Here is a 259,226-nt window from a genome sequence, read left to right as displayed (position 1 = left end):
AATTTTTACCCTATGCTGATTTCCATGGAGCATTTAGCATCTATCAGTTGCTTTTTTAGATTTTACTGCCCGTAACTTTACTGTTTTAGTTCAGGGCCTCATCAGCGTTGTTTCAAGATACAGCAGACAGCTGTTCTCTCACAAAAAAAAATTGAAAAAAACAAAATAAGAGCCCTGCACAGCACCTATTAGCAGGCAGCAAAAGTTAGTGACAGCAGCTTCCCTTCAGAGTCAGTAGAGGGCAAACCAAAACGAAAATGGAAGTGAGATTATTCATCATCTGATGATCATTTCCTCCAGATGGATTATTATTGTGATCTATACCTGCTTGATGTGTGACTAAGAAACTACTAGCTAACATTATCAAGGTCATAATATGTCAAAATAGTTGTAAAAATTGCTGTTTTGCCCCCTAGTGGATAAAAACTCGGTTATGAACTACAGGATGTACAGGAACCATCTTTCAAAAGGTGTTTTTTTTTTGGTTTAAATTGTCAAAATCTCTCTATATACAGTTCATATGTCATATAAAGAGACAATGATTTTAAAAAATCACTTTTATTTGTAGTGATCTGTGTGCTCATGGACTGGTAAATAATCTATAAACATACATAGCATTATAAAAAAAAGAACTCTGAGGACTAGTAGCATCCATACTCTTCTATTAATTATGTATTAGATCATTCTCTCAACCACTGGATAAACAACACAAAGATGGACGGATATATGCTATCACATCTACTGGTAAAACACAGGAAAATTAGTGGCTCTGTTGCTATTTGTGCTTTCCTTCAACACCATTCAATGTAATAAAAAAAACAGAAAAAAACAAAATAGCTACACAATATAATCCTTGTTTTATAAAATATATTACATCCTACATACCAAATCATAGGTAATTAATAATACTAACATGAAAATCAAAAAGGTGCTTTTACAGAATCATTGTAAAAAAAAATCTGTATATATTTACAAGCGGTGTAAAGAGTGGTAGTGGTTGGTGTTCAGTCTCACAGGTAGGTGTCACAGATGAAGCTAAGATCAGTCGCAAGGACAAAAGGTTGAGTGCTCAGGCTGCTTACAAAACAAGCTGAGGGATAGTTTTCAACACCTTCTCCCTTCCTTTCTCTCAATTCACACAGTATGTTTTTCTTTTCGAGTCACATTCAGTATCTTGCGATGTCTGCTCCTTCCTTTCTCTCTCATACTCTGTCCAAATACTGAGGTATGTGGTTTGATTTCACAGGAAATAGTCTCACATTCTTCAAAATCTCTTGTCTCTCCAGACCAGACTTCTTCATGCGGCACGTGGGTGTTGATCCGTGCAAAGGGGGGTTGTGACGTTTAGCAGACAGTGTGGTGGGGTGACAGGGGGCTGTCTGGGGTCTCGGCTGAAGACAGATCCGAACTGGAGCTTTTGAACATGGACGAGATGTGGAAGGCCTGAGGAGGGGGAGAAACACAAAACACACAACCTGAGGCTCAAGCAGACTTTGACATGTGGACTGATGCACAACAACAAGCTGGCAAAGTGTACTGACCACCCAGTAAGCAGTGAGAGCTCCCTGTATGTAGCCCGTTATCACATCGGACGGGTGGTGCCTGTAGTCGGAGATGCGGGTCAGGCCTGTGTAGACCGCTAGCAGAACCAGGAAAAACTGCAGCACCGGTCTCAGCAGTCGAGCGCCGCGCCATGTCAGCCGTGCCTGAAGGTAAAACTATACAGGACAGAAACAAATAGGATGATGTTTAGTGCAAGGTTTTGTATTACAGTGGGGTAAAACGACATTTTGATTTGGTGGGCAGTGATTTGTGTGGTGAAGTGGGGTCTCCTTGTTCTGTTTACAGTTTGTTTTGGGGAAAGGAATTTTACTGATGGAAGTGGGGTGCCAAAAGAAGACAGTACAACACTGCGTACAACACTGTAAATGCTTAAATACTGGTCATCCATTCTCGTTAGGGTGCCATACAGGGCAAAAGGTATCGCTTCTTTGATCAGTGACTTGGAAAATCTACACCTTAAAGGCACTTTGTGTCACTTTAACTGAAATTTATCTCCTGCTTTCTTCCAGATTCATGAGATCCAGTATATCAAAGATATAGTAATCAGGGCACTGGTGCAGTTTCCTAGTGGACTTATGTTATAGATCGTGATGAATAATGTTGTTGGTGTTTAATCGTAAATGAATAAGTCTCTCTTTTTTCCAAATCCAAAGAACAGCAAGAATGATTTCATAATTGTTCCTGTATCTGCTTGCTGCTGCTATTGTGACACCACAGTCCATGTGCTAACACAGCTGTGTAAGAATCACATGAGTAACTGAGCTTCCTGAAAACACGCACAATCAGGATAAAGATAGGAATGTAGATGTAGAACTGTGCCCTCCTTTTTTGTTGTATAGTAGTCTGTGTTGAGTTGGTAAGTTTAACAAAAGAGACCTTAAAGAACCTTAAAGATAAATAATGCTGAACATCCTGAAGTGAAAGTAGATGTCCAGATGTTTGCCTCTGGAGCAACAGCTGTCAAAATTCCCCCACCGTGCTTCATTAAAACGCTGAAGGCACAGTACTGTGTGCAGTGATGGAAAGCAACTAAGTACATTTACTTGAGAGCTGTTCCTAAGTACAATATTGAGGTACTTTAGTATTTCAATTTTTTCAAATTTCAGAAGAAAATATTGTAATTTCAATTCTACTACATTCATTAAGCTTTTTTTTAAGATGAAGAGTTCACACAATGGATAATATAACAAGCTTTTAAAAAGCAGCACATTGTTAAAGATAAAACCAGTGTTTCAGCATTTTATGGCTTCCTACAAAAGCAGTGTGTAGTCAGGTGTCTGTGAACAGTTGCACAAAATAGTAATTTTTGCATCTAATCTACTCAATTCAGACAGTTTGATGTAATATTTCACCCCCCAAAAATATGTTTTTTTCAAAGTCCAGACATTGGAAGCAGATTTGTGTATCAGAGCTTTAATTTTTCCTCTTTCCTCCACAATTAAGCATTTTTGAAGTCCTGTAAATAATACTACATTTAAAGTAGTGAAAACCTGCAGCAGCTACAACAGTAACATGCGGCTGACACACTGATGCTTCACTATTAATAATCTAATGATATCATATATAATAAAACATCAGTCAAATGGATTAAACAAGTACTTTGACTACATCTGAATGCAATTTTTTTCTCACGTTTACTTAAGTAGGCCTTGATATGCAGGACTTTACATGGAATGGAGTATTTTTACATTGCCTTACTTAAGCAAATGATCTTAATACTTCTACCACAAGCACAAAATATAGAAAAATAGCAGCTAGTTTCAGTTTTAGTGTATGATGTAAGCAAGTGGCTGTTTTTTTTTTGTTTGCTTGATTTTTTTTACATCTGTTTCAGTGACATACTACAAAGCTGCAGGACATTCAACTAAAATGCTACTGTTAGTTTAAAAGCTCAGTATTTTTCTGTTACAACCCCTCTGCACCCGTGCTGGCCTTGCGGTGGCAGTAAAAGAGTTTTTGGCTCTGTTGTCTTCGTTGTCCACACCTGAGTAAGTGTGGATAAAAGGCAGGCCTGAGTTGGCTTGTCATCACTCTTTACCACTGGAGCTCACCATGCATTTTTATACTTAACCCCCTAGGTTTCCACTCTAAATATTTATAGAAAATAAAACCCCTTCCCATTTTTAGAAACTCTGCTCTTGGTCTCTATGTTTTGCTGCAGCCCTCAAGCCGTAGTCAGGTCATAACATATGTTGATCCTGAGGTTAAAGTCAAAATCCTGTCCAGATCTTTCTGCTACGTAAAATTCACGCTAACTTTCTATCTTCTTGGGTGCTATACAAACTACTGTAGAGAACTATGGAAAAGAAGCACACTGTAATTTCTTAAAGTTGAGCTTTTCAGCTGTAAACATGTCTGAATTCCCGTTGGTGCAGCCCTCAAGTGTGCATACAAATGAGCGCGCACATATTCCACCACTTGCATGCACAAACATAGGCTTTCATATACGCATATAAATGCAGGAGGCTTACACACACACACACACACACACAGGCACACATACACTGTCGCACAATAGAGGAGAGCAGTGAGACAGTGAGGCGAGGTCACACTCCTCCCACAGCCGAACAAAGCAGCCTCTGTGTGTCCCATATCTCCCCTTAGTCCCTCTCCTCTTTCATTCTTTTTTTGCTGCTAACTGGACTGATGATGAGTTCCCGTTTCATTCATTCCCTCTCTGCGTTTTATAGAGTGATGGTAATTGGAAATTGGAATGACAGTCAATTTTATTTGCCAGCGTAAGTGTGCATGTGACAGAGAATATGTGTGAAAAAAAGAGGCACATTTGGTGGATAGAGATGGAGATACTCACCGCTAAATAGAGCATTGTGTACATCGCGAAGGAAGCATGGCCAGAGAAGAAGGACTTCCTAAAAAAAATTGGAGAAGTGTTTAGAATAATGCATAACACATTACATAACACAAATTCATAAAAGCACACACACACACACACACACACACCTGGCTTCCTCCTCTAACCGGTGGTCTGGCTGGCGACAGGTCACAGATGCAACGTAGGTTCCAGGTGTGCAGTTGAGTGATTCATAGGTAACACCGCACACAGACAGGAAGTGCGGTCGCAGTCGCCCCACACTGAGTTTAGCCATGTTGGTCAATGACTGACCAACACAGCAGCCAAACAAGAAGCAGCCAAGCTCCTTGTACAGGCAGGACACATACAGGTTCCTGACGAAGGCCTTGGAGCTGACGCCTCGGAAACGCACCCGGTAACACTCCCCGAGGGCGATCTAGAGGTGGGCAAGCAGGCAGAATCACCGTATTAAATTCTCATAACGAGCCGGGGCACGTTGTACCATCAATAAGAAAGGATGGACTGCTATGACAGGAATGATGACGAGTACTCACTGTGAGGCCGGTGATGATGATGCCACCTGCGATGAGTAGTTCATCTGGTATGGCTTCTCTGTGCAGGTAAGGATAGGTGATGCTGGGGTCCCCACATATGAAGCCACGTCTGTAAGGGCTCACTGCCTTGAGCTCACATGCAAAGAACGGGATGGAAGCTGCATGGGAGGAGGAATAGACCAGTTAGACTAAGAAAGACATCATTTGGTACCACAGGAATTGCTAATAACTGGAGATAATAGATGAGAGGAGAAAAGAGGAGCGAAGCCACTGAAAACATGCTTGTCTGTCTGTTGCTCAAGCTCTTATTGTGACATTCTGTGTCAGCCATATGCGCTGTCTACGATGGGGTATCATTTGGGACACCAGCAGTTCCAAAGCAAACCAAAATGGAACTTCTTATGACACTTTACTGGTCTGCAAATGTTTGCTTTTTAGCCATTGTGGCTCGAGGGATGGCAATGTTGGTCGCTCAGGCTGTTGGTCTTTGGTCCAGACCAAAATGTCTCAACACGTTTGGCATTAAACACCCACTTGTGGTTGTCCGAGAATGAATCCAAACCACTCTGACAATTCCATCACCCTCAGCGTCACAGAGCTGCTGGATGTAGGCCCATCTTGCTCTTATTGAACAAAGTAAAGTCAAATTTTGCAAGTTTTAAATGTTGCTATACAAGCACTTAGCCTTAAATGGGTAAAATAAGTTCTTGCATAGCAAAATTACAGTGCAGAAATACAACATAGCCCAAAACTGGCAACATGGTGGATTTTAACTCCAGCGTTTAATGCTTGGCAGCTACGGACACATATCCAAAGCAGTGATGTTCAGCTCTCGGCGCTGGCGCCCTCGACTTTTCATCTGTGTCACCCACCAAGAGACACATTCCGCATCCTCGTAATCACAGATGAAAGTAATAAGGTCAGAGCAGAAATTCAAAGCTATTAAAAAACATGTGGTGAATATGACTTGGGGGATTGAGGAGAGGAGAAAAGGTCAAACAAGAAATAGTTTTACAGGACAAACAAGGGTGGGAACCCCGAGTTTTTCTCTGGTAGGAATGCACAGGGTCACAACAACACTTGTTCCACCGGGACCAGAAGAAACCCAGAGAGGCAGCAGCAGAAAGCTCCCATTTCCTGGCTGAATACAGGCCGAATCCACAGAGACTGGAAGCAGAAGAGAGTAGCAAGAGCTCAACAAAGACCCAGTTTGAACTGCGCATGTGTGCATTTCTGTTGATGAGGAGAGAAAGGAGGAGGAGGAGGGGGTTGGGGCTTGTTTGTGACTCCAGTTCAACTCTTCCCAACAAAACAAAGAGTAAATGCTGCAGCAGACCAGAGCCAGAACCAGCCTCACACGGTCTCTGTTTGTCTCTGGATGTCCTCCCCTCCACTCTCTCTTTCTGTCTCTGTCCTGCATGCCTGCACACACAGAGAAGACAGACGGGTGGGGATGAGACAGACAGACAGACAGACGGACAAAGAAACAGGGACTTCTTGCAGGGCTCCCTCCCTTTCCCCACATAACCAGTCTGTTGTCAATGCAGGCAACTTCTCCTGTCCAGCTTTTTCCAATTAGCCGACATTACATAACCACCATCCTGCTGTATACTGGGACCATAAGCAGGGAGGGTCTTCAGAATCATGGGCACACACACACACACACACACACACACACACACACACACGCATAGCCCACACATACATGCAAATCCAGCACTCGTGGATTGTACATTTATTTATTTATTCAAAACTGAATTCCCCCCGGCCCGACTCTACCCTGAGAACTGGAGGGTTGTCATGGAAACTGTACAGTTCCCTGGGCAATGCATGAACCAGCTGGTACGGAGACCTCAAGAGCGCGCATGAGCGGAAAAAAGATTAGATACATGTAGAGGGAGAGAGTTTCTTTCTGTTCATTTGGGGTTTTTTTCCCATCGTGATGCCTGAATGTCTTTGTTGACTACATTTTTTAAAAAAAGGGATGGAAATAAAGCGGAACAGAACTCAACAGGAGTGAAGTTAACTCTTACTAGGAATGAATAACAAGTGCATAGAGGATTTCAACAGCTGTCTACAAAGTTTTTAAAAATACATATATATGAGCACTGTATAAAAACTAAACTGCTGGGCATAACAGTTACATTTATTGTTAATTAATAATTTCATTTGTTTGAAGCAATTTTAACTGTTTGAAGCAAGAGTGCATGAAAGATAAAATTTGATTGTCTTGAATGGCAAAGAAAAGAAGTCTAACAAGTGATAAGCTGCATTCTGATAATATTTAGCATTTTAGCATTAATGATTCACCACTTGTTACATTTTACAAACTGCACATGTAAATACATACACAAGAAAATGAGAGAAAATCAGTGTAAGTAATAGGATAATGTGTCTAAGTGCATACTCCCACTAGTTTGAATGGACAAGATATCAGAAACACAGTATATTGAAGTCAATTCTTGCTCACGCACTAATAAACTAAAATATAAAATGCATTACTGTTATTGGTAATTAAGATGCCTGAAATGTAAAATACACCCACAATAATGGTGTCAGATTGTTTTCACCACGAAGCAAGAAAACATGAAATAGATGTAATTAATTATCACAAAGAGCAAAAGTAAATCCTAACAACCGATGAGCTAGAGTTTGACAATGCTGACCATTTTTACCTATCAATTCTTGAACACACGGTAATACACTAAATTATATAATGTATGCAACTGCTATTTTGTTGCAATGCATGATTTTGTGCGGGTCCATTTTAAAAGTGTAATAAAGTACAATTTAAAGAGCAGCATCCAAAAGTAGTGTAATATTTACCAAGGAAGAGACAGAGGAGGTCTAAGCCCACCAGAAGTTTTCTTTTGGATAAAGCCGGTCCGCTGATCTCTATGAGTTTCTTCCCACTGCCGCTCTCCATCCCGGACAGGCTGCTCTTGTTGTCCGTCAGTTTGAGCTGGAGCTCCGCGCTGGAGACGTGCGCACCGGCGCTCTGCGGTCCAAATTTATCCAACATGACGACTGGCTGCGGGCTGAAGGACTCACTGGCATCAGAAAGTTAAAGAAGCTCCCCTTCAGCTTTTGCTCATGTGCGGAGCTGAACGGAAACTGGGAGTAAATCCACAAGTTGCCACAGTTTTTAATGTGCTCCCTACGGCACGTGCTGATGCGTCAAAGTCAAGACAGTCTTTTTACGCATATTTAATGGCATCACCGGAGGCTGCAGGACTCGTCCCGGCTCGTTCCAGGGAATCCGTCACCTTGAAGATATGCAGGAAGTTTGCGAAACTCTGGGATAAAATCTCTCTCTCTCTCTCTCTCTCTCTCTCTCTCTCTCTCTCTCTCTCTCTCTCTCTCTCTCTCTCTCTCTCTCTCTCTCTCCCTCTCTCTCTCTCTCTCTCTTTAAATAAATTCCATTATTTAAAAAAAAAAAAAAAAAAAAAAAGCAAACGCATCAGGCTTGGTGGTTACATGGATGCAGCCTGGGAGGATTTTTGTTCCATCTATATGAACTTTCATCTATATTTTCATGACATCTTTGGCATCCATCACAACTAGAATTCTCCAAACAATGATCACACTCTCGTTCACATCAATGGACAATTTAGAATCACCAGTTAACCTCAGCACGTTTTTGGACTGCGGGAGGAAGCTGGAGAACCCGGAGAAAACCCACACATGCACAGGGAGAACATGCAAACTCCATGCAGAAAGATCCCAGGAAGGCGGGGATGCGAACTAGGGATCTTCTGCAAGGTGAAAGTGCTAACCACCAAGCCATTGTGCAGCCCATTTAATAAACCAGAAAACCAAAAATCTATTTACTGTGATCTATAGATAAGTTAGAGTTTCTCCTTTCTATTTGATACTCTCTTAGAATTAGGAGAGCCTCAAGAAACTCTGGGGATAATTAAGAAACCTTGTTTGCTCTAGGAGCTTCTTGGAGGAACCTTTAAGAGATCAGTTCAAGAAAGAAGTTGCTTCAGGAACCTTTGATAGCTCAAAAAGGGATTTTTCTGTTCCACAAAGTACATTTTGGAAAAATAAGCAACTGGAGATGTTAATGCAATTTCTAGCCATTGGTATATTATATTTAGGCAAAATGAAATCTTATCTGACTTTCTGAGACTGAACAGTAAAGCCTAAATGTAAAAGATAAAGTCGCATTTTAAATTTCAGAACATCTGTACTACTGTGTAATATTTTTTAAATATTGTTTGCGTTTAAAAAAAATCACTATAGTAATACTACAAATAAAAATAATAGTAATAAAGAGTTACAAATGGAAGAACAAACCCAACTAAATGGCTCTCCCAGAATCTTTCTAAAGGGGATCCTCAAGTAATCTGTGCTGCAGGGGTTTGTCTAGGAACCATTTTAAACTCAAATGCAATCATGGGAGCTCCAAACGGTTCCTCGAGGCTCTACAACTTCCAAGAGTGTAGGCCAATAATGCAATTACGTGCTTTTTTTTTTTTTTTTAAACAATGCATTGCAAATGCAATTTCCAAAAATATCACCACAAAAGAACCTGAAAGAACCATAAAAAAAATGGACCATTTTAAAAATTGTTCTTTGCGGACCCATTTGGTTCTGTTTTGAAAATAAAACTTTGTCACATAGAAGCTGCAGTATTTCTGGGTTGCTACCATTACAAGACATTTAATATTAGCGTTCTGGACCGTTAGTCAGACGGAACAACAAATAACAAGATGTCAGGTTTGGATTTGGGAAAGTTGTGACTGGCATTTCTTACTGTTTTCTGATGTTTAATGATTAATCAGTAATAAAAATAATCGTTGGATGCAGCTCTAATTTTATGCTGTTACCTGCTACCAAAATAACAAAAGTACATTATATAACCTCATGAAGTATGTCAACATGCTTCTTCAATTGGCACTTTGAACAACCAGAGATCCTTCAGGAGAACAATTTAAGAACCATTATTTTTCGAAGTGTATGTTGTAATTTCATTATATTTGCCTCTTTCAGATAAACTAGAAAAACAAGAAAGTAACAGCATTGTAAATTCGCTTATGCATTCTTAATAAGTTGTTAATATAAACCCTCCGCAGCCGTTTTTAGAACTGATCTATGAAGGTTTCATTAATGATTCACTGACTATTAATGATAACAATCAATATTTAATGAAGGAGGTTTGTCTAATCCTTTGTTGCCATTAGATGACAGGACTAGAAGCTAACAGCTAAGTAAGCAGTCAGTTAGCTTAGCTTAGCAAAAAGACTGGAAACAGGGGAAAACACTTAGCCTGGAGCTGTCCAAAGGTAACACAATGCATTATAAAAATCCAATAAAAATCCAAAATAAGCTATGTGGTGTTTGTTTCATTTTGTTTGTACAAAAACTAAAGTGAGAAAACAACTATCTGACTGTTTTGTGCTGGTAGTTTAAGTGTTTGCGTCTTGGTTGGAGTGTCCAATGACAGCCTTTTACAATGTAATAGGAAGAGGCATGTAGAGAGCAAACTAGTTTACCTTGGACATGGCAGACATTGATGGTTTTTGTAGTTTGTGTTTGCAATGTCTTTTTGAGGGTTGATAGCTCATTTTCAGCATATTTACATTCATATACAATATAAGGTGTCAATTAACACAAAAAGTAGTGTTACTGTATCTGACAAACAAGAAAAGTGCAGACAAGTTCCAAAGCTACAGTATAGCTGCCAATTTAAGACCAAGATGAACTTAACTTAAAGCCAACGCGGTAGTAAGGATAGTAGTTGTTGTTTTGTCCTACAGTGGACAAAGAGACGCAATGACAAAAGTGCTAACACATAGATTATATGTGCCTCTAATACAAAATCTCCGATACTGTATCATTAGCCTGGAAGATAATTGTGAATATTTTCTTTTCTTTGTGGTATTTTGCATATATTTTGATGATCATAACACAATGACTTAATCGCCATGTGAGAAAAGTTCACCTCATATCTGTACAAGTTCTTTCATTTGACCAAGTCATGCAGCCAAAAAAAATGACATGTACACTGCACAGGGGGCAGCAAAAGCACTGCAAGGGAGGGTTTGATTTGTCTGCTGATAGTCAGCAGTTTTGGCTTTCGTCTCTAGACGTGGAGGAAAATAGAGAAGCAGCATAAGACAGAGAGAGAGAGAGAGGGATATGTCTCTACATGTAAAGTGAAAACAGAAACAGTGACTTCCCTGTGAGAAAACCCAGAACAAAACAGTGGTGTCAAAATGGCCAACACGTAATCCTGACCTCAGAAAATCCAATATGAATTTAGTGGGTGGGTGAGTGGGTGGGTTGCGCGTGCGCATGTGCGTGTGTGTGTGTGTGTGTGTGTGTGTGTGTGTGTGTCCATATACTACTGTCAGGTCTAAAATCTGTTTACACAGTCACATGATGGCAGTGTGTCTTCTTTATGAGGGACAATAAGCAAGTCACAGTAAATCAGTCAAGTTTAAGGTGAAGCCATTTTTAAGGTTAAGGTACAAGTTAGAAGCACATCCCAAGGAAATGAATGTTGTAAATCAATGTGATGTCTGCTCTAGTCGCAGATACACGACTGTGTACGTCTGTATGATGGAATAATTACATTTTAGTTTGTCTGCATTTCTTAATTACATCTGTGTGGCACCGCCGATGTAATTTAGAAAGAGTTTTCTCAGACCATTGCTTTTCCACCTTTCATCAGAGGAAGTGACATAGACTATTACTCAGCGAGATCCTGTAATGTGTCATAAGGAGGAACCCAATCTTTTAATCATTTCGCACTCATGCTTCCTTACTGAAAATGATGAAATGCCGGAGTACGTTGTAAGATTCACTACGACATCTTTTTCGTAACACAGTTGTTGCATTAGGTATGAATTCGTACAGCTCACACTCACATGGAAAAAGGAAAAAAAATCACTCAGCACTTGGGATTCAGGACTATGGACTGAAAAGTGTGTAATAAAATTAGGCTTGTTTTAAGCAAATAATGGAAACTTTTGAGGAAATAATTTGTGTGTAATTATTCCTGGTGATGTGTCTGTATTTGTAAATGTGTGGTAAGTTTCATTAAGGAACAGAAGACATGGGTTTTTTGCCCTATTGGAGCATATGACATTCTACAAGCTACTCGTAATGCTAAATTTCTCATTTTCTCTGTTTCAGGCTGACTTCCCCATCTCTCTCTATCACTCCCACGCAGAAACAGCCCCCATTCTTTTTCCCAACACACTTCTCAGTTGTCATTCCTCATGATATTATATTTACAGAAACACTTCTTTTCTCTTTCTTCTCCTGTATAAGGTTAGATTATGTCACATGGCAGCACTAAAAGTAGCGGGAGAAGTCAAACTTCCTTGTGTATTCTAATATTGTAGAAAATATCTCAGTGGTTTTACAGACCTGCAACAACGAAGGTTCTTGACCCAGACCAAACTCTCTAAAAAGATTTTAGAAATCCCCGGGAAAACCTCAACATAGAGGGAGAAAACGTGAAAAAAACCAAGAGAGGTCCCTCAGAAGGAAAAATGAAATAAAAACAGACTGTGCAGGGATAGCTAACAGCTGGAACGAAGAATTCAAACAAATGCAGTGAATTAAATGATAAATGAAGGTATGGTAAATATAAACACATGCTTAATGAGTGACTCAGCCAAAGTCCAGATTTAAATCCCACAGAACATCTGTAACCAAAGGACAGTAGTTCACAGATGCTTTATGGTCAAGTTAAAAAGCTGAAGAGGATCTTCTTGAAAACATGAAATCAGCTGTTATTTGTGCAAAGCCTCTAGAGGCCTTCAAAAAAACACTTGAAGCTGCTCAGAGAGGCGTACATATGACACACTGGAATTATTCTTTTTTGAATGAGTCATTTCAGTTTTTGACTTTTTAACCAACACTACCGTTCAAAAGTTTGGGGTCACCCAGACAATTTCATGTTTTCCATGAAAACTCACACTTTTATCCATGTGCTAACATAATTGCACAAGGGTTTTCTAATCATCAGTTAGCCTTTCAACACCATTAGCTAACACAATGTAGCATTAGAACACAGGAGTGATGGTTGCTGGAAATGTTCCTCTGTACCCCTATGGAGATATTCCATTAAAATCAGCTGTTTCCAGCTAGAATAGTCATTTACCACATTAACTATGTCTAGACTGGATTTCTGATCCATTTAACGTTATCTTCATTGAAAAAATGCTTTTCTTTCAAAAAATAAGGACATTTCAAGTGACCCGAAACTTCTGAATGGTAGTGTACATGAGAAAAAAAATCTTAAACCATGTTTGTTTGTTTTTGTCATTTGGTTATTTAATGTAGGTTGATGGAAAATACATTGTATCCCTATAAATCTGCAACACAGTAAAGTGTGCAAAAACAGGAAAGAATCTGGATGTTTTTACTACAGTCATTCTACTGCCAGGAGACTGTTGTAAAAGAGATTCTTAACCTCAGTGGGATTTTTCCTGGTTGAATCAAGGCATTTGGGGCAATATTAGAAGACATTAAAGTACATTATTTACTTGGAGAGGAGCTTTAAAAAAAATCATCAATTAATTCGCCAAGAAGCTCCAAGAAAAAGTTTATTGAAAAGCATAAGAAAAGCGGGTACAGGGAAATGTCCAAGTCACTGAATATCCCTTGGAGTACAATGAAGTCCATCATTAAAAATGCAAAGGAATTTAACACATTTAGCAAGTTATCCTCAAAAACTGAGTAACTGTGCAAAAATGAGACTAGTGAAGGAGTGCACCAAGACACCTCTGATTCCTCTGAAAGAGATACAAGCTTCAGCGAATGAATGGGTAGAGTGTCAAAGTTGAAGCTACTGTTGAAAAAAGCCCAGATTAAATCTCAACAAAACTTTATTTATCATGATTCAGTGTTCAATAGGTAATCAAAGTGGAAAACTTCCAAGAGGGTGAATATTTTCAAGCAACGGAAGTGTAATGAGGAGGAAGAAGGAGGGGCTAAAGGGAGGCAATAAACATAAAGCATTTAGACTAGTACATTTTATTGTATTCAAATTAAGTCTGTGGTGGTCACAGAATTGAGATTTTTTCAGTGAGTTTCAGAACAAAAATGTGTCAAATTTTATTTCACAACTAATTGTGAAGGTTCTTCACCTTTCTTCTCATTTGAAATATTTTATCACTGTTTCATGGATTTCCTTACAACACCTACACATTCATTTCAATTAGGAGCTGTTTTGTATATATACTGTAATGAAGACAGTGTTTGCTTTTACATTCAGCCAGTGACAATCACTTCCTATCTTATGTCTATTTTTACATAGCCATGTACTTCCCGTTCAGTAACTACCCCAAACATTCCCTTAACATTTCTCTTTTGCAAGCTGTGCAAATTTCACCAGCTGATCACATTTGATCAGAAAATAGTGTCATCGTCACCTGATGCTGGATGGAAAAGCCACGACCAGTAATTACACCAACCACTGATCACTTCAGAACTAACTGTATCTCAGTCTAAAAATTTACATTGTTGAATCCCAGAACACTATTGGTGCATTTGCTCTGCTTTCCTAGAAATGAACATCTCGGCCCAAGATGCATTTATTCATTTCTGCATTTGCAGTTCAAATCTTACCACACTCACTGCATGCTGCCTGCACTGATTAACAAGAGACTGCAAAGACTGTTAGTGTTTCTGGGAGGCTGAGGGCACAGTGGTGCTTTGAGCTAAATGCTAACGCTAACATGCTCACAGTGAGAAACACACTGATAGCTGGGTTGTGTATTTTATCCTGTTAGCATGCTAGCCTGTGCTAATAAACACAACCCATCAGTAGCTGTGATCCATGGGAAAGCCATCAGATTTACTGATATTAGCAATAAACTTAAATATCCGGGTGTTTTGGGAGTTGATCACAGAACTAAAAGTTAAAGAATAACCAAAGCAGTGAAGGCAGTTTAGTTAAAGCCATGAATATCAATGTAATGCTTGGGAGAGATGAAAAGACAGCATTACTAAAGTCATTAGGATTTATTGCCTGGGAACTATGAATGTTTGTGTCAAATTTCAGCAAACCCAACTGTTACATGTTGAGATATTTCTCTTGGTAAATAAGAGCTTTTACTTACTAAACTAGAAGTTAGTGATCCCAGTGATTTTTTACTCAGAAATACAGAGTCTAATAAACTCTGTTGTTCTAAGGCTTATTCATTTTCTTGTTCAATTTGAGACTGGTCTATCTTTAAACTCACTATGTTTAAAGATTTTGCTGATAGTTGTCATTTGTCATTCTTTGCCACAATTCCTTTCTTGTAGTTTAAAATGTGAGTCTCTGCTTATCTCAACAAACTTCCCGTTATTTTAGAAAAATGGCTGCAGGGATTTGCTTACATTCAGCCATATCGGTGAAATCAGGCACCTGTGAGATAAGGTGTGGCATTGCAATTACGCAGACAAAAGCTGATCGGGGTTGATATCAAGGCTCTACGGGTTAGTTAATACCAAACACTGACCCCCACTGTACGCACAGTCCAAGAGTTTCCAGATGTCTTGGCCAGATACTGTAATTTTCAATAAAATGTCCCAGTACAACTTTTAGCTTGTGTGAAATTTGCAGAGTGATACGTATTTTACTTCCCCCTAATAAAACTTCAGTCATGTGCCCAGTCCTGGAACTGTAACTACTGCTTGTTGTGCTCATACTGACAAGCACTGTAAAACTGAAAATGCAATCTGGTCATTTTCAAGAAATTACAACACCAATACAGCATCCAGTTGGCAAGACCACATCAGGAGTTTGTAGCATGAAAACACCTCATCCGGATGTCTGAACATTCTTTCCAGAACATTACAGTTGTGACGGTGAAAAATCAAGACACAACTGAGGAAACCAGGACACTACTGTGCATGTGAAAACATTTAGAAATAAAAACAGTAGTAATTATTAATTATTTCAAGATTGGAGTTACAAGATGCTTTACAAAACGTTATGAAACAACAAACATTAAAAGAAAATAAACTTAAAACTTAAGTAAAGATAGTAAAGCAATAAAAATGGAAACATAAACACAAAAAGTATGAAATATTATCCAACATGTCTATAAATGTGGATTTTTAGGAGCTTTTCTGACTGTAAAGAGGTGGCTGTTTCAGAGCTTTGGGACTAAAACAGTAAACTCACGCATCTGCCTTTGTTTTAAGAATAAAATATGGAATTTTTAACAATAACTGACTTTACTCTGAGGTCTAGGTGAGGAATAAGGGGTTAAAAGTTCCAAAAACAACGGCCACATTGTTGGCTGAATGTTTCAGAATGTAAAATAGAATAGAATAGAAGTGCTTTATTAACCCCAGAGGGGAAATTTGTTTCATGTTCATTGTTGGAACCAAACACCACACCACCAAACCACCAGCACTTGTGGAACCCTACATGGCCTGTGCACAGTTGAACAACCACCTGTTTACCGTAACACTTTACAAAACAGGTTTAAAAAATTGTCCACTGTGCCAGTTTCACTTGCTACAATCTAAACACTTGAGTGGAAAATCACTCTCCCTGCTCCTTTCCCTTTTTTGTCTCTTCCCCCCTCTCACTCTCATGTGGAGGGAAATTGCAACACATATTTAATCAGTGAGGCCATATTATTTGATTAATTGCAATATCATTAGATGACAAGGGTATGATGCAAGGACAAGGTTTATTTTTTTAGAGAGTTATTTGTTACTGAAAACTGCCTATTTGGTTACTTTGGTCATCTGGAACCCATCACTCTCTCAAACACGCTTAATGGGAGATTCCCGTATGCTTCTGGACGACCAGTCAGTTGTATTTTTTTTTTTTTTGATTGTTCTCAACCCTATCCAATCAGATCTCCCTCCACGTCCAACACAAAAACTTCTCCTACTGCAAACAACTCCAAATATAGTCCGACTGCGCAACATTTTCAGACTATTATCACCTCCATTGTGCCGCTTTTGCCAGGCCTTCTTGGTTCAAAGTGTCGAGACGAAGACGAGCCTTTTGTTTGGGCTATGTCGGAATGTAGTGAAGCTGGAGGCAGTTCATTTTTCTGTCCCTTTCGTTTTCCACCGCACATCTGCCTCTGAGGCGCAACTGCGCAACAGCGAGGAGAGCTGCGGAAAGTCTGTGCGTGTAGTTTTCTCACCTCCTGTCAGAGCAGCGAAGGAAGGGGGCGTGTATTCGTGTGTGTGTGTGCGTGTGTGTGTGCGTGTGCGTGTGCGTGTGCGTGTGTGTGGAGGCGACAGGGAAACCCATGACTTCCGCATTTTTCCTCTGTGTCTGAAACTGAACGCGCGTAAAATAGAGTATAAAACCCACCATGGTGCCGACAGTGCAGACATTCACTCCAACGGTCCGGACTGGACTGTGTGATACCGAGCTCACCATCTTTGTGAAGATAACCCGCCCGACAACTGGAGCTATACTTTCCAAACTTCCAAAGCTTGCACTTGCACCTTAAGGGTTTTATTCGCTGAACCTACAAGCTGAGGTTTGTGGACACTTCACTGCCGATTAATGGGACAACAAAGTAAAGACGCGGAGTCTCTCCAGGAAAGCGGTCGCCGGCGTGGAAGCTGCCTGGACATTTTCCTCGTCGTGTCCGTCGTTTCTCTGTTTGTGACTTTGACAGCTCTCACCGTCGGCGGACTGATGGTTGTGATGGAGCTGCGGTCCGAACTAAAGACTCTGCGTAATCAGCGTGAACTTGAGACCCCAAGTCTCCAAACAGGCGCACTTCAAGCAGATAAAGTAAGCAAAGTTATTTTTTTCTTCATGTCATAAAATCTGCCTAATTAATCCCGCTATTTACGTTTTATTTTAAGTTGACCCATGACTCTGCGCACATTTTAATCCGCATCTTCTTTTCTGTTTCGCCAATAGATGCAGAATTATGCCTACCTGGAAGCCATCTCAAGTAAGTCTCATATATGATAAATGTAGACATGTAAAATAAAGGACAGCTTCAATAAGTTATTCAGAGTAGGTAGAATATAATGGTGTCTTGCTTTAGCTTCATAATAAGTCTTCTGCCTTTTTGTTTCTACATTGACAAAAACATGAATAGAAATATAAAGATTCTTCATTTGCAATAGAAATATTAAAGGACAGGATTAATATAGATTTTTCTGGTTCTGACAAATCTGTAGTGAATGTGAGTGTCAAATTTGATATTTAGCTGGTGTAAACAATGTCTAAAGTGAATGTGTTTGTCGCCTCCTGCAGTTGAATTGAGGAACTCCACTATGTCCTGGGCTGAATTCATGCAAGGCCCTTGGAAATCTGTGGGAAGCAACATTGACTTTGACGAGAAGCAGCATTCACTGAAGCTGAAACAGGAGGGGACCTACTTAATGTTCATTGATCTTAAAGTCACCTGCACCTCCAAATGCAACGCAGGACTTCTCAGAGTGCGTGTAGGTGATAAGCTCACCTGTGAGCTGGAGCTTCCAGCAAATTCAACCACTGTGAGCAGAAAGTGCTGGACTGTGAGCAGGCTGAGTGATGAGAAACTGTTTGCTCAGATGACTGTGTCAGAGGGAGAACTGAATTACTGGAAACTGGAAAGTAAAGGTTCAGGATTCGGGGTGTTCCTCATGAACTGATACGGACGCTGCGGTGTTTGCATCACTGCTGTCATCTGGACACAAACGTGCCTGTGATCACTAAAGAACACCAGTCTGTGTTTTCTTAAAGCCCAAGTCAGTGCAAACAGGTAGGCCCTGGGGCCATTTTCAAAAGCTATGATGAGGTTTCTTACAAACTGAAGGTATAACACAAAGAACCAAAGAGCTAAAGGTGGATCCTCAGGAGTAGTTGCTTTTATGACACTCATCTCATTCAATGTAAATATGTATATATGTTTCACTGTATGGTATATTTATTTGATGTTAGGGGACTATTTAAATACTCGTATTTATAATGATGCTGCCTTTTTCTGTATATATTTATGTTGATGTAGACACTACATTAGTGATGTGCAATACACTGCGATTTTTAAGCAGCCTGAATTGTGTTAAATGTAACTTTATAGCTCTGTTTTCATTTTATAAACATCTGGGAGCATAAAGTTGTTGTTTACAAAAATGTGTAGTTTGAATTTTGCACCCAAAAACCACAATGAGCCCCTCGGGGACTGCATTTGTATCTATTCTGGTTAATCAGAGTCATTTAATGTCTCTGACAAAGAATGAGTAACAGTATGAGTAAGACTATGCACCTAAAATAGCATTTGCAGAGGCAAAGTCTGATTTAAAAGTATCCTATTCAAAGCATGATTAAAAGGGCTGACGTGTTTTTAACGTGGTTATTTTTCAGGGACAAATTCAAAGCACCCAGAAATTGAAAAGGTGTTTTGCTTTTTGAAAAATATATAAGTCCTGTGGACAAACTACTCATTGTTGAATGCATTTTGTTGTTATCCGTATTAAACATGGATATGGTAAACGGTGAGTTCATTTTGGTGTAAAAAGAAGGAAAAATTTGCGTAACAATGATTGCCGCAAAGCTTCAATCGGAATACGTGAATATATGAGTTATTAGGCAAGGGAAAGTTCCCTGCTGTTACACAGACCATACCGGGAACTGGATGCACATCACATCCTGTTTATTTAAGACTGAGTGCGGTTTACAGAAAAAAAGAAAAAAAAAAACTGTGAACCAGCAAACAAACAAAACGCCTCCCATGCAAGATGCAGATATCAAGTGAAAAAAAGCATTGCTTGCTATTGTGATATAGGAATACGACTTTCATTTATCAACACACACAGAAAGCCGTAGGCAAGCTCTAGCATTTGTCTAAAAGGAAATGCTCAATGTGATTTGAAGAAACTTAGTCTGTATAATTAGATCATTACTTTTCTATACACCTAAAATAAATAAAAGCTGCTTTACCAAATCAATGTAGTGTGTACCATGTTTCCCGCAATTTTATGTGTATTTTTGTGCTTATTTAGTGCTTTATAGCCACTCTTCTTTCAAACTGCTGATTGTCAAAATGAAAAATACAAATTGTGTCCAACTAATTCTGTTTTTTTAAAGATATATATTAATTTTATAGGATCTGTTTTGATGTTTTGCATAAAACAGCTTTTACGGGGTTGAGAGCAGTTACTGGTACTGATGAAACTATTGAGGGTTATCTAGTCACTCTGCTTGTCTTTGTAGAGTGTTATAATGAATTTCCTCTCAGTTACTGTTTCATTTTACTCTCAACACTCTCATAGCATCATTTTCAGTTGTTGCAGGCAGCCGATTTCTGAGAAAATGCTTTGATCACTGAATGTACAATACTTAGCCAAAAATGGCAGACTGACACCATTAACAGCTAGCTGGTGAACATATTGAAGCTTTAAGCTGTTAAAGAGGGAGATATTTTTGTCAACAGTTGATAGAGACCAACAACTGAGCTAAAAGAGAGGAAATCTTGGACTTAATTAGACGGACACAACTCCAAATGTCATTCTCACTACTGGATAGTGGTTTTTTTTTTTTTTTTAAAGTAATGATGTGTCAGTATTGTGTTCACAACCTGCTGCTGCCAAGTTACCAGACAATTAGTCTTTGCTATTTCAAAGCTTCCTTGGAAAGTTTCTAAGCTCCAGTGTTGATGCAGCCATACTAAAGCGTCGGAATACCGGTAAATCTTACCGTTCCATTATAGAGGAAAATATCACATTCACTCTGTCTTGGTGCCAGGCCAGAATAATTTGCTCCCTCTTTATTTCACACATGCGCACATATAAACACTTTGTGTAGATCTCCACATCAATATAAGAGCACATCGAACAATGTCCTTATACAGTTAACATCCAGCAACCCAGTGGAGCCACATTGCAATGAGTGTGTTTTCATTTTATTTGTAATGTGTGTACACGTGGGAGATGTGATTCACGTTCATCATTGGTTTCACACTGTACATACAGATTTGTAACTGGTGGTCAAACAAATGCAACAGAGCACTGAAGACTGCATTTTAGGTCCAGATTTAAGATTCTAAGTTCAACTCAAATTAAATTACATCTTTAGTCTTCTACAATATGCAGTGCCTATAAAAACTATTACATCCCCTTTGAAGTTTTCACTTTCATTGCTTTTCAACACATTGAATCATCGTAAGTTAATTTGGCTTTTTGACCAGCATCATGATACGGGGATGCTTCTCAGCAGCAGGCCCTGAAGGGCTTGTAAAGGTAGAGGGTAAAATGAATGCACCAAAATATTGGAAAATATTGGATAACAACCTGATACAGTCTGCAAGACAGTTGTGACTTGGAAGAAGATTTGTTTTTCAGCAAGACAATGACCTGAAGTCTACAGACAAAGCTACACGGACATGGTTTTAATCACTGATGCAGCTATTGTTTTGTCTACACCAAAATCAAATTTTTCAGACTATTCCACTACATTATTCTGTTATTGTAAACCCAACAAATGGCTGTGCATGAAAATCCCAGATGATAACAGCTTTTTACATTCTTAACCAGCTCATGAGGTACCAGCAACGATGTAAATTCATTAAAATCACCTGTAATCTATGTCTGGTTTGAATTTCAGCAGATCCTCTTCATTATGGGTACATACCTAAATGTGCTAGTTTTCACCACATGATTGGCTGATTAGATATTTGCTTTAAGAAGCAGTTGAACAGGTGTAACTAATGAAGTGGCTGGAAGTGGATATTTCAGTGCAGCCAATCAAAAGCTGAGCAAAGTGGAACTGTTAGTGTTCTATCACAGGTAGAGCAGACGGTCAGATTGAGGCAGACAGCAGCATGCTTCATAATACAAGAGCCATACTCCTTAAACAGCAAACCGCTTTTCTGCTGAAGTCTCCTCAAATTTACAAACTTGAACACATATCTTGTTTTGCACCATGTAGAAATGACCGAACAAATGTTCAGCAGGGAAAAGTTTGCTGGTTAGACAGCTAATTAGTTGCTCAGCTGCTCCACATTAAACATCACACTTGCCTCTTTGGTATGGTTAGGTGTTGACAGGATTCGCTGCATGTACACCACACAGCGAGCTTGTTTACTTTGTCTCTCTCTCCTTCTTCATGGCATAACAGCCACACTCAGGCAGTCAGCCAGCTGCTGTCAATCAAACATGGGCACACCTCTACAGGTGGCTGAGAGCGAAAGGAACATTTCATCACTCCTCACTATAAACAGTCATGAACAAATGTTTACATACACTTGTAAAGGTCATGTATATGATGGCAGTCTTGGGTTTCCGATGACTTCTAGAACTCTTAATTTTCAATGACGGATTCATTGAAACCCATGCATCTTTGACACATGCACGCACGCACAAAACAATTGCGCATTTTGTTTTTTTCCTACAAGTATTCTGGAAATATGACAAAATAAAGGGTCAAAAATATATATACAGCAGTGCTAATTTTTGGTCAAACGTCCCTTGGTCTTTTTCACCTCAGTTTCACACTTAACAAGCTTCTGGTTGAATCTTTGGCCACTCCTCTTGACAGAATCGGTGCAGTTCAACTAAGTTTGTTGACTGTCTGACATAGACTTGCTTTTTTTTTAATCACAGTCCACAGGGGGTTGTTGGGTTTTAAGTCAGGACTTTGGGGAGACCAGTCTGAAACCTTAATTCTAGCCTGATTTTGTCATTTCTTTACCACTTTTGATGTGTGTTTGGGGTCATTGTATTGCTGAATCAGCCAACTGTGGACATTGACACAATTACTGCAGACCTGATTTTTGGTGATTCTTGGTTGACTCTTGACCATCCTGACCAACTCTCTGTCAGAAGCAAGTGATAGTGTGTTTTCTTCTGAATCGCGGCAGTGACACAACTATGCACTTTACACTGACAAACTATTGTTTGCACAGATGATTTCAGGATCTGTAGCTGCTTTCAAAAGGAAGTGACTTTCCTGACTCGTTAAAGCCAATAATTTGCTATTTTAGATGTGTGTCGAGTCTAATGAGTGCATCAAATGAGCCTCATTTTAAACAGCTCAGAGGAGTCAGCAGCTGCAGTCGATTGTAATCACTCATGAGAGGTTAAAAGGCTAATTAGAAAATTAGATTTTTACATAAATAAAACTGATAGTTCAAGTTTCTGTATGCATATTTTTTGACCCAGCAGATTTTGTCATATTTCCAGAAGACCTAAAATAAATATGTATAACTGATGTATAAATGTGATTTCAGCAACATAATAAATGCCTTTGCAAATGTTTTCTGAGGAAGGAAATACAGCACAGTCAACATGGTTAACCTCAAGGTTACTTAGCTGGCAACATTTTTTTATTAGCAGTAAATGTAGGCAGGAGCTTTTATGTGTTATTCCGCAATGCACCTTGAAAATCTCATTGGCAAAGGTAAAGGTGCATCAAAATTCTTTAGGAAACCTTTCAGCAAAACGGGTGAAAGAAGTTATTATGGTCCTTTCACACCACATTTTGTCTGTCACATTGTTTATTGTTACTGATGCATTAAGGTTCAAGGAGACTCAGGAGCTCAGCTGAGCTGTTTTATAAGATAAGATAAAGATAAGATAAAGTTCTTTATTTCTCCCCACTCCAGGGGAAATTTACATTGTTACAGCAGTTTTATTTACAATATATACAAGGGTGGCAAAATTTTTAACAGAAAAAATAGTATCTAGAAAAATCATCAGATTTTATAAGCTAAATATTTACCGTGGATGTAAAATTTCCATCTTCAATATAAATAATAAGTACAATTGTCAAATTTATGTAACAGAATAAAAAGTTGCACATTTGCATCTGAAATGTGGTATGAAAAATAAAGTAAAAGTAAAAATCAAATGACACAAAACTGATCTTTTTAACTGACATGTCTCAGAACTGTACTTCAGTACTGCATTTGAGCAACACTGATTGTATTTCAGTAACAACAGCAGCAACATGATCTGCCTTTATCTCTTTCATGCACAAGTTTGCAAGAGTATCTTGGTCTATGTGTTTCACTCTGATGCACAGATGTTTATCTGTGTCTCATTGCAGGAAATGACCCACATATTTCATGTGTATCTGAGGTCAGTCTTTCCACTCACATCTCTGTCGCCATGGTGATTTGGTTACCTGTCTACCTGTCTGCATTGTTTCCTGCGTCGTCTTATTTTTCTCACTCCCACATTACTCTTCACTTATTGCATTTTATTTTCCACTCTAATTCCCTTGTTAAATCCCATTTCGGACACTAAACCTGCTTTTACTTCTCTGCAAAGCTGCGTGTTGGTTTGTTCCATTTGAACATGCAGCAGTGTCTGTGAAACTTTCCCCTGTGAAGTGCAAAAGGAGCTGAGTCAGCCACACTAAGCCCAGCACCTCAGAAACACCCCATCACCCCCCCGTCTTCTCCTCACTACATCCTTATTCAACCACATCCTGCACACACACACACACGCACACACGCACACACGCACACACACACACACACACACACACACACACACACACACACACACACACACACACACACACACGCACACAATCTTGCAGGTGTTTGTGTATGTTCCATCTGTATAATGTGGGTTGTCTGTGGTTTAACACAGTGCACTTGATGCATCCAAGCTGTTTCCAAACACTCGTATGTGTGTTCACACAGTTTAGTATGTGAGCAGATTCTTCAACTTATTATCTGTTAATAAAAATGTATTATTTCTTGTCTGGACATGATCAGGAACTGATGCCAGTTTTCATTTTGTTCGATAAAAAACAGTATTTTATTAACACAACACACTATGTAGCAAAAATCAAGTATCTTTATACAACCTGAATATCAGATACTTTTTTTTTATATCACAACTATTTGTTGTTTTTCATATTTTATAATTCAAATACATCAAATACAGTATATATTAGTTTATGTATTTTGTATATATTACACTTTCTTTTAAAAAACACACACACAACATATGGTGTAAATTAACTCAGAGAAACATAGGATATGATCACAAAGCTGGACATACAAATTTCTATAAGGCTCTAAGGAAATATCATAAAGGCCCCCATGAAGTTTTCAGTAAGTCCTGGACGCAACTTCTTTATTTTGTCCAGTGTGACAAAAATTTTATCTCCACTCTCCAGGTGGAAAATCCCAGCCAGGAAATTATTCCACATATCCTCCTTTCCAGAAGTTTTTGCAGTCGTAGGTTTTGGGGTCCAGCAGTGGAAACTAGAGAAAACATGCCAGATAAACTCACTTCACCAAACAGGTGGCACACAAGTATCTGTAACAACAGGAAGGAAGAGAAACAAAGAAGGAAGGAAGTGGTACAGTGACTAACCTTTTTGATTTCATTAGTTCTATAGCATGGCCATAAGCGCTGGTGTCTTTCATGACCCTGTGCTGGATAAGTTCACACTCTTCTGCAGTATTTAATTGCACCTTGGAGTAGAGGTAGTAGTAACCTTCCTTCTCAATTATCAGATGTCCTTTCTCATATTTCATGTTTTGGGTGATGGCTTCATCTTCTTTAGTCCACTGCACCACGTTGTTCTCCCCAGCAGGACTACTAGGACCTGAGATTGAAAAGAGAACAAAGAGAGAGAAGAGTTCATTGAACTTAGAGTTCGAGTCATCTAACTAGGTTATGTTCAGTATTTAAGTTTGAGGTTCTAACCCATCAAGTGAGCAAACGGTCTCTGTTGTGCCTGTGTCGTCACTGGGGGGATATCATTAGACTCTGATGAGGAAATCAAGGTCATATAAACCAGTTAGTCAATCCATAAATCAATCAATACAAAAACAACACAAAATTAAGTATTTTATCTCTGAAAATCTGGGGAGAAAAAAATGATGCTATGATATGTTATTATGTAGTCAAATCGTGTTAGCTGTGTAATGAATCACAATGAATTATGACAACAGATAGTAACTCAGTACCTTTAGATCCCACTTGAGTCATGGTGCCACCCTGAAACAGAAAAAAATAGTAACAACTCCAACACATGCCAGACAGTGTGACTCCATACTTAAAGATGTGCATACTGCACATCCACACTTACCATCTGGCCAGATGTTTGGGGATTGGACAGATTCTGGCAGAGAGAATGAGATCTTGGAAGAGAAAGTGCCTGCAGGAGGAGAAAGGCAGAAAAAGAATGAGAAACAATAGAAAACACAAACCAATAAATAATAGGAAATAGGATGGAAAGAGGATGGAAAGAGTCTTGCCTTTGTGGAGACAGAGGACTAAATCCACACATAGACTATGAGCACATCTTTTAAAAACCTGAATAATTATTGTTATATGGAATGTCACTATTTTAAGATGGGTTCATATAATTCAAGATTGGATTAATGTTATCTGACCAATGCAAATAAGAAAACATCAATCCTAACTTTCACTTTCAGTTGCTAAGAGACACAGTAGCTGCCAAATGGATCTTTTCCTCAGGCTTCTCAACAAAATCTGACACTGAAAGTTAGTTTAGTAACTGCAGCACTTATTATATAACATGCAGACAGCATAACATTAAAAGGGCAGGTGTGTAATAAATGGCATTATGAAACTGTCTCAGAAAAGTGAAGTTCATGTTGTGGGGTTTTCTCTTGAGATAGAAAGGAAAGGGAAGTAGAACTAGAGAAGGAGTCCATTTGACACGTTTCTCATTATCGGCCTGTAACTTAAAGAGCAAATGATAGTCCATGTAGAAACGTGTTCAGCTGCACACCAACGCATCTCAGTATGACGTAAAGAAAAAAGGGAAATTCCCGAAAATAGGAATTTCCAATTGCTTTTATCAGATACATGCAGGCATCGGCACTCACCTCAGTTTTTTGATAAAGCTTGTGGATTAAAAATCCCTCAATAATGAGTCCCAGAACAGCCAGAACCACCAGTGGCAGAAGCAACCTTTGGCCCGCTCTTCCCCACCTCGGTTTCTTTGTGCTGGTGACGTAGTTGGCCTGGCTGTCCACCACAAACACCTGGGGGCAGGTACCCACACCGGCCTCCGACATCCCACCAGATTGCACTCCACCTGGGATGTAAAGGCTAAAGGTCAAAGGGGCTGATGTGAGAGGAAAGGCGCACTGAGGGAGAAAAGGTTAGGTAAAGCCAACAAACAGGGAACAGAAAGGTGAGATATGAAAGGCAGGCAGGAGAGAAGATAGAAACAGACAGTGAAAGAGCATTAAAGTCACGCAGATTCAGCCTCAGATGTCTGTTTACAGTCAGCACATGTATTGCGACCAGCTTCTGGGAAACTAAGTGATTTCTACAGACCCTGGCTGCTTCAACCACACAAGCAAAGACAGCTGTAGCAGGTTTAATAAATCAAACTTTTTTCCTCAGCGTAGTTTTAAGGGCGCTTACCTTGAATTTAAATGCTCCTGTATCGGCTCAGTCAACCATCCAGTAGCTCAGGTTGGATTTTTGTACAGTCCTCTTTGGCTCGTGTGGGATGCTGGATGGAAAATGTGTTCTCAGCACAAATTCAAAATAAAGAATGAATAGCATTCTCTGAACTATGCTACTGCATGTTATTTTTTTCTCTCTGATTGAGAAATCGTGTCTGTACAGATTTCAGTTCTCCTCTCACCTCTTGTGCTGTCTTGCCTGCTGTCAGCTATCACTAATATTGCTAGCAAGCAAGTAAGGAGGAAATGAAGATGACATGGGGAAGAGGCATAGAAATAGAGACGAAGAGAGAGAGAGAGAGAGAGAGAGTAGTGAGTAGGGTGTGTGTGTGTGTGTGTGTGTGTGTGTGTGTGTGGGACACTCCCTACAACTACTGAATATAGTTGTCATCCAACAGCTGACACTTCCTTTTCTCTCTCTTCAGTTTCTCACTCCTTGTGTTTCGTGCTCTAGGCTGAAGACTTTGGTTTGCTTTTTCTGTATCTGTAGCTACTTCGCTTTTTTGTCACTTTCTGACAAAAGTCTATGATCCCTCCCTTCGCCTCACTGAAGTACACTTTAGACACAATTCTAAAACCAACTGAACCACGCACTGTGACGTTGAACTTAACACAGAAAAAGGTGTCTGTGGAAGCTGAAGTTGGGTGGTCAAGCTGTTAAAGACACATCCGACGTCTGATCACACTGCTGCTGCCACAGAATCATACTATCACCAACAGTGCATTTACTGTCACACCACCAGGCTACAACTTTCTCACCTGCACCTACACAAACATCTCAGGTGATGCTTTGAGCAACATTTTATTTGTTTTCTGAGGAGCTTTTGGTAACTCTTCGAGCAGCATCAACCTGCAGTAATTGAAGATGACTAATGCATTGCAGAGAATTGGAGACAGTGAAGCAATATCTCTTTTTTTGTTTTCCTCCCTTATTTACGGTCAGAGTTGCTACATTTTGAGGATGCTTGTCCTCTTCCTTTTTTTTTCCCCTTTCACAGTTTTTATTACCGGAAATTTAGGATTTTACGTGCGCTTAGTAAGAACATCCTGCAAGTGGAAATCTGACTTTTGTATATGTGGGCACCTGAGCAGAGGTACACAAATGTAGTCAGTCTGTGTTGATTATAGATATATCTATTTTTTTTTATCACATTTGCTCCATGCATGTGGTTTGTGAATGTTGATATTAACTGTTTTCTTCTATTTCTCTTCTGTTTGAATGTTGTGCCAAATGTAATGAATTAAGAATTTGATGATCTGCTCTTTGTTGTGTGTGACTCTCTGTAATGTGAAACAAATCTGGGTTTTTTCTCTCTCTGTTGTAGGAGGGGGCAGTTTGACATGACAGACTCCATATGGTGGAACTATATGTACTCTGGCTCACTTTCTACCCACACACTATAAATCCTACCTCAGTCATTCAAAGGCACACACACACACACACACACACACACACACACACACACACACACACACACACACACACACACACACACACACACACACACACACACACGCACACACACACACACACACACACACACTTCAGTACAGATAAAGATAAAGGGAGGACAGACGGAAGTGTAGAGTTGTAGTGGACCTGGGTGGAGTTCTTGTTGTTGCTTTTTAGAAGCAACACTACTGAGGAATAGACAATCCTTGACATACAATTTGCTGAGCCCTAGAGGTGACAGTTATTGCAGCTGACAACACGAGCAAACACTGAAAACAGAGGTAATAGTAAACTGCATTGTATAATGCACATATTTGAGTTTGCTGGAGTGACTTTAAAGGTCACATAGGGTCAAAATCATTGTTATCGTGTTCTGTATGTCTTAAAAGTTTGGAGGTGTACATTTAAAATTTTGAAAATCTGAAAATGCTGACTACTGTCATTCCTCAGCCACCCCCTTAGTTAGACAGTTATTCAGTTTCTAAAAGCAGTAGCATTTGAGCTAAAAATCTGCATAATGCTCCTTCCAGTCGGTGTCAGCTATACATCTGCTTACTTCTCTCCGGCTCTCTGTGCTCACATATATAATATCTCAGTACAGCTGAATTTCCAATACACCTTTTCTCATTTACATACAAATCAGCTGTCCATTAACACTGCAAATTACCCAGCAGTCACTTCAGAGCCATTTTCATGCTGCGACTCTGTACTGTTTTTATAAACACACCATAATTATGGATCAAAAACAACAGCTGTGCTTGAATTAGACAATATTTCCTTATGAAATAATCACTCAGAGGGAAAGTTAAAAGCGATGCAAAGTCCGGGTCTCACTCAAACATTTATGTCTAAGTCGGCTGCTGTACTGCTTTCCTCCATGTTGTCAAATACAGATGCTGAGAGAGTCTTCTTCCTGAAAATAGTGAGGTCAGCTGCCACTCAACTATATTTAAAGCTACAGGCACTGTTCAGAATGGGAATAAAACTGGTCATAGTGAAATTAACCATATTTGCAACACCTTAAGTTGAAAAACTAAAAGACATTTTCTGGGAACATGGGAGACTTTGATTAATTTGCTGTAAAGGGACACAATATGGAACCTTTTATCTTGAGGGATGTAAAATCGACTAGTCTTAGTTATGTTCAGAGTGTAGTTAGGGGACCTACTCATACATCTATCCTCACAGCCAGGTTATTAAAGACTAGAGATTATAGTGGAAGTGATGATGAAGGTAGTAGTAAGAGAAAGTATCTTAAATTGTATTATTTTTACCATGATATTTGTGTATTTGATATCAATAAATATAATATGAAGAGGGCGGCTTAGAATACCTGTAACAAATTTTCCACTGGATTAACATTTATTCATCATGTTTAATATTGGGAATGTACAGTAAGTGGTGAGTAAGTGGTTAGCAAGTACTTGCAATGACTAATTAAGTGGTTTGCATCATAACCTCACATGAATACCAAACTGGTGTAGCAGCTAGCAAGAATTTTTTTAGAGAGAAAAAAAAAAACATCAGTTGAAGAGAAGGTTCACCACATTAAACAGCAAAGTCCGGAAGATAACAAATAAGATAATGTCAAAAGCAGACATTAATCATGTCTAGGGGGAAAAATGAGAGTTAGGTGTGAACCTATAGTTGGCTGCCATATTCACATATCACTTTTATTAAATGAGTTTTTCACTAATAATGTCCTGTGAAAACACACCAATTCATTTTCTGGGGAAGTCATGCATGTTATTCAATGAAAGTGTGAACATAATGCAAAAAATAAAATAAAATGCTATGAATACATCCTTTACAAATAATTTAATCAGGTTGCAGGTGGCTCAAACACGTATGCCAGTCATTGTTTATATCAACAAGATGTTATAGAAGCATTAATACATTTGAAAGTGATCCAAATACATTCAATTCATTTTAAATACCAGAAATGGAAAGACTAATGTGCCTTTTGCAAACTGTACATTTACCATTTAATCAGTGGTTTACATTCTGGCATGTTAAATCTATTACATTTCTCATAGATCACTTTATTCTTGTGGTACATATATTTGTGGCAAATCTATCCTACATACACAATGTTTACTTTTGTGTGGTTTTGAAATGTCATACCACTGAAAATTTTCCAGAACCACAGAAAATTTCCAGCGAAAGACACCAAATGACTTCTGCTTAGTTTTAAATGCCATAAAAAGTCTCTTGGAAGTGCTAGTATTTTATTAAAACTCAAACATGCTTTTTTTTTAAATTTTTAACCATGGATTAGAGGGGACTTCAAGGGGCTGTCTCAGATTTACATAGGTGTGAAATTACAGCTTTATCAAGCAGCTGGCTGTGTAAAATTAACTAAAAAATATAATTTATTTTTTGATTAGATAGATAGCTCAACAGACTCTGTTGTAATGATGGCTGAATTAACATTCAAATAGCTTTGAACATATTAATTCTTTTTTACTGTGCACTTTAGGTGGCTAAATTAACAACTGAATTCACTGTTTCATGTTCTGTTACTGTCAAGATACCATATAGTTTGTTTCTCCTGCCAGGACTAATATTGTTCTCTCATTTTAATAAGTTCTGCTTTGATTTAAAATGGCAACAAACGTCAATAGCCAAAATCCCCAAATGACACGTTCACATAGCTCATATTGCCATACTGAACAGCCCCAAACTCCCAAATAACGACAGTACATAAGTAGTAGATGTAGACAAGTGGAAAAATCCAAACTGTTTAAAAAGGTGAGTCATGAAATGTTTGGCATTTTTGCGTAAAAATATATTCAAATGTTTGCTTATCAAACTAGTTGGTAGTTATTTTCTGTCCTTCAACCACTTGATGTAGATGCAACATTTGATCCTAGTGGTTAAAGTGAGATGATGCAGAAACAAACCAAGTTATTGTAATTGAAATATATAAAAATCAACTGCAAACCAAAAAGACATACATACAAACATATATCTGGTCATTGTGGCCAAATAGCTCAATTCTTGTTTCATCTGACCATATAACTTTCCTCCGGAAGCCCTTTTTGTTGTCCCTGTGATCAGTCAAGCCTTAAGGTGCCATTTCTGGAGAAAGGACTTTCTTCTTTCATGGCTTATGGTGATGACTGTGGATACTGATACCTGTGTTCCAGCATCTTTTAATTCACTGTGGACCTGCTTTTTGGTGATTCTTGGTTGACTTGTGTCCATCCTGAGCAATCATCTCTTAGCAGCATCTCTTGGCTAAGTCTCATGAGTGTATCAAACGGGCCCACTTTAAAGTGGATTAGAGGAGTCAGCAGCTGTAGTCAATCACAACCACTCACAAGGAGTTAGGCTATGCCACTAAGAAAATTTATTTTACACAACTATCTATGTCATCAAAAATATCTCACTTCTCCATTTCAGGTTTTTGTTTTTGTTGTCAGCTCCAACTGATACCTGGTAATGATTCTTTACTGACTCGTGCTTCTTACTGGCTCCATTCAATCCAATTATCACCTATTTTCTATTATTTATATGCTGCCTCCAATTCCTATTTTGCACACGCCCTATTTGTCCTTCACAAAATTTGCCACATATTTCTTCATATTTCCTTTTTATATTGAAATATGTATATTGCAATAAAAATGAGGATGTTTCTGTATCTCTGAAACAAAGATTTGTCAAGTATGTGGTTTGTACAACTAGTACGATGGAAACAAGTGGGTGCATCACAAACTTTATCCTATTTTTAGAGATTGACTGGACCAGAAAATTAATCATTTTTCTCAGTTATTAGTTTCATATTGGCCTGATCTGAATCTGCGGTGGTGACACTATACAGTACTTGAAGAAAACAAGGGAGAGGACTGCAACCGTAAGAACAAATAACATTAGTGATAAATCCATTCATAGTTTCAGAAACCCATGACAGCATGCAGAATCAGACCTGAGCTGATCACAAATTACTGTTCTCACAACTGTTAGTTACACCTATGTTTTGACACATCACTTTAGAAAAAGCACACGTGAACATAAGAAAATTAATGATAGCTGAATTCCATTGTGCTACTTCAGTTGCTGACTCAGTGTCTCATTACAATTTAATTATAGTATTGAAAAGAATAAATGCTTTTAGTAAAGTAGAGTAAGCAGAAAAGATTTTAGACACAGCTTAGGACAACATACCAGAAAGGGAACCGGGGAATAAGAGCATTTGCTGTACAGACTAGAAATCAGTTAACCAGGCCTGCAAATGTAGCTGTACTGTCACATGTAGTGTCATTCTGTTTCGTGCAGTCCCATTAGAGAAACTGCCACAGAAGGGCAGACCCAGCTGCAAGTAATAAAGTTAATGATGATCAAGTTTTAGTCAGCGACCAGGCATCTGCAGTAACAGTGAGTATTGCCACAGCTTCCAAATCAGCCCACCTCCAGCAAACTTTCTCATTATCAGAGCTGCAGCTGTGAAAATGGTCCTCTGCAGAAAATTAAAACAGTGTCCCCAGTTAATTAATTTTGTTTCTCATTTTTCATACTACAGCTTTCACTGATTGTGTTTATGGAACCTGGAAATAGCTTAACCCAGTTATGGTTAAATTATAAATTAATTACATTTTGTCCCAGTTATGACTGCCACTGTGCATACTGAGGTCAGGATTGCAATATGATTTGTGAATATTAATGTAAGGAGCACTGTACATTTTTCACTATTCCATTATAACAGCTACACTGGTGCTTGAAAGTTTGCAAACCCTTTGACAGTTTTATACATTCCTACAAAAATATGACCCAAAATATTGTCAGATTTTCATATAAGTCCTAAAAGTAGATAAAGAGAACACAATTACACAAATGAAACTAAAATATTACCCTTGGTCACTTATTAAGAAAAAATTATCCAGTATTACATATCTGTCAGACACAGAAACGTGCAAACATTTGCTTTCAGTATCTGCCCTTGAGTGATGCCCTTGTGCAGCAATAACTGCTGCTAAATGTTCCGGAAAGTGTTGATCAGTGCTGCACATAAGGAGGAAATTTTTCTCCTTTATTTCTACAAACATATGCATTGAATATATATATATATATATATATATATATATATATATATATATATATATATATATATATGTGTGTGTGTGTGTGTGTGTGTGTGCGTGTGTGTGTGTGTGTGTGTATGGTAAAAAAAGAGAAGAAAAAAATAGTCTGGTAGATTTATTTAAATTTTGAAAGATAAAAATAGACATGTTAGTTAGTCTGACCGTCTTACCCAGGTTTATCCTGTATAAAGAGCACACTGTAGCGTTTACTCTTCCTCTCGGTGAGGACCGGATCCCTGCAGTGATTGGAGGAAGATTGCTACTCTTCGTCCTCTGATTGGTCGGCACCGGTGCCCTCGCTCGGGCGCCTCCAGCCAATCACAACGTCGTAAACTTTGTTGGATTAGTGTTCTTCAAAAAAACAAAGTGGCTGACATGCACTTTTGACACTAACATTAATATATTATTTGGTACTTTTCTCAAATAAATGATCAAGTATAATGTTTATCTCATTTTGTTGAATTGCATTGTTTTTTTTTATCTACATATAGGACTAATGATGTTTCAAGTCATATTGATTCAAAAATAGATTGAAACAAATTTCCAAACCTCTGTATATGAATTCATTAGTTTGTGCTCTGCAGGTACAGTGTGTTTGTTTGGACTCAAGATTTCAGTGTCTGGGAAATTATGGGCACAGTTAAAAATGCTTTAATTATTTTGACCAGTCATTCTTGACTTTGGGGCTGCACAGTGACTTGGTGGTTAGCACCTTCACCTCGTAATCTACAATGTAAATAGTTATGAAAATAACTCCTGACATTCTCTGGATGAGCTTCATGAGGTAGTCACCTGAAGTGGTTTTCCAACAGTCTTGAAGGAGTTCCCAGAGATGCTGAGCACTTGTCGGCCCTTTTGCCTTCACTCTGTGGTCCATCTCATCCCAAACCATCTGGATTGGGTTTAGGTCAGGTGACTGTGGAGGCCAGGTCATCTGATGCAGCACTCCATGACTCTCCTTCTTGGTCAAACAGTCCTTACACAGCCTGGAGGTGTGTTTGAGGTCATTGTCCTGTTGAAAAATAAATGATGGTCCAACTAAACAACAACCAGATAGATGGCATGTCACTGCAGGATGCTGTGGTAGCCATGTTGGTTCAGGGTGCCTTCAATTTGGAATAAATCCCCAACAGTGTCACCAGCAAAGCACCCCCACACCATCACATCTCCTTCTCCATGCTTCACAGTGGGACCCATGGTGAAGAGACCATCCACTCACCTTTACTGCATCGCACACAGACACGGCAGGTGGAACCAAAGATCTGAAATTTGGACTCATCAGACCAAAGCACAGATTTCCACTGGTCTGATGTCCATTCTTTGTGTTTCTTGGACCAAACAAATCTCTTCTGCTTGTTGCTTTACTTTAGTAGTGGTTTCTCAGCAGCTATTTGACCATAAAGGCCTGATTGGTTCAGTCTCCTCTGAACAGTTGATGTAGAGATGTATCTGCTATTAGAACTCTGTGGCATTTATCTGGGCTCTAATCTGAGATGCTGCTAATTTGCCATTTCTGAGGCTGGAGACTCGGATGAACTTATCCTCAGCAGCAGAGGAGACTCTTGGTCTTCCTTTCCTGGGGCGGTCCTCATGTGAGCCAGTTTTGTCGTAGCGCTTGATGGTTTTTGCAACTGTACTTGGGGATACATTCAAAGTTTTTGCAATTTTCTGGACTGACTGACCTTCAGTTCCTAAAGTAATGATGGACTGTCGTTTCTTTTGGTTCTTGCCATAATATGGATTCTAACAGTTGTCAGATATGACTGTCAACTGTGTACCAACCTGACTTCTGCACAACACAACTGATGGTCCCAAACCCATTAAGAAGGCAAGAAATTCCACAAATGAACCTTGACAAGGCACAGCTGTGAAGTGAAAAACATTTCAGGAGACTACCTCATGAAGCTCACTGAGAGAAGGCCAAGGGTTTGCAAAGCTGTCATCAAAGCAAAGGGTGGCTACTTTGAGGAATCTAAAATATAAAACATATTTAGAGTTATTTCACAGTTGTTTGCTTGCTACATAATTCCATATATCTTGCTTCAGAAATGTAGAAATGCACAAGGGTTTTCTAATCATCAATTAGCCTTTCAACACCATTAGCTAACACAATGTACCATTAGAACACAGGAGTGATGGTTGCTGGAAATGTTTCTCTGCACCACTATGTAGATATTCCATTAAAAATCAGCTGCTTTCCAGCTATAATAGTCATTAATCACATTAACAATGTCTAGGCTATATATATATATGTGTGTGTGTGTGTGTGTGTGTGTGTGTGGTAAAAAAAAAGAGAAGAAAAAAATAGTCTGGTAGATTTATTTAAATTTTGAAAGATAAAAATAGACATGTTAGTTAGTCTGACCGTCTTACCCAGGTTTACCCTGTATAAAGAGCACACTGTAGCATTTACTCTTCCTCTCGGTGAGGACCGGATCCCTGCAGTGATTGGAGGAAGATTGCTACTCTTCGTCCTCTGATTGGTTGGCAGCGGTGCCCTCGCTCGGGCGCCTCCAGCCAATCACAATGTCGTAAAGTTCTGCTGCGGAAGAGGGATGCAGGGGAGATGGCAGAACTTAGATAGCCCCGTGTTGGAAAATATTTTCGCCATGGATATTTTCCGGGGGAAACCCAGGAACAGAGGTCGGTTGCTGGTTTTTGCGGTTGTGTTTCTGGTGTGTGTCGACTCTGTGCGCAGTTTCGGGCAGAACCAAGACAGCGAGTTCACGTTCCTGCTGCCTGCTGGAAGATCCGAGTGTTTCTTCCAATCAGCAATAAAGAATGGCACGATGGAGGTCGAATATCAGGTAACTGTTGTGTGCTCAGCTGACACAATCACTCAGTGTCTTCACAGCTGATTGTCTCCTACAGGGCATAATGAGCCGTTATATTTACGAGCTATTTACGAGCCCTTATTTCCTTTAGCTAACGTTAGCTGACATGCTGGTGGTGTGTGCATATTTTGACAAGCTAGAATTTCACTATATCTCTTAGCAAATGACAGCTTGCATTCCTTCATTAACCAAATAATTAGGACGTTAACGTGACCAGCAAGATGTAATAATAGTTTTCTGTAAACTTAGATCACATTTTCCAGAAAATCAGCGTTTAAAATCCATAAAGTCAATTATTTAATCTACCATCAGTTGTGCAAGATTTTAACATAAGTGCATACCCAAAATAACCATTTATCCATTTCTTCCATTTATTTGGTGTTGATTTGCCGTGAAAGCAGCCTAGGCAGGGCATTCACACACATTGCTTTCCCTAATAATGTCCTCCAGCTCTTCCTGGGGCAGTCCAAAGGTGTTCACAGGCCAGATGAGTGATGTAATCCCTCCAGCAAGTCCTGGGTCTACCCTTAGTCTCCTCCTGAAAAACCTTCTAACGAACACACTCCAGAGGCACCTTAATTTGACACCCAAATCACCTTAGCTGACTCCTTACGACTTGAAGGAAGCACGACTCTACTCTGACCTTCCTTCAGATGTCTGAGCGCCTTATCCTACTTTTAAGGCTGAGCTTAGCCACCCTACTGAGGAAACTCATTCGACCACTTGTATCTGCGAGCTGAATCTTTTGGTCAGAACCAAGAGCTCCTGACCATAGAGAAGGATTAGATTGACTGGTAAATTGTGAGCTTTGCCTTCCGGTTCAGCTTTTTTTTAAACCAGGAAAGTCCAGCATAACGCCCACAGTACTGCCGATGTTGACCCCAGTCCATCTTTCCATTTCATACTCTATTTTTCTCATTACTCCTGAACAAGATCCTGAAAAACATAAACTCCCAGATGGAGAGGACCATGGCTGCAGACTCCCATTCCGGCCGCTTCACACGTAGCTGCTAAATGCTTTGGTACACGAGCTGATGAAATGGACAGAAACACATCATCCGCAAAAAGCAGCAACGTGACTCTGCGGTTGTCAAACCGGACACCCATCCACAAATATTACAAACCAGTTCAGAGAAATGGGGCTAAACTGGGGTAACACCCTCCAAGAATATATTTGCTTTTGTGTCTAGAATACGAACACAGCTCTGACTTTGGTTGTGCAAGGATCAGATGGCTTGTAATGACAGCACAGCATACCATCAAGATTGCCATTAGTTTGAACAAAAAAAAAAACTACTTTTTTGTACTATGAGAAAATGTAGTAGAAGGAATTTTGATGCTGCCACCACCATGCTTGACATTAGGTATAGTTTTCTTGGCATTCACACTTCACTCAGGAAAGTAACAAAATCTTGGACAGTAAATGAGATAACACGCTACACACAGCTGCTTTGTAAGTCCGTATAACCACTAAGTAAACAATAGGTTGTATGATGATTTCAGATCCTGGTGCTACTGTGTCTGGTTTTTCACGCCTGAAGTGAGGTCCTGGTCCTGGCTAACCCAGAGAAAAATGAAAGGGGGAGAAACAGGAGCACAAAATCAAGCATCAAACTCCAGCAACAAATACTCATTTTCAAATCAACCATCTTAATTGAAAGATTCCAGATTGTAGTGTTACATACAAGTCATTTTAAGACAGAATGGGATCTTTTTTTTAAGGAACTTTTTATATATGTGACTTTTATACCCAGAAATGAGTTTTTAGAGGTTTAATCTTTAATCTTAATTAAACTAGAGATGGATTTAACATGTAAGTTTAAACAAACTATACAGCAAGTCCTGTAATGTGAAGTCCTGCTTGTCAGCAGTTTGTTTGTTTAGTGGGAGAGTCTCAATCTAAGAGACTCCTGTGCTCTCTCTTGAAAGGCACATATAATCTCTGTTGAAAACGTTTACCTCAGTGTGTCCTGGTGACCTAGTAGTTTAGATTCAGACTATATACTGCAACATCCTTGATGCTATTTTAGTCTTTTGAAAATCAACATGTTGCTTACTGTGTATGTGAATTTGTGTGTGTGCTTCCAGGTGATAGCAGGTGCTGGTATGGATGTAGACTTCACCATCATCTCCCCTAAAGGCGTCCAGCTCATCTACGAGTCTCGACGCTCTGATGGAGTCCACGTGTAAGTGACCCGAGGCCTTGATCATAATTCATGTTACTGACCCTCCAGAGTTTTGCCCTGTTTGTTTGTCGTTGATCTTTTTACTTTTTGTTATTTCAGGGTGGAACCCACAGAGGAGGGAGATTATGAAATCTGCTTTGACAACAGCTTCAGTCGCTTCTCTGAGAAGATGGTGTTTTTTGAGATCATCATCGAAGGTCAAGGAGGAGATGTGGGAGGAGATGATGAGTGGGCAGGTTTAGAGGAGCCTGATGGAAGCCTTCTTGAATACAAGCTGGAAGACATCCGGGTGAGATGCATGTTTTGGGTTTAATTCAATTCAGTTTTATTTATATAGCACCAGTTATAATTCAGATTGTCTCAAGACGCTTCGCAGAATCCAAATGGCCTGAAATTTAGAAATTGATAGCATAGAAGGAAAGCTATTTCACTGTGTTTTTTGACCCTTTTATTGTCCCATACTGTGATCCCATTCACCAAATTACTGAAAGTCTTGCATGTCCCCAGAATGTGTCTTTCAATTTTTCAGCTCTCTCTGCTAAGATGTTATGTCACCATGACGGTATGACCCATAGTTTTAGCTACTTGTGCTTCACTCCTGCTTTCTCTGCTCACATACACTACATTTTAATACAGTCGAATTCCCAATAAAGCTGTTCTCATTTAGATGACATTACATATTTCTATTTCTGTTGTTACACCACAGAGCAAGTATAAAGAATTAACTGAAATGCAGCCCATTGGGACACCATGTTAACCAGCAGTTACTTCAGAGCTGTTTCAAAGTTGCTTCTCTGCATGGCTAAATTACTGATATTCTAATCACAATGTTGGCTGACAGACTCACCATACATATAATTTGAAAACTGCTATGCTCTGAACTTGGCAATATTTCCATCAAAAAGAGTTAGACATGATAGAAATTCCAAACTGAGTTTAGGTTGCACTTATGCACAACAGGTGACATGAAAACACAGTAACCCACCCAGTCCCTATTTAAATCAGTCTTAAAGTTTCCACCATTTCTAAGTGTCTCACAGAGCTGTGACCTGCAGGCATACGATCTAAGCTAATGGTAAAATTAGCCACATGAGGCACAAAGCGCTAATGCTAAAGATTTTTCTATTGTTATGGTGACATTGCAATGAAAAATAAAAGTAATCCACTGGATCATCAGTTCCTCACATGAGTACACGAAGACCGTTGTGTTCACTCTTGCAGCTAACAGCGGAACATTTACTCTGCTAATAGATGAGCAGTTTAGACTTAGTAGAAGCAGTTTTAGAAAGAAATGGCAGAAGTAAACATCTTCACATCTTAACAGCTTTTATTTTACATCTTCCAAGTTTACATCAACCACAAAACGCAGTAGAAATGGACTTTCACTAAATGGAACCTTTAAAGCTAGAGCCTGCAGCATTATAGAAACCAGCAACAGTAAATAGAAGTCTGAAAAGAAACAAATCAAAAAATAAATATCCCACTGCCTCCCTTTAGGTCTCCGTTCAAAGCCACTCCTCCAAAACAAATGAACATGCGCTGTGTGAGTACTGTTGAAGAACTAATGCATGAGTCATAGGAGCTTCAGTAAAAATCAACTGGACCTCTCTTGTAGGTTTTTGAAGTTGTTTCACCTCTCATCCAAGAGGCTTCTTCAGTTCTAACTGACTAATGGGAAATACCAGAATATGTAGTCACTCCTGGTCACATGGCTAATGACCCATTAACAACATGGTACATGAGAGGGAACTTTAGGAGGAAGAGGAGTGCTGTGCACCAAAATTACCTCATGTCTAAAAACACACAAATAGGCTATATCACAACATTTGCAAAACGTTCTATTCAAAGCCAGTGTAGACTAATATAGAAGATGAATACAACACTTGCTCACAACCAGGCTACAACACAGAATGGTGACAAACATATACAGATACGTATAAACTAATAAAACCAGAAAATTGAGACCCTAAAAATGCAGAAATACAAATCGATACGATCATCCAGCATGAGTAACAGTGCAAGATTTTGTAGATTTTGTACTCCTAATGAATTCACAGGCAGATTACAGACATGAAGACCATCCATACCAGATGCAATGACCGGACAAGATTTTAACAGGCATGTGACTGCCACAGATATTTTTTTTTTTTATTTAATTATTTTTTTTTTTTTTTTAAATAACAGCACACTCTGTTAATTGATTGCTGTTAGGATATTAAGATGCTTTTAACGATTCTGGAATACATTGCATACTCTACCTGTAATAAGCCTGTATTGTCAGCATTAACATGTCTAAACAATCTCCATTGTAGGCATGAACAAAGGCACCTGTTGTCAGAAGTACTAACTAGAGTGTATTAGTACACAACTGAAAATATTTCCCAACAAGTTCACTAACTCTTGTATGACAAGTGTTGTAGCATTGTTTTCAAAAAGGGAAATTACATGTGTGGCCCATTTTTGTGTGTCCTTTGTCGGAACAAAATGAGCTTCAGGTTATGAACCACAGACACACTGGGGAAGTGGGAAAGACAGACTAACACACTGTTGGTTGTGTTCTCTTCTCAGGATTTGCTGACAGTCAGGAAAATGCAAATTTACGTCAATCATAACCTTTAGCTAATATTGTCTACTGGAAATCTGTTAACTACTGACACCTGATGGAAACAGTAACTCTATAGAGCAGACTAAATTAACTAAACCACAGTAATGGTTGCATGACGCAATATTATAGTCAGAAAATCAAAAACGGCACAGAAAACTCACTTCTTGTAAATTGTGTGAAGCAATATACAGCTGTCATTACTTAAACTCTACTCAACAGGAAATATTTGTGCACTCAAAATATGGGCATAATCTTGTTTCTTCTGTCTCTTTCCCTGATTCATACCCCTAAATCTTTGCTCCCTGTTTCTACCCCTATGTTCAACCCCCTCAGGAGTCCATGGACTCTCTGCACAGACGTTTGGAGCGCAGTCGGCAGATGCAGACGGTGTTGCGAGCTTTTGAGGCACGAGACCGAAACCTTCTGGAGGATAACCTCTGGAGAGTTTCCTTCTGGTCGTGCGCCAGTGTGCTGGTGATGCTGTGTGTGGCCCTCACGCAGGTAAATAGGTTCCTAACACCACTCAAAGAATTTACTCCTTATTTTAGTCTGTCACAGCATTTAAAATGCAGTCACTGATATATTGTTGTCTTTCTTCTCAGGTCTACACTGTCCGCAGACTGTTTGACGATAAGCGGCGAGTCTGCACATAGAAGCATTATTTTACATTCACACGAGACAGACTGGGAAGCAGAACAGTCCATCACGAAGACGTTTTGCTGGTTACCCATTCGAATTGTGCTCCGTTATTGTTCATTTATTCTTCACGAACACCAGCAGTCAACAGACATTCAAAAGGTATTCAGTTTCTAAAAATTCTGGATCAGATCAGTTTGGGAGCAATAATTATCATATCATATGATCATAAAGGGTAACCAGATATGTAAGAGACTGAGAAAGTTGTTGTTTTCATTTCATGCAGTGCCTTTAATGTCAAAATCTCACCACAAGGCAATGAGGAACTGTTTTCGTGAAACTGCTGACCTACACTTTTGAAAGTGGTTAAAGGTGTTGGGGAAATTTTGGCTAAAGGTAACTTTGCCATCGGTAAAGGTGACCGGTCAGTTAAATGACACTCCTATTCTGCTGGTTTACAGACGATAACTATGTGCAATAGTGGTGTTGGAATATTTGTTCTCGTACTCCTGACAGTGTAAGATCCTGCCATTATATTGGTGATTTAAAGTGTGATCAGTCCAAGTGTTTCCTTGGTTACAGCCTTATGGATGGAGAGGTTTTTTTTGAGAGGTTACTGATTTCTTTTTTCCAGTACCAGTCAATGCAAATATGAATGCAGAATGAGAAAGCGGGATGATTTCTAGTGTAGTAGCCAATAATGTACATGTGACAGTTCATTTCCAGATAAATGTGCAGTTTGTACGTGAATGTCAGTTCAGGTATATATGAGGATAATCCAGTGTGAACATGCTGATAGTTTGGTGTGTGTTTCTGGCCTCTATCCTTTCCTTTTAAACGATCAAACATGCTGTTTTATTCTGATGTGTGTTCATGTGTCAATAGAATTGATTTTACTCAGACATTTTTTTTTACTAAGAAAAGACATTTGTTGCATATTCTGTAACATAATTAAAAATCAGGTTTTCATGGGAGGCATTGATCATAATAAATGCATTTTTACACAGGGGCTTCTTTGATGTTAGTTGTCTTTGCAGAATAAAAAACTACAGAAGTTTACCTTCTAAAGAATGTGGTGATTCATTCCAGTCAAATTTTATCAATAAAACAAAATTCCAACGCAAAGCTTTGTCCTGAAAAGCAGTTTTCTGCTTTCCTCTTTATGTGCTTTGAAAATAAAAGCATTTCTTCTAGTGCATGAAACTTTAATACACTTAAAAGGAAAGTTTAATATTCAGGAAACCATACTTATTCAGTATTTTTGTATATTTTAGATATATTTACATGGCATAAGAATTTTCCTTGCACCACAGAAACTAATAAGAGATCCACACGTGCAGACACACAACTTCTTTGCTATTGTATGAGCTCCTGCTTATGTCTGACCTTACAAACATTTGCAGAACAGCTTCGACAGTAAGATGGCGGTGGTACAAAAACTCACACCACTACCAAATAACATTTTATTATATTCTTTAGGAATAAGCCTGAATTATCTGCACTTACCTGTCTGTAGCATTACCTGATTTAACACTGAATTCATTGCAACAGCTCAGCAAAAGTTTGAGGACTTTCTTATTATGCAGTATAAACAGACAAGCTTATCAGATTTAAATTTACAGGGTGGGCCATAAGTTGCCATACATCAGAAAATATATGAAGTATATTTTGTTTATATTTCAGTTACCCTAGAAGATGCGTTTGACGAAAGAGCAACGGATATATGTGTTTTCAAAACAATGGTAATCATATAGAGCACATTATGTTAAAAAAAAAAACGGTTGTCCAACATAAAATGTTTATTTTTTCTGTGTATGGAAACTTATGGCCCACCTGTGTAGTTAATTTGTAGTGTCTTCAGATAAAAAAAAAGGAAGTAACTGGTGCCTTTATTTTTTAGTTCAGAAGGAAGATTGAAAAATATACTGTAATGTCTGTTCAATATATGAAGATTGTGCTTTTCAAAAGATGGTTTCTTGGTCTCATAATTTGGCATTAGCTGGTTATTTTATTCACTTAGTTTTCAGGTTTGACAGAAATATTTCAAGTGATAAACTATTTCAGTAGTATTTATAGAAAAATGTCAACGTTTTATATGTAATATATAATAAAAACCTGAAATAATAAGTCACTTTCATAACATACCTGTATGTACTGAGGTTTTTGTTTTTTTTTATTTCACTTATTTGCAACATACACAGAATGCCAGCTTTGGTCCAACTAGTGTCATAATCTATGCCCATGAATTCTGCATTAGCAGCTTCAGAAATGCACAAATGATACAGACAATAGATAGACCTGAACGTCTCGAGGACTCGACTCCTCTTGTTCCTGATGTCTGAACTGCTTTGTGGCTACAGAGTTCAAATCTGCAACTTGTGAGTTTCCCTCACCAGTGACTCGGACGAGAAGGGACTTGTGGCGGCCGCCTGTGTGAGAGGACCATGAGAAGATGTTAATATTTCCTATTATTTTGTGATTCTAAGAGCGTCAGGGAAAACACAGCTGAAAAGAAACAAAGGAGAGCATCCCTAGAAATCAGAACAGAATTGCGTGCCTTCACTCATTCCTGCTCGGCTCCTGTGAAGAGCCTAAAAGCAACTAGTAACACTATCGACTGTGTGTTGCCACTAGCAACCACGGTTTCCATGGCGACCGGCAGCTCCATCCTTACAGTGAGGAGGGAAGGTCTTGCCAGACTGCACACACGAAAGTGAAACATTTCTGCTCGACTGTCTCCGTTTTACTATCATGCAAAATAAAAGGTCTTGACCTGAGCTCTCTTGTGTCTGTTTGCAAAGAAGAGAAATAAAGCAAAGACCACCAAGGCGCAAGAAGAAGCACCAGCCACCACACCTTCTTTTTTTTCCATTAATTTATTCAGTCCATCACTTCATGAAAGAAAATTGCCTCTTTCTTAACATGTTTTTTTTTTTCCATTATGGCTTTGATTTCTGAAGTAATCACAAAGAAATTTTTGCTGGAGGCACTTTTATTCACTGAGGATGAGCAGCTGTGGGAGGTAACTGTCAGAATGTAATTCTTACCTCTACTGCTATATAATTCTCAGCATTATACCAAAACACATCCCACTGCTGCAGCACCTCCACCCACCTGCCACAGAAAACCTTCCATATCCTCTGCCTCATGTTTACTTGGTCCACAAATGAGAAATATTAGCCTAAACTACAGTATACTTGAAAAAAACAACATTAGTAATTATATGGAATATGGAAGCATACAAATTCCATTGGTCAGTCTAATTTTAATAAGCCTACCTGAAGCTGCGACAAATTAAAATAAAAATGACTTTATCAAAAGGTGCTGCTTACTCATCGAGGTGCTTAGCGTGTAAAATTACTGACAAACCATTAGCAAGTTTACAACTCAGAAAAATTACTCCGAAAAGTTTTTTCCTTGCCGTCATATAAAACAAATCATATACTGTTTTAAGACACTTCATACGAAATAGGCAGAATTCAAGATGACTCGCTGGTTCATAACCTTAAAGCCACAAAAATCATCAAATGTATCCCTTTTTTTCCATCATAATACTGAAAGCAGAAAATGTCATCATGTACTTGTTAAAAAAAAAAAAGCTGTCAAGCTATCTACACATAAGGTCACAATTACATACAAAATGCTTCTGAAATGCACAGACTGAAACAGCATCAGATTACCAATTACAGTAGTCTGTAGTTACAGGAAACTAATTTTAGTGACTATTTCTGCTTGAAAGAAATACAGGAAGTGTAAACAAAGTCTGTATGACCAGATGAAAAGTGAAGGTGTTTCTAGTCAAGCAGGGAGGGCTCTGACGGACGTATGACAGTGGGTCGGTTGGGAGCAGCCGGGGGTCTTCTGCTGCAAGAAGAGAGGGGAAGAAAGGTGTAGGGGGATGGGGGATGGAGACAGAAAAACACATGCAAGGAAAAATATCATGAGATAGTCATGCGCCAAACCACCAAAAGCCAGAACATACAGTTACAACCCTTCACCAGGAGTGTCCTTTCGCCAGGAACCTTCACCAAAGCCACAAAAGGCATGAAATTGTGTGTTTGTGTGTGTATTTTCACGATTTTACCTGGGAATCCCCGGCGGCAGCCCTGGAGGAACACGGGCCGGCCTGGACGGGATGAGAGGCACGGCAGAGTTGGGGTCGCCTGGGTACGCTGATGGAGGTCCGGGTCGGGAAGGCACAGGTGGGGCTCCAAATGCCGGTGAGGGGTTGAGAGGAAGAGGAGGACCCGGGGTGGGACCCCTCACCGCTGGGGGTCGGCTGGGAGGAGGCGCCGTGGATGAGGCGGGACGGGAAGCTGGTGGAGGACTGTGACAAAAATGATCAAAAATAAACGTCCCATTAAATTCTAGTAACGTCATTCTCCATTTATGAACCTATAGAAGCCAATAAAGCACATATTTGTGTTTGGTAAATTGCTCGTGTTGAACATCACACGTCTTCTGCTAAAGTTATAATAGCACATACGACATATCATCACATTAATTTACATTGTATGACTCTTTAATTGAATCTTAGCATGTTTATGCTGGTTGTTCATATTATTTTAATACAGTTTTCATCTTTGTTTGTTCAAATCTTTATGGGAAAAACATCTTCAATCTCTATAAGACATTCTGTTTTATTTATTTTAATATCTATTCATCTAATGTTTTCTGTATTTTAATGTTATGTAAAAAACCTCGTAACTTCAGTTTTGTGAGGTGCTACACAGATAAAGTTTCTTCTTATTATTATTATTATTATTATTTACTGGGATACACAACAAAAAAAGCACAAAGAAGGCTGCATATAATCAATTAAAACAGGCATAGCAGTGCAGTTGCTTTCATATGCTGGAAAAAAGTAACAGCCAGTAGAGGACCTCTGCTGGAGAGTTCGAGTAATAAAACCAATTGAGCCGTTTGGCTTTACTGGTTTGAGAATTTAGATAAGGATAACATTTTAAGCCCCTAACCACGAATGGGGGACATTTCTATACATGTAAATGTCTCATGTATGCAAAGAACCATTCTGTTCATACTTAGCTGTGTTTTATGTCTTTATGCTTTGGTTTCTCATGTATTTCCATGTTTTTATTTTTGTTTTGGGTATGCTTTTTTTAAAATACGATCACTACCTTGGGTCTTTGACAATCCAGTTGTCATCTACCGGTGGAGGCATCGGAGTAGAAACAGTGGTGGTGCTGATGTCTCCAATGATGACCAGGGCCTCTTTGAGAGCGTGGTACATCCTCAGCATCTCATCTCTCCTCTGAGCCTGCTCTGCTGACTCCTCCATCAAACTGCCCTGATCGCCGGCCGAGTACAGGTATGCCAGCAGCTCCGAGTGGATGAAGTCCTTCGCCTGGAAATGGAGGAGGATACAGTTAGGACAACAGAGTGACTGAGAGTTCAACCCTCAGAACACTTAGCAGTTTCTGAGCATTCTTTGCACCTGTCATAAAAAAAAAAAATAAAAATTTTTCACTGCAAAATAAAGTCCTGCACTTCTACGGAAACAGTTCAACCATAGCTAGACGTAGAGAGAACTCCAAGATGTCTTTTGTGCAGTATGACACACTTACAAAGCAATAAATCTTAAAATTGAAAATGTGATTTTCTTTAATAATAAATTGAACAGGTGAAACATTTTTCCAAGTCACCACAGGTGTTATTAATATTGGAAATAAACCAATGGTGACACTGCATACTTTACACGTATTTGCCTCATATCTGCTCTGTGTCAACACTTGGTGTATTCACTTCACTGCTATGCTGACATGGGTCGATTTTGTGGTTTTTACAGGAATTTGGTCAGAGCAAACTATTTTTAGCAAGTTTTTACATGGTATCTGTAGAATAAAGAGATTTTGATGAAATATCATCATTTTAAGTTGACAGTTTGCTATCACATAGGATTCCTTCATGGAACACAGGAAAGCCTAAAATCCAATTACTATTCCTATTTTAATAGTTTCTAGCTTTGACAAAACGTGCTATTTTTGGTGATTTTCTAAAAATAATACCCTGCCTTTCAAACATGGCAGCACTTTTTAGCCTTCAGAGGGTTATTACACGTATTTCTTCCTCTTAAGTTGTTTAAATGGAGATTCAATATTCCAGTTAAAAACAACCTTTAAGACAGGACTTCAATTCTGCATATATATATATCATTACATCTTAGAATAGTGATTCAGTGGCACATGTACGGGAACTACAGGTCTAGAAAACTATATTATCCATGATGCTGCTGCAAAAACACTGATAAGAGCAGCGAGACCAAAGCAGGAAACGCACGCTGTTGATCATGAGGTGCATGATGGTCTTAGGCATGAGGTCTCTGATGGATTTGTTGACGATGCCGATGTACGAGTCCACGAGGTTTCGGATGGTTTCCACCTGTCGTTCCAGCTGCGGATCCATGGACACGGTGTCGCTAGAATTCATCGCATCTTCGTTGTCAGGCTGGAGGACAACAAGACAAGGATGGAGACAAACAAGAGAGGGATAAAGAAACAGTTTGTGTCAGTGTGATTCATTAAAAACTTGTCACTACACGTACGCTTTGTTTCCTGCCAAAGTTTGAACGGTGTGGGGTATTTAGCACATCGGAATCTGGAATCTAGTTTCATGTTTTTGTCTTGGTGCTGCCAACTGATCTGAAGTGGGTGGAAATCTGCTGGAAAAATGTGACGTCTCATACTTCTGAACACTAACCAGGATGATACAGTATTTAAAGCTTTTACTGACAGTCAGTGGGTTGTCCAGCTACTGTCACTCAAATCCAAACAAACCTCAAATTAGCTGAGCTTTTGAGTGTTTTGAACTAAAGATTAAATAAATAACTGAAAATATCTTTTTAAAACACTGATCAACTCTTCTGTGGGATTTGAGGCCAAATAAAGCCTTTACCTACACTTATGACTCACTTTTCTCTAGCACAGATTAAAAATCTCATCCACACATTGCTTCTCTTTGGGGTAGCCTTCTATCTATGCTAAATCTGTATCTTTGAACATCACAACAGATCTATTTAGGTGCATTCTCTAAAATTTATACACTAGTCGAGGATGTTAAATTTGTAGTGGAGCGCCTGAAAATACAAGGAAGGTTAACAGTGGCCTGGATATTCTATCAGCAGGGCTGTAAATTGAACAAGCATGTCGAACAATGTTGCTAAAAAAAAAAAAGAGCCTTTGTCCTGTGCAAACCTATCCTGGAAACGTTTTAATGGAATATGTAAAATCTTTTGACACGTAAAATGCATTTTGTCCAGTATGCAAACAGCTGACAAGCTCAGGTAAACACTGCATGTCACACAGCGCTGTGCATCTTCAAGCACATTTTAAAAATCTAGATTCCGCTGGAATCCTGCAGTAATTTCAGTGTGAATACGCTTTTATTGCACCTGGTCTTTCTCTGGGTAAACACCAGCCCTGAGGAAGGAGGCCTTCCAGCTGTCGACATCCTCCTGAGTGTCGCATGCCAGTTCAATCTGACGAAGGTCTTTGTACACATTCCTGCAAGGCACACATGCACCATTGATGTAGGAATAAAACACATACAACAAATGCACCATAAAAGCACAGGTTTTAGAAGTTCACAGCATCCACACCTCTGCTCTGTATTGAAGATGGCAAAAACGTGCTTGCTGGACATGAAGCCCTTTTCCACATCTCTCAGCTTCAGGTTGTCAAGAGGCAGCATGTACTTCTTTTCTTTCTCCTGGAAAAGCAGGGAGCATTGTAGAAATAAGTATAAAAGGAAGTAGAGTGCAAAATCACCTACTTTACCAGCAGTACAGAGTGTTTTCTTTAAAGGTACAACAAGAAAGATTTTGCTGTCAAACTTCTGCCCATAGAGAAAAGGTGAGAAAACTATAGATTTGTGTGCGTTAACTATCCTGTACACAGCCTTACCTCCTCATCTTTGTACCAGGAGAGAGACTCGGCTGTCAGGACAAACCAGTAGTCCTTGGATCCGCCCTTCATGATGCTGATGTTGATGGTGAGCCAGCCTCTGCGGATGACCTGCACACGAGAGTCCAACAGTTGACTACACTACACACCCCACAAGAGGGAGCAATCGACAGCAAGCAAACAGGTAAGCTAACAGCTAAAGATATATACATGGTCAAAGAAATGGCACGGCAACATTAAAAACAGCACAACAGCCATGCAGGTGTCACAGTGAAAGATCACAGTGCTGCCAGATCAGCCTGTGCAGCTACTATAAAAACACACCACAAATGTAGAGAGTTAAAAACAACAGGTTTCAATTAAAAGTCACCTTCTCTGCATCCCTCTCTTTGCCAGACTGACGGACAAAAAGACAAAAGGACACACAGGGATAACAAGCAGACAGATGCAATTCTGTGATCTGAAGGGCGTGACCACAAATACCACAAGTACTGCAGAGTAGGAGAGCGAGACTTGCAGCTGATTAGTCACAGCAGAGAGCTGTGGAGCCGAGAAGAATGTTCTCTTTACAGAACGCCAGAGGAGGAATCTATTATTTTTTATGACAGACACTCAGTATATTTTCTAGCCAGCCCAAGTCACGACTGTAGATACGTGCCATTGTTAAATGTACTTTGTGTTCACATTCAGTATACACCTGACTGTAAAAAGTAGAATGTCAACCAACAGATACATTTCACAAATCAAAACTAGTGGACTAAGAATTTCCAGAGCTTGGTCAGACAGAGAAGTTTTAATTATTACAGTTTGGGTGTCAGTTATAAAGCCTTATGTTTGTCACTTGAATGACCTCAGGAGCTGTCAAGACCAAAATCTGGTTTCAAATTAACCCTCTGAACCCCAAAACCTGCCAGACGGTTGAAAAGGTAATTTATCAGAGTCAGAAACAGCAGGAATCATCAGAATTTCAGTCCTCGAACTGCTCGCCCGTCGTGTCATTTTGTCGAAATCCAAATCTAAGCTTAAAATTGTAATATTTTATTAAAATCAGTTTATTCTACGTGTCTAATTTAAACTGATTGCAGGAACCGGATTCTGCAAAAGGCAAAAAATTCTGCACTCTTTGGTGCAACTGTGATGCCATAATTCACTCAACTATGACCAAGAGTCACATGGCAAAAATTCAGGGACTTTTTGGCTGAACGTCAGAGTGTGTTTACACAGAGCTGATAGGAGACAAGTATGGAAAGCAGTACAATATCTATACAATGCAGAGTCACCATTTTTATCCAGTATTGGTAACACCTGAGGGCACTTAGAAAAATGTTCTGCACAATAATTCCATGTTTTTTTCTTAATTTTTGTAAAATAAATAATGAAATTCACCTTTCTGGTTCTCTTTTTTTTTTTTTTTTTTTTAATGATTTATGACATTTTAAGTTTGTTATACTGTACAGAAGAGGCCACAGTGAGTAAAAATGTGACAGGAATTTAAAAAAAAAAAAATGTAGAAACTGCTGGGGTTCAGAGGGTTAAAACACAGCCGGCAAGTTAACGATATGACAGCGTGCGTCAGAGCGACATGAGCAGGTGGTTTCACAAATGTGCATTTTTACAGGTAAACCACAACTTTAAACTGTTGCTGCTAGTTGTAAAACATCTACATTTATTACTGTTAAACCTGAAGACAGTTTGTCTAAATCCTGTCGAGACCCTCCTGTCAGAACAGATCTACAACAACATCTGACGTCAAAACATTAGCTTCTCAATCACTACTTCCTTATTTATAATGTGACTTTTTCTAATTTTTTTTGGAATGTTCCTGAGAAACAGTCACTTTGCATTTCACAGCACACACTCTATGAGCATGTGATGACCAAAAACTCTTGCATCGTGAAAACATTACAGTAAACCATCAAACGAAAACTGTCATATAACTTGTGTTTTCTTGTTCCAGATCTCATGATAAATCCATTAACGTAACTCTCACTTCCCTCTTCTTCATCAAGGAGCACATATGTGGTTTCTCGACATGGTCTGAGGGACCGCTGACTCCCCCACCCACCTAAAGAGGAAGTGACACGTGGAGGTGCAGGGAAGGGAGCGCGATACTTACAAGAATCTCTCCCTGGGTCATTAAAAGGAGGAACAGAAGAGGAGAGAGAGGAAAAGGGAAATAAAGCACAGACAAGAGTGTGAAAATGTGAAGCAACAGAGGGCAATAATGACAGGAGAGAAGGGCTGAGACAACAACAGAAGGAACAAGAAATAAAGCAAAAAACAGCAGGAGAAAGCAGCTGCTATACCACAGTGGGGTGAAGGCTAAAGCTGAGGTGAACGCAGTGTCTTTAGTTACCTGATTGGGCATCACTCTCTTCTTGGTGATATTAGCAGCAGTCCTTTGCTGGGCACTGCGGTAGAAAGATTCAGTAACATAAACTCATTAACGACATCCAGATTCTATCATGTTATAGCACACTGAAGAATCAAATGGCAGTTTGCTTTTTAGAGAATTTTTCTTTTCCCACATAACCCATAGTGAGATCAACTCATATCTGCGCTCGATCAGTAAAAACTCCACTCAAAAGAAGAGAAAAAGACCTTTAATGTAATCCACAGATTAAGCAATATTACTACTGCTACAAATAATGATTATTTTTATCAGTTACTCAAGCAATTCTTTTTCTAATTAATCACTTGTTTTATAAAATTACACAAATGCCCATCACAGTTTCTTACGCCTGCAGTCAAGAAAAAATCTAAATATTCTTACAGAATATGTTAAAAAAAACAACAACAACAAAAGACAGACTGGAACTGTTTAGTTTTGGCCATTAAATTATCAAATTACTGTCACAGTAGTTTATGATCATTTACTGTCCATCGTTTTCATTTATTTTACCAGCAAAACTAATTTTTTAATAGTAACAGTATTATCAGTTCACTGTATTTGTCAAAGTTGAACAGTAGCTACTATCCACCCATGATAATTTAACTGAGGGTTTGTACACATTAATTAGAAAAGCAGTTACTTTATATAAAAAAAACAAAGGTTAGAGTCTCAGAAAAGCTGCTCCCATGTTGGAACACGTGCAAAAAACTAGAAGTACAGTTATACAGCATTGCTACAAATTCTTCATTTCTCAGTGATTTTGAATTTGCAGGCTTGAAATACAAGCAGTGGTGGTAAAATTAAAACCCATATTAGCTTGGAGCACATTTACTATTACTGGCATATATGTAGCAACAAGAGAGTGCAGGAGAGAAATAGCAAAGTTGTGTTTCTAGTATTGTGTGTTGCCATCATACTGCCACCAGAGAGAGCTAATATGTTACTTTTTATCTGTCCCTCTCAGTAGGAAAGGTATCCACATTTAGGAGGTTATTTGCCAAAACTGTTAGTACATATTAAGTGTTCAGGTTAAAATGACTATTGACCAATCTATGTATGACTTTTCAATTTACAAATATTAATATTATCTCCAACAATCCAATCATATTATTGGTCCAGTACTGCCTCTCTATTAATTCTCCAAATGTTATTTCAATTAAGTTTAATTTCTTTCTCCTAGTACTAAATATTTTAACTCTTTCACAGAGAAAATATAAAAGATCATTTAATTGATCAGAGCCTTCATACTGATGGACTGGATGTTGAAGAGAATAAAACTGAGAAAGTTTTGGGCAGCACCTACTGCTAGGAAATGGAGGGAAAAAAACGCCCATTTTAATTTCTATAAGATATATTAAAATTGCCATTTTTTTAAGACTAGTAAAATGACATCACATAAAGAAAAACATAAAATGCTCACATTTTACAATATAAAATCAATGCTTTTGCTTTTTGCTTGAATGAAACTGAACAGAATATCAGAATAGCTGCAGATGAATTTTTAATCATCTCATCAAAATTTTGTCTCCAACTCTGCTGATCCGAATAAAACTAGTTGATCAATATGCGCAGTTTGTCTTACTTGGCAAATCCAATGAAATCCTCATGATTAGTGTTGATGTAGGACAGCTCGATGTCGATCAACAGCAGCACCTGAGAGCCAAAACACGACACACGTTATGTACACAGAGAATGAAAACTGTACAGGTAGGCTGCATCTCTTGTCTCTCACTGACTCACCTGGTCTTTGGTCTTACTGTCTCTCTCTCTGACGTAGGTGGTGACGATTCTCTCGGTTTCTTCTCTCAGTCGAGGGTACGAGCCCAGCTGTAGTCACGCAAACAGAAAACACACACACATGCGCCGCTGCAGACTGATGCAGGATACACAACTACTGTATGCAGGTCTGCACAACACTGTAACACACCGTGTATCCTCACAAGCAGCTACACCCAACCACTGACAGCAAATGTACACAAATATGGGGCAAGACAAGAAAAGACTGAGGAGGCATGCACTGATTAGGCTCCTATCAGCTTGAGATTTCTTGTTAGCTGTAGATAACAACTCTTTTCTTTGAAGTGTTCAGTCCATCCTGTGTAGCTATGTGGCCACAAATTAGAAATCAGCAACAACTTAATCCTCTGAACCCCAAGCAGTTTCTGTTTTTATGTTCCGGTCACATTTTTTTTCACTGTGGGCTCAATTTTCACTGCAGTTTAAACTGTTGTACCTCAATGGAAACAGTGGCTGGATGTAGAGAGAACTCAAAAATATCTTCTATGCAGTATAGCAAAGCTACAATGCTACAAATATTTAAAAAAAAAAAAAAACAAATAAAAAATAAAGTGGAATTTCTTTATTTATTTTACAAAAATCGAAAAAGAAAAATTGATATCAACACGTGAAGTACTCACTGGGGTTACCAAAACTGAAAAAAAAGGTGGATCTATTTGCCAGACATTTATATTTTACTACTTACATTTCTGACTTGTATTTCTGTACTTGTCTGCTACCTGCTCTGTATAAACACAGCCTGCAGTTCAGTCAAAAAGTCATATGACTGCTGGTCAATAATAAGTCAGTCATAGCTTCTTAGTTGTGTAAAAGAGCGAAGATTTAAAAAAAAAAAAAAAAAACTTTCTACAGAATATTGGTTATGTGAATTTTTAAATAACATGTAAAATAAAGTGATATTAGTGAAATGTCACAAATTTAAGCTTAGACGCTGCTATTTTTCTCAGAGAAACTACACGTCGCAATTAGTTAAAAGACCATTCGAAAGTTGAAAATCCAAAGATTATTTCTATTTTTAGTTTCCATCTATGATAAATGATGTAAATTTGGCTATTTCTTAAATAACATGCTTTTGAAACTTGTTTTTTGGGTTTCCGAGGTTTAACTAACTCCGACTTTGCATCTCAAGCTCATAGAGGGGCTCAACAAATCAGGGAAGAAAAAATCTGATTAGAAAGAGATGAAGAGTGAAAAGCATCAGGCGGAGTCTTGTGAGGTTTGTATTATGGGTGTCAGTAGTGTAGCAAAGATGTACCACAGGAAAAATACATAAAAACAGCCACCGTTGTGCAGCTAAATTTCTTAGTGAGGAGGTGGGAGATCTGATTGGATAATGAGGCAGTGTAAGGGCTTGTTAAATCAATGATCCCAGTGCTGATAGTGGATTGTGGTTTCTACAGGTCCAGGGTCAGAATGGGAAAGGGGTCGTAGACTCAACATTGAGGGTAAACGTAGGGGGAAGCAGCAAAGTGGGTGCTGAGTGAAGCCTTTAAGCAGCAGTGACAACAACACTGACAGTGGTGAGTTAGTTTATTTAATTTTGACTCTTTAGTCTTAAACTTGCATTCGTTTCTTTTTTTCCCTTGACTTCTCTTCCCTTTCTGTCCTCTGTCAGCATCACTTAAACGTCTCTCTGCTATTCAATGTTTACCTTTTCAGTGCACTTCCTGATCAGGGTGACGAGCTCGGTGACGACGAGGTCGACACATTTCAGACAGGGGTCTTTCAGCTTAATGACCTGCTTTTTCACTATAGCCTCAAACGCCATGTCTGGAGTGAACAGGCCTGTCCTGTGGTGAGGCGTCGTGGGAGTTGGAGGTTTAATATCAGGTGAAAGAGGAGGAAGTGTAGCATGGGTTGTGGTAGTAAAAAAAAAAAAAAAAAAAAAGGAATGGTTGTAGACGGAGTAGTGTGAGGGAAAACAGAAGGAAAAGAAAGATGAAGATTGAGGAACATGACAAAGAAGAAAAACAGGTGTTTAGTTAGTTCTAATTCATGTTCAGAACAGAAACAAGCTGCAGGTTCTTTGAAATTTCAGATTCCTATGTGAAGCCTACAGCTTTTTTGCCATGCTCGAAACATGACTCTTTGGGTGGCAGCGTCGATCTGTATGTTGGTTTGTCCTCCACTTTGGAATATTCATCAGGTACTGGATGTACTGCTGCGGTGTACAGATATCACTTGTCCAGTAGCCCATTAATCTCAGCTGTACGTCGTGTGAGCATGCTGTCATTTGCATTTATCTCAGAGCCAAAGTACAGCCTCACAAAGCAGCTGGCATGTCTGTAGCACGACACCAGGCCTGCAACTTGTTTTGCAATGAACCTGCACAGGAACATGTCACAGCCTGTCTGTTTCTAACCACACAGCCTCTCAGAGACACCACTCCAATGCACTGCAGCACAGCCAGGACATCCAACCATATCCACTGATGTTCATATTAGGAAAATTCAAAGCAGGACTGCAATAATCTCACTTTGAATTCATCTAATTTTTCTGTAGTTTTCAATCCCCCCAAAAAATGATGTCCAAAAGCGCATTGCTAAAAAAAAAAAAAAAAAAAAAAAAAAACTGTGACTACTGTGTTGTGGCGCCTGGCAGTGCTAGCTCTGCATGGGAGTCGCAGTCGGGCAGGTGACCATGCAGTGATACCTTATTGGTGCACTGTCTGACTGTGTTGATGAGCTCCTGGATGACCATGTCGATGCATTTCAGACACGGCTCTTTCAGCTTAATGATCTGCTTTTTCACTATCGCCTCAAACGCCATGTCTGGGGTGAACAGTCCTGTCCTGAAGGACATACAGACAAGACAGACATGGGGACGTGGAGCAGGAGACACACGGGATAGCGTGAAACAAAAACCCACACTGGCAAAACACAACTGGACAGATGTGGTGGAAAAGCGAATGAGAAGCAAGGGAGGAAAAACATGAATGACTGGAGGAGGCGACAGACACAAAGACAACAAGCAGCGAGCAGGTAATAAATAAAAACTGCTCACAAACACAACATGAATGAAGACATTAGAGTCAGCACACATAACACTGATGTGATGAAAAGTTTGGACACAGACAACAAAAGCTGACAGACAGGTAAACAGACAAATGCAATGCTTTTTTTTTGCAGGCTGGCTCAACTTGCCTGACTCCATGGATGTTCTTGATGGCATAACTGATCTCTTTCCTCAGCTCCTTCTCATCAAATTCCATCTAAAACGCAGAAAAAAGGTTTAGATTTTATTTTTTATGTGCATAATTAATCACTCTTCTTTACTAACATGAAGCCAGACAAAGGGCAGTCTTTGGGTTTTTGTTTCCTCTCTTAGAATTGGATTCATGAAAAGGCAGCTTTTAACTGATCAGTTTTGGCAAGAACCTAAACCTGAATTTGTTTATGTGTGCTGTCACTTGTGCTGTAAATCTGCACAACGTGCTTAATATGCACCACAGTATCATTCAATAACAGGTTCAATGATAGCATTAATTCAAGACATTTTTTAGTAAGCATGCTTGTTAAGTCACAGACAGATGACACATGTGAAAGAAGCTGTTATCATTGCCATACAGGAGTATTGTTTCAGTTGATCCTAAGGTAATTTAGCACGTGTCGTGGTCGAAGGTCATTAAACTTCACGGTGGACTTCGTCATGGTGCCCCTTTAACAGCTAAACCCCCACAATGCTCTCTACTCGCCAGCACAGAAGTAGCTGCCTCTTCAGTTCGCTACATGATTAAATAGCAAGTGGTACTACGGCTGATCTAAAAGACTTAAAGTGGCCAAAAAAAAAACTTAATCAAGACTAATCCCTAATCTGTAAATTCTCAACACACAGTTCTAAGACTGAATAAGCCACAAGTTTACCCTTACACGCACAACCCTTTCATGCAGTTGTTTTTGCTGTTTACTGGAAAATAATAGAGAAATTACTTGGGAAGTTATATAAAATGTATGTAAAAATAGGTGAGTTAAATGCAAACGACAAAATCTACAAATCATAATTAAAGCAATCGAAATGAAAAGGAAAGACCTTAACACTCCTCACCTTCACCAGCTCGAAGGGAAAGCGCTCGTGGAAGATACGGTTGATCTTTGCTCCACCAGACAAGTTGGAGGTATCCACTTGATCTCCAGATCCTTCTATGCACTTCTCAAAGTCCACGCCAAACTGCTGCACCATCCTAAAGGTTTTACACAGCATGAAATCCATTTACTAACTTGTTGAATTCAGAAACATTTGTGTATCTGTGTATGTAGGCACTAACTGAAGCAAGGCCTTGGTCTTGCGTGCAGGGTCATCTGGACGGAAGTTCTTGTACTCCTCCACTTCCTTCTCCAGTGATAAAAGTTGGCTTTGCAGCTTACTGCGTAACCCTGGCAGCGTGTCACGGATGTGGTTGGTGAGTTGCTGGACAGAAACAAAAGGTAAAGTTAGAATTTCACTTTGAAGTGTGTCGGTTCATAAAGAGTAATAAAGAACGGAGTCAACTTCCTTGTATGTGGCCAACAAAGCTGATTCAGACAGAACACAGAGTTTTAGATAATGCTCCAAATATGGATGTTGCTGCAAAGAAGCTACAAATTCTAAAACGTCGATGCTTCTCACACACCGAGCTTAATGTCATATGAAATATGGCACAGATCTCCCCTTCTGTTCCAGACTTGCAGTGTTGAATAATGTCCAGAAAAGTGTTTTTGCAGAACATTGGGATGTGACAGTGAAACGGATATTTGACCTTTTGGACCTTTTGTATTCATTATTCCATTGGACAACTGTGTGACATTTTGTCATAACTGGAGAATGAATTCTTCTGTTACAGTAACCTTGACCACCAAAATCTAACCAGTTCATCACTGAGTCTAGGTGAACATTTGTGCCAATTTTGAGGAAATCCCTATCATTCTGAGACACTCAGAAAGCATAATGTCTGCTGCTACAGCTGTCGCCTGCGCAAAATGATAAAACTAAACATTAGTGAATGTTCATTTGAAACATGGAGTCATTTTTTTAATTACTCACTGTAACTAAGAGCAGTCCTAACATACCAAAGAAAACATTCCAATCAGGGCAATAATTACCAAATTGAGCTTAATCCCTTAACACTCAACAGCCCGAATACAGTTTGAGGGAAAACTTAGTATTTTTAATGGCATGACCCTGATTATACATGTTACACTGAAAGCACAAAGCCTTGTGATTTTAATTGCATCAACAAATTTAAATGGTAAATGGTCTGCATTTACAGTGGCTACAAAAAGCATTCACACCCTTTGGAAGATTCCTCCTTGCTTTTCAATACAAAATTCTACAAAATAATGTTAATTAATAAAAAATCTAAAATAAGTGACTGAATAAATATTCAGGACTGCACAGTGGCTCGGTGGTTAGCACTTGCAGCTACAAGATCCCTGGTTTGCGTCCCGTTCTGGGCCTGGGATCTTTCTGCATGGAGTTTGCATGTTCTCCCTGTGCATGTGTGGGTTTTCTCCGGGTACTCCGGCTTCCTCCCACAGTCCAAAAACATGCTCAGGTTAATTGGTGATTCTAAATTGACTGTAGGTATGAATGTTAGTGTGCTTGTTTGTGTCTATATATAGCCTTGTGATAGACTGGTGACCTGTCCAGGGTGTCCCCTGCCTTCGCTCTACATCTGATGGGACAGATTCCAGCCCCCCCTGCGACCCTAATGATGATTAAGCGATATATAGATAATGAATGGATGGATAAGTATTTACCCCCTTTAAAGCGACTCACCTAATTCAACACAGGCACAGTTAACTGGTGCTAGAAGTCACATAATAATTGAAATGGAGATCATCTGAGTGTAGTGAATGTGTCTCAGTGATTGAGTATAAAGACACCTGCATCTGGAAGGTCCAGTCACTGATGAGTGAGTCTCTTGGCTTTAACTACACCATGAAGACAAAACAACCCTACAAGCAACTCTGAAAAAAAAAAGTTATTGAATAGCCTACGTCAGGGGATGGATGCAAGAAAATTTCCGAGTCACTTAGAGTACAGTTAAATCATTAAAAAATGGAAAGAATATGGCACGTAAATCAATCTGTCCTGTGCAGGTCATCTTTAAAAACTGGGTGACTGTGCAGGAAAGACGAGTGAGTGAGGCCACCAAGACATCTACGACTCCCCAGAAGCCGTTTAAAATGTTGTCTGTTCCTTACCAGTCAAAACTTTATGGGAGAGTTTCAAAGAGAAAGTCACTGTTGAAAAGCTCATATTAAACTCAACTACAGCTCTCCAAAAGGCATGCTGGAGACTCTGAAGTCAACTTTAGGACGGTTCTTTGGTCTGATGAGAACCAAACTGAGCTTTTTGGCAATCAGACTAGATGTTATGTTTGATGGACACCAAACACTGCACATCATCACAGAAAAAAAGAGAACATTTCCAAAGGGGTGAATACTTTTTACTTCAATTATACTGCACCTTTTAAATAGGCCAATGGGTTCAGTGTCTTTCCCAAGGACGCCTGAGCTGGTGGTGGAGATCACGGATCAAACCACCAACCTTACAATTAATGGACAACCTGCTCTACCACCTGAGCCACAGCTTCCCAAAAACCTATACCACAGCTATGACAGCAGCAGTAACAGAACTTACTTCTACTAAGAGTGTGTACACACTAAAACAGCAGCTTCTTATCTTTTCTGTCCTTTATAGAGGCACATTCGTGTTAAATTACTACACTGTGTTTACTGTAAACATCCAACAAACAAACTGCTTCCATGCTTTTACTCTTTTTTTCTGTTAAAAAAATGGTGTGAATGTTAAGAGGAAAACTTTTATGTCCTGTAAGTGACTTACAGTGCAGATATGTGTGTGTACGTTTGATCTGGTGTGTGTGTGTGTGTGTGTGTGTGTGTGTGTGTGTGTGTGTGTGTGTGTGTACGTTTGATCTGGTGTGTGTGTGTGTGTGTGTGTGTGTGTGTGTGTGTGTGTGTGTGTGTGTGTGTGTGTGTGTCACCTGGTTGAGAGTCTTCTGCAGGTGAGGTGTTCCCATACGTTCTGCAATGTGTCGGTATGCAGGATGGGACAGGAAGAACTTCCTCTCAGCAGCCAAAGCAGCGCGGATGTCTTTCTTTCCATCAATATCCTTTTGACTGCGGTTCACCACTCCAATATAACCTGAAGAGAAGTATAAACAAAAGCATCCAGAAAGTTTTTATTTGTACTCCTGAAACAGATCAATATTTGTTTTACTTACGTAAGACCAGACTGAATGCAAAAAGTAATGCATTTTGTCAGAATCTACTAAAACAACTGCACAGGATTTGCAGCCACACAGTAAACTCATATAAATTTGAGGATGGCAGCTATTGATTAACTCAGTAATTGAGTACTCTACTGATTATATTCAGCAATAAAGCAAATAAAAAATATTTTTGCTTTATTAAAGGGCAAATATATAAGAGAAAAAAATACAGGTTTTTTAAAATGAGCTTTTTAAGAAAAAAATAGTTAGAAATAGAGAATTTGTTAGAATTAGGTGGGAATACTGCTGCTGACATAATATCTGTAAAGTCTGGTAACCCTAAACCAGCTTCAAAGAGGTTCAATGTAAACCAGTTAAGCTGTGAGTCTGACAAGTCTGCCTTGTATTCATTTGATTGCTGGGAGCTAAATCGGCTTTAGACAGTCTGGCAGGTGACATATCTCAAGGTTTTTGCATGAAATGATCCAAAATTTTGGACATTTTCTTTCAGTTTCTTTTTCAATGTTAATTTAATGTCCTTTATTCACCTAATGTCTGGTGAACAATATTACCAAAGCATCAAGGATGGTGTAATTCAAAAATGAGGTGAGAAACACGAGACAAAAAACCTCATTCATTAAGTAGAATAAGACTAATTTGACTGTAAAAAGAGTAAGAAAATTGAAAAAAAAAAGAAGAAAATTTGGCTAATATGTGTTTTGCATGTAGGCGCAGGCCATCTGTATAATACGCTGTGTCCAGATCATTATTATGTGCTGTTTTAATTCTGGGTCCCTCAGTTTATGACATACAGTCACCTATTGTCATCAAGTTCTGGGAAGTTTGGGATTAACAAGTCAAATTTCAATTAGTATTCCTGTCTCATATTCTTGTCACTTTCTAAGAGGAAATGCATCTCTGACTATACCTAAACTGTTGTGTTTGTCAGAAGTCACAGTATCCTGAGCTGTCATTTCCTTGTGGTTAGACTTTAGACTGGTTAGGCTGGGTCTGTATTTAGGTCAGAATCTTTCTCTGCTTTGAATTTTGACAGTAAAAATACATTGTATGATTGTGTTCCTGGTTTAAGGCCAGATACAAATGAACTTTGTTTTGGTTTGATTCATCTAATGTCTCTAATATTCATCTTCTGTTCATGTGATAAGTTTACTTTAAACTAACCATTACTTTCTAAAACTGGAGACCTACATATATAAAAGACTACAGTTCCTCCAAAGTTAATCTGTTAATCTTAAATTAAGCATGAGCGTCTCTTTAACATCACAGACATTTCCATCACAAATATCCAAAACTACACACAAGTCCTACTGCTTTCTGTGTGTGGTTTTACCTCTGCGGAGTGGCAGCAGTTTGTTTTCCAGAATGTCTCGTGCATCCGTCCCCTCATCCATCAGGTCCAGCTTTGTAATCACACCGATGGTCCGCAGCCCTGAAAGCAAAGGCACCATGATTACGTTTTAATATTCACATAAAAAACAGGACTTTTAGGATTCGCAGACATAGTTTAAACTTCATTTTACATCAGCACTAATCTACAGTTACAAGCCTTGAAATGGTTAATAATAGAGCTAAAGGTGCAGAAAATTTAATTTAATTATATCTCTGCTAATCTTACTCAATATATCTTTGCTGCCAGGCACCCTTTTAATAATGTAACTGTTAATTATCCTGACGAGATGGTTCCTGCGCTGAGGCAAAGATTAATAGAGAGGAGAAGAGTGCTAATAGCTGCAAGTTACAGCCAAAAGTAATTAGTTTTGTACCAAATTAGAGCAAAAAGAAAGGTTACGGTCACAGAAATATCCAAATGAATGTGGAGGATCATCTTCACCATCGCCCAGGTTTCACAACATCAGCTCACCCTGAGGGTCGACTTCCTTGGCAATCTTGAGGGCATCGGAGTTGGCCAGGTCGGTGTTTGCTGGAGTGACGGCCAGAATCAAACAGCTCTCCTTGGTGATGAACTGCATGAGCATGTCTCTGATCTGATGCTCAATGTCCGGAGGCTGGTCACCCACGGCCACTTTGGTCATCCCCGGCAGGTCGATGAGAGTCAAGTTCAGCACTGACAGAGGAAAAGGGAAGAGGGAAGGATGTAATCAGTCAGACAGAGGTTGAACACGGGCACTAAGAAGGCTTTGTATGAGAGCGTGTGTTACCATTCGGTGAGTAGACACGGAGGTTGATGGGGATGGAGGAGATGCCTTTGTTGGATCCAGTGATTCGGTCCGTCTCCGCTTCGATCTCCAGACGGACTTCATCAAAGTCCACAAACTTGCGTCCCTTGCAGTGCAGGAACTCTGCATACTCTACAAGGAGAAAACGAGTTTGAGACACGCGCTGAACATTTTTTGATCAAATTTGCACCATGATATAACTGGCTTCTAACATTCTGTCAAAGCAGTTTATACTACTAAAGACCACTTATACATATCAATAAGCTTACAAAATTTCTCCAACTCAAAAACTAATCTTACCTATGACCCCAGATTTTACATGTTTCACTTAATAACAGACAAATGCACAGAAAAAATCTGACAAACATGAGATGATCGGGTGTGAGCTGTTTTTAAAAATGTAGTAAATTGAGGTGGAATGATCAATATGAGATGTAGCAATAAAATAATGAGAATAATGATGTCATTCAAGTGTGTTTCAGGTGTTTGCACTGTGGTCAAACTGACAAAAGCCCAGCCTCTTTATTTATCAGCCACACCTTGTGCAATTTGCAGCACATCTAACCCAAAGTTTAAACTTCCACACAGTGACTTTGCAAATTCACATTTCAGTCACACCTTCAAAGGTATTTCATGTGGTCATGCTCCATCCATGTTATTTTATTTTTACACAGGTAACACACGGTAGAAATGAAGCAAGACTTTTAATGAAATAATGCTGCAAATCAAATCACCACATCTGAAAAATCTAAATTAAAATTCTCCCTCAATCATTCAACCCTATTTTAGACAGTAAAGAGGTTGATAGATAGGCAGGGAATAAATATAGAGAGTAATATGACAACATGATGGTGCGAAAGTTGAAGATGCAACAAAACAGGTCAGTGGAGTAATTTTAAAGGAGTGAAGCTACATTATTTGTACGAAACAAGTCACTGTAAGCAGGATTTTAGAAGATTTTTTTGTGAAAACTTGTCCTTGCATGTTTGCCAGCTGAAAAAAAAATGCAATTACATGTATACAGCTACAAAATCTGTAAGTCCTCTGACCTAATATTCAGTCACCCTTTGGATGTCAAGGAAAATTGATCCTTTTTTTGACCAGATGTAGACGCTGATTCTAGCTACATAAAATAGATTATTCATTTAAAATCCCGAATTCAAGAGCAGCAAAAACCGCTCCCAACAACTGAGATTTATTTATGCAACTTGCCTGCTACGTTGTTAACCAGCTGGAGGATTAAAGGACGACGGGTGACGATGCCAGATCCTCTCGGCAAAAAGTCCCTGAAGGAGAGACGGAGGTAGATTTTAGGAAATACACAGCTTAACGATATGTGTGGTAAAATAAATGGCTGATGTTGGAGAAACATCAATCAGTTTTTAAAGTGAGTAAATAACAAGCATTACATATATATATATATATATACACTGACATAATAAAAAACAATCATCAGCACTTATTTTTAAACTGTCAAAATACTAAATGTGCATCAGCTTCCTCCAAAGTAAGAGTTCATGCCGTAAAACTGCTTCCAAGTACCTTAAATTACGTCTGCAGGCCTCTACCTGAGCATGTGCATTATTGATGCCAGACAAAGATTGACTTACAAGCCTGCTCATTACAGCACACACAGAAACAAACTCTGCTTCCCCTTCTCATTACAAACACGTTCATCAGGATGGAAACTCATGTTCAATAGAACTGTGATCATTTCCAGGTCACTGACCACAAAACACTCCAGGCCATGAGAACATGTCCATGTCTGTCTGTCTGTCTGCACCAGTGCAGCAGCAGCAGCAGTAAGGTCTGACTTTTTACTGTAAGGTAAGTAGGCCACGCAAAAATACACCCACCAAGATCTAATCATCTGAACACACACACTGAATCTGTGCCTGATGTTCCCTGCTGACAGAGCAGTCAGGATGTTACACAACCGTGATCCCCATCCTGTTTCCTCATCTCTTCCTGTCACTTATGAAACCGCAACACAAGTCCTACAATTACCAACGAGACAATTAATGAATTAAATCACAGAGTCATTTATTCAGTAAACTGGACGCAATGAGCTCCTGAGGTCATTTTGTCAACACTTTGTAGTCGAAACCAGTGATTCCCACCTAAAGCTGATGATCATTCTGCTACTCCATCAACATAAAATTCGCTGGAAATATTTTTGAATATGATTTCTTTTCTTGAGTCTTTTAAATTAAGCAAAACTCTAATGGTTCCAGCTTTTGATATGATGTTTTTCTCTGCTTTATATCACTAGAAAAGGAGCAAAAAGCCTTGATCTTGGATCCGTAAAACCTTATATACATTCTTCACAATTATTAGCTTTTATAAAGACTTAAAGAGACTTTATTGTCATTGTTCAGAAATACAACAAAATTTGTCAAATTTAAGAAGGGTCGGGTCTTAAACCAGTGACCTGCAGCTCCACAGGTAAACCCTTAACTCACTGAGCTACAGATCAGATCAGAAGCCAAACAATAAATAATTTTATCAAAAAAATCCAGTAATGTTTAATTAAATTGCTTTTTTCCAAATATTCTGGCTTGTGACACTTTAAAATGATGCATATATCCAACAACAGAGTGATATCGCCCTCGTTTTGTATCAGTTGAATTACAAAGAACTTAAATGGTGAAATTATCCAACATTTAACAAACAAGGAAACATTATGTCCTAAAAATGTTGTATATTCCTTCAACTTTCAAGAGGCTAATTGTGCGCCCCTCTGGAAGCGTCTTTACCCTCAAACTGGGAGTCAATGCATTAAACAATCAAACATAAAACAACAACAACTACATTAATCATTGATGCTAACTGTTAGTTCCAGCTTGACTGTCTAATTAAAGCTCAGCCCAACTCACTAAAACGAACAAACACTGGTCTCGGAGGCCAGTGTTACATCTGTGCATGTCCGCAGGCTAATTAACAAACACGAAAACAGCTCAGCGCCCCTCTGTGTGTATCTGGTACCCAGTGTGTCATATACACATGACAGTGCAGCTGGTGACATCACTGATGACCCCAGCACAAACGCATCAATGCCCCTACTGTCTCCCTCGGCCACTGCTTGGGGCTCGGAGACAAAAGGCAACAGGGAAAAAAAAAAGGAGACATGGTTCCCTAATCAACATTCCCAATCTCTTGGACAACAAATGAAATCATTCTGTGTGTCATGAAGACGAGTAAAATGTTCGCTTCACTTGAGACGTAAAGCTGCTGCTGCTGCTGCTATCTTCCCTAGATTAGCCCTCCTCGGCAGCTTGTCTTCTTCCCATTCCCTTTCCTCTGGAACTGGTTTCATGTCAAGCTGAGTGTGGATGACTTTAGATGGCAAAAAAAAGATTATTTTTTAGAAAGCGACAGCTGGTTTCTGCTATTTGTCATCATGAAAGATGGACAAATTAAAATCATTTGAGCTAATCTATCACCCTCACAAGGAAATAGACACTTCAGGCATTTTTATTTGGATTAATAAGTCATTTATCCCACTATCCCACTATGACCTCATCAAATCTGCACCTCACCCTTGAAAGTCAAATATTAACGTGACCTATGCATTGTGAGGCCTATAAAGACATATTTATTTACAACCCAAGTAGTCTCAGGGAAAAACAGCTTTAGTAAATGTTTGACAAGGTAATGAGACGCGCTGACTGTAGAGAGCAGAGACATAGATCTGCTGAGGCGGTTTACGTGAACTGTTTCATAATGCGGATCTTTAGTGTCACTTTTAAACATTTTCAAACCAATTTCCCTTCAATTTTTAATCAACAGCTGTTTTCTTGAGTAAAGTGCGTAATCATCAATTGTGAATAGCTCAGCTCCAACATGGAAAAAAAAAATCGTTGGGGGGGGGAAAACGTTAGAAACTGGGAGGCACCGACACACAGAGCGCGTAACCAAGTGCTTAGTTGGCGACTTTTACGCAAAAGCTCCAAGCTGTTTGTATAAACCCAACAGTCACGGATATGAGTCAGAAACAGCAAAAATTAACACTCAGATTGATCCAAGACTACACATAAACTGTACAACCTCCCCACGAAATTCTCCAACACGGAGCTCTTCCCTGCGCTCTGGCCGCCGACGACCGCTATCTGCGGCAGGTCCAAGTTGCAGCTTTGGCCGATGGAGCTGAAGGCGTCCTGGAGCTTGTTGATGAGGGGAATCAGGTCTTCCATCCCCCGGTTTCCCATAGCGGCGGCTCGGTCAGCCCTGCGGGGCTTTCTCCTGCGCTCCTCGCCGGTCAAATAAGATCCAAAGGGTCGCTCGTCCAGTAAAACTAAAGTTCCCAGATGGCACAGCGGTCTGTCACCGTCTCCGAGAGGTTATGTCGTTAAAACACGAGACAGTTTAGCGTCAAACGCCTCGTCAGTGTTCAGAGAAATGCCAGGCTTCTCAAATCGGCGATTGCATGACAAAAGTAGCCACATTAAACCGAAAACTTCTGTCATCATCCGGTCAGGCGACACCCAGCCTCCGCCGGAGAAAGTAGCTCCGCCCCCAGCGCCTTCCTGCTCGGTTATTTGTCCACAGAGACGTCCGTCATAAGCATGTCATCATTTTTACAAGTAGTTTTTGGACTCTGACAGAGAAGGAAAGTAAGGTCTGTAGTAAAAACTGCATGACGTTTAAGTTTGCTTCATCTGGATGATTCATATCTGGCAGTTTAGGTCAAGTTCCCAAATGTTACCTTGTTTATATTAATCCATTCAATCTTTATTTAAACTTGTAGTACACTGAGGTAGAAAGGCCTCATTTACAGGGCAGCAAAGTAGGAAAATAAAATAGGTAAGCACACAAATAAGCAAGTTACATAACAGTAGAATATTTCAGAGAAAAGTTAATAAAAGTAACTGCTATTAATGTTAACATTTAGGTTTTACATGAATCAACTGAAACAAGAGGAGCTGGAGGTAAAATAAGGTGGAAATAAAAATCTTAAATGCCCAGAGAATAAAAATGAATCAAGGTTCAGGTTGTTTTGCAGGTTGTTCCAGGGTTCCAGGTGCACGATGGGTAAAATTGGATTTTACAAGCTCAGTAAAAACACCATTTGTGCAACTATGGTGCCATGTACGGTGCCCTCGGCCCACCTTGCTTAATTATTGGAGAGCACAAAAGTTTTTTGTCCACCAAAGGGGCCTGGCAGTTTGAGTGTGCCACTTGAATTTTCTGCTGCTTTGCGGGGGGGTTTTCTTAATAAAATGAACACATTTGCTGTAGAGACATGAAACAGAACAAAGGGGCTAATAGAAGCCATGAGTTGAAATGATGGCAAAATCATATATGGCAGAGGACATTACTAAATCAGTCACTAAAGTGTCCACAAGAGGGTGTTAGAGAGCAAAACAAGACACAAAAGAAGAATAAAATATGGGGCATATGAAAATAAAACAGCTGACATTCAATAAAGCACACTGTAGTCAGCAGAAATGTTTAAGTCATAAACCTAAATTATATTTTGCTAATTTCAAGACTGAACGACAAACCTTACAGCTATATTTCTTCAATTAAAAGCTCAAAGTGACTGAAAACTTTCAAAGACATAGATATTGTTTGACTTCCTGTGAAGTGCAGTTTTAATAAATATGCTCTGGTGGTTTATCATCAACAGACACGGTGAGGTAGAAAATTTCTGTCTGCATCTTCACCTTTAATCATTTAATCTGACTTATTGAAAAAGCAAACTTAATAAACAATCAGTAATACTTTACAAGGTTTTGTAGGTTACCAATGAGACAGATCAGTAACTATTTCCAATTAATATAGAAAGCAGTTCATGAGGAATTTGAAGTTTATTAAATCTTTAAAGCTACATGATAAGTTAAAAAATCATTCAACACATAAAATGAAGCCAGTAACCAGGTATATCCTTTACAGTGATTATTTTGTGTGCGTTCCTTTTGTCGTGACTTTAGCAGAGAAACAAACCTATCTAGCAACTCCATTTTTACAGAGAATGACTGACTTAAGAGAGTAATAGCTTGCTAAACAAGATGTTAAGTATTATATTTTGAGCACGTTTGCATTGATGCACATGTGATATTATGAGCTATTCAACCACAGAAAATATTAACTTAGCAACTAATAAACTCTACATTGAGCCAAACAATAGATTTTGTTGCAAATTTAACCAAAGCGCTGTCCAGTATTTATATACACACACAAAACACAAAAAAACAAAAATAGAATCTCCTACAAATACACATTAAAGAACTGATCATATTATCGTTCCTCGTTGAACTCTCTTATTGTAGAATAGAGAGTTTGCTCTGCTGCTGGAGGATGGGTGGCACCCGGAGCTGTGCTGTTTGTATTTGTTTCAGAATGTGAGTTTTCATCCTCCTGGAAAGTGACGCTGGAGTAGTGGAGCAGGTCTTCAGGAAGATTGACAGTCGCATAAAGAGTCACCGGTGAGCAATCCACCTGGCTCTCCAAATGTATCTCTTCGTAGTTGTGATCTTCATTATTTCCCTAGACAGGAGAAGTGATGTGTGATAGATGCAGCTGCTGTAATCATATGCAAACTAAACACACACACGCACACACACACACACACACACACACACACACACACACACACACACACACACACACACACACACACACACACACACACACACACACACACACACACCTCAGAGTTATGTACAGCGTTCGTCCTCTGCTCAGATGATCCTCCTGCAGCACATCAAGAACAGAGCATTTGAATACAGATTGATGATCTTTTCCCCAACCAAAACAAGAAGAATCTACAAATACATAAGACAAGTATGTGTGCATTTTGTGTGCAAATGTCCACCCCTCACCTTGTGCTCTGAGGAGTTTGCATCTGTACAATATCAATAAAGCAACAGCCACCGCTAATAATAACACCAGAGACACACTAACGCCAATAATCAGGCCTGCAAACAAGAGAAAACAGTAGGAAAAGCTAAAGCATAATGTTTCATTGTCCTCAAGATTAATGCTTAAAGTAGAAGATGAATTTTTGTGTATTTAGGGAGATGAACAGCAGCTGTTTGCTAGCAGATGCTTACTCATGTCATGTTTGTTTGCTTTATTTGTTGGGATCTTTCCATCATCCTGTCTGAGTTTGTGTTTGATTGTTGTTGGTCCTGGTTCTGTTGTTTTTCCCTGCAGATGTGGAGAGTCTAACTTCTTGGATCTTTTGCCTTTTACTGATGAAAAACCGCAGGGTTAGAGATTCAAGGCTTAAGTGACATTACTGCATGCAAAGATACACTCATGCATACAGCTTTTTTGATGCAGGAAGCTTATCACACTCCAGTACGCAGACACTTCACTCATTCTAGGTCTTTCTCATTATTTTTAGACAGAAAAAAAGTCATCAGTTGAAAAAAACAAATAAGCGTTAAATCAAGTAAGCATAGTAATACAAAAAATACAAAATAGTCGTTTATATAAGCAAAAGTCCTGCATTTGATGCCTTTTTTGAAAATGACATAAATCAATACTAGTAATGAAATGTACTTAAATACCAAAAGCAAAACTACTTGTGATTTAGCTGAGTTGACCACACTAAAAATCCTGTCTAAAAATCATGTATGAGTTCAACAAAAACAGCCTGGATAAATATTTTTTTGGTCTTTATTATGTATAGGACAGTGGAGAGAGAGAGACAGGAAATGTGGGTAGAAGAGTAGGGGAATTACATGCAGTAAACAGCCATGGGCTGGATTCAAACCCATGATCGCTGCACCAGGGAGCTGATGGTAAGTTCAGTATCTGCTATTTATGGTTGTTTTCAGCACATTCTATATTAATGTGCTCAAAACTGATAGATTTTTCACTGCAATGGAAACAAAAATGCTGAAAGGTACAATTAGGGGGCAGCTAGATGTTTCTGACACCTGAAGCCTGTTCTGAGTTCCTGACTAATATGTGTTCTATCTGCAGTAGCACATCAGAATACTCACCCACAGACAGATGTATTCTGGTGTAGTCATCATGCTGCATTGTTCTTCCAGAGCCACACCAGTATGTTCCAGAGTCGGCTTCACTCAGATGTTTAATGTTCACGTAGAAGTACTTAATTCTTTGATTATCCCTTATATCAAACCTGTCTCTAACTACGTATCTATCTTGCTCTGTTGTTTGTATTAACTCCTCACAGTTTAAAGGATTCTCCCCTTTGCACAGGAATTTTTCATTACCCTGGTGGCTTTCAGGATAGTAGCATTCAATCTGTGCTGTCTCTGAGGTAACATGACTGATGTTTCTCACAGGTTTAATGTCATCCCAGTCTGAAAAAAAAGAAACTCCAGGTCAACACAACTACTTTTTACAAAATGAATTACCTTTTTTTAGTTTAAATTGTATTTTCATGCATATGGGCTTCAGATCAATCAGATCAATACTCACTCCAAACATGGAGGTGGATCTCAGTTAAACATGCAGAGGAGTTGTCTTCAACATGTCTCAAAGCACACCGATATTTTCCGGTGTCATTCTTGGTCAGTGAGGAAACACTCACAGTGTAGACTCCTTTCTGTTTATCGTCTGTCAGAGAAAACCTGCCTAGTTTTGTGTATTTTGACAAGTGAGATGATATTAGATTATGTCCATCCTCCTTGTAGAACAATCTGATGTGGCTTTTTGTTGTTCTTGGATACTTGCAGGTGATGGTGACAGAACCCCCTGGAAGTGCAGAGATGGTCTCTGGTGTGTTTTCACCTGCCAGAAAGATGATTTATTGTGTTTTGTGGTTGTTAGAAACTTGAAGGTGTCAAATTAAAGCTGTTAAGATATGAAAAACATTTACTTCAGTCATTCCTCAAACCTACCCAGAGCTAATTAGTCTCTATACTTTATAAGCAACTAAGAACTCAACTCATGAACTGTTTAACACCTAACTAACCAAAAGGCGTCCAGCTCAAACTGTATTTTTACAGCATGTTTTTCCTTAAGGCAGGAACAGCAGCAGCTCATTGGTTTCAAGAGCTAAGCAGCCTGTTTAGATCATCCCTGAAGCCAGGAGTTATATATACATAGTAAAATGAACCATCTTTGCATATTAGGTGCTGGAAAAACTGAAAGAAACACTGCAGGGACATGTGAGACTTTGATTAATTTGCTGAAATGATGCACTATATGCAACCTTTAATGCAGTATAGGTGTATATAAATCTACGTATCTTGATATCCCAAATGTGAAGATTCACTTTTCTGCACAGATTTTTATTAGTTTTTCTGTTTGTCATCACATCTGTAACTTGAAAGCTACTACCCACGTTGACAACGGTCAGTGAGAGCCAGTGAGGGCTATAAGGGCAGAAAATATGGCATGGTGTTTGTAGACATGCCAAAGCTGTGACTGAGGTGAACAAGAGTCCTGTACTTTATCCCTGTAAAACCAACAGCATCAGTTTTAGTTTTTTATATTATTTAATATTATGAATTAAATGGCATATAATATATATATAATTTTTGCTTTTTTTCCCTAAATTTGGGTTTTACAGGGTTAAACAAGTCTGCAACCCACCATCTACTGGTGTAGTATAGCTTACATGTGCTGGAAATGAAAGTGAACTGAATCAAATGAGTCTCAAAAAAGTAATTTTACTCCCCAATACCACCTGCTGGATGATCATGCACAAGAATCTGTTCATATTCGTCTTTTACTTTACAAGTCATGCCTTATAGTGAAACAAAAAGTGACAAAAACACATCTTGCTGCTACTTTTACAGAATTCAATACTCAAAACGTGGTTGCTCTGCTTCATCAGTTCTGTGTGATTTGGTTAAATAACACAGAAAGATTGATGATGATGCATTAATGTGCATTAATAAATGTCACTGTTGCAGTCAGTTAAACAAAAGCTGATTCTATCCATTACTTTGTGACACATTGTAAGACCTGATTGCATAGTTATTATGACTAGCTTTAAGATTTCAGCGTCTTTGAGTTTTTGGAAAAGCGCTTTATAAATAAAATTTATTATTATTATTATTATTATTATTATTATTATTATTATTATTATTATTATTATTATTATTATTATTATTATTATTAGTATTATTATTATTAGTATTATTAGTATTATTATTATTATTAAGATAAATGTGTATGGAGTAAACGGACAACGTGTTCCTCTGAACTGTAGAAATAAGGAAGTAAGAAGCAGCCACTTCAAGAAAACGTGAATTATCAAATAAGCACATGTTGCTGAAACTTGTCATTTTGACATCCAACATACTAGTGTGTCTCTGAGCAAAAGTATTGTGCGTAATGTTTTACATCTTTGTTGTACTTACAGTTGAAGTTGTCAGGTCCTCCTTCTTTTCCCATCACAGGTAATAAATTCACACTCACTGTCATTAAAAAAAATAACATAACAAGAAAGAAAAAAGCTATTTCATCATCAGACTCTCAAAATAAGTTATTATAAACTCCTTCACTTCCTAACTGAAGAATGATGTTACCTGTCATTATGCAGATGAAGACTTTCAACGTCATCCTCATTGTCTCAGTGTGAAAGTTCGTCCAGTTTTCTACAGTTTTAATTCAAACTTGATGATAAACTAATTTTTTCAATTATTAGTTGTACTGACGTCTGCATACTCTTCTCTGACTGCCCTGTTTTATTCCACACCTGCTGCCTCTGCACAAATGAAAGATTGACAACTTCTGTTTTCTAGCATGAAACCTAAAATATTTGCATCATGTTTTAGAAAGAGGATGTAAATATGTGATAAACAGAAAGACTGAGAGCGATAGAGACAGAAATGGAGAAGAGAATCTGAGATGAGTGAGAGTGCTGAGTAATTATTCACCTGCTGCATCTTGTGATCTCTTCATCTGTTTGGAACGAAACCTAGTTGCGCTTCACATAAAAACGACCACAATGTCTACCGGTTATTTATATCCAGATGCAACATCATCTACCCATGATGTGATATGAACTTATTCTATCCAGAAAGTAGATTGAAATATATATAACTTGATTTAATGTCATGTAGCCTAAAACCTGTATAAACATATCAGTTTTTTATTTAAAGTGTGTGTCATTGATACTGTAGGTACTTTAAAATGACCTGAAATAAACACACTCGGGGAGCTTTTTCCATTTGACACGACACAATCTCAGCAAAGCAGACAGACAAAACTAACAAATTTAGATATGTTGTTATTTGTCAGGTTGTGTGGTCCTTGTGGTCACTGTCTGTACTGCAGACAGCAGGAAATGGCATTTTGTAGAAAGACTGTCATGATTTTGGGTTTTGTTCAGTCACTTCCTGTTTTATTTTGTTATTATGCCTGTCCTTGTGTGTCTCTTGCAATTTTACTTCCTCTCTTTGTCTTTCCCTCTGCTGTGGTTGTCTTGTCTCTCAGTTGCTTCTCTCTGTATATAAAGTCCTGTATGTTTTCCTGTCTTTTGTCAGTTTGTCTTCACCCCTGTTGGTTTCCCTCCTGTCTTCTGTCTTCAGGTTCTCTGGCTTGTGTTTCTTGTTCTTTTGATTTCTGTGGATTTTTTTCGATCTAGTTTTCTTGGATTACCTTCTTTATTTTTTGAATGTATTTTTCCCTGGATTGCCAGCTGCTTTCAGTTCATTCATCAGTAAACCCAAGTGAGTTTACTTATCAAAGTTTTTTTTTTTTTTTTTTCCATAGCCTGCCACATGATTCATAGACAAGTTCTGGATCTTTAAGGATCATCTTCTTCTGTGCCTTCTAAGTGGATTTCTGAATATTGATAGGTGGATGATTTGTTTGGGCATGACAGATGATGACAGTGTCAGTCAAGCTGAATGTAGAAGTAGGTGTATTATGTTTTTGTATTCAGATGTTTTTACTCCAATTCATTTCACACGGCCTCTTTTCAAGTCCCTCAGCTGATTTCAGTTGTGTTGACAAATCATGTAAAGTTACACAATCACGCACACAACACAGAAGTCTTCTACCCACACTGCCTACATGTGGCTGCTCACATGACCACATATTTGCATTTCAAATACAGTAGTGGAGAAACACTGATGGTGTTGCTACTTTCTGTATTTGATGTGAGATAAAAAGATAGAAACATGCTGTCTTAATGTGACAGTGTTCATATGAAAATAACATGTGCATGTGTGGCGTTTTTACTTTTGACTACTTATGTGATTATCAATTTGTTTGCCCCCCAAAACAAGAAAGAAGTTCCTGTGGAACACAAGAAGGCCTTTTGCAACCAGTGGGTGTTCAACAACAGCTGACCTGAAACACACATATCAACAAACAAACACTCTGTTCAAATCTCTACTTGTCCAAAGCATCTGTTCCTATGATTTGTTCTCACAAATACACTATCCGTAATTGATTCCTTTGTCCTTTCCACAATGCTTTTAGGTGTTGTTTTAATGACTTTCTTGTCCTTCTCTCAAGCACTTTAATCGCCTTCTTTTATCTACACATAACCCTCCCTTGCCAATTATAAAGACCAACCACTAGATGACATAATACCATATTTTAAAGAAATTGTCTTGCGTTTTTAGGTGCTAGTGTTATGATCCTGCTCTAGCCCCTGCCCTTCTTTCTCCTTCTTCCTCTTTTCTTCCTTTCCCTTCTTCCTGTCTTTGTCATCTGTCTCATTTGTATTTCTGTCTCTCATCCTGTCATCTCTCTGCCTGTTGTCTCTCTGTCCTTGTCTTGTCCCTCTGGCTCCCTCTGTTTGTGTCTGTTAGTCTCTGCATCTGTCTGTCTGTCTGCTTCCCTTGTCTCACTCACCTGCCTGCACTTTGCTGATTGCTGTAATGCACATCAGCTGCAGTAATCAGTTCACTCCATTCACCTGTTCTCCACCTCACCTCCTCCTATTTAAGCTCTGTGCTTTCATTCACTCTCTGCTGGATCACTGACTCACATTCTGTCACAGACTCTGTTTCCCCCCTTGGATTTCATTCTCCACACCAAGCCTGTGAACCCCTCGTTTGCTTCAGCCCCTTGGACTCTCCTGCTTCCCCCCATCCTGGTTTTTCTCCACTTGGACTCTGTTTCGCTTCAACCTGTTCGTGGCTATTCCCCAGACTTCTGTCTGCCGGTTTTGTCCCCCACTAACTTCTGGATTCCCCGAGCCTGCCTGCTTTGCCCCCTTAGTTCTGTTTCCCCTGGTTTAGTAAGTACATTGTTTTGTTGTCTGGTTTAGTTTATCTCCTGGTTTGTTTCCCCCTTTCTGTATTGGTTTAGTTAGTTTTGTTTAAACAAAGACCTGTTTCCGTTGCCACCAGACTGTCATATCTGTGCCTGTGCCTGGGTTCTCCAAACACCCAGTAACAGCTAGGACCAGACTCAGATATTCTTGAACAAAGAGACACATTCTGTGCACCATTTTCTCTCATCGAGTCTGTCAGTCAATATATTTATGTAAACATATTTTAATGCAAATGTACATATAATAATAAGTTTAAAATTTTGTGTCTTCACTCTCTACACAGGAAAGCACTATGGCAATATATGCATGTTTGTTTTAAAACAAATCTTGTCAGCAGTGTGTAATAAGAAAACAATTTGAGTAGCTTGCTTTAAAAATGGCTGTATTACATTTATCAGGAATCAGCCAGATGCTGAGAATAATTATTGTCTTCGGTTAAAGCTGCTCTAATTTAGTTTTACTTTAGTTTCTCTTCACTTTAAGCTTGTGTGTAAACTTGTCCGCTAACCTCTTCCTTTGCTCATTTTCTCAGTTTCAGTCTAATACAAATTGAGTAAACGTGTGTCAACCACAACCAGACACTGACAGAAAATACAAAAATGCACAGACACACAAAAAGCTCTTTACACGTTGATTGCACAGTGTCATTTTTAAATACAAATCTGGTGGACGTGATACACAACTTTTGTTAAATTAGTTATCTACATAATCATCTCTGCTACACTGAGTTAAATAATAAATTAAGTCAGAATTGTAAAATAAATCATTCACGTCAAAATGTTAATTTACTCTTTGCACTGAAATGGGTCTGTAGGTAGGTATTTTGCAAAACATGCTTTTAAAGCTGCACCCAACAGATGAACACTGTCCAAGTTCAGACATTGCAGTAAACTGTACATTCATCTGTAGATGTGTGTTTAAGGGACGAGTATGTGATGGTTGCAGTACGAGGAATGGCATTGCTGAAGTCTGTGTGTTCGTTAAAGCTGACGGTGGAGTAAAAGAGGTCGTCTGGTTGGATCTCGGGCTCTGACGAAACTGTGATGTTGGAGTAAATATTGTCTGTGTGATCTCTGCTGGCATCTTGGTGTTGATTGGATGAAGAGGAGACAATGCTGCCATCTGTTTCTTGATCCTCTTTGGCTGAGTAACTGGTGGTTTCATGGAGTGCATCTTGTTTCTGAATGGATGGTGTAGCATAGACAGTGTCCTGGTGCTTTCCTGTGTGAAGAGTAAAGATACAAAGTTTGAAATCCAAATTTAACTTTGATTTTGTGTGATATCGTGCCACGGTGCTGCATGAAAACCAGCAATTAATGATCATTACAAATACAATCAGTTGCTGCCTACTTTGCCATTACTTATATGCCATTGTACATCTGTTTTTGTGTTATGTCCTTCCCCATCATTTTTGTTTCAACAGTAAACAAATCAAAATTTTACCAGAACTTTTACCAAAGAAGTTTGCTTGTTGTGTAGATCAAATCACATCAAGACAGGTCAGTTAATACCCCGAATCACAAAATTTGCCCCAAGCTTCAGTCTGATCAGCATTGCTACAGAAAAAAGGAGTAACTCAACCTATGATCACCTCCTTTTTTAACCACAATTTAACCCTGCAAAACTGCGTCTCATTTGTTGGTTTCATAAATCTTTACTACCACTTTGTATGTTTAAAATGTTTCTAACTGATTGCTAAATGCTGCTGTTTTGCAGAAGGTTGCTAAGTAGTAGCAAAAGTATTTCCATTCAAGTAGCTTGGTGGGTGTCATTTATTGTTGCTTTGGAAGAAGTTGCTTAAGTGGTTGGTAAGTGATTAATGTGGTTCCTAGTCAGTCTCTGGTTTTCAAGGTGGTTGTGCAGTGTTGCAAAGTGGCAACATAAGTATTGCAATGGGAAAAAAAACAGTTTTCCCATACACTATCGTAGAGAAGTATCTACAAAACTCTGAAGAGGATGTCTTTAAAACAAGGTCAATTGTTGTAGTTTTAAGATAAAAAGGTTTGTAAAATTTATTCAGTGTCAGACAGCAATTGTTATACATGGCATGGAGTTAGCCAGGAGACGAGCTAGAAAACTTCTTTGGGTCATGCACTCAGTGAGCGGTGCCTGGTTCCATCTGGTTCACCCAGTATCCATATCCTACAATAGACCAGTAGGAGGTTTCTTTCATTGGTTGTTTATTTCTATGTGGCCCAAACTTAGCCGTTTCCAGGTTTTTAATGGTGGTGAAGCTTCTAACCTTTTGCTAGATCATCATGAGGTGGTTCATAGGTGTTTGTTTTTCGGGTGTGGCCAGACCTTTACTAGGGTGTTTGGCGTAGTCGATTCTCAGTATTTTCTGCTGTTGGTGTTGGGAAAATAAATTTATATCCCATTTTATATTAGTCTGAATCACCTGATATAGACTCTTGGTAAAAGTCTACTGTTCCCGAGTGTTAACATTTTCATTGTAACCTTTGCAAGAACATCCTCCAAGCTATATGCTATAAATTAAAAGTTTTGCCAAAAGTGAAGTAAATCTGAACTTTTGGTTGATTTGCCATTGTCCATTAAACATTATTTTGAAGGGGCACCGTTGTTGCATCCTGGGCTAAGCACCGCTAATTGGGAATGGTTTAGAGTGTCTTTTCCACTTGTGATAATGAGGTACAGTCAGACTATTCTCCATTGCAAGACTAGTTTTATACCAGAAGATGTGCTGATGTGTCTCTTCCGATTTCTGAAGAATATCAAAAGGACCACGGCCAGAGCCAGAACAACCACACCGAGACCTGCTCCGATATACACCAGTTTGTCTGAAAGGCAAAAATAAGTGATCATGTTGTATTCAGGACTGTCTCTTGCACACATATACACCTGCTCACACCCAGAGAGTTGCTTACCAGGGGATGAAGAATTTGTATGAATAGCCTCATCTAAATTTGATCGTCGGAAGGTTCTTTCACGATCCTTAGTGTCTTCTGAAAGGCAAAACAGAACTATGTTATGTCCTATTTCTTGCCTCTCAGTCCTGTTATTTGCTGTGTTAGTGTCTCTTTTCTTCTCTGTAGTGACTCTTCAGCAAAAAGTCATTTTTGAAACACTGTTGTGAAATTTTGGCCAGACTTTAGTGAAGAGGAAATGGAGCAAAGGTCTTTATGTTGTTGCTAAGGAAGAACGTCAGCGTCATAGCAGAAATTCATACATAACAGCACTGAATCAACTCACCCTTTTTAACTGTAAGAACTATTTCATTATATGTGTCGAAACCAAATCTGTCTATTCCACACCAGTAAGTTCCCGAGTCATCCTCTGTCAGATCAGAGATGGTCACGGTGAATGTGTTCCCTTTATCTTTAATACTGTATTTCCCATTTGCATCATCCCCGTTCGTCTTTCTGCTAGTTATCAGGATGTCTTCATTTTCGCATGTTTCCTTGCAGAAATATTTGACATTGGAGATGGCGCCAGAATGAGAGCATTTTATTGTGACCTCTTTTCCCACCTTTCCTTCCACTGATACAGCTTCAGTCTCCCATAATCCTACACAGAACACACAGACAACAATGAAATCAGATTAGTTTAATGATGCATTTTCTGTAAACTCTCGTAAGAACCTGATGAAGATTCTATAAAGCAGTGATTCCCTGACTGAGCAGGTATGACAAGAGTTTCCCTTTAAGCATCTCTTCAAATAAGTACATGAATTCAAGAAGAAGAATTTCAAGTTACCCATCATCAGAGACTATATGCTACAACTATAATACTGCAGAAGCAATAGTATGATAAGAAATGACAATGACAAATTTCGGACTTAAAGCTTTAATAGTGCTTGAGATATTGTCATTCAAACATAGCGTTCAATATAAAATGCTTTAAAAATTATATTACATTAATAATATATTAAGTATTTGATATATCAATCTAAAATTTCACAAATATATTTATAGTTATCCATATTTTATGTGAATAACTTTTCAGGCAAGTCAGAGAAAGCTGAGCAGAAACTGAGAGGTCTAAAGTAATAACCAGAAAATATTTTTTAGGATATATTTCTTCAATCTTGTTAATCTTTTTGCAGTTATCCAAAGATAAGACAACAACAGAGTAAGAAGAATGTTGAAATTCAACTGTAAAATACCAAAAATTTGGACAGTCAGTGTTCTCTATAAAGGTCTTTCAAGTCTGTTTTTTTTTTTTTTTTTTTTTAACCAATAGAACTTAAAATCATTACAGATATTAGATCGTTCACAACAAAGGTTAAGAGTTGGTTAAAGCAAAGCAGAACTGTAGCCATTTGTAGTTTTTTTTTTTTGCTCCCGTCTGTCTTATGCATCAAAATGAATGTATTTGAGTATTTTATTGTACCTCCATGTCCTTAGTGTGTTGCGGTTTTATGAGAATGAAAGCTGTATATGATAATTGTACTGAGTATTTAAATGCTCAATTATGGACAATCAGGGTTATTCCCTGTATTGAAACTTTGTTTAACTGTACTGTCTATATCGAATAATGTAAATTCAATTCATTTACGTTGGGAATCACACCTTTAAAAGTGCAGTAAAGTGTTCTTAAGCATTTAAAAATCTTAAAATGTTGTTGTGGCTCACTCAGAGCATCTTAAAGGTCAACAAAATTTACAGTAGAGCCTCAAAAACAACCACAAACCAGAAGAAATTATCAGGAGTCAGGACTCACTGCTTGGCCCTCTAAAAAAAAAAAATCAGGAGTTTGAGCTTAAAATTGTCCACCTGAGAAAACTCACAATCCCAAAGACACCAAACATAGCAACAGAGGAAGAGAAATTTAGAGACAAATGACTGAATATCAGTAAACTTACCCAGGAGAAGAAATAGAACGATAACCAAAGTCATCTCCGCACTTCTGATAGCTTTAGATTTTCTTTTTCTGATTTCTTGTGCAGTTCTCAACAAACAAATGGCTAAAGTGCATTTGTCACAGGTTCCTCTTTGTTGTTGCACTTCCTGTCTTGTTGCCCGTTCCCTCCCTCAAAACCTATCTTTAAAAACCGCAAACACGTGATGAGCACTAAAACATCCTTCCCATCTGTCCCACAGTGAACATTCAAGAGACACAGCAACAACCTCCACTTTTCTTTTATTTGGCGAAATATATTGCAAAGCAAAGGGACATTAGTTAAAGCATCAAAACTTGCTGGATTTCGGTCAATCTGACAGCTTGTGTTGCCATTCCTCCTCAAACTATAGTATAGGCTTTTCTTAGCGCCATTCAAAATGTCATGTATTTCTCTAAAAATAACAAAGCATTGCAGTAAATTTGCACTATATTAACTTTACTTGCTAAAGATCCAAATCATTTAAATGTCTCAACTCTTTCATCATCCACACATAGTAAAGAATAATCCTGGTTTGTTAAAACTTGGATCCTATTGTTGTAAATGTGGCTATCATTTCTATTAATATTAATACTGCGACTACAAAATAGTATCTAAGTTGTGACTAACTCTAAAATTATCCTTCAATAGTTACAATAACAGGGAATCTGCTCTTTCACAGGTCCATGTTTAGGACCGTTGTTTCCATGAAGGCAGTGATAGACGTGCTCCTCCAACCGGCTGAGATCCAGATGTTGGTACTGGCACATGTGCCCTGGAACATCCACATCGACGTAATCGCCGAGGTCTAGAGTGATGTCGGACTCGCGATGCTTTGACATTAGATGAGGGCAGAAGTCACTCGGTGGTTGAGGTAAAGCTGAAAGATCAGGAGGGTCTGGAGCTGAACAGCTGCAGCGAAACTCGGGTTCAGTTCTGACGCCGGGCATCATCGTCTCGTACTCAGATGACATCTGTAGGGAAAAGATCAAAGTTTATTAGCGTTTTCCAGACAACCTGGTATGTTCTGCCACAACCATGCTAACAACTCTGTAAGACTCTACTTTGCCAATGTGTGAATTTTAACACAAGTGCAGTAACATGAGAAAGTAGGTAAATCCCATTATATGTGCAGATTTTTTTTGACATATGTTGACAACCCAAACCTTCCTCCCAGACTCACAGGCATCCACAGCCTTTTTCCTGGAGGCCTGGGAGAGCCTTGGAAATCTTATCAGCAATATTAACAGCAAAGTGAACACAAAATCCTCCATGTCAAAAGGTAAATAAATTAAATTATTTCCATCTGTCACTCCCTGAGGAGGCTCTAATCACTGACACGTAATCTAGATTCCCCCAATTGCTCTGTTTTTCTTTTAGGTTTATATAATTATAAAATAACTACTAAATGGCAATTCTGTGTGTTTTTTGATTGAGTATACTATTTCTTTTTTTGTCTACAGGCCTTGTTTTAAAGACGATTAGGTGTTTGCCTGTTTAAATATGTTAAGAGTCAGCAATTTTCAAGAGATGGACTTTGGTGGCTTTTGGCCTGATTGTGGCACAACTGGAAAATGAGAAGAATCACCTAAAAAGTTCCAATAATCAGTCAAAGGTGTTCCAGTTCATCCTGAGGGGTGCATTATTATGTCTACCACATATCTTAATTGGAACCCAGTAGTTGCTGAGAAATTTCAAACACAATGGATCAACCCAACGCTGCTATTCTTAGAGGCATACTAAAAGTTTCAGTTCGGGACACACCTCTCTGTTCTGGCGGTGTCTTGACCTTCTGTTTTTCACAGCCAGCTGAAGACAGAATGTAAACAGACACACAAACGGCATCGCTGCCACACACATCACTGCAGTCAGGAACAGCGGCAGGTGAACCTCTGCAGGACAAAACGACTGAAGTTTAACTGACGGATGATTCATCACACATGTGTGTGTGTGTATATATATATATATATATATAAGATTATCAATGCAGATGGAAACATGGACACATGAATATCACTCACTGTCCACTGCTTGGTTCATTGGATTGGCCGGTGTTATATTAGCTGGAAAACAGAAAAAAAAATAGTTTATAGTGAAACAAAAATAAATGAGCCCACAAAGCAAAATAAGCTACTGATATAGATTTTACTTCCTTTAATGTGTGAGGGGCTTTGCTGTTGAGAGGGATCCAAAAGTCTGAGACCAGGAGTGAAACTGCTTTTCTTGCTGCATTAGTTTTGGATTTAATAACAACTGTTATGCATATGATCATGTCAGATTAACAATTTGAATTAAAAAAAAATTAATGTTGGAATAGTGTTTTGTTATAGCTAGTGTAGGCTCCACAGGTTTGTGCAAACCTGGTAACTCATGCTATCCTAACATAATTTGAATTGTTGGCTCTCTAAGTACTCAAGCGCCCAGTGTAATGTGGGTTGAGGTCAGGGAACTGTGGAGGAAAGTCATCCTTGATATTTTTTTTTTTTTTTGGTCTTTAAGTAGTTCTTGCAGTGATTAAAAGGTGTATTTGGATGCATTTTGCTGTTGCAGTATGAATGTTTTTCACAAAGTTGCAAACCAGAGCATGTCTCTGAAGAAACAGTGGTGCCAACTCCAGAACAGCAAAACACCCAAAGGCTTGAATATTCACCATCATGCTTCACTGTGGGTTTGGTACACTGCAGTATCGTTTTCTCGCCCGTTTGTTTCCTTACATACAGCCCTCTGTTGCTGCCAATAATCTCTAACATTGATTCATCACTAAACATGAGATTTAAAAAGAAAAATGTTTAATTTCCATGATCCACTGAGAAATGCTGGTTTGTCTAAGCTCACCTCAAACATTTGGCTTCATTTTACATCCTGAGAAGTGGTTTACAGGCCGTTATTTGTTGTAATAGACCATGACTAGACAGTCTTCTGTTTGTTAGCAAATTCTGCATCTGCGATGATGTAATTGCTCTGTCTTTCAGCCAACAATGCTTGATGTACTGATCTTCAGATGGATGCAGCTGGTCCAGTCTGTGCACAATGTTTAAGACTGCCATGTGCTGCCCCTTAGAAACCTTCAGTCCTGCCATGATTTAATACTGATGAAGGCCCTCTTTACTTAGACATCTGACACTTTCACTTACTTCTTTTATAGAGCAATGGTCTGCTGGAAACATGAGGTATAATCATACTTTAGTCAACCTGAGTTTCATCTGAATGCTCCTTCAGTTAAAAGGAAGAAACTGAAAGAAATCTGATTTCAAGTGCAAAAGGTTAATTTAACTGCTGACCAAGATGTAGTGCAAAATCTGAAACATTTCTTTGTCATGTTACATGTTGTAACAACTTATGTTTCAAATGTTTCTAAATGTTTCTTGCAAGTATAAATAAATATTTTCACCCTGGTCTGAGACTTTCGGACCCCATCGCACGCACTTCCAACTTTCCCAGGAATCGAAACTTCAGAAAAGCAGAACATGTACGGTACAGGTAACACTACTTGGTTCTCATTTTTAGATGACAAGCAGAGCAGAATGTCCCTAATAATTAATTAAATAAATGAAATTGAATTTTTCAAACCATCATTGTTGTCTTAACGTCTTGCTAGACATCTGCATTTAACCTTATGTTTTTGGTTACATAATAATCACCATTCAGAGAACAGATTTTGTTGTAAATACCTGGATGAAATGTGTATAGATGATGATTTCTGGTAACATTCAGCTGTATGACGCTGATATGATCAGGAAGATAGCTGATATCCACCCCGCACCAGTACGTTCCAGTGTCCTTTAAGGTGAGTTCATCCACCCTGACGATGAAAAATGCTCCAGAGGTGTTGTCGTACAGAGAGAATCGACCTTCTCTTTCCCATTGGTCGTGTCTTTCTGTCCGTATCAGGTGACTTTGGGAATCTTTATCATCAACACGGCAGAAGTACTTGGCATAGCTCTGCCGGCTGCTCGGATATTCACATCTGAAGTCAAATGTTTGGCCCTCTACTCCAGTAACAGCTGTAGTTTTGACGCTGATCAGAGCTGTCAGTCAGTGTTAGCGTTAGTGTAAGTCAAGCAGATATGGTTTTGCAGTACAATTAGCTTTTAAAGTCTACATGTGTGATGCACAACTCACCTCGGATCTGCAGAAGAGTAACAATTAGAGCTGTAGTTGTTCTCTGTGAGACCCAGTTGGCTCCCATCACTCCCGGTTTACCTCCAGTCCACACAGTCAGATTCTGCAGGTACACAGTAAGACAGCAGCCCGGATGACGGATTGTGTCCCAGGGCTAAATCACCTGCTTTCATGTCCATGTGTTTAAACCTCTTCCTCTTTCAGACACAGACATGTCCAGATATAAATCAACCTGCTGTATGAAAGTGAAATCATGGTGCTTGAGTGACTCAAAAAGCGAGCTTTGTGTGTGTTAATGGACTTGTTTCTACAATGGCGCACCCAAAAATCACTTCTGCATTCATTAAGATACTTCCATTATCGTTTGTAATCAACCTGCACTTGTGACATCTGTTGTGTACTTGGAGAAGCAACACCATCCAAAGTCCGATTTAAATGATAATAATATATTGATTTGTTAACATTTAAAGATGCACCAATCTAATTTTTATGTTAACAGTTAAATTATTGTGTATTATGTGAAGATTTTAGTTTATAGTGATGAACCCACTGTGAATTATCACCAGACTCAATGGACCATCTTTCACAGCAGCTCATTGCTTTACTTTTGCGCCCCAGAACTTTACTGCTTTGAATTATTCTCACCCATGACATTAGTTGTTTCAAAATTAAATTCAAGGAATAGTAAAGGCCCCAAAAGTAGTAAACAGACAGTTAGCGGCTAACTGGTGAGCATTTAGCAAATAGCCTTTTTTTCCCCCCCTCAGGAGTTGGAGGTGTCAAAGAAGACATAAAATTGAGTGAATAATTTTGCTGAGGCCTGAAAAAGGGCCTGAGATGAATCACTCTGTGTTTGCTGGATGCACAAATATTTGTTCACACATTTCAAATGTTCAAACGTTTTGTTTTATTACCCTCAACTGTCAAAAAACAGCAACAGTGGTTAAGGTGTCAAAACCTTTTATAAAGTGTGTTTATTATAAAGAGGTATTTGTGTAACATGGTATATTCTGCAAGCTGGTGTACCAAACAATACTGTAAAATAATAAGAAAATAATAAGAAAATAAGCCTCTCATAAAAATACAATCATTTTGTGAATCAAAAATGCATTTTCTAGCTTTAATTCAACATTGAGTATGTTTTTGGCTGTTTAATGGTGGATATTTACATGTGTAAAAACAAAAAATTTACAACAATAACAGACAAATATAATGATAAAATTTGCATTTTGACATACTATCAATGTTTACAGATATAACACATTGATGAAGGCATTTTTTGCTGTGAAAACCTCTGAAATTTCTAACAGATGTACCTCTTTTAAACAACAAATCTTTGTAAATTGACAGACCAAACAATTCTTTTTCTCTCAATACTCACTAATTGTATCTAATTTTAGAAATACATGTCCAGTACCAAAGTTGTTTGATCTATGAAACATGACTTAATTTTGTTTAATAATACATTTTATGTCAAAAACTGCAACTTTCTTTAAAACTAGAAATTTCAAGGTCATTCACAGTTGTGAGTTCATCATGTCATTTTACATGTAAATCTTCAGGCTGTTTTTGTAATTGTACTGACATCTTCTTGTATTTCAAACATTTAGGGACAAAAACCTGTAAAATAAGAAAAAAAATATGTAGAATTACAGATGTTTTGACAGTATATATGATCCAAATTCATGAAGCAAGTACGTCTTTTCTTACACCAGCTGAGCAAGTAATCCCAAAGCAACAATCCCTTTCTTTACACTTTTTAAATTATTCATCAGTGTGATTTTGTCACATCTTACAAGCAAATACATTTTACAATTTTATAACAGTGTCTACGAAGGTCTGTTTTTAAAAATAATTATATCAATATGCAGTGCTTTCTGCCACAGTGTCTTTATTGATATGACCACTGGGAGGCTGTCTGGTAGGTGTATGTACAATGACTTCAGTTACGAAAGTCACGTACAATCGCCCACAGATGCAAAGACTTGTTATTGTCACTGTCAGACTCCACACTGTATAACTTTCATCATGCACTGGATCCCAACACTTCCTCTGACCTTAACCAGAAATATGAACACACACACACACACACGCACACACACACACACACACACACACACACACACACACACACACACACACACACACACAGGGAGAGAGAGAGAGAGAGAGAAACAATACAGCAGATTTACACATAAACAGCCGTTTATACTGTAAAAGCTTGTAGTAATAATGTTGCTCATAATTGGAGAACTTCAGTCGTCCATCAATGTCTTTGAGATCAACTCAGATTCATTCCCGTTAGATCCAAACCAAACCAAACTGATTTGGGCTTTGTGTGCTTTCTAGGACACCCATCAGCTGGTTTTTTACATAATACTGGCGGCAAAGGCTTGATGTACATCCCAGAGATAATGTTGGGGTTGTTTGGCACATTTGAACCTGCAGCACCTTTGGAGAAAGAAATGTTTTCATAGATGTGAATGGGTCTGGCACATTCAGCTGCTGTGGCTCCAGATGTCGGTGGATTCTGTTTTGGGAGGGGAGCACCGACAGAAGCGCTCTCAGGTAACTTTTTAACATGCTGAACCACACTCTCTATATCATCATACTCACAGTCGACCTGTTGAAGAGGTGAAAAGAAACAATAATTAGCAAGTTCTTGTGTGTTCTACATCTTTCTGAGTTAATTTTTATTGTGTTTGCGTATTAAATCTACTTAACAAAACCATGTAGGTTTTACAGCAATAGTATGAAATTACTACCTTAATTAAAAATGCACAGTGTAAATTAGAAAGGCAAAATTGGAAATTTTCTAAAAGAAAGTACTTAAATTGTAAATGAATGGGAAATTTGCATTTCCTTAAAAGAATTCTCCAATTAAACTCAAGTAAATAATAATTTCATATTCATTTGGTATATTGGAAACTAAATAATGCTACATATTGAAAATGCTGTCCTATTTATGCTTAATTAAATGGACCTTTTTGTAAGCGCATTACACATTTTTGCATGTTCAGCTGTCCATTTAATCTATCCCTTGCAGCCAATTAGCTTAGCATTGAGCTGGAAACAAAAGATAGCAGGCAGCATGGCTTCATCCAAAGGTGTAAATAAAAAAAATCCATATAACAATAGCTCACAAGCTCACCAAACAAGATCAGAATTTGATCCATTTTGACACTAAAATCTAACGCCAACAAGTTGTGGTTTGCTGGAGGTTGTGCACCAGAAAATGTCTTGTGTGCCAATATGTGGACTAAGCTGGAACCTCCTGGCTGTAGCATTATATTTAACACAAATACATTTACATATTAACTGTCTTTTCATCTAACAGCATGTCAGTTGTTGAAATGAATTGTGTTTTACTACACATGTAAATAAAGCCCAAAGCATATTTTCATGCTCCCAGTTTAATTTCCTGCATTTTACTTGCATGACTACAGTGATTGTGTATTAGGTTCTGCACGCTTCTGCACGTTCTGACCTACATCGCTATACTGTCTTTTGTGTAAATGAGGATGAATCATCTGAGCTGCTCACGCTTCATCATTTAAATGGAGGTATTACTTAACAAGAAAGCAAATAAGTGTTTTTTATGACATGTCAAACTATTTCTCCGATGAAACACTTCTCTGAACTGAGAACACTTGTGGTTTGTTGTGGTTTTAAAGAATCCCAATGCAAAAGCTCCCCTAACTTAAAATAGAGAACTGTGGCCTTTGGAAAACCCCTCTCAATACAGTAAACAACAGAAACGATATAATTAAAAAGTTAAATAATTTATGATTAATATTGTTTCTCAGTAACTGTATTATTTCTGTGATGACAAGTACAGTATTTTCTATCATGACGGTTAAAAACAGATATTTTGTAAAGACTGTATTGAAAATACAGACCCCAAAGCAGACCCTCAGTACAACAAAAATGAATACAACACTGACAGGCAAGTTAGAAAACCTGTGAACCCCAGCCAACTAAGGATTATGCCTGAAGTCCCTGTGATTCCATTTACTCTAATTACATGAACATGAGTATAAAATGACCTGTGAACACAGAACTCTCTCAGTGTCCAACCCATAGCTTATATCTATCTGCACGTCTGCATCATGTCTCCACATAGGAAAGAATTTTCAGAGGAACTAAAAAATCAGAATTGTGAGAAATGGGAACTACTTGCATAATCTTGGTCTCAAAAACAGACTTAAATCTTGACACATGGACTATGAATGGAAATCAGAGCTTCTGCAGCAGCTTAGACAGTGTGACAGACATTCAACAACAACAAAAAAAACATTGCTTACTCTTTGGTATGTAATGTCAAACTTAAACTTTGCTGAAGTACATGAAAAGTAGCCAGATGAATTTTAGGAGCAGATTCCTTGATCAGATGAGATCAAGAAAAATTTGTTCAGCTCAGATGGGGTCCAACATGTTTGTTGTGAATCTGGCAAAGACTACCAGAGTGACTGCATGGTCCTGACAGTGCAGCACGGAGGTGGCAGTATGATGATACAGAGTCGTATAAATGCAAAAGCTGTTTGCTATTTATGAATGGCCCCTTGAATCCTTGTGGATACATCAAAATACTGGCTGACGACATGACTTGCAATTTCCAGAAGAGGAATATTCCAGTATTCTAATGATCCAAAACACACTGCCAAAGTCACACAAGAGTTTCTAAAGAAGAAAAAGTGAAAACTTTGACCTTTTAAGAGAAGGACAGAGCAACACAATCCTTTGAGCAAAGAGCAGCTGAAAAAATTATCTCTGAAAAATGGCAGAACATCTGAAATGTTGTATTCTCCATGCCAAGGATTGAATCTTGATGTAAACAAAGATGGGTGTACAAAATATTGCAACAAAGGAAAAAGTGCACTCACTTTTGTTGCGTTGAGTTTCTACTGTGGAGCCTTTATTTTGAACAAATCCAAACTGTTTGTTCTCCATTTGAGAAAAGTGTAAATACCCCACTGTTCTACTTAGAAGTAATGCCATTTTGAATCATTTGACATTTAAGTGGTCTTACACAGGGGTGTTCTCACTTCTGGTCTATACTGTACATTTACCTCTGAAACCAGGAAAAGAAACTTGATCATCTTCTGCTGAATTGAATTTGCTCTCAAAGACAGTTGTTGTGCTGTGAAGAGACATCCTGACACGTTCATCTCATCTTTCTGTCTCGTACCTCACTTTCATGTGCATTGCCGACGTCCCTGCTGTTGGAGCAAACTCGCAGTTGAGGTTTTGAAATTTCTTTGCGTTTCCTGCCCCACATTGCCAGCAGCATCAAGATAATGATCATAGCAACGCCTCCGATGGTAACATGCAAGATGGTCCCTGATCAAAAACAAAATTAAATATCTTATCTTGGTCACAAGCTGTTAATCAAATAATCAGATAAAGATTCACCTGTCCAGATGTTCTGTTCTATTCCATTAGTGAAGTTTGAGGCTGTAAGGCAGAATGGGATAAAACTTTATGTAAGTTTGTATGTCAGGTTTGTATTTGTAAGCATTCAGGTCTGACTTTTTTTTTTTTTTTTTTTTTTTTAGCTCCTACCTGTTGAAATGTTTGTAGTCCAAAGAATGTCTATTTCAGTTGTTATTTGTGTTGAATTGGTGACATTCTGGTATGTCCATGTGGAAGAAACATCTGGTGTAACAGTTGTCTCATTTGGGACAACTGTATAGAAACAAGTGGTGCAAGAGGTGTTCAGATTTTTGGTAGTTTTAGATAAATTAAAATGGCATCAGTTAAACAATCAATCAGTATAGAATTTATTTATTTATGTTACCAGTAAGTATTTATTTCAGTTAGGTATTTTTTAAAAAAAATTATGTTCTTTGTGTCAAAGTAAAATGGCATTTATTTCCATTTCACATATATACAATAATATATAACATTATTAGATTGTTGATATTTTTGCATCAATGCATAGGCAGACTTTTATGTTGTAGCTGCTCAAAGTGTAGCTTGTCTAACGTGCAATGTGGTAGTTTAATCCAGGAGATCCCAACGTAAGAGTCTGATCACTTACTCCTGTGTTGATTTACGGACATGGAAAGAAGGAGAAAAAAGCTCTGGAACACGAATTTGTATTTACTTCTTGGATTTCTCATTGCAGTGTTTGTGAAATTTATGTGTTTTATCTCTTAGAACCTCCAAAGACCAATTTAATAAACCACTGAGAAGTTTAAAAGGGGAACGACTTGTTATTGAAATGGATGGATTTCAGAATTTTCTGACAAGGAGCTCCAGACAAATATTGTTTTTTGCCAGGGGTCACAAGCCAACAATATTCTCTAACCAGAGGTTTAAAATGGTTTCGCATTCTGTAATCTTAGCCATGATTTGGTAAAACAGGTATCTGTCAGAAAAATGGAGTAAACTATTTTAAAATATCCAAGGTGGAGTATTTTTTTGCTTACTTTTCCAAAGTAAAAATTGCACTTTTCCATTGAAGTGTTGTAATGTAAAGTAGCACAAACTGAATATACTCCAATGAAAACAAATACCGTAAAACTGGACAGAACTTGATTAAACGTACTTGGTTATGTTCCACTATCATATGGGGAGATGTACATTCATGAATACAGAGACAAAAAGAAACAAATCTTTGAGATAAATTGAACTGCATTTAAAGGTGCTAAGTTGTTGCACATACCTTTCTTTACAGTGAGGTGTACTGAAGTATACGTATCCAATCCAGGCCTGTCCACTGCACACAGGTATTCCTTTGAGTCTGACAGCTGGAGCTGACTGAAGGTCACAGTGAAAGAGCCGTCCCCTGAGTCCACCAGAGTTATCCTTCCTGACTTTGCTCTTTTACCAGATTGTACAGTAACCAGTATATCTTGACTGCTTTTACATGGATCGATGCATAGATACTTATTGTAGTTCCGTGCAAGTCTGTGTGAGCTCTTGAACGAGACTTCTCCCCCCTCGAATCCTTCCACATTGATTTCGGCTCCTTTTGTCAATGTAGCTGCCAAAATTGCATCAAGAAATAAGGCAACCTTAAGTTAAATGAATGCGGGGATAAAATGATGTAGGAGACTTACCACATAAAAGACAATAGAAGACGGAAATGGTCTTCATTTTGGTTAATAAAGAGGCAGTTCTGTAGTTGTTTCTTATCCTGAGTGGTACCTGCAGGGAGTTGCAGTCAATCTGATAAAAATCTAAACAGTGTGCGGACTTTTTAAGCTGCTCCACCACTGTGTGTCATTGTGTAAATGAGATTACATCGAGATAGACCTCAATTGTCTACGTCTTCCTGTGGGTTTGGCTGTCAGAAAAAAAAACATGTAAGTCATAGGCATCGGATATGAACCTACGAGAAGTGAGAGGACCAGTGACTGATGCATGCATACACTTAGTTTCATTAAGTGCTCGTGTCATTTTGGGTATTTTTGCAGTACAAGTGAATTTAAGGTAAAACAGGAAATGAAATTTACATACATCATAAACCTACAATAACAAGCCAATGATTTTTTCTTATACACTGCTTGTCTTTGTGATTTAACTATTTAAATTAAACATACATGTAAATACGCAAAAGTAAACATATGGTTCACTTTGACAGCTTTAGGGAAATTTTAAATAAAATTTATGTCAGTACAGTGTATCAATCATGTGAAAGCAACGTGGCAACATAAAAGGGGTCACTGAGAGGGAATTATCTCTTCAATCTGCCACATGCAGAACTGGCAGCAACTCTGCCATGCTTTTGTGGTTTTTTTTTTTGATAGTTAAAAAAATCCACTGTGCTCAGCAGTAAAAAGTAGATACAGTAAGTGACTAACTGGGGAACATGGTGGAGCATTTAGCAGGGAAATAGTCAGGTATTTTCAGTAGAAACAACAGAGCTAAAGTACACATTCACTAGGTGGTCCAGAACAAAATTAATAATAACTTTGCTCCATAACTTCTGGGTGTGTAAATTTAATTTCGTAAGCATTTATTTCTAACACATGTTGCATTATTTGAAGTGTAAAGTGCTGTGGATTTCATTGTGCTTACTGGAATCTTTTGACATTTCAAGACATAAACTGAATTGCTGTTTGGCAGACGGCTGGCTAGATGGGACATCAAGTCAAGTCACCACTATTTACTGTACTGTATATATGACATTTAGAACAAGAAAAGCACTCAGAGAGCGCAGTACTCCGCCAAGGGTGCTCAGTCGGGATGAGTCCCGATATGTCCGTAGCGGTGGATTTCTAGTAGGATCGCATTCATGTGATCATCAGCAGGTAGCTGACGTAGTGTTCATTTGTTGTCATAGTTACAGTGATGCCGTGTGACATCTCGCTGTGACAGAAATCTTTAACAAATCCGTGGATCCAGACTATAGACTTTCAGCATCACTGCCAAAATCTGATCACTTGGTCCTTGTGTCATTTCTGACCTTCCCTGAAAATTTCATCCAAATCTGTTATTCTGTTTTCGAGTAATGTTGCACACAGACAGACAGAAGGACAAACGTACGACAATCGTCACAAAACTCCGACGTGTTCCTTGGTAGGTGTTGACTCGAAGGGATCCCATTAAGGAAATATGATTAACATTACAAATATACCTGACTAATTTAAATTGAAGATTGAATAACTAGAATATGAAGTCAGTCAGCAGCAAGTTAGCTTAGCTTACGGCAGAAAGCACATTTTTATTTCCACCCTTTGTTTTTTGTACATATTAAAGACATAAAATATAATATGCTAATTAGTTTTAGGGATGCTTTTTGATTGTGTTCTCTTTAAACAAACCCAGACTAGCTTTTTCCACCTGTGTCAAGTCATTATGCTAAAGCTAAGCCAACAACCTGCTGGCTAATATTGATAAATGGATGTGAGAGGGAAATCAGTCTTCCTATTATACATTTCTCCAGAAATTTTCTCAACTTTTTAATTATTGCTTTCACTATAGTCCATTCACAAACACCCTGAAGCAATTTCAGCACACACACAGGATAAATAATGTAGAAATGGCATTGACCCAACCTTTACTCACATTATATAAAATGACTTTTGCTGTATGAAGAGCAGACAGAGGAAATGTAGGAGTCTCCAACACATGCAGGCTTACTGTTGTGAGTCATTGTGGTTGAGTTACCTTTCCCAAAGGTCAAAAGGCTTGTGTGTGCAGTAATGTCAAGGGAAGTTTAAAGATGCCTCTTCATGGGTTCTCTGATGGGTGGATGTATTATATGAGTAGGTTATGGGTGTGGTTGTAGACTCACTGTGTGTTTCTCTAAATTTGTACTCATCACAGCCTTTGTGGAAAGAAACAGACACAATTCAGCAGACTCCCTTGTGCATAAAAAATAGGTATGTGTGACTGACTGAGCATATTAAACTCATTTCCTTTATTTAACATCAAAGCAGATCAAAACAGGTTTGAGACAGGTGAATCTATAAAAAAAAAGGAGATAAATAAGATATCTTCATATCACCTTTGCTAGAATAGTTATATTTTTAAGTTAATTTTTAAATGCTTATAAAGATCCCAAAATGAGGTACACTTACAATCCAGTGCAATATCACGCGTATACCAGTGCTAGTACTTTTTATTCTGCCTTCCATTTGCTTTCTTTAAGTCCTGGTAACTGCAGTGATGTGACAATGAGACACAGACAAGCTGAAGTTAAATGCACAACAGACCTTTTTAAAGAAAGATTCTTGTGACTTTCAAGAGTAAATATTTGAAGATTTTTAAAGAAAATGAGGTTACAGAGCTGTTGTGAGAAGAAACAGTGGACCAGGTCACTCATGTCACATGTGTAGCACCCTCTGCTGGTCCTACTGTGACATGACTTCAACTTTTATGAAGAGAAACTCAGTATGCTGTCAGTCCAGCAATACATCCTGAGCACTGCGCATCATGCTAGGTCCAGGGTTTTGGGATCCAGTGCCGCGTAGATGGAAGCATACTGGGAGGCATCGTGAGAACTGGACTCTGGTTCAACTTGTGGCTCAAATGTCTGCAGCCTCAATCCAACGTCTGCATTTTCCTCACAGACAGCACCCTGCAAATAGATTAAATTCAGTTCAGTTTCATTTATATAGCACCAATTCACAACATATGTCATCTCATAGCAGTTCACATATTAAGATGAAGACCTCAAGAATTTTAAACAACAATCCCAAGTAGCCTTTGGATTCCCCATGAGCACGCAGTCAGAAACAGTGGGAAGGAACCAAAAACCCCTTTAATGGGGAGGGAAAAAAATTCAGACAGAACCAGGCACAGAAAAGGCAGCCATCTGCCTCGACTGGTTGAGGTGAGGATGGAGATGAAGGGGGTGGGGATAGCAGGATAGCAGAATAACAGACGGAGGACAGACAAACAATACAAACAGAACTATGAACATTTTAGAGGCTGGTCAGCGGCTCCAAATCAGAGACATGTAGCTCCAGATCCAGATGCACTATTATTAAAATCATTACAGATGGACAATAGATTTTAAAATAAACAAATGCTCACTCACCTCATGCTTGTTTCCTCCTGGTCCGTTGTGATTATCTGAAACAAACAAGGAAATTTGTATATCTGAACATTATGCTGCTCGGTTTTGGCCTGTGGAGTTAAAGTCTTATAACGTCTCTGTGCTTGTGTCACCTCACCTGAATTACTCCTCCAGCGTCCATAGAACATAAGAGGGATAAGGGCACAAACCAGAAGAGCCAGGCTCACAGATACAGTAATGACCACTGTGGTGTCTGCAAACAACAGAGGGAGATCAAATAGCTTAGTTCGAGAACCTCCAAACAAAGTGACAAAATACTCCAATCCTGGTTAAAAATACTAATTAAGTTCTTGTCTCAGGCTCAACAATATTCTCTTCATTCTAGGAGGTAGAATAGTTTCTGTGGAAACTGCTAGAAATGGAGACTGCATATTTTCACAAGATCACACAATTGACATTAACCAAAGTTTCTTCTACTTTTGTCCATTTGTCACATTTTAATGTTTCAGATCATCAAATGAATTAAATCAATTTTAATATAAGACAAATATAACCCAAGGAAGCACAAAATGGTTTTAAATTATGGTTAAATTTAGTGAAGGAAAAATGCTGTCCAGCCCCACTTTGCCCTTTGTGAAAAAGTAATTGCCCCCTTAGTTACCAATCTGCCAAATGACCAAATTCATTTGGCAGTTGGGTTAAATTTCATCAGCCACACCCACATATGATTACTGCAAGGCTTGTTGAAGCTGAACATTATTTAAATAGAATCTTTTGGACCTATCTGGCATTGTGACGTAGACTAAAAAGCAGCACATGATGCCACGTTCTACAGAGATTCAAGAACTGATGCAAAATAAAGATATTGACCTCTGTCAGTCTGGAAAGGGTTACAAAGCCATTGCTAAAGCAAGCTCTGGGACTTCAGAGAACCACAGTGAGAGACATTATCCACAAATGGAGAAACATGGAACAGACTTCAACCTTCCCAGGAGTGGCCAGTCGACCAACATTTCACCAAGTCCGCGTCGACATCTCATCCAAGACGTCACAAAAGAACCCAGACAAACAGCAAAAGAACTGCAGGCCTCACTGGCCTCAGTTAAGGTCCATCTACATTATTCCAGAATAAGGAAGACACTGGACAAAAATGGCATCATGGGAGAGTGCGAGGTGCAAACCACTACTGAACAAAAAGAAAATAAAGTCTTGTCAGGACCTGGACAACTTTTCATAACTGATGAAGCCATGAATTCTGCTTTCTATCAGAAAATCCTCCTGGAGAATATCCACTCATCAGTTCATGACCTACAGTTCAAGCACTATTGGTTCATGCAGCATGACAATGACCCAAAGCACACAAGCAAGTCCACCTCTGAGCATCTCAAAATGTGTGAGAAAGGTGCAAAAATAGAAGACATTAGGAAATACTTTTTCACAGCATTGTAAATTTAAGTAGAGAGACATTAACAGTGAATTTGGTTTTATTAATTTTGACTGGATATATTAAATACAGTATCTTTACCACCACTACACATCAAATTTCTTGACTTTAAATACATTTTTATTTCTTCCAGATCTCCAGATCTAATCCACAGCTACCACTGCCAGGATAAATTTTGGAGCTGTAACAAATTCTAAGGCATCTTGAATGATAATTCATAAAGCACAAGGCCTTAAGGGTCTTTTTATAACTTGGACTTTGTAACTCATATTCAATCCATGATGCATACAGTGCTAATTACATTTCATATTTATAATTACTAGGATTAGGAGGAATTTCAAGGATGCCACAGAGTGGATGCAAACTTAAAGTTATTATCTGAACTATTTTTATTAAGCATAGTATAATTTTTGAGGCTTTTTAGCTTGTTATACAGACATAAGTTAAGCCAAGCCCTGAAATACCTGTGAGGCTGGTTGCTTGTCGCAGGTTTCTCTTCTTTTCTGAGGAAGGCAGTGTTAAAGGTGCTACTGAAGGTTCCGTGCTGGACAGAAAGTTGCCCTGAGACAGAGCCTCTGATCTGGCCTGCAGGGCAGTAGTTGTGGAAGGAGGGAATCCAGGAGGGACAGTGGAAGCTTTGAGAGAACATAACGGAGGATGACTTGTGAGTGATAATACACATGTATAGGCATGTGTTCATATGACATAGTTGCTGATTCTGTGTATGCAAAAAAGTAGTACATATTATAATATATATATAAGAATATAATGTATAATATATACATATGTATAATAAGATTACATACATAATTGAGGAATTTTTGTGCAAAAGAAATATTCTGCTGGGCTCAACAACACACCAGCTTGATTCTAAGCAGTTTCTGGGCATTCTTTGTCATGTCATATTTTTACCCACTGTGGTATAATTTTTCCACAACCCCCATGACTAGAATGAAAGAGACCTAAAAGAGTGTTTTGTGTAGTGTGGCACAGTTCGAATAATGAATAAAAAAGCTAAATATCTTTATTGAAATGAAAATGGAATCAAATTGTTCAACATTTTTCTAGCATTCAATATAAGTTACTAATACTGGGAAAAATGGTTACCCTGCATACTTTATGCGACTTACATTTTTAATTTCTTTCCATAGTTGTTCCCTGTAAACACAGCCAGTTCAGCTGAAAAATGTCAGAATTTTTGTCATGTGACTGTTGGTAACAGGTATGTTACTTATTGTGTCCAGGTTGTGCTATGGACGGTAGAATGATTTGGTTTTCACAAAATCTATTATAGGAGAATTTTAAAACAAACATGTAAAAGAAAATGATTTTTCCAGTCTGAATGGTGTAATTTTGACCATTATTTTATTTAAACAAAATACATTCAAACCCAACGATGGGTAACCTACAGTAACGCTGATCTGCAGGTCAGAGTGAGCATGTTTTGACCGCACATACCAATAGGAAGTTTAAACCAAAAACTTACCATCTAGGACGATGAGACTGACTTCCTGGTACGACATATTATTAGCTTTCTCCACTCCACACTGATACCGTCCAGCATCCATCCTCTCCAGTTTCTTTATAGTCACAATGAAGACTCCGTATCTTCTGTCGACTTCCATGTAGTATCTGCTTTGCTGTGTGAAGGCAGACCTCCTCCTCTTGGTCTGAATGAGAATGTTTTTACTGCAGACTCCTTTGCAGAAATACATTCTGCTGTGTTCAGAGCTATTGTCTGTGGCCCGTCTACCAGAGCAGCGGATGGAAACCTCTCCACCAACATGACCGCTCACCTCCAGCACTTCAGAGGCCTCCAGACACAAAGCTGCAGTATGAAAGAAAAGGCCTGGTTAAAACTGTGGAGAAGCACCTCTGACTGAGAGTTACAGTGCCTAAGAAGTGTTGCAAATCCTACTTGCCATATGTGTCTTATATACTGCTGTGATTTCTTCACTTTATTTATTGTATAACATCACTGTGGCTTTTCAATTTAGCATGGAAGGTTGCATGCAAATTAAATTCTAGCAGCTTTGTTTTCATGAAAATACTCACTGGTTAAACACTGGTTGAAATCAATTCATAAAAGGACTGAGGGGGTAATAAATCTGCATCTTAAACAGCTATATTCATGAAAATGAGTAAAGCTACAAGTGACACTAAAAAAAATAGGGTAAAGAATAATAATTTATCCTCTCAACTCTATAGAAATCTTCTAAAATTATAATCAAATACTTTATTATATGCTTTAACGACAATAAAATTGCACTGAAAATGGGATAAGCAGAGGAATGTGTCACTACATAAAGTTCATTCAACATTATGTGGCCAATTTTTTGGACATTTTGTCTTTAAGCAACAAAATTTCCCAGGATAACTAATAGATGCACTCAGTTTTGATGTTTCTGTCGGACTGTCAGATTGTAACCACGTTTTAAGGTGAAAAATGCCATTACTGCATCAGTGCATTTATAAATTTACACTTAGATTCGTAAAGTTTATAATTCACTTATATTCAAATATATGCTCATATTAAAATTTTAATTAACAAAGAAGACATGAATGGGGATAACCTCAGGGATAAAATACATCACAACTCACCCGAGAAGCAACAAACTATGATGACATGGGGAAACTTCATCCTCTTATCCAAGTTTAATCAAGGTCAGTAAAGCAAAAAGATTAGTCCAGCGATAGCACAAAAATGGAAGTTCTGTAGCTCCGAAGTAGTTATCTGATTCACTGCCATAAAGATGGAGTCTTAAATATCAGCATAAGACACAAAGGTGTGATTGTGTTTGCAGATTGCGGCTTCAGCTCTTGTCATCAGTAAATAGGCATGCTTCTGTTGTTGCCAAGCCTCTGTGACTGCATTAATTTTTCCTGAAACAGAGAATATACAGTACATACAGTTGTGCTCATCCACTTTCTCTTGATCCCTCGATTGTGAAGAACCAGTTCATGACTGCGATGGTGAATAAAGTCTTCAGTGTTTAAGTGAGGCTCCTTTACGTGGCCTGTGCAGACTAAAGCATCCACAGAACATGAAGCTGGAGGGAATCCAACTCAAAAAGCAGTCTGTCTTCTGACTGAGTCATGTGTTTCAGAGGACAACCTGGGGGCTGCCTTATGCAGGACGACAACCAGACAAAGAGCACTCAACAAAGCAGGTTTATTCCCAGAAAAGACTCTTAAAGCTTTATTTGTAAGAGAATGAGGGGTAAAAAGGGATCTGACTTTAGTAATAGGAAAGACACCTTCTTAGCGTTCTTAAAGTTTTCTTTAGAATTTCACTTTACTGAATCATCCGTCAGTTAAACATCCCTTTATGTGCCCTTTTTATGCATATTAATAAAACTCTTTCAGGAAGATGAGTCTCAATTTTACCTTAAAATAAGAATTTTCTGATTCTTGTGGTGACATTGTCATGAAAAATGAAAACAATTAGTTCACATGCATGAATACCTCTGTGTTCACTCTTGCAGGCAACAACAGAACATTTTGTGTGTTTTGCTGTAAGTTAGCAAAAGCAGCTCTAGCAAGTAAATAAACCTGATTTACAGCGGGACAATTGCTCTTTCTGAATGACTCACCATGCACCTGTGGATTTTTAAGGAGATTATGCAAATAATACAAGGATTTTGCAAATTTTTGATTTCAACAAAAATTGATTCCTCAGTTTCTATATAGAAACTGAATAAAATTACAAGTGTCTTATAAAGCTGAGGGGCTATCCGGTGGTGGGAGGCTACCAAAATAGCAGATGTAAGCATCTTCATATTTTTACAGATTGTATTTTATACCTTCCAAGTTGTGAAGACATAAAAAAACATAATTTTCACCATATAGTATCCTTATTTTTTCCAAAAGAATGACTTTATGCCAAGAAAAATAGTAAGATCTTGAAATATTGGCAGAAGACCATTGAATATTGATGGACTTTAAAGCTACAATCCATTTGAATCTTTCCTGATTCCAAATAATTAAAACAGATCTTAATTATTTTTTGTACAGTTCCTAAATTCTTTTCTGGTAGTGCCTGTAGCACTTGCCCTAATGAGTTCTATTGCTGTTGCCTAGTTATGATGCTCTGGGTCTTAGCTTTTGTGTGTGTTTTTCTTTCTTGTTTGTTTGTTTTAAATGACTAATTGAATTATCTTGGTTTATCTTTTCAGGTCTCCAGAGCCTTTCTAAAATTTATCTAAAGATGTTGCTGAAACCTGCAAAAACAGGAAAAACATGATCCCAATAGGCAGCCAACATTACGTAATAGCCTGGATTAGTTAAGCCTCATTTGAAAAATGGTGCACAGATGCTTTTTAAAATCAATTTGTTCAGTGTTCAAGTAAACCTGTAGTTGACTTATGAGATTTTACATGGAAATGTGTGTCTTTTGATACCAGCAGCAGAGAAGATTTTGGCCTTTAGACCTTATTGCCGGTCAGACATGGTGATGCCAGACTTAAAGAGTGTGAGGGACATAGCGTCAACAACCAAGGTTTGAAACTGAGGCCAATACATTAAGTACCTTCCAGTACAATACTACTAAGGGTTGTAGCTCCAACCCTTAGTAGTGGCTCCAATAGACTCCATTCAAAAAGTGTCAACTTCTTTCATGGAATACTCAGATCCCCCCCCCCCCCACAAGTTATTATGATACTTTTATCTAAATTTGCCTCTTCTAATCAGTCTGCTGGTGGTCATTTTGAAAATAATTGCATAATAAGGTAACCCTTGGCCTTTAGGGGTAAAGAGAGCTACGTCAGAGACATGACGGGCTCAACTGACATGTCTGCTCTGCAGTAGTTGAAGGACAAAAAGGTGATTCACCAGTAACTGCAAGTCACGTTTGTTTTGTTTCATCATAATATAATTAGTGGTATTTTCTCCACATGCCTCAGTGAAGAAGGGAATACAGTTTCCACACTTGTTCCCTAGCTTGCTTTAATCAGTTTTCAGTTTACTATAATTATAGCTTCGTATTCTTCGGTAATTAAATCTTCCAGTGTAAGTTTACCCATTTAACAGCATTTGAAAATATAATCATGACAAGTATTTACAAAAAAAGGCAGTTTAATTTCAAAGTGAAAATGGATTTCTACCTTTCATGAGCACTGTGTATAGATTACACCATACAGGTTCGCTATGAGTTCCAATCAGGTTTCACACTTCACTCCTGCATTCCACATTTGAAAGGTCCAGGATTCAACCGTAAGATGCTGTAGGCCATGTGAGAGAAAATGGTTCTTGTTGAAACTTGCTTTGCATTAGGCAAAAACAAGCTCACTTCCAAAAGCCCTTCATTACAAAAAAAGAATCAATTTAAATTTAAAAAAATTGCAGGATGACTGTTTAGTGTTTACAGAATCAGATTTCTTTACTGAGCTTTCCTTACCGACAGTCGAACAAGTACTACCATTTGTGTTAGCATCGGTTACCCAACAATTTTTTATTTGAAAGTAAAGTTTTCATTTCTCCCTGTCTCAGCTCCTATGCGAGTCATTTAAACACGTAAAAAAAAAACACCTTTCTCCATGTCATAGAAAAGTAGATTTTTACATGGCCGAAATCTTTCTCTGTATCAGTATAAACTTTTCAGGTGGCCCATCCCAAACCATGTAAACAATTCAATACAAATCTTCATGTTGCAATTTCATACTAAAAAAAGAAAAGTTTTTCTCAATGAGAACTTTTATTGTGAACAAAGCAGTTCAAATAGTGCATGGGCAAATATATAAACATACTATTATACACTTGTTTTCATGAAAATATAATCTTACTCAGTAAACCAAACATCACACAAAATTGGTCATTTATTTACATTCTAGCCTGTGAAATGCTGCACTTACTTAGGGGAAGCATTTTTTGTGCACACATAGGCTGGCCTGACTCATGACTGTTCTTTACTGTCTGGAGTGAGTTCAACCTCCACAAGAATGTCCATGTGATGGTTGATGGGAAAAAAAAAAACAAAAAAACATTGGCAGCGTAATATAAGCCCTGCTGTCCTGTTTGTCTTGTTTAAGATCTTGGGAGGACCTGAGCGATGGTGTCTCGGGCGCTCTGAGTGAGTCGTTCTGGGAACTTGACCTCGTACTCCACTATCAGGTCACCTCGACGATCAGGTCGCTTTGGATAAGGCAACCCCTCGCCGCTGATCCGTCGTTTCATCCCCGGGTGCACAATGTCTGTTGATGTTACAGTCACTGTTCTGCTGTCAAGCGTGGGTGCATTTATTGTGCAGCCACACAAGGCCTGATGGGTAAGAAAAGCAAATAAAACAGAAAATTAACATTTATTTGGTACTTTGCTCTACTCATGAGTTGCAGCTGGTAATTATTTTTTAGATTAGCATTAAAGCAGTTTCACAACGTGTTTTAATACAAATGTTATTGAGAATTATATCTAATCTTAACTTACATCTCTGAGTGAGATCTTGGCAGTGTAAACAACGTCAGAGCCATCACGTTTGAACACCGGATGTGGCTTATCCTTCAACACAAAGACCACGTCAGCTGGAATGTTCCTAGGGGTCTCGTCTCCCTCTTTAGGAAACGTGATTTTGGTGCCCTCTTTCCACCCTTTCTTTATCTGCACCTCCAGAATTTTATCTTCTGTCCTTATCGTTCTTCTGTCAGGGTTCAGCCTTTTACGAGTAATCTTCATTTTTTTTGTGCAACCGGACAGCACCTCCTCCAGGGTTACCTTAAGATCATGAACCACGGGAGGGTCCTGCTGCTTCTTTACAACGCTAGTGTGACTGCCCATTCCTCCCATACCTCCCATTCCTCCCATACCGGTGCTGAAAGAGCGAGGGAACCCGCCCATACCGCTGCCCCCCATCCCAAAGTGGCTAAACGGGTCGTCTGTGTCCATGTTCTCGTCTCCATTGTGGCCACCAAAAAACTGTTCAAAGGGGTTACGTCCACCGAAGAACTCTGCAAAGATGGCATGAGGGTCACCCTGGAAAGTGTAGCTGAAGGTGCCAGGACCACCACCGCCGGGACCTGTGGGGCCTCCGCCTTTCAGACCTGGACACAAAAACAATTGAGTTAATATTTGCAAAAAAAGGGTTGAGATTTTGTGCATTACATCAATGTGTTGTTTTGTAGAGAGAAACACATGACATATATAGGAGAAACTAGATCCCTTTAAAAATGACTTACTTGTATACCACGCATAAAAAATTTAAATTTGACATCCATTTACTTTAACTGTTTTTATATAAATAATACTTTTGGACATGAATTGATTTTTGAACAGAAGAGTCACATACTATACTACTGTCTAGTTAACTTGAAAGCTACTATGAAATTATTTACATATGTATACACTGGAATATTATGTGTTTGGGTGTTGCACACATACTGTAAAATAAAAGACATTGAGCCTGATGTTAAAAAAAAGCCACTGATACAAGAAGAAAGGGCAACAGCACATGTCACGTGACAATGAGCAGAAAATAAAAATTTAGTATAAAATGCTGGGTAAATTCATCATGTACATTCACCAACAAAATAGTCCCTCCATGTTACTACTATAGGTGTTTGCCCAATTAGTTTAAATGGAGAAAATAACGGGATATTGGCAGTAGTTAAGCTACAGTGCCTTTTCTGCCTGCATACTCATTTTGATGTGCTCATATTGATATGAAAACTCAAAACGAAATAATAGTGACTAAGCCACTTGACATTATTTCTTAAGTTATTTTGGCTGGATTTCAAATCTGTACAAAGGTGGTGTAAAAAAGCAAAACTTTCTCAGACAGACTGGCAATGAAACTTTCAGCTCCACTGTGTACAGACATCAACATAAAGAATGTGGCATAAACCTACAAAATTCTATTAGGGCAGCTGGCAAATTATTCCTTCTCAGTCTCCTTCTTTGGAAATGTTAAAGCTGAGGAAGTACCAGGATGAAGATGAGACAGAAGCAAATTCCACACCATACTAGAGAAACTTGTCATCTCAAGAGGCATTAGGAGGGCAAAACTCAACACTCAAAGGATCCTGAATAGGTTTTTTAAGTCTTAAAAAATCTGCTTTGTAAAAAAATGCACTCAGGAACATTCAGGCAATTGTGTTGCACTGACTCAGCTGTGGTATTGTGAAGCTGTGTGTAGAACTATAACTAGTGGGCAAAAACGTTTTTAATACTTATTTGGGAGCAAAGTCATGTAACTTTTTAAGTGCTGTTTCTTAATTAGACCTGACAAATGACTTTATATATGCTGTTTTTATGTCCAGGTAACCACTGAAGTTGCAGGTAAGCTCTCTTGCCATCCAATTAGATAGAAGCCTGGTCTTTCTAGCCTGAAATGGGCTCCTAATGGATGACGCCAAGACGGCTGGGATTTAGCTGTCACCATCTTGCTCTTTGAGACCAAACGTGATGAGTGACGAGTGGCTCCAACTGGAAAATCCCTGGCTCAACTGTCTATTTCACACCCAAATATGATGGTAATTTACATGGTAAACATCATGCTGTGTTTAAAAAGGCTTCAGACTTGAAATTGAGACCACAAACTCATGCGGAAAACGTTTAGTAAGGTTACAGATTAAGTGAGAAGTTGGGCCATTTTCTGATAGATTTCTATACAATTGGACATCCTTTTGCAAACAGAAGAGTGATCACCCCCTGCTGGATGTTCATTTTTCAGACCCTGAAGCTAGGCCCATATTTTACATACGGTCTACTCTCTCCCCAGTTATTAAAGCAGAGACCTGATCACGTTAGCCTAAATATATACAGGGACTTTGATATGATTTTATTTTTTATATACTGAACAAAAAATAGCATGCAATATCTTGTGATATCACGGAATAACTGCTTGTTTTTTTTTTTCAATGCAAGGCATCTCTACAACAGAATGGATGCCATGAAACAACCAAGTACATACTATAATGGAAATGATGGTGACGAGATGGAAAGAGGGGTCACAGGCCAAAAATCACAAGTCAGGATTGAGTCACACATCTGCTAGAGATAATGAGGTTGTGGATACTGGCTAGCAGAGTATTTTAATACTCTTTCTGAAGTTAGCGGCTGTTTCGGGTGACAGGATCACGTAGTTGTCCATCCAAAGCATCACGTGGCAGAGTAAGCACCAGGCTAAAGCACTGACAGACACAGCCAGCCTGTTCTCATCTTTCTCTTGTCATCTGTGGCACTGTGTTATCTGAAATAGTTTTTTTTAATAGTTACTTGTCATAGGAGTGTCTGCGTACAGGTCATGCTATCTGTTGTCTTTCAAAGCCACACCTGACTAGGATGGGGTTTAACTCATGTGGTAGAGACTTAGAGGCTAAATTTAACCATTTTTGTAACCATAACTATAGAAATGTAACTGTTTCTCTGAGTCAGAAAGAAGACAATCTGCATGGTGTGGTTATATTTTTGTTCAGTATACAATGTCACCAAGTCATTTTCTAAGCTGCCATACCATAGAAGGACAATTTAAAAAAGTACAAAGCAATTACTTCAAATTCAAATGTATGTGAAGTAACTGGTTCTTGAACACACGCTCTGATTCAGTGTGTCGCTCAGTTCTTGTAGGAACATGTCAAGTTTTGCTGGTGGCTGAGCCTCTCCTAAGTCAAGCCCTGACAGGAGGGGAGCTTTGAGCGCCATGACAGCCGGGATAACGTCCCTCCGGTCCCGTACACGTTTGATGATGTCGGTCCAGCCATGTTTACTGACACAGCTGACAACTAGTGTGTGTATTCTAACGTGAACTAACTAAATAATTCACCTACGGTGCTGACTGATTCAGAAACCCTACCTTCTTCTCCGAAACGGTCATAGATGTCCTTTTTCTTCGGGTCGCTCAAAACGTCGTAAGCTTCGGCAATCTCTTTGAATTTATCCTCGGCTCCCGGTGACTTATTTTTGTCGGGGTGGTAGCGAAGAGCCTGCTTACGATAAGCTTTCTTAATGTCCTCCTCCGACGCTCCTTTCTTAATTCCCAAAATGTCGTAGTAGTCTTTACCCATTTCGACCGTCCGGCGGCCCGTGTAGGATAAACGTTAACGCTGCTCGGTAACGGCTGTCAGTGAAGTGTTAGCGGAGCCTCCTCGTTCGGTCGTCTGTGTCCGTTCACGCCTCTGTGGCCCGATTTTTTTCGTTTATAAACAGCGTGGAGACTTCCAGAGTTTTCCATAAACAGCCCGAACAATCTCCACGGTGACACCCCGGCAGAGCCACGCCCAGTGGGACGTCACGCCGTGCTGCCTCCAAGTGCAGTAGGAAATACCTCTGCTCCGGACATGCCAGGCCAAATCAGTCCCCCAGGACCCCGTCATGTGTCAGTAAATACCACAGCAAAAGCATGCAACTGAGCTTTATTGCCAATTATACTGTAGGACATTTCAAACAATACACAGGAAAGGGTGGCCCCACGCCGAAATTGGCAGACAAGAACACAAGCCGTCTAAAACTGGATGGACTGCTACAAGGACCTTTTGTTATTTTTTGGGTGAGGCACTTAAGACTGCTGTCAGAGTACATTGCAAATCATTTTGAGTTTTTTCAGCTTACAACAATGTGGTGAATTGATTTTTGTTAGACTAATAAGCTCAAAGTTGTAAAAGTATTATGTGTGTGAGGTACAGGAGGCTGCAGTTTCAGGACCACACTTTTAAGACTTGTTTTTCATGACATCCCAACACTCTAAATTGGGTGACAGCTGAAGGGCACTCAGAGTCTACCCAAATACAACTGTCTGTCCAAATACTTGTAGTTTTAAAAGTGTTTCCACCCCATTCTAACACACAAGTTATTGTTACTCCACCAAGGAATGCCCCAGAGTTATGTGACAATCGGCGTTCATTTGTCCTTCCATCTGTTAGTCTGTTTGTCTGTCTGTTCGCAACAGATTTGGATGACATTTTCAGGGAAGGTCAGAAATGACACAAGGACCACCTTAGATTTTGGCAGTGATGCTGCTTATAGTCTGGATCCATGGATTTGTTAAAGATTTCTGTATCATTGAGGCGTCACTGTAACTATGACAACAAGTGAACGCTACATCAGCTGCCTGCTGACGATCCCATGATTGCAATCCTACTACAAATCCACCACTGCAGACTTATCGGGACTTATCCATTGGAAATGATACAACAACTGAGCAGCCTTGGTGGAGTACTGTGCTCTCTGAGTGCTTTTCTTGTTTTGAAGATGGAATACACCCCAAAAACTACTCTTTTCCATGCCCTTGTCATTTCAAAGGTTTACTCCACCCAAAATACTGCTTTCTGTCCCTGTACTTATAGTTTCAAAGGTTTATTCCATCTAAATAATACTTCCTAATGCACAAGTTATGATTTTACCTCCTGAACGTCAGCAAGACCAAGGAGCTGATTGTGAACTACAGCAAGAAGCAGCAGAGGGCACACCATCCACTCAGGATCAGCGGGACAGAGGTGGAATGAGTGGAGAGCTTCAAGTACCTGGGTGCTGACATCGCGCAGGACCTGACGTGGTCCTGTCACATCAACACCCTGGTGAAGAAAGCTCGATAACGTCTCTACCACCTCAGACACCCGAGGGACTTTAAGCTCCCTCTCAAGGTGCTCAGGAACTTCTACACCTGCACCATTGAGAGTGTTTTGGCTGGGAGTATCACCACCTGGATGGGCAGCAGCACCCAGCAGGGCTTCTTGGCCCTGAGGAGGGTGATCCGCTCGGCTGAGTGCACCATCAGAACCACCCTCCCCAACCTGCAGGTTAAAGGCCAGGAAGATTGCGAGTGAGCCCATCCGCCCACCCCAGCCACAGACTGTTTTCTCTGCTGCTGTCAGGGTGGCGTTACTGCTGCCAGAAGGCAAACACAGAGAGGATGAGGAGGAGCTTCTTCCCATAGGCTGTCCGCCTGCTGAACCTGGAAAAAAAAATATACAATCTACATGCAACCTCTTTTCAATATTCAATATCCCATTCACTTTCGCCTTGGACATATACATTATTGCACTACTTCACTTTGATTTATATATTTATTTTGTTCATCTCTATCTATATATGTGTATGTTCACATATATGTGTGTGTGTGTGTGTGTGTGTGTGTGTGTGTGTGTGTGTGTGTGTGTGTGTGTGTGTGCACTTATAAAGATTTATTATACTCAAATACTACTTTCAGACAAAGGTGTTATTGTTTTAAACCTGTATTACAGCCCAAATACCATTTTTGACTAAGTATTTGTAGTTTTAAAAGTTTATGTCACCCAAAATACAGCATTCCGTTCATTTACTTACAGCTTTAAATGTTTATTCCACCTATTAAGTACTTTCTAATTCACACATTATGGTTTTAAAGATGTATTGCACTCCAATATTACTTCTTGTCCAAGTACTTGCAATTTTAAAGGTTTGCTCCATGCCAGTAGTACTTTCCAACTCAAAAATTAACATTTTATAGTTTTATTACACCCCAGTAGTACTTGCTAGTACACAAATTATGATTTATTCCTCCCCCTATGCTAAGTTTTATCCAAGTATTTGTAGCTTTGAAGGTTTATTGCAGCCAAATAGTATTTTCTAGCTCACAAGTTATGGTTTTAAAGACTTATTTCATCCAAAATACTACTGAACAATTAAACTCAACTAGAAAGTGGAAAAAAGAAGATAAGATTCAATGCACTTTAATCTAATAAATTCAGCTTCAAATTCCATAATTAAAATTAAGGTTTGAATATAATTATTCAAAATGTGTAATTGAAATTTGAATCGTATGATTCAAAATCAGTTTTAAGTGGCACATATTTCTGCCCACAATTATATTACAAACCAAAAAATAATCACAATACCTTTCCAAAATTAAGAAAGGAATTTGATATTTTTCCTAAAACATTAAGTCCTGGTGGTGAACAACAGGGAGGTGTGGGGCATAACACACTTTACCTGCATTGGTTGATAACAAACACTTCCAATTTCATTGTCTTTTTTAAAAATGTTACTTAAGTTGGATGAAGACAGTCAAGAAGCATAGGACAAGAAATACTGCTAGCTTTGGAGAGAGTTTAAAAGAACACAGTTTTACATTTTCTTGAACAGGTTTGTGCACATAATAAGGTGTGTTTCTGTCTCTGTACTACATGGCCTAATCTAAACAATGAAGTCAGTTAGACTCTAAGATCAAATAATTAAGACTCAGGACATACTGCCACACCTCAGGCTGGGCAGTTCCTTGGAAATATCAAATAACTGCATACCAGGCAAGATGCCCATTTTGTTTAATTCATGTCTCTGCATAACTTTTTAAGTACAAAACAAGAATAAATGTGCAAATGACACTTGATTATGGATGTATTGTACTGACGAGACCTGTGTCCACCAGTGATATAATGAGACATGAAAGGCATGCAGTATTACATTGTGAGCGGTCAGCTTGAAAATAGTGCACAATTTATTTATTCAATTTTTTTTAAACAAACTAAATGTTGAAAAAATCCCACACTTAATACACATGCTTCAGTAATACAAGTTCATGTATGTAATTAGATACCCCACTAAATCTAACTTAGTGTACTAAATGTCTTGTCAAAAAGTCATACTTTTGTTATGAATTAGTGTTGTTAAACATCGTCACAAGAATCCACAGTCTGTGCTTTGTGACTGTCCTCTGTTTTAGCAATCAGCAAGCTACAGTTCAAAGTCAAGGTTTGCCTGTAAGAAAGTGATTATGTCATTTGTATCTTGGCATTCTTGCATCATTTTGTCGATCGAAGCAAAACCTGTTTTTCAAGGACAAGAATGTTGCCAGTTAAAGAGCAACACAGCAGCAACAGTTCTGATCAGTGTAGGATTGTTTTTTAAGATGAACCTCAAATTTGTTTAATGTCACTTTTCACTATTGTCATGTATAAATTTAAAGTATATGTGTACACAAGTGGTGTTATGAGTTTTTGACACCATGGTTAAAGAGATGGGATTTGTGTGCTCATTTTGACTTTAATGTATGATGTTTTAGCTACAGTAAAATAAATAATTATTGGGTAATTGGGCAAAACTAACATCCCAGTTGGACCTGTCTAAAAAAAAACTGCTCTTAAAAGATTTTCTGAATGTTGCATTGAGAACGTTCTTTCTTTATTATCATGTAACATTGTGTGAACGTTTTGTAGAAGAACTTCTACACAGAAAAATCTCCCAAACATCCACAGAATATTACAAGCAAAATGTTTTACATTTGTTAAAAGATCATATCACAGAAATGTTTTACAAAAACACCTTTCTTCTTTGAACATATTTTTTGAGTGCTGGTTTGAGAACATTCTTCTTTTGTTATCATGGAATGTTATTTGACAAAGTCCTCCAAATGTCCTCCAAACATTCTTTGAATGCTAAACATTCTGTCTTTGTTAACTTTTAACTTCGAAGGAGTATTATTTGAAATACAAAATACCCTTTAAGTGTTCTTTACACATTAGATTCAGAAGGTTTTCTTTAAAGCATCATTACAACTTGTAGGTAATGCTATCCAAAGTTGTGAGAACATTCCCCGCATGCTGGGCTATCTGATTCTCTGATTCATAGCATTCTTTCTGGAGGAATTAGTAATGCTTTTAATGTGATGTTTATTTTTTTAAGTGACAATATAATACGCAACATACAGCAAACTTTGCTTGTGGGACACTGGAAATAAACAAGGTCAACACAATGTACACAAAATTGCAAAGATGTAGGTTCAAACTTGAGACTATATAAAAATTCAGAGGCTAAAAAAAAAGTGGACAATAGCATGAAAATTAAGATGACATTTTATTGGTGAAGTGAACCTCAATCTGTTATAGCCAAGTGGACAAGAGCCTCTATTCAAAGCACAAGAAATCCGAACTAAATGAATAAATCCAATTATTCTTCGTAACCTTTATATTAGCTTAAGGCTCATTGGCTACATAGCTGATGTGTGGGCGTGCTCGTCTGGCTATTACCGGCGCCGATTGGGCGCAGCGTGACCATAGTGCCCGCCCACAGAGTGCTCAGCAGTTTCATATTACCCCGCTGATTGGACGCGCCGCTGTCACTCATCCGGGATATTAAGGAAGGGGTGCAAGCTGGCAAGATGAAGCACTACGAGGTAAGTAGTGTCCCTGAATCTCTAAACCGTCAATGGAGCAATTTAAGGGGACAGAATTTAATTATTGAAACCAATTTCAAATTAGTCACTAATTTCTCAAAGTGTAAATTCAACCAGGAAGTCAAATTCAAAGCTTTAACTGTGCAGTGTAGATCGCATGCTGCTGCTGCTGCAACGCCGCCTGTCACGGACTACTCGCTACGTGACCGGGCTATTGTGGCCCGTTGGGCTTAAATTCACGGTTTTGTTGACTGATATTACACTAGAAACAATAGCTGAACCACCGCAGTTACGATGAATTGTTCTTGCGTTGTGCATTTGCGAAGTTCTCGATGTAAAATGCACTTCTCATGAAGCTAAATGCAGACCTCTCCTTGTTGGATAAAGCTCCGCATTATCGCCATCTCTGGCCGGAATGACTCATGGCGCTTCTTATCTCCTTACCCAATAATGCAGGTGAACAGACAAGTGCGCAATGTCAGCTCTGTCAAATTAACCCTCACACCTAGGGATTTTTATCTTATAGCCTATTATCTGCGAGCTAGTGAGTCAATGTTAACTGCACTGGAAGTTTCTCTAAATGTTGCTTGTGCACCTAAAACCCATCAGACAGGATTTGAAGCAGTCTGACAGAAACTCATCCAACCAGTGGCTGCTCAGCTTCTGCTTCTGTCTGTTGGCAGATGTGGCTTTCGAAACCTATGAGGGACAAAACAGCATTAAATAGACAAAATACATTATCTTATTCAAGTGAATTGATCAATATGCTCTTAAATGTAAAGATTGTATTGCAGCAACTAAAATAAAACACTCTATATATCTTTTATCATTCAGTGTGTACAGTAGTGTCTGCATTATGTGGCAATCATAGGCCTCTCCTGAGACTCCTAATTGATTGACTCACTGGTCATCTTCAGTTATCACCTCCTTATCTTGGAGCAATGCCCTTGGCTAGAACTGACAATGTGGATGTACAGACAGGTGACAAATTACAGGAAAAAGCAAAATAAAGGTCATAGTAAGGTGTTGGGCCTTCATGTGCTGTGAGAACAACTTCAGTGTGCTTTGCTTGGTATTGACTGATTTCCAGCCGAGCTAATTATTGATGCCAATGTTTGGAATTTTTAGATCATTTGTATCAATTGTTTTATTGGCCGATTATTACAACATCAATAAATGCGTTCATTTGACTCGTATTTGCTCTCTCTCTGTAATATCCGACCCACATCTCTATCTGATTGGCTGTTGCATGTCAAGGGTAAAGGCCAATCACAACTATTGTTTACACAGGAAGAGAGAAACTGAGCGCATTTTCAAAGCATAGAAGCTCTGGTGAATATATAACATTTAATGTATATTGGTTCCAAATATTGGTCATCAGCCTTTCTCGATTATCAATAATCGATATTGACATCTCTCTTATAAACACCACATTGGTCAATCTATACACCTTATCGTTGATTCTATAAGTCTCTGAACTGTAATGTTTTGATGATAATGGTTGAGATCCCTGTCTACCATGTAGGCCCAAAGTATTTTGTCTACATGTTCAACTGAGTTAAGATCTGATTATAAGATATGATTCATATAATTTTCATACTGATCCAACCATTCGCCAACCTGTTCTGTCCTTTGGATGAGTTCACTCCCATCAGAATAGAAATAGAGGTGATCATTCACAATACCTTTGTATTGGTTTACAGTGAGCCTTATCTCTTAGAGGACAAATTCCCTCCTACAGCCTGATAGAGCCACTGGATTCCTGCACTGTGGGGGTCAGTGGTTCAGGTTTTTCCTTTAATTCGTCACCTGTCAGTATGTGTAGAGCTGCTGCATGATAGCCAGGCATAAGATGGACCCACATGGGATCAAGTAGAGCATGTGTTATACTGAAATATGAGTGCACTCTACAGACAGACCAAGACTTCTTGCTGCTGTTATTTGCACTATTACAACTGTTAAAATGTAGATTTATCATTTCTTGTGTAACAGCTAGCAATAAAATACATGAATGTTAATCAGACCTCAGAATATGATGTAGCACCAGCAAGGGTTTTTTTTTCCATGTGTGATGCTTGAAACTAAATTATAGATAGGAAAAAACTAACCCTGGAACCCCTCACAACAGTAGCAAGAACATGCATGCTAAATGACATTACAAGAATGTGCTAACTTATGCAGATGACGCATGATTGTTGCCTTTTTAATGTTAAATCCTCACCCCAGTGCACACATGAATTAATACATGCAGTTATAAGGTAGTTTTTCCGAATTGTTATTATTGATGCAGCAGAGATACATGTTAATGAATGCTAGTGATAATTTCTACATCATCTTAAGCTAAAATCAAGGCAATATTGTTTTCAGTTTGGGCTAATTTACCGGTTATTTCATTGTGTCAGTGTATTTACACCAGATAGCACCAGAGAGCTGCATCAGGTTCACAGTGATCTGCCTCGCTCACGCAGCAGCATTAGTATCTAGAAGCGTGAACGCAACATTCAGCAAAGTATGAAAATTCTAGATCAATCTCAACAAAACAATTCAAATATGATCTCTTACCTCAGATTAGGACCTGCAGGCGGCTAAACCTACATGCGGTCATCGTATAATTAAAGTCCACTATGGCAATTAAAGCTCAGTTCAGCCTGCTTCGCCATCGCCTCAAAGAGTGTATTACCAGGACAGACTGTCAGTGCCAGAGGTTTTATATAGACAGGAAGGTGGGGGGGAGGTGCAGTGGCAGTGGGCTTTCCTGGCACAAAAACAGACATGAGGTTATTTCCCTGAAGTCTCAACTGCAGTATCATATGTCCTGCTTGGTTTACATGTAGGTGAATGTTTATAAGCACATCTTTTACTTCATGTAAGTGCTTCATGTAAGTGTATAAAGACAGATTTTTTGGAGCAGATGAGATAAAATAAGAATGTAGGTGGCATCTGAAAGTAAACACAACAGAATTACTAGAAAGCCAAATTTCACTTCACTTTAGAAGTTTATTACCGAGGAATAAATCCTAAATTGTTACGGTTTGGGGTTTTTTTGTTTTCAAGCTGATGATATGATAAAGTAATACAAAGATGCAGAAATGGTCATGACTGAGATTTTTTTTTAACTTTGTTATTTATAAATAGAAGCAGCACAAAATGTTTGTGTCCCAAAAAAATATACAAGAATACGTATATGTAAATATGAAAATAGTAGCCTCGTAATGCTAAACACCAATTCCACATATTTACATGTGCATCCATACATTATGCAGACATGTATGCAAAAATAAAAACAGAACAATCAAATCAAATTTTTGTTCACATGCTGAAACTTGGATAAACTGGATGAATATATATATAAAATAGTAAATCATAATTGAATTTGAAGGACTGATATAGTTTTGTGTTTCCCACCTCAAACACCTTGCATTTTAGAACGTAATTTTTTATGCCTATATAATGATTTTATAGTTTAAGATGTTTTAGATGAAACTGCTGTGTGTTGAAATTTATTTGCATAGTTTGCATACATGTCTGTTTGATTTCTGGATGTAAATATGTGCAGTGAATGCTTATGTGTACAGCATTATGAGGCCTTAAACAATATCTATCTGTGTTTATTTCTACATTCTAATCCATGAATAGAACACATGGTCTAACGCTCCCTGTTGCCACTTGCGACTGTATGTCTTTCATTCATTATGGAAACAGTATCCAGACTGTTCGTCATTAGCGAGTGGAGGCTTGTGGGTGGGGGTGGGGGTGGGCTTCACCAGAGGGAATGCCCCAACTAATCCCTCAGAGTCTGGAGTATTATCACCCCCAAGGTGGCAGGAAAAGGCGACTCGGCATGCGTATGTGTATATGTGTGTACGTGTGTGTGACAGAGATCTGACTGCACCAGCAGGTTTCAAGGCACAAGATGCCTTGAAAGTCATATAGTACCGCATGAGTGAGACCCTAAACTGGTGCATTCGGGCGTCTCGGTGTTTAGTGATGGACGTGGAGACTACAGATTGAATGTCAGCATAGTGTGATGAACAGTAAGCCCATGACATCATTACATCGGCGCAGATAGGTGAGAGGTCTGCTGGGAGACGTCTGGTGGTGCAGAGTTTGCAGGGGTTGTTTATATTTAGCTAAGGAGAGGAAGACGGGGGTTCAAACTAGGAAAGAGAGGGGAGGGTGGTGTTTACCATCATACCTCTTCTATCTTCCCACTTAACTATCCGGGGTCATCAGGTGTCCGTTTTTAGGGACCAGATATATTTCAAACCAACTTAAAAGAAACTACAGCTCTCTGCACATATATCTTATGAAAGAAACTTGGAGGACAGGCAACAGTTTGCCTTTGGACATTCCTACGTATGCAACTGTGCACACACATGTGGCATATGTGTGCGCTGCAGGGGTCGGCTGGCAGTTAAATTAAGCAGCACACCAGAAGTGAAGGAATGAGGGAGGGAGGGAGGGTGGGTGAGAGAATGACAGAAGAGGAGTAGGAGGAAGAGGAGGGAGGGGGAGAGGGGAGAGTATGGCAGATTTATTTCCACAGCTGAGTGCTGCCCCTCTCCTCTCCGGCTTGGCGTGGGTCTGAGATCGACAGTTGAGAGGTGGAGAGTGACGAGAGAGCTGAGGGGAAGAGCGAGGGGAAGAGCGAGGGGAAGATCGGAATAAACCGAGCGCAGGGGGAGAACTGTGGACATGGATGCCCTAGCATTAGAGGCCACTAGTGGTAAAAAGACGACTAACGGGGCGGCAGCGCCTGCTGTCCCGGTGCCGTCTCAACCACCGGTCAAACGCAAACCTGCCAAAAAAGCTAAAAAGGCTGTCGTTTTTTTTGAGGTGGAGATTCTGGATGCCAAGACCAAGGACAAGCTCTGCTTCCTGGACAAGGTGAGGTCTCATTTCTCTTCTAACTGCTTGCATTGTCATGCAAGTTAAATCATACTTTAGTATCTGCAGCTCTCACTAAAGCCTTTTTTTTCTTAAATAGCTGCCTGTGCTGTGTGTTTGTATGATCACCAAATGCAACAGATGCAAGATGTCTGGTCTTGTATTACATAAAGATTCTCTGTATGTGAGTCAGGTGTTTTCTAGAACATTGGAGAGCTGCTGTCAGTCAGTGGGTGTGTAGCCTCTAAATGTAACTGTCAGCACACACTGGGGAGCCTTTTAAATGTGCAACACAACGCTGCTGGGTTTAGTTAACCGGGAAAAACTGATGGCATGGACACAGACAGAGGATCAGAAACAACAGACACAATACAATGATTTAGGTCTGTGTTATTTTTGAGCCCTTAGTTATGGGGGTACAGTTCACTTACAGTGTAGGGAATCACAACACCATCACAACCTACTGTGTGGCCAAAGAAATGCAGGTGTTTATGTGCAGTGAATTGTGTTACTGTGTTACATAATTCATAATATCAATGACTATATTCATAATGCATGGTTAAATACTGTCTGACACATTATTATACAAAATGAAAGAAGCACATTTATTGCTGCACTGAACTTGAGCAGTTTATTGTAGTCCTGTTAGCTGGGCTGTGTAAGACTCAGGATGTCCCCCTTCATATCTTATTAGCCAGATGTTAACTCTTAAAACCTGAAAAATATTCTACTTTTTAAATGAGTCCAGAAAGGCTAAAGGAAATTCAATATACTATACGACTATAGTCACTTGGTTGTTAGCGTTTAATTCAGTTTCTGGTTTTGCACAGACTTATTCGTAGCTGTAAAGCATATTGCACACAACAGTGTCAGAATAAAGTTTTGTTTTGACGCTTACTGAAACTTATTTTTATTTAATTTGTTGCTCTGTGGCATTATTTCATACAACTCTATACTTTTTCCCTTTTCCTGTAAATTGTAAAACAGAATCATCAATTTTTGCTTATAGGAATGCTAGAGAATTTTATTGTTGGCTATAGCACCATGGTTAAATCAGTAGTACACTTCATTGGGGTAAAAATAACTATAATAATATGTTGGTATACATATAGCAAAAATTTACAAATTGCTTTCAAAGACAAAATAAAAAGAGCATCTCCAAAAGGCAAAATCACAGCAGGTAGCCAAATTGTTAGGTGAAATTAAAGATACACAACTACAAAATACAATATGTCACTATAAACACATGCAAATAAAATAGTAAAAGCAACAAAAAGCTTGAAAAGCAATAAAAAGAAACAAAGCGTCAACACTACATGTTGATTAAAATGGGCTTTAAGAAGTGATTTAGAAGAAGTCAGTGATTCTGGGGGTCTTACCTCCTCAGGCAGCTTGTTTCAAAGCTGAGGAGCTGTGATGACAAAACATTGTCACTGTTAGGTCTCAAGCAAGCATAAGTTATGGCAACTGGACTAACCTCGTGTGAGTCGAAAACGTTTCACCTCTCATCCAAGAGGCTTCTTCAGTTCTGAAAGCCTGGTGGGGAGTACCAGATATTTATCCACCAGGAGGGTGGTGGCAAAAACAAGTGGACAAAGACCCGAAACCAACAGACTCGTTAGGTGTTAATGTGAGTCGTTAGCCTTTGATGGGCGGTCGTTACCCCTCCCAGCCCTCTAGGAGGGTGGTTGGGGGTCACCTGACTGCAAGTGGGACAGATGGCTGCACCTCCTTGGGAGGGCTCTAAGAACGGCGTTGTAAGTGGGAGACAAGTGGTGTCTGAGGCCCCCTCCTCTGTTCAAAGATGGCCGTTCTAGTTTGACATGAATGGCTTCTTTTACCCCTCTCTCAAACCATCTGTCCTCTCTGGCTAGAATGCGCACCTTGTGGTCATCAAAGGAGTGCCCCTTCTCCTTGAGGTGGAGGTGGACTGCTGAGTCCTGGCCTGTGGTCGTGGCCCTCCTGTGTTGTGCCATGCGCTTGTGTAATGGCTGCTTAGTCTCTCCAATGTACAGGTCAGAGCATTCCTCATTGCACTGCACTGCGTACACCACATTGCTCTGTTTCTCCCTTGGAATTTTGTCCTTGGGATGGACCAGCTTTTGCCTCAGAGTGTTGCTGGGCTTGAAGTGTACTGGGATCTGGTGGGTGTTAAAGATCCTCCTGAGTTTCTCTGAAATTCCTGCCACATAGGGGATGACAATGTTGTTTCTCTTTTTGTGGTCCTGTTAGATTTAAGTCACTGTTAGATTTAAGCCTCGACCAGAAGCCAGAAGGGCCCCACTTGATGATCTAAGGAGATGCCAGCACAGTTTCGTTCTAGCTCTCTAGATATTGCTGTTAAATACTCACTTTTACATTTACATGTGAAAGGTGTCCATGATCCTTATCTTATCACTTGTTTTTGAAACTTGAGTTTTATAGCTGTAATACAACACGTTTTACACTGCAGTTAATTCTGGCGAGTGTGATGTTGACTGATGGATTTAAGTTGTGTTTACAGTCGGGACTAAAGGATATCACTGTTGTGTTAGTCTGCCATACTTATTTTCATAGGATATTTTAAGCTTATTGTTTTATTGGCCATATTTACGGTAATTATACTTTGGCCTGCACTTTGTTATTGTTGCATTAGGCAGATTTAACTTGTTAGTTTCCGACCTGCAGGTTAGTGCTGCTGCATTAGATGGGTTTAGTGTATTGTTGGTGTGAGTCTTGTTGGAGTATAAAGTTGCATTAGCCACATTGACGGCGCTGTCAGCCAGGGGAGACTCTGCTTATTAAAGGCTGCTCCTCAGGACTGCAGAGTATAACGTGCTAAAGGTGCTATCCTTGCTGGATTATACCCTGTTGTCGGCTTAGCGGAGTTTCCATGGCAGCATCCGCGATCTTATCACCTTTTGGAGGGGCAGTTTCACAGATATGACAGATACAGATTTGGATCTGGACTGAATGCCCTTTGGGGGAGCTGGTTTCTTAAAGTAGTCGAACAGCTGAGTTAGAAATAAAACTCAACGCCTGTATCATGTCTGGGTCAGTGTGTTTCGGACAGTCTGAGTGAACTCCAAACAACCTGTGGAAAGAGTGGAGGAGTCTCAGGTGTCACAGAGAGGTGGTCTCTAAAAATCCAGCTTTAGTGATGTCACCCTGCTGAAAATGGCATGTGGTCTTCAGGAGGACACGAACAGAAGCCAAGTCAGAGCTCTTTAGGCTACTACAGATTGGTTACATGATCTGTCTTTAAAATCAACACGAAGGACCAAGGTTTTAACAGCAAAATGGTCACAGACTGCAAATCTGTTAGCAACAGAATCTCTTTATTCTGTAGATCTGCTGTTGTAAGCAACCGACCATCCAGAGAATTCTTTAATTTCTTGCGAAAATAGCTTTAAAAAGGAAACACTTTATGACATGTTCTGCTAAACATAAACAGTAAGGTAATTTAGCATCCCTAAAGTGTTTAATCACATGTCTGGGTGTTGGATTGTCTGTACAGCCAAACTTGGTGCTCTCCAACAAGCATGGAAGCTGAAAAGTCATGTAACAGTGAATTTCATCCTTGAGACTCAAATACCAATGAGGTTCATGTTGCAAAACGTGTGAGACAAACATTTACATGCTACATTATTTTTTTTAGGGCTTTCACACTGTTACATGTAGGCTGATGAGCTCATCCAGAAGGCATTTAGCAACACAAAAATAGAAATATGTACTATTTTTTTGCACTTGTGCTCTCTTGCATCACACCTTTGCTTGGACAATAAGATCACTCATTAGGTTTAAGTGTCACAAAGCATCTAGGCTCTTGCAGACCTCAAAAGCAGGTTTTCTGTTTTATTTTTCAAGAAACCAATGTTTAACGTGCAAAAACTGACTTTTTTTATGCTTTGTACTTTGTTATATCTATTAATATATGCATCAATTCCTTTTTCTCTTCTAATACCGCACGTTGCTGTATTCTACATATTCATATATTCTATAGCTTCTTTATAGTTATTTTAAAAATTGGCAAAAAATTGACTATATTCTGTGAGGAACAAAAAATTCTGCACCTCTCGACGCCACTGAGAAGCTATGACAAAATTGATGCAACCAACAAATTCAGGGACTTCTCAGTTAAACCGGACTGAACTGCAGGCAGTGTTGACACAGAGGAGATAAGAATTACTACAAACAAAAATGTACGTATTAAACTATCGAATGTATGTAGAGCCCCCATGTTTTCCCTGTATTAGTAACCCCTGTAGGCATGTTGGTTTTTTTTGTTTGTTTTTTTTGTATCTTTTTCCTCTGTCTTTTTAAAAATAGGATTTATAGCATTATTCCTCTTCCGTACCATTTAGCCTTTGACACAATAATGGTGATTATTTAATGAAACTGTAGATTCAAATGGTCCTATCACATTGCAAATAAATCATGCCAAGGTCCATGTAAAAGCTATTATGCAGAGCTGATAAATTATGACTGACTAAAGACTAGCACTATATACATTTCTAGCTGAATCAATAAAAGGCATCGATCTTTTTGCTTTTAAACTGCAGTTTTGTTTAGTCCTAACAGAAGCAAATCAAGGAGGAATGTAGAGTGCAAGATGCCTCAACTCAAACAGAAAAAGTCATTTGATCAAATCAGAATCAGAAATACTTTATTGATCCCTTAGGACAAATTGGTTATGTTCGAGTTGTTCCATTCAAGGTCTGAGAAATATAAAATGAAAAAAAATGTATAATGATAAAAATAAGCAGAAGATATGTCCTGAAAATATAAATATAAGTAGAAATAGCATACGCATAAATATAAATTGTGCATTTTCAGTATACAGTGTAGTAAATAGTGTGTTATTACAGAAATACGTAGTTATTGCACACTACTGAATGGAAGTAAATAAGTGGGAATCTGATACAATCAACTGATTCAACCTCAGTGTATGAGGTATCACTCCTCTGTTATCCTGTAACAGCTGTGTGGGTGTTTTCATATTTCTGTTTTGTTGCTATTGTGTTTTATATCTGGCTAGCTGCGGCATTGCCGGCACCCTGGCTTAAGGTTGTGTATTTTGGCAGTTGTGTGTGTGTGTGTGCGTGCGTGCGTGCGTGCGTGCGTGCGTGCGTGCGTGCGTGCGTGCGTGCGTACGTGCGTGCGTGTGTGTGTACGTACGTGTGTACGTGTGTGCTGAGGCTCTTTCAAACCCTTTGAATACCAGCTGTTAAATAGCCCACATCCATGGGCTGTGTGGGCACAGCCAGAGCTAAATTTACCTCTAATCGCCATCATGAATGGAAAACAGGGTTATTTTCTGTTCCTTTTGTGCGCTTGTGTGTACATGTCCCTCCATTTGTTTATTGTGGTGTTATTTGTAGGTCGAGCCAAATGCAACTATCGGCGAGATCAAGTCAATGTTCCACAAGAGCCGTGAGTGCCAGCTTTCTACAGGCGACTACAGCCTCATAAATCTCATTCAAGATCAAGAAAATCTTCAGAAAGCTGACCTTATGTCCTGTCTTAAGACGTATGTGTCTGTCTCTTTCAGATCCTCAGTGGTACCCAGCCAGACAGTCCATTCGCCTCGACCCCAGTATGTCAGCTTAAGTGTGATGGTTTATCAGTATAATTAAAGTTAATGCAGTACTACTTCTCTCTACAGTCAGCTCATAATTTACACTGAATTCCAATGAGTGTATTAAGCACTGTGTCTGCGTTTCAGAGGGGAAGTCTCTGAAAGATGAGGATGTTCTGCAGCATCTTCCTGTGGGAACCACAGCAACCTTCTACTTCAGAGACCTGGGAGCTCAGATCAGCTGGGTTACAGTGAGTACAACAACACAACGACGGGTCCAAAGTCTGGAACAAACTGTGCTGCCACAGTTGGGTCCAACAGCCTTGACAAGCCCAAATACATCAGAGCGCAAGTGGGATCAAGCAGAGCTATATTGAGATTTCCCACTGGGCAAAAGGGATTGTGTGTATATGGGGCAGAAGTTTCCTCCTGACCTTGAGGTTAAGTCGCTGCACAGAAGTTACAGTTAAAGTTGTTTTGGCTCTGCAGGCAATTAGAGGAAATACAGGTAGTGGAGACACTGAACAAGTACAGGAGACATGATGTATTTAAAACATATCAGCAAGACAGAGTATAAACAACATGATAATGTATCTACAGAGGTTACAATAATGAACAGATATATGCTCATTGTTTGTCTGAGGTTAACTGAGTTTCTAAACAATCCTTCCCTACTTTCTTTTTTTTTAGGTTTTTCTGACAGAATATACCGGCCCTCTGGTCATCTACCTGATGTTCTACTTCAGAGTTCCCTTCATCTACGCACCTAAATATGACTTTACCACCAGTAAACACTGGGTTGTACAGTGAGTGTCTCAAACCTACCTTTACAAAGTTACAAAGAACATCTAACCAATATTTCTAGTGTTGGTGTCACTTATGTGTCTCTGTATGAAAAATGAAACTTCACCCCATATCAAACAACATAGACAACGTCCCTGAGTTCTTTCTGCAGTTCTGGATCCCACTGTTAAACAGAATACGAGCTCTCACTTCAGAGCTCGGTCATAGCACAGACACATTGATAAACATCCTGCTGTTCAACCCCATTAAGACCAGACTGATGCATATATTTCCATCCATCCTATTGGTGATCAATAGACACTAAAATATTTGTATTAATCCAGTTTCTTGGATTACTTTTGCATTCCTTATGCATCCCAACCAGACTGGGTTTAGGGAATATTAAAAATGCAAACGTTTACAGGTTGTACATACAGGATATTAATATACAATGCAATATTTTAGCAGCCGGTCAAACTCTGATGTTAGTGCATGTAAGTCCCTTTCGTTGAAACTGTTGTAACAGGTTGATAGCAACTTGAGAGAAAAAGATGTTACTGCAACCTTGGTAGGGGGCTGCAGGGAATCTGATAAACTGCCTCAACTGGAAGGGACTCGAGGCCACATTAACTGTAGCCTGTCACACTGCATTGTGGGTAATGTGGGTGACAAGGAAGTAAAGTGCAGAGAATAAAAAAAACACCTGTAGTTCTACTGCATCGATTTTGATCCCCCTTTGGAAAAAACATTCATCTTGTGTCTTATAGGAGTAAATCAGCGGCTCTTTCCATATTACATTGTAATTACCAATTAAATGCTACATAGCGTTTTTACATAAGATTATAATCATTACTTTTTTCTCATTGAGATAATGCAACACATCTGTTTTTAATAACTGCAGTAGAGCTAATTCAAGTGTCTGTATTTTTGCAGTCTCGCCTGCATGTGTCACTCTTTCCACTATGTGAAGAGGCTTCTGGAGACGCTGTTTGTCCATCGCTTCTCTCATGGAACAATGCCTCTACGCAACATCTTTAAGGTGATGAATGCACTTCCACTCAGACTCTGTCGTGTGTTGGCTTTTGCATTTGCAAAAGTACGAATTAAACTGCACCAAAGGAGAAAATGAGTTTGAAAATGCTTATCGTTATCAACACAAGGACATCTCATTGACAATGCTCCTGTCATGTCTGCCGGTTTCAGAACTGTACCTACTACTGGGGCTTTGCAGCATGGATGGCCTATTACATCAACCACCCTCTATATACACCACCCAGTAAGTACACATGCACCTATGTGTTCATAGACACAACACAATGTGCCATATTTGTCATTCATTATGCTTATTGTGTCTTTTGCAGTTTATGGGGAGCAACAGATCAGACTTGCTCTCATCATATTCTTGGTAAGAACCTTTCTCACTTCAAAACATTGTTCAGTAAATCATATAGCATTTAATTTGACTGATATATCTTTAAAAAAAAAAAAAAAGCTTTTCACGCAATTTACATAGTGTTTTTATTCATTAGTTTGTCTCTTGTTGGTAACCTCATTAGTGTACAGCAAGTGAAATCTGTCAGATTAATACTATCTCTTAACATCAGTCTCAAAATTCACATCTTTTCTTCTACACACATTCATTATTGAATTACATGTATGACATTATCAATATTTTGCCTCTTAGTTCTGTCAGATTGGCAACTTTTCCATCCATGTCGCTCTGCGGAACCTCCGTCCACCAGGTAAGCACACCTTCTCATTTGTACATCCGTTTCTTGCTCAAACACACAGCTGTACATGTGTGGCCAGAGTGAATTTTAACCACATTTCCTCAAATTACTTTTTCTTTCCCCTTTCGCAAATTGTTGTTTGTTGTTATTGTGAGAAATCACAGAGCCAAAAACATTTTTGGATTTTGCTTGCCTTCATATTCTATATTGTTGACTCATTCTTCCATATTTTGGTTGCTGCACACATGTTGGGCAACACATGTATGACTAAACCATTTCAATAAATTACAGAAAATAGCTATAAGACTTATGAACTTGTCAACACGTTACTCTACTCAGATAAAATTTAAAGATGCCGTTCTTGGTATAAAAACTTTTTAGCCACGTGCAAAGCCAGAAATAGACTACTATCTGAAATAATGAGGATCGTGGAAAGAAATTTCAAAAGTCCGTATGCACGTGCTACCTTATAATAGAGATGTAATTCAAGTATTGGAAATGATTCTCTGAAATGAGCAAATTAAACTCAACTGACTGAATTAATGAATGTAAAAGTGACATATTTGTTCCAACATTGTGTGATTAAAATAGTTCTGAATAATTTGTCACAACAACTTAAAGCAAATCTCTTTACATTCATATATAATTCAGTGCTTCCTTTTTTCTGTCCCTGTAACATAAATATTCATGACTAAACCAGCAGCAATCACTAACTCAGAAATTTGTTGTGTGGAGGCTTTCAAGTTTGCTGTTGAATATCATCACTGATCAACAGTAGGCTTACTCATAATGTCAGGCCAAAATGTCAAAATATATATAATTGGATGGATAAAAATTATTTTTACTTTCTCATTCCTCCTCCTTTTTTATTTCTACCTGCATCCAGGCTCTAAGACCAGAAAGATTCCCTACCCAACCAAGAACCCCTTCACCTGGATCTTCCTGCTGGTGTCCTGCCCCAACTACACCTATGAGGTAACATGATTCATTCATTATTATTCATAGTTGATGGTAGTTTCCTCTGTGAAAATCAACTTTCCTATGTAGAGTTAAACCATTTAGATGAGAGGGTCGTGAGTGTCTCAAGAAGTATCACCTGTATCTCACCTGCACTGTAATGTGTTACGTTAATTTTGTGAGCTACTACGATAATAAACTTTACATAAGAGTATTCTAGTGCATTGCTTTGGATTGGCAAGTGCTACCTCAAGGCCTTATTGATGCAGTTCTTGTGGTTGCTGCCCTCTGCTGGTCTCGGTGCAGCTAAAAAAAATTAATGTTGTGAGAAGGGTTTTTTTTGTAATTTATTTCGAAAAGGTAAACTTTCGTATATGCTAAGTGAAATAATTTAAAATTTTTGTTGTAATTTTGATGAATATGGTGCATAGCTCATGAATATCAAAAATCCATCCATTATCTACACCACTTAATCCTCATTCGGTTTGCAGGGGGGCTGGAGCCTATCCCAGCTGATTTAGGGTGAAGGTAGGAGACACCCTGGACAGGTCGCCAGTCTATCAGAGAACTACATATACATATACACAGACAATATAGAATTATCAATTAATGAGCATGCTTTTGAACTGTGGGAGGAAGCCGGAGTACCCAGAGAAAACTCACTCATGCACAGGGAGACCATGCAAACTCCAGAAAGATCCCGGGAAGGCCGGGATATGAACCAGAGATCTTCTAGCTGCAAGGCGAAAGCGCTAACCACCGAGCCACTGTGCGGCCCAAATCAAAAAATCCTTTATTCACGAAATATTACAGTATTTGAGTAAATTACTTCTCAAACTCTGTGAATACTATGTGTCTCTGTCTGGTCCAGTAGATTAAAAAAAAAAGAATCATCAGGAAGACTTAAAAATTGTCCAGCGGACAACGATAGACACCCTCCATGAGGAGATTACTTCTGAAAAGTATGTTAAATTATACACTTAATACTTTGTAAAGGAGCCCCAACCAAATATCGAGTGTATAAATTAGCACACTTTTCAGAAGTTGGACATTTCTGCATTTTAAATCCTTTTTTTGGAGTGATCTTAGGAAACATTTTAACAATTAGATAAAGTATAATCCATTTCATCAATATTAAAACTTATAAAATATTTCACTTTTTGCAAAATGAATATAAAATAAGTGAAAGTTTACCTTTTTTGAAGCAAATTACAAAAATAATAACTTTATCACAATATTCAACATTTTTTTGAGCCGTTCAAAATTATTTTTCCTACATAGTGCACTACACTCCCCTCCTATTAACTGAAATGTTTCCTCTCTATACCACTACAACAGCAGCCTCCAACATGTTCAGTGAAGGATGAAGTCATATCTATGACATATAAACTGCTTTCTCACATTTCCACAATGAAGTTGCATTTTATTTTTGCCAAAACTGATTCATTTGCATCTGAAATCTTCCATCTGAAAACTTGCTGCTCACTCTAAACAGCTGAACGTCACCTATGAAGTGTAATTAATTACTTTCCCTCCTCTTCCTCCTGCAGCTGGGCTCCTGGCTCGGCTTCACCCTGATGACCCAGTGTCTGCCGGTGGCCTTCTTCACCTTGGTGGGCTTCATCCAGATGACTGTGTGGGCCAAGGGGAAGCACCGCAGCTACCTGAAGGAGTTCCGCGACTACCCTCCTCTCCGCTCGCCCATCCTGCCTTTCATCCTGTAGAGGACTAGTCAGCCGCTTCCTCGCCCAGTCAGCTTTCCCTGCTTGTAGGACGACTCCCCTCCTCTCCAGTGCTAGCAGAGAGGGTGCTCTCCCTTTTCTCTTCCTCTCAAAATCTACACCGGAACTTAGTAGACTGACTGCAAGAATCTAAGCTTGTCACTGCTTACTTCCTTGGGAGCCAAACTGTCCCTTCCTGTCGTCAGCCCCTGCTGTGTTGAGTGAAAATGTAAAACACTGCACTTGTTCTAATTTTTTTATTGCAGACAGACAAACCCATTCTGACTGGTTAATTAACTTGCTTGCATTTAATCTCCCAGAGCAGACTTCACCTTCCGACTACCCAGCATACACACAGTAACTTACTGGACATCACAACTCCTCTTTTGTCATCCAAAACTGTGGCTTTGATGTTGAACCTGCAACTGGCGATATTCAACACATCTTGAACTGTTCAGTTTTGATATCCATAAATCTAAATCTGAAACCATGGCAGAATTTTATTTGTTGATGTCTGGCGTAATTTATTAAAAAAAAAGGTAAACTAACATGTTTTCGCTTGTCTTTTTTTTTTTTTTTTTTAACTGTTTCAGGTTCATCTAATACATCTACAATATGTAGTGATAACTGGTGAATTTGTAGGTTGTCTGTTTTCAGATTAAAAAATACATAGGCAAAGTTTTCCTGAATCGGGGACAGTAGACCAAATTAGAAATGTTTCAGGTGAGGATTAAAGTACGTTTTTTTTTTTTCATTAATCAGACTGAGTTGTAGAGCTTAAACAGTATTGTTTAATGTGAACAGTAGCAGGTATATACAAAGAAGTAGAATTAAAGGATTACGCAGCTTCTGCCTGAGCTTCAATTCTCTTCTTCCTCAGCTGGAGCCTCCTCTCTCTCTCATACTCCTTCATACGCATCACATAGCTGGAGGCAGAAATATAAAGACATTTGTGGTTAACAAGGTGGACATATCACATTTCTACAATTTCATTTAGCAGACGCGTTTATCCAAAGCGATGTACATCTGACAGTAGATACAACACAAGCGAGGACCTAGTCACATTTCATATATCACAAGATAAAGTTTAAAAGTTAAATCTAAATTTGGAGTTCCTAGGTCAGACTGTGACCTGTAAGGCTGCAAAGAACCTCAGACAAGAAGGGTTAGCTAGCCAGTTCATACATTCTTGATCTTTTAAACAAACATGGATGAAAAGTCCTTAAGGAGGAGGTGCAAAAAAAAGCAGTGAAAATATTAAACCACTTACTAACCATGTATAAACACTTCATTTATTCCGTAATTACAGTCCAACATTTTTTCCTCACTAGACCTGTTTCTGATGACTCTAAAAACATTAATATATCGGCACAGCACACCAAATGTTCTGCTGTTCATTTTAAGAATAAACATAAGAATCTTCATGCACTCCCAGCATCTGAGATCCACTAGATCAATTTTATTTTTGATGGCAATGTGACCACAACAGGAAAATTCTTAGTGTGGCTAATGCTACTATTAGCGATACCAACATGTCACAATGTCACTATGCTATTGCACACGAGACCTAAATTAACTTGTTCAAAAAGGGTATGTCATGGGAGCCTCAAGTGGGTCTGTTGAGAGCAATTCAATTCAATTTTATTTATATAGTGTCAATTACAGTCAAATTGTCTCAAGACGCTTTACAGAACCCATATGCCCAAAGCATCACAGTTTACAGTCCATACTATAAAAACCAACGTAAAAATGTCTCTATTCAACTACTAATACTTACTCCTGGTGTTCACAATAGTCCCAGTCATGTCTCTCATGCTTGCAGGCCAGGAAGTTGGGCCAGTTGTCCCTCTTACACTTCATGAGTTTCAGGAGGTAATGGGCACAGTAGTCCCTCTGCTCTATAGGCAGCTGGGCTAAGTTCATCTGCTCCTGAGTCGCTATCATCTCTGGAAAATGAACACAAATTTTTAGTCATCATACAGGTAAGTATCCTGATGAAAATGTATGGATGGCTGCGAAGACCTTAATGAGCATCAGATGTGTTAGTCTAGACCAGAGGAGAAGCTAATATTAAATTCTTCATAACACCTAGTCATCCAACAATTGTATTTTCTGGATGCTCTAACTGCTCAGATCTTATGATTTTTCCTGGTACAATGCACATTGGTTTGATCAGATCATATAATCAAAAAATACATATTTCTAGTATTGGATATAGAACAGAACAGATGTTGCATTTAAGTGTATTGTACCTTTTACAGGTGCATGTACCTGCGTAAGGAATCATAGAGTCATTTAGCCAAACAGACATCTTTGGCAGTATGTCAATAGGTATATTTTTAAAATATAAACCTCTTACAGAATTTTTTTAAATGAGGCAAAATATAGAAATAAGAGTTCTGCCTAAATAAATGAAATACTTAAAAGAGACATTTGAATAGGAGGTTCAATTTTATACAGAAGTTGGCTTCTGACCTGCAGTTTCTCACTGAGTAGTTAAATGAAAGTTAAGAGAAATTAAACTTACAGCACTTAGCTACAACGATTCAATTTCTGACACATTTTAATGATGTAAAACACATGCTGCCATTTTTGGCCAATGCTTAATGCTGTCTGAAACTTCTTTCAAATTTGTGAAATCTTTATACAATTTGGGGAAATTTTGCGTGAAAAAGAACACATCAGACCAAGTACAGATCTAAAACCACAATTTGTACACTGGTCAACTCTGCATTAAATTACACAGGCTAGGGAGTCATTGTAACACGGTCTACGATTTACAAAACCTTTAAAATACAAAATAAAGAGATTTCACTGTTTCTGTTACATGTAAACGAGCAAGTCCAGATCAAAAACTATCACATATAAATGTATTTATTTTGCATTTTCATAATTAGAATAAAGCTTTCACGAACCACAAACTATGTTTCAAAGACTCTTTCACCCCTGTGGGACAATTTACTGCAGAATTAAACAGTCTATTAATAGTGGTTTAACATATGGAGCAGGTTTAATGTGGTCTACATGCAACTAAAGCAGTAACATCTCTCGTTTGGCATTTATATCAGTAGAATAAGGGGTTTACAATTCAAAGACTGTGTTTTACAGACCGTAAGCTCTCTGTGTCACTCTGCCAGAGCTAAAGCTATTTCAACATTATATTACCACGTCTTTACATAAATAAAGATTAGTTGGAAGCAGCAGTTTCAACAATCAGCTATGGGTAGATACATACCAAGTACAGTCTCACTTGACTCTAGACCCCTCAAATAGCAGTTAGCGGCTAAGCTAAACAGAGTCCCATTAGCGCACAGCGAACGTCAGCTAATGACAGAAACTAGCATGAAACCATAAAAAAAGCACTACAGGACGTAATTAGAAGAAGTATCGAGTTGGTGAATGTGGACCGACCTCTCTCCTTCCTGTTTTCAAAACCGAACTGGGGGTCGAACTCGAATTTCTTGGCTGGGTCTGGTTCGGTTTCTGTCTCGGTGACATACCGTCTGACCAGGTGGGCTCCCATGGCACCGACGATGTTTGGACACTGTGAGTGAAAATAAAAATTAATATTCTACTTTGCTTTTGGTTCACTCTATCCTAACGTTTGCAAAATTATTCTGCTATCTGCCATTCGGTCACCTCCACAAGCCCGCTGCTCTCTCTTCCGCTGGTCCCCGGAGATAAACAGCCGAGCGGTACGTCCGAGAAACACCTCCGTCTACAAGATAACGAAGGTTCCGCTTGTAAGTAGTCTTTATGTTAACAAAACCACTCATTTATATGCGAATATAACACAATTACAAATTACCGACTTACATTTTCAACATCATATGTCCACCCTGATGACTAAACTACGACAACAAATGGCTTATTTTAGCACAAAATGAAGTTAAGAAAAAGCATTTATTGAGACAGGTTTTCTATCACTACAGGATTATTGGTCATTAGTCATTTAAAAACCTTTGGACACTGTTTATCACTCTGTTTGGTCCTCTAAAAGGCATGTCAGACACTGAGTTTTATTCATTTATAAGGGTATTACAGTTTACACTGGTATTGGCTATTTTTATTAAACATGCAGAACAATCATGTTTTTGTAATCCCAGATGCTCTTGTTGTAGTTGATTTATTTGTTTAATATCCAGTGCTAAATTTAATGCTTATACTATTTTGCAAACTTTTTAAGTTTTTACTGTGATCCATGTTTCTTTTGAACAATACCTCATTACTGTCTTTTAATGTAGGTTCTTTCCAAATGTACTCACCTGAATTGTATTACATTCCAGCTGCCAGTTGTTTTATTGAGCATGGAAAATTTTGTTTACTTATTTACTGGAATAACCTGTGGAACAATGCAAAGATTGGCTCATTGTTATCCTTAAATCGGTTCAGACTTTTAATTTCATCTTATCCTACTTACAGATGCTGTGGTTTTAGTTGATTCATTTTCAAAATGTAAATGCTCAATTAAATGTTCTATAATGTGACTTTATTGTCATCCAAGTTTCTTATTTGTGCACCCGCATCTTTTATTTTCTTACTCAGCTACACTGTAAATGAGGCCTTCATACCCCAATCTACTAAAGGTTGAATGAATGAATGAATTTCACACAAAAACCTGTCCCATCGCTGGCAATTCTAAATCAAATATCTTTTTCCCTCTCTTCTTCTCCTCCACCCCAACTGGTCGAGGCTGATGTTCTGACCATTCTGCCTCAGCCTGGTTCTGCCGGAGGTTTCTTACTGTTTAAAAGGAGCTCTTCATCTCCACTGTTGCCAAGTCCAAAGGTAATCGTGGGATAATGCTGTAATGTGCTATATAAATAGTAGTGTCTTGACTTGTCTTGACAGTACACTATAATAGTGAGCAAATACAAGAATCCTAAGACATGATCATTTTTAAATTTCTTACTTATAACTTCTGTAAAAAAAAAATAAATAAATAAAAAGTTCCTCCACAAATCATTTGGCCTGCTGCAAACGGGGCAGCAAACATTCTAGTTCAAATACTAGTGATTGTGGGTGTATTCACAATGAAATGCTAATGCTCCCGTTGGAAAACAAGCATATATTATAATATTTATATACTGACTTGACTTCATTTCTAACTGTGCTCTAAAATGATACTTAATAAAAAAAAACAGCACTCAACACTCCAAACATTTGTTATAAAGTCATATAAATGAATTTATGAGATTTTTAGGTCATACATGCACACAGCTTATATTTTTCTTAAAAACCAAAATATTATAAGCATTATCAGAGTGAAACGTTTATTTTTTCTTCACATCTCAATATAATGCCTTAAGTGCATTGGTTTTTATTTTTCATTTCAATTCTTGTTTCATTTTTACCATTTCATGTTTCAACAGGCGTTTTCTTTAACCCTTTAGAACCCAGCGTAGCGCCGGCGCTACGTTTTGCATATTGATTTTTGACTGGCTGTAGATTTTAAACCAGATAAGATAGATCGATAATTCTTTTTGCATATAAAATCTGGGGAGTTACACTAACATTTCACACATTCACCAGGTCTCAGGGTGCTTTTTCGTTACAGTGATGGGTTTGTAAAAATACACAATAAAGCGCACACAACAAAACTCTTTATAAACCAGACAACCGGTATTTGGAGGACTTCTTACGTTGAAATAAGCGTGATCACGTTATGGCCATGATTCTTATGTGTCCGTACCCGAGAGGCTCCCGTCCCCATCAACAGGAAGTGACGTTGTTGCCGGGAGTTGTAGTTTTTCAGCCGACAACTACAACTGTAGTTTTCGGCTGTAGCCTGCACAGATACAAGCTCTCGCTCGTTTCAGTCCCACTTTTTTTTTTTTTTTTTTTTTTTTTTACAAAAACATTCCGACACACAGCCCACACACACACACCAGACATCCACCACGGTCCGTGAACGGATCTGGTAATTGGATTTTCTGTTCTGAAACGGGTATTGAAAAACAAAAAATGAGTGGTTATTTGATTTTCGTTTTAAAATACAAAAATTAAAATTGAAATACAAGGCGTTTTTCCTTTTCATGATCAAAAAGGGATATACATTTTTTTAAATGCTTTGATTTTCGTTTTATATTTAGAATAACAAGAAAGTAAAATCAGTAAGAGACAGAAACGAAGAAATGTCAGTTTTTTCATTTCCTGAGACCGGAAGTGGTCATCAGCAAGCGTGGAGCCAAACAGAGTACGGTGCATAGACTGTATATACATTTTTTTTCGTTTGTTTTCATGGTCAAAATGAGAGATCAGGTGGCCGATCTTAAAATAAATCAATATTGATTTTTTTTTATAGAGCGTTAAAGTTTTGCGAAGCCAGGGGGCGGGACTACTTGATTGAAAGTCCGGTCTGGAATGATTGACAGGTCCTATGGAGGAGGCAGCAGAGACTCTGCTCTCCTCGTTTGGATTAATTCTGATATAATAACTTTTGGTTTATTTATCGGTGGAGCAGCAGAACATTTTCCACAGACAGTTTTCCTGCCCGGTGGCTTGTGTTAGCCAGTCTTCTGCCTTCGGCTGATTCTACCAGCAGACACTGAAAGGACTCTGATAGTTCGGTAAGTAAATGTTTATTTTCGTATTGGTGCCGCTTTTAATGCACTTTATATGCAGCTTTAGTGTCAGATATAATGTGTGCCATGCACTCCAGATGTTGGTGGAGTTTGTTTCAGTGTGTGTTGACCAGAGAAGAAAGTTAGCATAGTAAATATTAGCTCTAATGTTAGCAATGCTAACCGAGCTAGCTGCTCAGTCGTAGCCTGATTAAAGCTAACGTAGCATCAACGTTCAGGAAACTTAAATGTGATTAAAACAGTAACGTTAATGTTCTAGTTGTCAGTAATCAGCTTTAATTTGACACTAAAACAGACTCTGATAGTTTTAAATGACATCAGTTTCATTCATTTGTTGAAAATTTTCTCATTTGTTGTTGTGATGTTGCTGCTGATTCATTAAAAGCAGATGATCCATGTTGAAGATACGTTTAGTTCTAGTATCAGAAGTACAAGAAGGAAAATGGAAGTTTAGTTCTGCTACATCAAAGATTTCAGGATTAAAATAACTAAATGAGTCTTTATGCCTCAAACTTTATTTTTACAATAAAGAAATAATGAAATAATCACAGATAATAAAAATATAAATAGCAGAGAAAACCTGAGAGAATAATTTCCTGAAAAGTCTGTGAAGGAAAAGCAGCTTTTTATCCCGAAATATCAGAATCAGCTCCAACATCTGCATCTGACAGCATCAAGTCAACCAGAAAGAAAAGAAAAAAGAAAATGACTTCTTTCTGATCACATCTGTTCCACTGCTCACAGTCTGCTGCTGCTCACATTCTTCACATTTATTGTCCACTTTTAAAAGTTCAGCAGACAGGTGCTCTGCTTTGGAGTGTGACGATGTCGTCGGTGATGTGGAGAGCGAAGTTTCCATTTCACCCACAGTGTGCTTTAGGGCAGCCGGGTTGGACTTGATGTTTGAAATACTGACCGACAGCTCAGATTTAACTGTCTGTAGTTCTGTTTTGATGGGTGTTAAACTGTCACTCAAAGCCGCCAGGAGCTGGGTCTTTAAAATAACCGCTGTCTCGTTACAGAGTGAAAGTAGCAATTCCTCCTGAAGGTCAGAGATTACAGCATCTGAGGGCCTCTTCAAAAGAAGACGTAGTTGATGAAGGCATTCTGGAGCAGGACCAGAAAGACCACGACCAAGCAGCCTTGAGATCTTAGGCAGCGTCTCCCTGAGGTGGGTGTCAACGGTGTTCACGGTCAGGTCTGTGGTAATCCCGTCAAAAAACAAAACAGAAAAAAATCTAGATTATAAATCAACATGTAACCAAAGCACTCTGTGTATAACGCCATAGTATAGGATGTAGTTCAGAAAATGTCAAAGTATGGTATACTTTTCAAGAATAACATAGTATGGCCTGTAGTTCATAGTATAGCATGTCGGCAAAAAAACCCAACTGATTATTATGTGGTTCAAAAAGTGCAAAATGGTAGGATGTTGCCTAAAATTGTCATGTATGATATGTGGTTCAAAAAATGTCACAGTGCAGTATATTGTCAAAATAGTATGTTTTTCAAGAAAACATCAGAGTATAATATGTCATCTAAAAAATGCCATAGAATAATATTTCATTGCACAAGTAAAAGTATAATAATTTTTAAAACTGTTCAAATTCTTATATGTTGCTAAAAAACAAAAAAAAACTAAAAAAAACAAAAAATCATAGTAATATGTCAATTTAAAAAGCCTATAGTAGAGAGTGTCGCCCAACAAACGTCATAGCATAGCATGTCGCTCTAAAAACGTCATAGTATGGCCTTTGGTCCAAAAAACATCATAGTATAGCATGTTGCTCTAAAAATGTTATAATATAGCATGTCGCTCTAAAAGTGTCATAGTACAGCATGTCGCTCTAAAAACGTCATAGTATAGCATGTCGTCCAAAAAACGTCATCGTATAGCATGTCGCTCTTGAAACATCATCGTATAGTATGTCGCTCTAAAAACGTCATCGTATAGCATGTCGCTCTAAAAACGTCATAGTGTAGCATGTCGTCCAAAAAACGTCATCGTATAGTATGTCGCTCTAAAAACGTCATCGTATAGCATGTCGCTCTAAAAACGTCATAGTGTAGCATGTCGCTCTAAAAATGTCATAGTACAGCATGTCGCTCTAAAAACGTCATAGTATAGCATGTCACCCAAAAAACGTCATAGTACAGCATGTGGCTGAAAAAACGTCATATTTATTTATTTAATTGTTTATTTAATAGGGACAATGCAATTAACATAGCTTCAATACAGTTTATGAAGCCGATGTGTTGCATGTAGAGTTTTAGCTACAGCTAATTCTCAACTCCTGTCCCTAGTTGGGCTTTTAAAAGTATAGCATGTCACTCTAAAAACGTCATAGTATAGCCTTTGGTCCAAAAAACGTCATCGTATAGTATGTCACTCTAAAAACGTCATAGTATAGCATGTCGCTCTAAAAATGTCATAATATAGCATGTCGCTCTAAAAATGTCATAGTACAGCATGTCGCTCTAAAAACGTCATAGTATAGCATGTCGTCCAAAAAACGTCATCGTATAGCATGTCGCTCTAAAAATGTCATCGTATAGCATGTCACTCTAAAAACGTCATAGTATAGCATGTCGCTCTAAAAACGTCATAGTATAGCATGTCGCTTTAAAAACGTCATAGTATAGCATGTCGTCCAAAAAACGTCATCGTATAGCATGTCGCTCTAAAAATGTCATCGTATAGCATGTCGCTCTAAAAACGTCATAGTATAGCATGTCGTCCAAAAAACGTCATCGTATAGCATGTCGCTCTTGAAACATCATCGTATAGTATGTCGCTCTAAAAACATCATCGTATAGCATGTCGCTCTAAAAACGTCATAGCATAGCATGTCGCTCTAAAAACGTCATAGTATGGCCTTTGGTCCAAAAAACATCATAGTATAGCATGTCGCTCTAAAAATGTTATAATATAGCATGTCGCTCTAAAAATGTCATAGTACAGCATGTCGCTCTAAAAACGTCATAGTATAGCATGTCACCCAAAAAATGTCATAGTACAGCATGTGGCTGAAAAAACGTCATATTTATTTATTTAATTGTTTATTTAATAGGGACAATGCAATTAACATAGCTTCAATACAGTTTATGAAGCCGATGTGTTGCATGTAGAGTTTTAGCTACAGCTAATTCTCAACTCCTGTCCCTAGTTGGGCTTTTAAAAGTATAGCATGTCACTCTAAAAACGTCATAGTATAGCCTTTGGTCCAAAAAACGTCATCGTATAGTATGTCACTCTAAAAACGTCATAGTATAGCCTTTGGTCCAAAAAACGTCATCGTATAGTATGTCACTCTAAAAACGTCATAGTATAGCATGTCGCTCTAAAAATGTCATAATATAGCATGTCGCTCTAAAAATGTCATAGTACAGCATGTCGCTCTAAAAACGTCATAGTATAGCATGTCGTCCAAAAAACGTCATCGTATAGCATGTCGCTCTAAAAATGTCATCGTATAGCATGTCGCTCTAAAAACGTCATAGTATAGCATGTCGCTCTAAAAACGTCATAGTATAGCCTTTGGTCCAAAAAACGTCATAGTATAGCATGTCGTCCAAAGAACATCATAGTATAGCATGTCGCTCTAAAAACGTCATAGTATAGCATGTCACCCAAAAAACGTCATAGTATAGCATGTGGCTGAAAAAAACGTCATAGTATAGCATGTCACTCTAAAAATGTCATATTTATTTATTTAATTGTTTATTTAATAGGGACAATGCAATTAACATAGCTTCAATACAGTTTATGAAGCCGATGTGTTGCATGTAGAGTTTTAGCTACAGCTAATTCTCAACTCCTGTCCCTAGTTGGGCTTTTAAAAGTATAGCATGTCGTTCTAAAAACGTCATAGTATAGCATGCCGCTCTAAAAACGTCATTGTATAGCATGTCGTCCAAAAAACGTCATAGTATAGCATGTCGCTCTAAAAACGTCATAGTATAGCCTTTGTTCCACAAAACATTTTTTTGTCCCGGCTGTCTGAAGTAGGTGAGGAGCAACACCATAACAGTCCAAACGCTGGTTTCCAGAGGGTTAGACGAGTATTTATTTGAAAGAGGAAGTTTACAACAACACAACATGTGAGGGGGTTAAAAGCAAATGGGTGTTAGTAAAATAAAAATAAACAGAACTAAAAGTGAACTTCATGTTGACATTGATGGACATTCCAACCAGGAACAAAGTAAAAGATAATCAATACAAAAATTAAACTCTTCCTGTTCACCTCTTCAAGCCCAAAAACACACTGCAGTAGCAGCCCTAAACTAAAACTACCAATGGGTTCCCTGTTTTCCTTTCTGAACAATTCAAAGGTCCCTCTCTATCTCCCCATACATCCACCAACCACTGGAACACATCTCCAAAGTTCTGCCGGGCCAGCTCAGCTTCCCCTCAGAAGAAGTTCCGCCAGATGAAGGAGCCTTTTGAGAGGCAGCTGGCATCGTGATTGGACTGTACTTTGGTCTGTTCCAATCCAGCTTCAGCTCCAGAGACGGCAGGCGGGACGAGTCAACGGAGGCCTGGTGGACGAAGGCATGCAGCTGAGTACAATCCAGAAAACAACAGAGGAGGAGTGCAGCGGCCCAGGACCAGAACAAGCAGAGTATGTCTCTTAGAAAACATCATAGTATAGCCTTTGCTATGAAAAAACTCCATCATATACATCGTATATTGTACAAATAACAAGTCAAAGGAAAGAGACATACATTGTAGAATTGTAGTAATTGTGGGCTGACTGATTTACTGATTATCAGTATTTTATTTTTTACTGATTTACGGTAATAAATACATTTAAAAATGGCGCTGCTTTGGCTCTGAACCTTTATCTACCTTTGGTCGCTCTGTCTTCTGGAGTGATTTGATTGGTTATACGTCACAAATAAAACTTTAACTTAACATCTGTAAACAAAACAAAAACGTATCAACAAAGTTTTCTGTTAAAGTTTATGTTCTTGTAAGTTTAACTCCAAGATTTTAAATACTTTCATTTACTGCAAATGAATATCCAAATGAATATGCTCCAAATGTCTCACTAATAATCATTATCAGCCTTAAAAACCCACAAAACACCCCTCCTCTATACTCGACCACACTTAGTACAGTCCGGTTCCCCCTTCTATAAATCTGCTTGGAATCTTCCACTTCCTGTTTGTCAAAGTGACCTTCTACTTGGACAGGTTTTGTTGGAGCACATGCAACAAACATTTTGGGTAACTGCACTTTAATATGGATGGATGACACTGAATCAGAGTCTGTTTTAATGAGACTGAGTTAAGATGTGTAGCTGTCATTAAATAGGAAATTATTTCTCAGAATTCACAGAGAAAAGTCTGAAATCTTAGCTAGGTTAGCATCCCACATGTACTTTGGCTCAGCTAAAGCTAACTCTCTCCAACTTCTGGATTCCTTGAGTTGCTTGTTGTTAAAATATCTTGCTGTAGGTGCTGAAGCTCAGAAAGTCTGAAATGTTTGTTCAAAATAAGCTCATTCTCAAGTCTTATCTGAACTGTCCTCTTTTGTTTTAACTTTCCCGAAACTTAGGAGTTAATGAAAGAGCAGCACATCCAGACTCAGTCTCATTTATGTAGAGATTAAACTTCAGTGTCATTTATTGATGTTAAAGTGCAGTTTTTCAAATGTTTGTTGCACATGCTCCTGACCAAACCAGTCCAGGTGGAAGACGATGTGAAGAGAAAGCTCCAGAGGATGAATATCACACATTTACGTTGGAAATAAATGTCCTTTAATTTGACATTGTCATGCAAATGATGTTCAAATCTTTGAGTGTTTCGTGGATGTTGGTTTCTAAATGTTTTCTGACACTCGGCTCCAAAGATTAAAACCTTCTACAGCTCACAAGCTGCAACAATTCACACATTATCAACTATCTTTCTGACTAAACTAAGATAAAAAGTGAAAAACTGCCTGATTCCTGCATCATGAATGTCAATCTTTTTGTTTTTTATGACAGTAAACTGAATATATTTGGGTTTGACATTTTATAAACCAAAAAAAGAAATGAATTACTGGAGAAAACAATCAACAGATTAATGGTCAAAGAAAATGTGTTTTCCAACATATATGGCTGAATTACTCCAACATTACAAGATACATACAATTTTAATTCAATTTTATTCATATAACGCCAATTACAGGTCAAATTGTCACAAGACGCTTTATTTTTATATTTTTTGTCATATTTAAAATATGACAATGTAAGAAATTTAAAGCTCTTGACTAATCCAATTTATTATTTGGTTTTTAAGAGACTAATCAACAATTAAAATAACTTTATCCACTAAAACTAATAAACATGAGGTCAAATAGAAGGAACAGTTTTAAATACTGTGGTCCCACGATGACAAGAATAAAGTTTCTCAACAAAAGCTAAATCTGCTGGTGGATTCCATTAAAGTCCTAATAAAGGATAATAAAGTGTGATACTAAAGGTTTGTGGTGCTAAAAATCTCCAAGTAAAGATATGAAGTTGAACATGTGGATGGAGGTTGATAAAAGTTGACCTCCCTTCATTTCTCTGGAGCCGACTCCATGGATTTTATGGATGGTGGTTAAAGACCTGCTCTTCTAGTGGTCTTCCTTCTAGTCGCTGTAAAAAGTCAGTCCATCCTGGCCGACTTCAACACCTCTTCATGACAACTTGTTCTGCCTTGGACCTGGTGGAAGCTCCAGAAACTCGGGAAAACCCGTGGAGACTCGAAGAACTCGTCGGGCGGGGGAAGGTGTGGTGGGTGGTGGGGGGAGGTGGGGGAGTAGAGGGGGGACGCCGCCACCCACCTCCCCGCCTACTCTCCGCCCTGACTCCGCCTTGGCTCCACCCATGTGGTCACTTCAGGAACTACGATGCCAAAGGGACGACGAATTTATTTCTTTTCATCTGATCTGTAGCTCAGTGAGTTAAGGATTTGCCTATGGAGCTGCAGGTCGCTGGTTCAAGACCAGACCCTTCATAAGTTTTTCTCAAAATCCTGACAAAGACAAAGAAAGAAGGCTGCCGGTGGCAGGTCTTGAACCTGCGACCTTCCACTTGGTAGTCCTTCTTCTTATCCCCCTGAGCTACTCGCTCAGATACTAATTCTTCTTTTTTTTGCGCATTTATCATCTATTTTTTGTCTTTTCGAGTTTTTTTTTAACTCGAGTCTCGACTCGACCGTTTTTCTCAGGAGGTTGGGCTTCAGCCTTTGTGCTGGAGGGTGGAACCCTCAGTTCCAAGACTTTCCAAGCCTCCAGACCTCCCGAGTCCTCGGGACCTGAGCTTTCACACAGTCTGAGGGCTGAAATTTTCTAAGTCCCACAGTAGTTCTCTGTTAGATTGAACTTTCAGACAGTCCAAGGACTGATATCTTCAAAGTCCCACAGTACTTCTCTGTTAGTTTGAACCTTCAGACAGTCTGAGGACTGAAATTTTCTAAGTTCCTGAGTACTTCTCTGTTAGTTTGAACCTTCAGACAGTCGGAGGACTGAAATTTTCTAAGTTCCTGAGTAGTTCTCTGTTAGTTTGAACCTTCAGACAGTCCGAGGACTGAAATCTTAGAAGTTCTTGAGTAGTTCTCTGTTAGTTTGAACCTTTAGACAGTCTGAGGACTGAAGTTTTAAAAGTTCTTGAGTAGTTCTCTGTTAGTTTGAACCTTCAGACAGTCTGAGGACTGAAATTTTCTAAGTCCCACAGTAGTCCTCTGTTAGATTTCACTTTCAGACAGTCTAAGGACTGATATCTTCTAAGTTCCTGAGTAGTTCTCTGTTAGTTTGAACCTTTAGACAGTCTGAGGACTGAAATTTTCAAAGTTTCTCAGTACTTCTCTGTTAGTTTGAACTTTCTGGTTAACAGAAGCCTTAAAACTTGTGACCATGAGTCTTGATTTCACATTTAGACCATCCATCTGAGTTCTTCTCAGACCTTCACCTGTGGGTTTTTTAGAAATCCTCAACAAACTTTGATTCTCTTCACTGAACAGTAAATTTTGTGGAAATCAGAAGGTAACATTAGTTTGATCAATGCCTTCAACTACTAGTAGACTTTATCTGGAAAGCTGTTTTCTGAATTGAGTTCTTAGTAAATCTATCCACAATCAAACCAAGAACATAGAGGAAATGTTTGAAGAAACAACTTGATGTTTTTGTTTCAGACTAGAAAACACTTTAAGACCTTCAATATTTTGTCTGTTTGATATAGTTAAACATTAAATACAATTAAATGATATTAAACAGACAAAATATTGAATTACATAATTAAACAAGATGCAATACATGTCATTATGAAATTAAACAATTTTTAAAATACAAATATTAAAAATTACAGATATTTTTGAAAATTAAACATTTAAAAAATACAATTAAACAAGAAGAATGTTAAACATTTAAAAAATACAATTAAACAAGAAGAATATTAAACATTTAAAAAGTATTTTTTATAATAAAACTTTTTAAAAGTTTTATTGTATTAAATTTTTTTCCTTTGATTTAATTGCTTTTTGTTATGTAGTTTATTTCTTTAGTCTTCTTTTTCTGTCAAGATTTTAACCCCAACCTTAAAAAAATGAAATACACCCTTAAATCACAATGAAAATACTTCTGTTGTCACAATCATGAGTTAGTCAGTTATTCAGTTTATCAATTCAACTTTATTTGTTTTGCACCTTTCACACAGATGACAAAACTAAACAAGCAAAGAGAAAAAACTATGCTAAAACTATGATTAAAACTCAAAAACATTTAAAAAAACAAAAAAAAAAAGATTTAACATGGTAATAAAATATGTTGTGTCCAGGGGATGGAGGGAGTTTATTGAAGTCTTCTTGGGCTCACATGGGAAATCATTTAAAATATAAACTTGATATTCAGTCTAAGGAAACTGCAGAGTGACAGAAGAACCAACAATATCTCCTGTTGTCTCCTTTAATGAGTCGACGCTTCTTGTGCTTTCAGACCAAAGAACTACAGACTCTTCACAACCTGCTCAAACTCTTGGTACAGGACCTCACCAGACGGGTCAAGAAGGTTTCCGTCTCATTTCTACTCTGAAGCTCACCTTCTCCTGCTCAAACTGCTGACAAATGTTTCTGCTGCTCTAAAGTCTGGTCTCCAGAACTTCCAAAAAACTCTCAAAGTCTCTTCTGCTGCACGTTGCTTTGTAGAACTGTTCCAGAAAACCTCACTAAACCACATGGAGGGGCCTCAAGATAGTCGTCCAAATGAAACCATACAAAAACCAAACTAGCACAACCCAAACACTAAAGTCTCCTACAGCCTACCAGAGAACCTCTGAGAACAGAGAATCAGGACAGGAACTCTTACCTTCTGGACAACCAACGCTGGTTCTCAAACAAGAATACAGAATGTGTCTGACCAAAAACCTCTGAAGACTCACTACAGCCAAGATAAAGACACAACTCAGCTGCACCAAATCCACTAATCACTGCACACATTAGCACCATGTGCTAACTGTGGCTAAAGAACCACATTTACCAAGACAACTATCCAGTACAAAGCCCTAACACACACCAAGAAACACATTAAAGACGATTTTACTGCTGGAAGCTGCAAGCCAACGCCTAAAGAACAAACTAAAGCAATGGAGCCAAACCCGGTTCAGTGGTGAAGGGAAGCAGAAGAAATGTTTGTCTGCAGCTAAATAAAGCAGGAAGACACTGAGCTGCTCAGGTGTTCCTGATAACACCAAGCAGCCACCTGGACAGCCAATAGGAACACAGCTTACTGGAAGTCCAAAGGGCTGGGTTAGTGAAGGAAATTTAGTTGAAAGTTGAGGCAGAAAGTTAACAAAAAAGTTGAAAACCTCCTTCTGATACCTGAAATCTCTGAGTTTTCACACAAAGAACGCCTGAACATGTCACTGGTTCCATAGTAGAACCATCATTGTAAAAACGTCATAGTATGGTGTGTTGCTCAAAAAACATTACAACCCGGCTGTCTAGGGTCGCCGAGGAGCAACACAAAAGCAGGAGAAACGCTGGTTTCCAGGGGGTTAGGCGGCTATTTATTTGAAAGAGGAAGTTTACAACACAACATGTGAGCAGAAAAATCACAAAGTCCGTCTTTAGTTCAGCTGAAAATATTAGTTTTTGTCTTTTTTATTGACCAAACTTTTCAGGAAATAGATGAAGAATAATTAAAGCTCTCATGTAGAAGTCCAGCTTATTTTGGATCCTTGTGGAGAGTTTAATCTTAGAGTTTGTAAAGGTGTTGAGTTTTTAGAGTCACATGGATTGTTTTGACATTTAATAACGGAGTCCTGAAATAGAATTACAGTTGTGGATTTCTGTCATTTAGTCTGGACTAAACAAATAACAGCAGCATAAATCTCAAACGTCATTATGAGGAGCCTGGATTAAGGTTTCTCACTTGATAATGATCAAAACGTGAAATTTAGGTTGGTTTAAAGGAATATTCCACCTTAAATCTTTGAATGTTGACCTAAAAGGTTGGTTTCAGGAAGTATTCCACCTACAAGGTCCTCAAACATCCACCTTAAAGGAACATTCCACCAAAAATCCTTGGACATGCACCTAAAATGTTGGTTTAACCATGTATTCCATCCAAAATCCTCAAAGAGACCTGAGGGGCTGGTTAAAAGGAATATTCTACCTAAAACCTCAAATATAGACCCGAAAGGGTGGTTTATAAAAAAAATCCTTCAGTGTAGACCAAAAAAGTTAGTATGGAGGAATATTCCACCTGAAATGTAGACCTGAGAAGTTGGTTCGGAAGAATATACCATCCTAAACATCCTTACATGTAGACTAAAAGACGGTTTGGAAGAAAATTCCACCTAAAATCCTAGAATGTAGACCTAAAAGGTGAGTTTAATGGTATATTCCACCTAAAATTCACTACTGTAGACCTTGGAGGTTGGTCTGATGGTATATTCCACCCAACATCCTTTAACATAAACTTAAAAAGTTCGTTCAAAGGAATATTCCACCTAAAATCCTTCAATGTAGACCAAAAAATCTTGCTGTAAAGGAGTATTCCACCTTAAATGTAGACCAAAAGGATGGTTTGGAGTAATATTCTACTCTAAAATCTTCATATGTAGACCTAAAAGGTTGATCTGATGGTATATTCTACCCAACATCCTGGAACATTTACCTAAAAGGTTGATTTAATGGTATATTCCCAGAAGAACCCTTGAACATCAGGCTTAATGGTATATTCCACCCAAAAATACTTGTACATATACCAAGAAGTCAGTGTAAAGGAAATGTAGACCTAAAAGGATTGTTTAAAGGAATATTTAAACGATTATTTTCATCATTTAATAATCTGTTATCAGTCAGAACCCTGGCAAACTTATTTTCATCCGTTTTTTTAAGTGGAAGTCACAAATAAAGGAGCTCTTGGTTTTTCCCGGTGTTACTGAGTCCAAAGCTGCTGTTTCAACACAGACACGTTCACATGTATCCACAAACCTCTCAGCACTCAAACACCCACAGACAGGCGGCCGGCTGGACCGAGGCTCGGCGTCGTCCTCAGACCCACGAGTCGGGGAGTCGTTGAACTTGTTGGTCCGGTTTGAAGGCCTCTGTGTGGTCCAGTAGAAGTCCACGTAGTCGGTGTTGGCTTTGAACCGCAGCGACTGGCTGCCATCAGGTGGACCGGCTCGTCCTCGTAGGACTCCTCCTGTAGCCTTGAGGGAACCACAGGAACATTCAGTAGCTGTTGGAGTTCTTCCTGTCAGGCTCGTGGTAGAACGGCTCTGAAGTATCTTGTACTTGTCTTATCTGGAACAATCTAACAGCCTAAACTGTTAACAGCAGTGTAAAGAAGCAAACACACAGGCATAGATTAGGACTCAAACTAGATTTATTTTAGAAAACAAATCAGCTTAGAGGCATTTGTTCACACATGTGGCTGAATAGGAGGCCGTCCAACCAGATTCGAGGTCTTCACTCTGTAGGTTGTTTGTTTGGTGAGACTCTTGGACCTCCATCAGCTGACATGGATGTTTGATGGTCTTCTTCTCTAGTGCCAGATGATTCATCCATGAATTCAGCAGCTACAGACTGAAATGAAGCTCATGCTGCCATGATTGAATTCCTGTTCCAGATCAAATGTTCAGAGCTCACCTTGAATGCAGTCGTCTGCTGTCTGATAGTTTTTCTCATTGTAGTCTTCAATAAAGTCTTTTTCCTCATGTCAGGATGTGGTGAGACTCTTTCTCAGTCTCTGCAGACGTCCCTCATTGTGCATCTCCAGAGAAACAGAAAAACTGGTCACTGCTTCAGCATCATAAACGCTCTCCAGCACTGAGAGTGTTTTAGGAATTCATTCATTGTGTTGTGAACTTTGAAGGAGCAGAAACTTTACAGCTGCCAAAGATATGAGCTCCAATTCTGGATGTTTTAGGAAATCAAGTTCATCAAATTAACACTTGATTATTGCTGATAACGCTCATTAAATTACTGAAGAAATTTAACATAAAAACCTGTAAACTCTCAGGCAGCTTTTGTTAAAGTTTGTCTATAATTCTATCATCATGTTCTGGAACCAGGACTCTGCAGAAGTTCCTACAAACAGATACTTGTGTGTTTCTATTTAAGGCCTCAGGTTTGAACGTACAGCAGAGGATGAGAAAGGAGTGATTTTAATGTTTAAATCAGTCCAGTAAATGTTTGGTGTGAAAATTATTAAAATTTTGATTTAGATAGATTTGTGTCAAATAATATTGTAGAGTCTCACTTAAATATATCTAAATGAGTTCAGTGTATTTACATTTTATAGAAGATTTGATTTCTTAATCTTAATACTGTAGGGTCTGACCCTAAATATTATAATAATGATGTCAATTTAAATAATATTTTAGTGCAGTCATAAACTTTAATCAGCTAAACTTACATAATAAATATCACTCTACAACCTTAACCTGAACATTCATATTATTGAGGTAAATTTACATAAATCATGATATTCTAGAGTCTTAACTGGAATATTTCTAACATTAATCTTTTTGTATTGTGCTGATAAACAACAATAACCCAACTTTCAGATAATATTTGTTGTCTGTGATTGTGAGACTAAATTCCTCCACATTCTGGAACTGGACTGCATTTCCCAAAATGGAAACATGGACAGAATTTAACACTCATGTATCCATGGCAACGCAAAAGTTTCTGCTTCTTACCAAAGTTCACAACACAAGTAAAGATTTTAATGTAAAACTTCAGGGATGACTGCTAACCATAAGTATTCTGATCAATACTTCATGATCAATATCAGGACAGATGTTACAACTCCAGCTGTTACATTAGACTGCAGTTATTCACAGAGAAATTAAAACATCACATTCCTCATAAAAACTAGATGGGACTTTTATTAAATAAAGTGTTGGTGAATAAACAGTGTAAAAAGTGTAAAGCAGCTCCATTAAATCAGGAGATGTGAGACTTCCACAGCATGGATCACCATCTGCTGTGTTGATTCATAGCTGAATGTCAGAATGAACTGAGCTAGAAAAGCTGCTTTGAGCTGCAACATTACGGTCTGACAATCCAACACCATCACAGTTTTCATCTGGTTGTTTTGCTTCAACATGCTGTGAAGTTCAGTTTTTACCTGAATCAATACAGAGATTCTATTTCCAACCAAGACTGGAATAAAAATTAAAATGTTATGAGGTTATTAATGCAACTAAATCCTTTCAGATGGAAGGATTTACTTCTAAGTTCTAATTCAAGTTTCAGTTGGAGCACATTGCATTCACAAAGAAAAACAGTGATACCTTCATAGCAACATTTAATAAACCTAAAGCTTCCCTGTTTGCTCATTGGTGGAGTTTATTACTGAGCATCTGAACCTTAAATCCAGTGAGACGACCATCTTCAGTCGAGGCCAGTCAGAGAACTTCAAGACCTTCCATCAGCTGGACCAGATGTGGCATCATCTCCCTCTGAACATCTGGATGACAGGAGAAAAGACAAATCAAACACAGATCACAGAAATACAATTTATTCACTTTCATCATTTTATAAAAGTAGCATGAACTTTATTAAAACTTGACAACATCAGTAATGAAAGTAAATGTTTTTATCTCGTGTTGAAGCTAAATTTAAAGTCAATTTTAATGATAGTTTATCCTGAGAGGAGTGAGAATGGAGCTTTTCTTTCCTTTTTAGAATAGTCCCTCAAAATATTCTGTTTATTATTGGCTTGAGAAGCATTTTTCTTTATTTATTTTTAGATACCTCAGACTGATGCACTTTGCTGGTTTGCAGATAATTTCATGCACAATGACAATAAAGATCTTCTATTATAACATATTTTGCTAAAACAAGAACTGCAAACCTTCTCAACCATCTCTCAGGCTGCAAAATTCCAACTGCGACCAAGAATTATCTGATGTAGTTATTATTATAATCTTTACTGAACCAGCCCTGGAATTAATAAAAATCTGTATATGGATATCATTTTCTCTGATGGGACCACTATGGAAGCCGTAGTAACCATTAACTATCCTTTGAAGGGAAACATTGGGTCTTCTTCAGGTGGATAAAAAAAATGCTCTCCCTTAAAAAAAAAAAAAAAAAAAAAAAAAAAAAACAGCATACAATAAAGTAAATCTCTTCTGCACTGCACACATACTACACTTTTGTATAACTCTGGATGTCAGAGTAAAGGCAGACAGATCCACTGATCAGCCACAACATTCTGACCACTGACAGCTGAAGAGAACAACATCCATCATCTTGTTCTAATGCAACGTTCTGCTGGGAAACCTTGACGTTCATGTGGATGTTTGACATGTACCACCACCTAAACACTGCAGGACAAACAACCCCCTAGTCTCCATGACAACAGCAGTCCTTGATGCCAGCTGCCACCCTCAGCAGGACAAACTAAACTGCTCAGGAGTGGTCCGAGGAACACGACAGAGCTAAGCTGTTCACCTGGGTTCCACACTCCCCACATCCAGATCTGATTGAGCATCTGTGGGATGGTCCATTAGTGATGGGACGAACAACACTGGTGCGTCAGCACTGTGCCGAGCACACAAGAGTGAAACCCCGTATTGGTGCGTGTATCGCTTTAAGAAAAAATCATGTGACCGATACAGAAAGTGTGTCGATTGGATGTGCTGCGCCAAATTGTGTTTAAAAGGAAACAAACTGTATTGACATGTATTGTTGCTGTGTCTGTTTGACCTCACCTTGTTAAACTTCTGACTTCATGGATCGTTCCAATAAGAAGAAGTTTTCCCCAGTCTGGAATCATTTTGATCTTTTGACGGCAAATAAGGTAAATCTTTTTCTCCTTTGGGCATTGTTTACTGTTAGTTTTTTTAATTAAATATGTTTCTACTCTTTTCTGTAAGAGGTTTGATTGTTTTCAGATAGATTAACTTCTTATTTTATTGTAGGTGAAGTGTCGGCTCTGCTCCACAGAGCTATCTTACATCAATAAGAGCACTTCATCAATGCTGAGGCATTATAGAGCTCGGCATGGCAATGAAGACTTGGCAGATACTCGTGTGAGTACCCCAGGTATGTTGAAATTCTCAAAAATTTGAATTTCCAAAAATAGTTTATTACACACAAAAGGCTTTGTGTAACTCTGTAATATTGTTGGTAAAAATTACAGTCCTTTAAGAAGCTTTAAACAAAATATTTCCGTTTGGCTTGCAGTTCCTAACAAGCAAGCAGTGGATGAGGCTGTGGTCAACATGATCATCAAAGACTGAAAACACATATTTTTTGTGTTTGTTTGTATATTTCTGTTGCAGTTTGTCATGTGATAATAAACTAACAACTAACAAAGAATTATTTCTAAAATATTTGTTAGGGCACAATCTCTGGAAACCTCTGGATATGGAGGTTGAGGAGAACAACTCGACCTCGAATACTACAGCTGGTTCCATAGTTGAAGTCCAACGCTACCTGGCTGAAACCAACACACCCAGAGCACAAGATCCGTTACAATATTGGAAAAATAAACAGAAAACATATCCACACCTGTATCAACTCGCACTTAAATTTTTATGCACACCATCCTCATCTGTACCCTGTGAGAGAGTTTTTTCTAAGGCAGGAGAACTGGTGTCCAAGAAGAGAAATCGTCTTGGAGCAAAGACACTACAAAAACTTTTGTTCCTCAATAAAAGTGTATGAATGAATCCATTTTTAGTCTGTTATTTCGTATGATTGAACACTTAAGTTAAAAAAATTCCATACATAAGTTAAAAATTGGAACTCTAAATTTTATTGTAGACAAATTTGCTATATTTTACATACCAACTCATTTTAGCATTTACACAAACAAAGCAAATTTAAAACTCTTCTCATAAACAACTTCAACTCAGCAAACAAATTGAGCAAATGAAATTAAACAATGATGAGATCATATTTTCAGTAAAAGACTAGCAATTAAATAAAGATTAAATATTATTTCACAGGCTGATGTTGGGTTTGCAGCATGTAAGCTTTTCCATCTTATTTTATTTTTTTTTACCTGCAATGATTTTAGATCTACTGCAGAGGTCACTATTGAGTGACCAACACAGTGTCAATACAGTGCCAACACAGTTTGGGTAGTGTGTCAATACACTCCTTGAGGCATCATCATCCCATCACTATGGTCCAGGATCAGCCTGGTCTAGGTAGGACCCACCCTGCAACCCACAGGATCCACAGAATCCACAGGACATCCCCAGAGGTTCTGATGAACTACTGGGTCAGAGGAGTTTTAGCAGCATAAAGGGACCAACACAGTATTAGTCAGGTGGTCAGAATGTTCTACTGTTATATTGTCATGCTGATTATATGATCAGTAAATGTTACCATCAATTATAACGTCCACATTGATCAGGAAAAAAATAAACTATCAATTCATTCAGAGACTGTGGGGTTAAACCTAAAAAAAACAGACCTCAACAGCAGTTTGTTTCAAAGCAGAACACCAGCCGGTTTTCACTAAAGAAGCTTTCAAAGCAACAATTAAATGACAGTTTTGTTCTCATTAAGTTCAGAGTCAGCCAGAATAATGTACACACACATCAGGAAAAGAAAAACTTTTATAAATATTTCATTTGTATAAGTACTTCTGTACATATAGATTCCTCTTTCTAAGTTTGATCAAATCACGATAACTGTGTGTCCTGTTGTACGATGTTTTCCCAACAGATGGCGCTACCCTCATGAATGGAGCATCAACAAGTGACGTCTACAACACAACAGAAATGTCTGGAAGCCAGTGGCCACCACTTTGAGCACCTCTTGTATTTGTAGAGGCCAAACATAACTTTTATTCATGTCATGATGTCTGAATAAATTTGGTATTGAAACATTTATGCAAGTTTTTCTTTTCCTGATGTGTGTAAACATTATTTTGGCTGACTCTGTATAATGGGTTTCTGACAGGTCACCAGGCAACATCTTTTTATAATAATGACAAACATACCTGCATTCTACAGGAGTGATTTTCCTCATGTGCAGGTAAAGATGTGTGAGGAGCTTAGAGATGACAGGAGCAGGAGTCATCCTCACTAATTCAGCTTCCACCTAGAAACAGAAAGACCACAAACAAACACACTGATACACTCTCAAACGTTCCACCTCACAGCCTCAAAATCCAAAAGTAGGATGTTTCAACTCATGTTTTACTACAAATACATACAGTAATAAATAAATACAATGGCTGGTTGTTAGTTTATTCACTATTAATGTCATTTTATATACTGGATTGAACTTGAGCAGTGGAAGAGAGAAGGAAATTAATGAAATTATGGAGATTCAGAGAGGTAATGTTGCGCAATGTTAAGTTAAGCACGGTTTAATCCAAACCAGCTGAATGTTAAACTTCAGTGCAGCTCAATGGGTTTCAGTTAACCTTAAAGTAAAATAACTTTTTTAAAAGCTAAAATACACAGCAGAGAAATACAGGTTGAGAAGTTCATTCTAATAATGAGGACAGCTGCGACAGCAACTAACACAGGTGTTCAGCGGTAAGTTAGCCACCTGTGTTAATTAGCCCGCCAGCTAACTTAGCCGCTTAGCTCGCTAACGCGTCCGGACAAACTGCTCAAACACGACAAAACACAACTCTTCACAAGTCGCTGACTTAACGTACAACAAAACAACGCTACTGGTTAGAAGTATTTATCTTCTTACCATGTTTTACTCCAAAAACAAGATCAGCAGCAGCCACAGATGCTACCAGACGTGCCGACCATAGATATACATAGACTAGATACGCTAGCGCGTTGTCTTCTATATTATCTGTGGTCTGACCAATCACTGCTCTCTGGCTCCGCCCTCTGAGAATCTTGTTGTCGTTTGGCTCCACACTTCCTGATGACCACTTCCGCTCTCAGAAAATGAAAAAACGGACATTTTTTCGTTTCTGTCTCTTACTGATTTTACTTTCTTGGTATTCTAAATATAAAACGAAAATCAAAGCATTTTTTAAATCGTATTTCCCTTTTTGATCATGAAAAGGAAAAACGCCTTGTATTTCAATTTTAATTTTTGTATTTTAAAACGAAAATCAAATAACCACTCGTTTTTTTGTTTTTCAATACCCGTTTCAGAACGGAAAATCCAATTACCAGATCCATACACGGTCCCATCACACACACCTTTGACACACTTCCACACTGGAAGACACCTGGTCGTGCCAAACTATTTTACATCTGGCACGAAGCTCTCCAGCAAACTACAGCGTCGGATGAAGAGTCCAGCCACTCGTCTGGCCCGGATTCTGCCACCAGCGCGGATGAAGCCGATCTTATCGAAGGAATTGATCATTCCAGTGACATGTAAGTCTGTATTCATGAGAAGTTGTTTGTTTTGAGTTGGAGAAAAGTAAAGAAAGTATAATATACATGTAACGCCGCCGAAAGCATTCCGCGCAAAATACGCATCATTTTTACAAGTCATGTGCTGCGCACAGCTAACGTACCACGTAACTTTTTCTGTGTGCAGCATTTACAATGTTGGGAAGGAGGAGGAGGAAGAGGAGAGAATGGAGGTCTCCTGCTGTCCTGGTACCCCAGCGAGAGGTAGAGGGACAGACCGTCCTCCAGCCAGGAGACGCTGCAGCAGCCGCTCCACCAGCGAGCGCTCCGGGCCAGAGGCCTCCCTACAGCTGGCTGGAAAACTGAGAAGGAACCTGACAACTTACCTTCTCTGCCACATTTCCTGCCTGCCGAAAAGGAGGCCAGGTGTCCAGCCACCTCTGTCAGAATATGTGGACAGCCCTTCTCCATCAGACCTGTCCAAGTACTTGGACCAGGAGACCATCAAGATACTGTTTCTGATTCAACTCAGTAAAAACGATTTTCTTTTATTTTCAAATGCACTTTTTATGGTCTGACCATGGTTTTGTACATAAAATATGTGTGTTCATAAGTATCTGGCACACTTAGAAATTTGATTGCACTATTGTAAATAATGTTTTGATGTTGATGTTGTCTCTTTGCAAATTTTGCAGTTTTGTTTATTTTCGTTTTTTTTTACAGGTTACAAAATTGACCATGTCTCAAAAAGCAAATTATGTTCAGACTCCAAATAAATTTCCTGTGGTTCCAAAGGATATGGTGCAACCTTTTTACATTTACAAATTTGAGGGATACAGCTATGCAATTTCTGTATTTTGAAATATATGTGAAAAAAACAACAACCATTTTCATTTTTTTTAGGTTTATTGCACTTTTAAGCAATTTTTTGTAGTAGTTAAGACATAAGTCAATACATATTATTAAAATTTGGGATATCAGGGTTATTTTGATGTAAAGCAATGGTGGGTCTTAAAGGGTTAAAAAAAAGATGCCCTAATTTTACTTTCATTTCCCTCTGTTTTCTGTTCATCCTGTCATTTCCACTTCCTTATTCAACTGTTTCCATTCCTCAGAAGAAGCAAAGCACAATGGGGACAACATTGTGCCGCTTTTGTCACTGATAGAGATCGTCATCGCCTTCTTCTCTGAACAGACCAGGCCTCCCCGATCCGGACTCTGACCCCTGATTTCCAGACCGGGTACCAGTGGCAGAAGGGAACCTGGGTGGAAATAAAGAGAACTCACCAGGATGCAACTAAAACAAACTTGTCCATTACTACATTTCAGTAGCATGTACGCATGTTTGTGTACCTGAAGTTTCCAAAACCTCGACTCTGCTGCAAAGTTTGAGCAAACATCTCATATTTGCGGATGTCATTGTCACTAACAGAGCGACGAGCAAATCGCATTGCTTCTTCAAAGTGGTCCTTCCTGATCTCCGGGACTGGATCAAAGTCCTCATCCTGCAGACAAAATAAATACATGAGGAATACTGTACTCATGGAACATATACACCGTGTATGTGTTTGTTTGTGTGTGTTCCCAGTCCAAAGGCTGAAAGTTACAAAACACACAGCCGCCCTTTAGGGAACTTTTCATCTTCCACGATCTCGTTCTGAACCAAGCACATGCAGCCTGGTACTGCTCTGAGATGTGACTTTGTGTTATTAATGAGGAAGTAAGTCTTAGACACACAGTCAGCATCCTCCTGTTTAATACAGAATAATATGGTGTGAATGAGTAAGAATGGAGAGCAGCAGCAGCAGTAGCTGACCATGGGGATTCCTGGTCTGTTCTGCCGCTGACGTTCAGCCTTGATCTCAGCCTCGATGGACTCGCGGATGGCCAGCTTACAGGCCCGCTGACAGATCTCTGTCAGGTCAGCTCCGGAGAAGCCATCTGTGATGCCAGACAAGTATTCCAGATCCACATCCTGCAGACAGAAAGAGCAAAAAGAAAGAGCGCGAGACAGAAAATAAAACACTGACTCAATAAATTATGATGATTTGGTGATATTCTTTGTGTATGTGTCCCTATAGTTCAAAAAAGATGAGGTTAGTCCGACACTTACTTTGCAGGTTAATTGATTAATTATTTGGCTTAAAAAAAAAGAATAAAATGCTCTTCACAATTTCTCAGGGTCAAAGATTTCTTCTGAAGGTTTCTGGTTTTGTGCAAAAACCCAAAGATTTGAATTTTACAATCATGTAACAACAAGAGGTTTTTAAACTTTTTCTGATTTGCTCCTGAAACAAGTTGATGACACCCCATAATTTTTGTAAGTCATTAACAATGGTAGGGGAAGCAACTAATAAAAGAGGATCCAAGTTAAATTTTAGTAACCTGAAGATGTGCATGATGGCATTAGAAAACTCTTGTCTGTTGATTCTCCTTATAGAAATCCTCTTCACTCATCTTGGTTTCTTTATCTACCCAAAGACTAAAATGACAGACTATTAATTCAAGTACTGTAAGTATTGTTCTCAGAGAGCTGGCTTTTAACAAACCTAATACTTCACAGTGGGAAAGTAATGCCTCTTTCCCTGTGCATTTATTTCAAATGATGGTAAATGGCAAATGGTCTGCACTTAAATAACACTTCTCTACGTTAGTGGTACTCAAAGCGCTTTGCAATGTGTTTCTCATTCACCCCTTCACATTCAGTAATTAAACATTTCAAGTAAGAACAGTGAGTACATGTAATACTTCTGCTATTATCTAACACATGTTAGTGATTGTGTCCTTAAATGCATAAATAAGGAAGAGAGATACATAGAGAAGTCTAGCTTTGTGTTTCACTGACTCGTGCAACAGGGGACTTGCGTAGGTTGGCGTTTAGAATTGCTCTACGAGACGGTTTGTCGGGCAGTGGGATGTAGATGAGCTGGTCCAGGCGACCCGGCCGTAGGATAGCTGCGTCTATGATATCAGGTCTGGGGTGGCGAAAGCAGAAATGAAAGCAAGGTGAAAAGAAATCAGTAAAAATCTTCAACTTAAATCCATTAGTCAGATACAGATATGTAATAAAGCGAGCACCTGTTTGTGGCACCAATGATGAAAACATTCTTCTTGTCAGACATGCCATCCATCTCTGTGAGGATCTGGTTGATGACTCTGTCGGCTGCACCACCTGCGTCTCCAGCCCCGCCACCTCTGGATTTGGCGATGGAGTCTAACTCATCGAAAAACAAGATGCAGGGAGCTGCCTGTCTGGCCTGAGGGCAGAAGGAAAAAGCCAGGAGGTGAGTACAGAGCATACATATTCATCAAAAAGAAATGAGTCATTGCTTCAAAGGTTATCAGTGTTTTGAAAGTAAACCTTTCACTGTAATGTTTTCATGAAAATCTACAGTGAGCAATCTGCACAGAAAGCATTTTTACATTTCTTACACATCCATCTAACAGTACAGATGCCAAATGGTTCAAATCTCCAACAGTTTTTTAGTTGTAAACTTACTAGCCATAGTAGTTGGGAATGATTGAAGTACTCTGTGTTGGTCAAATAGTATATAAATACTGCAGTTTTCTTTCTTTACGAAGTCTACTGAAGAACTTATTTTCGCATTAATTTTCTAGTATTCCTCAGCCTGGTGAAGAGTTTGTCCGGCGGTTGTTAGCCCCTGATGTAGTAAAAGTCCTCCAGGATAATCCATTCTTCTTTGTTTGAAAATGACGCCCAACTTACTTAAAGTATTCCCTCTTCTGTCAGAAAGATGCTTCGCTGACTGACCATACCTGTATTAATCTACAGGCACTCAAATAATCTAATAGAATAATAATAGATACGGATTTGATCAAGAATACGCTAAAAATCCCACATGCATGTCCACATATTTGTCCACTCTCACCTTATCGAACACATCCCTGACATTGGCTTCGGATTCTCCAAACCACATGGTGAGCATCTCGGGTCCTTTGATAGAGACAAAGTTTGCCTGGCATTCATTGGCGATGGCTTTAGCCAGCAGGGTTTTCCCGCAGCCTGGAGGGCCGTAGAACAACACTCCACGAGATGGCGTCATCCCAAACTTCAGGAACTTGTCAGGATACTCAACTGGGTACTGAGGAGATGAAGTTAGATGGATTATTGCAGTGACTTGAGTTCATCGTTTTGTGCAAAGTCTGCTAAAATGAGAGTTTTTTTCACCTGGACGAGCTCTTGCAGTTCTCTCTTGACTTCGTCCAGGCCTCCGATGTCCTCCCAGCTGACTTGAGGCACCTCGGCAACCGTCTCTCTGAGAGCCGATGGATTGCTCTGACTCAGTGCCCACTGAGGAGGGACATGACGGTGTTCAGCTGCCATTCACATGGTCAGCTGTTCTTTTAATGAATTTCTATGCATGCACAGTCTGGAAGGCATCTACAGTGGTGGAAAAAAGTTTTCGGACACTCTTAAAATTTTACACAATCTCAAATATTATCATGAAATATTTATGGAAAAATCGTTTTTGTGTTTCAAAAGCTGTGGCTGAATTAGACAGACAGACAGTGAGATGACCAAGACCAGCAGCACTCATGTATCTCCAAACCATGATACTGCCTCCACCATGCTTGACAGTAGGTACTGTACATGCTGGAGATAATGCTTCACCTGGCCTTCTGTGTACCCTCACATTAGCAGGAGGAAGATAAAGCAGGAAACTGGACTCATCTGACCACAGAATCTTCTTCCAGTTCCTGGTTGTCCAGTTCTTGTGTGCTTGGGCCCAACGATGCCAGGGTTAGGGTTACTCATTGATCAGGGGCTTCTTGACAGTCTTGTAGGACCTTGAGCCATGATCTAAAAGTCCACCACATACATTGTGGGTGGAACACTGGACACCAGCTCCTGTGATATTATTCGGTGGTTATCCCTGCACATGAGGATCAGGATGCAGTCATTCCTTGCTGATGAAACCCTTGGACGCTCAGATCTTGGTTTATCTTCCAAGCTGTTGGTTCGTCTTTATTTCTGCAGTGTATCCAACCGCTGAATGACTGCATCTGCACTTCCTGGCTATCTGGCAGCAGCTGTACCCTTCCTGGCTGAGAATCCTGTGTTAGGATACTTGTTTTAGCCATTTTGTCTCTGAAGAACTTTCAGATGTGCTGGCTTTATATAGACACAAAGCAACAAAAATTGTGTCTTTTAACAAAAAGCACGGCCTTCATTAGTGGATCACTAGTACCAAAATTACCCAATCCTCAAAATTTCTTATGTATTGTTATGGAACCAAGCAATTTTAAGTTTTTTATGGCTTTTTTTAGGGTTTGTTTAGTATTTTGGCTGTGACTGTACTAAAAGAAATTGCACTTGAAGACAGAGTGATTCTTAATGCAATATTTCACAAATGCATGGGGTTTCCGAACACTTTTTTCCTCCACTGTATATGTGTGTGTGTGTGTGTGTGTGTGTGTGTGTGTGTGTGTGTGTGCATGTGCGTGTATGTGTGTGAGTGTGTGTGTGTGTGTGTGTGTGCGTGTGTGTGTGTGCGTGTGTGTGTGTGTACTTGGAAGTCATCCATGGTGACAGCCAGGGAGTTGAGCAGGTCAGCATCGATGGATTCGTCCTCCAGATCTATGAGGGTCATCTTCTTGCGGATCGCTTGCAGAGCAGCTTCTGAGCACAAGGCGGCCAAGTCAGCACCAACGTGGCCGTGAGTCTCTGTGGCAATCTGACATACGTTAAATAACTCAGAGATAGTGATGTTGATTTATTAAACAGCACACACTTTTAACACTTGATATTACATATTATCATGTCTATTGATTAGATTAACACATAGATAGGATACACTAAAAATAAATCATAAGTCTCTTTCATTAAGAAATTTTGTCCATGCAACCTCAATCGTGTGATTAATGATACTGTTGTGCATTGTAGTTTTGTCTGAAGAAGAGCAATGGAGTTAAAAACATTTTTTGGTGCACTACATAAGTGAAAATTAGAGTCCCACAGTGCACAATTCCTTCTTTTTTAAGTGTCTTCTTGTTTTCAGCACAGCACCTGTTGTCCTTTGGCCAGGATGTGCTTGTAAATTTCTCAGTCACCAAAGGAATCCTGAGTCAGTGTATGACTTTTCCGTTTTTCAGAGTAATTGTTTTTTTAGAATGAAGAATTAAATAAAATTATGTCATTGAAAAAAATACATAAAGTAGTTCTAAATCAACATAATTAAAAATTGTCTCATTTAATTTCATTGGAAATATTTTCATTAAATGAGAGACTGTTGTCGGAGTTCATACTGTAACACAAAGGTATTAAAGAACACCTCACTGAACACACCTTAGAGCTGTAACATCACAGGGTTGTCTGATACTTGCTTTACCAGTTTTGTTAAAAAATAGAATAAAAATGCTCATTACAAATGTTTAGGGCCAGAGATTTTATCTTCAGCTTTCACGTTTTGTGCAACCAACAGTCTGAAACCCAAAGATTATCTTTTTATTGTCACATACAGTTTGATCAGAGGTCCTCAAACTTCTTCTGATAAAAGGATCAATTTTAGCGAATTGAAGGCCATCGTTAAAGCATCAGAAAACCATTGTCTGCTTATTTTCGTTTACAAATCACTATCACAATTAAAAAGCTGAAACTATGGAGAAGATATGGAGAATGTTTGGATTGAAAAACAACTCAAACATTCACGTGATTAATAAAATAGTAACTAACTCATTGATCGGTCTGCTATTCAAATCATTATTTCAACTTTGATTGTTTTATTAATTTTTAGACAGTGTATTTGTTTGCTCACCCTCTCCAGATCCACGTCATCAGACAGTTTCATGTTTTTCGTGTGGATCTGCAGGATCTCCAGTCTGCCAGTTGAATCTGGGATTCCAATGTCAATCTCACGGTCGAACCTGCCTGGAGAGACATCGACACGGTTGTAAACGTGTGTATTTGTATGTGTAAGTTTGTTTGTGTGGGTGTGTGTGGGTGTGTGTGTGTGTGGGTGTGTGTGTGTGAGTGTCCTGACCAAAGCGTCTCAGAGCAGGGTCTATGCTGTTTGGTCGGTTTGTTGCTGCCATGACAACCACATGAGCTCTTTGCTTCAAGCCATCCATCAGGGTCAAGAGCTGAGAAACTATACGCCTCTCCACTTCACCGTGAGTCTGCACACATACATAGTCAAACACATGTAACTTTAATTCATCTGCATATGGACAAAAAAAAAAAAACAAGATTGCACAGATGAGCTGCAGATTCAGGCTTCTTGATTTGACTCCTGTTGTTTACTTTCTCTCTCTTGGGAGCGATGGCATCCAGCTCATCGATGAAGATGATGGCTGGAGCGTTGTTCTCCGCCTCCTCAAACGCCTTCCTTAGGTTGCTCTCTGACTCTCCTGCCAGTTTACTCATGATCTCAGGGCCTAGTTGCAAAATATTAGCATAAATTAGAAAACCAAAGCAACTTCTGTATACTTTGGCAGTTTCTTCAGTTTGCAAGAGCAGGAACAACTAATTTCTCCTCATCTCTCTCTGTAGTAACACTGTGATTAGAAGTAAAGGTTACCATTAATGAGGAAGAAGAAGGCACCGGTTTCATTGGCTACAGCTCGAGCCACCAGGGTTTTTCCTGTACCTGCAGGGCCGTACAACAGGATACCTCGGGGGGGCTGCAAGAGAGGAGGGAGGAACACACGGAGTCATGACAAGAGAAGTGTTTGAATGTAAAGAAGCTGATTTCTGGGTGAATTGAGTGAGTTTGTTTATGTGCACAACACCTTCACTCCAATAGCCTTGAAAAGTCCTGGGTGTCTGAGAGGAAGCTCAACCATCTCCTTGATCTGAGCAAGTTGCTTCCGACAGCCTCCGATGTCGTCGTAGCCGATGTCATTAAGATTCTCCTCTTCGTCCTGTCACAGGGCAGAAAGAAAGACAGTGAGACACTTAAAGCAATGCAGATTTGCTAAAGTTTCAACGAGAATCCACACTGTGTAAAACAGAATGAGTGTTTCCCTCTACCATCAACTACCACCTGGCATTGAAGCCAGTTTATCAAAATTTGGACAGTATTGTGGACCTCCAGATGGAAAAAGGGTTTTGTTAAATGTCCAAAACTGCCCCAAGTCAGGCTTTAAATACACTAGAGAGCCTTTTATTTACCTAAGTGGCCTAAATAGCCCCACCATAAAAGAGTGAGGTGGAACGGGATGTTCCATGAGTGAATGTCTTACTGAAACATCTGCATGAATCTGCAGACCAACCTGCTGCAGTTACTGTATAATGTATTCTGGGGCAGCTTTAAACACACAGAACTTTCACACAGGAAAACAGACTCAAATGTTGACAAGGATGAAATTCCTACATTTTTTTGGTATTGACGGAGTTGATTTGTAATCAAAAGTGACTCATAACTAAAAATTAGATTAAGATCTTGGCTGATCATGTCAACTGCTTTAAGATGCCATATGCTGTAAATTTGGCACCAAACAAAGAAACTAGAACTGAAACACTAAACTAACATTCTTAAAGAAGAAATTACTCTTACAGATTTGGATGTCCCCAGTTACAGCCTTACTGATGCAGTTTATCACCTTTTTGCACACTAACGCACAATTAAGACGCATGTAAGTGCATATTTTATGCATTACTTCAGGATGTGTGCGCTACAGTTTGAAACTGGGACACCAGCAAGACAGCTGTGATGATGATCTCAAGAAACAGTTCTCACATCGACTTCACTTCAACTCAAATCCCTGACAGACCTCTCTTTTGATCGGCTGCCCCTCACAGTAGAGGAAAGTGTCCGGGGCAACGATACAGTGAGGACTGGGGTCCGTCTCCACCACCTTGAACTCCACTGCCCGCATGCTCCCCCTCACCAGAAAGATGTCACCTGACAACGCAGATAAGGATTCACTGGAGCACCCAAAAGTACATGATATGCAGGTGATTTATTGCTTACATCTGATTTCATTTTGTGGCAGAGGTGTTCCAAAGTTGTTTAAATCTGGCAGAGGTGTTGCCATACCTTTGTGAATGGGCCGATAAGCCTCCAGAAAGTAGGGTTTAAGGAAAACCTCAAAAAGGTTCCCTGTAAGGCCCTCAATGGTGTCATCTATGGGGAGGACGTGGATCTTCTTCCCATATTTGATATCAGGACACGCATGGATGCTGTCATAACATACACATCAGTAGGCATTAAAAATGATCTCCAACCCCACATGGCAACTACCCACGGACAGATGTGAGATCTACCTGATCACATCACCAAGCCGGACACGCAGGTTGTTGCGCGTCACACGATTCATCCGAATCCGTTCATCTCCACAGGTCTCATCTGTCAGGACGATGCACACTGTCTGCCGCCGTTTCCTCCCTCTCAACACCACTGTGTCCCCCCGGAAGAGCTGCAGCTCCTCCGTCTTATTCTAGCAAGAAATACACAAGTCTAAGAACAAACACATCCATGACCCTGTTGTTGGCTGTATTTTCACCTCACACACTCACCTGTGACAGGCTGACAATGCTGCTGTCTTCATTGAGAGCTTCATCCACAATGAGCCTGTTGGGTCTGTGTTTCTGTTTTAGGATGGCCGTGGAGAAATCTTCTCCCTTTGGGCTTCCATACAAGACACACATTATGACACAGGCAAGCTCTGCGCATGAAGCTCTAATTTCCTCATGTGACACTGTGCTGTATTTAGAATCACTTTGGCTCTGCACGTAGCAACTACGTGACTGAAAATAACACATCAAAAATGTTTTTCTAAACAGTTTACCACAAAAACAAATATCACTCTAGCACCAGTTTCACAAAGCAGACATGTATACTGGATAAAATATTGTGCTGTATGTTCAACTAGGCATGCAAGCACACAGACATACACACTAACATACTGTGCAGAAGCAGCTGTTTCACTCACTCTGCTCCTCCTGAGCCTGGCATGAGTGCTCTCCTTTGTCTCTTCAGAGTTTAGATACCCTGGGTTTTTCACCCCTTAACTGCCTCCTTCAGTTCAAGGTGTATTCGGCCCAGTATGGAACTAATAAATGCCAAAGATTTCCAATTCTGCCTGATCCGATGTGCCCCGAGGGAGGTTTTTGGTCTTCCTGAAGCCCCCAAAAGTTCCCAGCCTCAGTGTTTTCTTTTTCCTCTGTTGTCTTGAACCCCCATGTTTGCCGGAGCTGCAGCTTGCTTGTTTTTCAGAGGAGGTATAAATATGCCCATCTGCTTCCCTGTCTTATTATAACCCAACACACACACACGCACGCACGCACGCACACACACACACACACACACACACACACACACACACACACACACACACACACACACACACACACACACACACACACACACACACACACACCCTCATGTACACACAGAGATCCCAAGCACTTACCTTGGAGACTGTCCCAGAACAGATAGTGTGATATTTCCTCCTCCCCCTGCTACTAACCAGCAAATGCAAGCAAGAGCCCCAACTAGTGTGAAATATTTATGGGTCAAAATAAATTCTGGGTACACCTTTTCGCCCCAAAAAAGAGCTGACGTATCGTCTGTCCCCAGGTGAGGTTGTGTCTTCTGTAAAACGCAGCATGGTCTTTTCCACCTTCGACTCCTCGTCCTTGTGACTGAAGGGATCTGCTGTTGTGACTCAGCTGCTCTGCGGTTCCCTCCCTCGTGCACCACATACGAACATTCATGTCTGGTGCACACACACACACACACACACACACACACACATAGAACAAAGCACAACCCTCCCATGAACGTGCACAAACATGCAATGGGCTTTAACGACATGCAAACAAGAACTGCAACAACTGAGCGTTCATTCACACGCTGCGATGTTTGAATTCAAATTTTTTATTACTAAAAATTGTCCTTTAACAAATAACAGGAGACAAGCAGCGGAAGGGCAGAGACACACTGTACATTCCCCTTTGTGAGAATCAGGACTCAAGCTGTTCTCTCCAACAGATGTAACAAATAGGAATGAAATGAAGTTTATCAGACTACTAACTGGAAAAAAACTGAAAAAAATTGCTTCTTGGAAGAAGAATGAAGGTGAGAGGTAGAGAAGGTTTAAATTCACAAAGAAACATCAGATCTGATTAGAACATCAGTGCATGGAGAATGGACAATATGAACATTTCACAAAATCAAAACAATATGCTGGAAAAAAAGAACAAAGGCAGAAAAATAAATGGAAAAAATATATTTTTGTGAGCATAACCTGTAATGTTTTCTATTAAGTGCAGGCAGGAATGACAGATTGACAGCATTTGGTTGCTAACTATTGACCATTAAAAACTGTTAAAAAATGCTGGTGGGTTGAGATTAGTTGATTGATTGACTCATCTTTACCCTGCCATAACATCTTTCAGTTAATATTACTCCAACAATTTACAAATGGCTAATGTATTACATGAGTCTGTTTCAATTTATTTACATATTCACTCTATCATATATAGTCACGAGTTGAGTGTTCGGTCGATTTTAGTTTAGTTAGCTGGTGTTTTCGATCAACATTTCTGCAGCTTAGTCTGGAGCTGGTTTCACAGAAATATTTTAGGCTGGTCTCTAGTATCAGGGCAGTTTTAATTTAATTCTTAGATTACTTTATTGCAAGTTTAAAAAGCCAGAAAAGCCAACTAAACCAACTAATTCAGAGTGAATTAAGAGCTGTGCTTTCATGGTAACAGTCAGTGATATCTGCTGACCAGTGGTACCAAATGACCAAAAAAATAGGAAAACATAGCTCATAATTTGTGGTTTTGCTGTGATGGTAAAGACATTTTAGCAAATGTACAGTAGTGATGACATCAGTCAGTCATTTTCTTTTGTCCAAGGAAATACAAAGGGTTCAGATGTTGACTAATTACGCTAAAGGCCTTATAAATAAGTCAGGCAGTTATTGTGCGCTAACAGGAAAAGGTCCCTATCCAACTGAATGGGTTGATGAACAAACTGCATTTATAGAATGGCCAGTCACATGTAATAATAAAAAAAAAAAAAAAAAAAAGAAATTTGGTTACTTTGCTGCAAGACAAGGTTACAAAAGTTCTACTACAAATGCATTGTTTTACGGCATGGCACTTGTGTTACACGACACCATGATTGGCTGGATGTTTCCCAGTTTGGTCACTACAAAGCAGACGACTGACTTTTTGAGAGGAGATTCGAGACACGTGTCATACAGCCGCCATCGTTGCCGTTACAGAATTCACCCCGAGATTTCTATCCAGGATTGTTTAAGTGGCGAGTCTCTCCATTTCTTTGTGGTTTTGCAAGACTAAATTAAAATGGGTTGAATCTCAGACTAGCTCGCGCATAGAAATTAGCTGTTGCTAGATATTCAGCATTAAAGGAATATCTAATAATAAAAAAGCTAACATTAGCTTTCTAATATATGGTCCATTCAGTGAAGAGTAAAATCTGTACTAGGGTCCACATGTCTGACCTAAAACTTAACAAATGCTCTTTAGTGATGCGAGTCTTATAGATTTTAAACCACATTCACAAAAATATCACAGGACATCTCGAATTACAAAATATTGTACCTATAAGATTTGACTCCTTGAGTAAATAACGTCAGGTTAGCTTAATCTAATGAGTAGCTGCTGAGCCCTGCACATTAAAGGCATATTTTGGTGCTCAGTGTGTCTTTAATCTAGTTTTTTACATTGTCAACATTTCTCTGTGGTGTCTTTATATGTAGAGGACATATCATGAGTAAAGCAAGACGTCAGCGTCAGGGTCGAGCATTTTCAGCTTGACTTCCTGGTTTTCACACGTAAAAAAACCAAAGTAAGCAATCCTGTCACCTTGCAGGATTGGTTGGGGTTTTCTGTATGATTAATATCGTTCAGATTCAGTTTCAGGTCCAAACATGTACGCCTGCTTACTGCAGTACTACAACTTTCCATTGTGTGCTGTGGAATAGTTTGATAATGTTTGAGGTGAATTGAGGCGTTTGATAATGTTTTTGGTCTAAGCTACAGGTCAAATTGTATCTTTGTGAAACCAGCCCCTAATATGGTGATGCATAGGCCACAGCAGATTATAAACAGATCTGTTCAAAAACAAAGTTGATGTCATAGATTTTCACATTAGGCTACACATAGAATTGATCACCTGACAATCTACAAGCTGGGAAGGTCCAATGACCTCTCAAACATCCCGGGAGAAATCACCAGTTTATTGCTTTGACCAACAATCATTTGCAAAAGGTCACAAACCCTGCACCAGATTTTTTTATTTTGAATAAATAGGACAAATAATTTGGTTTAGCATCTCAACCATCCGCTCCTGCTTCTGGGAAAGTACTTCATCTGCTCAACTTCTAAACTGCCGCTGTTCTATCAAACATGATCTCAGTGGAAAAACACTTACCCACAAACAAGAAACCCTCAGATCACAGCCCCATAAAAAACAACAAAAAAATCACCCTCCCTCGACACAGAACAGCCACTGCCGCTTTAAAAATGTGCATAAACATCAGCATGAAGTCGCAGTTTAGACACAAACTATCTTGCACAGTTTAATGGATAAAAGTGCTTAATTTTTGTAATTAAAAAAAGCTTAAAAAAGGAATTTGCATGATTGTTCCGAATATCTGCATCTTGAAATGTCTCTTTAATGAGTTAGTCAGCCTGCTTTCTTCCTCCAACATTTGTGCTCTGTTTGGTAGAAAGTCCAGAAAATACAGTCTTGCTTCTGTGTCACTTATGGGACCAAACCAGTTGTAGAGGACCAGGAAGAAGAAAAACAGTGTGTGTGTGTGTGTGTGTGTGTGTGTGTGTGTACTGTTTGACACAGGATGGAAAGTTAAGTGTACTGTACTGTATATCATGCATGCATTTTTATATAACTTGAGCTATATGTAGATTCAAACATAACAGTCTGCGTGTGTTTTGCGTGCTGTTAGCAGTCGTCATCCTCAAAGTGTGTTTTCTGCAGAACCTTTACGTGGCGCTCGTAGATCTTGAGGGCGGGTCCGAGCCTGATCGATAGGCCAGTCAACACATCATTACGCTGCATGAGGAGGAGAGACTTTCCGTCGATTTCCTAAATGAAAAGAGCAAAATGTTGCAATGGAGGTTCATGTAGGTTCCAAGTGTCAAAGTTTAGGTGAGCCTGTCTATGGCACCCTCTAGTGGCTGTTAAAGCAGAATACAGGCTCACCTGGGTCCTGAAGGCAGCAGCCTGCTCTGGGAAACCTGCTGCGGTGAAATAACTGACTACATCAGACACTGTCCAGTCCACCGGGCTCCCACTGGCACCCTCAGATTTAATAAGCCTAGAGAGATGTGAAAAAACAGCAGCTGAACTATGGGACCAACACAAAAACCACAGGAGGTGCTGAAGTAGTAAACTTGCACAGTTGGGACAGAGGAAACATTATACACCACCAGTCAAACGTTTGGACACACCAGCTCATATAATGTTTTTTCTTTATTTTCATGACTATTTACATTGTAGATTCTCACTGAAGGCATCAAAGCTATGAATGAACACATATGGAATAATGTAGTAAACAAAAAAGTGTGATTTAAGTCGAAACATGTTTTATATTCTTCAAAATAGCCACTCTGCTTTGATGACAGCTTTGCAAACCCTTGGCCTTCTCTCAGTGAGCTTCATGAGGTAGTCTCCTGAAATGTTTTTCACTTCACAGCTGTGCCTTGTCAAGGTTCATTTGTGGAATTTCTTGCCTTCTTAATGGGTTTGGGACCATCAGTTGTGTTGTGCAGAAGTCAGGTTGGTACACAGTTGACAGTCATATTTGACAACTGTTAGAATCCATATTATGGCAAGAATCAATCAGCTAAGTAAAGAGAAATGACAGTCCATCATTACTTTAAGAACTGAAGGTCAGTCAGTCTGGAAAATTCTAAAAACTTTGACCTCAGAAATCACAAGTTAGCAGCATCTCAGATTAGAGTCCAGGTAAATGCCACACAGAGTTATAATAGCAGACACATCTCTATATCAACTGTTCAGAGGAGACTGACCAATCAGGCCTTTATGGTCAAATAGCTGCTAAGAAACCACTACTAAGGAAAAGCAACAAGCAGAAGAGATTTGTTTGGTCCAAGAAACACAAAGAATGGACATCAGACCAGTGGAAATCTGTGCTTTGGTCTGATGAGTCCAAATTTCAGATCTTTGGTTCCACCTGCCGTGTCTTTGTGCGATGCAGAAAAGGTGAGTGGATGGTCTCTTCACCATGGGTCCCACTGTGAAGCATGGAGGAGGAGGTATGATGGTGTGGGGGGTGCTTTGCTGGTGACACTGTTGGGGATTTATCCAAAATTGAAGGCACCCTGAACCAGCATGGTTCTACCACAGCATCCTGCAGAGACATGCCATCTATCTGGTTTTTGTTTAGTTGGACCATCATTTATTTTTCAACAGAACAATGACCTCAAACACACCTCCAGACTGTGTAAGGACTATTTGACCAAGAAGGAGAGTGATGGAGTGCTGCATCAGATGACCTGACCTCCACAGTCACCTGACCTAAACCCAATCCAGATGTTTGGGATGAGATGGACCACAGAGTGAAGGCAAAAGGGCCAACAAGTGCTCAGCATCTCTGGGAACTCCTTCATGACTGTTGGAAAACCACTTCAGGTGACTACCTCATGAAGCTCATCCAGAGAATGGCAACAGTGTGAAAAGCAGTAATCAAAGCAAAGGGTGGCTATTTGGAAGAATCTAAAATATAAAACAATGTTTTGACTTATATCACACTTTTTTGTTTACTACACAATTCCATTTGTGTTCATTCATAGTTTTAATGTCTTCAGTGAGAATCTACATCGTAAATAGTCACGAAAATAAAGAAAAACCATTAAATGAAAAGGTGTGTCCAGACTTTTGACTGGTAGTGTACATGTTTGGTGGTGTACAATTTTATTTTAAGTGTATTTATTTCCTGTGTTTTGGTAATAAGCATAGGTTGATTGTTTCAATACAATCAGGAAGAAGGCTTATATTGGAATGCACGTACGTCCAGTATGTGATTTTGTAGCTGATGCTGATTAATTGGACATTCAGATGGAAATTAGCCTCCCTGTGCAGTCAAAGTGCGTCTCTTTTTTTGTCCTCAGTTCTGTATTTCAGGACATTGAAGTTATAATTAAATAGTAATTACACTTATATTGGCTGAACATAGTCCTGTAAAAAAATGCAAAATACAGCAGGTCAACAGACCATAATCTTAAAAACAACTACAGTTGGCTGCACATCGTACATCAATCACACTGTAGTCACAAAGAAGCCACCAAAATAACCAAGAAGTAAAAATGTCTGCATTGTCTGCTCAGTTGAAAAGGTGATCAGCTGTAATCTCTCGACCCTCCAGAACCCTAAAGCATACTGGGAAGATCATGGCCAACTGCTTCCAGGCACTGGACCTCTTTAACATGACCAGAGACCCTCAGTCACACTGTCACTCCCCCTTAGATAGTGATTCTATGTGTTACATTAACACACAACTTTTCAGGAGGATTATTGTTCTCTTTTCGCACGTTTCAAGTTGTTTACATTACATACTATGTAACCTTGCACATTTTCAGGCAATTAATTTGCACATTCCTGCACACTGGAGGTATTCCTATGACTTTTTACAGTATGACTTACAATCCCTTAATTACACTTTTAACACTTAATGTCTACTGACTTGCAACAATTTTAAATTTATATGCTACTGTTTACTGTTATGCATTAAAACACCAAGTCAAATTCATTGACTCCTTCCTCAGATTCCTAGGTTCCTTGGCAATAAAACTGTTTCTGATTCTGAATACAGCCAAACAACAACCGCAACCAAATGCTAAATACAGTACCCACTAAACCTTGCAGGAATGCAGTGAGTAGCTGTTGTTTCCAGGCTGGATGCAGTAATACTGCAGATGTGATAAAACAAAGAATTAGGTGTCTTTGGTCCTGACTGTAAGACTTGCAGGAAACTTCATAATAATTGTTTGTTATGTGGAAAAAATTATTTACAAGTAATTTTTGGCATTACTTAAGTAACATTCCACATGTCGCACAGCAAAATCATTGACTTCTTAATCTATTATTTAGTTAGCGCTGAAGTCAAACCCCTGTGTATTTACATGCATCACCACCACCAACATCCCTATTGTACTCACCCTCCACTGCTAACACTAATCCCTCGCTCTTCAGACAGGCCGGAGTCTCTCGGGGAGGCAGTGGGTGTCAGCAGGCATGACGACACACCGACCTCTGTCTTACACTCCAGGTCTAAGAAGGAAATATTAAGCAAAGTGTGATTCCCCAGGATCAGTTCCAACATCTAAACAGCCACAAATACAATCACATTTAATCAGTAAAGCAAAACTCACTGTTAAAGCCTGAGGAGGTGTGGTTGGTTCCGTCAGGCTGCGTCTGATTCTGTGTGTGGAGGAACAGAAAGAGAGACAGGGTCAAAGAAAATACAAACAGCCAGAGTCAAAGTCAGGGTGATATGACCTCCACTTAATACAAAAGACACGAGGAGCTGTCTGCGACAAGATGCATCATGACAAATCAGCAGCGGGACATTAAGACCATCTGCTGTGGGAGAGTAAATGATGATGTGCAAGGTATCAAGTGGTGGACTGGTGGGGAAGCGAAGTTTGACAAAGCTGATGAGTCATCCCAGAGCACAGGAGTCTGTTTTCAACAGCCCCTAACTTCTGTAACTTAATGGGATTTTTTTGCCTGTCCTTTAGTGGAAGATAGAACAGGACTCCTGTAGATAAATTACAGCCTACCACCACAGTGACAAGTAAAATTTGAACCACTTGTCATTTTAAACAAGAAAAATGTGTAGGTGTCTTTGAAATCACTCCCTTGTTGACTATTCATCACATCATACATAACAAACACTCAGTAGTTGATAAAGGTGACTGAAAGCATGTCATCACAAGCTCTATATAGTACACCATGACGACTACTATGTTTATATAGTATTATTCATGTAGCATACAATAGAAGTAAGTATACCCTTGTGAAATTGCAATTTATTCAAAATTGTATCATCTCTCAACAATTTCAAAGTTGGCAAGCAGAGTATTTCCTCTTATAAACAATCAAAAACAAATACAAAAGGTTATGTTGAAAATACAGGCTCTAAGGGAGAAACACATTGCAACAAACGAGAGTGTGACACATAAGTTAGAAAACCTGCGATCACTTAAACTAAACAGAGCACATCTTTGATTTCCAATCAGCCTAACAGCATGAACATGGTTAGAAAATGACCTGTTAACATCAGAAAGTCCTCAGCTTTGGATCTACTAGCTGTGTCTGTGTGCATGTCTGCATCATGGCTCCACATGGAAAAGAATCGCCATAAGAACTGAAAACATTGACTGTGACTCACAAAGATGGAGAAGGATCAGTGACCAACCAAAATCAGTCAAAACATAGGTACAGCAGTAATCAGGAGGTACAGAATGAGCTATACTGACACTAATCCGAGCTGCAGTGACCGTCCTCCTAATATGACAACACAAATTGTACGTTACTTGCACAATCTAGCTCTGAAAAACAGATACACAAATGCTGAAGACACACACACAGGCACAGTGCTCATCAATGGAACGCTACGTATATGTGACAGCTTAGACAGTGTAAAGGCAAGTTCATACTGTCAACCTCTTTGGATGGCATCCAGGAAAAACAACTGTGCTTGCTGTTCAGTATAAAACTCCAACATTAAACTTTGCCAAAGGAAATGAAATTAAAAAAAGCCTGATAAAAACTGAGAGCACATTTTTCAGTCAGATGAGACCAAAAAATAATGTTTTTGGCTCCGATATGGTCCGGCATGTTTACCATGATCGTATCCAAGACCACCACAGTGAATGCATAGTCCCAACAGTGAAACAAAGACGTGTGAGTTTGATGGTATAGGGCTGCATGAGTGCAAAGGATGTTGGGGACATGACACTTACAGATGGCACCATGAATGCCATTTCATACGAATACACCAAAGTACTGGCTAAATATGACTTGTAGTCTGCAGAAGCCTGGGATGAAGAGGAACATTCTAGCATGATAACGATCCAAACATGCTGCTAAAATCAGACAAGAAAGAAAAAAAAAAGAAAAAAAAGAAAAAGTGCAGACTATGGCTTGGCCAAGTCTTTGCCTGACTTTAATCTATTTGAACCTTTGGAGTATTTTAATAACAAAGGCAGAGCAACACAACCTCTTCGGCAAAGGGCTGTTGAAAAAATGTCTCTGAAAAAAAGCAGAGCATCTCTACTGGTATCTTCCAAGTGTGGAAAAAATATAAGATTTGAATCTCAGTAAAGTATGGATTTTTGTGGCATTGGACTCCTTATATAGGGCTTGTATTTGTAATATAGTACATTCAAGCTGTTAGTTCTTAATTTTACAGAAGAGCAATTGCCCTTCAAGTTAGGAGTAAAGCAACTCCTGTATGGTGAAACTATTTTAATTTATTAACATTTAGCTGTTATTACGCAGGGGTGTACTTATTTCTATCGCATACTGCATATTGTCAATAATGTACTTACATGCACTGTATCAATGTAATCATTAAAAGGAAGATTGTAAAGTCACTAGCAAGTGTAATGTTGAATGCCTTCACATCAAAAGTTAGGCCTTTTTCTGGAAATTTTAATGAATAATATCGTTCATCCTATGGACATTACTAGAGGCAGTGTTAGGTCTCAGCCTGTCTGAGAAATAACACTGACCATACATTAAATCACATGTTTATCACCATCCTGTCAACTCTCCCATGAACATGTGCTATAAACACATCACAAAGCTCTACTTGAACTGCAATGAATGTGATTAATGATTTCATTCACATGAACCATGCATCCACACTCAGCATGTGAACATCTGATCCCAATCAGATGGCTCATGCATTCACACCGTTTGGCCAATCAGATGAAGCCCAAACGAGCTGTCAGCTACCCTCACATTCATTGGTGTCTATTTGGCAGCTGTGTCATAAAATGTACATAGATTATTTGAATCATTTTATACATACGATGATAATGTAAAGGATTTCCATTGTACATGCATTCTGCTCTCATACTGCAATACATTCTAGACCACAAAACAAAGCACAAGTTTCAGCATGTTCCAGGTGTACCTCTGAGATACCAGGGGTTGACCAACATGATGCTGACAATGGCGGTTATAACTAGTAACTGATCGACCCATATGTAGAACACACATATGCAGATTTTAAGGGAGTTTTTCATTTTTTATCTCAAAATTTTGAATAACTCAAACTGCAACACTAAACTGTGCTGGAAGTTTATTTGTAAATGACGCAAATAACCAGTAAAATGCTGAAAATCATATCAGATAATAAACCAGGCAGATAATTGGTCAAGCCCAATATGAACGGGACATTTTTAGTCAGCAAAGTGCATAATTATCTCCCCTTTCACACCTTTTAATTTTTAAATAGTCTTAATTTGAAAACATCTTTCTGCGCGGTTGTTGTACCTATATATCACTACTCATTCTAATAATGAAATCAATTCCTCAAACTCACAACTTCTAAATGCAGCACAGAAAAAACATGACATGCATGCAAACATAATACAGATTTTCTTCAATTTGGAGTTTCCATGTTTTTTATGAACTGTGGAGTAAATGTTGAAAACAACATACATCTAATTATGTTGTAAACTAAATTAAAAAAGCTCCTCTGATCATCTCAACACTGAAGACAGTTTTCACTGCGACTATCTCAAATGCAGTTCAAACATTTACAAACCATTCTGTGCTTATGAATTCAGTTTAAAGTTTGCACATGAACAAGTTCAGAAGTGATATCAGTGTTTGCTCTCATGACAAGGGAAACAGTGAAGCTACACTGGCTGTGGAAGCAGCTACTGCAAATGTGATGGAAATAATGGCAGAAAATATAAAGACGAAGAAACTGTCTGCGTTCAGATTTAAGTCACTGATCAGGATTTCAAACTGTAATCGCGAGCTCTGTTTTTATACAAACTTCTGTTCAGTTTTGAACAAAATGTACCCTGATTATTTCTGTATATATGTATATCTGAATATATATATAGACACATAATATTTTACACTTGTTCTTCGTGCAAGTATTTTATAGTGGCAGTCACTGATAATTCTGCAGGTTATGGAACTTGCATTAAGTTGCATTGTTACTAGGGTTGCATGATCAGCAAGTCATGGATTTTGCCTCGTAAAGGCTTTAAAATAAAATATCCACATTGACCCAAAAGGAACACTGATGTTCCATACTGTATGTATTTGAAACACTTTAATTTTATTACTGGAGATATTGCAAAAAAAAAAGCTGGGGAAAAAAATATGTGCATATAATCGCACTGAAATCGTCCAAAATTACCTGACAAATATTCAGTATCAGAGAAAAGTTCAGTATTGTGCATACAGACTAATTCCAGAATATAAAGTATTTAAAATGAATACTGCACTGACCAGTTACAAAATCACACAAATGCTAACATGCTAATGCCTCAGGAATCCAATACCACAGTGTGACCCTCTTTGCCTGCTGCTTGCTTCTTGGCTCAGGGGCCAATGGGAATTTATAGAAGGACATCAGGACAAAGACACCTGAGTCCTAACTTCCTCTCAAGGCTCTGCTAGCAAATTTGATTAAGTTTTGTCCTTTCTGTATGCATCCATTATTAACTAATTCCTGCAGTCATTATGGACCTGATTAAAGCCCCTTTCTGGCCATTAATTAAAGGCCTAAAAATTCACCTCTAGATCTCAAAATGACATATTTTTGCATAAAAACAGTGCATTAATGCATGAAAATGCCCAGATGTCACTTGACACTGCTACCTCTTTCAGAAAGTGCAGCTCTGTAAAGTCCCTGCTTCTTTCTCCGCCCACCTCTCTGTTACTCACTGCAGTTCAAGCACACCAGCTCACCTACAACGCTGCAAACTATCTATGTAAACACTGTACACCCTGTTTTTTTTCCTGTATAAACCTTTTTGCACCGTTCCTGTATATCCATATTGTCTTCTTTGTTCCCTCAGTATGTATGAGTAGATGCGAGTGATGAGTGTGAATGTATTCTGTAAATACGTTAACCATGACACAAGGTGCAGACACAGAGAACTAAGAATTTCATTACACTGATAACTTACTACTGCACATGACCTTAAAGCCTTGGAATCCTTTGAATCCTACGTTGCACAATGTCAGATTGTAACATTAGACTAATTCAGACATGCATGTTGGAACCAGAGACAGATGGCGATACAGAAGGCCCCACCTTGCCGTTGACAGGATTGGTTCCTTATGTTTTGTATGCATGAAACCCTGGCTGTGTGTTTTTGAGACTGTCACCAGCACACTGCAGCTAATAGGTAGAAATGCTGAGACAAGCTGCACACTGCTTATTTCCATCATGATATGCCATCTAGCATGTAAAAGACACCATGTACACATGTTAACAAGGTCAAAAATTAGATTTTCACTGAAGAGGGTCTTTAACAGACTTCAGTTATATTGAGTTTATCTTTAGTCCATTCTACCTTTAACTTGTTTGAACTTTACTCATGTTTGAGTCTCATTTTTGTCACTATCTACAAATTAAGGGTATTTTAATTGGCACTTTTGCTTTTAATACTCAGGTATAGTATACTATACTGACTTGTTTGGGGGGGGGAAACATCATCCAGCAGTAAAAACTAGCAGAACAGATGCTTGCACTCACATCTGCTTGCACATGTAGCTGATCGGGGGCAGCAGTTCTCTCCTCCATGTGTGCACCGTTACACTGTGGGGCTCCCTGAACAGGTGGAGGCGTTTTGGGGAGGAAATCAAGTCCGGACACTGCTGAGAAACCAAAGCAAGTTAAAAAGATCAGGCGGAGGCAGAATATAACATTATTTGAAATATTTAGATTACAATAAATTGGGAAAATCTTTCCAAAAATTTGAAACACTTGCCAAAGCTGAAAAATAACTTATAAAAGCAAAATTTAAACATGGGATTACATAAGAAAAGGCAAAATACAATAAGTGATACCACTGAAAACTTAAAACAAGGAGGACTAATAATAGCATTTTTAATAAACTTCTCTCCTGCTCATATAGTGCTGTGAAAGTTAGATATATCGTCTATTTTGGGATATTTTTTCACAGATAAATGTGTCAGATCATCAAACCAACTTTAATGTAAGATGAAGATAACCCAAGAAAATACAAAATGCAGTTTTTAAATAATGAATTCATATTGAAGGAAAAATGCTGTCTGGCCCATCTTGCCCTATGTGAAAAAGTAATTACCTCCTTAGCTACCAATCAAATGACAGAATTCATTTGGCTGTTGGGTTCAATTTCACCAGCCACACCCACATATGATTACTGCCAGATGAACACAGTAAGTCCTGCAGGCCTCACTGGCCTCAGCTAAGGTCCATCTGCATGATTCCACAATAAAGAAGACACTGGGAGAAAATGGCGTCGTGGGAGAGCTGCAAGGTGCAAACCAATACTGACAAAAAAAGAACGTTCATCCGGCATTTGCAAAAAAAAAAATACCTGGATGAGCCACAAGACTTTTGGGATAACATTGTGTGGACTGATGAATCAAAGATGGAACTTTTTGGAAGACACAGGTCGCGTTACATCTGTTGTAAAGCTAATACTACATTTCACAAGAAAAACATGATACCAGCAGTGAAACATAGTGGTGGTAGTGTGATGGTTTGGAGCTGCTTTGCTTCCACAGGTCCTGGACGACTTGTTATAACTGACTGAGCCATGAATTCTGCTCTCCATCAGAAAATCCTCCTGGAGAATATCCAGCTATCAGTTCACGACCTAAAGCTTACGAACAAACCGTTTATGCAGCATGACAGTGACCCAAAACCACACAATCAAGTTCACCTCAAAGTGGCTCAAAATGAGAACTAAATTAAGGTTTTATAGTGGCCGAATGAAAGTCAGAACTTGAATCCAATTGAGATACTATAACAAGACCTTAAAAGGTCAGTTCATGCTCAAAAAACATCTACTCTGACTGAATTAAAACTATTCTGCAGAGAAGAGTGGGCCAAAATTCCTCTATCACAAGCTGTTGCAAATGTTTAACTGCAGTTGTTGCTGCCAAAGGTGACCCAACCAGTTATTAGGTTTAGGAGGGCAATTACTTTTTCACAGGGGTGGCAGAGGTTTTCAATAAATCATCGTTCAGAACTGTATTTTGTGTTTTCTGGGTTATCTCTGTCTAATCTTAAATAAATATTAATATTAGTTTAATGATCTGGAACATTTAAGTGGGAGAAATATGCAAAAGCAGAAGACATGAGGAAATGAAACACTTTTCCACAGCACCGTACATCCGCGCACACACACCTTTGCCACCCTGCTGCAGCTGATGGAGGCTGCTCTCCTGCTTTGATGCTGCCTGGATCTCAGCATCTTCTGTGGTTTTCTCAATGAGCCCTGGTTCGGTTGTCATAGCTACCGGGGATAGTCCTCCCTCCTCATCAGAACTCCGGGGATCATCCTCCTCCATCTCCATCTCTTCCTCATTCTCTCTCCGCTCCTCTTCTCCACTGGCTGCTTCTATCGGCTCATTCTGCTCGTGAGACGGCGGCGGCGACGGAGGCTGAAAAAATGACACGCAAAGTTGAGGAGATCAAGCACAAGTTCTCATTCGAGGGGTTGAAATTTGAGGTTTTAAACTGCACTTTGGGTTTGCTGAATGTCAGAATAGCCGCCTGCTGTAGCCTACTCAAGTTTGCGCCCACAGGGGAGGAGGAGGAGGAGGAGGAGGAGAGTGAGCTGTCAGGAGCGATAGTCTACAAAAGATTTAATGAGGCACGAAACGGGAGGGACGCGGGGAGATGAGACACAAAATACGGCGACTTATAAATGTAGTATACACAGACAAACATGATGTACGGCTGTGTGTGTTTTATTTTTTTAAATTTCATTTAATTTTTTTTCTTTTGGAGGGGGCTGAGTCCTCCTCCGGCCCTGCGCTCACAGGAGCGCGGCAGCGGCACGTCTCAAGTTTAGACAGACACCGCCTACTGCGCGCAGCAGGCCCAGACACTCCGGTTCGGCTAAAGTTCCCGAGAACCGAATCGGATGTTACTGACTCCAAAATAGTGATGTGGCGACGGAATCAGTGGGTGCTCGTGCTCGCGTTATGCAGAGACGCTCTTTATGGTGCGCGCCACCCGAGGAGCCGGGGGAAGCCGCTCCGTCTGCTCCTCCGTTAACCCGCACCTTTTGTGCAGGAAGCCGAGCTGCACAACACATCTGCCACAGAGGACACACACAACACAGCCGCATCAGTTACTGCGAAACAACATGAAATCTCCGCGAAATGTGCGGGATTCCCCCCAGAACACTTTTGCACATAAAACATCGAGGTTTAACAAGGGAGGAAAACAGATTTGGCGACGGATGCCGAGCGCGTCTCGGTGCTGTAGGTTTAAAACCGGTGATCGTTCATTTATCAGCAAGCCGCTCGCTGCGTCCTGCACAAGGCGGGACGTGTTGGAAATATTAAGTTAGCATTGCCCACCTTTGTCACCGTGTGTTTGTCCTGCAGTGCGCTTCTCGCAAGTCTGTCAGCGGACGCATTCTTCCGCTCCTCCACCACCGTCCCCCGCAGAGGAAGAGTGATGTTCCCGCAGCGGGTCCTGCGCAGCCGGCCCCTCGCCACCTCTCTCTCCATGACCACTTTGACTTTGCCTCGGGTCAGCTTCTCCTCCGACAGCCGCTCCTGGCTGCTCAGATAACCCAGAATCTCCTTCAGCCCGAGCGGCTTCATGTGGCCTCTGGTCGCAGCGGCGGCGGCGGCAGCGGAGCCCCCTCGGAGGCTCTTCTCGGACAGGCTGCGAACAGAAGCCACCAATCTGTCGCCCAGGTCGGGGCTGGCGTGGTTCCCCGCGGTTTTGGTGCTGCCTCCCGCCAGCTTAAGTTTGGGTTTCAGCGGCACAATCTGCTTCTGTCTCTGGTGCTGCTGGGGGCTGTTGACGCTCCCGGAGCAAGTTTTGCTCCGGCTGTCAGCTCCGGACACACCGGGCTCCTTCCCCGCGCCAACTGCATCAGCTCCGCTCCCCGCTGTCCTGCCGGCATCCCCACCGTCGTGTGCGCCTGTTCTGTGGCCCAAAGAGGGCGACGGGCTTTCCCCCGCTAATCCCTTGTCTCTCGGTGCACTTGCTTTCTCTTCTTTACAGCCGCTCCCGACAGCGCAGCCCGTTGTTGCGCCACAACCGTTTCCGCTACTCGGGCTGGAGGCAGGCTTGAGCTTCTTGCCGGTGTGGCTGCCTGATGTTTGAGTGCGGGGATCTGGGCTGGGCTCCGAGTTCTCCTCTCCCTCCTCCTGGTCGGTGAAGCTGTGCGCACTGTCGCCGTTGTTGTTCCCGGGATCGTGTTTGGTTCGCTCCCTCGCTGCCTCCGCGCCGCCGCCGCTGCTGCTGCTTCCAGCGGCCGTAAACTCACTCTTCTTTCGGCTTTTTCTCTGCACCTTCGCCGCGTTCCGGTACGATATGGACCCCTTGTAGCTAACTTTGAGCACGGTCTGCTCTTGGATCAGTTTTTCCAGTTCTGTCCTGGTTCGGTCCGGGTCTGACCCATGTCGTCTCCGGACCATTCGACAGATCCTCTCCAGATCCGGACGGGCTTTCCTCGAGCGGAGAGAGTCGATTGTTTCCAGTATCCACTCTCGGTACTTGTTGGGTTCGGACATCTTTCTCCTGCTGATGGAGGTTTTGGCCCGAGTGCGTCTTTTTTTCTTCCCCCCTTGTTTGTTTCACAAGTGACGCTGTGTCAAAGCTGTGAAGCCAAAGTGCGATCCCCGGCTGGAGAATGAGGACGGAAGCCTGGCTGGTACGCTTGCGTTCGTTGGCCACATTGTGCGCTTAAGGTGGACCGAAGATGGCGCCTGGGTCTCCGCCACAGACGCAAATTGCATTTAAGGTGGAATTGACTCTCCTTTAGGAGCCTTCGGAGCTGTGTTTCTTTGTTCGCAGTCTTAATCTGATCAGCCCATAGCTTGTTAACAGCCGATCCGATCTGAGCACAAAGACGCAGCGGTGCGCACTCTGAGTTGCTGGGAGATTTTTTGTTTTTGGAGCGTTATGGTGAATTCAGATTGCGCCGGGCGGTCAACAGATGGGTGGCTCCATTCCGCATCAGGCGGCAGAGATTGATGCCTGACCTCAAGGATAAAAACCACCGACAACGTGTATTAAACCGCACAATTTATTCACTTTTTTTCATAAACCAAACAGCATCAGGCAGAAATGGCACACGAGTTCAGTAGAATTTTACAAGTAAAACTTTATTGGAATGATACTCATGTTGCAAAATATTACACTTCGTGTTTTTTTAATGTCACTGTTCCCGTGACTTTAGACGCTTCCCTTTGCAGTGTTGGTGTGTGTGTGTGTGTGTGTGTGTGTGTGTGTGTGTGTGTGTGTGTGTGTGTGTGTGTGTGTGTGTGTTTGTGGCAGGGGTTAACATGGTTTACATTGGGGTCTCGTTTCCCTAAAAAGTGCGACAGTATGTACCAGCATTGTGCCTGCATTGAGAGGAAGTCGTATCACTGCAGAAAACATCGAGGAGACACATAATATTGTTTCATAACTTCAAACATTTTGTCCATGATGATATAGTTCAACATTAAACCTGACATGGAGGACATACAGCCAATGTGAATTCTCAACAAGTGATGTGAACAATGAAGTAATAATAATCATAATCATAATAATAAACATTTGTAAATTAGTCCATAATAACCAATAAACCAGCTGATGACTACAAGTAGACATGCAGCCCTTGCCACATTTTATCTTCCAATATGATTTTGATCTCATCGATACAATGTCGAGTTTTCAACCTTTCACAATGAGAAAGATGAAAAAAAAAAAAAAAAAAAAGCTAAGTTCCCCAGCATTCCTCAGAGCTTCAGTAGAAGGTAACTGGATTTCTCTTTTTAGGTTCTTGAAGAGAGAAAAAAACTGATGAAGCCCCTTAGATGAGAGGTGGAATGACTTCAACAACCCCAAAAAAAACAGATGTCCAGTTGTGTTCTACTGAAGCTCTGAGGAAAACAATGACTTGGATGACTGAGAATCTAACAGACATCGCTCAGGATGAGCACCGAATATGAAAAACGAGGGGAGAGGCTGGACTGTTTTGGTCCTGAATCAGTTGCCGTGCAAGATTTTCTTCGAGAAAACCCAGGTTTACTGTGGAAAATGGTTTGCTGCAATTGAACTGTTACTGTTTGGGAATATGCCACACTGAAGCACAATATCAAGTCACAATATGAGGGTGTTTAAGGTGGATCTGTCATACAGGGGTCCCATTACTCAACATTCTACCACACATTTAACTGTGGTATTAATTATTACTAGATGTGTACTGTGCTATTTTATACAGATTTTATAAGATATGTCATTTTAATCTGAAAACCAGCCTTCTAGGCTAACTCTGGCTCATTTACAGTTTGTTTGTTGTTTGTGTTTATCAGTGAGCACTGCCCCTGTTGAAAAACTAATAAAAATAATGCCACAGCACTCGTGCATCTAAGATAGGGCTTGAAGGGTCCACATTTTGAACAGATAGCCTGCATTCTAAACTTTTTGCAATTAGCACACAGACTTTAAAGGATGTGGGAGATGCAGGTTTCAGTATTTTTAGATCTTGACCCACACAAGGCATAATAAACACGGTATCATCGCCTGTGTTGCACGTCTCCTCCAAAAATCTAATACTGAATCCTAGGAGTGGCACTTTCAGACCTTCATTACTTAAGCAGATACTGAGCTTCTGCGGTGCAAATTCCTAAATTAATACTCTAATTAAACCACATTACCGCACTGTAAATCTGGGGCCACGTACAGAGTGGGAATGGAGTTTTAATCAAGGCCCGAGGCCACCGTAGCAGGTACATGGACAGAGCCGTACTGGACTGAAAATAATCTGTAACAGTTCATCCTGCAAGTTCCTACACATTGAGTCATTCGGTTTGCTTGTGATTGGACAATCCATATCACGCATGACGTACAAACAATCACACATAGCAAATGTGTAATTCTAAGAAAACTCTTGTGATATTTTTCTGTCACTGAACCATTTCAGACAGGAAGGACTCATGAATTTAAAATATCCAGAGTTTAAAATGATGAGAAGAAGCCAAGGCGCCTGCATTAACCAAATCAGAATATCTTCATTATGGTGGCACATTAAATTACAGCTATAAAGAAGGCATTTTAATGTCTGCAACAGACATCAGTGTCACTTGGTTTTATTTTTAGAAATTCTGAAATGAACAAATCTTACAATGACCACCGTTATGGGCATTGTTTGATTACTCTGCCATCACAGCTCAGGAACCAAAGGAGACACCAAACACCTGAAGTGCTATTTCATTAAATCGGCAGGTTGTATATCGTGCACTAAGAATTCGCTTCCTGGTCCTCTATCCTTTCCTAACTTGTTCAATGAAGTGCTAGTCATCTTTACATAACCACCACACGAAAAAACTTAACAAAAACTGTGCATGTTTTAAAGACATAAATGTAACAGAGTTGCTGTAAGACTGTCACGTGGAGTGTGGTCTTGCTTTGCAAATGAAAAGAGAAAAAGGGTGATAGGGGAGATGAGGATAAACAGGTTTCTATGAACGACTATAAAGCACACGATCCAGACCCCAACCAGAGACGGGTCAAAGTGCTGTAATGACCACATTGAGGTAGTCTGCCTCAGATGGTCTCTTTTAGGGCCAAATACTTGATTCAACAGTCTGAATCAAATGATCTCTGAGCGGAGACAGTAAGTGCTTCTTTGAAAAGAGAGATGTTGAGAACGAAAATGAAATCTTCTGGAAGACGCTTACCAGAATCCTAAATATTCCCTTTTTGTTCCTCTTAATTTTATCCAGAACTTTAAATTCCCAAATCTTTATCACAAATTTACCTGCTGATCCTTTATGTTGATAAAATGTCTATTAAGTGATATGTTCAAACCTGAGATACCATTATGTTATGGTGTTTCCTCACAACACCAATAAAACTGAGATTATTCCATTCCCTTATTCATATTTCCTTTTTTTGTTGTTTCGTTAGTGTGACATGATATCATTGGAGCCACTAGTGTCTAATAGCATTTAAAATGGAGTACTGCAGATATGCACTAAGTCTGGCTATACCAAACAATGATAAGAGCATTAGATGGAGTTACACAGTAAACGTAGTTGACTTTATTCCTTTAAGTGTCATCTGTCTCTGAAATTTAAGTTCACAATGCGTCTGTTTCTTGCTTTTCTTTTGGCCCATAATGCCTTGAAGAATGTCATCTATGATATGAGAGGGCAAATGTTTAAATATTTGAGGAAAAACAGATAAAACTGCAAAACAAAAAGTTACGCAACTTGAAATTACATACGTGTGTGCGATTCATTTAACTATTCACTTACATGCTCTTCTTGATCACCAGCAAAGAGCAAGTTAGCCTGTTTAAACTTCAGAAAGTTTAAATGAGATCCAAACTTGTAAAAGAGTCATTGGGTTTCATGGAATGACTACAAGATCAGATCAGACCAACAGACTGACTGATTTCTCTATGCTGTTGTGAAAAAATGAATAAAAGATGAGTGAAACTATAAAGGAAACGGAAAGATCTTGAGTGGAAATGAGCAGAGGCAGCTCTAAATTAGTGGGGTTCCCGACACCCAGGAAGCACACCTTCATTATAAAGGGATCCATAAATTAGACAGAATAATAATAAATAAAATACAACAGACAACAACAGAAAAGGCAACACTGCTGGTTATCAGTCTCCTTGCTCTTTCCCCCCTTCAATATACCATTTTTCCTCTTTTGTTGTAGCTGGTGCTTGTGATTGGACAGGAGACAGTACCCTCTCCTTATGTCTCCCACGTGACCAGCCTACCTTTGACTCTCCCTACTTCCTTCTTTCTTCCTCTCTCGCTCTCTAACTCTAGAACTCAGCAAACTCCTTGGCACATTTCTCAGTGAAGGAGACACGAATCTCCTCCTCCTCATAGTCGTCAAAGTTGCTGGTGTCGCCTGGTCCTTTGAACTTGGGGACGAATGGAGCTTCCACCTAAAGACGAATAAAGGCAACCATTGACAGTCAAATGTAATAGGGAGGGGAGTTGCACATATACACAACATACACGCACATACACACCTTTTTCTGGTAGATGGCAATCCAGTCAGTTGTTGCAAACCACTTGTGTCCTTTAATGTCGTTGACTCCATTCTTGAGGTTGCCGTAACGTTTTGTGAGATCCACCTGGGGATGATAAAAACACATTTTCCTCACTTTTACATTTAAACAAAGTAAACGAAGCCTTAACATGAGAACACCTTGGATGGTTGCTTTTACCTGTAACAGATTCCTCAGGAGGTCTTTCAGGTCTGAACTGAAGTGAGATGGGAAACGTACCTAAGGACAGACAACAAGAAGAGGAATGAATGCAAGTAGTTTTCAGATGTAAAAATGTGGCTGCACTCAGTTACATACAATCCTGTTTAAGGGCATTTTGGTAGTGGGTAATGGGGGAAAACAGGAGCTCCTCATTCATTCCCCCACTCAGATTTATCCGGCATTAGGGCTCTAAAGAGCGACTAAACATGGCTTTCTAACATGGCGTGATTTTACAATTGTGGCATCCGCAGCAACAGTGTGTTTGGAATAAATGTGATTAGAACTTACGCTTTCAATGATGATAAGGTGATAAAAAATTTGGCTGAACAAACTCAAACAACCGAAACTCTGCTAGCAGAAAATACTTCGGCAGCACACATCAAGGCACAAACGCTACAACAAATTGACCACTATATAATAATAAAAAAAAACAAATACTAAATCAATGCTTATCATGCAAAGCGTGACATTAAGAACATGTACATGATTGTGTGTGTGTGTGTGTGTGTGTGTGTGTGTGTGTGTGTGTGTGTGTGTGTGTGTGTGTGTGTGTGTGTGTGTGTGTCTGTGTGCACCCCTGACACAGAAAATCTTTTCATATATTCAAAACTATTGTAAGGAAAGGAAAGTAATGCATCTTCCTGGCATCTGAATTTCAGTGATGAAGACACATTTCTTCAATACTACAACAAAAAAACTGAAATGAAATCTAAAGAAACTAACCAAAATACAACGTGTGTAGAGACAAGCTTGACTCAAAACTGAACATTCTATCTCGAAGAAAACATTTTCTGTTTATACGCAAAATTGACACACACAGTAAATATAATATTGTTTCTCTTTTAAAAAAGACATCAGTTGGGTAAAGGGATTAGGTAGTTTAAAAAGTTACAGATATTCATTCAAGTGGTCAAACTCACCTTCCCTGATACGATCTTTTCATAGATCTGAATGGGCTGATCAGCAAAGAAAGGAGGATACCCTGCTGCCATCTCATAGACGAGCACACCCAGCGCCCACCAGTCTACTGCCTTGTTATACCCCTAGTGGATATAACAGCATGTACCACAAGGGTGCAGGGAAAAAGACAGTTAGTCAAGATACGACTAAAAATATTTCTTAATGTTTGCTTTTGAAATATTTTAAATTTTACTCATTCTATACTCAAATGTAACTACATGTTAGTTTTCCAACATATTGTAACTAAAGGTTCAGAAAGAAGAGATACAATAGTTGCATATAACGTATCACTAGCAGTAATTAATTAAATAGTTTTGTATAGTGCAAATAGTTAATAGCAGCACGAGTTCAATTGATTACTTCTTGTTTTGACAACCATCTGAGTTGTGTGTGTTCTATTAATATGCTTTTAACCAACATACTCCGAGGGGTTTGAAAGACCGAAGTAACCAAAATTAATATCCATAAAACCACGTCCACAAGCTAACAATACTGTAGGCGCCTAATCTTTCTGTGTTAAGTGCCTTGAGATGACAGATGCTATGATTTGGAACTGTCTAAATAAAACTGAGCTGAATTTAATTATACTACTATTAAGGTAAAGTCAGCAACTGTAATCAGTTCACTTTTTGGCAAATTCAGTTAATATCTCATCATGGTCTGCAAGCTGTCTGTTAGGGCTCAACAAATATGAACAAAAAAATGACCATGATTATTTCAATCAATGCGGCCTTTATAATTGTCACCATTATTTATCAAAAAAATCATAGATTTCTTTCATTGCACTTTCGCACTTAAACAGAACACTGCTTTCACATCCATGTTGTGAGACATTCATGCTAACTTTGCATTGATTTAAGACTTAAAATAAAGAATTCAGTGCATCGCCTAGACACATAATATAAATCAACTGTGCCCAAAACTCCTCAGTTGTTCAACAACTGCTTATAAACAAACACTACAGTTTACCTGTGTTGCTTTAACACCTCACATGCAGCGTATGGCACACTTTACTTGGCAGCTGTGCACAGAGAAACTTCTAGACTCCCCACTCATTTACTGTAATTCAGCTACTCAGATGTGACCAAAATTACTTTGAAAGGAGCAAAATAGGGCAAATGCTAGATTTACTGAAGTTGAAACCAAGTGATGTTATGTATGGGCTGTTTTCTATGAGGAGAATACATATTTTAAACAATTTTGCAGTCGATCAAGTACATTGACTTATGGGAAGCCAAAATTTTGATCATGACTACAATTCGTTCACTTATGCAGCCCTATAATCTGCTCTGTGTGATGCTTAAAAAAATCGTCTGTTTGAACACATCCCTAACTCTGTAAATGTGAAACAAAGTGGCTCAAACTGATCCACACAGCAAACTTGTAGTTTAAGCTTGTGCACATGGAGGAGTAGGATGCAGTAAGAGTGATAGGAATGGTAGATCTGGCAAATACTATCTAAATATGCTAATTAATTAGCTAAATATGAACAATCTTTCTTCACAATATGCCATCTTCAAGTTTTGAATCGATGTTTTAAAGTCATTACAACAAAATGATTAAAAACTGTGTTGTTTATAGTGTTGTACTGTGTTCATCATTTCACAAAGCCGATGTTATTCATCTGACCAGTTTTGTATCCACACAGATGTAAAAGGTGAACAACGGTGGCTCACCTTGCTGAGAATAATCTCTGGAGCCAGATATTCTGGGGTGCCACACAGTGTCCAGGTCCGGCCCTTTACACGTTTGGCAAAGCCAAAATCTGTAACCTGAGCAATGAGGACAAAGAGCAGTGACAATGAGATGGTAAGTGAGAAAACAAACAAAAGGCAGGTAAGTAGACACAACTTTATAGCGCTTTGCCGAGTCTAACCACAAGAAAGGCAGCAGGAAGGGGAGATAGTGAGGCAGATAGAGGTGGAAAACAGCAGAAACAAGGAAATTTGCCACCAGTTGTTATTTCACAGTTCACCACAAGAGGGTGGCAGAATCTGTACCACAACATCACACTGTTCAGTATATATAGTTGATTGTAAATTCACATTAGATGCCTGCGTAACATCACAGAGCATGTAAAAGGGGACCACCTCTAAGTTGTCTGTATTTGTGGGATACCCATCTTTCTGAATATTCATGTGCAGTCCTGAATTTTTTTGTTTTATTAGCCAATATTTCAGCTGTTATCCTAATGTGTTCACCAACTTCTACTGAGAGACACAGGACAGTCAGTACAAGCAGCTTGGAGACTGAACAGGCATTAAAAATGCCTCCTTTAAATCATTTTACCACACAGCTGGAAGCGAGAATACTTACTCAGACTGTCCCTTTTAGTCATCTACACGGACAGAGCTGAAAATGTGTAATGTGTTTTTAAAGCCAACAGGCTCTACTGTGAAGATGTGTCTTGCATCCTCATCAGTCTATGACTGAATCTCAAAACAGCCAGTTGTATTTAAAGCTAAAATTACATACAAAAAGTCTATCCAGATGTTCAGTTTCCCTCTAAGGATTTTTTAAATGAGTTCTTTGTGGGATTTTAAACACAATTTGGAACCGTTTCACCTGTTACTCTGTGTAAGTGATGACACTAGGGCTGGCCCGATAGCAATTTCTGCGCTCCGGATATTTGCCCCGATCAATGACGAACATCCAAATATTCGGTTCGGTTCGTAATGTCCGATGGGGGACAGCTGAATTAATGAGTCAAATACCGACATAGACGTCGTCCGAATATTTGGATCTCAAAATAAATATTCGGATACCGGCGTCCTGACCAAAAATTCAGATATTCGAGTCCAGCCCTAATGACAACACATCATAACAATGGTTTTAACATCTCATATGTAACACAACAGCTAATGCCTGCTGAGTTACTACGTTTAACCTGGCCGATACTCTTCAAGTACAAATGTCATCAGGCAGGCTGGTACCACTGAAATGATGCTAGCAGCAAATGGCAAGATTCGCATGTCTCACAAAAAGTTGTTAATGTATAGTTCACAATACTGTAGACTGAGCACAAAGACTACCGCCGCATAAAATTCTGCAAATGGAATGCTGTGGCAAACCAAATTTTGTGCTATGTTGCATCTATGCAAATATAAGATAGCTAGCTTATGAGGATAATGCTTACTATTTTATATCATAATGTAATATTGCAGCAAATAAAAGCCACAACAATTAGCCAATCAATCAACTAACTAGTAGACAGAAAGCAACAATGTCAAAGATGAGATTAATTCCTGATCGTTGAAAATGAGAATAAAGAGAAAGAGAGAGACAGAAATAGAAATAGAGAGAGATAGCTGGCTACAATCCTTTCATGGCGACTGTCTACATTTGTACTGTACCAGCTCATTAATAGACTGTAGAGAGACAGATGCCTATTGCAAACTCATGATTACTTTTAATAAATCCTGTAGAAGTGCTGTTTCTCTTCACTTTAGGTACCCATTAAACCCTCACAAACAACTTGGCTTATGTACATGTTAAAATAGCTAGAAATCTTCACATCCATTAACACAACACAGGAGTGGTTTGATCTCGAGTGTGCAAAAATATCCAATAAAAACGTACATGGGGTTATTTTTAACACTCTGAACCCCAATACCTGTCAGTGGGTTTGAAAGTCATGCTATTATTTGCAATAAATTGCAAAATGACGCCATTTGTCAGAGCAAGAAACTGGAAAACGGAAAGAATCGTCCAGTTTTCAACTGCAACTACAATGGTCCTTGAACTACACAGAAAACATAATCAAATCTAAGCCTAGAAACATGATATTTCATCAAAATCATTTTACTCTGCATGTCTCATTTAAAAATTTGCCAAAAGTTAACCATTTACTTTAACCACATTCTGTTAAAAAAACAACAAATTTGGTGCTCATCAGTGCAACTGTGAAGCTATTATTGACTCAGCTATGACCAACACTCAAGTGACAAAAATTCTGAGACTTCTTGACTGAAGTGCAGGTTGTGTTTACACAAACCAGATAGGACACAAGTGTGGAAACAACTAAAAATATGTAAGCAGCAAGTAGTAAATATGTAGAGTCATCGTTTATTTTTCAATTACTATCATGATTATCCTGTGGGCACCTAAATAATACTGTACATGTCAATTCAGGGTTCTTTCAATATTTGGAAAATCAATAATAAAAGTAATTTAACATCAACACTTTCTTTTTCTATGATTTATGGGCTATGTAACTGCGTCATGCTACACAGAAGACATTTCAGTTCTCTGTCCTTTAAGCCACAGCATCACAGACACGGAGGACTTTATATTGCAGTGAAAAATGAGCCTGCAATGAGTAAAAATGGGATGGGAGAAAAAAAATATCAGAAACGGCTTGAGTTTCTGAGGGTTAAAGAAGTAATTTCTAGTAAGTATCTGCTTCCTGAGTAGGTCTTTTCTGAGTTTTTGTATATCACTGTATCATTGTGTGGTTATTTACCTGTATGTAGCCCTGTTGATCTATGAGCAAGTTTTCAGGTTTCAGGTCTCTGTAGATCAGGTCCAAAGCATGCAGGTACTCAAAGGTCAGAACGATCTGAGCAGCGTAGAACCGAGCATGAGGCTCACTGTATGTACACAAACACAGAGAGACAGAAGGAGAGCAACTTAGTGGAGAGTACGAGAGACAATCGAAATGAACAGAGCTGAACAGAACAGAGTAAAAAACAAGAGAACAGAAAACGCTTTGAAGGTCCATTATTTACTTCTGCAGGCATCTACAACAAAAATGTTTCTGGCTGTAAACTTCACTGCATAAAGACACTGACCTAAATCTGCCAATTCTCCGTAGATGGGAGAACATCTCTCCACCTGGTACATATTCCATCACCATGTAGAGGTTAGTGTTGTCCTGGGGAGGGGAAGACACAGGTTAGTGACACATGCACACACACACGCACACACACACAAGTATTAACACAATACAAGTACGCACATACACACAGACAGGGCATAGGGTGGGTAGTAGATTGACATTGATTAGAATGAAAAAAGAAATGCAATTCTAGCAATGAACCAAAGTTCCAATCTGACTGATTTTGTTAATCAGCATTCATTGACCATTTTTAAATTATTACCATTAAAAGCCTTGATGATGTGCTTTTAAATGTGTGTACTGTGCTTTGACTGAGAAATGGTATTTTCTAAACCTGGTTTGTATGCTATATATTCTTTAGACCATTTAATTGGGCTAGGTGACTAAGCAACTAACTCTAAGCAAGCTGACTTGATTTTGTTTGTTGTTGACTCTTCCATCTGTCTGCAGGACGACACATATGGACAGGAAAATTCTGTTAATTGGTTTATTCAAGGCGTCAAGGATATTCAGTCCCTGGGCATCCAGGTGCATCTAAACAGCTTAACCTGAATAAGGACATAACTGGTGTAAGGCCATCAGCTGGGTCAGTCTGTGAAGGTACAAACTGGGGTACAAGTAAAGACTGCTGCTCATGTGGCAAACAAAAGCTAGTCTCACTATCTGGGCTTGTCAATGCTGACGGAAGTGACACATTTCATCCTATTAATATTTTTATTTTGGGAAATTTCTGTTGCATTCTTCTCATATGCCCCTTGCATTTGTTTACTGAACCTACACGTTTACATTCTACTGCATCTTGTATGCACTTTTTCACGAACTTCAGGTCATTACATTTTCATATATGTTCTGCAATGTGCAATATCCAGAACTGCAACATCAGTTATACGACGGTTTCATAGTTCTCGATAGGCCAAATAGGTTATCCTTACAATATATATCATTGTTTTCATAGATACACTTGAACATACAATATTTCTGCAAAATGTTTATATTTGCACATTTTCTTACTTTTAAAAAATGTTGTCTGATTTTATGAATGCACAGTATTTCTGCTTAATTTTATTGTACATTGCACAATGACAACAACGGAATTCTATTCTACCAATGAAACTGCACAAATCAATACTTCGTGTTAACAACAGATCAAATCAGATGTATGTGTCAATTATGTGTGTCTATTGTGAGGTGTTGCTTGTTGTGTCAAACTTGCACATAATATCACCAACTCTGCAGCTCTTTCCTCAGCTTTACAGAGCATTTTAGCCTCTTTTGGCTCATTGACTTGAATTTACAGCCCATAGTTTTACTGTTATGGCTCTTATCAGCACTGTTTACAGTAGCTGCAGATAGCAAAAGAGCTCTTAAGTAATGCCACTGGACACTACCAGCTCAGCACGAAACAGAAGACAAACTTAGAGACCAGTTAGTGTACATAGTGGAGCATTAAGCAGCTAACCAACAAAACATTTCTTTAAGGAGTTGGTGAAGACCAAAGCTGGACTTACATTCATGAAGTGGCTAGAAACATGACTCTAAATGAATGATAATGCTGCTCTGTGTCTGCCAGATGTATAACTAAGAAACTGTTCATTAACAAGTTTCCTATATCAACTGTATAACATCCTAGCACTCAGACTACTCAGCATTCTCTCTCCTTCATGCTCCATAGTCAGAGAATGAATACAGAGAGGTCAGTCCAAATGGCAAAAATATGGGAATTTTAAAATGTGTTACTATACTTGTTAATTGCTTGTTTTTAGTATGATTTCCATGTTTGTGTGAGTGTATATTTATATCATAAGTGTTTGGAGAGGTTGTAAGCAGTTTCTGCTTAATTTTCTGTTTTACTGAATGTCTGAGGTGAATTGTAAAAGCTGAATGTAGCTGAAAGAAGCCTCTTTTTTCATGCAGTATTTGTGCTGTTTCTATAAAAACGAAATTATATGTTACTTTCAGCTTAAACAAATGAAAATGTGAACTTGCAAACAAATAGCGTTATGAATATTACATTGGAGATGGCTCAGTCATATGTCATTTAGCATGTCAGACAGACAAAATATAAAAGCAGGATGAGTCAAGGGGACTCTATACAAAGAAATTCCTTTAAGATTACATTATATAATTTAATAGCTTATCTGTTATGAAAGTGACTGTAATCGTTACAAAAAAGAGCGGCATATAACTGTCCAAAAAGCAAACTCACATTTAGATATAACATAACTTGAAAATTGACAATTTATGACCAGTTTAATAAGCCAGCAGTTGTTTGTGGCACTCATTTTGCTAAATAACAGCAGTTTACATTTCTGCACACTTGTGGTAGGCAGATATTTACCCGCTCATTTGCTATCAGACAGATGTGTGGGTGCGCTGGAAGTAAAACACATATTTTTTCAATGGACCACCTTTATAAACAAGTAAAAGAAACTTTAATAACAGTTTAAAAGGTCGTCTGATCGATAAAGGTGTGAGTGAATGAGAGAAATCTAACCAGCTATCACACAGTCACACATGGGCTTGTACACACACACACACACACACACACACACACACACACACACACACACACACACACACACACACACACACACACACACACACACACACACACACACACACACACACACACACACACACACACACACACACACAATGCTCTATACCTTGAATGAATACTCTAACCGGACAAGAAAAGGAAAGCTGACAGCCTGAAGAATCCTCTTCTCATTCAGAGTGTGCTCTATCTGCTTGAGCTTCACCACCTGAAAGGCCAAGAGATATACAAAGGAAGAAGAGGTTATATTTTATGGCATGGGAAAAAAAGAAAGTGAAAGTTAAGTCAGGTACAAGAAAAACAAAGTACTGTTTTGCTCTGTGTGACATGCACATAAACAGACACTTCCTGAAACTCTGAATTAAAACTTTCCATCCAGCATCAACAGTTAAGGCCACTGTGCTATGTGCCATGTAGGAACTTTGCAGTTCATCTTTAAAGTCCATCTAGTAGATTTGGTCTAAACACAAACAGGATGCTAAGAAAGACAAAGGTCTTCTATCAAAAAATGTTGAGAGGAGTAAATCATCAAATCAGCTCTAAAATGTGTGAATTTTGGTTAATTCTTGGAGCTATTTTTGCTGCTTCAGTACCATCAAATACAACAATATATTTAATTCCATAAAAATAAAGGTCTATACCTGATATAATACTAATAATATTATGAGATGCTCTAAAACCTTAAATTCTAACCCCTTCATGTTACAACAGTATACAGCTTCAATATTTTTTCTTGTATTGCAATATATAGCATTAAATTCATTGTCAACACCAGCAAGGATCTACAAACAAATAACAGATATCCATCAGATGGTTCATTATTGTAACCATTTCTAGACCTATTTATCCTTTTTTTTTTTTTTTTTTTTAGGATTGTGAGGACTGGAGCCTATCCCAGCATGCATTAGATGAGGCAGTTCATCAGCATGCATTGACAGCCAACAGTTTATTTTTTGTGATTATTTAAGCTGACCTGCAGGTCTGCAAAGCTACTTTATGGCAATATTTTTTTCACACTATTTTTTTTGCAATAATCTAATAAGAACAGTATAATATGTATTAATTTCCTTAATTTAGACAATTAGTTAAAAAAGAAGTGGATTCAGGCAAAGCTTGCACCTGTATTTAAGTCTGCAAAAGCTCCAGGTCCCTTTCACAACATTCATAATCTCCGTAAGTTTTTGTAAGTGCAGTTTTCACATCAGTGACATTTCCACGCTTTCTATGGCCGTCCTGTTGGAACATTAACCGTGTGTGGCCTTAAGCAACAGACACTTTTAAACTCCCTCCATCCTCTTGTGACCTGCTGACCCAGACTGACCTTCTGCTTGTTGAGGATCTTCATGGCATAATGCTGACCCGTTTCTCTGTGCTTCACCAGCATAACGCGGCCAAATGAGCCTGTGCCCAAGGTTTTCAACCTCTCAAACTGCTCCAAGCAAGCAGTGTTCTGGACAGACAAAACAAAAATGGTCAGCTCAGTTTTGTGAAAATGGGATGGTGAGGCTTGTGTCGTTAGAGGGTACTTTTTTAACCCGTCCTATGCTCGCAATTATAATACATGTACTATTTTCGTTTAAAATAAGGGTATGTGTATGTCATACTCCATGCGTATACTACATACAGGAACTAGAGTATGTAATGTTGACAAACAGATAAATATCCATTCAGAACAGTGGTTCCTTCATAATGTACACACTTCACCCAGTCAGGAAGAAAAGGTGCTTATTCAATCTGAAAATGTGTACATATATGTGTATAATGTTATATATGATGTTGATGTTATATATGATACAGAGAAACGATACACCATATAAATTAAAGAATACTGATATAGATCCTCTAATATTTTCATCTATGTAAAGTTTATTCTAGTATTCGGCATTCTAAAACCTAAAATGTCAACACATTATTCGTACTGGACATGTAAAGGTACGTTAAAATTTGCATTGAAAATCTTTACATTAAACAAAATGTTCATTAACCCAACTTGTTACAGTTAAATTGAAACCAATCACATGGACCGCAGGAACAATTAGACAACGCTATGATTTTATTACTAGGAAATTTCAATGTAAGCCATTAAACAACAAAACTGGTACAGGTTGCAAAGAATTAATTGTGTTTCATCATGTAATAATGTTAAAACAGTCCAAAGAAATAGGTGGTTTTCCATACAGTGGTAGCTGGTAGAACAGAAAAAATAGGAGTGAATAATAAATATAAAAAACAAGAAATTTCAATGGGGATGAGAAATTGAAGATAGCAGCCCACACATCAGCTACATATCTTAGAGTCACACAGAACTGCACTGAAAAAAGTTTTGTATGCATGCTAATATATGCAAGAAGATTGACTACAATAGAGAGAATATGTTTTGTGTAACCTATTCCTGTGGTGTCAGAAGAACACACACATTTCAGACTAACCTGTGCAGGATTCTCCCACTTTTTGAGGAAGTCCTCTTTGGCTTTAGCAAGGAACTCCTTGACTGTGGAAGACAAAACCACAAAAGTTTACAAGAGAAAAAGTCTTTTAGTGATATACAGTGGTGGAAAAAGGTTTTCGGACGCCCCATACATTTGCATGTCTATTACATTAAGAATCAACCTTAGGTGCACTCTTCAAGTGCAATTTCTTTTACTACAATCACAGCCACAACACTAAACAAACCCTGAAAAAAGTCATTAAAAACTTAAAATTGATGTGTGTGTGTGTGTGTGTGTGTGTACAGAGAGTGAAGGAAATCACAAAATAAAGAGTAGAAAGCCTCCTGTATTTTAAAATCAAGTGTTATGAGTTGAGTTGGAGGCCAGTTATTGTCTAAAACTTACTTACATTTACACTCAATTTTGCAGAATATTTTGAGGAAATGCATGCTTGATTTCTGGACTTTGTTAGATAAAGAGCATGCAAAATAGAGAGCAAGACAAATTTCTTTGATCCACTAGAACAAAACCAGTTCAAAAACTGTGTCAAATCGTATGACAAAGACAGATGCCCCAAGGAAAACCACACAGCTGTTCTGTTAGCTTGTCAAAGTTTTGAGGGCACATACTGATCAGCTTGTTAAAGTTTAATTCCAGTTAGGTCATTTTTCATAATAAAATAACAATAAATGGCAGAAAATGATTTCTTTTCCTGATATTGCCAAATGTGCTTGTATGTAACAGACTGCAGGGAAAATAATCTTAAGAAGACAGGAGGGCATAATAATCAAAGCAAATTTAAAATATGACGGACAAACACGGATATTTATTTAAACCTAGTTTACTTTCCTCTGACAGATCAAAGATTTAAATCCCAAGATACACTGGGAAAACACTGGTGAGGAGACATTACCTATTAACTATTAAGATTCCCCTTCTCAGCATCACTCTTGAGCAAGGCATCAAACCCTCATCTACACAAGCAGAGCTGCTCAGTGACAGTGATGTGTTTACAGTAAACAGATACAACCAGATTTTCTTGAACAATATTTCACCCCTTCGTTATTTTGGTTTGAAAGGCACATTTGAGGTAAAACAGCAGTAGACTATAGACGTTCTGGTAATATGTGTACAATATCCAGCCCGGTTGGCCGGTAAGCAGGCTATCCTCAGTATATGTGTACACGAATGGACATTTTTATTTCTCACTTTGAAGTTCTCATGGCAAAAACAAAAGCCCTGATACAGGACTACTCCACAAAATACACCAGACGCCTCAGATACCAACATACTTGCATCTTTGGACATAGAGACCAGCAGACACAATCTGAGCAGCTCAGCCAAACCTGCAGACCTTCATGGGTCCACCAACCAAAATAGTTCCAACGTTTGCACACAGTTTCAACAGCATCTCTTTCCAAACAGCAACAGGCACACAGTGTTTGGGAAAATATCTGACACATAGCTTGTTGTGATCTCGCCAAGATTTGAGTACAAGAGGATGTGATGATGCCAAGATCCTTGCAGCTTACAACTGCTCTTGACTATTTTGTAGCTAGTAAAGTGATTTGGATGTGGAAATCAGCACTACATCCTGCTTCATCCCACCTTTGCATGCCCTGGATGGGCTGAAAAACGTCCTGTGCCATAGTGAACACTACTACCGAGGCTCATTTTAATACATTTTTACATATATATCTAAATGTAGCTGCGTGATTTGGGTTCTTGGGAGCCTGCATGGCACAAGCTAATTCGTTTACAACAAGGACTTGGCTTAAATTGGAGAGAAGGAACAGGCCCCTGTATGGTGGTGTGTTGTGTGAAGCTAGCAGAACCTGCTGTGCCATATCGTCTCAGGTCATTACATGAGGCTGTAACAGAGCAGGTAGCGATCAGGAGGGATGTGTTCAGGCGACAGTACCCACCGCTTTCCATCTCACTGCCCTTCCTGGCCGTGGGCGCGTTGCCCATGATGACAACCTGTCAACGGTCGATCCGTGGCTTTCTGGCCGCCCCGCAGCCTTCTCAAGCCGGTCTAATCTCGATTAGGTCTGGACGGTATTTCCTAAATCCAGCAGCACCGACCGTTAATTCCGGGATCTTGGTCTGTAATAGCCTGACAGCTGCTGCTGCTGCTGCGGTGCCACGGCGATAGACGGGATAGTGGAGCGGGGAGAACTCACTCCACGGTCACCAGCAACCTGCAACCAATATCGAGGTTAAATCCACGGGGAGCTACCGTTCAGGTATCTCAGACACTGGGGCTTCACCGGACTGTCAGGCCGAGCTCGGCGCAGTTGGCCTGAACACGGAGGATCCAGTCTTCGCCTGTCCCTCCTTGCAGCCCCCGCCGAACGAGCCCCTCCACCCCGGCTCCCCAGCTCTCCCCAGCCTAAAAAAAACAACGATACCAGAGGCGCTGATGCAATAATCTCAGTCGGAGGCTCTCCGCGTTTCGTTACCGAACCCAGCTGTTAAAAATTCAACCTCGGCGGGGTCCGACAACGACGGGAATTCACCCAAATCAACATTGGCCCCCCGTAGCCTCGGAGACGAGCGAGATGACGGAACTACAGCCGAATGAACGTCCCGCCCACTCGCTAGAACTCGGGTTGATTGACAGACGGAGCTCACCTGCTGATTGGCTACCTCTCTACGGCGGTGTCTCACGGAGCGCTCTGATTGGTTCGTTGAGTTCCATCAACGGCGGCAGCGTCCTACCGCCCTGCACAAAACGAGCGTCATCGATTATTTTCCTCCCGACGACGTACGCGCCCACTTTCTCCGGTTTCTGTTCTCCATTGGCTTGATGCGGGCGAACCGTGGGAACCGCGATGAAGGCGAGGACGTCCATTGGCTGTCAGCGGCGATTGACAGGAATTGCCCCCCCCTCCAGAAGCAAAAAAAAAAAAAAAAAAAAAAAGCCCCCCCCGCGACCGCCGCCAAGCGACTGATACACGTTTGGCCAAGTGACGTCAACCACGAGCTATTTTTAGAAATGTTGGTCAGAATTTAACGCACGCGCGGGGCGGTCTGGCTGGCAGGACTTCTAAACATTTCGCAGACTGTCGCGCATTTGAAGAATATTTAGAAGGAAATTATTCTCAGGAACATTAAAGATTTTATGTTATTTTTTAAAATATAATTCGGTGCAGGATGAAAAGGTGCATATTGTGTCTGTCAGTCAGTCACAACCCACTGGCTGCTTTTCTCTGCATCCTCGCCTCTGCACCTGGTTCACCTATGGGGCGAGTCTAGCAGATGACCAAGGGCCCTTTATTATCAAGATCCTCAAAAGCTACATTTTCACAGATTTGCATCTGAATATTTAATTTCAATAATATTTCGAGCTGTTAAAAAAAAAAAAAGCTATTTAAAGGACCGAAGGCATGAACAAACACTGATTCTATAAACAGGAGGTTCTAACACCATCATATTAGGACTCTGCAGGAACCAAGCAGGCCCAAACAACCAAATTACTGCTGCTGTTTATGTGGCATCTCAGTCAATTCTCATATTATTCAAGCTTTACAGTTGTTGCCAGACATATGTAGTGTCATGTAGGTTTTTTTTTTGTTGCACATCTGGCTTTCAAAATTAGTCTTGTGCTGCAAACAACTTGTAATTGTCAGCTTTTGTCACAGTTATTGTTATACTATGAAACAGAAGCATGACATAGTAAAAAAAATGCTCATCAGTTTCTGGAAACACAGTGTGGTGGCTTGTTTTGATCAGTGATGTAAAACAGAAAAGATTTAAGAAAACAAATATCTGGCATTTTTACTTGCAAAACACTCAAATGATCAGTTGTGACAATTGACAAAATGACTGCAGCACTGCTAAATGCTGCTGCTAGTGGATAGTTGATGCTACGTAGGGATTTTAGTGTCACATATGAAGATGTACGCAACAGACTCCAGCACAGCGCGGACATGCAAGAAGCAGACAGAGGTAACAGATGGATGGATGTATGGAGGAGTTAGTCCCTTCAACTAAGATAAAATGGGTGAAAGCAGACAAGCCCCCCCCCGCTGCAGTTGCCTGGCAACACGAGGCTAGAGTGAAAATGGTGGAGTGATGCTGCTGCATTTTATGAATGAAATTGGAAAAAAGAAAGGAGCCAGAGAAGGGAGGGCGAAGAGTGGGCCGACACACACACACACACACACACACACACACACACACACACACACACACACACACACACACACACACACACACACACACACACACACACACACACACACACACACACACACACACACACACACACACACACACACGCTGAGTGTTCGTACTGCAGCTGCTGCTTTCTCACCAGTCAGGGTGAAAAGCAGCATAAGTACGATGCAGTGATTACCAAAAAGCAGCACAATGTCAACAAAACAAACTTTATTGACCCCATCACTGTTGGTACAAATACTGAGGCAGAGAATATATAGTAAGTACAAAATGAAAATTTGCCCTCTCCTGTTGAGGACGAAATAAGCGCTGGGAAAACATTATTTACAGTAAATCATCCACACAACATGACTGCAATATGGCATCTATTTCTCCTTTACCTACATGTTTCATGCACACTTAGACAGGCATTTTATGGAACACATCAGAGTTTCTGAATTGGGGAATGTTCAAAGAAGCCGGTTTACTAAGTAATTTGGATAACCACAGGGGCTAAACTTGTGACTGCATGGTTGTGCTCTGAATAAGCGGTCACCGTAACAGTGAATACAGCTACTTCTTGCAACAGCATCCTGAACATTGCCCATATTTTCAACTCAAGATCTGCATCCACAGGTAGGCATCAGATGAGACAAAGAACAATGAAATGCTTTACAATAAGAGGCTACTGCTACCTGTATTCTGACATACAGAGCACTGCCCAAGGCTTTGATCAGTGCTGAAGAGGACAAAATGAACATCACAACATGGCTACCGAAATCAGTGCATGAGTATGACTTCTAAGTCTCAGGGCTGAGGGATATGGTGATCCTGTCCCACCTCGGTGACTCGAACTCTCTCTAGCTCAGCTTGAACATGATTTAAAACAGAGATATGATAAATTAAGGCAATTCTGGCTGTGCTGATCTACAAGTGTGTTGAAAGAAAGAGTAAGAGGAAAGTTGGTAATAGTTCCAGACCCGTCCCATTTTTGTTGGTTGTATAAAAATAAAGTCCCCACTGCCCTGTCCGTGCTTCCTGTTATATACATCCATGGTCTCCTTGTCCAAATGTGTTTTTGCTATGTGGGTGAGTATTTAGATAAGAAGAGCTGCTGGTCGTTTTATATTAATCTGATGGCGCTTACATGAAGTCCATGGAGTTGTCTGCAATCAGTCCAAGAGGTGGCATCTTTTCTGGTATACAGGACGGAGGGAGCATGCCACTGATGTTGCTGGATGGGTCGACATTCTCACTGTCTTCCATCTTGTCTGCTAAGCCCTCCCAGTTGATATGGAAGCGGGTGACACGGGGGTTGGAGGCCAAAATATTCCTCTGGAGCTACAACGATGCAAGTTAAACCAGTAGAACATTAGAATTGCGGTCGACTTCTACATGTTTGCAGGTCTAGGTGGATTTTTAGTAAATAAGGATATCAATAAACAACATTTCGATTATACATTTACTGTAAGACTAAATGTCTTATGTCCACTTCATGAATTTTAGGTCTTAAAATAAGACCTTATTAGTGGAGTGTTTATGCTTTTGGGTACCAATTTAGAATGTAGCTTTGCACTGGGCTGTGTAGTTCTGAGCATTATCTCTTTGCAAAACTGACAACACTTACGATTAAGGAAAATCTCTACTTTGTTTTGCTTATCCAAATGTGATATACTGGCTCATTGTTCATGAGAGTTTATTCTGTGCTCTGGCCATAGGGGGCAGTCACCAAGGTGTAGACTTTGATAATAGCAATTCCGATGCTATTGTCTACTAAACCCCAGACATTGGCTAGCACCATTATTACCACCATCAGTTGTAATTGGTAAAAAACACCAACTCATATAGGGGAGCTATGTCTTAAATATTTTTACCATAGTGCAAACTCTCCAAAAATGCATTACTTACTAAAATCACACAAAAAAGATCACTTACAAACAACATCATTTAGTGTTAGTGCCTGTCACCCTTTCCTGGATCCAAGAGCACTATGCTTTAATTAGGACTGAAGACACAGATGATGATTTAAAGACACTGCTTTTACTCTGTAAAATGAAACTTCTCATCGCTTTTGTCCATTATATAATGGAGGTTCCCTAAAGAAATGCCTCTCAGGTCTCATGTTAATGTTAGTCCATTTATACTACAGCCAACTGTTTTCATTTAGTGCCATAATATAATTCGCAAAAGCTGCAACATGGTTCTATCATCACAGAAGTACATGATAACACTGTATTGCTCATTGCACCTCCAGCATTATCTATGAATAAACAACCTAGATTCTGTGATTGGTGGAGTTCCTCTTGAAATGTGGTGACAAAAAAGTAAACCAGCTGAAGAACAGTATGGCAATTTAACAAAATAAAAACTATTTTTGTTAACATCCAGCAACTTCAGCTCCCCTGTAGCTTTTGAGAGTTCACAGTGTTGCTGAAGGCTGCAAAAATTCCACACTAACTTTCCAGCACAGTGGCATACACTCAGTTAACTTAAGAGATAGTTGAAAAAAACAGTGTTGTTTGTCAGCTCTTTAGTGAAAATACACTACAGCTGATTTTGTGTTGCATGAATAAATTTCTACTACTATTTAAACTGAGTAAACAGAATGAGGCAGTAAATACTAACTTTACAACTAATGTTACTAGGAAGCACATTCATCATGGATTAATACAGGTAATTAAAATCTTACTAAAGTTTCAATTGCTTCAGTATTTAAAATGATAAAATGCACCTACAATGGGCATAAATGTATAACCTTTAGATTTAAAAAAAACCCAATATGCTAGATAAACTCCTAATGGTTCAATTCATACTTTCTTCCTTATGCTGCTGCTGCCTTTAAGTGTGAATTTCAGAGCAGCAGAGGGCAGCAGAAGAGTGTTTTTGTTTTTTTGTTTTACAGATATGGCTCATGCAGTGGGGCTGCACAGTAGCTTGGTGGTTAGCACTGTCACCTCACAGCTAGAAGATCCCCGACATGTATCCCAGCCTGGGGTCTTTCTGCATGGAGTTTGCATGTTCTCGCGTGCAGCATGGGTTTTCTCCGGGTACTCCGGCTTCCTCCCACAGACCAAAAACATGCTCAGGTTAATTGATGTTTCTAAATTGTCCGTCAGTGTGAATGTGAGTGTGCTTGTTTGTCTCTGTGTAACCCTGCGATAGTCTGGTGACCTGTCCAGGGTGTCCCCTGCCTTCACCACAAGTCAGCTGGGATAGCCTCCAGTGACCCCTGTGACTCTAATGAGGATTCAGCGGTGTATAGATAATGGATGGATCGATGGGCTCATGTAGGACACCTTATGTTGCACTGTTGTCATTTTTGAAAAGACAATAAAATGAGGCATCAAGATCCCTTTTGTTACCCAGTCCAGTAAATACAGATGCTAAGAATAGCTCCTCTATACTTCTATCCATTAAATCAGTAACTGTCACCTGTGTACTTGTGTGTGTTACCTGAGTGTAGTCTGGTTTGAGAGGTGGGTTTTCCCGTAATTCGGGGTCTGTGTATTCATTGTTGACGTAGTAACCGATGCGGATGAACTCCTGTCCACGGTAGGTGCAGGTTATAAGGACAACGGTCACCCCAACAGCGTCACTCTCTGGAATGAGTCCTGTGTTAGGAGCATCGGCCTATTGAGGTAAATAAGCACACAAAGATGACAAAAATCAGATTAAACCACAGAAATCATGCTACTAATGCAATTATGATGATAAAACAAACCAGGGATTTAAAACAAATCATGTATATTTCTATTCAATGTTCTTTTATTCTTGAAACAAAAGATGGTGCACATAATCAATGATGAACTCAGGGTTATGGGGTGTTTCAGCTCGTATATCACAAGAGTCACTCATCAGTGCTCAGTTTTTGTTCAAGTGGCATGCTACCGGTCATCTCTCTGAATTCCATGTTGTATTCCAGCTCTAATCTAAAAAGCATACTAAGAGAACTCACCTGAAACACAAACATGTGCCTGCCAGCTGGTACCGGGCCAACTAAAACGGAGTCTAGAACTTGGTCGTATTCCTCGCTCTCAGCTGAACCCACGTAGATGATCTTCCATTCCAGATCTAACAGCACACAGGGAGACTATTCTTAGAAAGGTATAATTCAGATTTGTGAAATAAATAACCGAAAACTGGAACTGAAAAAGTGAATATGGACATTTTGATCTATAACACTCATATCTGTTTTAACTATCTAAACACAACATCATCTTTGGTATTTTTCTAATGCTTGATTGCTGGTCTCACACCTCTGCAAATTACAGAAAATCAAAATAATGATAAAAATATGTCCAAACTTAAAAAGAGATGTCTTAGTTGTACGTGAGGAACCATTTTGAAACTTCACAAATCTGCTAGGATCAGGCTATCTACCAATATAATAATTTGTCCTACCGGCTCAATCAGTTTGAAAAGTTCAACGAAAAGAATTTATTTTCATTTTGTGACCAAGCGTTTCATACTAAAAAGTATTCTATGTTTTGTTTTGTATTATTGTGACACACAACTCCATATGGCTCAGAAAATATCAGTAGCTCACTTCTGCATTGTCAATTTTCTTGTCAATGTGTGTTCAAAATATGAGACTTTCAATGACTGCTTTATTTTTTTATATATATATATTTCTACTCACCCACAGTCAGTGAATATTTCATGTACTTGCACAATATTGCAGATTTTAATCAAAAACATTAAGGAGGAATAACTGAAAATCATTAAGACACCTCGATATGAACTGATGTCTTAAACCAACTTTACAAACAAATTTGTCTAAGAAAACGCATGTTTTATATTTCCATTACTTTAGTCTCCATGCATTTATGTGGATGGCATTTAATTTTTTATTTTATTTTTTTTACACATGCTCGTGCTTCCCTCTGTGGTCTCTCCCCGCCGTTCGCGGCAACTCGTAGCGCTTGTTTGTTGCTACAGTTACACAGCGTGATCAGCCAACCAGCTTCTCGGAATAAAGCTCTTCCAGCCAATCACTGCAGGCGGGAGGCGGGGCTTACTGCACAAACGCGCCAGCGCCAATTTTCAACAACTTGCCAAATGAAATATCACCAAACAGACAAAACGGCAGCTAACAACAGAATATTATCGAACAAAATAACATGCTGGTCAATTGCTTTCGCTGCGCCACATTTCTCTGTAGTGAAGCGGACATTTAAGCAAACGTAGCTGCTGTTCACAAGCTAGCGCATGACAAAGAGTACTTTAACTGGCTTTAGACGCTAGCTGGATAAAACACCCACCTTCAGGCAAGTCCTCCATGCATTCAAAAGTTATTTCAAACTGAAACGGGTTTCCAAACGGGCTCGGGTTATCCAGAACAGCGACATTTAACACTTGAACCTTGGCCATCGCAGTGTCTTCAGAGGCAACCTGGAAAACCAATTTCTTGCGTGAACCGAGTTTAACGAGTTGCTCCGCGCTGTTTTACTGTCGTGTTCCTGGACTGAATCAAACGCTTTGGGTCCTGCCTGTCACCGAGGACGTAGGTTACAGTTTGACTCTTTTATTCTCCAACAACACTAAACTGACCCGGCGACAGGAAGCTCGTCCCTTCGTCTTCTTCTGGTGGGTTTTTTTTGGCAGACTGGGCGCAGCAGAGGCGGGCTGCTGCCCCCACAGGTCAGTTGTGGAACTACATGAACATAAAGTTAACTGAAACGTCTAAGGAAATTCTTTTAACAAAATTACATAATATAAGAAAAGCAGTAAGATTTAGGTACAATACACAAGTGAAAATAGAAATAAGTAAGCTAAAGCTAGAATAGCAAAAGTAATAGCAGTACTGGCAATGATTCAGAGGTAGTAAAGTTATACCACACACGATAACAACATATTGTAGGTGAAATTAAAATGTTACACATGAAACTGAAATATTGCAACTGACGAATTAAATATTCAACTTTACATTGACATGTTGTACATGAAAATGTAATATAATATATCATGATACAGAAATTGATATTACTACACAAAAATGTCCAGAATAGCAATTCTGATGGGAATTTATGAAAGACTAAATATTAAAAATGTTGCTACAATCCCACAAATGCCTTTAAAGGTACATTTTCATATACAGACTATAGTTTGTTCTATCATCATCTTTATCAATTACTGCGGCTAGAAAATACAAATTATAGCAAATCTTAATCTGGGATGGAACTTAATAAAAAAAGGGGGCAACATTTCAGGTTCAGATCAGTTTATTTGACACTGTTACTTCCTTTGTTCTGCTTTGTTTTATTTTTCTGCTTTTTTTAAATAACAATGCAGAGCTGACATTTGTTTCTAGGTCTTGATAGCCTTATTCACTAAACTTGTGTAAGTTTTAATCAAAACATATGCACTGAACTTTCACACTGTAATTTGTAGAATGGCAGCCAAACAGAACATTTTATTCACATCAGTTGTACTAATGTAGACATCCTTGCACAGTGTACTGCTGCACCATCTCCTCCATGCCTGAACAGGTAGAATTGTACATTGGGGTTTTACACTCGGCTTCTCTAGGCCAGTACTCGATCCAGGTTCTCTCACCGAGCACATACTGATACCTGAGTTTAACATGGAAAGCAGAGAAGTTAAAATGTGGAAAAGCCGACAATATTACAGAAAGAGGAAACAGGGCAGTTATAACACAATAAACTTACGATCGACTCTGTTCGTCTTTGTAAATATCTTGGGCCGTCCCCATGATGAGGTAGGTTTTTCCTCTCCAGAGATCTAAAGCCGCTCTGCAGTGTCGATAACTCAGGAACGGGCGCAGTTTACCCTGAGGACCCACATCATTGCTTCCTGGAGGCAAAATATCGTAGAACAGAAAGAAGATACTTTGTGTTCTTTGTAACTCTAATATGATCATTGGGGGCAGATAAAGAAGCACTGTATTGTTTCTTTGTTTATTTATCTATATTATTCAGAGATCCAATTGGGTAAGAAACATGAGCAGTCAGAAAATAAAATATGCTCTAAGTCCATCTCCAGGTTTGCCAAACTGTTCTGTTTTGAGCAATGCAACAGCACTCTGATACCTCAATAATTATTTTGGTTAATACAACCATAACTTAGTGAAATTATAGCCAGAGCTCCAAAAATAACATTTCAGTGGTATAAAACTGTACTTTCTGTTTAAAGATATTACATTCAGAGCAATAAGTACAGTTTAAAAAAATCTGACCTATGAATTTTGACAAAATCTCGGTCAAATCTGGAAACATATCATGTGCAGTATCAGTCTCAATAACGTGCAATACTTAAATTTAATGTGCAATATTTCATTATATTATGCCATTACAATATTACTTTATTACTTCAGTATCATTAACAGTAATATTTCTCACTATTCTGGTTTTCTTTCAGCTTACTTACTTTTACTAAATGTATTGTACTAATTGTAATTTTATTAGGTGCTGCTGTTAGCTTATAGATAGATAGACACGGATGGATACTTTATCCATCCTCTCTGGGAAATTCAGGAAAATTACTAAAATATACTTCTACATATTGGTTAAGTGTCCTGTCATTTCAAATTTAGGGCATGGAATTTAGTATCTTATCTTTGAAGAATTTCTAGGAGGAAAAATACTTCATAAAGTAAAAGACTTATTGTGAATAAACCCACCTTCTTTGATGACTTCTAGAACCCGCACTGTGTAAATGTCAGTGGACAAACTGTCTGTAAACTTCTCCAGTCTCACTTTATACGCTGCGGACAGACAAGTTGAAGCATGTTAGCTCATGTCTTTTCACCTTTTATTACAATATCTATTCCTCGCTTACACAAAAATACACACAAACCCTTACCAAAATCGATTCTGCTGGCCTTTGTAGTCTCACAAATCTTTTCTGCGCGTTCACTGTTGTCGACTTTGCCCTTCTTCTGCATACTACAGTTCTCTGGAAAAGGCAAAATCATAATGCAGTTAAATGAGTACATGTTGATGGCTCAATGTACCTGTACTGGAGTCACTTATAAATATAGTAAAGAGTTATTCTGTAGTTTTTACTGCAGTTTTCACAAGCTATCCAATCTGAAAAGAAAATAGTTTTCCTAAATGTCGCTAAAAGTTTCCAACTAAGGCTTTACTCTTCAGATTCATCCCCAAAGAGAGAGCTTGGTGAGAAGATGTCGCATTAGGACAGAACTGAAGATGGAGATTGCAAAACACAGGAGGCTGCTGGAAAGAGAGGGCAGGTATGGAAAGTGAATGGAAAAAAAGGAGGAATAATACTTTGGAAGATGTAGTTTAACTGTAGACAACAATTTTGGCCTTTCACCCAAAACTATCTTTGTAAATTGAAGCCTTATAATGATTTTATGCAAGATCTGCTCTTGGACAAACACACTGTAACACCTGGAGGCCACAAGTTCACCATCTTAACCATTACAGCTTCCTTAAAATATAAATGTGAATACAATAAAAGGCTTTCCATTTTGTCACTACCATTTTGTCCTATTTGTGTCTGACAAGTCCTAAGTTAAGAGACAAGGCATGGTTGCTATGGATGACATCTTCTACTTGATATGCCAACGGTGATTGGATGACAATGTCAATGTGTCAGCAAATGCATTTTTATTTGGACCAACAAAACAGTGACTTCAGAATCCTCCAGACAACCTCTAACTTCTTTCAGACCAAAGAGCCATTTTCTTCTTAAATCAAATGCATTCTGAATTACTTTCAGAACTTTAATCTACAAGTTAGAACTGACCTGCCCTTTATTTAGTTTTAGGAATATGGACCCAGATCTTACAGGATCATGTAGGTGCTAGTTGTTTCAAAGTTTCTGTTCATTTTACCACTACTATTCCATTCTTTGAGATTATGTATTGAAACAAATATCTACCGTGCATGGATCTGGTACAAAAAGGAAGGGAAAAAGCGTGTTTTCCCCTAGTTTTTACAGTATGTAGTTAACTATATTTTAAAATGAAATTCATGACTTTAGGCTTATATCCTTATTCTTATTATTGGTGTTACATGATTGATCTCCTCTCTCTTTGTAGAGTTAAAGTCTTCTACTTCTTAAAATTCCAGTTGGTGACTGTAAGAGACTGTGATAAATTTAAAATGGCTTTAATTAAAAATCCCACCCTGTAAAATGAGTCGTTTTCCCATTTAACTTTATTCTATTCTATTTTCTGCCTTGTGCAATTCTACTGCATGATCGGGATGGGACTTATGTTTCTATTCATTGACTCACTCGCATGTTTTTTAAAAAGATTGAAGAAAAAGCTGATTTTCCCAGTGGACAATGACAAGTCTTAAGATGAAGTAAACCCACACATATTACATACAAACTGCTGTTTTGTCCTCAGTGCCCTGATCTACATAATAGACAGATTAGGACACATCATCGTGTTTACCTTCAGCACATGTGCATTCATCATTTCTACAGAGACGCAGCAGTTCTCCAGCTCTCCTCTCTGGATGGTAGAATTTCATACAATTTGCTTCTGCAAATGGGGGATAGAAATGGTTTGAGCTGCTTGCAGGACTGGAAGTTTAAAAGTGGCAAATTTTCTCGTATATATGCGTTGGAGGCAGACAGGGGCAGCACATCTTTGGATATCTTAGCAACTCACCACTTCTGTATTGACTGCTGGTGTATTCATAGACAGACACAGCTGCTGGTTGTAAGACGCCCACTTTCAGCTTCTGATGGATCCTAAAAATAATCTCCTCCGGCCGTGTGTGAGAAACCTGTGGGCAGATGTAAAGAAAATGTGTACATGATGAAAGGAAAGCATGAGTGGGGATGGAACACTGATCTCTTACCTTGTCCAAGTAGATGATGAGCGAGCCTCTTTCTGACTGGACCGAGTCCATCCTGTATTTTGCAATAGTGCGGGCTCGTCCTTTAGACAACTGCACACAAACACATACATCCAGTATGTTTATATATTAGTTTCCAAACATTCAAAGAGGAGCCTGACTTTGCTAACCATATTTCAGCAAATTTATGTCTTACTAAGTTCAAGTCTTTTGTGTTCACAACAAAGCCAGTCAGAAAGCCGATATCCAACACTGTCATGGTTGCATCGCGCTTCTTGTCCTTATACCTGTACACAGAATGGGCAGGAAATAATTGAAATAAACAGAGAAGGAATTGGCAAGTAAAAAATAAATAAATAAATTATTATTATTATTATTATTATTATTATTATTATTATTATTATTATTATTATTATTATTATTAATAACAATAATAATAATAATAATGTGCTTTACTCTTTTTCTACTTTATTGTAAAATTGTTAATTTTCAAAACACTGATAACAATAATTATATTTTAGCATGAAAGATATCATTTTGATTAAAGCATGTGCACATACTGGCACATTAACCATTACTGAAATATGAAAAAATGTTTTGGTAATCAGCAACACTGTTAATCTAGGGCAGCATGCGGCAAACACCTTACACTGTTGATGGTCTAATAAATTTGTTGAGCACCATAGACTGTCTAAGAAAAGCACATTTCAAAGCTGTGCAGAGACTACTCGGCCAAGAAAAAAGAATCTGGAATACTGAAACTGATGGGCAGGCCAAGTCAAAGTCCAGACTTGAATCCAGATGTGGGATTTATTGAATTTAAAAACAGAGTGCACAGAAGTTTCCTCCAAAGAAGTTAATATACGTGAATAAGGACTATTTAGTAATAAATAACAACACAATTTTTTTTAGTTTGAAACAAGTTTTTGACAGATTTCTAAAATACTTTTGTTTTCTTGTTTTTGTGACAGGTTTGTTAAGCATTGTAGTTAGCATAAAAACACAAATGCATAACCATAAAACTAATACAGTGATAATTAACATATCAATAAATGATAACCTAATATAATTATTTCAGTTGTACTTACAAAACCTCGATTTTCAGCTTGTATATGTTCTCATCCTTCTCCAGCTTCTCTGAAAAGATAAAACAAAAGATGATCATGAAATCTTATTTCATTAACATCTCGACAGTCAGAAGAAAACTACACAAAAGCAAAAAAAAGAAGCAGACAAATGTTATAGCTTAAAGACAAATAGGGGATCAGATTACCTGGAACGAGCTGCACTGACAGGTTAAACTTCTGACAGTCACTGTCCCTTTCTGTGGGTAGAGCGTAATACAGCGACACCATCTGTCACAGAGATACACATGATAATCAAATAAGCATCAATACCAATGAAATTTATCACACACAGCTGAAGATGTCTGTGGCCTCGCCAGTGATTCACAAAAGGCTCATTAAATCACAACTAATCACATAACAAATACAACTCAGAGCAAAAATACATTTTACTTACTGTTAGAGTTGCTTCTCCTTTTCCTGTTGCAGTCACCTTCACATCCTGGTTTATATCATTAATCTGTGGGGAAAGCAACAGAGATGGTAATAATGTTGAGTCACGGTGAGTTTGTGTGTGACAGAGTGTGTTCTCACTTTGGATGTTCTTGTGGCGTAGTGGTTTTCCCAGTTAAAGTTGTACTTGTCAGGCCTTGTTCTGCCCGGCAACAAGATGTCCACATTCAGAAAATAGTCGGATTCTTTGTCACTGAACCAGTACTCAGTCACAGCCTGGTAAACTGCCATGGTGGACTGAGGAGAAATAAGAGTTTGACACTACCAGAGAGCCAGACAAATATATCGCATTAATGCAGAGAGAGAGGATAAGAGTTTTAAGAGGTACCTGAGTTGATCCGTAGCCTCCACGCTGCCTTATCTGACGGTTGAACCATCTGACAAGAGGTCTGGCATCTTCAAAGGCCTTTAATTGAGAAGACAAAGGTTAAATTGCTGTTTTACATGGCTGACTGTGCACTGTAAAAAAAAACATTTAAAAATGTAAAAATCCTGTCGACAATGGCTGCCAGACAAACAACAATGCAAAAGCAATACATTTCCAGACATTTTTATCGTTTGTTTGCTGAGAAACACTGTTATTTTATATATTTTCTCTAAATTATTATGATAAAATACCTTCAATATATCAGTAGATATAAAGTTCCGCAGTGAGACATTGTTATTTCACAGATTTTTCCTGAATTATCAACCAATGATCCACACAGAATTCTGCCGAGCCCTCCATGAGGAATGAAAAAACTAACAGTAGCCTTTCTGTGTCATGATCCAGATTGTGGGCTGCACCTTAAAGTGGACACCAACACTAGAGTTTACAAAAAAAAGAGTTTTATTTCAATAAATAAATACTTTCAGTAATGGTATCTAGGGGAAAAGTGCAAGCCCAAGGTCTATACATTATGTTGGATGTAATGAAGAAAGTTTAATTAGTATGCAGAATTACAAAGCTTGAATGTAAAAGTGCACATAAATATTAAACCAATACAATTTTATATAAAATGACAAGGAAAAACCTTAAATTTGGCATAAACTTTTACAAAAAGCTGAATATTTAATGACAATATTGTGCCATTCTTTAATGTATAGAATAGAATAGAATAGAATAGAATAGAATAGAATAGAATAGAATAGAATAGAATTACTTTATTGATACCTAAGGGGAAATTCTGTTATTTAAGAATTTTATGATTAAAAATATAAATTAAAGAATTTGAAATGTATGTACTTTAAGAAAGAAGAAAAATACTGTCTATATAATATAAATTATATGTTTAAAAAAGGAAATATGAATGATATATAAAGTAAAATAAAAGTCATTTGGCATTCTTGTATATGTGCAGCACTTGAAATAACTGTTGTTTTTTAAATTTACTGTCTAAAACTTTACAGAATTTTCTATACAATTTTGAAAATACATCAAATACTGGGAAATTTTAGAGATGTTTTCTGTAATGTTAGGGTTTTTTGTATACAGTGTAGAAAACTGAAATTTTCTCAAAGCTGTTAAACTGCCTAAGAACAATAGAAATCGCTTGATTCATGCAAGTTTCTGCTGGTGGATCTTGTCTCTGCGACACACAGATACAGTAAGAAGGCTGTGCTCACCTTGACCTTCACCAAAGCCAGGAGAGCATAAGCTGTGGCCTCCAGAGTGTGCTGACGTCCAGTAGGTGTAGGCCAGTGGGAAAAATCTGAAAAAAAATCATTGCTACATTACACAGGCAGCAAACTTCCATGATGTTCACATGATTATTTCCTAAAATGATGCCTCATAAATGGTAAGCGATCTGCATTTGTACCCCAACCTGTCATAAGCTAAAATATGCAAATAATATCATATGTAGATTTGCAATGCAATGTTTGTGCTATTAACTGTATCGTTAAGTGAGGACACCTGGAGAAGAATACTTGTAGAGGATCTCATGGTTCAGTTTGTTCTCATTGGCCAGAGCGTATGACGTTATGGCAACAGCATAAGGGTTCATTAAACTGTGTTGACGCTTCCGCAGGTAGGTCGCTGCTTTGTCAATGCTGGCTGAAAGTCTCTGGATGAAGGGTAAAAGCAGATGACATACAGAGAGATGAGGGTTTATTAGACCTGCTATAGCGTATCTAAACATGCAGAGGCAGGGGAAAAAATGGACGGGTCGCCAGTATATCTACTCGGCCCTGGTACCAAAAGAGCCTTTGACTTTTTCTTACTTCCAGCGCAATATGAACTTCATTAAGCACTGTGGAGGCAGTAGACGGAGAAATAAAAGCAATGAAAGGCACTCACATTAACAGTGGCAGCACAAGTTGTGCGTGACTCCTGCATGGCAATGACGCAGAAGGCCGTCATGGAGGCGTCTGAATCCGTACCATAGACATTACCCTACACATGCACACATGCACAAGTACGTCACTACGATCATTATCATCACCATCATCCACATTAAGCATCTGTTCATACATGCAGAATGGCAGCCACTAGCATGTGTTGTGTTTTAATTTGATGCAATCCTTTGTTAAGCATCAAAATGAAGGATAGATGTTGATGAAATCAGCGCACGTACAGTCATCTCTCTGTGGTAAATTCCTCCTACTTCTCTGAACACGCCGTTAGGTTGCTGTGTGTTGACAATCAGAAACTTGACAGCGTCGCAGATGACTTCGCTTTTCACTGCCACCAGACTGCTGGCCATCGTTAGCACCTTTACAACGTAGGCTGTGAGCCTTACAGAGGAGAGGAGATGGTGTTGTAGCTTAGTTTGTGTGTACATAAAAAATTAAATCAACATGTGGTCGGGATAGACGTGAGAAGATGTGCAAACAGATTCAATTTAATCGTATTTGGGAGTCTCACCAAGTGCTGCTTTCATTGTCGTGATCTCTACTAAAAGACCCGTCCTGTTTACGGTAGGCAAGTTGGTTCTGGTAACCTAAACAAAACAAAACTCTTTCATTGACTGCTGTTTGTTGCACTGAATCTCATCCAGTGGAAGCCAATGTCAGTAGCACTATTAAATTAGGTAGTATAGTACTGCTACCGACTTCTGCCAAAGTCTTCCTTTCTTACACATAGTGGCTTTAAACAAAATATCCAGTGTCTGTGCTAAAATGCTGTGACCCACCAGTGCTGATGTGTTGGAGGGCTTCTCCACGTCTATCAATGCCCACAGGCTCCCACTGGTTGGTTTTGTCCAAATACATGGTTGCGATGACGGTGTGGGTCATGTGCATCATGTTTTCCTCTCCACAGCCCGAAGGTGTGTAAATCAGAGCTCCCATTGATTCTCCAGTAATAGCGTTCTTCACCACATTTTCTTTTTTCCCTGCAAACAACCAGTATGTCAATTTACCACTGCAAACAAGGAAGAACACCTATCTCATGCAGCAGTTACAGTTACACAGAGGTAATAATACTCTCACCTGTCAAAGTGATCTGTGTGCTGGTCGGTGCGTTTGGTACAAAATCCCTCTGAGGAATTTTACTGTTGATGATTTCCACTTGTTTACCATCTAAAATGTAAAAAACAAAGCCTAGTTTTGGAAACACTTTGAAATATTTTGTAGATATGGTCACTTTTAAATTACCAAGACCATTATTTACATACGTTTGATGGGAAATAATAATACATTAAATGATTAAAACTGACACAGTTAATTTTAGAGGGTACATTAGAAAGTTCTCTTTCTGACCAGAAAACATCATAGAAAAAAGGTAGTTCTTTCACTATTTTTCAACTTAGTTTGTTGTGTTTTTTTCTTGCTACAGCTGCTTAACAAGTCAACTCACCTAGACCTTTAGTTGCAGGGTCCAAAGTTATAATCTGAGGAGTTTTTATCAGTATGCCTTCAGGCTGGAAAACAAAAGCGAGGACAAACGTCTGAAATCAAAATTCTTTAAACTAGTGTTCAATCATTTTAGGAGTAGAAATCTTTAGAAATGCCATGATGGGATTTTGTTTTCATTTTATTACAGGTGTCAGTTCACATCAGTTCACTTCTCAGTTCAGTTAAAGGTGCTATGTGAAGTCTGTCACGTTCAATGGCCCTTGTTTCCATTTCTTATGCCTTACACAAGACATAAGAAATAAAGAGATGAGATAGTGCGTCTCTCTTACCACCACTCGCAGCATCTTCATGATTCCATCACTGATATTTGAGTCTCGAATAGCTGCTTTGACATCAATTTTGTGTTTTCCCTCCTTTGTGGGAATAATGACAAAAGGTACAGCTCGTGCACTTCCAGCCTCAACTTCAACTTCCTCCTCATATTTTCCACGTCTAGAAGCTGCACTGCACAAATCCGCCTCCTCCTTTAGCTCCACACGCACCTTATAAACAAGATAAAGGTGGAGAAAGGGATTTCATTATTTACCCTAATAATAATAATAATAATAATAATAATAATAATAATAATAATAATAATAATAATAATAATAATAATAATAATAATCGTCTAAGTTCCAGTTCCAGATTTTTACATTATTTAGGTAATTCACTGGATAGATTCGCAAAAATGTGATTGTGTTTGCTTGCATGAGTGACCCATACTTACAGTAAGAAGATTGGGGCTGTAGTTGTGGATGACTGCCTTAATCTCCAGTTGCTCTCCACGGACAGCAGCGAAGGGCAGTTTGAGCTCAACAAAGAAGTCCTTCCGGACAATTATCTCCAATGGATCAGCCACACAGATACCTTTAAAAAGCATAAAACATAGCAAAGGAAAAAGGAGGTACCTTGGTGGGGGACGTAAATTCATACGAAATAGAGAGACAGTTTGATGCACTGTAGGTTTGGTTTAAAAGCTGGATGCAAAAATCAAACACAACACAGATTTTGGTCGCTAAATTCTCACCGTAACTTCTTGACAAACTGATGCCAGTGAACTGCCAGGTTGTGATGGAGTCTTGCAAAGGAACAGTTTTCTCAAATATTGTGGACACACTGAAACAAATACGTGTTAACACTTTAAGCGATCAGTGTAGTTGAATGTGTACAGGTCTCATCTGACTCACCAGTTGGGTTGATGGCAAGCAGGCAGTTTGATATCTGACCACAGCCAACTTTCAGGGAAGTTTGTGCGAGAAACAATGTTGCTACTGTCCATGTAACTGGTGTCATCCTCCTCACCTAAAGGTTTAATAAAATGTTAGCATTTTGATTGATTGATAGCCAGTATAATAACCACCTCCCAGGCCTTGTTCCCAGGTCTTACTGCGAGCCAGTTGGAGACTTCCCTCCCTCTTCTCACCTCGGATGCGTTCCATCTCCCTGCAGCAGTTCAGAAAGGCCATGGCGCAGGCTGCACCATCCAAGATATACTCACTGCGCCTCTCGCAGGAGTATGAAACAGGGGTTTCCCTCATACCATCCAAACAACAATCACGTTGCAGTTCTTCATCATACTGACTCACTGGAAAGAAAGCAAGTTGTGCAGGAGAGACAGAGATGAGAAGCAGTATTGCTGGATTGCGTTGATAAAAGAGCCTGATTACCCGCATCCTATCCAATTATTACAGAAGGTTACATATTCTGCATATACGAAGGCTGATCAAAAAGTTCTGACACTGTCCCTTGTACATGCAATGTACAACAGTGTGCAAGAGGTAACTGTCAGCATGTCAACTAACAGTTAACAACAGGGCCTGTGTTTCACACATTAAATGAAACAAGTTTCATTTTACTTACCCAAAAATACATCATGGAAAAGACAAGTACTGTGAAAATTAGTTTTGCATAGCCACACCTTTCTCCATAGCGCCTGAGAATGGTTTGGCTGCACCTCATTATCATTCTGCTACAGCAGGGAAAAAGTCTGGCTTTTTTGCATTTCTTTTAACCAATCATAATCGTTTTAGGTGGGTTAAAGCCCAGGATGCAGTGAATAATGTCCATTTTTGAGTGCCAACATTAAACATTTATCATGCAAAAACTGCAACCGAGACTTTTGAAATACTTCAAAAAGCATAGGCTGTAAAAATTAATAGTTTTTTAACAGTTTTTCAATGTAACTTAAAAAAATGCAAGTTCCTCCAAAGTTTGAATGTAAAATTACGCCATTTTTACTGTATTTAAATCAGCAAAATATATAGTCATTTTACGGATATTTTGCCATTATTTAAATTAGAAGTATGCATATTAAGGACTAAAGTTTGGTAAATATTTTTAAACTATTTTACAGATTTTCCCTCTTATGTTTATCTATACATGTGACAGACGATGACTGAATGAGGCTGTTTGTTGGTTGAAAGCGGTGGTTCTCACATAAGCTGGTTGTGATATTCATCAAAGCTGCATCTCGTTTCTTCCTGCTGGGGGCTGGACAATTCAGTTCTGAAAATGAAACACAAACTAGATATTTATGCGAACAAGAACTGTAGATGTGATGCCATTTGGATGGTTGTACATAGAAACACAATGCAAAAATATTCAATAATAAAATGTAACTGCACGACACTACAAACAACCATAAAATTACGCACATTTTTGTATTTAAATTAGCAAAAAATGTAATCATCTCACAGATATTTGCCATTATTTTAATGACAAATTTTGTGCATTAAGGATGAAAAAATGGTAAATGTTTTTGTTCACTTGTACTTTACAGATTTTTCCTGTTTTGCTAAATTACAGACAATATATAGTAAAACCACAGAAATAGTAGTAGAGTAAATAATGTCCTCATTAAAAATCAGCATTATAAATAGAAACTTTTTCTTTTACAAAGTGTGACCATAAAATGACACCGTTTTGCTGTATTTAAATTGGCAGAAAATTGTATTATTTTACAGATATTTGCCATTATTTCTTAGTTCTTACAGTCTTTGAATGTTACAGTATTCCACTGCTATATGTATTTTTTTGGTACCTTTGCTGACAGAATTTCACTGTTTTCTTACGGATTTTTTTTTTTTTACAGGGCAGTTGCCTATTGACATCTAATTTCAGATATTTCATGGGACAGCATCAACGGTTCAACAGTGCTATGTTTATGGAAGTGTTTGCTTGTTTAATAGACTTAATTTTGATTACCCCATTCTACCCTTGTCTCAGCTCAACTCAGGTTCTAACTTTCTACCCACCTTTGGTTTTTCTATCTCCATAGCATTGGAGCATTTGGCAAAAGAGGAAAAAGAATGAGAGAATCATGTAATGTCACCTTGTCTGTAGGGAGTCCCAGAACCCAAGTTAGTCTCGAACAGCAGCCCGGCATCACTGAAAACGCTCATGCTGTCCTTTCCACCACCTGGTGTGCAGCCGGTGTCGGACTTGTCTACCATGGCCCAGATCTGCAGCATGGATGTCATACACACAGAAATACAGACAGATAAATATTAGTTTTACTCAGACTAATACTGGACTCCACCATGTGTTATTCTCTGGCAAAACACCAGTGCCTCGCATTGGAGGTCCACTGCTATTTGAACATGTGTGCACTGTTGAATAAGAGGTGAAATTCCCAAAATGGCTTGGATGAAAGCATTACATGAACGCAGCACATTTACCATGTAAGACATGCAGGGAATCTGCTTCTTCTGCAGGACAAATTTAACCTGAATATAAAGTCCCGGAAGAAGTAATGATATTTACTTTAGATATACATGAAAATGACAATATGTGAGCTTGAAACCCCTTTCAAATATTGTTACAGGTAAAGGAAGAAAAAAGACATTGCCTTTTTTTGAGTGAGGCGATGCTTGTTGTTTAGAGTGTAGACGCCTTTGTCAACTGCCACCAGTCCCACGATGGCTTCAGGATCTCCTGTGACTTTTAGTTGAAACATTTTGCGAGGCATGTAGGATGCAGCAGGTTTTGATGGTTCCAGTTTCAGCTAAAGGATAAAGGAATTTGCAGTTGTTAAACCAGCTGGATGAAAATTACTTGGTGTGGATGTTTAGTTTGCCCAGTTGAACTCTGATACATCAGTATGATATGTCTCACCAAACCCATGCAGGATTCTTTTACGTCCACCCAGACAGAGTCCGATACCACTTCAGTGTCACTTGGATGGTAGTAGGCAATGATGCGAAACGATGGCAGCATTTCTTTGGAAATGGTGACCATCACGGAGATCAGAAGTTGACCTCTTGCCTTGTAACGGCCATAACTCACCAGCTGACCTCTGCTCAGGATCTAAACATGGAGAATTAAACTTTATCCAATGTGCATGTATAGTTGAGGACCAAATGATTAGTCTACCAATGAAAATTAATTTCTTTTGCAAACATTTCCCAAATGCTAGTCTTTCAAAAACACAAGTTATTTTTATTTGCACATAGTAACAGAATTATTTCACACAAACCAAAAATTACAAGGGTAAAAAAAAAAAGGGGTGGGGTGGGGGGGGGGTGTTTTACAAAGTGACGTTTTCATTAAGCCATGACATGCTTTAGCTTAGTAATACTCAAGGACTGTGAAATAAAGTTAAGACAGACGATTATCTTCCACACAGTACTACAACATACGCCATATGGACAAAAGTATGTGGACACCTTGCCATTATACAGACAGACTGAAGCATGCATCTAATTTGGTCAGATGAAGCAAAACTACAGCTCTTTGGTAACAGAAATGTTGCCTATGTCATGAGAAGAAGGGAGAAAGGTATAACCCACAGAACACCATCTCCACAGTGAGCATGGTGGTGGCAGTATCACGCTGTGGGGATTCTTCAGTGCATCTGGAATGGAGAAATCTCATCACGGTGGAATGAATCATGAAAAAACAAGACTATAGGAAGATTTTTGGAAGATAACGTTGAGCAGTCAACAGCAAAACTGTCTAAGCTTCTGACCTAAAGCATCCATCACTTGTGGTGAAAAACTACCTTGAGAATGCCAAAGTGAACATTATTGACTAGTCTGCACAAAGCCCTGACTTGTCTCCCATAGGAAATCTGTGGGGTGAACTGAAGACCGGTGTCGATGCCATTATACCTTATCTGCTAAAGAAGAATGAGCTGGGCTTTTAAAAAAAAATTGATCTTGGTATTCCTTAATTTTAGTGAGTTTTAGATTCCGTGTGGAAAGACAAATAATGTAAGCTTCCTAGAAAATACTAATGTGTTCACAGATGCGGTGGTAAAAGTTTGCAACTCTATCAAACAGCATTTGGTAATTGTTTGAAAAAGAATCAGATTCACATATTGGGAGTAACAATTTTGTCCTCAACACTGTTCTACACAGGCTGCAAGAAGCAACCTACATACTCAAGCATGGACACAGGGGTTCAAAAAACATCTCACCAGGTACGTGATGTCAGTTTGTTCATTGCTCTGCTTGTTGAAGTTGAGGTTCATTTTCAGGTTTTCTCCTGGACTGACTTCAGTTGCATCAATGCCTACGGAAACATATCAATTAGAAAACTTTTAAAAGAAGTGTTATTTGACAGTACTAGTGCTCAGATATCATTTCACTTTGTACCTATGTGGATATAGTTGTTGCTGTTGGAGCTGTATGGGAGAGCCGTCATGTTGGCTGATGCTTGCCTTTCAGGTGAAATACGAGGGTCTTTGGTCTTTACCTATGAGTACAAGTAAGCCTAAAGTTACATTAAGCAATGCACATTAGGAGTTATTGCCTGCAGTCTACATCAGCTATGAATAAACGCAACCTGAAAGTTGCTAACTTGGCTTTATATGATGCAAAGTGAAGTGACATTCTTGACATTGTTTTACGTGCATATAATTGTGTCAGACATGGAGACTCCAATGTTACCAGATAAGCTCCACTAACTGTTAAGGGTTTAACACAAAATATAAATAATTGTAAACAATTCTACCCAGTCTCATGACTTACTGTGATAACCAGTGCTTGACTATTTTCCACTGTATTGACGGTAAGCCTCGCCATGCCGTTGGCTCCAGTGATGCCCTCCACCTCCCCAGGCTCGACCACCACTAGAACACCTCTTGCCGGAGTGTCATCAGGATTCATAACTCCAATCTGTCAGTCAGAAAACATCTTTATTAAATAAAAGCGATCTAAAACTTCTTGTTGTGTGCATTTTTGATTAGAGGATTATTGTTTTTAACTTTGAATTTCAAAAACAAAGATATGTGTGATTAAAGGATTGTCACCATAATTTTACATGTATGTGTGCAAACGTATGGAATATACATTACCACAACATCAAAGGACAATCCTGGTTTGAAATATCTAGGCGTTTTCTTGAAGTGGACGGTGTAAGGGGATGTGACAATTTGGATATTTTGCAACTCTGCCTCTGCCATTTCACTACCTGTGCCAGTAATTACAGAACATTGCATCAGCTCCACATAATATGAACCTGTATGATTTAAAAAAAAAAAAACTAAACAAAACAATGGAGACATGCAACTATTCACTCAAAATTTCAAAACCAAAATGTTTTAAATCTGTGTTTCACTATGCTGATTTTAGTACACTAGTTACACTTAAAATATCAAGCACTTGCTATTAATCGGTATGGCTTTAATTGTAGGTTAGTTTGTTCCTAAATGCACCACATATAATACAAATAATGTGTACTTATTATGTAGATGTATACTTTCATTGGTTTAGACATTTACAAAGTACAATGAAACTGACCAATATATTTATACATACAATGTAAGCTATAAATTAAGTTATGATAAAATAGAATGTAGAAGTGTTTCCAATATCGTGTCCAGCCCATAAACATATCAATGTAACTGATCAATACATTGTAAAAATAATAATTATTTATAAAAATAATATGATAATAATACTAAACCCTAATTTATATGTATTTTTATTGTTGCATCTGACAGTTTGTGGTGATTTTTTCAGTTCAGCACATTTTTAATCATAGTATATTTTGCCCTTTTAATGTGCATTTTGTATCTTAGTATATTTTTCTTTTTTCTCATTTATTTGTATTGTGGTGGAGTCACTTTACTCTTTCTGCTTGCCACTGTAACAACAGAATTTCCCCCTGGGGATCAATAAACTATTTCTATTCTATATTTTATTCTAGTTCTAAATATTATGCATTGGCACCTTTCAAAAAAAAAAAAGCATAATAATACAAGTGTATTTAAGTTGTGCACTAAAGGTAAATATTTTTACACTATATACTTAATAGTACATATTTAGTGGAGCAGAAATAATTGTTTAATAACTTTTAAATATGCAAATATCATAGCTTGAAAGGTGATTTGACAAAACTGTTATTTTTCAATCATATCGATGTTAAAACTATGTCAAAATGGAATAGTATACTTAAAGATTCTCCTCAGTAAAAATCCATTTCTACTGTGGAAAAAATAGATTTTTACGTTGTTAACATTCTTATATGATAAAATGAAATGCCTGAAGACAGAAATACAAGCAAGTGTGTTAAGTCATGTGGAGGAATACTAAAATTAAATGTAATTTATTCTACTTTTTAATGTGTTCTCAGACAGACACATATTCTCTCTTTCTTACCGCTGCCTGTCAGCACACTAACAGCTACATATATGGAGCTGCCCACCAGATCCAGGATGTTTTCGAAGATCTGTGTGATGTGCTCTTTCTTCAGTGTCACCTTTCCTTCTCCGTTCTCAATCTAATGTGCCAAAATACAAAAATGGATCTTCAAGTAAAACTGGCAGGCATTTTACGAAATACACATGCAGATTTTGCAGTGTCTAATCAACTATTACGCTGACAGCGATGGAGAAAAAGTGTGAATATGTACCAGCACTCTCTGAAGCGAACTGGGAAAACTCCTCTTTTGACCCTGATGCTTGACCCCAAAGACACCGTAGGCTGATCCGTCCACCTCCTCACCAAACAGATACCTGAAACAATAAGAATGTGGTGAATTTGTTCCTCAATAAGGGGAAACAGAGCAGACAAAATAGCTAAGATTAAAAATAACAACAACAACAAACTTTACACAAGCCCCATCAATCCACCAATCAAAGTCAGTCTCCAAACCAAAAAACTCTTCACATACGTAGCTTTGATATTGACGGTGAGCTCTGGACTGGACACGTAGAAGAAAGGACTTTGATGCATCAGTTTGACCTCAAAACTGGGCAACACTGAAACATTTAACACATTTTTGTCCAGCAGCAGGTAAGAAGTGAGTAAAGGTATATATTTAAAGTTTTAAAGGTTTATAGATTACAAATTAGACGGCGTCTCAACAAACTCACCGTAGTCTTTGACCTCAAATTCTGCAGAGAAGTTTGTCTGTGGTTTGGTGTGGAACCTCGCCACCACTTTCCACAGTCCAATGCTACGAATGCTCAAACGCACAGACAAACACACACACACGTACATTTAGATTAGTGTATTAAGTATCAGTGGCCCATATTTCAGTCTTTATTTTACGTTGTTGTTTAAAGCCCCCATCTGCTCCAATTATGTGCTGCTGTTAGTCCAGCTGAATGCATTTGGCTCTTTGTGCTTCACTGTGCAGAACGATGTACTGCAGGTGTGTGCATAGATGGACACTAAAAAGCTGTTTTTATACTAAAAGAGAAGGAATATTTTCTGTAAAATGAAAAAAAATCTTAATTTTACAGAAAATAATTCAAAATATTTTGCAGCATTTTGTTTAAAAACAAAGAAATCACAAAAAAAGTCTGTACAACTTGACAGTAGCTATAAATGAATAACCCAACAATGCCAAGTGTCATTTATTTTTCTCCTTTTCTTTTTTGAAAATGTACTGCAATATTTATACATTTCAAAAAATATTTTTTTCTCAAATTGCATGGACATTTTTATTTATTTTTTAATTTTTTTTTTTTTTTTTACATGGACATTTTTAGAAAGTGGCAATAACCACCTGTAATTAAATAGGCACACCACCAGTCAAAAGTTGGGACACACTTTCTCATTCAGTGGTTTTGATTTAATTATTTCATACTAATAGATTAATACTGAAGACATCGAAACTATAAAAGAATACATATGGAATTATGTTGTAACCAAAAAAGTGTTAATTTTCAGTATTAATTGACAGTGTAGAAAATAGCAGAAATAAATATAAATGACTGAATGAAGTGTGTCCAAACTTTTGAATGGTAGTGTAGCTCTTTACGCAAAGGTTTATTCCCACATAATTCACAGTAATTTTAAGGTAATTCTTATTAGTTTTATAGGTAGGATACATTTATTTCTAAAGCCATAAGGTACTAAAATTAAGTACAATATTCACCTGACAATTTCACCAAGTTGGAAATCTCCGGAGTAAATCCCTGACTTCAGAAAGACTGGATCGCGCGATAAAATGATGCCTTCAGGGGTCTAAAATAAGAAACAGTTCAACAGTTAACGTCGCTACTGTAGAAAATAAATTGTTAATTTTATAGTGCATCTTTAACAAAACCTTTTCTCTACATCTGCTAGTCTGATCAGGCTGTTGTTTTACACTTGTTGCCTTTTCTTAGCTTTGTTGTTGTCGTTTACATTTTATCTTTACACTGAGAGGTGGGATTCATATTGCATTTCATTGTGCATATCAAGCTTTCTGGATGAGGAGTGACAGGTTTAACCTCACAGAGCTATTGGCAAACTCAAAGTAATATCGAATCTCAGATATGGGGGAGACAGAGGAAAAGAAATTATCTGCACAGGTTGTTTACTTCTATCACATTCAAGTCTTTTTCAAAATAAAATTCAATACCACAAATTCAATGTTAATAAAAGCATCAGGTCGGGTCTCATCATTCTTCTCCACAGGCTCCAAGCGAGGTGTCAGTCCAAATACTCTGAAATGAACTGAAACAGAGATCACTCAAATATATATCTGATCTATTAGAGGGTTCATTTAACATGTTTAGCAGTTTATTATTATTATTATTATTATTATTATTATTATTATTAATAATAATAATAATAATAATAATAATAATAATAATAATAATAATAATAATAATAATAATAATAATAATAAGTTTACAAAGTGATCTGAACAAAAAGCAAAAAAAGGAGAATACACACAGAAACAATATTACAGCAGAAAGCACATATGTGGAAATCTTTTTTTTTAAAGACCATATTGTTCATAATAATAATAATAATAATAATAATAATAATAATGACAATAACAATATTAATAAATATGAAAATAATAACAACAATATTAACAACAATATAAACAAATATACATGTAATAAAGACAATAATCAGATATTAGATATTATCTGATTATTATATTTTTTGGTTACTCCTTATAACAATAACTAGAAGAAATCTAAAATGCAAGCCCAACCAAAGTACAGCTCAAATAGTTAGAATATATTAAAAATGTCATTATTCTGATGTAATTTAATTCAAAAAAGAAAACTTTAATACATTCCATATTCATGACATGCTATTTTTTGTTTTAATTGTGATGATTATGGCTCATAGCTCGTGCAAATCATCCACTATATCCACTATCTCAAATGAAACATTTCCAATCAAGAAAGGGTCAATCAAGAAAAGATTTATGATGCAGAAATTATAATATATAATAATTGACATACCGGTATATAAAATACTTTGAGATCTGTTTTTTTAATTGTTTGAGCTGCAGGCCATAATAATTCAAATTAAAACAGAAAAATGTTTAATGAGTCTAGAATATATTATAATTTTAATGACTTATGGAAATTAATCAATTTATTCTTAATATTCTAAGTGTTTAAGACGCACTAGTATGTAGTAGATATAATGGTTGGTGGAATGCACTCCTCTTTATAAACTGTACCAGAGTGAAGCCTAGCATTCTAGTGGTTGATTTTTCCTCTTTTGAGCAACAAGCCCAAAAGACAAGTGTATATGTTCTGTTCCTCATCAGTGAGCTATTACTGAACTCACCTTTGCTGCTGGGTGTGTAGAGGATCTTATCTGTCTGGATGAAGATATAGCCAGAATGGAAGGTCACTAGGACGACTTTCTCCAGTTTTACATCAGGGAAGTGAGCTTGCAGGTAAACATACTGCCTCATGTTTGGATCCCTTTTGAAGTCTGCAGGGGGGATCTGAAACCGATATGAAGAGACACTATCAGTGTGTAAGGAAGAGGATGAGGCATATATTTAAAGTCGACCAGTCTGATAATTTGATTTTGGCAATGAAATCAAGTCACAGTACGTCTATATACCATAATTTGTCCAAAGCCCTGATATTTGTTTGTACTGGTGAGGTTCACAGACGTGGTCACCAGCCGTTTGGATTTGGTTGGATAATTCATTACGTTGATATCAACCATGAAATCATTCTCATTGGTGCAGTCTTGACACTCCACAAAGATATTTTCTGGTGTTCCCACCCGCAACAAGTTGGGGGCCGACATCACTTTCCTACAGAGCAGTGGAGAGAGAATGAAAGAACCACACTGCTGGTATACAGTATACAGATTTACCTATAGTTTTCCCTAACAGGTGTTTGAATCTGTAAAAGTTTTGGATCATCTGATTTACCATAAGAACTGTCTTTTTTCTGCTTCAGAATGACCTTAGCACACATTGAGTTATCCATTAATGTAACATTTCATCATTATTCCCGACATTGTTTACTGTGACTGGCACACAGAATCAATGTGTGACCTCCAGACAACATTTAGGTCAGCTTACCGGCAATGGTACCTGGATTTATGCAAACAAAACTGCAGCTTGTCAATAAACTGGAAATGGAACTGATTTAAACTGAAGCTTAATGAGTAACTCTAAAGTTAATCACAAATGCAAGTAATCTCACGTCTTGATATGACTTTTATTAGATTTTCTTAGGTGCTGTAGAACATCGTCAACACTTTAAGCACATGTTTGGTATATCATGCAGGAAGACTTTTTGTCTTAGGTGTAAAAATCTGTGCATTACTGCCTCTATAAGAAATTCGGGGGAAAAGTGCACTTCTGTCTATATGTCTGCATGCACTGAAATGTGGTTTTGTATTCCACTCCTCATTACTTTCTGACTTGCAGACAGTACTTTCTCTTCAGCCAACTAAACAGTATCTAACAATTTTCACATTTTAACACAAAGTTTGTTTTGCTTGTTTGTGTCTTTTTTGCCCAATTTTTTGCATGTCTTTGCTTGAGTCGTGACATGATCCACTGATAGTGAGGGGTGCAGACCGTGCAGTAGGTACTGGGTAAAACAAATAAACACATCAGAAAACAGGATTAGTGACATTAAACATGCAGAAAATTCTTTCTCATTCTTCCTATTTCAAGGTAAGGTTACTTACATTGGTGACCCATCAGTCAGAGAAATCACAGAGAAAAAGGTCAGCAGGGCCAAAAGCCAAAGCTGAGTGTCGCACATCCTCCTTCCTGATCCCATATTTGCTGTTACTGTACTGCTCTGCAGCACTTCTTTTATGCACCTACCTCCCTCCATCTGCACTCTTACTTCTCCTCCCTACAGTCTCACAGTCTTATTTATTATCTGATAGGAGTGGCTGACAAACCAGATCATGTGCCTGTAAAAGATATTTACGCCCCCTTCAAAGTTTTTTGCCTTACGAAAGAGTCACAAGGAGAAAACTACAATTGAAAAGAAAAACCTCATATTGAGTTTGCCAGAAGGTATGTGACAGACTCCTGAGTCAACTGTAAGAAAATCTGATGAGGCCAAAACTGAGCTTTTTGACTACTAAATGCTACGTTTGGCAACATCAAATACTGCACATCATCACAAACACACCATCCCCACTGTGAAGCATGGTAGAGGCAGCATCATGTTGTGGGCTTGATGCTTCCCTGCAGCAGGTCCTGGAAGGCTAATAAAGGTAGAGGGTGAAATGAATGCACCAAAGTAAAGGGAAATCCTGGAGGAATATCTGATACAGGCTGCAAGGGAACTGCAACGTAGGAGAAAATGTGTTTGCCCTCAGGAAAATGATCCAAACCATGAAGTCAACGCTACACAACAAGGTGATCCTGGAGTGGCCAAGTAGGAGTCCAAGTAGGATTTTTTGGCTGGACTTGAAAAGGGCTGTTTGCTTACAATCCCTCTGCAACCTGACAGAGGTTGAGCAGTTCAGCAAAGAAGAATGGAGTAAAATTGCTGTGTCATGTGCAAAGCTGAGTAAGACCTATCTACAAGGCTCAAAGCTGTAATTGCACCCAAAGGTACATCTACTAAATACTGACTTGAAGGGGGTAAATACTTATAGTCAGTTATTTTACATTTTTATTTTCAATTACCGGACAATACTTTGTAGAAACCAGTTTCCCTTTAACATGAAAGAATCTCTTTTTTTGTAAAGTTCATCAAAAGTAGCCAAAATATATTGATGATGATTGAAATGCAATAAAAGATGGAAACTTCCATTTATTTACATCATAAAGGGAAGTGTAACCCTGTGTATGACTACAAAATAGGCAATACCATATAAGCAACACCAAAAACAAATGTTAAATATAAAGTTAAAAGTTATCAGCAAGATTTTAATCTTGACACCACTTTTGTTTTTCAGAATCTGTTTGAACTTTCTTTTATTTGCTCGTTTGGGTGGAGGGAACTGTTCGATTGTGCGGCAAAATTGCAGGAAGTAATCTGAACATCCTCTCCCAACTGTGTGAAGCCAGATTTACAAAGAAGGTCCAATCCGACCTTGTTTATCCCAATCCTCACCTCAGGAGGTTCAGGTTTCTTCCATTTGGTTGCTGATTTAATCTGTCTGGATGCAGGACCAATGGGTTTAAAGTTGCTCTCAAGTCATTGATTAAACAGCTAAAAATGCATCTCTGTGTATCAAAATTACACATTTAGAAGTTTCTTCCTCTAGAATGTGCACAACGATGAAGTTGCCACCTCTCTCTCCACCTGGATGACAGGATTGGTTCCTCAAGTTTGTCCCGCATTAAACCCCATAAGTCTGAATCTGGGTTTTTGTCATTAGCGCACTAGTGAAAATTAGTGAAAATGCTCAACCATGACACTTGACTGTCTATTTAACTCATGATGTGTCTTCTAGCATATAAAAAACACTGTATGGGCTAGTCAACAAGATAAAAAGAAAATGTTTTCTCTCATTTAGCAACTCTTTATAAGACACGGAGAGTAAATAAATGACCAAGAAAGCTACATTTTAATGTTATGGCTTCTGCATCTCATCTCAGTATGTAACCAGTGATTTACATAATAGGAAAAATAAATGCAAAATAAAGGCAATTTAAGGGGAGAGCATTTTATTTTCTGCAGCTTCACTTCTGCTCACATCCAAAGATTGTGTACTGCAAGACCAGCTCCTCTATACCCAAACAGGTGGCCCGGTATTCGTCGGTCTGGCACTCTGCAACAGTTGGCCAGTACTCGATCCAGGTTCTCTCACCAAGCACATACTGGAATCTGAACAGAGCAAAGTGAAAAATACATTGGGTCTTCATTGAGGTATTCTACAGTCTATATCATGTTGGAATTTTTTTATTTATTTTTTAAAATTCTGAAGTATTATAGGTAAAAATGCCTTAATGCCTCACTGAACTATTCTGCATGATCTATGACCAGTTCAAAACAATGAGATATTTTCTTCTTCTTGACTGTTGGTTTGCTGTCTAGCACATACATAAGTCAGTTCTTAGTGTTCTTTTTTGATTGTTTTTTTTAAAATTTGGTCAACAAAAATTGTGCTGAGAGTAGACATGTTTAGACTACAATTACTTATGGTGCAAAGTCGCTGCAGACTATGTTGATTCTCTCAAAAGATGCATTTAGTTCAGCATCACCAACAATGATTCGTGTAATTATTGCAGATGATTTGACGTGGTTCTTAACCCTCTAAAATCTAAGCAGTTCCTGGGCGCTTTTGCTCCTGTCACATTTTCACTCACTGTAGGCTCATTTTTCATTGCAATATGAACAGCAAGTATATTATTTTATTTTATTTCTTTACAGAATAATGTGACGATGAAACATCCTGATTTGGTTAATGTTTCCATATGAAACAGGACATTACAAATGACTAGTTCAAGGACTGCCAAAAAACTGAAAATTGTATGATTCTTTCTGTGTTTTTTTCTAGCTATGATAAATGCTATTATTTTGGCAATTTTGACATGCCTTTCAAACCTGCAAGTGGGTTTTTGGGGTTTAGTGGGTTAGCATCTACTTTATATATGAAACCTTCCACCAGTTAGATAATTTTCTGTCATCATCTGACCAATAGGTTTGCAGCATCCAATTTGAAAAAAAGCAAAAAAGTGTATTTATTTAATTACACATAGTTTTATCTATATTCTTCTTCACTCATCCATCTTTCTGCTGTACCTACAGTACATCATCCATAAAGTACAGTCTATACAGCATGCAAGACCGTCTACTTTGCACTGGTCTTATGAGTCAGAAGCACATCAGGTAAATGTAGGGAACTACATTATATACAGTAATAGAAAGCAGGGAAACTGCAAAACCAAACTCACGAGAGCTGCTGGCCATCTGGTCCTGCAGTGCTCGCGGTGTGAATATCTTTGGATGTGCCCATGATTAGGTAGGTTTTGTTTTGTTTCAGATCCAGAGCCTCTCTGCAGTGCTGATAACTGAGAAATGTGCGCAGTTGATTTTGTGGACCCACATCAGTGGTCCCTGCAAGTCAAAGATAAGGTAGGATAAGAGAATACAGGATTACTGTCTGGCTAAGAAGATAATCTGAAATTGTTTTATATCAGATAGCTATTTTTAATCCTAATGAAAAGCATAAAAAATTAAAGGTCAGGAGGCTCAAATGACATAAATACCCAACAACCTCCAGTTGAGGAGCAATACTATATACTGTAACTTATTTATAATAGCACTACATTCCTAGAAAGAAATTGTTTCTCAGTAGGATATAAAATGCTAAGAATCCTCCTGTCTACCTAGAAACACTAGAGGAAACAAGATCATAAAGAAAATAAGAGATTTGTACCCACCTTCCTTGACGACTTCCAGCACACGCACAGTGTAAATGTCAGTGGACAAAGCGTCTTTAAAGCTTTCCACTTTTGCTTTGTAAACTGAGGGGAGACAGGTTGCAGGTAGTTAGTTCACTTACTTGCTCAGTTGCTCAGTCACTCAGTCACTCGCTCTTACCAAAATCTATTTTCCCAGCATCTGTGATCTCACAAGCCTTTGCAGAGCGCTCGTCGTTGCTGACGTGTTCCTTTTTCTGCATGCTGCAGTTCTCTGGAAGTACATAATGGTCAAAACGTGAATGCCTCAAATAAAAATGCAGCTTTATTTGCTACATGCATACATGTATGGAAAGGTTGTTATATAACCCTTATTTATGCTGTGTTCTGTGTTAAGGATTCACTGTGGCAATACTCACAGATTGGACACTGTATTATTAAAAATCATCATTTCGCATTATCGGTGCACCTGTTCCTCATCTGTAATTCATGCAGCCTTGCTTACAGAAACAACAATTTTGTTAAATGGTTCCACTCAACCCAAACAAAATGGATCTTTGCCGACCCTAAAATCACAGCTGATGATTTGGCTCCTCTCACACAGGTTGACATGATGTTTTCCCAATAATCTCTGATTTTAATGTGTATTGAAAGTGGAAATGTGCCAAAGCACAATATTAAAAATATAAATTACTTGTGTAAATGGGGACAGATTTTGAAAACTACTCTTACTGTTACAAAAATGAGAGGAAATGCTTATTTTTTTTACGATATCCAAACCCTTAATCGATATATGGTTTGCACCTTGGAATATTGTTTTTTTTGTTTAGTCTGAGTTCCAAAGGTAACACGTTTGTAATGTAATAGTAATTTTGTTTACCTTCAGCACATGTGCACTCTTTAGCTGTGCAGAGCTTCAGTAACTCCCCCTGTCTCCTCTCAGGGTGGTAGAACTTCACACAATGTTTCTCTGCAACAAAAAGAAAAAGGAAACTGGTTGAGGAATAGTATGGAATGACTGATGAGAAGGCCATTTATTATTTTATTTATTCATTTATTTGATCAGGAACCATGCAATTATCATAGAACACATAGAACTGATGCATTACATATAGAGTGTGTAGCATTGAGCTAATTTGCAACTCTCGTCCCTGGTTGGGCTTTTAAGTAAAAGTAGTCAAAGGATCAACAACACAAATAAAAGCAGCACAGACAACATTAAAAACCTATAACCCCCACCCACCCACGCACACACACACACACAATGACACAATCCACAGTCAGTCGAACCATTTAGATGTCATAGGTGGGTACATTCTTGTTTTTCTTTCAGCCAATACTTAACTTTTGCTGTAAAAGTTTGTAAATCTGCTATCCTATTAATTTCATTTGGTAATGTGTTCCAGATGGGACAGCCTTTGATTGAAAAGGCAGTCTATCCAAATGTAGTTCTGCAAGCCATAGCTCATCAGGAAATATACCTTGAATATTTTAAATGTATTGTATAGAATAGAATATAAATTATTACCATTTTCACAGGCACAAGTCAATACAGGTACAATGGAATTCTTTGTGCGTTTTTCAAATTCAGCTTTGTTTAACAAAAATATAAAAATATACATTAGAAGAATTAGATATATACACATTATCAAAAGTACTCTGTATAAAAATATGAAAATAATATATATCCTGAGTAGGTATTGCACACATTATGCAGTATGCAGTAGGAATATTGAACATATTGGGTTGTAAACCTAAGTGAGATGACTATGGTTATATTGCACATGGGTTAATGTACTTTATGTGTTCAAGGCGAACCGTAAAGAAAAGAACAAGAATGAGTATGTTAGTCTAAGGATGCATGTGTTTTAAAATTACGTGTCTCTGAGACTTACTGTTATTGTATTCATAGACGGAGACAGCAGCTGGTTGTAAAATGCCCACTTTCATGTCCTGATGGATCCTGAAGGAGATCTCCTCTGAGCGCACATTAGAAATCTGTGGTACAACGATATAGTAATGGACAATACACAAGAGCAGTCTTTGCTTCTGACAGAGATATTGTTTGGAAGAATGCACTGTATTTCCAATAATAACAATTTATGGTGAACTTGAAAAGCTAGCCCAGACTTGGAGCCAGATTGCTGCTAAATGTGTCATTTTGAAAACACCACAAACACCATTATCTACAACGATTTTTGTAATTAGGGTGGACTAAACCAGTACATACTAGCCATACAGAAAGTTCTCTGAGACAGGAAATTCTTGAAGTACCTACAGGCCTTCAATAAATCAGAAGCACCACTAAACTAATATGAAGAATTAATACAACTTCAGTGTCATCCATCCATCCATCCATCCATCCATCCATCATCTATACACCATTTAATCCTCATTAAAGTCGCAGGGGGGCTGGAGTCTATCCCAGCTGACTTAAGGCGAAGGTAGGGGACACCCTGGACAGGTCACCACTCTATCGCAGGCCAACTTCACTGTCAATGCAACTTAAAGTATTTCAGTTTAAGGAAGGGAGCCACAAAGAGCCTTTTACCTTGTTCAGGTAGATGATGAGTGAGCCTCTGTCTGAGAGAACTTTGTCCATCTCATATTTTGAAATGATGCGAGCACGTCCTTTAGACAACTACACACAGAGTTTAAAAGTAACTGGTTAGTACAAATATGATGTGTTTTAAGCTGGTCTGAATCCTGTGTAATTATGTATTTGTTTGCAAATATGATCTTACTCTGTCCAGGTCGTCTTTGTTGAAAGTGAAGCCAGTTGGGAAACCGACATCCAGGATTGACATTGTTGTGCTGCGCTGCTTGTCCTTAAACCTGCATGAGAAGGAGGTAAACCACTAAAAAATTAAGATCCAACAGCCTTTATGAAGCTGTGAAATATTTAATCAGTTTTAACAATGGGAAAACACAGGTGAACAGCAACAATTCTCAGACTGTTGAAGTGGAAATCGGGGCACAAAAGGTGCAAAATGAGAAATGAACAACAGAAATACAACATTAAATCAAAAACAGAGTGTGTAGAAACTGGAAAAATGGATGTGCTTATGGATTATGATTTCTTGATGTTACTTACATAACCTCTATCTGTAGCTTGTATATCCTCTCATCCTCACCTAGTTTCACTGCAGGAGCAAAGTATTGGTTTAGTGTTTCTTTTTTTTAATTTTTTTCTCTCAGAACAGTAAAATACAAATATAAGCAAGCAAAAGACAAAGACTGACAACAAAACAAAGAAAGAGATGGAAGGAGGTGGGAAAATGACCTGGATGGACTTGCACATTCAAGTCGAACATCTCGCAGTCACTCTTCTTTTCTTTAGGCAGAGCGTAATACAGCGACACCATCTGTCACAGAGACAAAAGTGCTGCTTAAAATGTGAAAGACACAATAGTTGGAGGCTGAGAGAGGGTCTAAGATAAATTCAAAATCTATATTTGCTAAAGTAATTCTTCTCTTTATTTTTTTCAAGAAATGGAAATAAGACAAAAATGGACCTTTGTAGCACCATTTCTGTTATTAAAATGTGGGAGAAAATCAGGTTTTTTTTCTTTGTTAGGACAAATTTCCAGTGAGAATTGGTCATGTGCTGCTTTTAGACTCAGTGAAAGGTCATACTCTACTGTAAAATTTCTAGTGTGCTTACAATCACCTCTGAGTGTTGAAAACTGATTTTTGTCATATCTAGGAAATTAAAAGAAATGTGCAACAACACACACCAGATAATAAAATTTCAAAGAAAAGAGTGTTTATTTACCCTAAACATTGCTTCTCCTGTTCCCGTGGCAGTCACTTTTATATCCTTGTTTATACCGCCGAACTGTTGAGATGTAAAATAGGCATATGGGTAAACAAACATTTACAGTCATGTACAAAGGTATCACTTGAAATAGGAGAACACCTACAAACCTACAAGCACAAATCTGAGAGAAATGTATATTTTAAACACTCAGATTAAGGTATAATGGGTTTAACATCACAAAGGAGTCACTTAAGGTAACAAATCCATGTGGCTAAGAAATCTGTAGCTCTGTTTTACCTGTTGTGTCACTAATCACAAGACATGTAATGTGAGGTTTGCTTCCACCAACCCTTCATTCAGCCAGCTTTCCTAAATCCATTGTACACTAACAATCCAACCCAGTGCCGAAAACTAGACAGACAAATATTTGGAACTGGTTTGTCAACATCACGGCACATAAAGAAAGTGCAGATATTTTGGAAGAAGCCGGACACCAAACCCGAACTGATGCTCTGTCTGTTGTTGGATGTTGATCTTAAAACCAGAATTGCAGCAGCCTATAGGTTACTGAGTGGGACGTGTTGCGGAAAATCACTTGTAATGCTTAAAAATTGCGAAAATCACACAAAACACTGAGGTTGCTGGCTAAAGTCCCTCTCTGGTTGTTGTCCCTTAAAAGCACATGTCCACCCACATAAATCCCTAACTTCTTTCTCCATTCACCCCCTGCTCAAACTGCTCTACATTACACTATGGCAAGTTGTAATACTGGAGTTGGAAACCGATTCTTAGGGAGAAAAATTCAGAAAGCCCCAGTCCACACCTGACAGGACTGGTTCCTTAACTTTATTACAAATGAAACCCCAGAAGTCTGGAAGGTGAACGGTCGAAATGCTCAGTCATGGCACTGACTGCTTATTTCATTCATGTCTTCCAGCATATCATAAAACATCAAAGGGACATGTTAACATGGTAAAACACGATTTTTATAAGAGTGAGTCTTTAAATATAGCATACAATATGGAGACAGCAAGCATTTCTTTGATATGTCTTCAAATAAAAAGCAAAACTTTTTATAGAAACTGAAATCCATTAACCAGTATTTAATATGACACTAAAGACTGCAACACTCTCAGGTCAAACAGAACATCTCATAATTTTATAGCTTATAGTGTAAAACTAATACATTTTTGCACAGTTGATCGATGTAGCTATTACACATTGTGGTGTTTGAGACAATTCGCAACTCCTTATGATGACCTGAAGCCTTTTTATTCAACAGCCTGAGTAAAGCTCATGATGTTCAGCACAAGCATTAGGAAAGATAGTCATGATTCTAGAAACAAGACTGAAGGAAAAGCATAGAATTACTAAAGAGATGACTCAATATACAAGTACCTATTATGGCTAAATAATAAGCCTCAAGGTTACAACTGGAGAAAAGATGCTGCTCTGCATCACAAGACTTGAATTGCAACTAACAAGTTCATCAGTAGTGCTATCATGCTGCATATAAAATGCTACAACTGTATTTCAAAGTTTTAATAGACAAATGATTCATAGGTTTAAGTGAGGAGGAACAGGGGTGCTGAAACCTGAAAGACTAATAGCCTACATTCATTTTTTTCTGCTCAGTATGGTCAGATAGTTGATTAATGCAGCTTTAATGAGCCACTCTGGGTTTGTGTGTTCTTACCTTAGATGTTCTTGTGGAATGGTGGTTTTCCTTGTTGAACTTGTACTTGTCAATCAGCGACTTGCCTGGTAACAAGATGTCCACGTCCAGATCATACTCTGGCTCTTTAGCAGTGGTCCAGTACTCTGCTACGGCCTGGTACACCATGATAGTAGCCTGGATGGAGATAATAGACATAATCAAAATTCACTGTCATAATCAATCCTGTATTATTATTATCTGTATTTTAAAAAAATAAATAAATGCTTGAATATTATGTATGTTTTTACACCGTAGTTAGACTTATTTTTAGTATCTTTCTTCTGTAAATACCAGTGATGTTGCACTTTTTCTTTGTGAACATCGATCACCTTATTTCTTCAACCAACATGATTTGCACATTTATTGCACGTTCTTTTGAACATTGGTTTCCTGATGAATAAAGTTTCTGTCTGTCTGTCTGTCTGTCTGTCTGTCTGTCTGTCTGTCTGTCTGTCAGTCAGTGTTTTGTGTTGGAGTTTGTGTTATTCCAGATTTTGACACTAAAAGTTCACTGTTAAATACAATTATCATTTCCAAATATCACCTATCTCTGCCTCATTGATCACTAATAATTGGTTTTGGCCCTGAAAAAAAACGTATCAGTTGACATCTACTTAAGTCCAAGGTTACAGCAAAAAACCAGGAAAGGTGTGATAAAAACACACATGAATGTATCCAGAATTGAGAGAGTTGTGTTACCTGAGTTGATCCGTATCCTCCGCCCTGCTTCTGCTGTTGGCTGAGCCATCGCACAATGGGTTTAGCTTCTTCAAAGGCCTTAAATAGCAGAAGATGAAGAAAAAGAAGAAGAAAAAAGCTTGTTAAAGTAATTTTAATGAATGTAGACGTCTAAATATATTTTACAATCTAACATGTTATATTTGTAACAGATTTTCAAAGTCTCTGCTGGACAAGTATTACTGACTTTGTCAATTCCCTGATTTGATATTTTTGCCATCATCAGGTTAAAATGTTCCACAGTACTTTCATTAACTTGCAAAACTAGTGAAATTTCCATTTTGCTTTATTTTTAAAATAAAAAAGAAACGTTCACATAACATGTTCAACTAGGATCTTGAACATGGCAAACCATAAATATAAAATAGTATTTATTACACACTGCAGTTTGCAAGATCTGCTATTTGTAGAAAATGACACCAACATAGAAGAAAATATATGGTAATTTCAAAAACTAAACATGAAAAACATATATACATACAAACATCTATATCTATATCTATATCTATATCTATATCTATATATATATATATATATATATATATATATATATATATATACAAACATGTATATATATAGTAAATCTAATAGAGAATTGCATGTCATCGCTGTTTTACAGTAGAAACAGGAATTACAGTTCTTCTATGTGCTCACCCCAGTCTTTACGAGAGCGAGAAGAGCGTAAGCTGTGGCTTCCAGTGTCAAAACATGATCATTACGTACAGGCCAGTGGGATCGGTCTGTAGAAGACACACACAAACACAAATTTTTAGTCCTTAAATCCTCTTGTTTACATACGTATGTCTGTCTATCTTGTCATCATTGATTTAGATCTCAAAAGCATGTTAAGGATTGTTGTGTAAGAAAACCTGAGGAGGCAGACTTGTAGAGGATCTCCTTGTTCAGTTTGTTTTCATTGGCCAGGGCATATGATGCCATGGCAGCAGCATACGGGTTGGTAATGCTGGACAGACGCTTCTCCAGATAGGAAACTGCCTGGTCTATACTGCTTGGCAAACTCTGTACAAAGACAGTTAATCAGAAGCTTTAACAATAAATCCTGAGGCTTAATGACAGAGATGCAGAGTCGAGATCCAGCTTGTATGTTTGTGATCTTTGAGGAATCCTGATACCACAAAAAGTGGCAATTTCTCCACAGTATGCAAATTACATGCAGGTTGTATGGATTCTCTTTATTCCCTCCCCTCAACACCTGAAGTGCATGCCAAAACATGGGAAGAGTTGTAAATAAAAACCACTGTCACCAAGAAGAAATGATCCAAAAGAAAGCAAACAAAGGCAAAGGACAACATCTTATGCTTGTGACTGCAATACACCTGCATTTAAAAACTTCTACCAAAATGAAATAAGATAATAAAGTTACAGGTTCAAGGTGAAAAAATGAAAAATAAGAATAAAGGCAAATAAAAAAAAATATTTTGGAGGTTTTATATGTCAAATTTTGCATAAACAGTAGAAAAAGAGACTCTGGTGATGCAAGGGAGTCTAGTATTTAGGAGTTTTTAGGAATATTGAGGCAAACAATGGTAAATTCCATTGTTTTGGAACCATTGCAAAAGAGGATTTTAAAGTTATGGTGTTGTTCATTTGCCAGCTGAGAAAAAAATAAGAAATAGCAAGAAAAGCAGGTGGAAGAAGTAAAAAGATTCTATATTTGTTACATTTACAGATTTTTAGGTCTTGCACTGTTTGGCTGAATATGTATAAATCCTTGTGATCTCAAGATTACAGTCACTTTCCACACATTCAGTAACTTATTACTTACACTTCTCATCTGTCCTGGTCATGAAATAGAGAGAAGAGAGTAGAGAAAACCTTGTTTCAGGTGGATGTACTCACACTAACAGTGGTAGAACATATTGTACGTGACTCCTGCAGAGCGATGAGGCAGAAGGCCGTCATGGAGACGTCTGAATCCAAACCCACCACGTCACCCTACACAATGACACACACAAAGGTGTGATTTTGTTTGTTTTTGTTTAGAGCCAGATTTAATAATTGCAGAAATCTGTGCACTCACAATCATTTCTTGATGGTACACGTATCCAAGTTCTGTAAACATGCCATCGGGTTTCTTTGACGTGAGAATGAGATACTTGATGGCGTCACATATGACGTTGTTCTGCACTGTCACCAGATTATAGGCCATGGAAAACACCTTGGTAACGTAGGCTGTCAGCCTAACAGAGGAGAGCAGAGGTGGTGTAATAGCTTTGAATTTACTTTCAGTTATTTATTTGGTTGTACATAAAATGACTTAAACATTAATGAGTTCATGAATTTTCAGATGTCTCACCAGGTACTGCTTTGGTAATCAGGATGCACAGTAAAAGATCCATCGCCTTTACGGAATTTAAGCTGAGATGTGTAGCCTGGACACACACAAACATTTCACTAACAGCCATTCAGCTGTCTACTGAATCTTTGATACCAGTTTGAGGAGAATTTTGTACCTGTTGTTATGTGTCGGATGGCATCATTCCGTTTGTTAAAGCCCACAGTTTCCCACTGGTTGGTTTTGTCCAAATACACGGCTGCGATGACGGGCAGTGTCATGGTGATCATGTTCTGCTCTCCACAACCGTAGGGCTGTCTGATCAGATTACCCATAGAGTTCCCACTGATGGCGTGATCAAACAGACCACTCATCTGCTCTCTCCCTGTGTGGACAAAGAAAACCACTGAGTTGGTCATTTACAATTATGAAGGCAATACTTCTGTTGGACCAATACCAACTGACAATACAAAACAAGATTTTACTGGCACTCTGTGACATTATACAGACCTGATCAAAATCTTAAGACCAGTTGAAAAATAGCTAGAATTTACCTTTTGCACATTTGGATCTTAATGAGGTTTTGAGTAGAGCTACAATATGCAAAAGCAAGAAGGGGGAGTGAGACAAAAAGCACTTTGAAAAAGTAATTTATTGAAAACAACAAGTAAACTGAAATAGGCTGTTTATCAGCTGATCAAAAGTTTAAGACCACAGGCTATAAAAGCCCAAATCTGCTCAAAATTCTCATCTTCTGTCAGACATTCACATGGTCATGCCCTCCTGATGGCTACAGCTAAGAAGCTTTCTCTTCTTGAACGTGGTCGGATGGTCGAGCTGCATAATCAAGGCCTCTCGCAGCGTGCCATTGCTGCTGAGGTTGGACGCAGTAAGACAGTCATTCTAAATTTTTTGAAAGATCCTGAGCATTATGGAACAAAAAAGTCAAGTGGTAGACCCAAAAAAATTACACCTGCGCTGAGCCGGAGGATCCGATTGGCTGTCCGTCAAGACGCAGGGAGGTCCTCGACCCAAATTAAGGCCCTTACTGGTGCCGACTGCAGCGCAATAACCATCAGACGGCATCTGCGGGAAAAGGTTTTCAAAAACAAAAAACGTATTCAAAGACCTCGTCTCCTACAACGCCACAAAACTGCCTGTTTAGACTTTGCCAGGGAGCATCAAACATGGGACATTGAAAGGTGGAAAAAAGTTTTATTCTCTGATGAGAAAAAATGTAACCTTGACGGTCCAGATGGCTTCCAATGTTACTGGCATGACAAGGAGATCCCACCTGAGATGTTTTCTACCCGGCACAGTGGAGGGGGGTCCATCATGATCTGGGTGCTTTTTCATTCAGTGGAACACTGGAGCTTCAGGTGGTGCAGGTCGTCAAACGGCGGCTGGTTACGTGCAGATGTTGCAGCAGGCATCCCTCATGACTGAGGGCCCTCGTCTGTGTGGTAACAGCTGGGTTTTTCAACAGGACAACGCTGCAGTTCACAATGCTCGCTTGACCAAGAACTTCTTCAGGTAGAATACCATCACTCTTTTGGACCATCCCGCATGTTCCCCTGATTTAAATCCCATAGAGAACATTTGGGGATGGATGGCAAGGGAAGTTTATAAAATGGCCATCAGTTCCAGACAGTTGATGCCCTTCATGAAGCCATCTTCACCACTTGGAGCAATGTTCCCACCAGCCTCCTGGAAACACTCGCATCAAGCATCCCCAAACCAATTTTTGAAGTGATTAACAAGAACAGTGGAGCTACTCATTACTGAGTCCTACTGAGAACATTTTTTGTTCTGGTTTGGAGAGTTTTTTGTAATTTTTTGAGCGATGGTCTTAAACTTTTGATCAGCTGATAAACAGCCTATTTCAGTTTACTTGTTGTTTTCAATAAATTACTTTTTCAAAGTGCTTTTTGTCTCACTCCCCCTTCTTACTTTTGCATATTGTAGCTCTACTTAAAACCTCATTAAGTTCCAAATGTGCAAAAGGTAAATTTTAGCTATTTTTCAACTGGTCTTAAGATTTTGATCAGGTCTGTATGTCCTAAAATAATGTAAATAATGTAGCATATATGCAGATGCAATGCAATGGGTAGTCAGTTTCTTTGCATTTGCACCAATGTGTGTGTAAACTGATGGATGAAGCTGTTAAATCAACCATCAACTACAGCAACCCATCTTATTTACATGAACTGTACTCTTACATGATAAGATTAGACTTCCACTTTGAATGAAATATGTCCCTTGAACTCACCTGTCAGAGAAATTATTGTGCTCATAGGTGTGTCTGGAACCAAATCCACTGCAGGAATTCTACTGTTGATCCTTTCTTCCTGTTTACCGTCTAAGAAAAGAGAAAAGTTAGAGGATTCACAAATAAAAAAAGCAGATGCATATATTACACTTTTTTGCTAATTGTGGCTACTTCAGTGGCAAACTTACTGACACCCTTTCTTGTAGGGTCCAGGGCTACATTTGTTGGAGATTTTATCAGTACGCCTTCAGGCTGGAAAAATAACAGTTAATAAACACACCAGGAGTAAAAACTTATCTTTGAGTACCTTTGAGGACAATATAAAAGGCTTTGCATGTTGACATTTTTAATATCCATGGTACGTTTCTTAATATTAATTTCAGTATAATTTGAAAATTGCACACCGCCCTAGCTAGACGAGTCTGACATTGTATTAAGTGGCCGGAGAACATGCATGACAGACAGTTACTGATCTGAAATGCAAATGCAAACTTTAAACATGCATTATTTCATTGCTGGTTGAATTTCAATCATTTCTAATATGGCAGACGAAGCTCTGACACCACTAAAAAGTCTTTCTCTTACCACCACCAGAAGCATCTTCTGGATTCCATCGCTGAGGAATGTCTCTCTAACAGCTGCTTTGACCTCAATGGGGAATCTTCCATTCTTCATGGGGATTATGATGAATGGTAGGACTCGTGTGGTTTCGGGTCCTACGTCGACCTCCTGACGAAACTTCCCACGCTTATAAGCTGCACTGCATAAATTGGCTTCCTCTTTCAAATCCACGCGCACCTGGATGGTGATTGAGATGGAGAGGTGGACATAAATGAGACTGACAAATTAAAGGAAGAATGCAAATAAAGGAGGATAAAAATTATGCTTACATAGGGACATGGATCCATTGAATTAGTATTGTCAATGAGTATGACAATGACCCACCTTTACCGCATCATCAGAACACACACAAGAATCAGGTTTAGGTGACCAGTGATATGTGTCTGGTGTTACCAAGAGACACTGGCTACAATAATAACTGTATTGTTGGCTTTTCACTTTGTACAAAACTATAAATGAAGATTTAGGAACGAAATGTCGCACTAATAAATATATCATTGCAAGTTAGGCAGCGTACTGGATTCTGACACATCCTCTCTTATGCACCTGCCTCGTGAAATAGGTGTATGAAAAGACCCTTTAATATTAAAGCTTTAAAACAACTGCCTCACATTCACCTCATTCACTCATCCTACAAATGGTGCTGTCAGACAAATATTGTGTCGTCGAGTCTGAGAGCCAGAGCAGCAAGAATCTGCCAAAATCTTGCTCTTATTTTACCTTTTCTTAAAGTGGGACACTTTTTGCATGAAACATTCATACGTCACCATAAATACAGTTAAAATGACAGTAGAGAAAAATAATGACAAGAAATATTCAGCAGCACCTTAACAGTGATATATCTGATTTTCCTGAAACTATACTTTGTCATAGCTGACTGTTACCTTTCAGTTATTAACACCTTGATAGTTTATTGTTGACATTTTGCTGATATACGCTTGTTTCATCCACCTCCCTAGTGTCTTTGCACAGTGTTTTGAGCAACTCTGCCTGATACTAAAGCAATACCCAGACTCACAGTGATGACACTAGGGATATAAGCCACAACTTCTTTTTGCCTCACACTGTGTTTCAGTCCTATATTTACTGCTTTTTTGACTCACTCTGATGCGCTCAGGGGTGTAATTGTGGAGGACTGCCTTAATTTCCAGCTGCTCTCCACGGACAGCAGAGTACGGCAGCCTAAGATCAATGAAGAATCTCTTCCGGACAATGATTTCTAATGGATCAGCCACACAGATACCTTAAATAGAGAAGATAAAACAAATGAAAAGATGAAAACAAAATGAATAAAATGAAAAAAAATAGAAGATGATGGTGCATAAGTACATATTGTAAAAAATAAAAAATTTAAAATTCACACATGCAGTTGTGACTCAAACTAACTAAGGTTTGAGCACTGATTGAAAGACACTGAATGTTGTGACAGACACTGATGTATACGACAAAGAACTGGGACAGAATCAAGCCATAAATACGGCAGTTACTGTATCTGCGTGAAACAAAGTCCAACTACTACAATCAGAAAAGTCAGTTGTGCAGAGAATCAATCCTCACCATGAGTTCTTGACAGACTGATACCAGTGAACTCCCATGTTGTGATTGAGTCTGGCAAAGGAACATTTTGCTCTAAAAACGTGGTCTCACTGAAATCAAGAAATGCAGTTAGCAGTTTGAGAGGCAAAAGAACTTTCAGATAGATTTTAATGGTTGCATGATGTTTCAGTGCATTGCCATCCTTACCAATGAGGGTTGTGTTTCGGGCACGCTTGTAGTTTGTATTCATACCAAAACCAACTTTCAGGGAATTTTGTACGAGTAACAATTTCGTCACTGTCCATGTAACTGTCATCCTCCTCAGCTAAAGAAATCATAAAAAAGGGTTACTACTTTTCATAGAGGCAGAAATCTAAATCATTCTATAAATCTCCTGCATCTCTTGTGCCCGTCTCTTACTGCGAGCCAGTTGCAGGGCATCCTCTCTCCTTTCATTTTGCTGTCTTTCCATCTCCCTGCAGCAGTTCAGGAAGGCCTTGACGCAGCCCTGACCATCCAGGATGTACTCGCTGCGCCTCTTACAGCTGTATGAAACAGGGACATCACTCATGCCATCCAAACAGCACTCTCTTTCTTCTTTGTCCTCATATTGACTTGCTGGAAAGAAAGAGGTTTGTGGAGGAAAGAAGGAGCTAATAAATGATGGTTTACAACAATTAAGAATGTACACATTGTCCATAGAATGCTTGTAGATATAAGTATATTATCTTAACATATCACTGCTTTTTTCATTCTGACAGAACTGCAATTCATTAAAATACGCATTTTGTAACGGCCCCTTAAAAAGGTTCTTTGGTGTTGATTAGCACCTACACAGAGGTGTAAAAATTCAATTCAAACATTTCTGGAGAAATTTTGAGTGTACCAATGCAGCTTTTGCAGGTTATTATGTAATGTTGTGATTATACATAAGATATAATTTATTCATTCATAATTTGTTCATTTAAGTACATTTTATTTTGAAAAGCCAGCTATTTAGATTAGACCCTCAAACAAATGGTCACAGGTCAAAAACTGTGAGTCATATCAAAAAACTTCTTTAACTATGTAAAACACAATCTTGTTTTAAACAAACTGATGTATTTTCTTGTACATACTGTATATTTTATAGATTTAGTGGCAAGTTAGAGAGACCCTACGTTTTGATTTTCACTTGAAACTTTGGAACTCAGATATTATAATGGGATTGAATTAGAGTTTTGGTCGTCACACTCTGTGCTGTGAGAAGATTTATGAAAAAGAAAATTAAGTCCTGCAGCAATAAGACTCACACTGGGTGAAAGAGGACAAAAATGTCTATTTTTTTGTATATACTTTTCTGGCAGTGTAGAAACTGTGAGGAGACAAGGTTAACTGCGCTTACAAAAAACACAAATAATTCTGGTCAAAACTGGAGTGGGTGTCATGACCAGCCTTGTCAAATCCTGGATTTTCAAAAAATTCATGAAACTTAAACTGCAACTGCATAAAATGCATAAAAGATATCAAAACAGAGATTAAAATGAATCACATTCTAAGCCTTATGACCCATTTTAACTGGGAGTGAAGTTTCTACTGCAAGGTATGTCAGAGCTACAGGATTCCAAAGATGGCTGGGTTTTGGCAGTTGTCTGGCCGACTTCCCATTCAATGTAATGGGCACTTTTAAGGCAGTTTTTATGAATTTCATAAAAAAACATACAAAAAAAAGCCACAGCACACCATTCCCGATTAAGCTGCATGTTTTGATATGTAAATTGTAGGGTTTTCGTAAAGCTGTGGGATAAGTTAGGTGCAGAAACTTGCACCAGAAGAGTCTATAAGAATAAGCCCGAGGTATAATAATAAGTGCTTAAATGCTTGTGCATTAAAGAACACTTGACTAGCTTATTTAGACTAGGAGGAGACACCCAGTAGGGATCCATGCTTGGAAATGTCACTAGGTCATTCTATCTCAAATCATCACATTTTTCCATTTCTGCCCACCACTTCTGGTTTTCCTGGAATGTTAATAGCATAAAATATGGATATTTATAAAAAATATTTGTGAAATGTGATATGTCAAACATTTTCCACAGAACGACAGAAAAATTGAGTCCTGGAGTTTCAAAGTGGCTCTTAAAATAGCACGAAGGAAACATTTTTTTTTTTAAAAATATGGGCATCTTTTTCATCTGTTTTCCCCCCTTTGGAGGCATAAGCCTTGGTTTGTAGGACACACACACACGCGCACGCGCACACGCACACGCACACGCACACACACACACACACACACACACACACACACACACACACACACACACACACACACACACACACACACACATATATTCATTACATGCCAGTTTGCTTTAGTACATATCCTCAAACTCTCAAGGTTTGTTTTTCTGTGTGTAGTAATTGGTTAATTTGAGCTTTGATTCTTACCCAAGCTGGTTCTGACTTCCATTATAGTGATGGCTCGTTTCCTCCTGCTGTTGCTGCTGCTGCTGCTGGCGTTGCAGCTAAAATCTGGAAATGCAAAACACACTTCAATCCAAGTGTCGCGATACTGTTAAAATAAATAGTTTGAGGTAGGTTGACACAGCAGCCACAGACGTGTTCCTGTGTCCAAATATGCAGAAGTGTTGCAAACCTTTAACAGCTGATCTTTAAATTGAACTGACTTCATTGAGTAACATTGTCACTGAAAAGATCGTTAGCATTTGGGTGAGTTCATAATGTGCAGCAAGTCAATCTGCTGCTACTTTTCCATCACTTAAATACTTCACATTATTGTTCATCCCATGTAATTCTTGTTGCCATTATTTACATACAGTACTGCTATACATTGTGCATGTCTGTAAGCATGTGTTTCTCTTTTTTACCCCACAATCTGCCCAACACTGAATCTCATGTGATAAATTAACCAAAGTGTAAACTAAATATGCATCTACTACACTGAGAAAAGAAGCCTACTTAATCTGACAGAAATTTAGCACACTGTTTTATTCAAATCCATTCATTCATCCATTCATTCATTCATTTAAATGCAAAATACAGTGAGATACAGATGCCTTAATTATAATGTCGCCCAACATTGGAGGTCCCTGCTAAAATTTTAGATTCATAAGCCTAAATTATTGATTTGATATAAATGAAAAATATTTGGGACAATGTGATTCGTATTTATTGCATTGATTTCATTTACAAAGGTCTAACCTCAGAAACCATCATGATAGTAAAACACATTTACTTGACAAACAAAACCAGAGTATAAAAAAAAAAAAAAAAAAAAGCATAACAACACACACCTTCTGCAATACCTTTCATTTCAAGACTAAAAGAAGAATTTATTTTGTGGCGCAGTTGCTTGGACTTGCCAGTCAGTTCCCCTTACATTATTCAGAGAAAGTCACAGTGAAGACAGAAGTAGCGTTACCTATTCTGTGGGGCGTCCCAGAAGCAGTGTTGGTCTCAAACATCAGTCCAGCATCAAAGAAGACGTTTATGCTGTCCTTCCCTCCTCCTGGTGTGCAGCCGGTGTCGTACTTCTCCACGACGTCCCAAATCTGACAGGATGAAAGTAATCCAGAAATACAGACACAGAAATCTCAGTCAGGGGATGTAGAAATCAAGAATCATACCTTCTGTAAAGGTTTTTTGTTGTATGTTTATCTTGTTTTTCAAGCATTTTTACTAGTCTTGACTTTCACCACTTCAAGGGGCTATCAGTTGTCCAAAGTAAAAAACGTCACTTAAACATCTTAACCATAAATAGTTTCTGGTTGTTTCTTTTCACACATTTGTCACATTTTCACTCACTGTGGGCTTATTTTTCACTGCAATATAAATTCCTGCACTTCTATTAAAACCACACAACTATCACTAAAAGTAGCGAGAACTCAAAAATAGATGTTTTTGCAGAATAACAGCATTTTAATGCTATAAATCATAAACAACATGAACATCTTGCACCTCTGTCTACTATTTTTGAGCCCTGCTGGGTTTATTATTTATTATTAAACATGTTTCATCTTCAATATGTAGAATATTTTATAACATATAGATATTGATGATATATCACAATTTTAAGCTTAGATGAGGTTAATTTTCCAGATGAAATTGCACATCACATGTGATTAGAAAACAAACAAAAAAACTGCATCACTTCAAACATTTTCCAGCACCAGTCACTTCTGAATTTCAACATGGGCAATGGCAAGACAGTGTTCATGCTACCAGTACTGCCAATATCATATTTACTGCACTGGAGTTACATCAGAAAGGAGCTTCTGTTGGTGCCTCTGTCTCTAACACAGACAGACACTTAATTTAAATACTCACATTCAACCCTACTGGCAATTTAGAGTATCAATAAACCTAACTTTATTGTGTTTGAAATGTGGGAAGAAACACCCACAACTCCACACAAAAAGGCCTCATCAACTTGACTGTCAGCCAGTTGACACATTGTGATCTTAAATTAATCCCTTATCAGTCATTTTAAAAGACAAAGACAAAAAACCCAACCTTTTTCTGCGTCAGCCGGTGCTTGTTGTTGAGGACGTAGACGCCTTTATCGACTGCTACCAGTCCCACTCTGCTCTCTGGATCTCCTGTGATCTTCAGACCAAATGTGTTGCGGGGCTCGTAGGAATTTTCTCGTTTCGGTTGTTCTAATTTCAGCTAAAGACAGAAGAAAGAGTAGATTTAACTTTTCAATATTCAGTATCATTTTTATACATGCCTACAACTTTACTAGCTTGTGTGTGGGCGTCTTGTAGCACTAATTTAATAAGTCTGACTGTGTTACATCTCTCACCGATCCCATGCAGGAGTCTTCTACATCTATCCAAATAGAGTCTGATACCACTTCACCAGAATTTGGATGGTAGTAGGCAACAAGGCGGAATGATGGCAGCATTTCTTTGGTGATGATGAGAGGAAAGGAAATAAGTGTTTGACGTTTATTCCGGTGTCGGCCATGTTTCACCAGCTGACCTCTGCTCAAAACCTGGGGACACAGATTTACACAACAATACTTATACAGGCTGCTACACAAGCATGTACACACACACACACCCACACACACGCACACACACCCACACACACACACACCTACCAGATATGTGATGTCATTTTCTTGACTTTCCTGCCTGTTGAGGTTTAGCCTGATGTTCAAGTTGTCTCCTAGTTTCACCTCTGCTGTGTCAACACCTGCAAAAAAACAACTCAACGCAATCAGTGCTGGACATTTAACAGAAACTCACCCATGGCTAGTTGGTGTACTTATAAATGCAGTGTTGTTAACGTGATTAAAGCTGCTCCAGAACCTTCATTGTAACTTACCAATCACAGTGTTATTATGCCATAGCTTTGCGATATGGGGAATAATTTAAAAATGGGTCAGTAGTGGGAGGAGTTTGTCTTCAGGGCTTTCTGGCAGAAAACCTTTCGAGCAAAGAAAGCTTCAGGGAATCAGACAGTGTATTATGAAGATGATGTTATGTGCTAATCTTCTTTTCATGATTTGTCATTTTCAGACAAACAAAATTTGTACATGTTTAGAGTTACAGGTTGACTGCTGCTTGTGGTAGTATGAGATGTTTCTGTTTCACAGCAAAAGTCAAAAATAGAGATCTCAGGTTTGGATTTTCAAGCAAGCTAAGTTAGCAGGCAGCCACAAACTACCCTGAAACAGAGTCTGGAAAACAATAACTAATAACGATTTAAGATATTGACCTTAGTGGACCATAAAAGTGATGGGTTAACCCTAACAGTGAAAGATTAAGAAAAAAGAAGAGCACCAGACGTAACTGCAGCAGTTGCACTGATTATTCTCAGTGGATCCCACATAAACAAAGGAGTACTAATTTAAGCACTCTTATGAAAATTCAGTTCTAATCACCCTTATTAATGATGAATTCTAGTTATCATTGACAGGTTCTCTGCTATCACATGATGTTAAAACATTACATTTAATGCATATTGGTTCCAAACGTTGGTTATCGGCCATTCTCAGTTACTGATAATCGGCACTGGTATTGGTTCTAAAAACAAACAAACAAAAATTCAGCCAAATACAGAATTCTCATCCAGTAGCCTGGGATTAAGTCCCATGTGAAACTAAATGATTCTATAATGACTTAAGCTTGTTTAGGTTTCTCAAAAAAACAACTAAGGAACCTTTTAATCTAAACATCAGGCAACTCTTGTCTCTCTTTGCAAATGTTCCACCAAAACAATTCCCTGTCACTATTTTTGAGGAGACATCATTGCTGCATCCTTGGCTGAGCTTCACCCAAAACAATAGTGTATTTTTTATGGAAATGCATACAGGCCAGAGTGTATATTCCTCCATAGCAGCATGATTATGAGCTAGTCAGACCATTCAACTAAGCAAGACTTGGTTAAAAGAGACCTTTTCAAAACACTGACAAGATTCTAAAGGCGATTAACCAGGCAGGAATCCCTGAATGCAAACTTCTACCATGCTGCATATCGCATCACAGTAATGTGATTGATCAGTTGCACTGATGGTCCTGGAGCAATCTTAATTATGATGCTGTGGAAACAACATCTCCATGGTAACGTCATTATCAAAAAGTTTACCACCTGGTGTCTGTGCAGAATACTCCTCACCTATGTGGATGAAATTGTTGCTTCTACTAGTGAATGGAAGAGCCGTCATATTGGCCGACGCTTGTCTCTCAAGTGTAATACCACGAACATCGGTCCTTGCCTGTAATTAAAGGCACACCAACAGGTTAGCATCCACAAACTAAAAAATAATTTAGGAGCACCTGAAAGGCATCAAGTTTACATTCTTCAATCCTTTTTTTTTCCTGGGGGCAAAAAGATGTCTTCAAAATGCAAAAGATGCAAAATAAGCATAGCAAAAAGACAAAAACATAAATAGCTGATTAAAAGACAGAGACAATAACAGAGACAATCCTAAAGACATACTTTGATTAACAGGGGTGCGAAGATTTCCTCTGTATTGACGGGAAGCCTCGCCATGCCATTGGATTCAGTGACACCACGCACATTGCCAGGCTCCACCACCACCGTAACGCCTTTCGCTGGAGAGCCATCAGGATTTACAACTTCAATCTGCAATTATAGAGAATAACAGCAGAACAATCAGAAATTAAATCATCTTACTAAAACATGTTTTATTACCTTATCAAACCATTGAATGAATACCGTAATCGTCTGTAGTAGTAGATACTGTGCAGCAAAAAGTTATGACTCAGACAGATCACATATGATCTAGAGTGTGGGGGATTTATAGAGCAGTGACATTTTGGAGGATGTAGTCATCTACATCTTTTGCTCTCATTTTACAAAGATGTAAATCTAAATTAGTACATTACCTACCGCCACATCAAACGATATTCCTGGTCTGAAATATTGTCGTGTTTTCTTGAAGTGGATGGTGTAGGGTGATTTGACAATCTGGATACCTCTCAACTCTGCCTCCACCATTTCACTACCTGTTTTTGACACATGCACATCACAGTCATTATACTTTGATCCCCAGTGCCACTCCTCTGACACTTAACAGTTCAATTTGTTTAATTCTGTAATTCTGTAAACAAAACTTATCACAGGAATGCTTATAAAATGAAATAAAGCCTTTTACATTTATGGAACTAGAAATACTCAGCAGAGATCACTAATTGATCAGCAAAATACATCAACGTATCTCATAATAAGCATAGCCCATGATGATAATGGTAACACTCCTTAATGTGAAACAGCAAAACCAGTACAATTCACACATGATGTGGTGCATTTCTTACTTACCGCTCTCCGTCAGTACACTGACAGATACATATATGGAGCTTCCTTCAAGATCGAGGATGTTTTGAAAGGTGTCTGTTATGTGCTGCTTCTTCAGTTTGGCGACTCCATTACCATCGACAATCTAATGCAAATTAATGCAAAAATGAATTAGTTGGTGGATCCTTTTGTAAACATATGAATTCTTATTTCAGCCTTTGATATATTTAATTATTTGTAGAGAATCTGACAATTCCACTCCATATTCTACTCCAGTATTGTAACTGCAGCCATGTGGAGGACAGTAACATTCTAGTGGTGAAACTAAACTGCAGAAGTTTAACTAAGTGGGAAAGATGAAAATGAGACACACTGAGACATCAACAGGCAGACTGTTATGCACCAAAAGTATAAATATATGCTCACCTGCACTCTCTGAAGAGAGCTTGAAAGACTCTTTTTCTGACCCTTATTCATAATCCCAAATACCACATAGGCTGTTCCATCCACCTCTTCACCAAACAGATACCTAAAAGCAAAAAAGTAAAATTGCAATCAACAGAAACAAATTAATACAAGCCTGTTTATTTTCTCTTCCAATCAGTCTGTGATTTCACAAACCTAGCTTTGATACTGATGTCGAGCTCTTCGCTGTCCACGTAGAAGAAGGGAATCTCAGATGTCAGTTTCACCTCAAAACTCGGAAGCACTGTGAAATGATGTGCATTTTGGCATCAAACCAGGCAGAGAGGTGAAGGCTTCAAAGATTTTAAGAGTTTGAGAGGGGACTCACCGTATTCTTTGACTTCAAACTCTGCAACAAAGCTCTGCTGTAAGTTGCTTTCGAATTTGGCCACCACCTTCCACAATCCAGTACTACATGCACAAAGAGCTCATATTTCAAAAATGACACATCAGTAAACATGAAGGACTGAAATACATAAAAGTTTCACAGGCCAATTTTTCCAAGTTGGAAAAATTTAAAAAACTCACCTAACAATTTCAGCAAGCTGGTAAGATGCAGAGTAGATCCCTGATTTTATCGATTTATGACTGGATTCTACAATGATGTTGTCAGGGGTCTAAAAATAAACATTACACAACTATTAACAGTTAGCATCATCGATCTAAAAATCCATGCTTTGTCATTCCGTGAAATTATTGTTTTCTAGCAAGTATTTCTGTGGTTGATTTGCTTTCTGCTTTCAGTTATTTATTACATTTCCCAATATTCCTTTTGAGGGTGAGGTCATGCAAGAATATCAATTTGTGTATTGGAAATTTTCACATGGCTTCTTGTACAGAGTCTGTTGCATTATGAATGTTTTAGGTCTATAAGTGACAAAACTCAGGAGCAGTGTTGATCATACTCTGGGAACAGTTTTAACTCCTCAAGAGACTTTCTCTCTGTGATACTGTAATATTATTGTCAGTTATGTAATTCTTAAAGATACAATACCGTAATCTCAATGGTGACTGAAGTATCCATTTGATTTTCCCTCTCCACTGGTTCCATGCCAGGCCTCACTGCAAACAACCTGTACAAGACTGCCAGACAGAGGCGAAACAAAAATAAAATTGATGCCTGAATTGCCAAAAACTGCAGTACCCCCAATGGCCACCTGAGGCTGATTCCAAAACACATTAATCCCCATAGACTCCCATTTTTGGATTAACTGGAACTTAGTAACTGCCTACAAGGCAATGGCCAGAGCCAACACTATGAGCTTCAAAACTGCTGTTCAGGAAACCTGTAGGTGACACTGAGGGTTTGCCCATCTTTATATACAGTCTATGTTTATTTCATTTTCACTGTCAACTGCTTTCTGTGCAGCATGTAGCTACACTCCACAAAGCCTACAGGAGGAAAAAGTATGTCTCACAAGATGGCGCTTCCAGAATAAAATCTTAGGCAATGTCTTAAATTGGTGAGAAACCTTTTATGAATTATCTGACATTTAACCTAGAAAAAGAGGAGATAGTCACAGTTTCTCATTTGCATTTGTGTTGTCTGTTTGTTTTCTGAAGGGATTTTGCACTTTGTGGCCACTGCATACTACCAATTCAGCAATTCACGAGGTTAGGTACGTGTTTCTCAGCAGTGATCTGCCATAGAAGTGGACTCACCAGGGGTACCGGGAGTATAGATGGTCTTGTCAGTCTGGATGAAGATGTAGCCAGATTGAAAGGAGACTAACACAACCTTCTCCAGCTCTCGGTCAGGGAACTTCGCTTGCAGGTAAACATACTGCTTTACTTTGGGATCCTTACTGAAGTGTTCGGCAGGAATCTGAGCATAAAGAGATACAGTGAGAGATGAAAGTATGTCATACAGTTTTAAAAGACAAGAATCTGTATATCTGCGATACACAAGTAAGTACAGAAAACACAGTGATGTGCTAAAAAGTGAATACCAATAGGTGTTGTGGAAAAAAGAACAATACTGATGATATGAGGAACATGAAGAAGTTATAATAGGTACGTATGTGATCCCAAAAATAGCTCTACAGTAACAAGAGAGCAAAATCTAACAATCAATCACAGCTGAGAGAGAAAGCAGACCACCTTGGATTGTACTTTTCACAATACCTTAGGAATTTGCTTCTCTGCTCTGAATCATGGTCAATATATTTTGGGTTTTTTTTGGGAATAATATGGAAAAAAAAAAGACTCTTTCATGTCAAAATGAAAACAGATTTCTACAAGTAATGTCAATTAATTACAAAATATTATTTTAGTTATTTATACAACAACAATAATACTTTTAATTATTTATCATTACTTTGTAGAAATCGTTTTTCACTTTGACATGAAATAGTCTTTTTCTCCTTTGTAAACTCTTGTCAAAAATGCCTAATTAAATTGACCATGATTCAATGTTGAACAAGGGGGAAACTTCCAAATGTGGTGAATATCTGTTATATCCACTAATATGCAACAAATAATTAAACTGTTACTGTGACGCCATTTTAATGTTCATTAATAAGCTTATTTTTGTGAAAGAGAAAACACATTAGAGTGTCCCACAATACTTTACCAATATTCTAAGAAGTTATAAATGCTTATTTTATGTCACAACGGTGTGTTGGGAAAGCAGGGAGGAGGACGTGAGTGCAAATCAAAAGTTGGCAGGTTGGAACAGTTCAGAAGATTTATCATAAGAAAAATACAAACAAAGGCTTACGGGAAGAATTGCCCGTATTTAGCTTGGCAGCTAGAGCAGGCAGAGGTTAAAGTCTATATAAACAGACAAGAGGTCAGCACAGGTAATCAAAACATAGGCAGGGAAAACAATTTTGCAAGAACACTTGGCAAGATGCTCATTGTGAGAGTGGACCTTGGGCTCAAGCTCAAGTTCAACAAATCCAGGATAACTTTCTGAAGCTTGGTTTCAGTAAACCTAACATCTGTAATCACATGAAGTGAATCCAAGGTTTCCACATGTAGCTGTGAACTTATTCATGCAAAAGAGACCAACATGGACAGGTCTAGAGCGGTATTTTCTCATGAGAAGAATGAACCAAAACAAAGTATGAGGCACTAAAAGAAAGAATTCAGACTTAAAGAAACACAGTCGCTGCAGCCAAAGCCAAAGAAGGAAAGCTGCCAAAAATGCAGGTTAATAATGTCACTTCCCAGTCACTAAGGCTAGAGCATATCTGATTATAACCTGATTATAATTGCAATTTACTGTATTAAATCTGTTGCTGCAAGCCCATTCTCATTGTGTGCAAGACAGCTTTAGCCTCACTTCAATCACTTCTTCAGCTGCCAGCTTGGCAAATATGAAAATTTCTCTTATGGTCAACAAGTGCAAGGCCTTATTGCTTTAATCAGTGTCTGTTTTAGGATTATGTTGCAACAAAACACACATATAGACCAATAAAAAGCTTTGAAATTGCTTATAGACAACAGGCAAAACCAAAGTAAGACGAGAATCTAAATCTCATGTCCTCTTGTGCTCATCTGGAAGAGAAATGGGTGGAGAGAAAAAGAAAAAAAGATTCTTTCATGTCAAAGTGATAGAACTCCTGCTTTCACTCCCTGTGTGCTGAGCTCCATGGGATTACAATGACCTGTGATACCATTTTACCAAAAGATAACCGGAGCAGGATAGGTGTGCAGCATAATTTCTCGCATACTCCATGAAAACCCAGAGTTCAACCTTAAGTTACCTTCCTAACCTAAATTCTTGCAGGCTTAATGAAGAAAAGTTGGAGAGAGATGAGTGTAATAGGGAATTGGCAGCAGGTGAGGTGGTGGACAGGACACGGAATGCAAAAGGGGCAGAGCTGTCAGATACTGTAAAATGTATTTATTGTTAAATATACCATACCTTTACGAATTATAAATGGCATTATATTGGTTTTAAATCCTCAGGATTGGAAATTCTTGAATTTAAATCTTATAACATCTACATCAAAGTGATGATATTGTGACAATGAAACAACTAGTAAAATATCTTTAACTCAGACATTAAGTAGCAGCATAACATAAGTGTATATTCACAGGTTAATTAGCGCAGGTAGGCTGGCATCAAGGTACACATAAAACTGTTTTAATGGGCCTTTAAGAGGATGCCGCATCTGCTTTGTTTTTATGTACAAATGAAAAGTGTTCACAAGAAAACAAGTAGCCCAGCTAGCAGCTGCAACACTGGCTCACAAATGTGAATAATCTTTTTAAAGAAAATGTTTTAATCTAGCAGTCACTGAATGTTTTAAGGATGTTTGTCATTTCAAATCATGTCCCTGTAGGGGGAAAAGAAAAGAATGGAAAATCTTACACCAGCATTCAAAAAATGCTTCCGGGATGTTATCATGACCATAGACAACACAAAGTTTATGTTTTTTAAATACAATTTTCCTATAATATGATACGTTAGCAAAAATGCAACATTTCTGAGGATGTTGTTGATGTAATATACTATAGTTTGTTCTTCTATGAAACATTCTCATAATGTTGCATGGTAACAAAGGAAGGATATTGTCAATGTTAGGAACAAGAATGTGAGGACATAATAATCCTATAATGTTTTAAAATGTCTTTAGAGAAAATTATCTGACCTTTGAGAAGAACATTCTGGGAGCCAAAAATAACAACTTCCTGCTGAAAACATTAATAGAACTTCGCAAAACTTTTCCACAGTGTTTTAGAACAACAGCAAGGCATCAAGCTCAGAGGTAGAAGCATAGTTTTGCAATTAAATCAAGTTTCAGAAAGCACTGTTACATTACCATAATTCTTCCAATTTCCTGGAACTTGTTTGTTTTGTTCAGGGTCACAGATGTGGAATCAAGCACGTTCTTTCTGGTTGGATGGTTCTTAACGATGATGTCAACATTAACGGGATCTTCAAGAGTGCAATCTTGAATTTCTATAAAGATGTTTTCTACCGCTCCCACTCGCAACAAGTTGGGTGCTGACATCACCTCCCTGAAGAGAGACGACAGAAAGATTGTAGTGCTGTTTTAAAAGGCAAATTAAAGACTTACCTTCCCACTCAGGTTTTTGATTGATTCTTCTTAAAAATAATTTTATGTATTAATTTCTCTATGTATTGACTTATTTACATATTTTAGTTTATTCAATGTACAGTTTATTACTTGACTTTTTATTTTCTTATTCTGTTCTTGAAAAAAGGACCTGTATTTCTATCACTACCTCTATTTTAATAATACATTTTAAATGTAATTTATTTATTAATGCTTCAATGCTATTTTATCTTATTTCAATTAAATTCATCTCATCTGGTGTTTCCTCATTGCATGTGTTATTTAGGATAACTTTTTCTAGCTTTTGGAGGGTTGTTTGTATCTAACCCACTTTCTGTTACATTTCATTTGTATAAAGTGCTATATACATAAAGTCTGACTGACTGAACCAAAATGCTGTTATTGGGATATATGTACATGTAGATTAAACAAATTTTATATATTTTTTAAAGGTTTAAGACTAATAACAAACAAAATGTACTCCCTACGATGCCATAATGTGCATTTTTGTTTGAAACACAACACATCTTCTACTAAGATGAGCTCTGTGAGGATGTATTGAGGCATATATGTAGAAGGAAAACAAGTAAAATAATCAGAAGTTTTTGGAAACATGCAAAATGGAAGTACAGAATAACCTCCAGCATTTATTTTACATACAATGTGTAATCTATTAATCATTCTGACCAAGATCCAGCACTAGATCAATGAAATATTTCATCATTGTGCTGCACTCTGTTTACTGTGTCACCACAGTGTAAACTGAAAACAGATTCCAGGAAACTGTGCTGCAATTTACTGGCATTTGAAAAACCTAAAGGCCAAATTGATCAGAGTACACTTTATAATTTTGCTCAATAGCTGAAGCTTATTGATAGAATTTTAATCTAATGGTTAAAGAGCATTTTAGGAATATCTACCTTTATATTTGAGAGTCATTATAGTGATCAGAACAATTCTTTACAACATTTCTTTTGACAAGTAACACAAAAATAAATGCATCAGTGTTTTTTCTCAGTGGCTGAGGTAATTCAGCTGAAAGCATAGAAAGTTGTGTCATCACGAAACACCCACTGAAAGTGTATTTTATTGTTACTGAGATGTAGAATTAGTCAATATCAATAAGAAAGAACATTTAATGTTAGGAAAAGCATTTATTGTTGTACAAAAATGGGCTATGCATAAAAAATGTTTTATATTTCATCTTCAAATTACATAATAGTTGTCATTGTCACAACTGTCAGAGCATAGTGCTATGATGAGAGGAAAACAGACAATATTTTATCTCTTTTAATCCCAAATTAGCTTTGATCAGGCCTTCGAATTAACAAAGAATCTTAAAGGTTAGGAAGCTGTACTTACAGTGGAGCACCACCAGCCACAGAAATCAGAAAGGACAATGCCAGAAAGGCCAACAGCGATGGCTGGATCCAACACATCCTGCTGCCAGATACCATATCTGCTGTGTGTGTTCATTCTCCCTCTGTAACCCTTTTTAACACGCTTGTTGCTCCTCCTGCACCTTCTGTCTCATCCTCCTCCTGTAAATTATTTTTCAGGCTTTAATCATTGATTAGATTTTGAATGAATAATGTGACATATTCAGTCATTAAAACTGTCAGATAAATGTATTTGACTGCCAGCTAGATTTATTTAGATTTGTTTGTTTCTAAAAACATTCTGAGTCAGTTCTGCAAAATTCTAGAAATGTTTTCGGTGGAAAGTTTTATCTTATTTCTGGGAATGTTCTTCTTAAATGCAGGATGAAGTTCTCTAAAGACGCT

At 38.6% G+C, this 259,226-nt stretch overlaps 18 protein-coding genes and 3 long non-coding RNA genes across 36 annotated transcripts; 4 read left to right on the top strand and 17 right to left on the bottom strand.

Annotated features, from left to right (window-relative positions):
- Window positions 1-542: 542 nt before the first annotated feature.
- On the bottom strand, window positions 543-8,209 carry LOC111569923 (phospholipid phosphatase 3-like). Its single transcript, XM_023272370.3, has 6 exons — window positions 7,756-8,209; window positions 4,930-5,087; window positions 4,525-4,811; window positions 4,376-4,433; window positions 1,542-1,718; window positions 543-1,443 (listed from the first exon to the last, which is right to left on the bottom strand). Exons 1-6 carry the CDS (start codon window positions 7,949-7,951, stop codon window positions 1,345-1,347), a joined length of 975 nt encoding a protein of 324 aa, XP_023128138.2. The 5' UTR covers window positions 7,952-8,209; the 3' UTR covers window positions 543-1,344.
- An 8,913-nt stretch (window positions 8,210-17,122) lies between these two features.
- On the top strand, window positions 17,123-19,351 carry LOC111569932 (uncharacterized). The gene is made up of 3 exons (XM_023272388.3): window positions 17,123-17,656; window positions 17,789-17,822; window positions 18,131-19,351. Exons 1-3 carry the CDS (start codon window positions 17,423-17,425, stop codon window positions 18,508-18,510), a joined length of 648 nt encoding a protein of 215 aa, XP_023128156.2. The 5' UTR covers window positions 17,123-17,422; the 3' UTR covers window positions 18,511-19,351.
- Window positions 19,352-24,588: 5,237 nt separating this feature from the next.
- LOC111569930 (tumor necrosis factor ligand superfamily member 14-like) lies at window positions 24,589-27,511 on the bottom strand. Of its 2 annotated transcripts, none has more exons than XM_023272383.3 (7): window positions 27,223-27,511; window positions 26,676-26,939; window positions 25,910-25,978; window positions 25,788-25,818; window positions 25,525-25,587; window positions 25,189-25,423; window positions 24,589-25,076 (listed from the first exon to the last, which is right to left on the bottom strand). In XM_023272383.3, exons 2-7 carry the CDS (start codon window positions 26,865-26,867, stop codon window positions 24,887-24,889), a joined length of 780 nt encoding a protein of 259 aa, XP_023128151.2. In that variant the 5' UTR covers window positions 26,868-26,939; window positions 27,223-27,511; the 3' UTR covers window positions 24,589-24,886. The 2 variants fall into 2 exon arrangements, with proteins under 2 accessions (XP_023128151.2, XP_023128152.2); XM_023272384.3 differs by having other exon boundaries at window positions 26,676-26,887.
- An 8,817-nt stretch (window positions 27,512-36,328) lies between these two features.
- Window positions 36,329-43,070, top strand: tmed1b (transmembrane p24 trafficking protein 1b). The gene is made up of 5 exons (XM_023272365.3): window positions 36,329-36,607; window positions 38,723-38,820; window positions 38,920-39,109; window positions 41,759-41,926; window positions 42,028-43,070. Exons 1-5 carry the CDS (start codon window positions 36,356-36,358, stop codon window positions 42,076-42,078), a joined length of 759 nt encoding a protein of 252 aa, XP_023128133.2. The 5' UTR covers window positions 36,329-36,355; the 3' UTR covers window positions 42,079-43,070.
- On the bottom strand, window positions 40,130-68,072 carry LOC111569894 (dynamin-2-like). 6 transcript variants are annotated; one of them, XR_008601427.1, is made up of 21 exons: window positions 67,628-68,072; window positions 64,793-64,866; window positions 63,563-63,712; window positions 63,265-63,468; window positions 62,734-62,832; window positions 61,155-61,315; window positions 58,434-58,576; window positions 58,214-58,349; window positions 57,313-57,380; window positions 56,822-56,960; window positions 54,113-54,199; window positions 53,955-54,025; window positions 52,337-52,391; window positions 49,981-50,091; window positions 49,677-49,786; window positions 49,470-49,581; window positions 48,359-48,526; window positions 47,200-47,426; window positions 46,146-46,388; window positions 40,455-44,490; window positions 40,130-40,424 (listed from the first exon to the last, which is right to left on the bottom strand). XR_008601427.1 is itself a non-coding variant. In XM_035949074.2 (20 exons), exons 1-20 carry the CDS (start codon window positions 67,786-67,788, stop codon window positions 44,451-44,453), a joined length of 2,559 nt encoding a protein of 852 aa, XP_035804967.1. In that variant the 5' UTR covers window positions 67,789-68,072; the 3' UTR covers window positions 40,130-44,450. The 6 variants fall into 6 exon arrangements, 5 of the variants coding, with proteins under 5 accessions (XP_035804967.1, XP_023128093.1, XP_023128095.1 ...); XM_035949074.2 differs by having other exon boundaries at window positions 40,130-44,490; XM_023272325.3 differs by lacking the exons at window positions 40,130-40,424; window positions 40,455-44,490 and adding an exon at window positions 44,919-45,925.
- A 1,312-nt stretch (window positions 68,073-69,384) lies between these two features.
- On the bottom strand, window positions 69,385-81,712 carry LOC111569896 (polymeric immunoglobulin receptor-like). The gene is made up of 14 exons (XM_055009522.1): window positions 81,568-81,712; window positions 79,956-80,270; window positions 79,631-79,708; window positions 79,436-79,543; window positions 77,626-77,966; window positions 74,180-74,219; window positions 74,041-74,109; window positions 73,873-73,929; window positions 71,981-72,292; window positions 71,536-71,862; window positions 70,636-70,776; window positions 70,405-70,500; window positions 70,233-70,276; window positions 69,385-70,069 (listed from the first exon to the last, which is right to left on the bottom strand). Exons 1-14 carry the CDS (start codon window positions 81,599-81,601, stop codon window positions 69,821-69,823), a joined length of 2,211 nt encoding a protein of 736 aa, XP_054865497.1. The 5' UTR covers window positions 81,602-81,712; the 3' UTR covers window positions 69,385-69,820.
- A 116-nt stretch (window positions 81,713-81,828) lies between these two features.
- LOC111569899 (transmembrane domain-containing protein TMIGD3-like) lies at window positions 81,829-85,875 on the bottom strand. Its single transcript, XM_035949078.2, has 5 exons — window positions 85,705-85,875; window positions 85,254-85,610; window positions 83,604-83,645; window positions 83,347-83,474; window positions 81,829-82,556 (listed from the first exon to the last, which is right to left on the bottom strand). The coding sequence occupies exons 1-5, from the start codon at window positions 85,769-85,771 to the stop codon at window positions 82,227-82,229; spliced, it is 924 nt and encodes a 307-aa protein (XP_035804971.2). The 5' UTR covers window positions 85,772-85,875; the 3' UTR covers window positions 81,829-82,226.
- A 935-nt stretch (window positions 85,876-86,810) lies between these two features.
- Window positions 86,811-92,929, bottom strand: LOC111569935 (CMRF35-like molecule 8). The gene is made up of 6 exons (XM_023272392.3): window positions 92,769-92,929; window positions 92,372-92,692; window positions 91,267-91,389; window positions 91,117-91,158; window positions 90,893-91,044; window positions 86,811-88,327 (listed from the first exon to the last, which is right to left on the bottom strand). The coding sequence occupies exons 1-6, from the start codon at window positions 92,803-92,805 to the stop codon at window positions 87,986-87,988; spliced, it is 1,017 nt and encodes a 338-aa protein (XP_023128160.2). The 5' UTR covers window positions 92,806-92,929; the 3' UTR covers window positions 86,811-87,985.
- Window positions 92,930-95,059: 2,130 nt separating this feature from the next.
- LOC118470432 (CMRF35-like molecule 9) lies at window positions 95,060-100,620 on the bottom strand. Its single transcript, XM_035949103.2, has 6 exons — window positions 100,221-100,620; window positions 99,106-99,447; window positions 98,084-98,254; window positions 96,333-96,428; window positions 96,197-96,231; window positions 95,060-95,734 (listed from the first exon to the last, which is right to left on the bottom strand). Exons 1-6 carry the CDS (start codon window positions 100,258-100,260, stop codon window positions 95,588-95,590), a joined length of 831 nt encoding a protein of 276 aa, XP_035804996.2. The 5' UTR covers window positions 100,261-100,620; the 3' UTR covers window positions 95,060-95,587.
- A 2,672-nt stretch (window positions 100,621-103,292) lies between these two features.
- Window positions 103,293-107,810, bottom strand: dnajb1b (DnaJ heat shock protein family (Hsp40) member B1b). Its single transcript, XM_023272352.3, has 3 exons — window positions 107,401-107,810; window positions 104,040-104,650; window positions 103,293-103,874 (listed from the first exon to the last, which is right to left on the bottom strand). Exons 1-3 carry the CDS (start codon window positions 107,609-107,611, stop codon window positions 103,641-103,643), a joined length of 1,056 nt encoding a protein of 351 aa, XP_023128120.1. The 5' UTR covers window positions 107,612-107,810; the 3' UTR covers window positions 103,293-103,640.
- A 4,362-nt stretch (window positions 107,811-112,172) lies between these two features.
- LOC129348747 (uncharacterized) lies at window positions 112,173-119,801 on the bottom strand. 4 transcript variants are annotated; one of them, XR_008601423.1, is made up of 4 exons: window positions 119,057-119,793; window positions 115,255-115,447; window positions 115,075-115,172; window positions 112,173-113,391 (listed from the first exon to the last, which is right to left on the bottom strand). It is a non-coding gene; the product is annotated as an uncharacterized LOC129348747 (long non-coding RNA). The 4 variants fall into 4 exon arrangements; XR_008601422.1 differs by having other exon boundaries at window positions 112,173-115,172; window positions 119,057-119,801; XR_008601421.1 differs by lacking the exon at window positions 115,075-115,172 and having other exon boundaries at window positions 119,057-119,777.
- Window positions 112,621-128,875, top strand: tecrb (trans-2,3-enoyl-CoA reductase b). 2 transcript variants are annotated; one of them, XM_023272347.3, is made up of 12 exons: window positions 112,621-112,692; window positions 117,529-117,579; window positions 122,940-122,991; window positions 123,110-123,154; window positions 123,284-123,387; window positions 123,827-123,942; window positions 124,853-124,958; window positions 125,123-125,195; window positions 125,281-125,324; window positions 125,604-125,661; window positions 126,536-126,624; window positions 128,157-128,875. In XM_023272347.3, exons 1-12 carry the CDS (start codon window positions 112,678-112,680, stop codon window positions 128,328-128,330), a joined length of 927 nt encoding a protein of 308 aa, XP_023128115.1. In that variant the 5' UTR covers window positions 112,621-112,677; the 3' UTR covers window positions 128,331-128,875. The 2 variants fall into 2 exon arrangements, with proteins under 2 accessions (XP_023128115.1, XP_023128114.1); XM_023272346.3 differs by lacking the exon at window positions 112,621-112,692 and having other exon boundaries at window positions 117,296-117,579.
- A 220-nt stretch (window positions 128,876-129,095) lies between these two features.
- On the bottom strand, window positions 129,096-132,045 carry ndufb7 (NADH:ubiquinone oxidoreductase subunit B7). Its single transcript, XM_023272348.3, has 4 exons — window positions 131,967-132,045; window positions 131,739-131,871; window positions 130,105-130,273; window positions 129,096-129,253 (listed from the first exon to the last, which is right to left on the bottom strand). The coding sequence occupies exons 2-4, from the start codon at window positions 131,848-131,850 to the stop codon at window positions 129,166-129,168; spliced, it is 369 nt and encodes a 122-aa protein (XP_023128116.1). The 5' UTR covers window positions 131,851-131,871; window positions 131,967-132,045; the 3' UTR covers window positions 129,096-129,165.
- Window positions 132,046-135,938: 3,893 nt separating this feature from the next.
- On the top strand, window positions 135,939-139,731 carry LOC129348806 (uncharacterized). Its single transcript, XR_008601498.1, has 2 exons — window positions 135,939-136,082; window positions 139,244-139,731. It is a non-coding gene; the product is annotated as an uncharacterized LOC129348806 (long non-coding RNA).
- A 14,846-nt stretch (window positions 139,732-154,577) lies between these two features.
- Window positions 154,578-163,906, bottom strand: zgc:136908. Of its 2 annotated transcripts, none has more exons than XM_023284465.3 (18): window positions 163,585-163,906; window positions 163,169-163,280; window positions 162,917-163,089; window positions 162,690-162,832; window positions 162,424-162,554; window positions 161,440-161,571; window positions 161,229-161,331; window positions 160,952-161,085; window positions 160,692-160,827; window positions 160,467-160,579; window positions 159,222-159,386; window positions 157,880-158,002; window positions 157,581-157,793; window positions 156,769-156,947; window positions 156,536-156,665; window positions 155,507-155,665; window positions 155,044-155,195; window positions 154,578-154,952 (listed from the first exon to the last, which is right to left on the bottom strand). In XM_023284465.3, exons 1-18 carry the CDS (start codon window positions 163,605-163,607, stop codon window positions 154,847-154,849), a joined length of 2,427 nt encoding a protein of 808 aa, XP_023140233.2. In that variant the 5' UTR covers window positions 163,608-163,906; the 3' UTR covers window positions 154,578-154,846. The 2 variants fall into 2 exon arrangements, with proteins under 2 accessions (XP_023140233.2, XP_035810610.2); XM_035954717.2 differs by having other exon boundaries at window positions 163,559-163,905.
- Window positions 163,907-164,515: 609 nt separating this feature from the next.
- samd1b (sterile alpha motif domain containing 1b) lies at window positions 164,516-180,636 on the bottom strand. 2 transcript variants are annotated; one of them, XM_023284466.3, is made up of 7 exons: window positions 179,238-180,636; window positions 178,055-178,310; window positions 176,410-176,531; window positions 171,044-171,092; window positions 170,831-170,942; window positions 167,853-167,967; window positions 164,516-167,735 (listed from the first exon to the last, which is right to left on the bottom strand). In XM_023284466.3, exons 1-7 carry the CDS (start codon window positions 180,405-180,407, stop codon window positions 167,592-167,594), a joined length of 1,968 nt encoding a protein of 655 aa, XP_023140234.2. In that variant the 5' UTR covers window positions 180,408-180,636; the 3' UTR covers window positions 164,516-167,591. The 2 variants fall into 2 exon arrangements, with proteins under 2 accessions (XP_023140234.2, XP_023140235.2); XM_023284467.3 differs by having other exon boundaries at window positions 166,848-167,735; window positions 176,410-176,528; window positions 179,238-180,633.
- Window positions 180,637-180,980: 344 nt separating this feature from the next.
- Window positions 180,981-198,491, bottom strand: prkacab (protein kinase, cAMP-dependent, catalytic, alpha, genome duplicate b). Its single transcript, XM_023284461.3, has 11 exons — window positions 197,828-198,491; window positions 195,903-195,964; window positions 194,795-194,923; window positions 193,583-193,681; window positions 190,870-190,952; window positions 190,542-190,668; window positions 187,756-187,851; window positions 186,040-186,162; window positions 185,078-185,137; window positions 184,880-184,984; window positions 180,981-184,792 (listed from the first exon to the last, which is right to left on the bottom strand). The coding sequence occupies exons 1-11, from the start codon at window positions 197,871-197,873 to the stop codon at window positions 184,667-184,669; spliced, it is 1,056 nt and encodes a 351-aa protein (XP_023140229.1). The 5' UTR covers window positions 197,874-198,491; the 3' UTR covers window positions 180,981-184,666.
- Window positions 198,492-200,279: 1,788 nt separating this feature from the next.
- On the bottom strand, window positions 200,280-205,646 carry asf1bb (anti-silencing function 1Bb histone chaperone). The gene is made up of 4 exons (XM_023284462.3): window positions 205,325-205,646; window positions 204,019-204,134; window positions 203,517-203,693; window positions 200,280-201,404 (listed from the first exon to the last, which is right to left on the bottom strand). The coding sequence occupies exons 1-4, from the start codon at window positions 205,431-205,433 to the stop codon at window positions 201,207-201,209; spliced, it is 600 nt and encodes a 199-aa protein (XP_023140230.1). The 5' UTR covers window positions 205,434-205,646; the 3' UTR covers window positions 200,280-201,206.
- A 637-nt stretch (window positions 205,647-206,283) lies between these two features.
- On the bottom strand, window positions 206,284-229,378 carry LOC111577931 (complement C3-like). Of its 4 annotated transcripts, none has more exons than XM_055009835.1 (43): window positions 227,598-229,378; window positions 226,509-226,707; window positions 226,224-226,386; window positions 225,046-225,140; window positions 224,578-224,666; window positions 223,568-223,659; window positions 223,366-223,453; window positions 223,105-223,207; window positions 222,852-222,972; window positions 221,546-221,661; window positions 221,220-221,366; window positions 220,845-220,944; window positions 220,667-220,761; window positions 219,364-219,555; window positions 219,098-219,253; window positions 218,582-218,711; window positions 217,687-217,755; window positions 216,638-216,835; window positions 216,438-216,552; window positions 216,278-216,366; window positions 215,978-216,117; window positions 215,541-215,753; window positions 215,213-215,276; window positions 214,846-214,935; window positions 214,548-214,748; window positions 214,280-214,355; window positions 213,990-214,149; window positions 213,713-213,808; window positions 213,329-213,479; window positions 213,040-213,125; window positions 211,763-211,840; window positions 211,516-211,671; window positions 211,379-211,441; window positions 211,131-211,212; window positions 210,946-210,994; window positions 210,054-210,144; window positions 209,861-209,950; window positions 209,668-209,785; window positions 209,449-209,538; window positions 207,885-207,977; window positions 207,703-207,786; window positions 206,732-206,876; window positions 206,284-206,635 (listed from the first exon to the last, which is right to left on the bottom strand). In XM_055009835.1, exons 1-43 carry the CDS (start codon window positions 227,747-227,749, stop codon window positions 206,494-206,496), a joined length of 5,067 nt encoding a protein of 1,688 aa, XP_054865810.1. In that variant the 5' UTR covers window positions 227,750-229,378; the 3' UTR covers window positions 206,284-206,493. The 4 variants fall into 4 exon arrangements, with proteins under 4 accessions (XP_054865810.1, XP_054865812.1, XP_054865811.1 ...); XM_055009837.1 differs by having other exon boundaries at window positions 216,674-216,835; XM_055009836.1 differs by having other exon boundaries at window positions 223,568-223,650.
- A 150-nt stretch (window positions 229,379-229,528) lies between these two features.
- Window positions 229,529-258,949, bottom strand: LOC111584067 (complement C3-like). Its single transcript, XM_023293320.3, has 43 exons — window positions 258,805-258,949; window positions 257,185-257,383; window positions 254,075-254,237; window positions 253,407-253,495; window positions 252,941-253,029; window positions 252,741-252,823; window positions 252,569-252,656; window positions 252,374-252,476; window positions 251,972-252,092; window positions 251,543-251,658; window positions 251,129-251,275; window positions 250,805-250,904; window positions 249,285-249,379; window positions 248,985-249,176; window positions 248,693-248,848; window positions 247,602-247,731; window positions 246,608-246,691; window positions 244,601-244,798; window positions 244,388-244,505; window positions 244,202-244,290; window positions 243,748-243,887; window positions 242,609-242,821; window positions 242,212-242,275; window positions 242,024-242,113; window positions 239,933-240,139; window positions 239,776-239,851; window positions 239,500-239,659; window positions 239,319-239,414; window positions 238,328-238,478; window positions 238,113-238,198; window positions 237,420-237,497; window positions 236,700-236,855; window positions 235,019-235,081; window positions 234,527-234,608; window positions 234,338-234,386; window positions 233,988-234,078; window positions 233,795-233,884; window positions 233,139-233,241; window positions 232,124-232,213; window positions 231,425-231,517; window positions 231,265-231,348; window positions 230,776-230,938; window positions 229,529-229,705 (listed from the first exon to the last, which is right to left on the bottom strand). Exons 1-43 carry the CDS (start codon window positions 258,897-258,899, stop codon window positions 229,561-229,563), a joined length of 5,025 nt encoding a protein of 1,674 aa, XP_023149088.2. The 5' UTR covers window positions 258,900-258,949; the 3' UTR covers window positions 229,529-229,560.
- Window positions 240,389-242,017, bottom strand: LOC118471857 (uncharacterized). Its single transcript, XR_004849197.2, has 2 exons — window positions 240,997-242,017; window positions 240,389-240,840 (listed from the first exon to the last, which is right to left on the bottom strand). It is a non-coding gene; the product is annotated as an uncharacterized LOC118471857 (long non-coding RNA).
- Window positions 258,950-259,226: the final 277 nt, after the last annotated feature.

Source organism: Amphiprion ocellaris, chromosome 4 (assembly GCF_022539595.1).
Source record: "Amphiprion ocellaris isolate individual 3 ecotype Okinawa chromosome 4, ASM2253959v1, whole genome shotgun sequence".
Taxonomy (NCBI): Eukaryota; Metazoa; Chordata; class Actinopteri; family Pomacentridae; genus Amphiprion; species Amphiprion ocellaris.
Note: the sequence above shows the minus strand (reverse complement) of the source record. Positions and strands in the feature narration are given on the sequence as shown.

What these genes read in the sequence shown, in the direction of transcription:
- zgc:136908 (XM_023284465.3), bottom strand. Translation starts at nt 163,607, where the DNA reads ATGCCAGGCTCAGGAGGAGCAGA. An exon ending in CCAGGCTCAGGAGGAGCAGA is followed by an intron (nt 163,281 to 163,584) that starts GTGAGTGAAACA and finishes CTTGTATGGAAG; the next exon opens with CCCAAAGGGAGAAGATTTCT. An exon ending in CGAGGTTTTGGAAACTTCAG is followed by an intron (nt 154,953 to 155,043) that starts GTACACAAACAT and finishes ATTTCCACCCAG; the next exon opens with GTTCCCTTCTGCCACTGGTA.
- dnajb1b (XM_023272352.3), bottom strand. Translation starts at nt 107,611, where the DNA reads ATGGGTAAAGACTACTACGACATTTTGGGAATTAAGAAAGGAGCGTCG. An exon ending in TGACCGTTTCGGAGAAGAAG is followed by an intron (nt 104,651 to 107,400) that starts GTAGGGTTTCTG and finishes TTTTGTGTCCAG; the next exon opens with GTCTGAAAGGCGGAGGCCCC. An exon ending in CCAAGATCTCACTCAGAGAT is followed by an intron (nt 103,875 to 104,039) that starts GTAAGTTAAGAT and finishes CTTACCCATCAG; the next exon opens with GCCTTGTGTGGCTGCACAAT.
- LOC111569923 (XM_023272370.3), bottom strand. Translation starts at nt 7,951, where the DNA reads ATGTTGGATAAATTTGGACCGCAGAGCGCCGGTGCGCACGTCTCCAGC. An exon ending in CGGTTAGAGGAGGAAGCCAG is followed by an intron (nt 4,434 to 4,524) that starts GTGTGTGTGTGT and finishes AATTTTTTTTAG; the next exon opens with GAAGTCCTTCTTCTCTGGCC. An exon ending in ACACAATGCTCTATTTAGCG is followed by an intron (nt 1,719 to 4,375) that starts GTGAGTATCTCC and finishes TGTCCTGTATAG; the next exon opens with TTTTACCTTCAGGCACGGCT.
- LOC118470432 (XM_035949103.2), bottom strand. Translation starts at nt 100,260, where the DNA reads ATGAAGTTTCCCCATGTCATCATAGTTTGTTGCTTCTCGG. An exon ending in CAGTCTCATCGTCCTAGATG is followed by an intron (nt 98,255 to 99,105) that starts GTAAGTTTTTGG and finishes GTTCTCTCAAAG; the next exon opens with CTTCCACTGTCCCTCCTGGA. An exon ending in ACGCTGGAGGAGTAATTCAG is followed by an intron (nt 96,232 to 96,332) that starts GTGAGGTGACAC and finishes TGTTTGTTTCAG; the next exon opens with ATAATCACAACGGACCAGGA.
- tmed1b (XM_023272365.3), top strand. Translation starts at nt 36,356, where the DNA reads ATGCAGGGGAGATGGCAGAACTTAGATAGCCCCGTGTTGGAAAATATT. An exon ending in CGATGGAGGTCGAATATCAG is followed by an intron (nt 36,608 to 38,722) that starts GTAACTGTTGTG and finishes GTGTGCTTCCAG; the next exon opens with GTGATAGCAGGTGCTGGTAT. An exon ending in ACAAGCTGGAAGACATCCGG is followed by an intron (nt 39,110 to 41,758) that starts GTGAGATGCATG and finishes CAACCCCCTCAG; the next exon opens with GAGTCCATGGACTCTCTGCA.
- LOC111569899 (XM_035949078.2), bottom strand. Translation starts at nt 85,771, where the DNA reads ATGGGAGCCAACTGGGTCTCACAGAGAACAACTACAGCTCTAATTGTT. An exon ending in TACTCTTCTGCAGATCCGAG is followed by an intron (nt 85,611 to 85,704) that starts GTGAGTTGTGCA and finishes ACTGACTGACAG; the next exon opens with CTCTGATCAGCGTCAAAACT. An exon ending in TCTATACACATTTCATCCAG is followed by an intron (nt 83,646 to 85,253) that starts GTATTTACAACA and finishes TCTGTTTTCCAG; the next exon opens with CTAATATAACACCGGCCAAT.
- tecrb (XM_023272346.3), top strand. Translation starts at nt 117,388, where the DNA reads ATGGATGCCCTAGCATTAGAGGCCACTAGTGGTAAAAAGACGACTAAC. An exon ending in AGCTCTGCTTCCTGGACAAG is followed by an intron (nt 117,580 to 122,939) that starts GTGAGGTCTCAT and finishes TGTTATTTGTAG; the next exon opens with GTCGAGCCAAATGCAACTAT. An exon ending in CCCTCTATATACACCACCCA is followed by an intron (nt 125,196 to 125,280) that starts GTAAGTACACAT and finishes TGTCTTTTGCAG; the next exon opens with TTTATGGGGAGCAACAGATC.
- ndufb7 (XM_023272348.3), bottom strand. Translation starts at nt 131,850, where the DNA reads ATGGGAGCCCACCTGGTCAGACGGTATGTCACCGAGACAGAAACCGAA. An exon ending in TGAAAACAGGAAGGAGAGAG is followed by an intron (nt 130,274 to 131,738) that starts GTCGGTCCACAT and finishes TTCATTTTCCAG; the next exon opens with AGATGATAGCGACTCAGGAG. An exon ending in GACTATTGTGAACACCAGGA is followed by an intron (nt 129,254 to 130,104) that starts GTAAGTATTAGT and finishes TTCTGCCTCCAG; the next exon opens with CTATGTGATGCGTATGAAGG.
- samd1b (XM_023284466.3), bottom strand. Translation starts at nt 180,407, where the DNA reads ATGTCCGAACCCAACAAGTACCGAGAGTGGATACTGGAAACAATCGAC. An exon ending in CACCTCCTCAGGCTTTAACA is followed by an intron (nt 170,943 to 171,043) that starts GTGAGTTTTGCT and finishes TTTCCTTCTTAG; the next exon opens with ACCTGGAGTGTAAGACAGAG. An exon ending in CTGCTGCCTTCAGGACCCAG is followed by an intron (nt 167,736 to 167,852) that starts GTGAGCCTGTAT and finishes CTTTTCATTTAG; the next exon opens with GAAATCGACGGAAAGTCTCT.
- prkacab (XM_023284461.3), bottom strand. Translation starts at nt 197,873, where the DNA reads ATGGGCAACGCGCCCACGGCCAGGAAGGGCAGTGAGATGGAAAGCG. An exon ending in AGTGGGAGAATCCTGCACAG is followed by an intron (nt 194,924 to 195,902) that starts GTTAGTCTGAAA and finishes TTGTCTGTCCAG; the next exon opens with AACACTGCTTGCTTGGAGCA. An exon ending in AAAAGATCGTATCAGGGAAG is followed by an intron (nt 185,138 to 186,039) that starts GTGAGTTTGACC and finishes GTCTGTCCTTAG; the next exon opens with GTACGTTTCCCATCTCACTT.
- LOC111569894 (XM_023272325.3), bottom strand. Translation starts at nt 67,788, where the DNA reads ATGGGAAACCGGGGGATGGAAGACCTGATTCCCCTCATCAACAAGCTC. An exon ending in AAGAACATCCATGGAGTCAG is followed by an intron (nt 56,961 to 57,312) that starts GCAAGTTGAGCC and finishes TATGTCCTTCAG; the next exon opens with GACAGGACTGTTCACCCCAG. An exon ending in TCAGACAGTGCACCAATAAG is followed by an intron (nt 54,200 to 56,821) that starts GTATCACTGCAT and finishes GCGTGACTACAG; the next exon opens with CTGGGCTCGTACCCTCGACT.
- LOC111569896 (XM_055009522.1), bottom strand. Translation starts at nt 81,601, where the DNA reads ATGACTTTGGTTATCGTTCTATTTCTTCTCCTGG. An exon ending in AACAGGGCAGTCAGAGAAGA is followed by an intron (nt 74,110 to 74,179) that starts GTATGCAGACGT and finishes TTAAAACTGTAG; the next exon opens with AAAACTGGACGAACTTTCAC. An exon ending in AGGACCTGACAACTTCAACT is followed by an intron (nt 72,293 to 73,872) that starts GTAAGTACAACA and finishes TCTTTCTGGCAG; the next exon opens with GTGAAAACACACCAGAGACC.
- LOC111577931 (XM_055009835.1), bottom strand. Translation starts at nt 227,749, where the DNA reads ATGGAGGGAGGTAGGTGCATAAAAGAAGTGCTGCAGAGCAGTACAGTA. An exon ending in CTACAAGTATTCTTCTCCAG is followed by an intron (nt 213,126 to 213,328) that starts GTGTCCTCACTT and finishes ATTTTTTTTCAG; the next exon opens with ATTTTTCCCACTGGCCTACA. An exon ending in AAAGACGAACAGAGTCGATC is followed by an intron (nt 206,636 to 206,731) that starts GTAAGTTTATTG and finishes TGTTAAACTCAG; the next exon opens with GTATCAGTATGTGCTCGGTG.
- asf1bb (XM_023284462.3), bottom strand. Translation starts at nt 205,433, where the DNA reads ATGGCCAAGGTTCAAGTGTTAAATGTCGCTGTTCTGGATAACCCGAGC. An exon ending in CATGGAGGACTTGCCTGAAG is followed by an intron (nt 204,135 to 205,324) that starts GTGGGTGTTTTA and finishes GTGTGCTGTTAG; the next exon opens with ATCTGGAATGGAAGATCATC. An exon ending in GGCACATGTTTGTGTTTCAG is followed by an intron (nt 203,694 to 204,018) that starts GTGAGTTCTCTT and finishes TTACCTCAATAG; the next exon opens with GCCGATGCTCCTAACACAGG.
- LOC111569935 (XM_023272392.3), bottom strand. Translation starts at nt 92,805, where the DNA reads ATGAAGACCATTTCCGTCTTCTATTGTCTTTTATGTG. An exon ending in GACTACAAACATTTCAACAG is followed by an intron (nt 91,159 to 91,266) that starts GTAGGAGCTAAA and finishes TCTGCCTTACAG; the next exon opens with CCTCAAACTTCACTAATGGA. An exon ending in AGAACAGAACATCTGGACAG is followed by an intron (nt 91,045 to 91,116) that starts GTGAATCTTTAT and finishes GTTTTTGATCAG; the next exon opens with GGACCATCTTGCATGTTACC.
- LOC111584067 (XM_023293320.3), bottom strand. Translation starts at nt 258,899, where the DNA reads ATGGTATCTGGCAGCAGGATGTGTTGGATCCAGCCATCGCTGTTGGCC. An exon ending in CTATACTCCCGGTACCCCTG is followed by an intron (nt 253,496 to 254,074) that starts GTGAGTCCACTT and finishes TCTGTCTGGCAG; the next exon opens with TCTTGTACAGGTTGTTTGCA. An exon ending in GATTACCAAAGCAGTACCTG is followed by an intron (nt 239,660 to 239,775) that starts GTGAGACATCTG and finishes CTCCTCTGTTAG; the next exon opens with GCTGACAGCCTACGTTACCA.
- LOC111569930 (XM_023272383.3), bottom strand. Translation starts at nt 26,867, where the DNA reads ATGTCGGAGGCCGGTGTGGGTACCTGCCCCCAGGTGTTTGTGGTGGAC. An exon ending in GACTCAAGTGGGATCTAAAG is followed by an intron (nt 25,588 to 25,787) that starts GTACTGAGTTAC and finishes TTTCCTCATCAG; the next exon opens with AGTCTAATGATATCCCCCCA. An exon ending in ACCGTTTGCTCACTTGATGG is followed by an intron (nt 25,424 to 25,524) that starts GTTAGAACCTCA and finishes TTTCAATCTCAG; the next exon opens with GTCCTAGTAGTCCTGCTGGG.
- LOC111569932 (XM_023272388.3), top strand. Translation starts at nt 17,423, where the DNA reads ATGGGACAACAAAGTAAAGACGCGGAGTCTCTCCAGGAAAGCGGTCGC. An exon ending in GCGCACTTCAAGCAGATAAA is followed by an intron (nt 17,657 to 17,788) that starts GTAAGCAAAGTT and finishes TTTCGCCAATAG; the next exon opens with ATGCAGAATTATGCCTACCT. An exon ending in CTACCTGGAAGCCATCTCAA is followed by an intron (nt 17,823 to 18,130) that starts GTAAGTCTCATA and finishes CGCCTCCTGCAG; the next exon opens with TTGAATTGAGGAACTCCACT.